Source organism: Vidua chalybeata, chromosome 15, assembly GCF_026979565.1.
Source record: "Vidua chalybeata isolate OUT-0048 chromosome 15, bVidCha1 merged haplotype, whole genome shotgun sequence".
Lineage (NCBI taxonomy): Eukaryota > Metazoa > Chordata > Aves > Passeriformes > Viduidae > Vidua > Vidua chalybeata.
Genome location: NC_071544.1, coordinates 1213548 through 1457776, shown reverse-complemented (window position 1 = coordinate 1457776; position 244229 = coordinate 1213548). Strand labels below are relative to the sequence as shown.

General features: G+C 48.7%; 3 protein-coding genes and 1 long non-coding RNA gene across 6 annotated transcripts; 2 read left to right on the top strand and 2 right to left on the bottom strand.

Moving 5' to 3' along the window:
* The first annotated feature begins 9965 nt into the window (after window positions 1–9965).
* SIL1 (SIL1 nucleotide exchange factor) lies at window positions 9966–116841 on the top strand. 2 transcript variants are annotated; one of them, XM_053956426.1, is made up of 10 exons: window positions 9966–10008; window positions 31969–32083; window positions 34326–34461; window positions 59892–60012; window positions 77408–77504; window positions 79686–79877; window positions 84341–84462; window positions 112384–112480; window positions 114502–114666; window positions 116392–116841. In XM_053956426.1, the coding sequence occupies exons 2-10, from the start codon at window positions 31979–31981 to the stop codon at window positions 116740–116742; spliced, it is 1386 nt and encodes a 461-aa protein (XP_053812401.1). In that variant the 5' UTR covers window positions 9966–10008; window positions 31969–31978; the 3' UTR covers window positions 116743–116841. The 2 variants fall into 2 exon arrangements, with proteins under 2 accessions (XP_053812401.1, XP_053812400.1); XM_053956425.1 differs by lacking the exon at window positions 9966–10008 and adding an exon at window positions 10027–10261.
* LOC128795563 (uncharacterized) lies at window positions 63454–64228 on the bottom strand. Its single transcript, XR_008433586.1, has 2 exons — window positions 64090–64228; window positions 63454–63978 (listed from the first exon to the last, which is right to left on the bottom strand). It is a non-coding gene; the product is annotated as an uncharacterized LOC128795563 (long non-coding RNA).
* Window positions 116842–121073: 4232 nt separating the features above from the next.
* CTNNA1 (catenin alpha 1) lies at window positions 121074–238917 on the bottom strand. The gene is made up of 18 exons (XM_053956431.1): window positions 238832–238917; window positions 222207–222313; window positions 220164–220359; window positions 212579–212745; window positions 211692–211811; window positions 209642–209908; window positions 206455–206658; window positions 169512–169592; window positions 168588–168740; window positions 152598–152690; window positions 141825–141981; window positions 136497–136697; window positions 135270–135421; window positions 132516–132626; window positions 130869–131050; window positions 130033–130138; window positions 124695–124829; window positions 121074–122219 (listed from the first exon to the last, which is right to left on the bottom strand). Exons 2-18 carry the CDS (start codon window positions 222309–222311, stop codon window positions 121932–121934), a joined length of 2718 nt encoding a protein of 905 aa, XP_053812406.1. The 5' UTR covers window positions 222312–222313; window positions 238832–238917; the 3' UTR covers window positions 121074–121931.
* On the top strand, window positions 176958–179541 carry LRRTM2 (leucine rich repeat transmembrane neuronal 2). Of its 2 annotated transcripts, none has more exons than XM_053956434.1 (2): window positions 176958–177341; window positions 178126–179541. In XM_053956434.1, exons 1-2 carry the CDS (start codon window positions 177312–177314, stop codon window positions 179224–179226), a joined length of 1131 nt encoding a protein of 376 aa, XP_053812409.1. In that variant the 5' UTR covers window positions 176958–177311; the 3' UTR covers window positions 179227–179541. The 2 variants fall into 2 exon arrangements, with proteins under 2 accessions (XP_053812409.1, XP_053812407.1); XM_053956432.1 differs by having other exon boundaries at window positions 177677–179541.
* Window positions 238918–244229: the final 5312 nt, after the last annotated feature.

Here is a 244229-nt window from a genome sequence, read left to right as displayed (position 1 = left end):
TGCTGCACCCAGGTCAGGGCAATCCCACACATGAGCACAGACTGGGAGAAGAGCTCACTGACCAGCAGAGAAGGACTTGGAGGACATCATGGATGAAAAGCTGGACATGAACCAACAGTGTGCAGTGGCAGCCCAGAAACCCCCTTGTGCTGGGCTGTACCACACAGGAGTGGGCAGGAGGTGAGGGAGGGGATTGTCCCCCTCTACTCTGCCCTGGTGGGATCCCCCTGCAGAGCTGCTCCAGCATCAGAAGGATATGGAGCTGTTGGAGCAAGTCCAGAGGAGGCCATGGCGATGCTCCCAGAAATGGAGTCCCTCGGCAGAGGAGCCAGGCTGGGAGAGCTGGGGGTGCTCACCTGGAGGAGTTCCAGGGAGACCTCAGAGCCCCTTCCAGGGCCTAAAGGGGCTCCAGGAGAGCTGGAGAGGGACTGGGGACAAGGGATGGAGAGACAGGACACAGGGAATGGTTTCCACTGCCAGAGGGCAGGGATGGATGGGATATTGGGAATGAGGAATTGATCCCTGGAAGGGTGGGCAGGCCCTGGCACAGGGAAGCTGTGGCTGCCCCTGGATCCCTGGCAGTGCCCAAGGCCAGGTTGGACAGGGCTTGGAGCAACCTGGGACAGTGGAAGGTGCCCCTGCCAAGGCAGGGGGAGGAATAAAATTATTTTTATGGTCTCTTCTGACCCAACCCATTCTGTAATTCCATCATCTCCTCAGACTCCACAGAGGGGCCATTTCCACTTCCCCACTGCCATCACAAGATGGCATTCCAGACCTAAAAGCTGAGCTGGCTCAGCTGATACTTAGAGATCTTTTCCAGGCCCTGGGGTGTCCAACCCCAGAAGAAGCTATGGATTTAACCCTGCCTGCTGAGCTTCTCTGCCAGGTCTCAGCCCTGACACTGCCTTTTAATCACATCCCTTAATGCCAGGGCTGTGCTTTAATCAGCTGCACTGAAACACTGCTGCCGTTACTCCGCAACCTCTGAGCCATCTAATTGCACTGAGTTAAGCCAGTTATAGTTTTTACAGTGAATGGCATGCAGAGCACTTTAATCTTGACCTGCAATACATCCCGCTCTTGCAGGGCCTCCTCTGCCTCCGAGGAGACATTGCTAATCAGACCAAGCCAGGATGTAGTTTAAGACATGGACAAAGGGAGGCAAGGGCAAATCATGAGCGAAATGAATCTGACTCATTTTGTTACAAGGCACTGTTGAAGGTAGAACTGCCTTTTCTTTGCCTGAGAATGATTTGGGAGAGTAGTGAGAAGTCTTTCAATAATTTATAACTTCAAAATAATAACAAAAAAATTTTCTTAGATTTTTTTTTTTTAAAGAAAGCTTATTTTGAGTTAGGTGCATAAAGCACTGGTTGGTGCAGTGTGTTATCCCCTGTTTCTGCTCCCACGTGTGAGTGGGTGCTCCAAGCTTCATCCACCAGTTGCTCCCTGCAGAAAGAACCCATGATCCAACCATCTCCTTCCCTGGCCCAGGGCCTGCAGCCTCCCACTGGGGCCTGGGGCCATGTCCTGGGTGCCAGCTCTGCCAGCACAGCTCCCCGGGGGTGGCAGCGGGGCAGGATGTGCTGCTGAACTGTCTCGGAGGCGGGGGCTGGCTGTGTCCCTCCGGGCAGCTCGGGGAGAGGCTGCTCAGGCTGTTCCCTTACCGTGAAGCTGGACAGCAATCACTTGGTCTGGAGGAAAGAGCAGTCGGGAAAGGTTACACCACCCCCAATCACCTGCCAGAGGGGTGGTGTGCCAGCAGCAAGGGCAGTGCCACTCTGGATGTGGCTGGACAGGAGCGTGCCCTGCCTGCGGGACTCTGCTTCCCCCAGGCCTGCAACTCCTCCCTCCATTCCCCCCTCCACACTTGCCTGGGTCTCCTGGCCCTCTCAGAGCCTGCTGTTTTTGTTGTTCAAAATGCACTCGGGCAGCTCGAGGAGCCCATGCAGCTCCCTCTGTTCTGGGCTAAAACTGCTGTACAGAATTTATTTTTCCATTTAATCTCTGGCAGAGACCTTAAGCTTTGCTCCCTTCCTCTTCCACCCTCCTCTCCTCTTTCTGAGCTTCTCCCTGGCCCAGTCTCCTTCCCTGGTGTCCCCTTCTGCTCCCAGGCCCTATTTAACTGCTATTTTTTCTGCCCTCTCCTTCAGTGTTCCTACCCAGTGGACAGATCACAAACCACAAGCTCTGTTATTCATCTACCAGATTCTAAACCACAGTGTCAGTGTGATATATGTGATCTGCTAATCCTGTGGAGAGGATCCCCTAGGATGCAAACTCCTGTTGCGATCTGTGGCAATCCCATGGCATCAGCCACAGGGTCAAACGCACAAGGGGGGCTTGCAGCTGCCTTGCCCCGAGCATGGGCACCACCATCAGCTCACCTTAGGAATTCAGACCTGCACAAGGCCCACCAAACACACCTGTGTCCTTCCAGTGCCCCACCAGCTCTCTTGGCAGCAAGGAATTTGCTTTGATTCTGTGAGTCTTATAAAGCCTGACTCAAATCCCAGGGATTTTGGGCAGCGCTGACACCCAGAGTGGGGTGGTGTGAGCACAGCCCTGAGGTCAGGTGCTGGGGGAAGATGGGTGGGCACATCAACCCAGTGTTTTAGAGCAGAGCTAACCAGGAACAGCTTATTTCATTAAGGAAAAAAAGAAAACCAATAATCATTCTTAATTAGGACCGAAACCCCCAGATAGTCTTTTTTAAAGAAAATGCCTAAAAATACAATTTTTGCTTTGATTTGAAAACTATTTTTTGCTCTTCAGACTGTAAGATAAAACACATTTGAATTGATGATGCATTTCACAGCAAAAATACATCCCTTCTCATCTAGAAAATGCTGAAATGAGTTGCTACAAAATTTTCAACGTTTACCCCCTTTCTTAAAAACAAAATCTTTAATTTAGATGAAATGTCTTTTTTTTTTTTTTTTTCCCTAATGGAAACTCTTGATTACATTTTTACCCAACAGTTCTAATTAGAATTAACAATTGCAGCTGATTCTTGGTGGGGTGATAAACAGCTGGACTGTGCAGCCCTCTCCACTCTGGGATTTCCAAACAAGCCTCAGCCCTGGCAGTTTAGCCTTCTGCAACATTTTAGACTTGTCTAGTCACTGGAATTTATTTTTTTTCTTTTTTTCGCCACCCTTTCTCCTCTGAGGGTTAGTTTTTACCAGTGCAGCATCTCTAACAGTCAGAGAACTTCACAGTGAGTTGAGATCGCATTGATTTCTCAAGGAAGAAGCCGCATACTAATTTTTCCTATTTTTCTCCCTGGAGGAACACAGGTAACAGCTCCAGGAAGGCAGCTGGGTTTGTAGATATTACGTTCACCTGCTGGCTGAGAGGGAAATTTGTGGTCTGTGGGACTATCATGGGACACGAGGAGACTTTGGCTGGTCTGGTGCAATGCTGGCATTGCTGGGAAAGCACACGGGATTAAAGCAGAACAAGTTAAGCCTGAGAGAAGCATCAGGTGAGGATCAGGGATGGATCAGTCCATGCTATGCTGCCAGAGCTTTCCCCTGCCTCCAGGATGATCCTCACACCCCTCAGCTCTTTGGGGCAAGGGAAGGAACACTGGAGCAGTGTGAATGGAGAGGAAGGGACTGTGGTGGAGTCCACGGTCTTCTCTCCCTAGAAACAAGCCCATGGCCTCAGCCTGTCCCACCTTGCCCCTCCCACTCCCCTGCCAAACAGTTATTACCTTCTTGGACAAACCTGAGATAGTATTAAACGAGAGGGAGGTTTTCATACACAAATGTTCCTGTGATTAATGGATTAAGCGTTTCTGTGTAAATTAAATCCTTTCTTCATACTTCACACATCCAGCTCTTCAACTGTTGCTCTTTCCTGTCTAGTCCTTTACAAAAGTCCCTGTGGGCCTTGCTTGCCCCATCTCTTTTGCTGCAGTTTTCTCCCCACAGTGTCCCAGGGATTTTTCCCAAATCCTTCACCCCACTGAGTCCTGGGCAGCCCCACCCTGCTGCTCTTGAACCAGCACTGTGGAGAGGAGGATGCTGTGAGCACAGCTTGTTTATACACAAAACCAGCCCAAGAGAGGGGCTGTAAATGCCTCTTTATTTCCATATTTATCATTGCACCTCAGATGGATGAGGAACCCAGTGGAAAGTTTAGATGAAACAGAGAAGAAATGAAAAACTGTTGGCAAGCAGTGGCTCAGCTGAGACTGGCAGCCTCAAGGGCTTCCAGAAGGAGAAAGGTTTTCAATTCCTGCACTGCTGCTCCATAACATTTCAATTCTCCTGACAGGCCAGGAGGGGTGGGGCAGCTGGGGAGCCCTGCCCTCCTGTGATCCCACCCCAGGGAGATGGACCTGAAACCCTAAAGCAGCATGTTTGTTCTTGTTGATGTTTTATAGGGCTGATAGCAGCAGTGTGGGTGTGGAGGCTCTGTAAGGATCTCCAGGTGATGGGCACTGTGGGCACCCGTGCCATAGTGGAAAGGAGCCACAAAGGCTTTTCCGGACACCTTTGGAACATCCTGTGCTGGATGTTGGTGATGGATGATGATTTAAAGCCCGTTTGTGCAGGGAATAATGGCTCATAACCATCTCCTCTCCTTTAGTGGTGTGACGCTGCTGAGATGGGTGATCTCGTGTTTCCACCTTAGGGGAGGTGCTTTATTAATTGTCCCTGCCCTTGCTCTTGAGCCCTTGTGTGCTGTGATGTGGACGTCCTTCAAATACAGTGAAGAGGAGGTGGCAGCTGGGATGTGGCTCCTGGGGGAGGAAGCCAGAGAGGCAGGGATGGGTACTGCCCACAGCTTTCCAACGATCTAAAACCTTCAGCCCTGGGAGGGACTGACTGCTGTTGTGGTGCGTGTTGATTTTATGAAGTTAATCGTCCAGTTGCCTAGTGGTTTGTTCTGTTAGTCCCTGTGCTACCACAGTTACTTTCTCCTCGAGTTTGACCCTCCTATCCGGTTGTCCATCAAGTAATCTCCTCCCTTTGTTCCAGACCCTTCCCTGCCTATCAAGGCAACCCTTCTGCCCTGTCCGTCAGTGCAAACCCTACCCTTTGTTCTGGAATGTTCCCTGCCAGTTACCCCCCCGGGACCAATCCTAGCTGAACCCTCTCTCCTCCCCTCATCCTGATAAGTTATTGTTCTGAAAACCACACCCTGAGTGCTACCCCATTGGTTGTCTTGTTGTACCCACCCCCTGTTTCATGAAAGCTTAAAAACCTGTGCACAGGAATGTTTGGGGCTGTTTTTCACCTGTGACTTCTTCAATTTTATTCCTTTCTCTACCTGTCAGTAAACGAATGGGATTCTCACAGTGAAAGAGCCTCTCATGACTTCCTTTCTTGATCCCTGCCGCGCTGCTGTGGAGTCTCCAGTGTAGGGCGCTAGGCTCTTAAGGTTCTGGCTCTGGCACCATCCCAGCTGAGTCAGTTCCCCACACTTGGCGTTGCCCCTGGAACAACACCAAGCTAGCCTGGGTTCCGACAGGCAGTGGCAGACTGCCCCGAGGCCAAGGGAGTCTGACTGCTGGAGGATAACCAGGACTGTGTGTCTGTGACCAGGCTGTGTTCCATGGGGAGGAGGCAGGGGATTGAACTGTCCTCTTGCTGCTTGCATGGCCCTCTATGCTGGTCAATTTTTCACCCAAATCCCTGGTTGAGCACCCATAAAGGCCCCTGCCCAGGTCGTTTGGCATGATGGCTTCTAGAAAAGCATCCCTAAGGTCACTGTTCCTGCCTGGTTGCAGCTGAGCTGGTGGCAGTGAAAGCTTGAGTTTCTCTTCACATCCCTCCCATACCTGCAGGTCCCTGTGCTCTCACTTTGGGCTTTATTCTCCTCTGTGCTTTCCCCTCTCCCAGAGGAGAGCACTGGGAATTGATGACTGTGTAGCCTTTGCTGATTTAATCCAAAGTATCAGGCGGGAGCGCGCAAGGGCAGCCCGGGGGACCCTGCGTGCGGCGAAGCACCTGGCGGTGCTGAACGGTGCTGTTAATAACCAGGTGTGGAACGCGGCAGCCACCCGGCATCATCCCTCTCACCCAGGCACGGCCCGCCCTCTGTCCTGCAGCTGGAGCTCCCATGAGGACAGAGCTGTCCTGGGGACGTGGCCCAGAGGCAGAGGAACCGTCAGGGGCTGTCACCCGGTGGGACACTGGCCCCGAGCTGTGCCACTATGGCATGGGCAGCAGCTCACCCGTGAACCTGGTGCTGCACCCCCACCGGCAGAGCCCTTCTGGAGCAGGGATGGCCCCTGGGCTCATTGCATCTCACTTATGGCTCCAGAGCCTCCGAGGGATTGATGGCAAAAGCCCTTAGATGAGTCTCTTTTTTTGGCAGTGAATAAAATAGGACTTGTGCTGGTGGTGATAAGAGACTGCAAGCTGGACCCATCTGATCCTCACAGCAATTCAGAGAGGCTGATGCTGACATGGCAGAACAGGTCCTGCAATAACCTTCATATCGCAGCACACAAAATGGGGTGAGAAAAAGCATTTTTAAAAGTGACTGGGGAAACTCTGCAGCTGTGATGCCATCCTATCTCAAGCCCAGGGTTCCCCTCTGGCCTCTTTGGAGTCACATGTACTCCAAAAACGCTCTGCTCTGAACTCAGGCTGGGTCATGACTCATGTCTTGGGCTGTAAAAATGCATTTCATTCTGTCAGCATGGAAAGTGGCTGTGGGCAGCTCTCTGCAGCAGTGAGGCCGGCTGGGGCAGGCTGTTCAACAATTACACTCGCTGGAGCCCAAATTCGATCTCACGTTTTGCTACAGCACACAAAAAAGGTTCAGGGAAAGAAAAGGCTGGAGGGGAAAAGTGTTTCACTTAAAAATCCTGGTAGGACTCTTTCCAGTGGCTTGTCTGGCCACAAATCCATCTATTTTGGTGCGAGTGCAAAGCCTGGACCTGCGACCTCAAGAGTCTTCTGCAGCCTGTGGAATTTGCTTTGTATCCAGGAGAGACACCTCTCATGCTCGTCCTGGCATCCTTCCAGAGGGAAAAGGGCAACTGAACCCTCTGGATGTCTCTGCATTACTGTGTTAAACAGCATCCATGGCTTTTTTCTGGTGCTACTTGCAGGTACTTTTAGTATGAAAATATCACTAAAAGAGTTACCTGTCGAGGGGCAGCACAGTGAGGCTTCACAGCATTGGCACCTTGCAACTTAATTTTCCTTTTGGACTTAAATGTTCAATTATGTGTCTGGGGGTGTTTAGCACCAGTCAGGTAATTTCATTAGTGACCAAATTTGGGACACGTTGCCACAACTGAGCTACTGAAGAAGGCAAACAACGTGGAGAGGAGAGGAGAGGAGAGGAGAGGAGAGGAGAGGAGAGGAGAGGAGAGGAGAGGAGAGGAGAGGAGAGGAGAGGAGAGGAGAGGAGAGGAGAGGAGAGGAGAGGAGAGGAGAGGAGAGGAGAGGAGAGGAGAGGAGAGGAGAGGAGAGGAGAGGAGAGGAGAGGAGAGGAGAGGAGAGGAGAGGAGAGGAGAGGAGCCTGGTGGCTGCGGACGAGCATATGGCAGTCCTGGGCACAAACCCACACACCTTTTCCTGAAGAAAATCTAGATTCCTTAAAGGAAGGGGTTTAACTAGGAGGGATCAATTCCGTGAAGGAAATCCAGATTCCTTAAAGGAAGGGGTTTAACCACGAGGGATCAATTCCATGAAGGAAATCTGGATTCTGTAAAGGAAGGGGTTTAACCACGAGGGATCAATTCCATGAAGAGCAGTTACCCTGTTGCCGCTGCTGTCCAGGACAGAGCGATGGTGTGCAACGGGGACAGGGGCTCTGTGCCTGTTAAAGCTTTGGGCACTAACGAAGCCCAGGAGCAGCTGCAAGCAGAGTCAGCTGAAGGATTCCTGCTGCCTCCCACCAACGCTGCCTCAATTCATCAATTACCTATCTGCTTAGTCCTTTTCTCCATCCTTTTACAATCTAAATAGCACATTTTATAGTTGCTGCTAAGTGATGTGATCAACATCAATTACCTACTAAAAGAGAATCAAGTCTTGATTTAAAATTAAGTGCTGCATTTTCCCATGTTCTTTATATGTAGCCAACAGAATAATTGCAGTGACATAAAAACTAATTACACAACTCCACAATTAGGCCTCCCTCCTAGTGCTGTGATTGTCTTTAAGTATACTGATGAAAAATTACTCCCAGTCCCGAATTACTCTCTCACACCCATCTTCTCTAGTACCTTTGGAAAAAGCCCTCCACCCCATCAGACCAAAGAGAGGAACTCCAGATGCAGAAAGTAATACATGCAGAGTGTATTTTCTTATCTCTTTGACGTGGGAGCAGTTTCAGATGTGGGATTTGGTTGGGATTGCCCAGGGATGCAGCAGTGCTCCTCTCTGGATGGACTGAGCATCTCAGTGAGGCTTCCCTAAATGCCTGGTGACAGCAGGGAGAAAATCCTCTTCCCAATGCCCCAGTTGACATTTGGCTCCTGGGCTGCAAGCAGAGAGACTAGTCCTGCCTGGCCGCCAGCCTTGGGCTTGGTGTGTGGAGCCCAAAAGGAGGAGGAAGAGGCTGAAGTACAGCAGTACTTTTGGCCATCCAAAGGCCAGGAGTTACATCCAGGCAGCAGTCACGTAGCTGCCTGAGAAACCATAAACCCCAACAAAAATCATAAACATCAATAAAGCTCTGGTGCACTCCTGACAGGCTTTGAGGGATTTGATTCCAGATTATGTTTTTGAGATGTTTACAACCAACCTGGAAAGATTGAAAATATTCAATTACCGGCAAGGAGAGCTGAGATTTGCTTACAGTCAATCTCCTGCCTCCAGGATCTCTGTGGGTGCCAGCAGTGAAACACAGCATGGGTGAGCAGAGCCATGGGGACAGTGGCCCAGGGACAGGTCCCCTGATGTCACTGAACATCTTTCACTAGATGCTTAAGCATTGCAGGTTTAATTTTGGGGCTGGCACATTGGTTTTGGCTGCTGTGCAGTGGATCTCCTGGCCTGTTCCTCAGCCACAGCCCAGCCCTTGCCAGGGAGGGCTGCACAGCTCATGGCTGATTTTCCATCATTTCTGCAATGCCATCACTCAGTTGCATTCGGGAGAGGGGTGGGAAATGCTTTGGAATGATTTTAATCAGCAGAGTGCTTTGAGTGAAAGAGGTGAGGGGACCTGTGAGCTGCCTGTGCCTTCTCTGACTTTCCCACCTCATTTCAGCATCAGCTAGGGGTGCCAAGGCTGAGAATTTACACCCTTGTATTTACCTGAAATACATTCCTCAAAACCTGTGGAAAATAAACGGGGTGGTGAAGTAGCCTGCGGCAGGGACGATGTGATGTATAAGGCAAACATCTCCAGATCATTGTGAATATTTCCTCCTGTTCCCAGGCACCCATCCAATATTCCCACCTTGTCCCCATCCCAGAGCACTGAGTGCCACCTCTAGGCTTTCCTTGGAGATCTCCAGGGTTGGGGACTCCAAGCCTTCCTGGGCAGCCCCTGCCAAGGCCTGACCACCCTTTCCACGGAGAAATTCATCCTATGTCCAACTTAACACGATGCAGAGGCGCCCCCAGCCAGGCAGTCCCGTCTGTCCCTTCCTGAGGGACAGATCCTCCAGGACGGGGCTGCTGCCCGCTGCCCGGGACAGGCCGTTCCTACAGCCAGGGAGGCTCCTGCCCGCTCAGGGCAGCCCCGGCTTCCGGGGCCCGACCCCGGACACGACTCAGCCCGGCCCGGGACAAGGCTCAGGCCGGCGAGCCGAGCCCGGGACACGGCGAGGCCAGGGCAGCGCCAGCGCCGCCGCCGCCGCCGCCTCACGGGGCACGGGCGGGGCCCGGGGGCGGGGCCAAGGGCGGTGCGGACAGAACGGGACAGCCCAGGGGGTGTGGCCAGGATTGGGGCAGTGCTGACTGGGTGGGGCGGGACTATGGGCGGGACTAAGGGCAGGAGCTGGGCCAAGGACGGCGCTGATTGGCTGTGGCGGGGCCGGGGCGGGGCGGCTGGGGCTGGGCGGAGCGTGCGCAGTGCGGAGCGGTGAGTCGGGGTGGGGGGGTCGCGGTGGGCGGCGTTGCTGGCGGCCCGTGAGGGCCGGGCGGTGGCTCCGGGTCGGGACCCGGGACCCGGGATCCGGGATAGAGCCCTGGTTCCGGCCCCGTGGGCACCGGCCGCTGCCTCCCCCCTGCGCTGCCCTCGCGCGAGCGGAGCCGGCGGTGAGGCCTTGCCGGGGTGGGGGCTGCCCGCCGGCCCGGTTCCCCTCAGAGCGGCCGTGGCCGGGCCGTTAGGGACGGTGCGTGCGCGGCCCCGGGGGCTCGGGCAGGCCTGGCAGGACAAGCAGCTGCTGCGGCTGGAATGTTGCTGCAGGGACCGCAAACGCGGGCCCTGTGAGGGGCACTTAGGCACACCGTCGGGGCAGGACAGGGATCCCTTACACTGAGGGGTTTAAAACAAAAATATTTACGCGTAAGTTTCCCCCAACGGGCACAGTTTGGATCCTGCCTGGAGCGTGAGGGTGGGCTGGGTGTCCTCTGGCCTATTGTGTACCCAGGCTGCTGTGGAATAAAAACGTGCTAGAAAAATTGGAATAGTTTTGGAATATTGAAATGGATGTTTCTTCAGGGTGTGGGCTCTGTAACACGAGGTCTGAATTTTAAAATTGTTTTAATTGTTTTGGTACAAACCTGCATATAGTTCTCTGGCTGAAGAACTGGTAAAACGATGCGTTGCACAAGGCCAGGAAGGGAGTGCTGAGCAAATGGGATTTTGTATATAAACGCTGCTTGGAATGTTGCCGTAAAATATTTAAGTTACATTTAGAATGTTCAGTAGTTGACTAGCACTTGTCGACAGAGCACTGACGCCACCCGCCTTCAGGAGGGTCTGGGTTTACACCAAGTTCTGTAGACACAATTTCTTAAGGCCAAGTTATTTATTCTGCAGTGTTTTTCTGCTAGAACTAACCCAGTCCCAGTGCCGTGCAGAGGCAGAGCTGCCTGCACCAGTGCTGCTCAGTGTGCCTGCCAAAGGAGGATAATCTGCAGAGGCATTTCTGTGATGGAGCTTTCTGTGGAAGAGGCTGCTCCGTGCATAGCCCGGCAGGAACCTTTGAAATGCAGATAAGTGTCCAGAGGGCGTTAGAAGAAGATGACACGCCCTGTCATTTACTGAACGTGCTGCCGCAGTGTTCCTGCTCCCTGTGATCATTTGAATTCATTTGTTCTCTGGGAGGAGCATTGTTAAGGGATGGACTTCTAATTTTCTCTCTTTCTTTCTTTTCCTCAACCCTGCCTTAAAATGACCCAGCCCTGCCTTAAAATGACTTTGCTTTTCAGCAGCCTCTAGGGCATTTCTATGGTGGAAGTATCCAAAATACTGTCCCAGAAACTTCAGTGTAGGAGTCCCGCTACCAGAGGTGGGAGAGCGGTGTTGCGAGTTCCTGGAGGGTGCTGTCTGTGTGACCCTGTATTTACCATATTTGAAGGGATACAAATACGATTCTTTGGAAGAAATCAGGTGGAAGCAGTGAACTGGTGAATTGCTGGTGAACTGTCAGAACAGCCTTTGAACCCACAGTGTTGTCCCTGTGTCCTGAATCAGCACAAGAGCAGGGTTGGTGCTACTGCCACCACCTTCTTCATTTTTGCAGTGGAGAATTCCTTTAGCCTGAGCAATAAAACACCTGGAAAACTTCAGCACCCCCAAACCTGTCTCTGTCTGCTTCTGCTTGGGTTGGGCAGATGGGGTTGAAAGCACAGCAGCCATACTTTGAGAATTTGTGAAGCATTGGGTTATTGGGATAAATTTAGGGATACTAGTCAGCCTTTACATGTGCTCATCCTGTGTGCTACTGACTCCCTCTGTGACTTTTATAACCCACCTCAGCTCTTACACTCTGCGTTCTCCTCTGAGAAATAACTCTCGACTCAGGCTCGTGAGGGAGGTGAATCAGCTTTAATTAAGATCTGTCGAGCACTTTGTTGATAAGTTCTCAATAGCTGGTTGCTATTTTTTATGAACACGCAGATATTCTTAGCACCTGCAGTGGGAAGTGACACAAGGCTGGGGATCTCTGCAAGCAGCCCTGCAAAGGGAGACGGCGCCTGCTCGCCAAGGATAGATCCATTCTGGCTGTGGTTCGCGAGGCAGCTCAGCAAAACCCCAAATCCCTCTGAGTCTTTGGGAAATCTGAAATGTTCCTGAGAGCTAAGCCCTGCTTTTGCATGAGATCTGTAGCTTTTGCCCCCTCGCTGGATTTCTCCCAAGCTGCTGGTTGGGTTTGGTGCAGCTGTTTTCTGGTGGCACCAGCTGCTGTCGCCTGCTTTGTAACACCTTGTGGCAATGACTTCAGTGGCTTTCAATGACTGTCCTCTCAAATTCAGGTGTTTGGGGTAGGCAGGGCTGGGTGATGGCCCATGTGGGCTTCAGGCAGTCACAGAGGTCGGTGGGGCTGTGTGGGGTGGGAGGGGAGGAGGGAAGCTGGGAAGCCGTGTCTTCCCCAGGGCAGCATCCCCTTCCCTGCTGGCTTCTCTGCTGCAGCAGCGAGGTGGCAAATGAAGCTTGATGAGCTTTGTTTGTGAGGGATAAGGAAGGTGTGAATGGAAACGGTCACACTGGTGCTGGGTCTGTGTTGTGTGGGTGCCCCTCAGCAGGATGAGGAGCTCTGTTGTATTTTGGGGAAGAGAAAGCTGTTCATTTGGCTTTGTCACTGCTGTAGGAGTAGCCAGATGGAGGATGCTAAAATGAAATAGAGGGCTGGAACAGCCTCCTTGTCCGTGGCCCTGTCCTGAGCCAGGTGAGAGATACTTGGCTCCAGGGTGGAGACACTGGTGGATGGTAGTGCAGATCTGGACAGGGCCCAGTTCCCTCTGGGCCTTGATGGAATCCCACTCTCAGAGCCTGACAGCTCATCTAACTTGCCCTTGCAGCAAACTGAGCAGCCAGTTTGTCTCTTGCCTTCATAGAGCGGGGAGCCTGTGGCTGGTTGTCCTTGTAAATAAACCCTGTTAAAATCTGGGAGCTGGTACTGGCTCTGGAGGGAGCAGGGATGGAGAAACCTCTCCACAGCTGGTATGGGGCAGCATGTTTTATACTGCTGACTGCTCCTGCTGGCTGCCCAGACCCTCTGGTTTGTCTGTAACTCAGAGCTGATACCCAGCATGGAGCCCAGAATTGGGTATTTTATGTTCCTGGATCACAGGGTGATGTTCAGCTCTTTGGAGCTGTGGTGTCACAGTGCTGGCACATTTAGTCTGGTCCCAAGTTTTCCCCAGGTTCTCTCTGGAGAGCTTTCCCCTGGACTCTGTTTGTGTGCTTGATCTCTGTTTGTGCTGTTTCCAAGTGCACTTCTTTGCATTGTTCTCCTTGCTTTTCTTTCTATTGATTTGTGGGTGTTTTGGGAACTTTTCTTCAGTTTATCAATTCTGATCATGACCTCCAGAGTGCTTCCAGCTCTTAACTCCTGGGCATCCTTTCAGGTTTTATAAAAGTGCTTTCTCTTTCGTTGTTCAAACGATTAATGGAAAGGTTGAACAGAAGCAGACCTGGGCTGAGCTCCCAGGGCCCATACACAAGGATTTCTCTTGTGCTGACAGGGAATTGCTGATAGGTACCCCTCAAGTGTGTGGGCTTAAGTTGCTTTGGTTGGTCTTTTTTTTTCTTAGTTAGTAATGAGCACTGGGCCTTATGAAGGTGATCTTGCCCAGACCCAGCTCCTCTGGCTTTTGAAAGCATCAGATTGATAGAGTGAAAAGCCTGCTTTGTTAGAGGTGTGATGGGCAGGTCTCTCTAGTGGCAGACTGTGCTCTCCTTCTGAAGGCTGAGGTGATTTTTAAGAGCTTTCATGAACTTCGTTCACCTGGGGCCTCTTGCTGACACTTACTGGGACTGGCACAGCTCGGAGGCAATCCTCAGCCCTGCTTCCCACTCAGAGCTGCCTCAGCAGTGGGCTGTGCATGGGGGAAGCTGTGTCCAGCATCTCCTGCTCCCCTTTTCTCTCCATAGGTCTCGCCTCAGTGAGAACTGGACTTGTCTGTATGTGGCTAAGATAGCAAAAATACATTTTTATCCTCAAGCAATCCCAAGTTCCTTGTGTGGTTGTTCTTCTCAGGAAAAGAGAAAACTACTTGTTCTGGAGAAATTAATGACGCTCAGTTTTAGTCCTAAATAGTGTGTCACGGTGGGTGTGGTTGCAGGATACCTCATTGCACTGGGCCTTTGCTGTCACCTCAGTGCCAACTGCTTAAGGAAGCGGAGTTACTTGAGCTGAAATAGATTTCACTGGAGCAAACGTCTCTGCCCAAGCAGGACCAGCTCTAAACTCCCTGAGTTCTGTGAGTACTGAGCTGCTGGGCTCAGCTGCCTAAAGTTTAAGAATTGGTCCTTTTCTGAAGTGCTCTTCCACCTGCTATTCCATCTTTCTTTACACATGGGTCTAACTCTGGGGTGAAATTTGGGCCCCACCGAATTTAAGGACAACAAAGGATTCCTCTGTGGTGTTTGTGTCTTCCTCCTCTCCAGGCTGGTAACTTGTAGTACCCAGCTGTTCACTCCAGCTGTGCTTCAGGGACACCATCAACAGGATGGAGACACTGTGCCCTCTTTGTTCTCCTGTCTTGGTCCATGGCTGATGGTAGAATCATGGAATCATGGAATATTCTGAGTTGGAAGGTACCTACAAGCATCATTGTGTCCAACTTGGTGGATGCCCTGACCTAATTTCAGTTCCAGGGCAGAAAATTCAGTCTCCCTAAAACATTCCTATGGCTTCTGTTGGAGTCTTCCTCGCTTTTTTTCCAGGGGGCTGTGTGCTGTAGTTAAATATGGATGGAAAGGTTGTGTTCCACTCTGGATTACAGCTGAATCTCAGTGGTGGATAAATTGTCTAGTTTGCAAAGCCCTTTGGGCTTCATGGGCTGTAGGAAGCTGTATTTTATTCTAGATGTGTGTTTGCTGATAATTCTATAGGATTTGCAGACAGCAGGTTGTAAGAGCCCTGATTATACTGGTTCCCTGTGCAGTCAGACTCTGCCCAAATAATTCAAGTGCCTGCTGCAGAGAGAGGGAAAGGAAGATGGAAGGATGATTTAGAAATCTCTGGAGTAGATGGGAAGAAGATGCAGATGTTGATCTGAAGGAGATACCAAGCCACATATATGCCTTTAAACATCTAAATAAAAGTCAGGATTTTTTAAATGGTTGCATACTTTAAACCCAAATAATTCCTTTAACAAGACGTTTTAAAGGTTTAACTTAATTTTAGAATTTTTATTTCAAGTGTACTTCCATAAAATTAACTTTTTGAATGCAGAATGCTTTAATGTCTTCCGTGTTGGTGCTCATTTGCAAGAAATCTCTGCACATTTATTTCTTATGTACCAGTTAAATCTATCAGCCAACAGATGTCAAGTGTAGCAAAAATGCTATAATAATATTATGGTCTAATAATAGTTATAATGATTCTAATTACCTGGTGCAGCTTTAAAGAGAGGCAGATTCAGAGATGAGTGCAAAGGAGGTGTTTAACCTTGAACTGCAGAAGCAGGGCACTTCCAGAGGTGCCTGTGCTGTGTGTGCCTCCTCCCTATTGGACATCCCCCTCCCTTTATTTCCTCCAGCAGACGGGGAGCAGCACTCTGGTGTGTTTTTAATGTTCAGGCCTCATTCTGGCTGTGTTCAAAGAGTGCTGGTGAGCTGAGGATGAGCACGTTTCCTGCAATACCTGGGAGAGTGAAGCCTGCTCATTTTCAGTCCCTGTCTGCCCTGCTCTTGGTGTGCTCCCACTGCCTGATGATTGTGGATTGCTCCCACCTCGGGAAGGCACGGAGCCTCAGCAATCTCCATCCCCTATGCAAGCTGCTTGTGCTGCTCTTAAGTGACAGGGGAGGCTTTGCCACAGCCTGGGAAGCACAAAGCCACAATCTCCTGATGGGAGAGCATTTGGGGGTGTGCAGGTGAGTGGCTGTGAGTTGTTGATCCCCATAGAAGCTTTGGTGTGGGGGTAGGAAAGCACTGGGCTGGTGCTTGAGTGCTGTGCTTGCCTTGCCTTCGACAGTCTGGCCCCACAGAGCCTTGTCAGAGTCTCCTTCCCCAGCTGCTCTGTGTGCCAGCTCTGTTACATCACTCCCAATGCCCTTTCACCACCATATTTTTCCTTTAGGAGGGATCCTGGGCTGCATTTGCTGTATTCCTGTGGCTTTTGCTCAATGTTGCTGAGTGCTGCTTGTACCTTGGGGTCCCAGTGCTCGTTGTTGCTGTAGTGTAATGGATCCCCTCGTGCCACAGCCGCTCATTTTAATCCTGTGACATGCAGGGGTGAGGAGTCCCTGGCTCACAGACCAGCAGCCTTTCCACAGAGGAAGCTCTGCGTGGGCTGGAAGTTGACAGCTTTCAATGATTATACACTGAACCTTCTTCCTATAAATAATTGATTCACAGGCTGATGAGAACTACAGGAACTTGTCTCTCAGTTGCTTCTCCCAGGCACGGACAGCAGCTGGAAATCTACTGTTTTCCTATAAAATTGATCTAGAGGTGCCCTTGCAAGGTTTTCTTTATTTCCAGCCTGTTTGTAGGCTGACATGCTCTGCTTCTCGGACAAGCCCTGCCTGCCAACACCTGCAGCACACCTTGTCCCAGGGCTCGTGCTGCTGAGAGCTCTGCCACCTTCAGCCTTTCCCTTGAGGAGGTTCAGCCTTTCCCTTGGGGAGGTTCAGCCTTTCCCTTGGGCAGGTTCAGCCTCTCCTTTGGGGAGGTTTGCCTTCTTGCTGGAGTCAGTGTGTGTGTGTGTGTGTGTGTGTGTGTGTGTGTGTGTGTGTGTGTGTTGGTGCATCACCATGGAGATGAGGCCACCGGAGCTGCAGGGTGCAGCCTTTTCCAGGCTCACGTGAAGAAGGATGCAGTAATGGGCTCCTCTTATTTAGGGAAAATGATTTCTTGGAGTAAATAAATTGTCAAAAAACATTCGGCATCAGCCCAGGTGCTATTAAGGAGAAGATCTCTTGAAGCCAGAGCTGTGAGGCTCATGCAATATTCACCTGCTTTGCTGTGTTCCACATCAGGCGTTGCCGCTGTGCCCAACACTGGCCCACTGACCCACTTGTACTTTTACTTACCCTGAGATAACAAAGCTTCTGTTGCTTTTATCCTCCCTGAGTATGTATTTCTCATCCTGCCACAACAGCACCTTCCTGCATCCCTTTCCTTGGCCACTGAGTGTCCGGGCTTTCAGTGCTTCGAGTGGTTATGAGGCTTCACTTCCCATGGCTGCTGCTGCTTTGGCTGGGTTTGCAAAGGACATGCAGGGTGTGTGGCTGCAGTGAGCTCTCCCCCATGCAGAAACACCTCTCTGGGTGGAGAGGTTGTGCCAGCACACCCCAAATGCCTGGTCTGGTCATGCAGACATTCTTGGGGGGTTGGGGACACTGCCCTTTCCATGTGCATGGCCCTGGCACACTCTTTCCTTTCTAGTTTCTGGTACACAGAGACCTCCCAACAAGGTCTGGAAGAACCCTGTGGCAACTCTGCCTCATTGCCTCCATGTCTCATTCCTGACTTCATCTGTAAACATCTCTTTGCCCTTGCTAAAATCACTGTCTCTTAATTTCTCTATGCGGGAGTATTATTTAATTTGTAACAGTTTTAGGACGTTATTTGAAAAATCCGATATGAAGTTGTATTTCATTTACTGTAATGATCCACTAATGCAGGCATATTTCAAAGGCAGGTGATGCAGTACTGTGGGGTTTAATTAAATTTTGTTTTTCAACTGAGCATCAATAGACAGACAATAACAAATGGTGGACAATATGCATACAGAACAAAGTCTCTTCATTTTCCTTTTCAAGACTGTGGAAGTGAAAATGTATAGCCCTTAAAATGGACTTGGCCTGCTCACAACTGCTGCTTTAGTGTAGTTAACTCACTTCAGGAGGAGCTTTTTCTTCTTACTCTGACTTAATTAATTTTCTTGCTCTCTTCCTGCTCACAAAATAAACTCTTACACTGTGGAAAATTTCCAGCAGGAGCTGTGGGTGATCTAAGTGCTTCTGCAAGTTCTGGATGTAGTTTTGAATACTGTGTTGGTACCTAGTGTGTGATGGCTCCTCCAGATGGGCCCTCCTGAGGGTGACAGAACAGAAGGGCTGGGTGTGAGGTTCCTGTCTCTGGGAACTGGACATAGCATGTGCCAGCCTTGGAAAGAGGGAAAAATAGTGTTGCTGCCATGGTTGTACTCAAATCAGGAATCAGCAAGTGGCTCTGGAGTGCATTCTGTTCCTCTTCTCCCAGCAAGCATGGGGTAATCAAGTACAGAGTGTACGTGGGGAAGCTGGGGAAGAGTGTCCCATGTCAGCAGGAGGCTTCTGGGAACCATCCCAGTACTCAGTGTGGCACTTGGACACGTGTTCTTGGGTAAAGAAATTTGTCACTGGTGCTGTAAATGGGCTCCTTTGTTCAGATTTGGGGAACAGGGTGAGATGGGGTGGCTGAGGCAGATTTGGTTTTCTTCCGGTGTCTGGAGAATTTACCATTGTTCAGGAACAGAACCAGAGTTTGCTGAGGAACCCGATGCGAGTGTGACTCCCACTACACTCCAGCCCTTTGATTCTCAGAAATCTCTCAAAGGCAGAGAGCTGAAAAAAGCATTAATTTTTCAGAGGAAGAGTCTCCATTCAGAGATGTGAGTTCAAGCCATGTCCTGGGTTGATGCCCAAAGCTTTGCCTGCTTAACCTGCCTTCAAAGGCTGGGGGCAAGGGCTGTGCCTGGAGCTGGCACTGCTTTCCACCACTGAGCTGGGCTGGATCACAGTCCAGAGAGCTGCTGGCTGGAAACTGGAGCATGCAAAGGCTGGGAATCTGTGGGAACCTGACTCCTGATGTCTGTGCAGCTGTAAGTGCCTGAAAAGCATGGCTGGAAATAACAGTCTGGAGTCTGTAACCTCCTCCTCCTCCCTGGGATCTCGATGTAACACTTCCTGCGTTCCAGGCACAGCCTGTGTTTGCTCCTTGCTGGAAGCAGTGCTATGAGTCCTTTGCAGCTCTCCTGGTGCCTGGGCCAGTTGAGAGTTGTGTTCTGAGCTGGGTGAGAGCCTCCTGGAACAATGGATGGAGTCCTGTGCTCCGTGCCAGTCCCTGTGGCTGGAGAGGAGTCCTGGTACAGATAAAAGGGTATAAATATAACTCATCACCAGGCACTGGATGCTCTTTAAATTGGGGAAACCCCACACAGCTGAGGTTGGTACTGGCCCTGCTAATGCTGGGGGAATGCCCTGTGCCTGATTCCTTGTTCTTCCCTTGTTCCTTGCTTTAGGCTGCTAGATTTCCCATTTGCTCACTTCTCTTTGTTGATAGGCAGTGTCGAGGGTCTGTTGCTGGGGTTTGGGGCAGGAGGTTGCTTTCTGGTGACTTGAAGCAACACCTCCAGCTTCTCCTGTCCTTCCTTTGCATCTCCTGCCTTTCTCCCTGTGGCTGCTCTCACTCTGCCATAAACTAATCTCCTTCCAGTCAGGAACCTCAGGCCTCTTGCAGACTCACTTTTATGGGGCCATTATCTGTCATCTACAGAAGGAGAGGCTTTCCTGGCTACGGTAGGGCTCAGGTGGCTGCTCCCAGATGGAGCACACTGGAACATCTGGAGCCAGCAGCTGAGCCCTGGGCTGAGGGATGTGCCCTCTGTGCAGACCAGGGAGTACTTGAGCCTGGTCTTTGCAGGAGCAGGTGAGTGATTTGAGATGCTCACAGTACTGCTGGCATGATTTATTCTTGCAGAAGTGCCCACAGCAGTTTTAGGGGTTTGTTCTGCCCAGCAGGATCACAGACAAGGACATGCCTTGGCCCTGTGCTTTAGTGGGTCTTGCAGGACTGTGCAGCAAACGGGACCTGCGAGGGGCCTCAACACAAGGGCACAAGCCCAGTGCATGGGAAACTGCAATGGTGCTTGAGAATGAACAAAAAAAAAAGTCTCTAGGACCATTTAAAATGAAAAATTAGTAATCTGAAATTCAGTTTTGAGGGAATTCTTGTAGCATGTGCTAGCTGGGAGGGAAAAAGCACTTGCTCAGACAAGTGATAATCCATTGCAGCCCATTCCAGACACCTGACAGGTATCAGCCTTCCTCAGGCCTCCGTGGGATGAGCAAGGTGCAGTGCCACTGGATGAGGAATGTGGAGTTTCTGGACTATGTGGAGTGTTAATTTAAACACCAAATCCTTGTTCCTAATGGGAACTGCTGGTGGCTGCCTGACATGGGGATGCTGCACGGGAGTTGATGGCTCACAACAAGAATTGTGCTGGGCTCCACAAGCACTTGGGCTGACACTGGCCGGCTCACTTCCTTGGATTTCTCCTTTGGAGTTTGGCAGCCGTCTGCTTCAGGGAGCACAGTGGCCTCATAAGAGTTTATTTGATCTGACACATGACAAATTGTTTCTGCTGGCGGCTACTTGAGGCGCAGTCTGTTCGCTGGCAGCCGCGGCTCTGCGGGCGCAGGGAAGTGGAGGAAGGCAGCCCTGCCTCCTCCTCTTAGGAAACATCAGCGCAGGGAGCGTTGCTTTGACCCCCCCCGCCATCCCAGCCTCCCTTCTGCAGGTTGATAATGGTGCTGTTGGCATGGATTATTATTGATGTTTGTGTGCTGGGTGTGTCTGCAGGTGCTGGTTGTGGTTCCCATGGCATGTTGGCTGTGGGGCAGAGGAGAACCTGTGTTCTGGAACCAGACCCAGTTGCCATTAAAAATGCTTTGTTAAGTTCCTTTTTTTAGGACACCCTTTTAGCTCTGCAATGAACAGCAGATTATTACATTCCTCAGCAGAATAAAAAGTACATGTCCCCTGTGAGATAGTGTAAATACATTTTATCTGTTCTATTACCTGCAGTTTTCAGAATATGTCCCCTAAGCATTTTAATCTTGTTTTCCAGAGTTGTCTCAGGGTGAGGAATTGCTCCTATTTGCAACTTTGGGAATGATTACTTGTTCATTAATTTCTTCCCTTTCTTGCTGTCCATCTATTATTGCTTCCAAGAGGAAAAAAACTTCTCTGTAAATCTCTGCTGGAACAGGGCTGAGTGCCTGATTAGACAGAGAGTTATGTGTGCTGGGAACGTGTTCCTGGGGGATCATCCTGGAGCTGTGCATGGAGCCCTGGGTGCTGCTGTTCAATGCCATTGGGCACACAGAGCCCACCAGGTGATGCCTTTTCCTTGGTCTTAAAATTAAGAGCCAGACACGGTTAGGGGATAAAGGGTTTTTATCTTGGTATTTAATAAGAATCTTTATGGTGCACCACTTCACCAAGGTGGAATGCGCTGAAATGCACACACACACGGTAGATCATATATACAGTTTTATAGACCTTGCAAATTAGAGTATTTAACAAAGATGCCTCAATGAGAGGCTTGAAGGAATAGCGTGGTATCTTCCTATTTTGAAGTATTCCTCACTAGATGGGCTTAATTTTAGTTTACAGGATGTATTTTAGAGAGGACGTTGGTTTCTCAAGATAGTGTAGGGCTTTCCAGCCTCCAGTTGAGAGGCCTTTAAGATGTTTAGTTTTCTGGCCTAACAGAATGCCAGGTTTATGCTAAGTTATCAGATTTAAGGAATTACAAGTGTGCATGTTAGGGGCACTGAGAATACATAAAAGGTATATAAAAGAAAAGGCAAAAAATCATCATGGCATCACAGGTGCCCTGGCTGGCTCCCTGCTCCTTGCCCTGGGATGAACAAGCCCAGCAGGCAGCACATGCCAGGGCAGCCGGGCACACCTGGAGCACACCTGGAGCACACCTGGAGCACGGTGGCGGGGCAGGAGCTGGAGGTCAGGGCAGCTCCAGCACCCGAGCAGGGCTTTGCTGCTGCCGTGCTTTGCCTGCAGTGCCGGGGCTGTTACGAAACAGAAACAAGACGGGACAATGTGGAGCAGTTCCTGCTGCCACGCTTTTGTCCAGCAGCTAAAAGCCAGTTCAGCTGGTTTTGTGGAAGCCTTGTTTGCTTTGGTCTTTTTTTGCTCTTTAAGTACAGACTTAAAAGAGCTGGAGACTGGAGGCCACTGTAGTTATTATTTCTTCCTGAATAGCACAATAAATGTACCATTTGTTCCATAAATGACAGGGTCCTTGCCTCAGAAAACATGTGGCCTGTTCCCACTGCTGTTCCCTTTGACATATGAGGAACTGCCCCTGCCTGCCTCTGGGTGCGTGGAGATTTCTCACTCCCTCATTGGGGTCGGTGCCAAAACTTGTCTTGACATGTGACGTGTGTGGTCACTGGAAGTCACTGTGGAGGCTGTCACTGAAACAGCCTGGACTCACAGAGCAGCTTCATTTAGATGGCAGCTGATGGAGGAGCTCTGCAGAACAGCTGGGGATAAAATCTGTGTGCAGGAGGGGACAGCTGAGGGCTGTGGTCATCGTGGCAGAAGCTCAGACATGTACAGATGTGGTCTGGCAGACCTGTGGTGGATGAGCCGTGTCCCCAGCTGCCATGGCACCACCAGGATGTACAGGCAGCTGCTCAGGATATTCTGGTGTCTCACAGCAGAGAGGAAGGTGCTGCAGGTGCCTCTTTGATCAGAGCTGAGGGTGTGTGGGGGAACAGCCTGCTGCTCACTCTGACAGCAGATTTCGAGCTCTTGGCTTTGCCAGTCATCTCACAGCAAACACCGAGACACGGAGAGTGAAAGTCCCTGTTGTCCTTTGGCTGCTGCTTGGGTGTTTGCAGAGCCAGCAGGTGCCGTGACAGCCAGGACTGTCAAAGGAAGAACCCTCTGTGGACCAGTGCTGCTCAACTATTGCGATATGCCAGTCCATGAAATGGCTCTTTATAGGGTGTCTCACCAAAAGGATTTTCCTTTTGAGTGTCTGGATCTCCTGCTGTTGGTCTGAGCTCCAGATGAGCAACAGTGCATTGACTGGAAGGTACTGAGGTTACAAACAGAGTAATTGTCCCTTGGAAGAGAAAATTGCGGAGGAAACCCACTCAGTTCTGGTCACATCTCTGTTCTCCTCCTTCCTCAGAGCAGGTTTTGGAGTGCTGTGGCTGAGGGGCTTTAGCTCAGGAGCTAAAGCAGTACTTTACTCCTGAGGGAATCCCACAGCTCTGAGGAGCAGGGAGCCTGGTCATGGAGCCCAGGAGGGACCTGTGGACTGGGAGCTTTACTGCCTCTCTAATTCTCTCTCCATAACCCGTCCGTGCAGATCTCCCTGGGGCAGCACAGTGTTCCTGTGAGGGGAGCCTGGTGAGGCGGTGCTGTGGTTCCAGTGGCGCCGCGGGGTCCCGTGGCAGTGCAGGCAGTCACAGGAAAGCTGTTTCATAACCTCTGCTGGGATTCATGAGACATTCAGAGACAGGTTCTCCACTTAGTCAATGTTTTATAAGGATTTAAGGCTGAGGAGCTCTTTGAAGCACCGATGCAGCTTGTTCTGCCATGACAAGGTGGAGATGAATGCTAGCGTGACTTCCATTCCCAAGGAAAATGCTCTTTTGCACGGATCACAAGCTGTGGCTGTGCTGCTGTTTGAAGAGACCAGAGGAATCTCAGATCCAGGCACTCAGTGCCACATCAAAGCCTTCCAGTCTGAAGTTGAGGTGCTGGGGAGCTCCAGCTCCATGTCCTTCGTGTTTGGGCAGCAGAGGGAGAGAAGGTCCCTGGACCAGGAGTCGCTTAGGGGATCAAAGCTCTGCTTAGCAGAAGCTGAGGAGGCAAAAAGCCAGGATGGCAGCAGGAAGGACACAAACCCTGCGGAAGATCTGGGCCATCTGATAGCAGACCTCCAGAGGGGCCTGGGAGACCTTCTGCTCTGCTGGAGGAGTGGGGCCAGCATTTCCCCCCGAGGAGGCAGACCTGCAGTGTCCTGGGCTTGACTGGAGCCATTCCGTTGTGCCTGAGGGATTGTTTAATTAAAAAGAATGCTGCACCATCACATTTCAACTGTTTTCTCCATACATTGCTGCAAGTAACATCTAAAATAGCTCTAAAAGACAACAAACCATTCCCCAAAGCAGAGGTGGCAGATGAAGAACACGAGAGGGAAGGAGTTATGTTCTCTTTCAGCTTTCTGTGTCTGTGCATTTGCTTCTGCATTTGCAGCCCCTAGGGCTTGTTTTAATTTAAATTTCCTTAGGAAAATCCCTGCTGAAGGAGTGTTGCCTGTGGTGGCTGGCTGTTCTGCTTTGGCTTTGTCTTGGGGAAGCTTTGATGGTTGAGGGGCAAGAGTTGCTTTTCAGTCTTGGTGGGAAATGCCTGGATAGAGGAATGACAACCACCATGAGAGTCACTTCTGCATGGTGAGACTGATGGTCTCTCAGCTCTCCCTTCGTGCTCATTCCTGTCCCAGGGCTTATTTAATTGCTTAACAAAGGCATCCTCTGCAACCACTGAGAAAGGACCAGTTCAGGGAGGGAAAAAGCAAACTTGTATCAAGCCTTTCATCCAAGCACAGGGAGATGTTGCTGCTGACCTCGGTGTTTGTAACTGTGGTGTCTGTGTTGGGAATGGAGCAGCTGAGCCCCAGCATGGGGATTGATGTGTCCAGATTAATGCAGGGACTGGGGACAAAGCGAGGACTGGTCTTGAGGGAGCCTGCGTGGCAGCATGTTGTGTTCATCTCCAGAGAGCTCCTTATTCCCCTTCAGGGGCGGGTTTGAGATTGGCCTGTTAGGGTTTATCCCAGGTTTTGCTGCCAGTCTGGCAGCTCCTGATTGGGTTTTACCCACAAGGTGGATCCCAGTGACCTCTGCCTTTTCAACTGGGAGCTTGCCCCAGAACTGGGAGCATGTGGGAACCGAGCCAGGGCTGGACATCCAGCCAGGCATCCCATGCAATCAGTCCACAAGCTGCTGTGCCATGTTATTCCTGACCACATTTCCAGAGCACGCAGCAGGTGAGCCCCATGTTTGCTGCCCGTGTGCCATCCTGCTCCCTGTCCCCTGGGTTGTCACAGGGCGTCAGAGCTGTCACCACTGACTGGCGCTCTGTGGAGAGGTGAGAAAATGCATTTTTCATAAAGCTCACAGCTCATGGTTCCTGATGGATCGATAGGGCAGCTGGAAGAATACTTTGCCTGCCCACTGTTGGGGCACCTCTGTTCCAGGTGCTCTGCAGGGATTGGCAGGGGGTTCCTTGGCTTGGCAGTCCCCATGGGAAACCTCCAGGCTGAGCTGGGCCTGGCACGGAGGGTCCTGGCTGGGACAGGCTGAGATTCAGCCAGGGGCAGGGATGGTTGTGCTGGGCAGGCGGTGTGAAGTGGGTGCTGCTGTGGGAGTCGTGTGCTGGATCCATCACTGCTGGATTTCTATAACACTGAGCAGGAATTTTTCACAGTTTCTTAACCTCTTAATTGAGTTTCTTTATAGGGAAGCTGGCATCTGACAGGGGAAGGAGGTTGTTATTCCCTATGGGAACCACGGGTGAACAGCAGGAACTTGGAAAAGACAAAAAGCTGTTTCCAGAGAGGCTGGGAATAAGCCAGTTAAATATTTGGCAATTTGTGGGCTCAGCTGCAGTGGGATATCAGGATTCTCTGGGACCTTGCTAGTACAGGTCCCGGAGCACTTTCTTTCCTGTTAGATTCTCTAAGCTTGGGAAAGCAGAGGGGATAAAACCACACAGAATGCTGGGAGATTCCTGGGATAGTGTGAGGCAAGGTGTCACCTTGCAAACAGGAACTGATGGAAAGGATAGATCTGAATGGGGGGAGAAAACATCACTTATTGTATGTGCTGTGCTTGGGAAATTGCAGCAAGGAGTGGGAGAAGGGAATAGGTACAGGCAGGATGAGAGGTGTTTTCAGCTGGGAGTTGGGGTGGTGGGGAGGTGAGGAGGAAGGGAAAAACTGTTTCATGTGACTGAGGTCAGGCAATGTGACAGCTTTCAGAAAGATGTTTGTCCTGAAGGTCCCTGTGCATCTCTCATCTCCAGGCAAGTCCTAAAGTCCTAAATTGGAGCAAATCAGCACCAGTGCTCTGGTGTGGGCCCAGAGGTCCCTGCCAACCCCAGAGCTGTGAGGAGCAAGAGCGTCATGTGGTGTGCAGGCAGTGCAGAGCCCTGTGAGAGCAGCTGCCAGAAATTCAGATAGATGCACTGCTTATAAATAATAAATGATAAATCCAGCCTCTGATCTCCGAGGCACGCTCTGCTACTGCACACTCCATGCTGGCAGAAAAGACTCCCCCATCCTGGACTCAGCGGTCTCTCTCTGGCGTGGAGGGTCTGAGGGATGCTGGGGAGGCAGCTCGTGGAATTGGGGTCGTGCTGAGCCACGGTGGAGCGTGGCCCCTTCTGCCAGCAGCGCTAATGAGGGTGGCCCCTGTGCCACGGCTGCTAACAAGCGGTGGGGAGGGCGAGGGCAGCCTTATCCAGGCTTCAAACCACCCCAGCTCAAAGCTGTGCTCCTGCCCTCTGGAGAGCAGCGTTTTGTGTGAATGCAGCCTGCTGAACGAATTAATTAAGTCAATTTAAATGATAGACTAAACGATGCTTAGTGTTAAACTGTGCGAGTTGTATAAACAGCAGGGTCATCAGGGTTGCTGTGGCCGGGTAGAAGGGGCGGTTCTGGCTTTATCCAAGCGATGCACAACAATTCCCTCCCCTGCTCTTGGGGGAGCTGTGGCAGTGCTGGTGAAGCTGCTGGTGCCAAGAGCTGTCCCTGCCGTGCCTGGGCACTTCTGGGCTGTCTCCTGCTGCTGAACACATCCCCATTCTGCTCCTGACACCTGGCAGTGCTGCCAGAGCTGTGTTGGGTGGTGTCATGGCCAAGCTGCTGCTCGAGGGGCTGATGTGAGCTGATGGCTGCACAGGTAGCCCGGAGGGGTTATTAATATTTATTGTTATTATTTGTTAGCAGCGGTTGCAAAGGTTGTGTGAGTGCTCGGTAGATGCCAAGCTCTGTAAACATGTGTTTGTGCCATGGTTATCCTGCCCCTCCCACCCTGTGCCCGTGTTACAATTCCCTCCTGTGGGCTGGTTCCAGTTTGGAACAGGGCTTCTGCTGCAGGTGGGAGCAGGACCTGCTGCTGTGCTCAGGCTGGGCCCAGCCAGCCCGGCTTATTCCTGCCAGCCTCAAAGTGTGGCTTCCTTGCTGTGTGGGTTCCCTGTAGGCAGCAAGAAGGTGTTCCCAGAACTTTTCCCTTTGTGTAGGAGTGTTTTTAACACGCCAGAGCAGAGTCCTAGTAGGAGTAAATGATGAGGAGCAAGCAAGAAGAATAAATGTTTTTTTTAAAAGCAATTTCATAAGTGACATGAATGGAATGGTCTGTATGGCAGCTACACCCTCTCCACTGAGATCCTGGAGGTGTGAGGGGGCTTGGAAACAACTGCTGCTCCCTGGGCTGTCCTACTGTCTGGGGCTTTGTGCCCAGGTGGGACCCTCTGGCAGGGCTTGGGGCTCTCCCTCTAGTGGGGCTGGGGATACCCACTGGAGGCACTGGGGTGCTTTCCTGAGGACAGGATGCTTGGAGGAGCAGAGCTTCTGAGATCATCCCGGGCATTGACCTCAGCTAATGGTGTGTGCAGGTTGTCCTTCTTGAAAGCACAGGATTGTGCACACCTAACTAGTGACTGGGGAAGGACATTAGTCTGTGGCCTCCCAATAATCCTCTGTGGTCTCCCAATAGTCCTCTCTTTGCCCACCAACTGTTTCCTCTCCTAGGCACAGGCTGAATTTCAGTTCCAAACCTCCTCTTTCTCCTGTTGGTGTAGCTGTGCAGTCATCAAGCAGGAGGGACAGCTGGCCACAGGGTACTCCCAAGGTGCCTGTAGCATACCAGCAAACATGAGTGCTCCTCACAGACCTGGGACCCTCTTGCTCAGAGGAGGAAAATTGCAGGTCAGGTCAGGTACATTTCCTTCTCTTTCTCTGTGGCACTGCACATCACCCAGCCTGTCATGGCGGGCTTCGCCGTGGGTGCCACCCATTAGAAGGACATTGTGTGTGATGGGGATCTTGGCTCGCTGTGAATGCACTCTGTGTCCTGAGAGCCTCTCCAATCCCACAGCCCCTGTGCATTGCTGGCTAGAGATCATTCCCTGAGTGGCTGTTGCCCAGGAAACTTCCCCTTCAGCCGCAGAGGCTGCGAGTGCCGGCAGGTCTTTGTGCCGTGGTTCAGCTGGAGGTGCCTGGGCCGTGTTCCTGAGGGTTCCCATCTCTGCCCTGCACTCAGCAAGGGAGCTCTGCTGGTGCTTTGTGCTGGGAGGCGCACGATGTGCTGCTGGTGCTCCCGTTGCCATCTCAGCGAGGCTGCCTGGACAGAAACCTGGCCTGAATTTGTTCATCTGCAGGCAGTTTTACAAGACTGTAATACCAATCCTGCTCCCTCAGATCATCCCTAGGTGAAAACAAGGATTAGCTTATTGCTATTGCTTATTCTTAGAGATAATTGGTATTTTTGTATCAACACTGGGGTGGCAGCAGGACCAGGACAGTGCCTGTCCCTTGTGCTGGCACTGCTGAGGGACCTCCAATCTTGTATCCAGTTCTGAACTCTCATGGCAAGAAAAACATGGAGGGGCTGGAGCGTGTCTGGGAAGGGAACGGAGCTGGGAAGGACTGGACAGTGCTGTGAGGAGCAGCTGGGAAAGGGACTCAGCCTGGAAAAAAGGAGGCTTAGGGGGGATCTTCTCCAGGAGGGTGGAACCACGTTGGAGTCGGGCTCTGCTCTCAGGGAACAAGGAACAAGACAAGAGGAAATGGCTACAAGCTCTGCCAGGGCAGGCTCAGGGTGGACATCAGCGGGAATTTCTCCATGGAAGGGGTGGTCAGGCCTTGGCAGGGGCTGCCCAGGGAAGTTTGGAGTGCCCATCCCTGGAGGTGTCCTGGATAGGACTGGAGGTGGCACTGAGTGCTCTGGGCTGGGGACACGGTGGGCATGGGGCACAGCTTGACCTTGATGGTCTTGGAAATCTCTTCCAACCTCAACGATTCTGGAATTTGGCTTCCAGCTGGCTGCAAAGCCAGAGGCTGATGTTGGGGCTGTGGAGCTCTGGGATGTCTGTGTTCTCTCCTGGAGCAGCAGGTCAGAGCTCAGATGAGGCTCCCGGCGGATTTGTTGGAGTGGCACAGGACGGGCAGTGTGGGCTCTGTGCCAGGATGTGAAAGCACAGCAGGAGGCATTAATGAAATGTGCTCCTCTTGCTGGCTTCCTTGGAGCTGTCACTGTGACTGTGGGAGCTGCGTAGCTCCCTGTGCACAGCTCTGCCCTCAGTGGAACGTCCCTGCTAATGGGGAGCACAGCTCTGGGCTGCTGTTTCCCACAGACAGGGATTTCTGGAGCTGTGGAGCAGAACCTCGCAGCCAGCAACATCTCCTCCTCTGACAGGAGGGTTACTGCCAGCAGTGGAGACTTCTCAGAGTCTGACCCTTTGCTCTTTCCCTAGTATCTGATTTTGTTTGACAAAAAAGGATTATTAAGAAAAAAATCAGCCCCTCCACTCTGCACAAGGGGAATTTGTGGCCTCCCTAGTCCAGCCTGGCTGCTGTATGTGCTGGATCCCCAAAGATGCCCTCAAATCCAAGCAAACATTCCCTGTGCAGATGGGGTCACCATGACCACCCTTTCTGCTTCACAGGCTGCAAGGGTTGTTTCTGGACATCCGTTGTGTCCACAGAACACTCAATGTGGAAATCCTCTCCTGCCCTCTGTGTGTGTCTGTCTGTAAGGAGATGTCAGCCTGTGCAGGCTGCTCTCCAGGAGCTCCAGAGCCCCCTGTTGCACATGTTGGCTCCTCCTGCCTACCTGGGACCGAAGCAAAGTGCTAATTGTTGTGCAGATGTCATCTGCCAGGCAGGCAGGAGGCTGGAGGCTTGAAAGAGGCTGTGCTGTCATTTGCTAGCAGCTTCCTCGGTACACGTGAGCTCTATTTTTATTGGGAGTGTGCATTTGCTTTCAGCCACTGCTTTGTTGAATTTCTTTTTCCTTTTTTTTTCCTTCTTTTTATTTCCAGGCTTGCAGATAAAGTTTGAGGGATACATCTATTTTTCATTATTCCAGTTTTGCTACTTGTTTTATAACTGGAAAGAACTCAGCCAAACCCAAAAACCTGTTACCTGTGTAAAAAGCAGCAGTTCATTCTGAGATGAGAAGGAATTGTGTATTGTGGTCACACTGGACTGAGGTCATGACTGTGGGACTGTCCAGAAGGGCACAAAGATCAAGATCTGCTGGGAGCAGAGGGCGTTTGAGGCTGTGCATTGTGCTCTGGGTGTGCCAGCTCAGGAGCCTGGGTGTTGGTTGTAGCCTGGTTTTTCTTGGCCCTGTCCCAGGAGAGAAATGGAGGCTCTGGCCACCTGTTGGCTTATGAAAATAGGGGGCTTTTCTTCTACTCCAGCTGTGGTTTAATAAGGGTTTGTGGGTCCTTGAGGTGGTTCTTTGACCGTTTAGAAAAGAGGAGGCACTGAAGGGGGAAATGGGAGGTGATGCTTTCCTGCACTGTGAGTTAAGCAGGGGAACTCATTGCTCAGGGATGCTGTGGGTATCAGAAATCCAGATCTGTTCCAAAACCAATTAATGAGAAAAATCCCATTGATGTGGTAGAGGTGGCTCAGAGGTAGAGGCTGCTGTTCAGGAAGACCCTGCTCAGGAGTTTCTGGAAGATGCAGAAGTACATCAGGTGCACTGTTACCTCTGCTCCCTGCCCTGTCCCTCTCCTGTCCACCACTGACCAGTGGGATGTGGGGGGTTGCTTTTTCTTTTTCTGGCAAAAACCGAGCAGGGAGAGGAAGAAGTAGCAAAGTGGAGTGGAGGGACAAGGTACCAGTGAAAGAGTGGAAGGAGAGGAGGCTTCCCTCCATGTCCCTGAAGGCTTCTGGGGGCAGAGGCTCTTTGGGGGCAGGAGCTGGTGTTGGGTGCTGCTGTGGGCAGGTTTTCTGCTTTGTTGGACACAAAGTGGTTGCTTCAAGGAGGGAAGACTCTCCTATCTGATGTGCCATCCTGATGGACAGCAAAGCAAGATATTTTGGACTGCGTGTAGGGGAGGAACTTCTTTAAAACCTGGATAGGAGTAGGAGCAGACTTGATGGAGGGATGAGTAATGAAGGAGTGTTTGAACGGAACTAATCAGTCCTATCTTCTTTCAAAAGACCTCATTTAGTTTAATTTAGCAGCATGTAAATTTAGAGCCAATCAAAGGAAATACTTGTGCAGCCTGTGTGCTGGCAGGCTGCTGCACTCCCTAGCCCAGCAGCGAGCTGAGGGCTGTAGGTGGATCCCGAGCCTTGCGTGAGGCACTGGGGGCACACGTGTGCGTGCTCACATGCAGGGTGGGCACACCAGCTCCGTGCCCGGGCACTGGCACCTGTGACAGCAAAACCCTTCATTTCCCCCTTCTTTTGTTCAGCAGGAGCTCTGTGGTCCATCAGGGTGGCTCTGTGGTCCATCAGGGTGGCTCTGTGCCATGGCTCTGCTCCCTGGTCCCCTGTGAGCCTGGTCAGAGCCAGTTCCTGGCCCCATGGCTGGCTGAGCCTCTGCTCTAAACAGCAGGGAAAGCCTTGTGCTGTAGGAACCACCGAGTAAACCTTGCTGACCTCTGCAAAATGTTGTTTTTCCCCAAGAAAAACCTACATATGGATTAGATGAACCCCCGATCCTTGGACAGCTGGTGGTTTTGTTTAATTTGAATTAACACAGCTACTTCTGTGCTTAAAATGAGGCACAGGCATAAAAAGCCTTCACGGGATTGCACTGCTTTTTATTTTTCCCTATAGCTGTCATCCATTGCACTGACACAGTGATTTTAAACAAGTCTTGCAGGTCTCCACATATTTTCCAGGAGAGATATTATCCCCTGTGGGGTCAGTATAAGCTGCTTGGCATTACCTGTCACAAACCCCATTAGCAGTGAGCCCCCCTCGAGCCCTGTGTGCTCACACCTCGAGGTGTTGTGCTTCCTGCTGTGTCACACCCCTGATCCCACACTGCGTTGCAAAGTGTTGTGTAAAGAGTCCTGAAACCTGCGAAAATGGAAAAAAAAAAAAAAAAACAGTTGGGTTTGTTTTGCTTTTCATTTCAGGCTGGTGGCAATGTCTCCTTGGGCCGGGCTCCTCTCCACCACTGCCAGAGTCAGCCTGCTGCTGCTGCTGGGGTCTGTGCTCTTCTCCTGCTCCAGCCTGAGCCACAGAGTGCCTGTAAGTTTTGGCTGCTCCAGCTTGACTTCACACTGATAAAACATGGATGTTTTTTGCCTTTAAGGAAATGCCCATTATTCTTTAGGAAATCTCTTTCTTCAGCTTGAATTATGAAAACAAAACAGAAAGGGTTCTACTGATTTCTATGTAAATGAAGAATCGCTTGTATGGTGCTGCCCATTTTTGCTGGAAATGCTAATGAAAATGGGGTGTTGCAAAGCAACTGTGGCCAGGCAGTGACAGCAACACTTAAATGAACCAAGTCACATCCTTTTATCCTTACTGAGCATTTAAACCCCAGCACTCTTCCTGAGCAGAGCTGGTAAACATCAGCTGTCTCCATTATGTGTTTGAACAGATCCAGCACTGGGAGGCTTGGTGGTAAATTTACAATAGCCTGTATCACTAACTCCCTCTTGGATAATCACAGAGCTGTGGAAATAATAAGTAATAACTGCTCCACTCACTGCATTTTAGTCCTGTTGAGTCTTGGCTCAGAAAATGTTAACATTGATTTTCATCTGCAGAACCTGGGCTCTTATGGCTGCGATTGTTCCTGAGCTTTAACCATTTGTTATAATTTGAACAATTCCAAGCCCGTGATGCACTCAGCAAAACCAGGAGTTAAGATCTGGTTTCTCGTGCATTTCTGAAATCGCAGTCCCTTTCCACAGCTGAAATAAAAACATTCTATAGGTTTGTCAGCCATCTTTGTGTGTTACCACAATCAGGGAATCGTGGAATGGTCTAGGTTGGGAGAGACCTTTGTGATTATTGAGTACAACCTTTAACCCAGCACTGCCAAGGCCACCACCAACCCTCGTCCCCAAGGGCCACATCCACACTGTCAATGCTACTCTGTGTGTTTTGCTCAGGTTGACATTTCTGTTGCTCAGAAAGACTCTTCTAGGCTGGAAATGGATATTTATATGCAGAGCATCCAAATTCTGACAGAAAATGTGCATGCATTTTTTTCCCAAAGAGTGGAAGAACTGAAGGCAGAATGTGTCCCAGAATTTCCAGTTAACCTCTGAATTTACTTATATTTTTCCCTGTGAAAACTTCCTAAGGATTAAGACCCAAACACTTCATGAAGTGAGCTGTAACTCCATCCTAATTGCAAACAATTAGGACTAATCATTCCCTGTAGGGTGGTTATCTCAAATTGTTCAGTAGTGACTGAATTGGTGATCTCAGAAGCTGAAAATATTCCCTTCAGCAGACACTGAGCTGTGGGGATGATAAGCCTGAACCAGTTAATGTGTTCCTGTTGGAACCAGAACAGCTCAGACCCAGGAGTCAATGCCTGGTGTGAGAGTACAGGTCATTTCTGTGCACTCTCCAGAGTTTTTTGTGACTCCCACCAGCTCCTTAGGGAAGCTTTCCATTGAACACCAAGGTTTCCCTCACAGCAAGGATTTTTTTCCCCTGCTGTTCTCCCCTGCCCTCCCCTTGGTGTAACGTTGAGCCGCTCGTGCTGGCTGCTCTCCCACACCTCTGCCAGCCTCGTGCTGCACTTGCCATGGAGGTGGTGATTAAATCCCTGCCTCATTGTTTTAAAAGGCTTGGAGAACACTGGGAGCGGGTGGAGAAGAGGATCCTCACATTTGTATCATGTGGGCAACTCGGTGTGTTTTTTCCCGTGTCCTATTTTGGAAACAGCTGAACTATTTTAGCTGAAATCTTCTCCAAGCCTGAAATAAATGCATTTAAGGGAAAAAAAAAAAAAAAAAAAAAAAAAAAAAAAAAAAAAAAAAAAACCAAAAAAACCCAAAAAAACCAAACACAAAACCCAAAAAAAAAAAAAAACCCAACCCCCAAACCAACCAACAAGCCTTGAGGCATTCCACTCCTGTGGAAAATTTCAGCTGAAAAAGTTAAAAGTTTGACATATTTTTAGGCAAGGGAAAATGGGGTCTTACAATGTTACACAACCCTAATAATAGCCAGGGCTCCTGCCTCTGACTGAAATACAGGTGAGGCTCTGTGAGAGCTGGTTTGAAACCTGCAACCTGCTCTGGAATAGGAAATAAGCTGCATTGCTTTGTTCAGCACAAATGTCATGCTAGTTATGCATGTTTAACCTTTAATATACTTTAAATCTAAATTTAACCATGTGGAAAAAATCTCGGATGTCAAAAAAAAAAAAATCTGCTGGCGAGGGAAAAAATTTTGTATTCTCAGCCAGCACTAAATTACCCAGATGCAATTGCTAATGAGCTGAATCTCTTCTCTCCAAAAGGAGTTTGCCCTTACAAAAATAGAAGAGAGCGACATAAAAGATGACAGTGGGAAGGAGCCGGGGACAGAGGATGACGCTGATCCTGAAGACCTGGAAGTGTTTTACCCCACAGATCAGTGGCAAACCCTGCCTCCAGGTAACTGCTGCTGGCTAATTATAGCATGCCTCTGGAAGCCACCTGCCAGCACTGACAGGAGCCTTGCAGACACTCCAAGAGCTGGTTGTTCCCATAACAATGTGTGCTTTTGCTGGTGTACACATAAAGAGAAGGATGTGGTGACGCAGTGCAGGGACTGGAGGCCGTGGGCAAAGCGTCCAAGGAGGGCACTGGAGCAGGAGGAGTGGGCTGCCAGCCCCCTTGTGGGTGGGAGCTGTCTCTCTCACTGGCTCCTCAGCCTTTTCTCTCTTCATTTGTCAGGGGCCAGGTTTTATAACATTTGCTGGCACGTGGATTCCCAGGTCTGTTGTGCTCCGGTGTGGAGCTGCTCAGTGGCAAACTGATTAGGAGCTGTCACTGGAGCACTGCACAGCTTTTAACAATGGGTTTTCTGTTCCTTGGCTGTTTGAAAGCTAGCTTTTATTTCCATCTGTGCAAACCACAAAAAACCTCTTCCCTTTCTTTGGGTTGGTGTCTTTCATTAGACATGCTGGGACTCTGTGGAGAGAGGAGCCCAGCGGAGCAGCTTGGCCTCCGTCTGCTGGGAAGGCTCTGGAGGGGTCAAACCCATTCAAACACACACAGATGCACGTGTGCATACATATTCCAACAATTAGCCTGTCCCTGGGGTCCTGAACGAGCTGTTTAATCCACTTGTGCTTTGGTGTCCTCATGTATATGCAGGTGTAATACCTTCCCACCTCACAAGGGTGAACTAAGTAGTAATTAATTTTTATAAAGTGCTCTGAATTTAAGAGCTTTATCCTATGCTCAGTATTATCATTGAATGAATAAGTATGGGTTCCATTTGTCTTGAAATTTCTGCCAGATATAGCAGAATGACTTTTCCAAATGTAAATCTTTATATAACATAAATGGCTACAAAAGCCCCTGTGTTCCACAGAGCTGTAGTATATACTTATATTCCATTTCTGTACCATTATGTATGGAAGGCATGTGGTGTCCCTGCTCATTATTCAGCCTGGCAGATCCCCACCAGCTTTGTTGGAGCAGAACATGTACATACTTGCAATCATTAGAAACCTCATTGCAGGGTTTGTTCACAAGCACCTTCTCCACTGCTCGGGTGCCTTATTCTGCTTCATTTTTGTAGTTATTCCATGTTGGGCACACGCAGTGAAGGGTTTGTGGAAGTGGGGAGCTTGTCAGTATTCACAGAGGAGAGTAATTTTGGTTACTCTTGTAAAGACTTTAATGGTATCCTGCCTCACGCTCCGACTGCTACAGGTCCCAGCACTGGGGACACGGCACAAAGAGGAGCCTGCCTTGATCTCCTGCTGCCAGCCTGGGTTTCTGTCTCCTGGGGGTTCCTCGAGTGAAATCCCTGTGAGGACTGGCACTCACACCTTCAGCACGTGTTAGCCAAGGCTGGGGACCCTGCTGCCAGCATGAGCCCATCCCTGTAGCCTCTGGCCCACACTTTCCCAGTGTGAGCACAGCTCTGGCTGGGCAGGGAGCTGACCTGGCACGAGGGAAGCTGCTGCTGTGGCTGCACAGGGATGCACCTTCTGGTCCTGCAGCAGAGCCACGCTCCTTGGCAGCGTGTCTCATCCACTGCTTCTGCATCTTGCCATGTTTTCCATGTGGTTGCACTCACTGGCAGCTGAGCAAAGCCTGGCTGGGCTGGGCTCAGAGTTTGCCTTCTGCTGCCCATCTCTCCAAGACACTCCCACTCCCTCTCCCGTTGTATCCCTGCAGCAAAGTAGGCCAGTCTCTCTGGGGGGAAGCAAATGATTGAATTTAGAACTGATCTGCAGTTCTGAACACTGGGAGGGAGCTTGGAGCTGCGCTTCGCCCATCTCACTCCTGTTTCAACTTGTTCCTGTTCTGAGCTCACGCAGGAGTTTTGTGCTTCTCTACAATGGTGCAGCAGCTCATCTTTTATAGATGTATTCCCAGTTTTCCTCTGCTGAGTTTCCAGTTCCCTGTTACTAATTGCATCAATCCACATTTCCACTGGGACTGCAGCAGTGTCATCAACCTGTAACCTGTCAAATCCACCCCAAATTCGATTGTTATTGTGTCTGTAACGCTTTGGGCGCTTGTTCCTCGCTGTCTACAGTGTGAGCTGGATTTTGATCAAGTGCTTCCTTGCACTTTGAGCACACTTCAAGCTGCTGGAGGTAGCTGGATGCAAACACAGAGAGACAGTTGCCCTAAGAGCTGTGCTGCCTGTAATCTGGAAGCAAGATCAGCTGTCTCTTCTGCCAGGCAGCCGGAGCTGACGGCTCTGGAAAGGTTGGTGAAACTTCCCAAAGCCCTTTAACACTTCGTTAGGCATTGCTTCTTTCTCACTTGGCACTAAATAATGCACCAGGTGCAGGGCTCACACTGAAAGGAGGCGTGTGCCTCGGAGAGGCTTCCAGCACCTCTGCTATTGGACTTTTGGGCATCGTCTGTGGGGCTTTTCCTTCTGTCCATGGCTGGAGTCCACAGGAACCTGGAGGGTTTTTGGGGTTTAGTGAGTGGGATTGCTGTGTCCTCTGAATGAAGGTTCACAGCCCTGCTCAGACTCCTCATGGTCAGGTCACAGAGTTTGAAGTTGTGCTTCCTCTGCTCTCTTTTTTTGTTCAGAATACACTTTCTCCAGGTGATAGTACCCTTGGGAGCTGGAATATCTTTTTTCCTTTGTTATTTGGGCACCAAATTTCCCAATATTTTGTTTAGCATTCCTGATGATGATTGGAAGTTGGATTGCTCTGACCATCTAGTTGTATCACTGAGCAGCAGATTTTTCCATCCAGCATTAGGGTGGGAAATTTTCCACCCAGCAGTGGCTCCACTGGGAAGACTTTGCTGTGAAGATTCAGAAAAAGGATATCAGAGACAGGGGTTTAATTGGGAAAGGAAAAGGGTGTTAATCACCACCCCAGCAGTGAAGAGTGGAGAGCTGGGGCTGCACAGGGCCTCTGCTCTGCCCATCCCCATGGCAGCAGCACTTTGCTGCTCCCTAATGTGGTAGAAACCCTCTGGCAGCTTTTCCAGCTGACAGTTGGGAGTTAATGAGTCCAGTTTCCAATCCAGATGGACAAGTGAGAACCTCCTCTGCCCAAAATATCAAAATATTTAGATTGCTCTGCAGACAGGCAGCAGTGGGGCAGAGAGGCTGCCTTTGCTGCAGAGCAGCTCCCTGCAGACTGGAGGGATGGAGCAGAGCCTGGCACTGTGACTGGCATGGTGCAGCGTGGATCTCTCTGGGGTTTGAATGGATGTCTCAGGGCAGAGCAGAGAGCTTAGCTGGCCTGCACCTTCACTGTGGTTAAAGCTCTGCTTTGCAGAGCTGAACCTGCAGTGACTCCTCAGGGTTTGTGCTGCCCAGAATAATTTTCTAAAGTGCCCGATTATTTCACAGTTAAAAACCAAGGAGCCATGGCTGCTGCTGCTGATCAGGCTGCCAGAGTGAAGCTGATGTGAACATACTGTTGGTGCTGCTTCTGCAAAGATGAAACCATCTTATGTTCAGCAGGGAGCCAGTGATATATTGCTTGGCATTTAAATATCCATGGCTGCAGCTCTCAAGGATCCTCGGGCTATCTTTGCTGCTCCTGCTTGTCACAGGTCTTCTCCCATCTCATTTGCTGCTCAAACAAAGTTTTACACCTGGAAACACAGTTCTCCAGGCAGCCACGTCGGGGAGGTGTTTCCAGAGGCTGCTTTGAAGGACTTGCTGTGGAAAGAACAGGGCTGAGGATGGGCAATAACTCGGTCCAGTTTCATTGGCAGTCTGACTTCCAGGTGACTTCAGTGGCCAAATGAGGCAGCCCTGCTTTAGGCTGAGAAGAGGTTCTTGAAGCAGGGGGAGGAAGGAGGCAGGAGGGATCTGTGCCAGGCCTGTCTCTGTAGGAATCCAGGGCATCCCTGTGGCTGCCCTAGAAGGTCTAAAACCCTGGCAGGGGTCAGAAACCCCCCTGTACAGAGCCCCGAGAGACACTGTCTTTGATCTCTGTCCATGGAAAAGAGTTTTCAATCTTACAGGATGAATTACAAGCTCTGAGTGTTTGATGTAAGTAGTAATTAGTGTGGCATGGGTGCAAAAGTAGAATTTTAGGATTCTAGGTAAGGGGTTCAAAGGGGGCAAGATGGAGGAAAATTGGGTGTGCCTTGTCCTTTTTCTTCTTCTTCATGCCCTCCATGTTTCACTGTGCTGTTGGCATTTTTCTGTTGGTTTGGGCTGGGGACACACTGTTCAACATGGGTGATGGATATTGGCACGTTATTGTAAATAAAGCACACATAGTTTCTAGTATAGAATGTTTGTAAAACCCCACTGAGGGGCAGAGTCCCGCACGCTGCCCTGCAGGACAGACCCGCTGCAGGTCAGAGAGAAAATATTGTAGATAAGAAAGAATTAACAACCTTGAAAACCAGCACAGATGAATTATGACCCCTTCTTTGGCAGCGGGGCTGAAAGACAGAGACTTCTACAATCTCGGGATCATTTAAATATCACAGATCCTGACATGTCCCACAGCCCGTGGTGGTGACGTGGGTGCTGCTGAGGGTCCCCTCACACCTTGTCTGGGGGACCTTGCTCCTGCTGCTCGCTGGGATGTCCTGAGCTGCAGCAGCTCTTGCTAATTGCTTTGCTGGATTAATCACTGTCCAAACCATTGGCTTCTCACTGACCCGGACCTAACTCAGACAGTGGTGGGCAGGTCTCTGAAATATTTATGGCAGCATGGTCAAGAGAGGGCTGTGAAATACAGAGTGAAACCACCAGGGTATGCTCGTTTTTGCAAAGTTTGACATGTCTGATCCAGGAAATAGGAGCCTCATCAGATCAGCACAGATTTGCATATAGAGGGAAGGCAAATGGAATTTAAAAAAACCTCATCTATACTAGATGAAATGCTTCTTCTCTGGGTTTCTTTATAAAATGACTTGTTAGTGATGTGCGGAGGGGAGAAATCTTGAATCTGGGGTTGTTATAATCTTGTCTGGCCAGCAACAGGAGAGCTGGAGGATGATTCCAGCAGGTAGGAAAGGCCAGGCTGACTTGAGAGGAAATGTTCAGTGCTTGGAAGCTGAGTTATGGTCCCTGGTAGCTCTCCCTCTGCTTGTTTTCAATCTGACCTCTTGCATAGGAGGATTTTCATCTCCTAAATGTATCTCGTGCCTGTCCTTTTTATTGCCAGCTGCCTTCATGGGCTCCTCCCTCAGCTTCCTACCCTCGTGGGCTTTCCTTTGTCTCTCATCTCCACATCACAGGATGCACAGTGTCCCTAACACTGGCTTGTGCCTAATTCCAAGCCCTTGGCAGAAGTGCCAGGGCTGAAGCTTCAGGTGCTGCTCCTGCCTTGCGTGTGGGACAGTGCCCGGCAGATGTGGCACACCAAGCACATCCTCCATGCCCTATGCCCTGCTCCTGGTCTGGGTAAGGGGGATAGTGGTGTTTCCCTGTCTGCTCCAGGACTGGGGCTCAGGAGGTGCTGGGACAATGAGCAGACAGCAGACAGGGGTTCCCAGCCCCCTGCTCCAGCAGGAGGACTGTTTGAAGGCTGCCAGCTCTGGGCAGGGAGACACGGCACGAGTGTCCCACCCTGCGCTTGGTTTCAGCATTTCTGTGATGAATTGGGAGCCAGTTTTTGCCCCCCAAATGCAGGTGAAACTTCTCTCATTTCCAGAAGTGGCAGTGTCCTGGCAGCACTGGTGTGGTGAGAAAAAGCCCTACATTGTTTGCTCGGGTTTAGGAGCAAGGTGAGCTTGGGGTGGGTTTTTGGTGTGTCCAGTCAGTCCTGTCCCTTACTGGCTGTGATGTTACTGGTTTCCTTAAACAAACTGGTTACAAAAGACTTTTGCAGTGATGCTCTTCTGCAAAAAACTAACTGTGCTTCTGAGCAGCCAGAATAAAAGTCTGAGCTTCTCTAACATGCAGCCACAGGCTAGGGATGTGGGGCACTGCCAAAACAAGGATGCAGTGCTGTGTTTTCATGAGCCAAGCCATTACTCCTGCTAGTGGTTTGTGGAATTCTGAGCCCTGCAGGGTATTCCAGGTGCTCTGGAGTGGTCATAAACCAGGGATGAGGTGCTGAGAGTCAAGCAGTGGCTTTAGTGCAACAGGAGGGGGTTAAGCTGTAGCTTTCAGAATAATTTCAAACGTCACTTTAATCATGCTCAGGCTGCTAGTGGTGTAATAGCAGTAGACATCAGCAGTGGGAATCATTCCCGAGGTTAAATGTACATTGTTTGGTGGGGGAAAAGTGCTTTGAAAGAAGAGGGACTGTTTCCCAGAGAAGACATCTCTCATTCCTTGCTTTTATCTCGTCCCTGCCAAGCCAGGGATGCTGTGAGCTGCTGAGAGGTGCTTAAATGTGTGCTGGGTGATGAGGAATGCCTTGCTGTGGTTTTTATGTGCAAGCAGGCTGGATTTCCTGCAATAGCTCAAATAACCTTCGCGTGGCTGTTTAGAGGGATGAACCTCATTAAAGAAGAGGTATTTAATAACAGGCCTATTTTTATCTCTGTCTTTATCTAACAGTCTGCACATTTATTTCAAGCTTGTAACAGTGCTTTGGAAGAAAAATGTTTTCCCTCCTCTAAAATGTTTTGGCAGTGTCTCCAGCCTTGGTTATCTTGAATTCCAGTTTGGCTATCATCCCTCCTCCTTCCACACCAGGCCCACAGCTCCAAGATTTCCTTGGGGAATGGGAAATTTCTATGGGCATATGGTTTCAAAACATGGGACTTGGGTCCCAGGGTCACTGAAACAGTTCTGAAGGTTTGATCAAACATAATCACAGCAACTCCCTCAGGCTCCAAATGTGTGATCTTGGGTGGGACAAGCACTGCAGGCATTGCAGTGTTTGCTGCAGGATATGATTGACCACATGCTCTGGAAGAGGCTGGCAGCTCTGGGGGTCAGGCATTCCTGCTGAGATTATTTTTTTTTTTTCCTAAATTTGTCAACTTTATTCTTTAATTTACAAATTAAACCCTGACCTATAGATCTCCTGCAGACATTGTGTTTTCAGCCCACTCTCCTGTATTTACTCTCAGTTGCTGGTGGTGATGGAGGCAGCCCCAGCCCCGAGGGGATGCACCATCTTTCCAGCTCTTTCCACATCCATCCCTTTGGCATTGCTGGCTCTGTATCCAGACCCTGCCCTGGCTGAAGGTTTGCTGGAGCACAAGTGCCTGAGCCTGTGGCCAGGATGACCATTTCTGAGCCCTTTTCCCAGGACACATGTGGCCACATGCTCCAGGAGATGCTGGATCTGGGCCCTGGGATGTGTGTGGCAGTGATTACAAAAGAACTTGACTCTAGGCACTAATCCCTGGCTTTTCCTTGCTGTTCAGTCTGGATCATGTACATCCCTTAACCACAGTTCTGCAGCATTATCTTGTTTCCATAATTAAGGAGTATTTTCCATGGTCTTGCTCAGGCCCTTCCTCCCTGCAGTTTTCCCCCACGGGCTAAGGCCTGACTTACTGAAACTTCCACAGAACTGATTCTGAGTGGACAAGGTCAGAGGGTTTTTCAGGCAGTCAGCACAGTCAGATGGCTCCTGTGAGGAATATTTCACTTGCTCCTTCACAGTTCTTGCCTGCAAATTGTCCTCTTGCTCAGATGGGGCTCCAGCTTTTTTTTTTTTTTTTCCCTCATTTTTCTTTCCTAAGTTATTCAATTTTCCATACATTTGTTTATAGGGTTACACAAGCAACAGGTCTGCTTTTTCCACAGATCCTCCCAGAGCCATGTGCTGTGCCTGCTCCATTCTGGTGCAAAAGCACCTTGCTCCTCTGAGGAAAACTCAGAATATCCATCCAGCTGTCTTGACTGAGCGAGGCATTTTCTCTGAACCCTACCCTCTGTTCATTTCAGAATCTGCAGGGAATTTGGGACATAAATTAAAAAGCTATTTGATGCTACTTGAGGTCTAGAAGCTGGTTTTGCATTTGTTCTTACTTGAACGTACACCGAGACAAATGGCTCTGTTTTACTGAAGCTGCTTCCTTTAACATCCTGAGGAAACTTCCCAGTTAAAAATGGCTCTGTTTTTCCAGCCCTGCTTTACCAGCAAAAGCTGGGGAAGAAAATGTAATCTCCTTGGGTCTGTCCTGATGTTTTGTAGAACTAATTCCCATTTATTGGAAGAACTCTTCCACGCTAGATTCACGTTTAATTTTTTATTATGTGTTTACATTTTGGAAGGAGTAAGGGTGGTGGTGTTGGAAATTCTAATGAGGGACAACATTTCTGATTCAAAAGACTCAGGCTCATCTCTCCTGATTTTTCTGCCTGCTCCTAAAGACTGCAGGAAGTTTTGCTTGGGTCATTCACTTGCAACAGGATGTTATCTGAATACAGAATTAATGTATGCAGCCTGTCACTTGGAATTGCTGCTATTCTGCTGCTGGAGAGCTCCCGGGGTTGCAGAGTCCTTGCAAGCAGCAATAACAGGAATGTGCCTGTGATCCTGCAAAGCCAGAGGAGGAACAGGGAGCTGCAAGTCTCCCCCATCACTGCAGGGTGTGAATAAATAGATCTAATCAACAATTTACATGTTAGCCCCAGACCAGGTTTTATTTTTAGGATGTGTCATTCAGCCCAAGTGAAACCTCTGCATCTCGGGCTGGTGGTGTTTCTGAAAGCACCTCGAAGTGATCACCGAGGCTGGATTTTAAGCTGCATTTACATTTTGATAGAATCTGCTGCTTTCCTTATCTGAAACAAAGCCCACCTGATCTTCATTAATTACACGATCATTTCACCTGCTAACCAGGGTGCTCCTAATTACAGTTATCTCTCTGTTCTTCACCAGATAATACACAAAAAATTGTTATCCCAGGCTGTATCTGGATGAGCTGGAGCTGCGAGGAGGTTGCACATGGTGATGGTTTTACAGGTGGAGTGAAGGTATTTATAGACTGTCTGAGGGAACGCTGGAGGAGTGGCTGCTGTCCCGCTGGCTGTGCTGCCATTCCAAGACACCTCCACGGCAAAACACACAGAAAACACTGCTTAAACATAGAAAAATCTGGTTACTGCAGGGTGACTGGGGCAAGCCAGCTCCACAAGAGAGGTGGTGGAGTCCTGGGACATCCCAGACCCTCCTCAACACAGGCCTAGGGCTGGAGGGGACACTGCTTGAGCAGGGGTTGATCCCAGAGGTGTTTCCAGCCTCAGCTCTCAGGCACTGTCTGGCAGTGCCTTTTTTAAGACAGAAAATCTCATGGTGGCTTCACAGAGAGCTGCAAGCCCTGGTGGTGGTGCTGACTGCTCCCCCACTAACATCAGCTGCAGTCTGAGTGGGGCAAGCACAGAAGGGTCTTCTCTGAAAAGAGGCAGCAGGAAATGTCTGAGCTGCTGGGGATTTGTGGGTCCAGAGGACTGGAGCCAGGAGCCAGAGGCTGCAGGGAAGACGCCCCATGAGGGCAGAGCCTTTGCTGGAAGAGAAGTCAAGGGGCTTTCACTTGACTCCTGTTTCATCATCCTTCCACACACTGATCTCTTCAGATGCTCTCTAAACCTTTGGGTTGCTTTCTGAAGGGGAAAGGACTTGTCCTGGAGGAGGAGCAGGGCCAGGCTGCTGAGGATAGCTGGTAAGCTGTCAGCTGGCAAGAGAGGAGGGACATGGAGGCTCCTGCAGCCCAGGCTGTGCTCAGAGGTGTGAACACTGCATGAAGAGATGCACACACTCTCCTCCATCCACTGCAAGTGTTCTCAGGCCAAACACACCTGCACTGCCTGTTTGTACTGTTTACTATACTTGATAAAATGATATATGCGACTTTGGGGGTTTTTGTTGCCTTTTCTTAATCTGAAGAGAACTAAACATAGTTCACATGATTTCTTTTGTGCCTTCTGCAGTGCAGGTGATGCAGGCAGGGATGGAACAACGGCATCTTTATACTTGTCAAGTCTCTATCCACACCCGAGGAGCTGCCTGAAGCTCAAAGATGATTTTCTTGCAGGCTTAGAACACTACACCAGAAGGGAGAACAAGAAGCTCAGTGGAGATTGTGCTCCAGAAAATCTGTATCTGTGGTCCAAAAGCTAAATATGGAACCATGGAAGTGCACACTGCAGTGGCAGAGGAGCTGGGAATGCTGAATGGGGAGGTTTCCTGCCCTTCTTGCATGAGGAGCCAGCAGTCCTCTAGTTTTCCATGAGGATCTCTGGTTCTCCATGGTCCTCCATGAGGACCTCTGGTTGTCCATGGTTCTCCCTGAGGACCTCTGGTTCTCCATGAGGACCTCTTGTTCTCCATGGTTCTCCCTGAGGACCTCTGGTTCTCCATGAGGACCTCTGGTTCTCCATGGTTCCCTCTGAGGACCTGTTGTCCATGAGGACCTCTGGTTGTCCATGGTTCTCCCTGAGGACCTCTGGTTGTCCATGGTTCTCCATGAGGACCTCTGGTTGTCCATGGTTCTCCCTGAGGACCTCTGGTTCTCCACAAGGACCCCTGGTTCTCCGTGGTTCTCCACAGGCATGTGCTGATGCCCTGCCCAGAGCTTGCTGTGACAGCAGGCAGTAGTTTCAGGTGGGGCTGCTCTGCTGGCAGGGTTATGGTGCTCCCAGCAGGGCAGGGCAGGGATGCTCCTGTCCCAGCAGGTCACTGGGCATGCAGGTACCACCCTACAGCAGCTGCTCCTCCTCTGCATTGCTTCCAGGGACAAAACTCCTGTCCTGGAGGGACAGGAAGCCCTGCAGAGCCAGCACGGAGGGGACGGGCTGGGCAGCACCTGGGCAGCACTGGTTTAATCATTTCTGCCTGTTCCTGCCACGGAGGCTGTGTGCTGGGTGGAGATGTGTGTGTTTGGGGAGGGTTGGCCGACCATTAGCTTGTCAGGGTTTGCAACACTGGCAGCTGGGGAGAAAACTGTTATTAAGTGTAACGTGGCACCTTGGAGATGGAAGCATGGGGAGACAATAAATACAGCCTTCCATAATGCCATTTTATGGTGTCACTCTTCAGAATTTATTAAGACTTAGTTGCAGCCATGCCTGCAGCCTCCTGTGCTGGAATCAGTAAATTGTGTTCATTATCTCCAGCACTTGCTCTGACCTGCTGTGTTTTACAAGGGGGGAGACACTGAAGGTGTGGGGGCACCTCAGCTGCTTTCTGCAGCTGTTTCCTTGGTGGAAATCCAGCTTTTCTGGGGTTTCTGGGACACCCCAGGCAGTGTGGATGGGCCCCAAGTGTGACGTGGTGGTTGAAGAGAACACTGAGGGACTGAGGACCTGCCAAAATTACCACAGTTCCACGGGGAACGGGGAAGGAGCTGGGCGAGGAGGGATCCCATGGGCACCTTGGAGCACACTGGGACATCTGTCACTCCACTGTGGGACCACTCCAGCAGTCTTGGATGTGCTGAAGATGCTGGAAGTGGAAAAGGCTTCACAGGAGCTCCCTGAACTGCAGACAGGGAGATGCTACGCCCCTGTTTGGTGTCCTCTTGCACCAGGTGTTTTCAAATGAAAACATAAATGAAACCATGCTCCTTTCTCCCACATTTTTTGTCAGGACAAATCCCAGCAGCAGCACGTTTGTGTACCTTCATCCTTATCCCCAGCATTTAGGTCCAGGATGGAGGAAAACAAGTTCAAGCCCAACCTCCTGATAATTTATTATGTTCCTTGTGCTTAAGGGCAAAATTTAAGTTGCCAAAAGCAGATGTTTGCATGGTCTTTTTTTAGCTCTCAAAGTACTTTCTGTGTGCCTGATTGATGGACGTCCCTGTTACATTAATAGCTGGGCTTTGCAGAAAGCTGTTATTACCAGGAGAGTCTGGTGTGGGTTTCAGTTTTTCTTCTTGCATTGAAAATCCATTATTAATGTCTTTCTTAGGGAAAAAAAAAAAAAAGGTTTCAATTCAGGCATTTTGCTTTGCTTTCTCAGGCTTCTTCTCAACTGTCTTCACCAAGGTGCTTTTAAAATCAATATTACAAGTATTCTTTATATTTTACTGGGTGGTTGAGGGTTTCTGCATCTTGCTATTGATTTCTAATTGTATTGAAGGACATGTAGGTGCACACAAGTTGCTCTGTGATGGATAACTTCATATGTGTCTTGCTAATCATCACTGAATTACCTTCTGCATGTTCCCTGTTGCTGGATGCTGCTGCTGAGCTTGGAAGGCACCAGGAGAGTTCTGAGTGCAATCCTGAGACACCATACTTGTGGGATATTTAATTTGGGTTCATTTAATTTGGGTTTGTTTTTCAAACAAACACAGGGGTCACGTGAGGCTTGTGGAGTCTCCTCTTTTGTGTTGTCTTTGCAGAGTTCTTCTGCCCTGGCTTCTCAGGCAGCTTCGTGTTCTGCACAGTAGGAGCTTAACAAGTCATTGTCCTGGCTTTGTGTGGGGTGGTCATAATGCACCTTCAGCTTCTGGCCCTTGGGGCAGCTCTGCTGGCAGATCTCAGCATTTCAGAGGTGCAGAGTCATTGGATCCTAGAATGGTTTGGGTTGGAAGTGGCCTTAAATCCCACCTCAGTCCACCCATGCCATGGCAGGGACACCTTCCACTGTCCCAGGCTGCTCCAAGCTCCAGTGTCCAACCTGGCCTTGGGCACTTCCAGGGATCCAGGGGCAGCCCCAGCTGCTCTGGGCACCCTGTGCCAGGGCCTGCCCACCCTCCCAGGGAACAATTCCTAATTCCCAATATCCCATCCATCCCTGCCCTCTGGCTCTGGGAAGCCATTCCCTTGTCCTGGCACTCCAGGCCCCTGTAAAAGTCCAAGTCTCAATGAAGTCATGGAGAAGCCCAGACTGCACTGGTAACTGCTGTAAAGTTGGATTTGCACACAGAGGCTTTTGGAACACATCAGCACTGATGGCACAGTCTGTGTGAGAGCTTGTTGGCACCAAAGGAGCCTGTGAGGAGTGACAGGACTGTGGCCAGCATGGGTGCTCCAAAACGCCTCCACGGCTCCAGGTGGGCTGTAGCAGAGGAAGAGCTCTGTGTGTGTGGGCACAGTCCTTCCCAGTCTGCATGCCACACAGGCTCCACGTCTGCCAGGGGCTGTGGCTGTGCCAGCAGGCAATCTGGAGAGGGCTGGCTGTACACGAACCTCTGCTGTACACAAACCTGGGCTGTTTGCTCCTCAGGCTTATCCTGGACAGGCTCCTGCACCTTCAGACATGGAGGCTACACCTGGCTTCTGAGGAACTGGTTGTTGCAGTTTGTCTGTCTGTGCTGGGGACCAGGACAAACACTGGCACAGGAGCTGGTCCATTGTCCCCGGGAGCAGCAGGGCTCGGTGGTGGCAGTGCTGGCAGGGGACACGGCAGCCCAGCCCTGCCTGGCCCGGCAGAGCTGGGAAGGGACAGGGCTGGCATGCATAACAATGGGCAGGCTCTGACCTTGCCGCTGGAACTCACTTAGCAATTCTGTTGATGTTCTGGGAACGAAAATATAATTCAGGCCACCTTCTCCTCCAATCTGACCCTGAGAATCTGGGAGAAGAGCTACTGAATAATTAGGGGCTTTTTTCCCCCTCCTTTTTGCTGGAGTTACTGCTCAGTGTTGAACTGTGCTCTAAAGTGTCATTAGTTCCCTTGAACTTACTGCTCCAAGTGTACTTAGCATTAATATAATTACGTAAATTGCAGTCTCATTAATCACCGGAGGCTGCAGCACATCCCTGTGGTGCTGTTTTGTGGGTGGCTTGGCTGGTGGGAACCCCCTGGCCAGGGGTGGAGGCTGTGGCTGGAGCACTCTCCCTCTGCTCCTGTGCCTGGTTTGGTTGAGCTTGGTGTGATCCCTGCAGGATCTGGAGCATTTGCCAGCTCTGCCAGGATTGCAGGGAGCAGCCTTGCTGCTGCAGAGGAGAAAAGGGAAAGGTGGGTCTGTCCCAGGGGAGTTTGGCTGGACCACATCCCTGCTGCTGTCACTGTGATTTGGGTCTGTGGGGTCCCAAAATGCAGAGCCCAGCCTCGTGGCTTTGCAGTGAACGCCCGGAGCCCGAGCTCTTGTGCAGGGTCTGCTGCAGGGCTGTTTGATGATGCTGTGCCTCTGTCTCTGTGGCAGGGCTCTCAGCCTTCCTGGCAATGTAAATTCTCCTGGCTGCATGCTAAAATTACACTGAGTTATTGATTTATCTTTGAGAGGATTTCCTTCCCGAGGGACATTTCTGGCTCTTGTAGTGATTTAGTTCTTCTGCAAGTGCAGAATCCGTGGCAGAGCAGAGCCACCCTCCTGCCCTCGAGCCTGCAGCTCAGGGTCGCGCTCCCTCAGGCTTCCTCTGCAAGCTGATTTCTGTTCCAAGGCTGGACAAGGTTACATGGCTGTTATTTCTGTGTAACAACGGCAAACAAAAGGGCATTTTCAACTTTCCACTGCAGAAGCTGCAGTCTGGGACAAGCCTTTGTGCCGTGGCACCAGCATTATTTTGGGAATATCTCAAACCCAGCCCCAAGGCTGGCGTGTGGGAGGTGTGGAGCCATGCCAGCCTTAATACACTCGTGCTCCTGGGAACGCTTTAGTTCTTCAAAGTGGGGTATGATGGGAGCAGGAGCATGCTAACACTTCTCTCCTAAAGCTGCAGGGTACAGCCTCTCTTTGCTTTCTGTTGACTCACCATGAGCGTCTCTAAAAACCAGGCCAGGCAAGTTCCTGCTGGTGGTCTTGAGGAAGACAAGCCAGTTCTCTTCTTCTGTCACCAGTTTTCTCCCCTTGGCCCTGAAATCCCACCCCACTAGCTGTGGCTCAGCTGGTGAACACCATCAGTAGAAGGACCTGACCCTTCAGGACGTGGCCAAATGTTTCAGCTACTCTGTGGCTGGAAAATGCCCAGCTCTGTGTCCTTGGGTGCCCATTTGAAGCACATCCCTGTGGGTTCCTGTATCTAACCCCACAGTGGATTTGGCACCGATCTCAGCTGCACACTGATAAAATGTGAGGCTGCTCGTGCATGTGGTGTTATAAAACAGCATCCACCAATTAGGCCCAGGGAGAACGTCAATTTATTTTCCTGTGAACCAAGTGTGGCACAGCTCCTTCCTTTCCCAGTGATCTATCTGTGAGATAAAACACATCTTTAGTGTCTATCTTAAATACTGCAGTGTTGACAAGTTCTCTTGACAGAAATTAGGCTAATGTCCCTTACGACTGCGTTAGCTGTAGAAACAAGGCTTTAAATTGAAGCTTCGCAAAGCGCTATTCCAGCGTGCTCTCCAAGGCATCTCCTTATTCCAGCTTTTATTATCCAAATTTGTTCTCACTCTGCCTTGGCAGGGGGGCTGGCAGGCGGCTCCTTCCATCCACACTGCTCATCTCGCAGCCAAGCGGGTGGGACCAGCACCTTCCAGAGCCGGACTGGGCAGTGCTGGCCAAACGTCTGCAGCTCCGGTGCCCTCGGCTCCGGGCTCGGGGGACGCCGCTGCCGGGACGTGGCTGCGGCCGTGGGAGAGGGGAGCCAGCTGACACACATCGAGCAGAGATGGGATCCAAGGCAATCAGCTGCACGCCCTGACAGCAGCACAGCGTGTCCTGAAACGCTCCCGCTGGGAGCTGGAGCTGGGAGAAGGGAGTTTGTATTGTACATGTCTCATCCTTGCAATTTCAGCACTGAGTTACAGACTCAGAAGCTGAGGATAGGAACAGAGAGTGCTGAGGCCTGGTCATGAACACCCTTCTTGAGATTCCCAGCCCTCCCCTGGAAAATAGTTTCCCTTTTTGCTCCTTTGCCCTCCTCAAGTTGAGCACTTTTAGCCTTCAGTTCCTCGTTTCCAACCACAGATTAACCATGGCCGTTTTAAACCTCCTGATTCTCACACTGGTGTTGGTCCTGATGGATTATCCCTCCTTCTTGTATCCTTCCTGTGCCTCCACATTGCCAGGTTCTTTGGTGGCCATCTCATGAGTCCCTGAGAGAGGAGGAGAGGCTCTCTGAGAGTGACAGATGTGGGAGACATGATGGTTGATGATGTTCTGGAGGTGCTAACCTCCATCATAGTAAAGAAGCCTCTCTCAAAAGGAATTAAATGCCTAAAATACCACAAAATTAATATCATCCTCAGTTCCTTTTGTCAGGTTCTCAGTTTTCCTGGTAAGCTGCCTTGTCCTTCTCTGCTTACATCCTGCATTGATTTTCTCTGAATGTAGCCAAGCCTTCAGCATCCCAGATGGGCTTTCTGGAGTAACAAATAGACCTGAGGAATGAAAATTATTGAATGGATTGTAGCATTGGCTTGGGGATAAATAATGTAGTGAGTTGGAGAGGGATTAAAACTGGCTTTTGTAAATAAGCTTCTCATGGATGTTGACTTGGGGACATGGTGAGACAAAGGTCACTGCAGTGTCTCTGCAGCCTGGTGTGCCACTTGAGAGATGAAATATCAGAGTGTTTCTGGATATCTTTGGTGTCTCTGTTTCTTCTGCTCAGACCTTTGTGGGATTAAACTCTCTAAACTGCTGCAGTTCCCAGACGTCAAGCCCAGTATCAGAAGAAAAAATAAATCAAGTGCCTCGTATTGAATCCTGAGCACCCGGCTCCTGCTGCACCCGGGGCTGTGGTAACTCTCCACAGTGCCTGCCTTGAAACGGGGGAGAAGGGTTTGCTGAGAAAGTGAAAACGTTGTGCCCACTCTACAAAAGGACAACCCTTCTTCTTCCTGCCCTGTGGTTATTTTTTTTCCTGGTGTGTTTGCTGCGGCGGCGCTGCAAGGCAGAGCAGCCCTCGCTGGAGGGAGGTGGGAGGGCGGAGCACTTGCTGGAGGAGCTCTTTGCCACGGGAGCTTTTTGCTGCCTCCTGCAGCAGCAGCAGCAGATACATCAGCAGATGCTGCAGCAGTGCCTCCATCAGAGGCACTGTATTTCCCTCTCGAGCTCTCCTGTGACCCCTCCTCCCCTGGCACCTCGCTGGCCTCAACCTTCTCTTCCATCACTTCGAGACTTCCCAGGGGGCCCAGGCACCTCATGGGAGGGCCACACTGTGCCTCGTGTGTGACAGGCACCCCTCCTGTCCTCGTGGTTCCCGTGCACGAGAGGGATGAGGTTTGGTGTGTGTTCAGCAGGCAGCTGGCTCAGCTCTGGGCACAAGGCTGAGCCACGTGTGCCATCATCATCACTGTCACCTTGGCTGCCAGCGAGGGCGGGTGGCAGTCACAGGGACCTGCTCTGGCACTGCCAGCCAGGGCCCTGCCTGTCCCCATGGGCTCACCTGGCCCTCCTTCCCTCTTGCTGCAGGAGCTGCAGGAGAAGCCAAACAGATTTGGCAGGTGGTGTGAGGAGTGAGCCCAGCCCAGCCTCACGGGCTGCCTCTGGTTTGAACAGCAGAGTTCAGAGCACTCAGCACCAGCTGATCAGTTGGGAGAACATAAATCCCAGTGCCACAGGAGAGCCCTGGCTCAGGGAAAAGGGCCAGTTGTGAGCACTGTCCAGCCCAATGTCCAAATGGAATGGTGCTTTCACATCTCTAATCAAGGGTTACTTAGTGGGGAGCCCCTTCCTTGTGAGTCTTTGTTCTCTGCTAGCTGTGGATTGAATCACGGGAGGAGGGATTGGATTCTGGCATCATTTTAAAAACGTTTTCATTCTATTTGCTGAGGGCAACAAATTACAGAGAATACCTCTCAGCAGTGTGACAAAAGAGTGGCTCTAAAACCCTTTTCAGCCAAACAATTGTTTGAGTTGAAGGCCTGATGGATGGTGCTTAAAGATGTGGTTATTGCAGCAAGGTTGGCATTAAAAATCACAGGGTGCAAGAAAGTTCTCCCCACACTGTGGGCGTGTGTCTCCCTGTAATCCTGGTGTGAGGAGCCCTTACCACCCTGAGTGCACCCAGTGAGCTCTGTGGCATCAGCCACAGGAGAGCAGTAGCACAGCAAGCACCAGTGGGTCGCTTCTCTCTTGCTAAATGAGAAACTGCAATGGGATCAGCCCTTTTGGGGTGGCATCTCTGCCTGTGGCAGGAGGGCCGGATGATCCAGCTCCAGATGATCTTTAAGGTCCATTCCAAGCCAAACCATTCAATAATTCTTTCCCTGCCCCTGTTCAAGTGGGGTTCAAGTCCAGCAGAAGGTAGTGCTGCTGCTTTGGGACCTGTGAGGAGCCTGGGCAGGAACACACCTGCTGTTGGGATGTATTAGAACAGTGTGGCTTTGGGGCTTTCCCAGGAATGCCTTTGCTGCCAGCAGCAGTGCTGGGTGTTGAACGGGGGACAGGTTTACCTTTGGCAAGCTTGAAAGCATTTCAGATGGCTTCTGTCCCTGTTCCACTGCAGCACAGAACAAAATCAGTGTTGGAGAAGATGTTGTACTTAGACATCGCCTTTTGACAGGTCGATTTCCAGGATGTTTATTAACATAGCTTGGAATGTCCCAGACGGGTTTGTCAGATAAACTAACCAACTGAAGTTCTTACATGAGACTTCCTTGGTTTTGTTGAGGTGCTTTGAACTCTTCATTCAGTCTCTCAACAATTCATCCCTTTCTGGAAGAGCCTCTGTGAGGTCTGTGGCTGGGGGATCAGGCCCTGCCTGCTCCCTGTGTGTCTGGGTGCCCTGGGAGGCAGAAGGGAGCAGCAGTGCCAATTGTTTGCTCATGCTGGAAGGACAAAACTCCTCTCTTAGGGTTTCCTCTGCAATCCCAGAATAGGAGGACATCTCTGTCCTTGTCAGCCCTCTGGGCAAAGATCAAACATAACAGCAGCAATGAAACCAGGCTGGCACCTCCAGGGCTGGTCACTCACAGGCAGAGGCAGCCCAGCTCCTTCAGCCCAAGCTGGGCAGTGACTGGGAGAGGTGGTCCATGGCACTGGGCATGGTGCATCACTCCAGGGGTTCGTCCTGCATCCCATCCCCTGCAGAGCTTATGCTTAAGGGACACTTTATGAACATGGACAGCAGACAGTGATTTTATAAAAGAGTTTTGTCTATTATTATTTGCAGTAGGTAACAGAGCCCCTGCTGTCACTGGTTACCTGAGAATTCGAGAAGCAGTGGCCAGGCTGGTGCTTCTCTGAGGAGCTGCTGCACTCAACAGGCAGCTGTGGCTTCCCAGCAGTACAGTGGGAGGAAGAGCTGCCCAGGGAGTGGATTTGTAAAGCATTTCATCCAGCATCACGGGAGTTTTTACTTGGGATGTGCACACAGGTGTCTGAGCTTCCTCCCTGCCCAAAGTGGGGAATGCTGGGGCTGCTGGGGCAGCTGCTGGGGGAGCTTCCAGGCCTGGTGCTGTGAAATCTCTCCACCAGCTATCAAGAGGAGGTGACATAAAGCATATTAATGACATTTTCCAGTGGCACTTAACTGGGAGGAGCAGTGAGTGCCAGACAGTGAACTAATGCAAAAGGCTATAGCTGAGTGAAAAAGGGACAGAAAGAAATAAAATGAGATTCAGGCTCTGGGCCTCTTCTTCCTGTGTCTGCTACATGTCTTCCTTTTCTGTGTAAAAATGTTCTGTTTTGAAGTAACAAACAATCTGGAGAGTGGTAGGACTTGCCTTTGTAGGAAAGAAAGGAAAAAAAAAAAAAAAAAACAAACAGAGGCAGGCTTTGCTACTTCCTTGCTCAGCGGCTCTAACCAGAGTCTGGGGTCAGGGTGTGAGCTGAGCCCCCCAGATGGGCCTGGCTCCTCTGTTTTCCTCCGAGCACCCTGGTGTGGGACATCCCATCCACCCAGGCACAGCTGGAGTCAGGCACAGTGTCCCCTGTGTGTCACCAGCACAGGATGCCCTGGCCTCAGCCAGTTCCCCAGCATGGCACTGGTGGCTCCTGGAGCTGGGGACGCAGCTGTGGGGAGCTCTGCTGCTCCCTGGGATTTGTCTCCTGGTAGTTTTTAGTCATTATTTTATTAATGGAGAAGGTGTGGTGCCATCAGATAAGTTATTATGGATGCTCTGGCAGTGTGATTATTTCAGTTCTGCAGCACTGCCGATGTGTTTTGCTAGAACATTCACATATTGATTCCAGATTCCTTTGTTGCCTGTACTAGAAAGAAAGTCCCTTTTCTCTCACTCCCTGTGTGGAGAGAAACAAAGAGTAAAGGAAGGTAGATGTTATCTGAGGCTTGCTCACATACCAAGGTAATTTTTGAGAGCTGCAGAGCCGCTTACTGACTCATAACTGGGGCTTGTTTTCAATCCCTTGATAGATTTTTGAATTCTCTAACAATGCCAAACAAGGTTGCTCACTTGGGGACAAGCTAGGGATTTGCCTCAGCGAGCTGGATCACCTTTGTTCTGCTTGCCCCAGCCTTCCCAGGGGAGATTGCTCTGCCACAGGGACAGGGTGGTGCTGCAGGGGAAGAGTCTCGTGTCCCTCTTGGGCTCCTCTTGATTGGCAGTCAGTGGCTGGCAGCTTTGTCCAAGGGGTGGGGATGGGATGGGATGGGATGGGATGGGATGGGATGGGATGGGATGGGATGGGATGGGGAAGGCACTGCCAGAAGTGCAGTGAGTTACTGCACAACCTTGGCAGGAGGTTTGCAGGTCAGTGTGTGATGTACAACTTCCCAGCCTGTAGCTGTGCCATGAGTTGGGGCTCAGCCCTGTCCCCATGCTGGAACACAAACCCACTTGTGGAATGTGGAATGATGTGCTGGAAAGGAGCTGGGCAGGATGAAACCTTTCTCCTTTAGTGAGGAAACACAGCTGGTCATTTGGTTGGTCTAGAAGAAGAGAGATGGGGTTCTTTGGACGTCACTGCATGCTGCATATTCCCCACAGCAGCCCTCTGCTTTTAGTAATGTGGTGCACAACGTACCTGATCCTCCCTCAGTTGTGAGCCTGGTGGAAGCATGTCCTGTTTTCCATTTGTTTATTAATTTATCATCGTGTTTTTAGCCTCTGCAAAGCTTGATATTGGTATAGAGCCTGGGAAACGTGCACAGAGTGGAGTAACAGATAGTTGTGATTTGGTTACAAGGCAATAATTTAAGTGGACAGGTTTAGCTGATAACATAAAGCACATGAGAGAAATCGCTTCGGTTTATAAATGTCAGCAGAGCCCCTGCGAGGGAGCTGCTGCCTGGTGCTGCTGCTCCAGCCAATATATTATAAGGAGATATAAACAGATGTCTGAAAAAATCTGGCTGACCAAGATTAAAAGAATGGGGCTATAAATTAAAGTCTTCCTTGGCGTCTCTTTAAGCAACTTTATGGACAGAGTGCATCCAAATGAAGGAGTGCTAAAGCTCAGAGGGACCTCCAGGTGCTTTGGGCTGCAGAGGCAGCACCAAGGGGTGGGGACAGCTTGTGGGGACAGCAGTGTCAGTCAGAGCTGGCATGGGAGACCAAAGCCTGTCCTGGTGCTTCTGCAGCTGATAAAGGGATTAAATCAGGAACAGGAATAACACCATCCCTGCAGTGTCGCCACAGGATCAGTGTCTCCTGCTTGGAAAATAAATGCTGTCGCTCTGCTTTGACATTTATTCCCAATAAAGACCTTGTCATTTGTGCAGTGACAAGGGTTTTATCCTCTGGGTACTTTACCTGTTGGACGCTGTCTTTTTGGCTGCAAAGCAGCTGAGTGACTGAGGGGCACGTGGGTGACACGTTCCCAGCAGAGGCACTGGGAGCTCTGCTCAAACCCTGTGGCTTTCTCTCAATCCATCACCCCAAGGCAATGCAATAACACCTATTCCAACTGAGAGCAGGTTCTGATTGGATATTAGGGAGGAATTCTTCCCTGTTGGGCAGACCCTGGCACAGGGTGCCCAGAGCAGCTGTGGCTGTCCCTGGATCCCTGGCAGTGCCCAAGGCCAGGCTGGACACCGGGGCTGGAGCAGCCTGGGACAGTGGGAGGTGTCCCTGCCATGGCAGGGGTGGCACTGGATTAGCTTTAAGGTTCCTTTCCACCCAAACCATTTGGGGATTCTGTGATTTTAATTTATTTTAGTTGTAGTTAAAAAAATCCCAAGAGTGAGATATTTTTTAAGGGGTCCAAACCCTTTGTGGGGGCAGGAGTTTGCCGCTTCCCCCTCCACAGCTGGAGCCCTTCTGGTAGGTTTGTGGAGGAGATTTCACAGCTATTTCTGCTCACTTGTAGTTGATTTAGAGCTGAGAAATTAACTAGAATGGAAAATCTTCTTTCCCTTTATGAGGAGCAAGGAATGAGGTCTGGCAGCTGTAGGATTTGCAGCTCTCAGGGAAGAGGGACCATTCAGTAACACATCTATGCAGTGCGTACCTGTGGATACAAATCTTGTATTTGTCTGAGGTGTCAAGGAGAAAAAATGTTAAAAAATGCCTTAAATAAAAACGTGTTTTTTGTATTTTTAATTGAGTTTCATTTCCCAAATGCACCTTAATGCAAACAATAAGTAAAAAATTAATTTCTCTCGGGAAAAAGCTATTAGCAGAATGATTCTGTTTTAGCAGCATGTGAAGCTATGTAATTGCTTACACATGTATTGCTCCAGTGTGTGCTCCCAGTTGTTGAATAGTATCAAATTATAGGAATCAAAGAGAATCAACTATTTTTAAGGGAAATGTCTAGAAGCTACATACTGAAACATGATTAAAATTCAGGATTTCCATCTTACTCGTCTAAATCAGCAATTTTAATCACATTATGCAAGTCAACCCACCCTCAAACACACTGTTGACTTCAAAATACCCCAAACTAAATAAGACAGAAGACCTTCCTTGAACAGCTGTAACATTTTTAAGTGTCAATGTCAATCTTTTTGTTGAAAACAGAGATATTTTTCATGGTTTATTTATTAAAGCAGTGCATTTGTCCTGCTGTGCCATGAACCTGGGCTGCTGTGCGGAGAAGGGAGGGAAATCCCTGGAGCACCAAGAGCTGCTTAAACACATCGAGGCTGCAAGTTTTGCTCTGGGGTTCACATGCTCTTGGTTAAATCTTGTTTAGTGTGCAGAGCAGGAGCAGGAAGGGTTTGTGTCTTGGCTGATGCAGACACTGTGATTTGGCTGTGTTGGATGTGCAGCTCATGAGCACCATGCCTGGGTTTGGTTTTATTTCCTTCTTGCTTATGTGACAGATGAGTGATGCCGTGGCTGACTCTCACAATTCAAAGGCAAATATCCTGTATATCTGTTAGGAGAAGTTTTACAGATTTATAGTTGTGTTTTATCCCCCTTGTGCTGTTATCAGGGGTGCCTGGGTTTGGGACATTTGGGAGGGTCGGCTCCTTACTGTGGCAGCACCTGACCTCCAGTCAAGGTGTCAGGAAGTGATCTCCAGCACTGGGCAGAGCAGGAGGAGTCGATGGACAGAACTTTGGGGGAGATAAAGGGTTAAAAGGTGAAACCTCCACTGTGTGGATGAGCATATGGTGGGGAAAATCCTCTGCTCCCAACACTGTAATATTTTCTCTCTTCAGTCTTCTGTTGTGTTTTTGATAAGGTTTAATAAACCTCTTAAAGTTTTTGGAATCAAGTAGCGTTTCTCACACTGAGAACAGGAATGGGAGGGCTGAGCCCCCCAGCCCTCCACCCTTCTGGAGCCTGCTCCCGTGCTTTCCTTTTGGGTGATTCCCTCAGAGGAATTCCGTCCACCTCCTTCCTCTCCCCTGGCAGGCGGGAGGCTGATGTGGCTGGATGCAGCTGGAGCTCAGCTGTGCTCCCTGTCAGGGGCCATTCCCGGCTGTGTGACAGCCCAGAGCTGCTGCAGTCACTGCTGGGGCTGTGACCTGGCCTGCCCAGCGCTGGTGATGCGGCCAGGAAAGCTTTGGGCTTTGGGGGGAGACAGCCAGCTGGGCCCTGGCTCTGCCCCTGAGTGCCTCGGTGTCTGCAGATGAGGGGATTGTCCTGCTGATCCCCTCCTGCCTCTTGCTCAGCACGCGATGGCATTTCATCCTACAGCAGCTTGGCCTGGAAAGGACCTTAAAGCTCATCTCGTTCCACCTCCCTGCTGTGGGCAGGGACATCTCCCACTCCACCATGCTCTCATTGGCTGTGTTTTCCTTGCTGGCAGAGCCCTGTCCCGGTGTTGCCCGAACGGTGTTGCCCTTTTCATGGAGATCCTACAAACTCCTCTCTGACCAGCATGTCCCAGCTCCACCACCAGCAAGGAGCACAGATTGGTGATGGCACAAAATTCCTGCAGAGCCCAACTTCCCAGCGTGGGAGGATGCTCCCATAGATAGACAGAGATTAAAGGTCCTATGTATCACAAGTTTAAAGAGCAGGAGGAGGTTGGGACATGTCCATGGAAAGCACTTCAAGTGTGGAGGAGGCACATCTAGCCTGTCCTCCCCTAAAATGGGGAGATAATCACACCTGTCCTCTCACATATCCAACCAATGCAACTTCCAGTGGGCGGGACTGATGGAGAGAAAGAGAGTCTGCCAGAAATGCAAACCTTGTTTTCATAGGAAATCCTCCAAGATGGATTTTCCTGCATTTTCTAAATGCATTTATACCTACTGGATGACTACAGGCTTTGAAATGTTTCTGTCTGAATTGTCACAAACATCCCAGTCTTACATAAGAAGCACCAGGTCCTTTGATCAGGGAAATGTCTCTTTGGTCTTGAACAGGGAGGGATCAATCCAGTTGTTCCTGAGACCAGAGCTTTTTGTCTGCAAGTACATGTATTTATTCTACAAAATAATTACCCTTGTCTTCCCTTTGGTAGGAGATGCTCCCTGTCTCCTGCAAGCTGTTACTCTATCCCAGGTATATGTTTAGGTAAAAGGAAGAGAGAAAGGAAAGGCTGAATAAGGAATCCTCAGGAGGGAGGAGGGTGAGCAGCTATGGTCTGTCTGTCCATCTGTGAGCAGCTCTGTGGCTGTTCAGCTGCAGCCTTGCTGTCCTGGGCAGGCAGAATTCCTGCACTGAGAGAAGAAGAAATGCCATCAAGAAGTAGTAACCAAATATTGCCTCCTCTTCACCCCAGTGCTGGGCTGGCCACTGAGATGTGTTTGTGGTGAACTGCTGAAAACCACTCTGAATTTCCAATCTTTTCTGAATTTAAAACCAAAGCTTAATGTATTCTGTGTATTTTTGTTGGCAGATAGCAGTGATCATAAATTCCTTTTAATACAGTATTTCCACACCAGCGCAGCCTTGATGTGCAGCGTACCTGGCTGTACTCTGCGGGATGCTTTGATTTCCCTTTGGCACCTTCATTTTATTCTGTCTGCCCCAATCAGCAACAATTCCCCTTTCTCCATGTAGCCTCCAAATCCATTCCTGGTGTGAAGTTTTAGTGCTCTCCTAGGACCTGGGCCAGAAGAGAGGAAGGAACCAGTGTCTGCTGGGCTCAGGGTTCCACCTCCACTGTGGATCAGAGCCAGCCTAGCAGTACAGGGACACCTTTGGTGGCTCGGGTGGCATTTCTGGGAGGAAAAAGCAGCACCTTAGGGGTGCTGCTGGATGGGAGGGGCGTCAGTGGTGAATATCCCACTCCTCACAGTATGGGATGAAGCTTTTCTCCCCTTCTCCCAGGGAGGAGCCTGTGCCTTCAGCTCCCAGTTCCTCCCAAAGCTGGAGTAATGCAGCGCTCTGAAATAACGTGACCTTTGTTTGTAGGTCAGGCGGTTCCTGCAGGGTCACACGTGCGGCTGAACCTGCAGACAGGAGAGAAAGAAGCCAAGCTCCTGGACAGAGAAAATGGGGAAAGTGACAGGAGGGAAGAGAGAAGAAGGAAAAGGTAGACATGCAAGGCATTGGGTTGGGTGGGCTGTGGCATTCATGACTTTTGTTAAGAGGCCGCACTCAGTTACTGCCTCTTCCTGGGACTCAGCTGCTGGGTTAGGAGCTCAGCAGTGCTGAAAGCAGAGCCCTGTCCTTTGTGATCCCTTTGGGATGGCAGTGGAGGTGCCCTTAGTGCACTTTCAGTGGCACCTTCATGGCTTCTCATGCGTCGACACCGGAACAAAATTGATAACATGGCTACTTTGAATGACATTTAGTCCTTTGAAATATCTGCAGCAACTGGTCTGAAAGTGCTTTCTGAGCCTCCCCCTTGGGATCAGCTGTGAGGGGCTGAGGGCTGGCCTGAGCCCGGTGCTGTGTCCCGCTGGGAGCAGCCCCACAGCCTCAGCTGCACACCAGGCACTGCCAGAGGCCCTGGAGATCACACCTGCCCTGCAGCCAGCTTTGTAAAGGTGCTTTAAATGTCAGCTGGTGCTGACTTTCCCCTTGGAACCCTTGGTTTAGTTCCTACGGGGAATTTCTCCCCTGAAGTAGGTGGGATTACCCACAACCATCTGTGATGGGGATACTTGGGGAGTGTGGGGATTTGAGGGCAGCTGCCCCGCAGGGGCTGAGCTTGGGGCCCTGTTGGGTTCATGGCCCCCAGCAGCAGCAGCACCCACAGGCCCAAAGCCCCCCGCCCCCTGCCCAGCACAGCCTGCCCTGCCCCTCCAGCTGTCAGCCGAGTGGGGGACAGGGGCCAGTGGCCGCTGCCAGCAGCAGGAATGGGGGCAGGGTGAGGATGCCCTGGCTTGGCTTTTGTCTCTTGATCAGTGCGGGCACAGGGCAGTGCAAGGCGGGCTGGCAAGCGAAGGCCGGAGCCTTTGGAGGCTCCAAGCCTTAAACATCAGCCCCTGCAGCAGCCCAGATCCGGGTCCCGCAGTTCCCAAGGCTGCCATGGCCTTCAGAGCATGAAGGTGGATTTGGCATGCCTGTGGCCCGATGCCGCCTCCCGGTCCAGGAGTCCCCGTGGCTCCAGCAGCAAGGGTGGCTGAAGGCTTCCTGCCTGCTTTGGGCCATTGCTGCAGGGGCCACTGCTGTCAGAGCCCCCTCTCTGCTGCTGACAGCTCTGCTCCTGGGGACACTGCTCTGGCCCAGCCCAGGAAGAGCAGCAGTGCCCAGTGCCAGCAGTGGTGTCGGTGGGACCCCCTGTGCACAGGGACCCCCAGCCCCGGGGTGGCCGTGCCAGCCCCGCCAGGGACCTCCAGCCCCGGCAACCCAGAACAAGTGGAAAGCACAAGGGTGCAAACGCCGCCTGGGCCCAAAGGCATTGCAAAGAGAACTGAGATTTTAAAAAGAAACAGTATTTTTTTCCCAAAGATAGGCAAAAGCTAGGAATTACAGAAGATGTTTTATTTGGACAATCCTTATAAAAACAACAGTCTACAGAACAGGTTTACATGGGTGCTTATAGACTAACAAACTTCCAAACATATTTACATGGGAGCCTATAGACTAACAAACTTGCTAACATATTTACATGGGAGCCTATAGGGTAACAAACTTTAAAACATATTTACAGAAAACCTCTAAACCTAGAACGTAATTACAAAGGGGTCATATCAGTGTCCAGCATCTCCCTCAGTCCTGGAGGAAAGGATGCAGCAGCGCTGGACTCTGCTGCCAGCAGTGGCTCAGGTGGGCTGGGCGTGGGAAGCATCTGCTTCTCTTGCTCGTGGGGCTCCATCTTCATCCGAGGACCATGGGCTCCTCCTCATCCTTCTCATCAACCTCCATTTCCTCGATGTCGTCCTCCACGTCCACCTCCATGTCCTCGGCAGTGTCTTCTGTGTCCACCTCCATCATTTCTTCTCCATGCACCACCATGTCCACTTCCATCTCCTCCAGGGTGTCTCTGACCGTCTGCAAGAGGCAGCACAATCTCACGCTGGGCTTGCTGTCCCACCCCATCCATTCCCACATGGCTGCAGCCTGCCCAAGCAGGGTGCCCCCCTCCCTGGAATGGCACTGTACCTCCACTGGGGCAGCAGTGCCCATCCTGCCGGGATTGGCTTCAGAGCAGGCGTCAGGAAAAGCCCAGGCAGCAGCAACAGCTCGGCACTGACGGGCAGAGCGAAGGGCGAGGGAGAACTGGCCGCTGGCAGCAGGTGAAGTGTCTGCTGTGCTCGTTTCCAGGACCTGGACCTTCCTCCTGCAACACGCTGGGAGCTGTGATGTCACAGAAGTTTCAGGGCCACTCCAGACGGAGAGATGGGGATCATGGAATGATCAAATCCTTGAATGCTTTGGCTTGCAAGGGCCCCTAAGGATCATCTGCTTTCAACCTGAGCAACTTCCCACCACACCAGGTTGCTCTGGACCCTGTCCAAGCTGGCCTTGGATGTTCCTGGCGATGGGGCATCCACAGCCTCTCTGCACTGCTCCCTGTGTCAGGGACAACCACCCTCCCAAGAAAGAACTTCTTCCCATCATCAAATCTATTCCAGCTCTTGCAGTTTGATCCCATTCCCCCTTGTCCTGTGACTACAGTTCCTGAGAAAGAGTCCTCTCCCACTTCCCTGTAGTTCAGGCAGTTCCTGCAGGGTCCCACGTGCGGCTGACCCTGCAGACAGGAGAGAGAGAAGCCAAGCTCCCAGAGAGAGAAAATGGGGAAAGTGACAGGAGGGAAGAGAGGGAAAAGGTAGACGTGGGCCCATGGCCCCCAGCAGCAGCAGCACCCACAGGCCCAAAGCCCCCCGCCCCCTGCCCGGCACAGCCTGCCCTGCCCCTCCAGCTGTCAGCCGAGTGGGGGACAGGGGCCAGTGGCCGCTGCCAGCAGCAGGAATGGGGGCAGGGTGAGGATGCCCTGGCTTGGCTTTTGTCTCTTGATCAGTGCGGGCACAGGGCAGTGCAAGGCGGGCTGGCAAGCCAAGGCCGGAGCCTTTGGAGGCTCCAAGCCTTAAACATCAGCCCCTGCAGCAGCCCAGATCCGGGTCCCGCAGTTCCCAAGGCTGCCATGGCCTTCAGAGCATGAAGGTGGATTTGGCATGCCTGTGGCCCGATGCCGCCTCCCGGTCCAGGAGTCCCCGTGGCTCCAGCAGCAAGGGTGGCTGAAGGCTTCCTGCCTGCTTTGGGCCATTGCTGCAGGGGCCACTGCTGTCAGAGCCCCCTCTCTGCTGCTGACAGCTCTGCTCCTGGGCACACTGCTCTGGCCCAGCCCAGGAAGAGCAGCAGTGCCCAGTGCCAGCAGTGGTGTCGGTGGGACCCCCTGTGCACAGGGACCCCCAGCCCCGGGGTGGCCGTGCCAGCCCCGCCAGGGACCTCCAGCCCCGGCAACCCAGAACAAGTGGAAAGCACAAGGGTGCAAACGCCGCCTGGGCCCAAAGGCATTGCAAAGAGAACTGAGATTTTAAAAAGAAACAGTATTTTTTTCCCAAAGATAGGCAAAAGCTAGGAATTACAGAAGATGTTTTATTTGGACAATCCTTATAAAAACAACAGTCTACAGAACAGGTTTACATGGGTGCTTATAGACTAACAAACTTCCAAACATATTTACATGGGAGCCTATAGACTAACAAACTTGCTAACATATTTACATGGGAGCCTATAGGGTAACAAACTTTAAAACATATTTACAGAAAACCTCTAAACCTAGAACGTAATTACAAAGGGGTCATATCAGTGTCCAGCATCTCCCTCAGTCCTGGAGGAAAGGATGCAGCAGCGCTGGACTCTGCTGCCAGCAGTGGCTCAGGTGGGCTGGGCGTGGGAAGCATCTGCTTCTCTTGCTCGTGGGGCTCCATCTTCATCCGAGGACCATGGGCTCCTCCTCATCCTTCTCATCAACCTCCATTTCCTCGGTGTCGTCCTCCACGTCCACCTCCATGTCCTCGGCAGTGTCTTGTGTGTCCACCTCCATCATTTCTTCTCCATGCACCACCATGTCCACTTCCATCTCCTCCAGGGTGTCTCTGACCGTCTGCAAGAGGCAGCACAATCTCACGCTGGGCTTGCTGTCCCACCCCATCCATTCCCACATGGCTGCAGCCTGCCCAAGCAGGGTGCCCCCCTCCCTGGAATGGCACTGTACCTCCACTGGGGCAGCAGTGCCCATCCTGCCGGGATTGGCTTCAGAGCAGGCGTCAGCAAAAGCCCAGGCAGCAGCAACAGCTCGGCACTGACGGGCAGAGCGAAGGGCGAGGGAGAACTGGCCGCTGGCAGCAGGTGAAGTGTCTGCTGTGCTCGTTTCCAGGACCTGGACCTTCCTCCTGCAACACGCTGGGAGCTGTGATGTCACAGAAGTTTCAGGGCCACTCCAGACGGAGAGATGGGGATCATGGAATGATCAAATCCTTGAATGCTTTGGCTTGCAAGGGCCCCTAAGGATCATCTGCTTTCAACCTGAGCAACTTCCCACCACACCAGGTTGCTCTGGACCCTGTCCAAGCTGGCCTTGGATGTTCCTGGCGATGGGGCATCCACAGCCTCTCTGCACTGCTCCCTGTGTCAGGGACAACCACCCTCCCAAGAAAGAACTTCTTCCCATCATCAAATCTATTCCAGCTCTTGCAGTTTGATCCCATTCCCCCTTGTCCTGTGACTACAGTTCCTGAGAAAGAGTCCTCTCCCACTTCCCTGTAGTTCAGGCAGTTCCTGCAGGGTCCCACGTGCGGCTGACCCTGCAGACAGGAGAGAGAGAAGCCAAGCTCCCAGAGAGAGAAAATGGGGAAAGTGACAGGAGGGAAGAGAGGGAAAAGGTAGACGTGGGCCCATGGCCCCCAGCAGCAGCAGCACCCACAGGCCCAAAGCCCCCCGCCCCCTGCCCGGCACAGCCTGCCCTGCCCCTCCAGCTGTCAGCCGAGTGGGGGACAGGGGCCAGTGGCCGCTGCCAGCAGCAGGAATGGGGGCAGGGTGAGGATGCCCTGGCTTGGCTTTTGTCTCTTGATCAGTGCGGGCACAGGGCAGTGCAAGGCGGGCTGGCAAGCCAAGGCCGGAGCCTTTGGAGGCTCCAAGCCTTAAACATCAGCCCCTGCAGCAGCCCAGGTCCGGGTCCCGCAGTTCCCAAGGCTGCCATGGCCTTCAGAGCATGAAGGTGGATTTGGCATGCCTGTGGCCCGATGCCGCCTCCCGGTCCAGGAGTCCCCGTGGCTCCAGCAGCAAGGGTGGCTGAAGGCTTCCTGCCTGCTTTGGGCCATTGCTGCAGGGGCCACTGCTGTCAGAGCCCCCTCTCTGCTGCTGACAGCTCTGCTCCTGGGGACACTGCTCTGGCCCAGCCCAGGAAGAGCAGCAGTGCCCAGTGCCAGCAGTGGTGTCGGTGGGACCCCCTGTGCACAGGGACCCCCAGCCCCGGGGTGGCCGTGCCAGCCCCGCCAGGGACCTCCAGCCCCGGCAACCCAGAACAAGTGGAAAGCACAAGGGTGCAAACGCCGCCTGGGCCCAAAGGCTTTGCAAAGAGAACTGAGATTTTAAAAAGAAACAGTATTTTTTTCCCAAAGATAGGCAAAAGCTAGGAATTACAGAAGATGTTTTATTTGGACAATCCTTATAAAAACAACAGTCTACAGAACAGGTTTACATGGGTGCTTATAGACTAACAAACTTCCAAACATATTTACATGGGAGCCTATAGACTAACAAACTTGCTAACATATTTACATGGGAGCCTATAGGGTAACAAACTTTAAAACATATTTACAGAAAACCTCTAAACCTAGAACGTAATTACAAAGGGGTCATATCAGTGTCCAGCATCTCCCTCAGTCCTGGAGGAAAGGATGCAGCAGCGCTGGACTCTGCTGCCAGCAGTGGCTCAGGTGGGCTGGGCGTGGGAAGCATCTGCTTCTCTTGCTCGTGGGGCTCCATCTTCATCCGAGGACCATGGGCTCCTCCTCATCCTTCTCATCAACCTCCATTTCCTCGGTGTCGTCCTCCACGTCCACCTCCATGTCCTCGGCAGTGTCTTGTGTGTCCACCTCCATCATTTCTTCTCCATGCACCACCATGTCCACTTCCATCTCCTCCAGGGTGTCTCTGACCGTCTGCAAGAGGCAGCACAATGTCACGCTGGGCTTGCTGTCCCACCCCATCCATTCCCACATGGCTGCAGCCTGCCCAAGCAGGGTGCCCCCCTCCCTGGAATGGCACTGTACCTCCACTGGGGCAGCAGTGCCCATCCTGCCGGGATTGGCTTCAGAGCAGGCGTCAGCAAAAGCCCAGGCAGCAGCAACAGCTCGGCACTGACGGGCAGAGCGAAGGGCGAGGGAGAACTGGCCGCTGGCAGCAGGTGAAGTGTCTGCTGTGCTCGTTTCCAGGACCTGGACCTTCCTCCTGCAACACGCTGGGAGCTGTGATGTCACAGAAGTTTCAGGGCCACTCCAGACGGAGAGATGGGGATCATGGAATGATCAAATCCTTGAATGCTTTGGCTTGCAAGGGCCCCTAAGGATCATCTGCTTTCAGCCTGAGCAACTTCCCACCACACCAGGTTGCTCTGGACCCTGCCCAAGCTGGCCTTGGATGTTCCTGGCGATGGGGCATCCACAGCCTCTCTGCACTGCTCCCTGTGTCAGGGACAACCACCCTCCCAAGAAAGAACTTCTTCCCATCATCAAATCTATTCCAGCTCTTGCAGTTTGATCCCATTCCCCCTTGTCCTGTGACTACAGTTCCTGAGAAAGAGTCCTCTCCCACTTCCCTGTAGTTCAGGCAGTTCCTGCAGGGTCCCACGTGTGGCTGACCCTGCAGACAGGAGAGAGAGAAGCCAAGCTCCCAGAGAGAGAAAATGGGGAAAGTGACAGGAGGGAAGAGAGGGAAAAGGTAGACGTGGGCCCATGGCCCCCAGCAGCAGCAGCACCCACAGGCCCAAAGCCCCCCGCCCCCTGCCCAGCACAGCCTGCCCTGCCCCTCCAGCTGTCAGCCGAGTGGGGGACAGGGGCCAGTGGCCGCTGCCAGCAGCAGGAATGGGGGCAGGGTGAGGATGCCCTGGCTTGGCTTTTGTCTCTTGATCAGTGCGGGCACAGGGCAGTGCAAGGCGGGCTGGCAAGCCAAGGCCGGAGCCTTTGGAGGCTCCAAGCCTTAAACATCAGCCCCTGCAGCAGCCCAGGTCCGGGTCCCGCAGTTCCCAAGGCTGCCATGGCCTTCAGAGCATGAAGGTGGATTTGGCATGCCTGTGGCCCGATGCCGCCTCCCGGTCCAGGAGTCCCCGTGGCTCCAGCAGCAAGGGTGGCTGAAGGCTTCCTGCCTGCTTTGGGCCATTGCTGCAGGGGCCACTGCTGTCAGAGCCCCCTCTCTGCTGCTGACAGCTCTGCTCCTGGGCACACTGCTCTGGCCCAGCCCAGGAAGAGCAGCAGTGCCCAGTGCCAGCAGTGGTGTCGGTGGGACCCCCTGTGCACAGGGACCCCCAGCCCCGGGGTGGCCGTGCCAGCCCCGCCAGGGACCTCCAGCCCCGGCAACCCAGAACAAGTGGAAAGCACAAGGGTGCAAACGCCGCCTGGGCCCAAAGGCTTTGCAAAGAGAACTGAGATTTTAAAAAGAAACAGTATTTTTTTCCCAAAGATAGGCAAAAGCTAGGAATTACAGAAGATGTTTTATTTGGACAATCCTTATAAAAACAACAGTCTACAGAACAGGTTTACATGGGTGCTTATAGACTAACAAACTTCCAAACATATTTACATGGGAGCCTATAGACTAACAAACTTGCTAACATATTTACATGGGAGCCTATAGGGTAACAAACTTTAAAACATATTTACAGAAAACCTCTAAACCTAGAACGTAATTACAAAGGGGTCATATCAGTGTCCAGCATCTCCCTCAGTCCTGGAGGAAAGGATGCAGCAGCGCTGGACTCTGCTGCCAGCAGTGGCTCAGGTGGGCTGGGCGTGGGAAGCATCTGCTTCTCTTGCTCGTGGGGCTCCATCTTCATCCGAGGACCATGGGCTCCTCCTCATCCTTCTCATCAACCTCCATTTCCTCGGTGTCGTCCTCCACGTCCACCTCCATGTCCTCGGCAGTGTCTTGTGTGTCCACCTCCATCATTTCTTCTCCATGCACCACCATGTCCACTTCCATCTCCTCCAGGGTGTCTCTGACCGTCTGCAAGAGGCAGCACAATGTCACGCTGGGCTTGCTGTCCCACCCCATCCATTCCCACATGGCTGCAGCCTGCCCAAGCAGGGTGCCCCCCTCCCTGGAATGGCACTGTACCTCCACTGGGGCAGCAGTGCCCATCCTGCCGGGATTGGCTTCAGAGCAGGCGTCAGCAAAAGCCCAGGCAGCAGCAACAGCTCGGCACTGACGGGCAGAGCGAAGGGCGAGGGAGAACTGGCCGCTGGCAGCAGGTGAAGTGTCTGCTGTGCTCGTTTCCAGGACCTGGACCTTCCTCCTGCAACACGCTGGGAGCTGTGATGTCACAGAAGTTTCAGGGCCACTCCAGACGGAGAGATGGGGATCATGGAATGATCAAATCCTTGAATGCTTTGGCTTGCAAGGGCCCCTAAGGATCATCTGCTTTCAGCCTGAGCAACTTCCCACCACACCAGGTTGCTCTGGACCCTGCCCAAGCTGGCCTTGGATGTTCCTGGCGATGGGGCATCCACAGCCTCTCTGCACTGCTCCCTGTGTCAGGGACAACCACCCTCCCAAGAAAGAACTTCTTCCCATCATCAAATCTATTCCAGCTCTTGCAGTTTGATCCCATTCCCCCTTGTCCTGTGACTACAGTTCCTGAGAAAGAGTCCTCTCCCACTTCCCTGTAGTTCAGGCAGTTCCTGCAGGGTCCCACGTGTGGCTGACCCTGCAGACAGGAGAGAGAGAAGCCAAGCTCCCAGAGAGAGAAAATGGGGAAAGTGACAGGAGGGAAGAGAGGGAAAAGGTAGACGTGGGCCCATGGCCCCCAGCAGCAGCAGCACCCACAGGCCCAAAGCCCCCCGCCCCCTGCCCAGCACAGCCTGCCCTGCCCCTCCAGCTGTCAGCCGAGTGGGGGACAGGGGCCAGTGGCCGCTGCCAGCAGCAGGAATGGGGGCAGGGTGAGGATGCCCTGGCTTGGCTTTTGTCTCTTGATCAGTGCGGGCACAGGGCAGTGCAAGGCGGGCTGGCAAGCCAAGGCCGGAGCCTTTGGAGGCTCCAAGCCTTAAACATCAGCCCCTGCAGCAGCCCAGGTCCGGGTCCCGCAGTTCCCAAGGCTGCCATGGCCTTCAGAGCATGAAGGTGGATTTGGCATGCCTGTGGCCCGATGCCGCCTCCCGGTCCAGGAGTCCCCGTGGCTCCAGCAGCAAGGGTGGCTGAAGGCTTCCTGCCTGCTTTGGGCCATTGCTGCAGGGGCCACTGCTGTCAGAGCCCCCTCTCTGCTGCTGACAGCTCTGCTCCTGGGGACACTGCTCTGGCCCAGCCCAGGAAGAGCAGCAGTGCCCAGTGCCAGCAGTGGTGTCGGTGGGACCCCCTGTGCACAGGGACCCCCAGCCCCGGGGTGGCCGTGCCAGCCCCGCCAGGGACCTCCAGCCCCGGCAACCCAGAACAAGTGGAAAGCACAAGGGTGCAAACGCCGCCTGGGCCCAAAGGCTTTGCAAAGAGAACTGAGATTTTAAAAAGAAACAGTATTTTTTTCCCAAAGATAGGCAAAAGCTAGGAATTACAGAAGATGTTTTATTTGGACAATCCTTATAAAAACAACAGTCTACAGAACAGGTTTACATGGGTGCTTATAGACTAACAAACTTCCAAACATATTTACATGGGAGCCTATAGACTAACAAACTTGCTAACATATTTACATGGGAGCCTATAGGGTAACAAACTTTAAAACATATTTACAGAAAACCTCTAAACCTAGAACGTAATTACAAAGGGGTCATATCAGTGTCCAGCATCTCCCTCAGTCCTGGAGGAAAGGATGCAGCAGCGCTGGACTCTGCTGCCAGCAGTGGCTCAGGTGGGCTGGGCGTGGGAAGCATCTGCTTCTCTTGCTCGTGGGGCTCCATCTTCATCCGAGGACCATGGGCTCCTCCTCATCCTTCTCATCAACCTCCATTTCCTCGGTGTCGTCCTCCACGTCCACCTCCATGTCCTCGGCAGTGTCTTGTGTGTCCACCTCCATCATTTCTTCTCCATGCACCACCATGTCCACTTCCATCTCCTCCAGGGTGTCTCTGACCGTCTGCAAGAGGCAGCACAATGTCACGCTGGGCTTGCTGTCCCACCCCATCCATTCCCACATGGCTGCAGCCTGCCCAAGCAGGGTGCCCCCCTCCCTGGAATGGCACTGTACCTCCACTGGGGCAGCAGTGCCCATCCTGCCGGGATTGGCTTCAGAGCAGGCGTCAGCAAAAGCCCAGGCAGCAGCAACAGCTCGGCACTGACGGGCAGAGCGAAGGGCGAGGGAGAACTGGCCGCTGGCAGCAGGTGAAGTGTCTGCTGTGCTCGTTTCCAGGACCTGGACCTTCCTCCTGCAACACGCTGGGAGCTGTGATGTCACAGAAGTTTCAGGGCCACTCCAGACGGAGAGATGGGGATCATGGAATGATCAAATCCTTGAATGCTTTGGCTTGCAAGGGCCCCTAAGGATCATCTGCTTTCAGCCTGAGCAACTTCCCACCACACCAGGTTGCTCTGGACCCTGCCCAAGCTGGCCTTGGATGTTCCTGGCGATGGGGCATCCACAGCCTCTCTGCACTGCTCCCTGTGTCAGGGACAACCACCCTCCCAAGAAAGAACTTCTTCCCATCATCAAATCTATTCCAGCTCTTGCAGTTTGATCCCATTCCCCCTTGTCCTGTGACTACAGTTCCTGAGAAAGAGTCCTCTCCCACTTCCCTGTAGTTCAGGCAGTTCCTGCAGGGTCCCACGTGTGGCTGACCCTGCAGACAGGAGAGAGAGAAGCCAAGCTCCCAGAGAGAGAAAATGGGGAAAGTGACAGGAGGGAAGAGAGGGAAAAGGTAGACGTGGGCCCATGGCCCCCAGCAGCAGCAGCACCCACAGGCCCAAAGCCCCCCGCCCCCTGCCCGGCACAGCCTGCCCTGCCCCTCCAGCTGTCAGCCGAGTGGGGGACAGGGGCCAGTGGCCGCTGCCAGCAGCAGGAATGGGGGCAGGGTGAGGATGCCCTGGCTTGGCTTTTGTCTCTTGATCAGTGCGGGCACAGGGCAGTGCAAGGCGGGCTGGCAAGCCAAGGCCGGAGCCTTTGGAGGCTCCAAGCCTTAAACATCAGCCCCTGCAGCAGCCCAGGTCCGGGTCCCGCAGTTCCCAAGGCTGCCATGGCCTTCAGAGCATGAAGGTGGATTTGGCATGCCTGTGGCCCGATGCCGCCTCCCGGTCCAGGAGTCCCCGTGGCTCCAGCAGCAAGGGTGGCTGAAGGCTTCCTGCCTGCTTTGGGCCATTGCTGCAGGGGCCACTGCTGTCAGAGCCCCCTCTCTGCTGCTGACAGCTCTGCTCCTGGGGACACTGCTCTGGCCCAGCCCAGGAAGAGCAGCAGTGCCCAGTGCCAGCAGTGGTGTCGGTGGGACCCCCTGTGCACAGGGACCCCCAGCCCCGGGGTGGCCGTGCCAGCCCCGCCAGGGACCTCCAGCCCCGGCAACCCAGAACAAGTGGAAAGCACAAGGGTGCAAACGCCGCCTGGGCCCAAAGGCTTTGCAAAGAGAACTGAGATTTTAAAAAGAAACAGTATTTTTTTCCCAAAGATAGGCAAAAGCTAGGAATTACAGAAGATGTTTTATTTGGACAATCCTTATAAAAACAACAGTCTACAGAACAGGTTTACATGGGTGCTTATAGACTAACAAACTTCCAAACATATTTACATGGGAGCCTATAGACTAACAAACTTGCTAACATATTTACATGGGAGCCTATAGGGTAACAAACTTTAAAACATATTTACAGAAAACCTCTAAACCTAGAACGTAATTACAAAGGGGTCATATCAGTGTCCAGCATCTCCCTCAGTCCTGGAGGAAAGGATGCAGCAGCGCTGGACTCTGCTGCCAGCAGTGGCTCAGGTGGGCTGGGCGTGGGAAGCATCTGCTTCTCTTGCTCGTGGGGCTCCATCTTCATCCGAGGACCATGGGCTCCTCCTCATCCTTCTCATCAACCTCCATTTCCTCGGTGTCGTCCTCCACGTCCACCTCCATGTCCTCGGCAGTGTCTTGTGTGTCCACCTCCATCATTTCTTCTCCATGCACCACCATGTCCACTTCCATCTCCTCCAGGGTGTCTCTGACCGTCTGCAAGAGGCAGCACAATGTCACGCTGGGCTTGCTGTCCCACCCCATCCATTCCCACATGGCTGCAGCCTGCCCAAGCAGGGTGCCCCCCTCCCTGGAATGGCACTGTACCTCCACTGGGGCAGCAGTGCCCATCCTGCCGGGATTGGCTTCAGAGCAGGCGTCAGCAAAAGCCCAGGCAGCAGCAACAGCTCGGCACTGACGGGCAGAGCGAAGGGCGAGGGAGAACTGGCCGCTGGCAGCAGGTGAAGTGTCTGCTGTGCTCGTTTCCAGGACCTGGACCTTCCTCCTGCAACACGCTGGGAGCTGTGATGTCACAGAAGTTTCAGGGCCACTCCAGACGGAGAGATGGGGATCATGGAATGATCAAATCCTTGAATGCTTTGGCTTGCAAGGGCCCCTAAGGATCATCTGCTTTCAGCCTGAGCAACTTCCCACCACACCAGGTTGCTCTGGACCCTGCCCAAGCTGGCCTTGGATGTTCCTGGCGATGGGGCATCCACAGCCTCTCTGCACTGCTCCCTGTGTCAGGGACAACCACCCTCCCAAGAAAGAACTTCTTCCCATCATCAAATCTATTCCAGCTCTTGCAGTTTGATCCCATTCCCCCTTGTCCTGTGACTACAGTTCCTGAGAAAGAGTCCTCTCCCACTTCCCTGTAGTTCAGGCAGTTCCTGCAGGGTCCCACGTGTGGCTGACCCTGCAGACAGGAGAGAGAGAAGCCAAGCTCCCAGAGAGAGAAAATGGGGAAAGTGACAGGAGGGAAGAGAGGGAAAAGGTAGACGTGGGCCCATGGCCCCCAGCAGCAGCAGCACCCACAGGCCCAAAGCCCCCCGCCCCCTGCCCGGCACAGCCTGCCCTGCCCCTCCAGCTGTCAGCCGAGTGGGGGACAGGGGCCAGTGGCCGCTGCCAGCAGCAGGAATGGGGGCAGGGTGAGGATGCCCTGGCTTGGCTTTTGTCTCTTGATCAGTGCGGGCACAGGGCAGTGCAAGGCGGGCTGGCAAGCCAAGGCCGGAGCCTTTGGAGGCTCCAAGCCTTAAACATCAGCCCCTGCAGCAGCCCAGGTCCGGGTCCCGCAGTTCCCAAGGCTGCCATGGCCTTCAGAGCATGAAGGTGGATTTGGCATGCCTGTGGCCCGATGCCGCCTCCCGGTCCAGGAGTCCCCGTGGCTCCAGCAGCAAGGGTGGCTGAAGGCTTCCTGCCTGCTTTGGGCCATTGCTGCAGGGGCCACTGCTGTCAGAGCCCCCTCTCTGCTGCTGACAGCTCTGCTCCTGGGGACACTGCTCTGGCCCAGCCCAGGAAGAGCAGCAGTGCCCAGTGCCAGCAGTGGTGTCGGTGGGACCCCCTGTGCACAGGGACCCCCAGCCCCGGGGTGGCCGTGCCAGCCCCGCCAGGGACCTCCAGCCCCGGCAACCCAGAACAAGTGGAAAGCACAAGGGTGCAAACGCCGCCTGGGCCCAAAGGCTTTGCAAAGAGAACTGAGATTTTAAAAAGAAACAGTATTTTTTTCCCAAAGATAGGCAAAAGCTAGGAATTACAGAAGATGTTTTATTTGGACAATCCTTATAAAAACAACAGTCTACAGAACAGGTTTACATGGGTGCTTATAGACTAACAAACTTCCAAACATATTTACATGGGAGCCTATAGACTAACAAACTTGCTAACATATTTACATGGGAGCCTATAGGGTAACAAACTTTAAAACATATTTACAGAAAACCTCTAAACCTAGAACGTAATTACAAAGGGGTCATATCAGTGTCCAGCATCTCCCTCAGTCCTGGAGGAAAGGATGCAGCAGCGCTGGACTCTGCTGCCAGCAGTGGCTCAGGTGGGCTGGGCGTGGGAAGCATCTGCTTCTCTTGCTCGTGGGGCTCCATCTTCATCCGAGGACCATGGGCTCCTCCTCATCCTTCTCATCAACCTCCATTTCCTCGGTGTCGTCCTCCACGTCCACCTCCATGTCCTCGGCAGTGTCTTGTGTGTCCACCTCCATCATTTCTTCTCCATGCACCACCATGTCCACTTCCATCTCCTCCAGGGTGTCTCTGACCGTCTGCAAGAGGCAGCACAATGTCACGCTGGGCTTGCTGTCCCACCCCATCCATTCCCACATGGCTGCAGCCTGCCCAAGCAGGGTGCCCCCCTCCCTGGAATGGCACTGTACCTCCACTGGGGCAGCAGTGCCCATCCTGCCGGGATTGGCTTCAGAGCAGGCGTCAGCAAAAGCCCAGGCAGCAGCAACAGCTCGGCACTGACGGGCAGAGCGAAGGGCGAGGGAGAACTGGCCGCTGGCAGCAGGTGAAGTGTCTGCTGTGCTCGTTTCCAGGACCTGGACCTTCCTCCTGCAACACGCTGGGAGCTGTGATGTCACAGAAGTTTCAGGGCCACTCCAGACGGAGAGATGGGGATCATGGAATGATCAAATCCTTGAATGCTTTGGCTTGCAAGGGCCCCTAAGGATCATCTGCTTTCAGCCTGAGCAACTTCCCACCACACCAGGTTGCTCTGGACCCTGCCCAAGCTGGCCTTGGATGTTCCTGGCGATGGGGCATCCACAGCCTCTCTGCACTGCTCCCTGTGTCAGGGACAACCACCCTCCCAAGAAAGAACTTCTTCCCATCATCAAATCTATTCCAGCTCTTGCAGTTTGATCCCATTCCCCCTTGTCCTGTGACTACAGTTCCTGAGAAAGAGTCCTCTCCCACTTCCCTGTAGTTCAGGCAGTTCCTGCAGGGTCCCACGTGTGGCTGACCCTGCAGACGGGAGAGAGAGAAGCCAAGCTCCCAGAGAGAGAAAATGGGGAAAGTGACAGGAGGGAAGAGAGGGAAAAGGTAGACGTGGGCCCATGGCCCCCAGCAGCAGCAGCACCCACAGGCCCAAAGCCCCCCGCCCCCTGCCCGGCACAGCCTGCCCTGCCCCTCCAGCTGTCAGCCGAGTGGGGGACAGGGGCCAGTGGCCGCTGCCAGCAGCAGGAATGGGGGCAGGGTGAGGATGCCCTGGCTTGGCTTTTGTCTCTTGATCAGTGCGGGCACAGGGCAGTGCAAGGCGGGCTGGCAAGCCAAGGCCGGAGCCTTTGGAGGCTCCAAGCCTTAAACATCAGCCCCTGCAGCAGCCCAGGTCCGGGTCCCGCAGTTCCCAAGGCTGCCATGGCCTTCAGAGCATGAAGGTGGATTTGGCATGCCTGTGGCCCGATGCCGCCTCCCGGTCCAGGAGTCCCCGTGGCTCCAGCAGCAAGGGTGGCTGAAGGCTTCCTGCCTGCTTTGGGCCATTGCTGCAGGGGCCACTGCTGTCAGAGCCCCCTCTCTGCTGCTGACAGCTCTGCTCCTGGGGACACTGCTCTGGCCCAGCCCAGGAAGAGCAGCAGTGCCCAGTGCCAGCAGTGGTGTCGGTGGGACCCCCTGTGCACAGGGACCCCCAGCCCCGGGGTGGCCGTGCCAGCCCCGCCGGGGACCTCCAGCCCCGGCAACCCAGAACAAGTGGAAAGCACAAGGGTGCAAACGCCGCCTGGGCCCAAAGGCTTTGCAAAGAGAACTGAGATTTTAAAAAGAAACAGTATTTTTTTCCCAAAGATAGGCAAAAGCTAGGAATTACAGAAGATGTTTTATTTGGACAATCCTTATAAAAACAACAGTCTACAGAACAGGTTTACATGGGTGCTTATAGACTAACAAACTTCCAAACATATTTACATGGGAGCCTATAGACTAACAAACTTGCTAACATATTTACATGGGAGCCTATAGGGTAACAAACTTTAAAACATATTTACAGAAAACCTCTAAACCTAGAACGTAATTACAAAGGGGTCATATCAGTGTCCAGCATCTCCCTCAGTCCTGGAGGAAAGGATGCAGCAGCGCTGGACTCTGCTGCCAGCAGTGGCTCAGGTGGGCTGGGCGTGGGAAGCATCTGCTTCTCTTGCTCGTGGGGCTCCATCTTCATCCGAGGACCATGGGCTCCTCCTCATCCTTCTCATCAACCTCCATTTCCTCGGTGTCGTCCTCCACGTCCACCTCCATGTCCTCGGCAGTGTCTTGTGTGTCCACCTCCATCATTTCTTCTCCATGCACCACCATGTCCACTTCCATCTCCTCCAGGGTGTCTCTGACCGTCTGCAAGAGGCAGCACAATGTCACGCTGGGCTTGCTGTCCCACCCCATCCATTCCCACATGGCTGCAGCCTGCCCAAGCAGGGTGCCCCCCTCCCTGGAATGGCACTGTACCTCCACTGGGGCAGCAGTGCCCATCCTGCCGGGATTGGCTTCAGAGCAGGCGTCAGCAAAAGCCCAGGCAGCAGCAACAGCTCGGCACTGACGGGCAGAGCGAAGGGCGAGGGAGAACTGGCCGCTGGCAGCAGGTGAAGTGTCTGCTGTGCTCGTTTCCAGGACCTGGACCTTCCTCCTGCAACACGCTGGGAGCTGTGATGTCACAGAAGTTTCAGGGCCACTCCAGACGGAGAGATGGGGATCATGGAATGATCAAATCCTTGAATGCTTTGGCTTGCAAGGGCCCCTAAGGATCATCTGCTTTCAGCCTGAGCAACTTCCCACCACACCAGGTTGCTCTGGACCCTGCCCAAGCTGGCCTTGGATGTTCCTGGCGATGGGGCATCCACAGCCTCTCTGCACTGCTCCCTGTGTCAGGGACAACCACCCTCCCAAGAAAGAACTTCTTCCCATCATCAAATCTATTCCAGCTCTTGCAGTTTGATCCCATTCCCCCTTTCCTGTCAGTACAGTTCCTGAGAAAGAGTCCTCTATTCTCTGTAGCCCCTTCAGTCACTGGAAAGTTGCTCTTAGGTCTCGTGTGGTTCTGTGTATAATGCTCATAAGCTGAAATCTCCAGGTTGAAGCTTGCAAGACATCAGCAGTGATTTGGTGGCACAGGGTTGCTTCCTGTATTGCAACATGAAATTCTGAGATATTGATTTATTAGCTCTTTGCATTGTGGTAGTACCTGAGATTTTGTGTCAGCAGAACCCCTGACTGTCAGGGTGAGGTTTCTGCAAGCCCCACAGAGAATCCAGCACTCAGACCAATATTTTCCTGAGCATGGTGTTTTTTTCCTTCCTTTCCTCCTGTCCTTGGCCATTGCTGGAATGTCACAGTGAAAATAGAATATTTAATATATAATAGAGGCAGTTGTTCACTCGTAACATGTTCTGGTTTGTTTTGTTTCTTCTGCAAGGCTGGGCAAGGTTGATGTTGATGCAAATTCATTCACATCTAAGGAGCTCCAACAGGCCTTGGCTAAAATGAAGGAAATTGAGAAGGCAGAAAGGAAGGTAAGTTTCCTGTTTCTAAAGCAATGCACAGTGCAGGGATGTGAACACACCCTGTTACACGCTGGAGAAATACAATGGTTAATAAGATTGCTTGGAAGCACTGTGCAAACTAATCTTGTGGTGCATATGGACCTAAAATACCTTTGCTAACCTCTTAGTGATATTGTTCCCTGGCTTTTCTGTATGACTCTAAGATTCTGTGAATGGTTTGGGTTGCACAGGACCTTAAAGCTGGTTCACCTTCCACCATCCCAGGTTGCTCCAAGCCCCATTCAAGCTGGCCTTGAACACTTCCAGGGATCCAGGGGCAGCTCTGCTCTGAACAATGTAATTTATCTGTTTCACTGCAGCTCAATTCACAAAAATGTCTGCAGACCCCAAAGGGAACTGGTTTGCATCTGATGGTATTTACAGAGGGTATTTCCCTTTCACTACTCTCCTTGCTTTCTGTTTCCAGCCTTGTGCCCTGCATAGCAACACCCAAATGGCCATGGTGAAGCAGGGGCTGAAGTTTCATTACACAAAGCTCCAAGTTGTCCATTTAGTTACAAACAACCCACAACCCGAAGTAAATAGGTGGGATGATGTGTGACTCATCAGGTGCATCACAATCTCTTTCCCTTCTCCCCCTCAGCAGCATTTCCTTAACCCTCGCTCCTCCTGCTGCCTTGGTGTTGGCTCACTCAAATGAAAACAAAGAGGAGTCAAGGCTCTAAAGTTTTGGTGTCACAGAAAGGCTTTTTTTCCCCTTATGTGGCAGTATGGCATGATTTCATTTGCTGGGAGATTATTTCCGTAGCAGTATTGCTGATTGATTGCAGGGCTGCTGGAAATGAGGATCATTGAAATGCAAAAATTAGTGATACTTTATTAGGTGAAAATAAGCCATATTTTACCACCCCCCCCCCCACTAGAATAGCTTTTGTCCCAGCAACTGGACTAAAAGCAGCTACGCCTAATGGACCTAAAGTATTCCATTTGAAGTCAGTGGATTTGCAGAGGGCAAATCCATCCTTGAAGGCTCTGTGTCAGAGGAGATGGAATTACACTGTGCTCCGGCAGAGGCAGCTCGGGGTGGGGTGGGTTGGGTGTGGTACCTGTGGTAATTTGTCATTCCACTGATACAGCTTTCACCTCCATTGCTCACTTGGTTTTCCTCCAGCCCTTTCTGATCCCTCATGGGGAGCAGGACATGTGCAAACCCTCCAGCTGGGGCTCACTCTGCATACAAACACATCTTGGTATTTGTGACAAATCCCTTCCAAAAAGGGCTTTCTGCCTTTCTCCTGTCCTTGGGGCAGCCCAGCTCCAGCCTGGCCTTTCTGCTGCTTCTGTCCCCTGCAGCAGCAGGCTCTGTCCCCAGTGCCACCAGTGCTAAGGTTCCTGCACCTCTGGGGCTCTCTGAGATCTCTGACAGATCCTTTCCTCCTCACCACATGTTTTGTGTCAGCTCTCTTGGTTCAGGGCAGCCCTTGGGGTGCTGTTACTGTGAGGGAGATGAGCCATGCTCAGGACAGGCTGTCTGCTGGCCAAGCCCCGTGGCACAGCACGTCAGCTGCCCCCAGCTTGTCACTGCTCCTCCTGCTTCCCTTTCTGACAGCTTCTGTCCCCACACCTCTCCCTGAGAGACAGAGCCTTCCTGGAATGTGTTCAGTGCTTGGAATGGTGAAAGAGTCTTTGTCTGTGTCCGAGATCTCCTTGGAGTCACTGGGCACTTTGGGCTGGACGGGACCTCTGGAGCTCTCCAGTGTCATGTCCAGTACCTAAAAGGTTCAGCTGTAAGGTCAGGGAGGTGCTTCAGGGGTTTTTGCAGCCAGGTTTTGAGAACATCCACTTGCAGGCAAACAGAGAACAGCAGTACTGCTGCCTGTGGGCTTCATGTTGAGCTGGATGGAAATGGGATGCAAAAATGGTGCACAGATGCTGTCGAGATGTAGAAGTGGTGCACAAAGCCCTACTGCTCACTCATACTGTGGGTATCTCACAGCTAACTGGGTTTCTGGGCTTCTCAGAAGGACCCTCCAACCCTGCCCCTGCACCTCTGATGCACAGCAATAAATCCATTGGCACAGACAGCCAGGTTCCCTTTGTGAATTTGGGGCTGGTGTTCCTTTCTGTGTCTGTCTTGTCTCTCTCTTCATCTCCTATCTTCACATCTGGTTTCCTCCTTCTGTTTCCAAGGCCCGAGAGGAAGAGGTGAGGAAGAAGTTCCGGCCCATAGAGCAGCTGAAGGAGGAGTTTGAAAAGCTGAACATGAAGATAGAAACAGATTATGAAATTATGGTTAAATTAATCAGCAAATTCAACACCTCTGCCTCCACGCTGGATGAAAAAGTCGCAGCGCTTTATGATCTCGAATATTATGTTCACCAGGTAACAAGAATGCCTCAGTAACTACTGTGTAAAATCCAGGGGATACAGTGTCATAAACGGGGTTTTATTTTTCTTATCAGTATCAGGTAATACAAATTGCTTAATTACCATAATCCTGGGACAATAACAGACAGCAGAGGACTAGTGCAGGTTTATTTTATATCCAGGTTGGAATTAATCATCGCTTGTGCCAGGAGCCAGCAATATCCTAGTGGTTGCCTGATTTGTTGTCTGTTCTCAGGCTGGTTCCCTTATCCTCACTTTTTCCTCTTTTATCTCCTTAATGTTACAAAATGGGGTTTTAGCTTCCATTTTTGGGTAAGTAGAGTGGTGGCTGCTAAGAAAATAATTATTTTCTCTCTGCTTCCATGGAAAGCTGCTGTGATTGATGGTAGGTGCCCTTACATCAGTTCACAGAGAATGTCTTTGTACCAGGGAAGGCGACAGCCACCCAAAACCCCCTATTTTGTCTTGGTGTGAGTAAGCAGTGGCAAGCAGAGCCTCGCTGTGCTAATTAGCTCTGTGTGAGGGTGAACATATTTCCTGGCATCTCGCTTCCTCAGGTTTGTGCTCACACTTTTCCCCCCTCCTTCTGATCTCTCTTGCTCTGCTTTCAGCTCACACATTCCTTCCTCCTCTTGGATGCAGCTGCAGGCACAGAGCTCTGCTCCCCTGGGCTTGGTGCCTGCCTTGGTGCCACCCCTGGGAGGGTGTCTGGGCATCCAGCCTCTGCTCTGCCGTGTAAGAAGGGACTTGGCTTCTCCCTCCCCAGTGACTGGGAGAGTCTGGAGTGCACTGGGACAGTTTCCAGTGGCACTTTGTCATTTCAGATGGTGAATAAAACAACTCTTGGGAGGTGCCAGTGCAATCCCTTTCACTGGAACACCACTTGTTGAGCCAAATGTGGTATTTTGGGGGCAGGTAGCTGAAGTGTTGCTGCTGTGGGAGAGGGAGTCCATGTGCCAGCTGATAGAAGTGTTATTTACAGGGCTCTTTGTCTTGAATTTCCACTCTGAATTGCTGTTGTGGGCATGCAGAGGCTTCCTTGCTGTTTGTTCTCCCTGCTTTTGTGTCACTGACAGCATCTGTGTGACTCAGAGAATAACTGTGAACAATAGGCACCCAAAGAGCTTCATATTTGTACTCAGGGCTAATCTTGCCTGATTAAGGGTGCCAGAGCATCAGGCCAGCATGCTAAAAAAGCAACCCCCAAATGCCCTGAGATGCCTTGGATTCCAGCACAATGGTCTGGACTATTCCAGCAGAAAATCCCTGCACAGGATGGGACAAACAATTTCAGAATGGCAGAGGAGCAGGGACTGGAGCATCAAGGGGAAGCACATGCAGCATCAAAGGGGTCAGAGAGGGGGAATGGCAGGAGGCTGGCGGGAGCACAGGGGCTCCTTTGTGCGCTGATCACAGCGCTGCTCTGTGCCCGCGCTGTCGGGGCAGATGGCTGGGCAGCACCTTCTCGTCAGGCAGGAAGCTGATAAGAAATATGACTTGTCTCTAAGCCAGCATGGCTTTTCCTCCTCTTTCTTCTTCCAGTCAGTTGAATGCGTCCCGAGCATTATCTCTGCTTGGGACTGACTTTAGCAGCACTGGCTTAATGTAATTACTGAACAGCAGCCAAAGGATGCTTGTGCCGCATAACCCTGGAAGGGCTGAACTGTCAGGACTCCTCGGCAGCGTGTCACAGCCCTGCCGTGGGAGCAGGGGATCCTTGCAGGTGTGGGTGGCCCAGGCCACGTGTGGGGCCACTTTGCTGGTCCCACCTTTTCCAGCCTCCATCAGAGTGGTACTGTGCCATGGCTTTTCATAACTGTTCAGCTCCCAGCCATCCTCCAGGGCACAGGATGCCCAATGGAGTGGAAAATGCCATGCCCTGGAGGGTGTGCAAGCAAAGGCTGCTCCCTGCTCTGTCATGGTCACCCTGGAGCAGCGGGTGTAGGGCAGCTCGTGCCTCGGAGTGTGCCGTGGGAGCTGTGGCCGGTGCCCAGCCTGGGGAGATGCTCCCTCCTGCCTTTGAAGAGTCAGCCCAAGGGATCTGCCTTTGCTCAGCTTTTGGTTGCCAGCTCTGGTTTGCTTCTCCTCAGCCACGATTCAGCTTGGCGTGTTCGGGAGCCTGTCTTGGAGAAGGAGTAGGAGGGTTTGGCTTGCTGGGTTATCTGTAACGCATAAAACCCAAATGCAAATGTGAAGAGGGCAGAGCGTAACTCATAAACAGCATTCACGGTGCTTGCACAGCAGTGTGTGGAGCCAAGACCCGTTCTCAGGCATTGCAGGCTCTTTCTCTCAATTATTTACTCTGCTTATCTGCCTCTTTCCTCTCCTCTGACATGCTACACCATCTCTCTCTGCTAATTTCCTCTCCATCACGTGCAGTTGACATGCTCCTTTTCCTCGCTCTTATTTTCTAACATTTTCTCTCTCACCTTCCCTCCCTATTTTCTTTCCCCTCCAATTCAAACCTGCTCCCTGAATAACTGCTGTCATATTTGCTCTTCTCCCATCCCTCCCCTCGCCTGTTTTGCCTGTGTACTTTACTCAAGAGCTCTTTTGATCTTTGGTTTTTCTTCTGTGCTGATTTCAGTGGACTGAAGCGAGGTAGGAGCTGCTGCCTCACAGCATCCGCTGTTCCCCAGAGAGGTTAATACCTTCAAGTTGTTAAGTTTGGGGATTTTGTTAGTTTTAGAACTGGAGCTCTCACGACAGACTCTGGTTAAAAAAGATAAACACATCTTCAGAATAAGCTTTACAGCACAATTTACACAATTCTGCCATTGTGGTGTCTTGCTGACGCCGGGGCAGCACAAAGGACTCTGGTGCTGCTGAGGTTACAGCAGTGGCTGGTTTTACCTCACCAGGTGCTGGATGCAAATTCTTGCCTGTCCATACGTTCCCTCTCATGCAGAAGTCAATGTCCTATTCCAGCACTAAACCAGTTTTTATAGAGGCTGAGTAATAAAAGGACCCACTGGCAGCTGAAATTGGGTTGCTGCATAGATTTCTTTGTAGATAAAGATGGGTCTGCAGAAAAGTGAGAGATCTGGCAGGCCTGGTTTATAGGAACAGTTAAAAGAACAGCATCTGAAAGCATACAAAAGCTGCTGCAAATCCTGAATCAGCCCCAGCAGACCTGCAGAGAGCAGCTTTGCAGAGGGACAGGTGGGTATTGTCCCGTTGGGGAGCAGAGATGAGCAGGAGCTCCCCAGGTCCTGCTTTGGTTGGTAACGACAGATCCGTAGGACACAAAGCTTCTTCCTTTTCCTGGGTACCTGAAATAGCTGACTTAGGGCCAATTTTGATGAAGGTACGTGGTTGAGATAAATATAACACTGAGCATGAAGTAATTGACTAGAAGAGTGTCCCACATGCCCTGGCTTGTGGTCCTGTCCCACCCCATCAGGGGGTCGGCTTGCCCTGCTGATAACTCATTTTTATATTCTGTTTCCATCTGCCAACGATTGCTGTTGTCTCCCTGTCTTTCAGGGAGGAGAAATGTCGAATTTCTAAACCTGATTTTTCTGTGCAGGCAGTTCTGAGCATTCATCAGATCCCCTTTTAAACTGAAAAAAAAAAATCATTGAATACCAAAATGCATCGATTTGACTTTGGATTGAATTTTGTACTTGAAGTAGTTTGTGCTGTTTCTCTAAATTTTGTCTGTGAGCACTCAGAGCCTTTTCTGATCTCTCCAAGAGCAGATGCCCGCTGGGACTAAGCCTGGCTAGCCCCTGAACCACTTAGAGCCAGAGGCTGATGAATCCCCACTAATGTGTAAACTTTTCCCTACTGGCAGTTAATCCATTATTGTTTGCTTAGAAAAGTCAATGTGGGGCTGCTCCCTGGGGAAGCTCCTGGCTGGCCCCTCCAAGCAGGGACTGGATTTTCCTTCCTTGTCCATGGGAAGTTGTTGAAGGAACTCATGGAGAACTCCCAGAACTGCCCATGCTTGTCACTCCAATGCCACCTGTGCACCCTGTTGGTGCTGACAGGCTCCTAAACATCCCTGACTCCTGGTGCTACAATTACAGCATCAATTAATTAACTTCATTTGCAAAACATGCAATTCCCTGGGTCCCCAGTAAAGGCCTGCTCAGGGGAGAGCAAAGAGCTGGAGTTTTTTGACATCAGCAGATATATCGAGTTTTTGACACCCCCTGAATTACCAAAATACGTGTCAAGAGCAGTTTTGATAGCTATAATCAAAGTATTTGAGTTTCCAGCGATGCCTTCTAAGTGTGACAATGTCCTCCCACGAGGACACTGTGCCTGTGCAGCCATGGCATCGCTGCTCATGGGCAGGGCTGTGCTGAGCTCAGCCACAGCCGTTCCCTGGGAGTTTTTAATTCCTTGTAAAACTCCCTGCAATCAGAGCAGCAGGGAAGGGATGCTGTGGGTGTGAAGGGAGGTTCTCCAGGGGCTGGGGGTTTGTGCTGATGGAAGCTGCTCTCTCCCAGGTGGACAATGCCAAGGATTTCCTGTCCATGGGTGGGCTCCGGCTGGTGATCGATGGGCTGAACAGCAGCGAGGCCTCGCTGAAGGAACATGCTGCCTTTGTCCTGGGAGCTGCCCTGTCCAGGTGAGACCTGCCCTCAGCTGGGCTCTGTGCCCCTCTCCAGCTGCCTTGGCTTATTTCTGATAGCAGAGACTGAAAGCTGTGTTGTGACACACCACAAAATTGTCTTGTCCCCTTCCTAGCCCTTGCAAAACCCATTTCCCCTTTTCCTCAGTGTGTCCTTATCTTGCTCATTGGACATAGCCAGAAGTAATGTGATGTCAAATCTATGATTGTTTCTTGATTTCCCTGGGCTCCCTGTTTGTACAAAGTCCAAGGGGGAATAATTCTCTTTCTCTCCTGCTGACAGCCCTCACTGGGGGAAGATGTGATGAAGGGTACAGTTGCAAGCACTCCAGTGAGCACTTTTGTCCTTCCTCATCCTTGCTCCTGGGCTGCTCCAGGATGGCAAGGTACTGATCTGAGCAGCTCCTGTGGTCTTCAGAGAGGGGTTTGGACCCCATGGACACGTGCCCCTGACATCAAAGGGCTGTTGATTAGACATGGGGTCAGGAATAAGGGTCAGCAGCCAGAATCCAGAGGAGACTGACCTACAGGATGTTTGAGGTTCAGGGGAAGGAGCCTGCTCTGCCTCATGCTGGGCTATCATGTGTAGTGCTGCAGGAGGTATCCCATGGGCTCTATGGGTTTTCTTGGTGTCCCCTTTTTGATTTATGGGTTTTGGGGCTTTGCAGGGGGTGTGTTGCACATTAAGAGGTGCAGAGGCTTTAGAAATGCATTGGATGGACTCAAACTTCAGGATCAGAAGTGCAGAGTGAAAATTGAAGGTCAGGACTGTTTTATCTGCATATTTCTACACCTAAAAATACAGTCACCTTCTCTAGCATCATAAATTATTTATGGCTTAGTCTAACACATGGTCCACAGACCTGCATTTATTTGGCAATCTTGTATGCAATGCAGTTGGCCCTCAGCATGTGTGGAGTGATGGGGTCTTGTGGACAGGAGCAGGTACCCAGATTTATACCAGGAAAGGATCCAGCTTCTAGTCTGAAACAGAGCCTGACTTAGTGGTGACAGGAAGATATATCAGAAACAAAACCTGCTCTTCATATTTTGGTGTATCTCAGTCTTTGAAACAATACCGGAGTGGTTTGCTCAGGTTCTTTATGTAGACTCTTTCTACATACAGAGAAGATCATGCAGAGGGTCTGGAGACATTTGTAGGTAACTTGTGAAATGACAGGGGCTATTAAAGAGCTTCCTTCCAGATGTACCTGCCATGACTTGGTCAAGACGCCAAAAGATTCATTGACTTATGGTACCTGACAGTGTAGCAGTGGCCACGAGAGTCACACTTTTGTGTAGTATTTCTCACTCAAGTGCAAAAATCTCTGGAGAGAACCTCTCATCTGATATGACAACATTAAACTACTGCTTTGCAAACTTGTGGACCTTTTTTCTTTGAAGGACATTCTGGCAGATGGTAATTTGGAGTGGTTTGGATGATACATTGTCTGAGAGCTCTGCTCCAAAATGTGAGGGATATTATGCCTTGGTTTGAGTTTGCTTTTTCTCCCCTTGCTGTGCTTAAGCTTTCTCAGTAGACACCTACATGCCAACTTGTCTGCTGTGTGCTCACTGCTTAATTCGTTTGTTCATACATTTTCTCAGCTTACTCCATGCTCTAGTTAAACTGTTGGGGGCATTTCAGGTACTTCACACAGCATTTTGTGTTTTTCTGAGGGCTTGTTTTTTATTTCCTTCCCTCATGGTTGTTCCTGGGAGCCTTAGAGAGGTGGTAGGGCTCTCCAGTAAATTCCCAGAGGTGTCACAGCTCGCTGGGCTGCGGGGACATGATCTGATCTGTGCTTGTGTGCCTGGGGCTGGTGTCAGATCCTGTGCTGGATGCTGAGCCTGGGAAGCAACAATGGTCTGCTGCTCACCAAATGGGTATGTGGCCACCTCCCAGGTCTCTTCAGCCAGGCTGGCTCAGGCCAGTGGTTTCAAGCCAGGCAAACATTCCCAGAGGGAAATCAGGGCATGATGATAGCAGCTCCAGAGCCTGGCAAGGGAGGTCAGTAACTCCTGGCACAGCTCAGTCTGGAAGAGGGAGTTTGGCATTGTCTGTAGACAAGTGTTTAACACAGGAGGAAACCACTGGACACAGAGCGATTCCAGACGTGCCTGGGTCAAATCCAGAACTTCTCAGCTCTCAGAAATACCCAGATCTTCTCCAGGTTTGCATTGTCCTTAACTCTGCTCAGGTAGTGAAGCAGGTAAGGGATGGAACAAGCAGCTGCAGCACCCAGGTCCTGCCTGCACGTGGTCCTGCCAGGACCTGGCTCAGAGCTCTGGCTGTGCTGGAAGCCCATTGGAATAAAAGGGTTTTCCAGGGGGTCAGCATCTTCAGCCAACAGGCCAGGAGGCTGGCCAAGACTTGGATCAGCAAAGGCAGGAGGAGGAGAAGGCACAACAGGGCCAGCTCAGGATTTCTCCTTCCTGATATTGCTCCTATTTATTTGGCTTAAAGCAGATTTGAAAAGCAGCCATAGCACAGCATGACTGGGACCTCGGGGCACAGGGTCCCAGATCCAGCTGCCAGGGTCTGACCTCCTGGCATCCATCTGCCTCTGGGAGCCTCTGCCACAGGAGAGGCAGATTTCTTCACCTGACAGGGAGGAAATCAAGGTTTCATCTCATGTTTCTCTTATATGTCCTTCACTTCAGGCATTTGGGTTTTAATTGCTGAGTCTGTGACCAAATCAAACATTGTTCCATCTGGTGGAGTTCTGTGAGCAGTGCCCTTATTGCAAGTCTAAAACCTCATCACTCTCTTTACTGTTTTTAAGCCTTTAACAAAATGTTTTTCCATTCAGCAGTTTGCAAAAGTAAACTTCATTTGAACAATCCTCAAGTGCTCTGATTGCAAATAAAAGTTAAATGCACTAACAAAAATAATTGCTAGGCATGTGGGGTTGTACATTTAGGTATCCATAATTCACTAACAGTATATGCCAATACACAGCATTATCTGGATTTCCAGTGATTGCATTAGCATAAAAGCATGTTAGAAATTATCCTGTGGTACTAACATTTAAATATATATAAGTATGAAATATTAAGATCCAGCATTTTGGAGGCAAGTGAAACTACTGTCTGTAAAATGTTCCTGCATATTTTGAAGGTACACTCCAGTATCTTCGCATGACAATCAGCATTCGCACCATTGGGTCCAAACACTACAAAAATGTCAATGTTTTATGCAAAGAGGAGCTATATTAAGCTAAAAAAGATTGCTGATGAGAGAAGTGTCTTCTGATGTCCTCTGAGCTATTTACAGGCAGCATCTCCCTTTGTTCATGGCACAGCCAGGCCTCTGTGCAATCTGTATCTCCATGTTTCACAAGACTGGAAATGCTAGCCAGAAAGGATTATGCTTGTGATTAAAACCTCCATTTTTGAAAACTTTACCAACAGGAAACATTTTTCCACACCAATAATTTGAACATTTTAGTATTTTGTAATATAAGGATTTTTGTAATCCGTTTAGAAGGGGAATAATAATTTATGTTGAATACCTTCTTGAAGCTTTATCCCAAACACTCCCCATGCGCTTAGGGATGAGTTGGAGGTGAGGATGGAGAGAAGTTAAGCTGTGGGACCTTCAAGGCAAAGGGAAGCAGTTTGTATTTCATGGGGACAAGGCAGAAGGCTCAGAAGGTGAGATTTTGGCCTGGCCAAAGTGGGGAACTGGGAGGGCAGCCACTTGTGCAGCTGCAGTGAGAGATTTGTGGCATTTTGGCCTGGCCTTTAAAACCCACCCCGTGGGATGGCCAGGGACAAGGATGATCTGACATCTGCCATGTGTCCTAGAAGGGCCCGGGACAGTCCCAGCACAGCCTCTGCCCACAAGCCCAGTAGTGCTGGGCTCTCACTGTTCCCATTTGGCCCTGAGTGCTGAAATAATGTCACAGGGCTTGGTAAAGACTTGGGAGTAAATTCATCACTGGTGAGAACTGAAGCATGATCATGTAGCAACACACATGAGTTTTCCATGGATTGTATTAGCTGTTTCCCGGAGATTAAACCCCTTAAAGGATGACCATGTGCATCCTGAATATCCCATCCAGCATTATTTGTATTACCCAGCTCCAAGGCTCATTCAGAGCTTGGCGCACTCTGGTAAAGCCAAGAGAGGCACAAAACATGTGTTTGCTTCTCCAGAGAAGCCTCAGAGAAGCTCCCTGAGTGATGGGCTCTGATTCCTCCTGCTGTGCTGGAGTGTCCAACAGAGCTCAGCATCCTGGGGTCCACCTGGTTTTGGTTCTGCTTTCCCATTGTTTTTTCTGAGGGAAGAGGGATGTGGGAATGCTGTCTCCTTGCTCTGTCCATCAGTCCCCTGGTGGTGTCCATCCTCCCAGAGCACAAGACTTTCCTGCTGTGTTGGAGAAGCAGCAGCAGCAGCTCCTCCAGGACGCCTTAAATTCCACCAGATTTAAGGGCTTTGAGTTAGGTCCAGCTGTGCACTGAAACTGGTTGGTGCTCACTGGTGTTAAATAACACAGAGGCCCAAGCAATAAACCCGGGAAAAGTAAAATTAAAGACCTTGCTTCGATGCTGTCTTGTAAGGACATAAGAATTTCTGTGCAGAGAAATAAATCTGGTTAGCTTAACAAGCACTGTCCCTACCCATTTATTTCCAATCCATCTTCATCCCTTCCTCCTCCAGCTTCTCCTTTTACATCCTGCAGTATTTGCCCATCTCTTTATCCACTTTTCCTGATTTTTTCAGTGGCCCTGTTTGCCCACACCATGTGTTTGCCATCTCCCAGTTGCAGTAATTCCAGCTCCACTCCTTGACTGCTTATAATTTCTTGCTTTGTAGATTGTCTCCTCTATTTTTATTCGAACTCCTAACTTGTGTGAAGTTATCAGCCTCACTGCACTTAATTTCAAATTAATTTGATTGGGTCACCTCAATTTTTTTTCTGTAATGATAATGAACTCAACCTATTTAGCCTTTCCCCATTATGAATAACCTTAACAAAAACTGCAGTGCAGTATAAATGGGTGTTTCATCATTGTGGTTAATTACACAGAAGAATAAATCCCTAAACATTTTTCAGCCTCTGAAATCTAACAAGGAAGTGTAATTAACAATTAAAGAGTAAACTGCCATCCTTGTGCTCTCAGGAAGACAAGGAGGGAAAAGTCTAGAATCCAAGATTTGCTCCTGGGTTCTTGGGGAGAAATTTTTGGGACAATGCTGATGGCTGGAAGTGGCAGAGGGTGGGGTCAGGACCTTGTCTCATGCCAGGTGTGTTTTCCCCAGCTGCCTGTAGCTGCTGGAGACTGGACAAGGTGGGATGGACATCTTGGCTTCAGCCCAAGGGACTGGGCTTAGGCTGAGGATGTTGTCCTTTCTGTAAAACATGGGAATTCTGGAGTGAGCTCTCTGAGTTGGGCTGGTGCTGTGAGAGGACACAGAGGTCAAGCAGTGAGGATGAAATGGGAGTGTTTGGCCTCACACCCCACGTGGGCAGTGAGCTCCCACACGCTCCCCCAGCACTGGGCTCCATGGGCTTCTCCCACTTACCTGGGGCTCAGGCAGGTGGCCTTGTCCTCCTGAGTCCTTCACAGAGCAGTGGGTGCTCCCAGAGCCTGCAGGGCCTCCTCAGTCCACAGCTGCTGGTGTTCTAAGAGCTGTGGGAGGTGTCCTGCCCCACAAACACAGCCCCACAGAACAGCCACTGCTGCCCAGGGCTGTGACAGGCATAGGGAGCACCAGGAAGCTGCTCCAGCAGAGCTTCAGCAGGGAGGGAAGGACTCATCACAGCCAGCTCATGCATTATATAAAACATGTTGTTTCTGTCTCATCGTGTTTAGTAAATGCTCTCTGCTGAAGCCTTTGAGTTATTGTGGTGGTTTCCATTTAAAATACATGTTCAGGCTGGTTACCTAATCACTTTCTGCCAAAAAAAACAGCCCAAACTTGCTGTTTCCCAGTGCAGACGTGGTTCTGTAGCTGGACACAACATGTATTCCTCTGTCTCTTCAGCCACTATTTATTCATCCTTGCTCTCTACAATTCCCTGGCAGGAGGGTGGAGCCAGGCAGGGGTCGGTCTCTTCCCTCAAGTAACAAGCAATAGGACATGAGAAAACAGCCTCAGGTTCTGCCAGGGGAGGTTTAGGGAAATATTTTTCACTGAAAGGGTTGTGAAGTCCTGGAGCAGCCCTGGAGGGGTTGAAAAGCTGTGCAGATTTGGCACTTAGGGACACGGTTTAGCAGTGAACACAGTGGTGTGAGATTAATGGTTGACCTTGATGATCTTGGATGTCTTTTCCAGCCTAAATGATTCTGTGATCCTATGTTTTCTGTTTATCCTTTTTACTACAGCCTGTACACTCTGCTAATGCCTTCACAGGCTTCAGAGATTTTCCTCCCTAACCACCTACATTACTTTCCTGACCTGCTGTAACTTTCCCAGGTCTTGGCATGTTCTCTGCATTCCCTCCAAGCAATAGGTGTAAAACTCTCCCCAAGAGGAGGCATCTGCCTCTGCTCTTTGCTCAGGGTGTGCAGGAGGCTGTGGCAGCCCATTGTGGTGTGTTTCAGAAGGGAGCTTGACAAAGTGCCTTGAGTAGAAGAAAGAAGGGAAGAATAGGAGACTGGGGGATGAACAACAGGAGTGGGAAATGCAGGATCCAGCCTCAGTGAGGACCTGCTCCCAGCAGGGTTTGGGGTGAACAGCACTGACCCTTATGACTGCAGCCATTGTCTGAGCCCCTAAGGGAGGGTGCAGATCCCATCTCTGCTTCTGTGGGTCCTGCTGTCTGCACCCTCCTACCCCTTCCTGATGGTGGCTTTTGTTGGATTTCATTGCCAGCTGGCAGAACTGGGCTGTCAGAGGGATGTCAGAGGGCTGCCCATGCCTCTTGTGGCCTCTCTTCTAGATTTAGCCGTATTTTCTCCCCCACTCCTCTCTTTGTGCTGAGGACAGGGCAGCAGAGCTTTCACAGGAGGCAAAATAACATAAACCAGCAACTGCAGGCTCCCATGGCATCCAGGAACAGCCCTGGGCTGTCCTGACTGAAGAGGGATCAACCTTGTTTCCAGGTTGGCATCTTCCAGCCTACCTGTTCACTTAATAGAGTGCTTTGATAAGCTTTCTCTCATCTGTCTATTCATGTGCTTAAAGATTCATTGAAACAGGTGATTATTCATCCATGCAGACAGCTCCTCAGGCCTTCCACCAGATTGCTGCCAACCTCAGCTGCTTCGAGGCTCTCCAGGTGTTTGCACAATGATGAGAGAAAACAACAGCTTACTGGAAATTATCTCTTTCTGAAGAAATTCCTCATCACTGTTAACTACTTGCTCTTCCCTCAGGTGCTGACATTCTGTGTCTTCTTCTGAGCTGGGTTTTGATGTCCCTTTATTTTAGATTATCTTCTTTCTGCTTGAAAGGAGATGTCCAGCAGAGGCCCTCGGAGCAGCCTGGCATGTTTTGGGAGGGGATGATTCCCTGCTTGGCTGCCTGAGCAGCCGTGCAGCCCTCTGAGCCCTGATGCTCAGGGCAGCTGCCTGTGGCCACCTGATGTCCCCGGGGAGCTGGGCCGGTGGCATCCCCTCCCTGAGGACAGCTGGGGTCCCCACCAGAGCTGGAGGAACGCTCTCGCAGCCGCTTCCCACCGAGGCTCGGCCCCTCGGTGCCACTGCGGGAGCCCTGAATAGATTTGAAAATTAATTTGCTGCTCAGAGCATCAATAGATGTACGTCACTTGTCCTTTCTGCTGCATTTAATGAGTTTCCAAGGTACTGCAGCCAGTTCCAGAAGGCTGCCATCAAAGGATCTTGGCTTCCATCAGAATCCTTGTGCCCCTCAGCGCTCTGCACTTCTCACGTCTCACATGTCTCTTATGAATTCAATGCAGAGCACATCGTATAATTTCTTGCAAACATTCTTTCCAGCCTGTCTCTCCTTTTTTTCTGAATGCCTTGAACTCATGGGATGTAAGAGAGGAAGGGCTCTTCCTGCAGTGAGGTGGTGTTAGCTGGAGCCCAGGCGAAATGTGGGTCATGCTAAACATCCTGTCACTGCTGCTCTCCACAGTCATGACTGTCTCAGTTATTCCCTCCCGGTGCTCACCATAACTGTTCCTTTCTTTTAATCATCCTGAAGCTGGCTTTGGGCATCGCAGTCTCAGCTGTCACCATGTGGGACAACACCTCCATGTGGGTGAGGAGGGAGGGGATGTGCCAGTGCTGCCAGACTGGCAGCCAGGGGATGATGGGCACAGCCCTGCAGTGGCAGTTCCAAGGGACAGGTCATTAATCCTTGGCTGCATCTGCTGAGATCAATAATTAGGGCTGTTGTTTTGTATAACACACCAGATCAACATGAGAATTGCCTTATTGAAGTGGACATGCAGGCCTGGTTGGCTGGAAAGGCCCCGTGGGGGGATTGCAGAGGAAGGAACACAAAACCCAGGTGCTAACAGTGTGCTGACATGTAAATGAGGCTTCCCAAAGCCTTGAGCAGCTCAAACCTGCCATACACGATGAACCACAAGAGTTCTTGGGTTTTATCTATTTCTGTCACTGCAACAGGGAGGGTTGGAGAGGGTTTCTGGGTGCTGGTCCATGCCTGGTGCAGCAGGGTGGCTGCTGCCAGCCTCCCTCTGCTCAGAGGCTGCACATGGGAGCCTGTGTGAGCTCCTCTGCATGTTCCTCCTCTCCTTCTGGAAGCAGGTTGTGTCATATTTCCGTACATACTTTGTCATAAAAGCCCCTAAATATGATTGCATGTCTTGCAATGAGCAGGAACTCACCTGAGTTGATTTCCAAATTAATACCCTGCTGCTTTTACTTAACAAGGTGTTTTTCCAAGCTGAGAACAGTAACGACTCTGAGATTTCTTTTTAAAAAATGCATTTTTTTCTCAGGTACTTCATATTGAAATCTGTCTTAATTTCAGTTCAGCTAGTGTGTGAAAACACATGGTGTGGCATTATTAGTCCCTGAAGGAATAAAGACAGATGGAGCCCAAAATGGAATTGGCTTTATGATTAATTGAAACCTTCAAGAGTGCAGTGGAGTCAGGGCTTGGTCCTACCCTGGCAGCACCTGGGGATCAATGCAGTTGGCATGAAGAGCTCAGGGGGAGACATACAGATGTCACCTGGCAGAGCCAGCCCCGAGCTGTCCCTCCCAGTGGGACTGGTGGCTGGAGGAGGGCAGGGGTGGCCCAGGTGTGGGCCGGGGGGAGGGAGGGATGGTGGTGTGTCGGGGTCCTTGTGTGGATGATGTATGTGGGTAATGAGCTGCTATTTCTGCCTCGAGCCTCCGCAGCTGGGCACGATGGCTCCTGTGTCCCTGCACAGAGAGCTGAGCAGGCAGCAGGGGAATGTTTTGAGGCACACTCCAAAAAAACTCGGGAATGTGGAGGTATGGGAGTGGCATGGGGTCTTGAGCTCTGCTCTGGGTTCCTGCTCCATGTGTGACTTGCACAGTTTCCTCAGGTTTCCCATCCTTGCCTGTGAGAGGGAAGGGAATAATGAAGAAACACCAGGTAGTGTTATATGTGGTGGCTTCAGCATTAGTGGATATTTCTGGGGTCTGTAGCCACTGACATTTACAGCATTTTCTGCTGGATAGGAGAAGAAAAAGGTGTTGCAGAAAGGAGAGTTCTCCATCATGTTTTGGGAGCCAGTCCTCCCTGTGCAAACTGGCTTTACTGCTCATGGTGGTGCTTTCATGGTCAGCAAGTCCTGAGCAGCTCTGGAGCTGGGGAGATGCAGCAAGTGAAGGCAAAGTTGCTTTGCAAAGGCAAACTGGGATCTGTTCTGGAGCTATGTCAACACTTCTGTTTGGAGAGAGCATGAAGGGGATGGTCAAGGGCAGTGGTAGCCCCAGGGGGATTCCCAGTTTCCCACCTGGTGCTCACTGCTGGTCTGGCCTCTGTGTACAGGCTGTGCTGCCATGGCCCATGTGCCAAAGAGAGGCCTGTGGGTGCCTCCCCATGAGGCAGCTGAATGGGGCTGAGTGTTGAGAATAATTTAAAGAAGGATTTTGTGTGGGAAGTTGAAATTGGCTGTGGAGATGATGATTTAAAGTGTGGATGTGGCCGGGGGCCCATGGCTATGTGCGCTCAGCAGGTGTGTGGGCACTGAACTGCTCTTGCTGGGGCAAACTGGATAACAAACGGCATTCATGGGTCCCTCAGCTGGGAAGAAGGTACAGGGGACATCTCCTAGATGCAGCCAGGACAGTCTTTTCACAGGCACCAGCACCCCTTCCTGTGGTGCAGTAGCAGCCCTCCCACTTAAGAAGGTGATTGGGACCTTGCTAATTGTCCTGATGAGTGGGAGCGCTGCTGGAAATGAGCTGATCCTGCAGATCTGTGCGGAGCTGAGCTAACTCCTGGGCCATCATACCCAGCACCTCACCAAACATCCAGTGTTCGCTCACTCTGACAAGTGCAGTTTGATTTTTGTTATCCCTGAGCCCCCCTAGGATGGCAGCAAGTTTGCTGAGGTGGATTTTGTACAGGGAGGAAGGCTCTGTAGCTGAGCTCTTTCTGCAGGAGCTGGCCAGAAGTCGCGGAGAGATACTATATACTGTGGATTTTCTTTTCTTTCCCTGGGGACTCTGGGGATTGCAGATCAGCGGATTGTGGATTAGCGGATCAGGAATTAGAAATGCCTTTTTCATTCTTATGTTACACACTAATGAACTGACAAATTTAATTTCTTTAAATCCAGCTATTTCAGCTGGAATTGGAAAACTCATCTTCTGTCTCTTCTGGTACCTTGAGAATGGCTGAATCCTGATCTCTCTGGGGTCACATCATCCACATTCACTTCTTTGTCTTTACCCCGTGGCTATTCCAGAATTGCAGAATGCTCTCCAGGAAGAGCCCATCCCTCGTGGGTGGTTGCAGAGTGTCCGGGCACTGCCAGGGGCTGCAGCTCTCTGCAGCCACATCTGCCTTGCCAGTGCAAGGAGGGGAGCTCAGCCCCAGGGAGCGGGGCCGGCACCAGCCTGGGGGCTCAGCTTGGCTGTCTGAGTCCAGTGGTAGCAGCTCAGGTATGTCTACCAGGCAGACACCCTGTCAAACCCCATGGCTCTGTCAAGTGTCTCCATGGCTCAGCACAGAGTGTTTGCCCAGCTCCAGGTGCGAGGTGTGCTTGGCTTAAGTCTGGAATCAGAACATCCTGAGTTTAAGGAATTCACTGGGATCATCCAGTCTAGGTCCTGTCCCTGCCCAGACCCCCCAACAATCCCCCTGTGCACCCCTGGTGTCCAAAGGCTCCTGGAGCTCTGGCAGCCTCGGGCCGTGCCCATTCCCTGGGGAGCCTGGGCAGTCCCAGCACCCTCTGGGGAAGAACCTTTCCCTGATGTCCATCCCAAAGCTCCCCCTGCAGCCGTTCCCTCCTTCCCTGAGCTCTGCCCTCGGCTCCTCTGCTGCAGCTGAACCAGCCCAGTGCCCTCAGCCCTCCTCGGGTGGCCCCTGCAGAGCCTTCCCCAGCCCGGCCCCTCCTTTAGACACTCTGGAACAGCTTTGGGTCTCTCATGCTGTGGCACCCAAAACTGTCTCAGAACTCAAGGTGAGACCACTCCAGTGCAGAACAGAGCAGGACAATCCCCTCCCTTGCCTGTCTGGTGATGCTGGGCCTGATGCCCCCCAAAAAGGACGAAAGAAAAATCTAATAGATTTTTTTTTGCCCTTGGGCTCATTCCTGTGAACAAAGCTGAGATCTTTCCCTGCTCTTTTCCATCCCTCCGTGGGGAGGGTCCCATTCCTTGGGCAGCCCCTCCACTGTCACAGGCTGGGATTTGGATGACACTGGTGGCTCTGCAGCCTGCAGTGGGCTCCATGTGCCTCTCCTTCAGCTGCACTGTTCTCCAGGTCTGAGGCAGCACCTCCCTACCCAAACCCTGTGCCAGGGACAGCAGAGAGCAGAAAAAGGCGTTTCTGCTGCTCAAAGCCGAACGGCCTGCGCTGTGGGACCCCGTCGGCGGGGGAAGAGCAGATCCATCATTACCCAGAGCTTTCAATGAGGACTAAACAAAACGGCCCTGGCTCTCCAGAGCAGGCTTTATTCCTGCATTCTGTGATGCTGAAAGTGGGTCTGAAAGGCGGCCGGCTCTCCGCGAGCCCCGGCAGAGCCGTGGGCCGGCCCCCGCCGGCAGAGCTGCTCCCGCTGCGGGGCAAGAGCGCAGCCCGGGACATCCGTCACTGCCCGGCTGATGAACGGCTCTGGGGCTGTGCCGATAATATCTTGATTAACAATTAGCATGATGGAACCGGGAAATATATCTCGTTCCTTGCCCCAAGCCGACAGGTGAGGATGGATATATGTTGCCTGGTTGATTGCTGTGCCTTGTTAGAGCCTATTTAGGATTGATTGAAAAGCAGAGGCTTTGTGTGAGGACAGACCTTTAATCTCCTGGCAGAGCCAAGTGCGTTTCCCATCAGGAAGCGTTCCTTCTCTACTGCTTATCTCTAACCCTGCTTTAAACCTGAGCCTGGCAGAGACCAAAAGAAAGGCAGGATCAAAACAAAAATAATTGGGATCGCTGGCTTCTGTGGGCAGTCTGAACCCGTTATTCCTACTTATCAGCTAGTTATTCCTATATAACTCTTGCAAGAGACAATTCAGCAGTGGCAGCATTTCCTTGATGAAAAGCACTCCAATGAAATAACCATGGCAACAGTTGCTGAGGGCTGGCATGGTGAGGGACAGAGATGTGCTCTCCAAAGGACTCCGGGCCCAACTGCCCTGACAAACGGCCCTGCCGAGCACCAGGAGGTGATGTATGGACAGCTCTGTGTGCTGGCTGTTGTCCTGGTGGGGTCCCAGCTGTCCTGGGCATGCAGGCTGCCCCAGTGGACCCAGTTACAAGTCACATTTTGTTAACCTTGGGCATCTTCCCCTCCAGGTGGAAGGGGAGCTCATAACCTGAAAGCTGAGTGGGATCATGATAACACTCAATCAGGAAGAAAAGGCCAAGGAGGGATCCTCAGGGAGGGACACCACCTGTGATCCCAAAGCCATAGAGGATTTCTCAGGGTTTGGATGCCCTGGGAAAGGCTGTGTCTCTCTGCTGGTGGTGCCAGAGACTGGTATCAATAATAAACACTTGCATGTCTAATTTCAGAGCAGCTTCTTTTTAAACCCACGCTAAGACTGTGTTTGATGCTCTACAGGAGAGGTGGCAGAGGCCACGTGGTGTTGCACATGGAGGAGTTTGGGCATTTGCCTTGAAGAGTTGGCCCGTGGTGCATGGAGGAGCCAGCAGAGCCTGGACTGAGGCTGGAGAGTTTGTGCCAAGGGTCCTTCACCCCTGGCTCATGCCCTCCCCCCTCCAGGGGTCTTCTAAGTGCTGTTAGGACCACTCTTGTCCTACTGCTCTCCAAATGCTCTGGTCATAACCCTGGCTGGGGAGCAAGCATCCTATGGGATGAAGGCCTCTCAAGTAGCTTTGTGGGCATGGTAGTATTTTTGTTAGGCACTATTCTCTCATTGTTGTCTTCCTTAACTTGACATCTATAAGCCTGAAAAGTAAAAGAAGGAACATTCACCAGAAGAACAGAGGAGCCTGCTGAAAAGCAGCATTTGTACAGATTTCTAGAAAAGGGCAGTAAATACTCCACCTCTGCTTAATAATAATAATAGGCAGACTAAGTATCTCTAAAAATATAAAATAACATGGGCCTATTTGGAATAGTCAACATCCTTATCAGCCTGCTGCCATCTCTGCAAACAAGTTTCACTAGAGATTCTGGGCATGATTTTCAATGGCTCAGAGCAGCTGTAGCTTCTTTGACTTCAGTGAAAAGTCTGAGTGCTTGGCACGGTGGCAAACCAAGCCTCTTCCTTTCTGCTTCAAATTGGGGCTTGATTCTAAGTGAGATGAATTTTCTCCTCCTGATAATTCTGTGCATCTGAAGTGATTACAGCTCCGCGTGAGTGCTCTTTTAGGAGATTTCAATGCAGCGTTTTCTTCCGTCTTAAAAAGGTTCCTTCAAGCCGTATGATGCTGGAGAAGGGAGGGGAAAAAATAAATCCTGGTGGAAGCCGTTACATCTTCCTATGCAGATGAGAGATTAAAACTTGTATTTTTATAAAACACTCACGGGGGCTAAATCGGAGAAGTTCTGTTGAGGCGAGCGGGTTTTGGCTGGTGGGAACGTGCTGCTAAATTCTTATCTGCCGATGGGGAGGCAGAGCAGGGAGTGGTATTATTTGGAGTTCTTAGAGAGTGAGCTTTAATGTTTGCTTAACTCCACTAAAAATAGACGCCACCCTCTTTTCCTAATAGGCGGCATTTGTCACACTTGATTCATTTCCTCTCCCAAACCGAGCTCCTTCATGAATATTCATCTCTACTCCCCAGGAATCTGCCTGTCCTCAGAAGTTGTACTCGCGGCGACCGTGCCGTAACAATGCGAGTCAGGCTTCCAGGGCTCCCGAATACCTGGCCCGGTGCAGCAAAACGCGCTGGTACCAACAGCTCCCATTGATTCCTGCCTCCTCTCGGAGCCGTGATTGCTGTTATCCCTCTCGATGAGACCCTTAACGAGGCTCCCGTTCCTGTTGTCATAGCAGCGCCGCATCGCCCGGTGTAGCGAAGTCTCCGCGGCTGCTAATTGTGTGATGGGAGGATCAGTTTGGCAGTTTTTCTAGTGGGGATTAGGCCAAAAGGTCCCTTCTGAACTGTGATGAATGCAGCTTCCTTCAGAAGACACTAAAACTTGGTAGTTAGAGGGGATTTCTGACGAGGGAAGCTTTCCACAGCAGAGAGGGAGAGCAGTCCTCACAGAGCTCTTCCATTCGTGCTCTGCCACTGCTTAAAGCAAGAGGAAGCCAACCAGAAATGCCAAAGGAGGATGTGAAACAGTTGATTCCCTAGTAAGGAAGTCTGTCAGTGCCTCAGACCTTCTAATCTTGGGGAGTCCAGAGCGTGTGGAAGGTCCCTGCTACTGTCATTTGCTGCTGGAGAGGGAAAAATCTACTCCTGCCTGGTGAGTATTGAGGAAGCAGGGATCAGTTCCTGCTCATTCCTCTGGTGCCGTTGCTCAGCACAACCAAGGAGATTTTCAGCCACGTGCAGGAAGAGTTTTATAGGGGTTGCTCTGGCGTTGTGGGTGAGAAATGTGCACAGCAGAAGGAATGATCTCATCACACCTTTGCCCCTGCGAGCCCAGGAGCGCTGTGTGGCAGCCAGGGTTGCTTAAAGAGGGCGAAGGAGGCAGAGGGATGTTTGCTGCTTGACCCTGAGGAGTGATTTATCAGCCAGGATGCTCTTGTTAACTGGTAGGACCTGTGCAAGGCTCAGCATCCCTGTCCTGGCATGGAACAGCAGCACTGGGTTTGCCTGGAGCTGGAGGGCCAGTGGCTGTGTCATCCCCAGGGATGGTGGCTCATCTGTGGGCTCGCTGCTGGCTCAGCATGGAGGCAGGAAGGGCTGCAAACAATTCACAGTTCCCACGTGCCAGGGGATGGGGATCAGCTGTGCATGCTCCCAGGGCCCTACTCTTGGGATGCAGAGGGCATATTTGTCTCCTGTACCTCTCACTATTCCACAGTGCTGAAATGTAGCCAGGGTAATCCGTGACCTAAACGTGGGCATGAGTGGTGTTCTTAGAGAATGAAAAGAGAAAAAATAATTCCTCACCCACCTCAATCTCCCTCCCCAAATTAAAAACTCCCCTGGCCAAGCCCTGCAAATGAGTTTTTGTTGTTTGTCCAGTGAGGAGCCAGATTTTTAAAGGCTGGCTTTCAATTTTACAGCCGTTTATTACAGGCATGAATAATTGCTGGCACAGTGCTACCACTGCTGTTGTTTGCTCTTAAGGTTGGGCCAATTACATATGTAAGCCCTTGATTTACAAGAAAAAGCAGAACTAAAGTAGCTTTGTGGCCTACATTTCAAGAATGAGTGATGTGTCCATGGTCAGCTGTGGGTTCCCAAATTTGTGCTGTGAAACACAGAGATCCATGGCCATAAATGTGTGGCCCAGATTGTCCAAGGCATCCTGTGGCATGGGCTGTCACAGCACAGCATGAAGGACATAAACAGGGAGCAGTGAGTGAGGCCTGGGAACCTGCCCAGATTCATCCCATGGCAGGAATAATGAAAGATTGTGCTGCATTTGGGGAATTCACAGTGAACACACAGAAAAGAGAGAGAATTGGAACTGAACACAATGGTTCTGCAAGATGGACTTAAACCAAGCCTGTCCAAGTCCTGCTTCCCAACATGAGAACTGATCTGTCTCCAGCCCCTCTGTGCAGTCTCTCCTGGAAGAGGAGAATCACAGAATCCCAGAATGGTTTGGGTCAAAAGGGACCCTAAGGCCCATCCCATTCCACCCCCTGCCATGGCAGGGACACCTTCCACTGTCCCAGGTTGCTCCAAACCCCAATGACCAACCTGGCCTGGGACACTTCCAGGGATCCAGGGTTAGCCACAGCTTCTCTGGGCAGAAGGGTCTCATTTTCTTCCCAATATCCCATCTAACCCTTCCCCTGTCATGTGAAGCCATTCCCCCTTGTCCTGTCACTCCAGGCCCTTGTCCAAAGTCCCTCTCCAGTTCTCCTGGAGCCCTCTAGACAGTGGAAGGGTTTCCTCAGAGCATTCCATTCTCCACTCCACCTCTTTCAGCCTATCTCCAGAGCAGAGGTGAATCCACAGAATAGCTGCTATCCACTGTGAAACTTAAAAATGGCTGATTGAGATCAAGCAGAGGATTTTTTCTTGCTTTTGCACAATAGGCAGAGAATGGGAAGGAGGTAGGTCAGTGTGATGGCTGTTCTCCATGGGGTGATGGTTTCCAGACATCACCCACAACCCCTGTGAGCTGGACTCTGTGTTGCCCAGTGTGGGGAAGGTGTCACCGTGCTGTGCTGGTGCCACTGGGCGCCATCAGCCGTGGGGTGAGGTGGGAGCCAGCCCAGTGTGAGGGAGGGTGAGGAGCTGTGCTCCTCCGCCCTGGCCTGGTGGCAGGCCGGTGTCCTTGCTGCTGGGGAAGCAGGAAGGGCAGGGTGTGAGTAAGGGCAGGAGCAGGCAGGATGTTTGTGGGCGCTGATGTCATTGCCACAAATCAGTCGTGGATGTTGTCAGCGGGAGGCAGCGGCAGCTTGGCTTGGGAAGAGGCCAGTGTGTCACACCCCGGGGGCTGGCCAGAGGAGCAGGATGCGCTCATGTCCTCACTCATCACACAGCAGGTGGCTTCTGAGCCCCCTCCTGCAGGGTTTGTGTGGCCAGCTGGAGGCCGTGGCCACCTCCCTCGTGTGCATGGCCCGGGCTCAGTCTGAGTCCTGCTGATGGACCTCGGCATGGAGATGCTCTGCCCCAGCTCAGCACAGGCTGCTCCCACATGGAGTCACAGACATTCATCTGGGCAGGAAGCATTGGTGCATGACCAGTGATTTCTGAAGTGATTTCCTGAAGCTTCTGAAGGCAGAGGAAGCACCCGGTCCCGCCAGGGCTGGCAGACCCCATGGTGTGCACTCTGGCCCTGGCAGACCCCGTGACAGCAGAGCCATGGGGAGGCACAGCCAGATTTGTTTACGAGGCTGCAGTCAGCCTGGCTTTTACACCCCAGCAATTACTGGCAAGGCCTGGCTCCTCCTGCGCCTTCGCAGCACATGTGTGAACTCCTGGTTGTGTCACCTCCCGTCCTCTCCTAGCGGAGTCTAGCAGTGGGAAGTGATCATCACAACTCACATTTGCCTGGCGTATGTCTTTCCACAGTTCCAGAGTGTGGAATGAATTGAACCCGCTTCCTCCTTCACCTTCAAGCTGTTCCTGGATGCAGGCAACTCAGCTTCCACAACCACGCTCAGCTCTCGGAGCTTTCTTCTGCCCTAGGGATGGAGCCCTTCTTTCCTGCCTGGCACAACCTGCCTGGATGCTCCCCCTTGCAGAAATGTTGTTCATCTCATGATCTTTGGCCTTTTCCTAACCCTTCCCTTGCCAGGCTGAGGCTTTCTGTCCACTCCTTCCTCCACTGTGGCAAAGGAGGGCTTTTTGTCTTTGCCTTCAGGGTCATTAAATCTTAATTAGCACCTTGGATTTCTTTGTCAAGGTATCTGCTCTCTCCATCCATCAGTGATGTCGGGCACGCTGCTGACATTCTCTTCCTCCTGCATAATTATCTTATTCCACTGCATCTTTTTTGCAGAATCTTCCCTCCTGGAAGTGCTTCTGTCCCTGCTCCCACTCTTCCTGAACACCCAGTTCAGCTCTGGTACCTGCCATGGCCTTGTTTCTTACACCTGCATATGAATCCTTTGAGTTATTCCTGTATTTTATTAACTACCTTGATCATTTTGGCTCTTTGAGAGCTTGATTCAGGCATTCATAGGTGTTTCCTTCACCCTCTCTCTGAAGATGGGATCTGTGTCACCCAGCTTCAGTGCTCCTACACGAGTGTCCACCTGAGCTTGCTATCCAGCCAGGGACAGGGAATCTTCCAACTGGCAAATCATTCCAGCTTAAGGCAGGAGTCAAAGGCAGCCCCATCTCCCATTAGACAAATCATCTTTTCTGCTCGCTGCTCCTGACCTTGAATTCCTCAGATGCTTTTCAGAACAGTTGCAGCCCCCTTTAGAGTGACCCTAATGCTCTGGGCAGTGGATTTGCCTCTCTGGGTTAGCCAGGGCAAGTCCCATGGAAAAACAGACACAAGGTCTCCAGAGACATGCAGACCACAGGTCAGGACATGTTACTGAAGGAGCCCAGGCAGTTTTTATGGGTTGGATGTCTTAATTGTAGCTGTCTGATGTTAACAGAGATAAATCTGACACTTGGAAAGGTTTGGGGAAATGTTTTCTTCTTCATTTGTATTTAGGAAATGTAAAGGTATATAGTGAATGTTTAAAACCCAACAGCAACAGTAATAACAGTAATTTTAGGTGGGCACAATTTGCTTTTATCTTTTAACTGAAGTTGCTAGAAAAAATGACTGCTGTGCTGCTACTTGGCAGGAACACTGATGTGAGTACCCACTTGTTTCTGAAAAACGCTGTGGGATTTTTAATGACCATCAGCAGCACAACCTTGATTTTTAAATGTCATCCTAAATGTAGCAGTTACAGCCTCCTCTGCCGTGGCATGTGGGTGGGTGAGTAGGGATGAATCAGAAAGCAGAAAGAATTGCTGGTGCTTTCTGTGGCTCCTAAGTTTTCCTCGAGGGCTTCCCACCTAGGAACTGGCTGGAATTATCTGTGGGTTGTGTTGCAGTCCCTGGTCCCATGGCATCTCCTACTGTTGCTCTCCCCTCTATTTATCCATGATTAAGTCACTTGATGTAGAATGAGTTCATCAGGTTTCTTCAGGAGCTGGTATTCCACAGGATATCCTCTCTGTTTATCAAAACAAGATAAATGAAAAAAAGGTTTCCTAGCTTTTGCAGATGCAGTTTTCCATTCTCCCTCTGGCTGACAACATTCCCCAGGCTTCACTTTTGGAGCTGAAATCTGTGCTTGGCATTTGCAAGATGGTGATTTGCTTTTGTAAATGGAGCAAAGTCTTAGTACTGAGTCATGACTCAGTGAAACAAGCCTACTTTTATCGACTAAACCGATTCTAATAGCACAATTAAACCCGCTGGGACTGGGAAGAGCCAGAGTGACACGGCAGTGGGGTGGGTCCAACATCTTCCCTGGCCTGCCAAGGAGCGGGACGGGCCGGGATGAGGCTCGGGAGCCCTGAGTGGATGGGTGTTTAAGGAGCATCCCCTCCCTCCCGCCGTGGTAGCCGGGCTGCTGCGGGGCACGGCCGGCAGCCGGGCGGGAGGGAGCGGAGGGAGGCTCCGCTCGGAGCAGCGCTCTGCCTGCCCGGGGACGGGAGGAGCTGCGAGCAGATGGCAGGGTTAAAATAGGACATAGCTGCGCCGAGCTGCTGCTGCAAGGGAGAGGAGTGAAATGCCTGTTCTCACACTTCGCTTTGTGTCTCGGGAAGAGCTGCGGAGTGCCTGCGCTCCGCTGGCATTCCCAGCAGGAACGCGCCAGGCAAAAGCTTCCTCGGGTTTTTGATATTATTAGCACTTGTCTTAAAGAAAAATCAGCTCAAATGAGCAAGCAAACAAATAAAGCGAGTAACAATGGAAGGGCTCAGCCTCGGGCCCCCTTTAGCATCTCTCGGGATGATTAGTGGGATGTGTCACATCGGCACCGCAGAGCAGAAGCGTTCCGAGCGAGGCTCTTGTGGTGCTTTCAGACAGCTTTTTGCAGTGTTTTCATCTCACCTAAGGCGTGTGAAGAGGTTTTGTTGAAATATCCGAGTGATTTGGTGTGCCTGGAATGATGCCCAGAGTGATTCAGCATGCTCGGGGGGAGAATTCTGTGCAAAGCTGCCTCACTGTGGGGTATGAGGGGCTCGTTGGGGGTCCTGCAGCAGCAGCAAAGGGCTGGGAAGGACCTTGGGTGTTCTGCCACCATCCTGGACCACTTCAGATTGGGAGCCGGGAGGGTGGAGGCGTGCAGAGAACAGGAATGTGAGGAAGAGGAGGAGCAGGGAGGCAGGAGCCAGCACTCACACTCGCACCCTGAGGCGGCTGCCAACGCTCCTGGGAGCGCTTCAGTCTCCCCATCTATAAATCAGGGGGTGCTTTGAAGGCTCTGTGATGAACAACTCGGGATGAGCTCGAGGCCGTGGTATTAATCCTGCACTATTGTTCTTGTTTCTTGCTGTGTTGGGATTTTTTTTTTTTTAAATCAACACAATTTTTGAGGGCTCTGGCTAAAATGGCACAGAAATAAATGAGTTCTGCTCACACTTGGAGAGCATCTCCTCATTTTTATTAATGTAGCCTCTGATGAAACATAGCCCATCCCCCAGCACGGATCCCTGTCTGACCTACAGTAAATACCAGGCTTTCAGGAATCCATGGGGAGTGTTTTGTAAGTGTAGCACATAGAGCCATAAGGTTGATTTACCCTCAGAAACAAAGCATCAGTTTGGGTGATTGAACACCGTGGGGATTTCCTGGGATGCCTTTTTCCATGCACTGTGGAGCACTTGCCTGTACCTACGTGAAAGGATCAATCACTCACCACGCTGAGCTGGAAGAGAGCTCATGCCGCTCCTGTGACCACTGCAGGTGGGACACGAGTCACCTACTCCAGCCCTTGTGTCACAGAGGGGTGACAAACCCTCAGAGTGGCCTGCATAGCCCATCCTTCACCATCAGAACAGACTGACCTTGATGGTGCTGACATGGGGGTGGCAATTGTCCTGAAAATCCCCAAACCTTTGCTTTTTATCATAAAATAGTCTGTGGAGTGTTGATTAAACCCATAGAAGCTGAACTGCCAGCTCAGGCTCTTGAAGCTGCCCCCCCCCTCCCTCCACTTGCCCTGGTGTCTGGGAGCTCCAGGTGCAAAATCCCCCTGGAGCAGCCCAGTGAGGGTCAGGGAAAGCACTGGTGTCCTTGGAGCCAGGGGTTCATGCTGGCACTGAAATACAGTTCAGAGAAAAGCTGGTCAGAAGAAGGGCTCTGGGGGTGTCCTTGGAGGCCTCACTCCTGCTGGGGAAGTGAGATTCCTGCCTGGGCTCACTTTGGGGCTGTCTGTGATCTCCTGTCTGGTTTTGTGGGACCATTTTTTCCTACGGCTGTAAATAGAGCCAGTCAGTTTGTTGTTGGTGTGTGTTCAGCAGCACAATCTGGTGTGATTGGTTTTGTTCTGGCACCTGAGATTTTACTGCCAGAGTTGATATTCAGTCTACTCTGCTCTCCAGAGAGGTGAGGAAGAGGAGGGGACTCAACTTAGTTCCCGTGTTCCCATTGCTTTCTCTGTGCTTTGGGCAACTCCTTGATTCTGCTGACTCACACAAGTGCCCCAGCTCCTGCATCCCACACCTGGAGTGCTGGGTCCCAGCCGCAGGGGCTTTCTGCAGCTCTGCAAGGTGTCTTGCTGCAGCAGATTTGTTATTCTGTATTTTTATTTAATTATTTTCTTTTACAGCTCTTTGTATAAATCTAATTATCCATCTGTTACTCTGCATTGGGGCATCACAACTCCTCTGATTTTTTCCTGTTTTAAACACTTGCCCTGCCTGGGCTCAGGTGAGCTGTGTCTCCTCCCTGCAGGGCTCCCAGTGGGTCCAAGGCTCCCAGTGGCTCCTGACCACACCAAGCTCTGCACTTCCAGCTCAGCATTGTGACTGCAAAGGGCCAGGAGCTCGCACGAGGTAATTCCCACTTCCATGGCGTGCCTGGGAGCAGCATGTTCCCAGTTAAACCCGATGTCACTGTGCTCCCAGGGAGCCTGGGGCTCTCTAATGGCATGTTACAGCCCTCTTGTTTTCCGAGGGGAAGCTGGAGGGCTCACAAGAAGCTCACCTCTCTCTTGCCTGGGACACAGATATGTGGTTGGAAGCCAAGCCAAGGTTCCTGCAGCTTTTCCCAGGTCCCTGCCATGCTGTTCCTGCATCTCTGGGATGATTCATGCTCCCAGCTTTGAGTATCACATCAGCCCATCAGAATCACAGAGCCACGTACTCAGCTCCTATTTCTTCTCTGCAGTTCTGTTCTCCTCTTAGCAACAAATACTCCATAACCTAATTGCTCATTAAAGGCCGTGCTGTGTGCCTGTAATCCAGGATGTCACAGGCAGCCGTGGTGCTCTCCCAGGGATGCTGCTGCTCCCCCGCCACGGTGGCGAGCGCCTGGCTTGGTAGAAAGTGAGAAGGCAGCATTGCATTGAAGTGGAGATTTTCATCTTCTTGGGGATTTTTTTATATCTCTCCTATATTCTCGGTTTTTGAACATCTAACATCTCTTTCATGCTTCACATCTTTCATATGAAATTGTTGTATTGTGTTGCCTATTGAAACCTAGTTTTCCTTTAGTCAGGTTTCCCCCCCTCACCCCTGCTTTCTTCTCTGCTGTATTTTGATCGGTGTAACGACTTAGGGCTCCATTTTTCTGGGTGGTTTTTAATCTCCTTAAGTCATATCTCTGAAGGCCTTTGTCTGTGATAAACTCAGGTCTGAGCTGGTTCTTGGAGAAGAGGATTTTTAGGCCAGTTCTGCTGCATGTGGCCCTTGGGGGAGGCTCTGGGGATGGCTGTGCCTCATCCCTCCTCCTTCTCCCTCCAATAGTCACAGGCAGCCTTGGTGGCATTGGGTAATTTTATTATCCTGTATCTCATATTGTGCATGCAAATGTCCTTTTCCATAGCTTGGGACTGTGGAAAGCCTCAGTTAAATGTGTATTTTGTAAGGGATTCACCCACCCTGTGCTTAAGTGTCATTTACTGGCAGAGCCAGGGCATCATTTTGGAGGGTGAGGAGGCTGTAGGGCTGTTGATACAGAGTTGTCCCGGTTATCCTCCTCTTAGGAAGGAAGCTAGGAAGTTTGGAAGGAGATGTGGATACCTGGCAAGTCATGGATTCAGAGCCATCTGGCTCACTGCAGCTGCTCCATGGTCATTTCCCACAGGGATAGTTCATTGCCAGAGCTTGGAATGCAGAAGGAAGCCGTGTTCTCCTTATGTGTTGCTTCTCACTTGAACTGTTTTAATGCTTTTATTTTTTTTATTCTTAAACCTGTAATCTGAAATTCAGTCATGCAAGTATTAACGAGCTGCTGATCACCCTGTCTCTCTTTTCTGCCCTTGTTCAGTCTCAGATTTACAGCTCTAGTTCAGGATGGAATTACTGACACTGTAATGATCTGTTTTATCTCTCTATCTATTATTTGTCAAATAATTTTAACATGACAGTGCTTACAGGAGCTGTCAGAAATCCTCCAAACACTGAGAAGGATGAAGAAGTCACTGGCCTTTTCAAGTGCAACCCTGGTTGTGTTGCTTTGTTTTCAGGGCTGACGGAAATGACCTTTTCCATTGCCTGTCAAACTGTGGCCCAGGTGTGAGGGTTTGAGAGCCCCAGGAGCCAGACAAGGCACATTTCAGTCCTGCTGGTTTGCTCTTGTTTTCTCCATTAACAGATTTTGGACTGAAAACCAGGGAGGGGAAGGGAAAGAGGGGGAGGGCAAGGTAAGCAATGCTGCCTTGCTGCCTGTTTCTGATCCTTAGGTTACAGCACAAGCTAAATAGACTACACTAAATTTTTTAGGCTGTTTCACAGACTTACAGACTTTGATCCCCGGCTTTGATTTCCCAGGTGGCACCGCAGAGCGCTGGTTCTGAGCAGAGAAGAGACCCATTAAGCCCTGTCTAGCCCGGTGATTATCATGCCTTTGCACCAGCACCTGGGCTTTCATCAGAGCTCAGCTCTGCAGCCTCCGCTCCCTGTGCCTGGGGCGATGCCAGGGCAGGAGGAGCGCTGTGCCAGCACCCAGGCAGGGGCAGCCCCTCCATCCCACTCCCTTCAACACCCCTGCTTGGTCCTTCCCCACTTGGCTTCAGCAGGATGCCCAGGAGAGGAGGTCACCCATTCCTTCCCAAGGTCTCATGCAGTTTCTGCAACAAGCAGGCCATGAAATAAACATTCTGTGTGTGTCCTTGTCAGAGCAGTAGAGATGAAGGCATTTGCCTGCCTGCCCTGCTCTGTGCCTCCAAGTCTCTGGGTCCCTCTGCACCACTTGGTTTGCTTTTTTTTTTTTTTTTTTTAATTTAAATCTAATTTTGCTGCCTTATTGTAAGTTCCCACCTAACTCCAGAGCTGCTGTCGCCTCAGGGCTGTGTTGCTGCTTTTCAGTCTTCCCACACCCATCGCATGTGCAGTCTGCAAAAACTTTGAGAAGTCTCTCCTAAATTTGTGCACTTGGGGTCGTCCTAGGAGGAGTGGAACAAGGGTGTCTCTTAGCAGAGAGCACTCTTGAAAAACCTGTTCGTCTGCAAAGTGGGAACTGCTTCCATGCCAGAAGTTGCCAGTCAAAATGCACAGAATGTGGGCAGCATGGCTGGGAGGCACAAGGAGCTCAGATGTGCAGCAAGGGCCACATCTAGAGGGGATGTGCTGTGACCCCACAGCCAGGCTGGGCCCCCCCCAGGGCAAACCGGGGCTGTTCAGCACATAGGGGTCTCTTGGGAAGCTGCATGGGGCTTGTGTTGAGTCCCTGCAGCCTGTGGCTGTTCCTCACCCAGGATAGGGGCTGGTTAATCTCATCAGTGCAGCACACTGAAACCTGTGCCATCACTGCAGCATTATGGGATGTCACCATAGGCTGGCCCAGCCCTCGCCCAGCCTCAGACTCCCATTTCAGTGAATTTTGTTGCAGATGCAACCATCCTGTCGCCATTAACAGATTAGCATGGTTGAATTTCCCATACGAGCGCTCCACAGTCTGTCTCATTGTGTTTATTTTGTTCAGGCTGCTTTTCCCTGGGCTTGACAGTGTAATTTGTACAGATCTCTGCTGAGTTTTCCAAACCTTCAAACAAGCTTTTTTGTTAGTTTGAAGCCAGGACCATTGATAGCAGAGACAGAGCAACAGGAGCATTGAGAAGCGAGCGGCACACCCACCAGCCAGGAAAGCTCCCTCACCTCTGGAGCTGCTCCTTGGCAAAAGCTCCATGGTTCAGAGGTTTTAATTAGATCAAATCCTCCAGGTGACCAGCCAAGTATTAAAGGCATACCAATTTCTCAGTTGTGTCTCTTGCTGTAAGAGTTTTTATTATTTATTTTCAAGAGATGTGACAAAAGAGCTTGGATATCCCAAATGTGCCGTTCTCCTTGAATGGCACCAGGAGGTCTCCAGCCCAGGGGATTGTCCTTCCAGTGCACTTCTACTCAGCAAAGTGCCTTCCTGCAAGCTGCTTCTGCACTTGTCTGGTCTCCATTGCCCAGAGGGACTTGCATATGAAATGGGATCAGATTTTTGGACCACATGCTGTTGGGCCATGACTGTGGCTGCAGGTTTGGCTGGAGCTCAATGAGAGTCACAGCTGTGGGCTGAGGGAAATGGCTTTGGGCCCAGGAGTGGCCTGGGGAAAGCTGAAGTTTTAGGGCTTGTGCTGTTTGCCTCTGTTGACTCCTCAAATCAGTGCCCAGCCCATTCAGAGGTGCCATCGAAGGATCATTGCACAACATATTGGGGTGGAAAATCACATCCTGTTTTTGCAGGAGGAGACCCTTCTGCACCTCCTGGCATGGGGGAGTTGGGGATGGACTCCTCATGGTGGATGTGTCAGGTCCCACCTGACCCAGGCACTGCAGAAGCTGGTTTGCTTCCAGGGATGCTGCAGGGCTGGTACATGGGGGTCTGAGAATTGTGCTGCAAAAATCTCATCTGCAGGAGGATCCTCGAGCTGCTGGGTTTGTTCTTTCTCCCTCCTGCCCTGTCTGGGCAGGTCACAGACACCCCCACCTCGGCAGGGTGCCTGTGCCATAGCTGTGCCTCGATGTCTGCTGCAGCAAGCAGGTGAGGAGGGAGAAATCAAAGGTGGCTTTCAACAAACGCCCTTTTCCTGCCCTGAGGTCAGCCTGGGAAGTCAGACATTGCCAGCTGGGAAGTCCCACACCAGATTTGCTCTGAGCAATGGTTTTAACTCCAAGCTGCTCCTTGCCCAGTTCCATTTGTCTCTGGTTTTGTTTCTTTATGACCCTGCCTGCCTCTGTGTCTCTTATTTCACGGAGGGGCTGGGCCGTGGCTGCTGCAGCAGCTCCCTGGGAGCAGCGGGAGCTGCGGGTGCTCTAGCAGGGCCTGTGACCTTTGTCTGGCACGGTGCAATTGCTGCTTCAGAGCCCAGCAAAGGTTGGAGTGCTGGAGCTGCTCCTGGAGTGTGAGTGCTGGGATCGGGGATCAGACAGCTGGCACACTGTGTCCTGACTGTGAAAGCCTAGCCAAAGAGGGAGCCTGGAGTGTCTGATAGCTCCACCACCTTCCAAGATGCATTAGAAGTGGGCTTGCAATGTGTCAGCGTGGATGGTCTGTCTGTCCGTCCCTGGGCAGCTGCTGACATCCTGACCTGAGGTTTCAGCCTGTCCTGGCAGGCAGGAGGGTGGATTTATCCACAGTAGTGCTTGGAAAGGAGCCCTTGCTGTGAGAGGTGTGTGGGTGATCAGCACACTCGCAGCAAGTGAGGAGAGGGGGAAGCAGGAACTGGAACATGAAGGCTGTTCAGGAGTGGATGTGATGTGGAGTGAGAGGATTCACGGAACCAGGGAGCCACAGGGGAGGGCTCCTTGCTAGAGGAAGCCAGGTGGGATGGGGGATGTGGTGGGGAGGCCCAGGTGACCCAGTGTGCCCTCCCCACACCTGCTGCCTTCATTTCAGGTGTGTTTGAGATGGCTGCAGGGTTTGTACCTTCTCCATAACCATGAACCAGCATTGGTGGGAGCTGAGGGATTTTTTTTGGGGATCAGGCTGGATTGACCCTTGTTCATGTCCACTGTGGGGTGGAAATAAAATTAAATAGAACCACTGAAGTTGGAAAATCTTTCCCAGACCATTGAGTCCAAGCCGTGCCTGATCCCCTCCTTGTCCCCAGCCCAGAGCACTCAGTGCCACCTCCAGCCCTTCCTTGGACACCTCCAGGGATGGGCACTCCAAACCCCCCTGGGCAGCTCCTCCCAATCCCTGACCCCCCTTTCCATGGGGAAATTCCTGCTGCTGCCCACCCTGAGCCTGCCCTGGCCCAGCCTGAGGCCGTTCCCTCTCCTCCTGTCCCTGTTCCCTGGGAGCAGAGCCCGACCCCCCCGGCTGTCCCCTCCTGTCAGGAGCTGTGCAGAGCCACAAGGTCCCCCCTGAGCCTCCTTTTCTCCAGGCTGAGCCCCTTCCCAGCTCCCTCAGCCTCTCCTGGGGCTCCAGCCCCTTCCCAGCTCCGTTCCCTGCCCTGGACACGCTCCAGCCCCTCCAGGGCTCTCTGGCCATGAGGGGCCAGAACTGGGCACAGCCCTCGAGGTGTGGCCTCAGCAGGGCCAGCACAGGGACAGGCCCTGCCCTGCTCCTGCTGCCACCCCAGTGCTGGTACAAGCCAGACCAGGGTGCCTCCCACCTTGCCCTGCCCCACTCTGTTGGTGACCTGCCTTTTGCTTTCATCCCTGCAGCAACCCCAAAGTGCAGATCGAAGCCATCGAGGGGGGTGCCCTGCAGAAGCTCCTGGTTATCCTGGCCACAGAACAGCCCCTGGCTGTCAGGAAGAAGGTGAGGAGGGGGGCTGCACCTCTGAGCAAAACTGGGTTTGTGCTGAGCTCCGTGTAAACCCTCAGGACATCACGGGCATCTGGGGGTGTGGGACCCCTGCTGCCCCCCAGGCTGGGTGGGCTTTACTCCCAGGGGTGCAGAAGGGGGGCCCTGGGTACCAAACCACCTCAGCAGCACCGGTGGAGCCTGCACTCCCCTGGCTCTGTCGGTGTCCCCCCAGTGCCAGCAGTGGCTCTGCCAGCCCGCAGGGACAGCACGGTGCCACAGATCCTGGGGACTACAGGCGAGGGTCCCCACGGCAGCACAGCCATCACAGGCTGACAAACATGGGAGCTGACGTTTGGAGGAGCTAATTGCTGCAGCCAGCCCCGTGTCCTGCCTTTGGCAGAGGCTTTGGAGCAAGGAGCAGCACCAAGAGCCCCAAGCCAAATGTGCAGTGCTGTCCATCGGGCTGGGGGCTTCCTCGCCCCCTCCCTCCCTCCGTACTGTATTCCCTGGAGCATGAGATCCCATTACCCTTACTTTAGTGTGTGATGCCACCTCTGTAAGACCACCTGGCTGCTCCCAAACCCCCAGCCCTGTTTTCCACAGGCCCCTCCTGCATGAGGGGTCCAGCAGGGTGGGGGGACCCCTGGCTCTTCCTTTCACCTGTAATGAGCTCCCTAAAATATGTTCCCTTTAACCCTGGTAAGAGTCCTCCAGCAAGTGAAAGGCACAGGAGAAAGCTGTGGAACCCTGCTGCATTTGGCCATGGATGTGAGGAGATCCTACGGGATGCTCCACGCTAAGAAAGTCCTCCCAGGAGCACCTGTGGCTCAACCCAGAGCTCCTTTAGGAGTGGGGAGGGATGGCTGGGCATGCAGGGGCTCTCATAGCATTGCTGTGAACTAGAGTAGTTCTTTCCAGTCAACCTGAGTGCATCGTGCTGGCAGCCCCTGCAGAAATGAGAGGGGTGGGCTCAGTATTGTCCACGTTCACACACAGCTGTAAGAGACCCTCCAAGGGTTGTACAGAGGTTTTAATTTCCAGTTCCCGTGCTGTGTGCAGTGTCCTGTGTCTCCAGACTGGATCCCAAGGCCAGGCTGGTGCCCCAGCCCGTTCCTGCACAGGGCAGCAGCCCCGGGCTCCCGCTCCGGTGGTTTTTCCGCCCCGGTGCTCACAGCCCTGCAAGGCAGCGAGGCCAAAAGTGCATTTCTTCCCTCCACCGTCCTCTGGCCTACGATTCAAAAGGGAGACAGCAGCATCTCAAATTCACCGGCAGCAACGCGGAAAATGGAAATAGAAACAAAGGGGAGCGGGGAAGACGCGGCTGTCAGCTCGGATCTGTCGGTGCGGAGCGGGCGCGGCCCGGCCCCGCGTGTGGGGAGCCGGGCAGGGCCCTGCCCCGGGCGGCCCGGCCGTGCCGGCGCCACGGCGCTGTCAGAGCCAGCCAGGGCGACAGGCAGCGCTGGGCTGGCCCCGAATTGCCTCCGGGCCGAGCCCCCGGGGCACCGCGGGGTGCTGGGCTCTGGCTGGTGGCGCATGGGGCTGCACCCTGACAGAGCCTGGGCCGGGGCTGGGGGACATCATGGCCTTGTCCTCTGACTGTGGGGGTGTGGGGACATCACCCCTGGCATCCAAATCACCTCGCAGGGACCAGGCTCTGCTAGTGGTGCTGGACACTCCTCACCCCATCCCATGGCCGGGCTCTGTGCCTTGTGGGGGTGAACAGGGAGAAGTGATGGGGCTGGGTCTGTCAGGGGCTGGCCACAGGCCCCTCAGTGACAGCCCAGACTGGGGTTTGGGTGGAAGTACCCAAGATTTGGCAGCCTCACAGTGCTGGGGAGGATTGGGATTGCAAACAGGACTGTTGGAGAGGTCCCTGAGCAAGGAGAGGCTGGGATGCATTTTCCATGGAGCTCTGCACACTGGGCTGGAGCGTGAACGTCTGTCGCATATCCCCATGAGGTGCCATCAGGAGGGGCTGTGCCACATGGAGTGGCCATGGCCACCATGCTGATTGCCCTCTCTCTCTCCACCAGGCTCTCTTTGCTTTGTCCTCCATGCTGAGGCACTTCCCCTATGCCCAGCAGCAGTTCCTCAAGCTGGGTGGCCTCCAGGTGCTCAGGAGCCTCTTCCGGCAGAAGGGAATGGAGCCCCTCCATGTCCGTGTGGTGACATTGCTCTACGACCTCATCATGGAGAAGGTGAGGGCTGGGGTGAGGGCACCTGGCCAGGCACTCCCCACCTTCACCCCCAAACCCAGCCAGGCCTCAACATCCTCACAGGATGAGGATGAGGAGGAGCCAGCCCAGCATCAGTGGGGATGAGTCCCCTTCAGCCCCTTGGCCAACACCACATAAGTGCCTGGGGGAACCCAGAGGAGCTGAAACCTTTGCCTTCAAGTCACTGCCACCATTTCCTCCCGAGGATGTTTAAACAGCAGGGCACTGAGGACGTGAGTAGGGAATGCTGGCCCTGGGCTGTGGTGTCCAGCCAAGGCCAAGGGATAGGCCAGCTCTACTGTGTCCCTGCCTGCCAGAGAGCCCTTTGCCTGCTGCACATCCCTCGCTGGAGCCCAGCCCATTCCGTGTTTTATTTTCAAATACCCTGGATTACTGCTCTAAGTGTCAGTTTAAAGCCTGTCTTTCCTTGCCATGGCTTGTTGTTCAGTCTGTGCGTTTCCCTGACTCCAGAGAATGGGAATTAAATCCACTCTGGCTCAGTTTATGGCCAATTTGCCCTGCGGATTATGGCTGCTCTAATACCTGGGTTGCAGGCACGGCAGAGCAGCACCTCTCTGTTAAATCAGTTATTTTCCAGGAGACTTTGTAAAGGTGCAAATTATTTTAGCAGGTCTGAAATCTTATCAGGTGCTGACTCTAACATGATCCTGTCAACTCCATGGGAAAGGAGCAGACAAGGGCATTTTGACTCAAACCATTCCCATTTGATCCTGCTGCTCATTTCCCAGCTCTCCCCTCTGGCAGCCCCATCTGTTCCTACCTCTGTGGGTCTGGGGCAGGCACAGCCTGGCAGATTCTTGGGTTTCTGTTAAAACAACGATTTTTAGCTGCTCTTTGGATTGGGAATGCTGTACCCTGGGTGCTGGGGGGCTGCTCTGAGCTGGGGTGGCAGGCTTGGGATGGGCTGGGTGACTGTCAGATGGATTGGTTTGGAATCATAAAGTTCCCTGGCAGCTCTCAGTGCAAAACAGGACTCACTGGTGCTCTGAACAGCTCCTCCTGCCACATTCCTTCCTTTTCACCCCAAATCCTGCCTGCACTTCAGCAGGCAGCTCTCAAGACGACCAGGAGTGGGGAGGTCTCCTTGTTGTCGTCCTTCCATGTCCCTGTCTGGAAATTTCATGCTATCAACAGCCTCTCCACCACCTGAGCCCCAAAGGGCTCACAGGGTGATGTGGGGGAGTTTCCCTTCCTCCCCCAGCCCCCATGCCCTCTGGGCTGGTCTCTCTCATTGTAAGGGATCCAGCCCCCTGCAGAATTCCATTATTGGGGTTTTCTGGACCAGGCTGGGAGGGGAAGGTCTGGCTGTGGTTGGAGGAGACTGAGATCCCCATCTCTGGGAGGAGCAGCATGGAGCCAAGTGATGATGTTCATTAGGTGCTGCAGGCACCTGTCAGCAGGAAAAAGCTTCAGACCAAAGACTTTACAAGTCCTGCTGAGCTTCCTGCCCCTGAGTCCCCTCCCAGGTTGTGTGACACAGAAACCCCCAGTCCCTGGGAGTTTTCCAGGGTGGACGAACAGCCCCTGTGGCCAGGGAGCCAGGACACAACCTCAGCCTGGTCTTCTGTGGCAAGTCCCCGTCCACGGCAGGTGGTACAGGACACGCATCCTCCTCTACTGTGTCACCTCCTGGGAGCAGTTCCTCTCTGACAGGGACATTAATCTGTGTTCCACCACTTCCCACAGATGCTGCTTGAGGACTCCCAGCACGGAGAGCAGATGGAGGAGAAAATCCAGCAGTACCAGCAGGTCAGGCTGGTGCCGGCGGTGGTGGAGCAGGGCTGGTGTGCCCTGGTGCCCAATCTGTTGGCCATGCCTGAGCACGACACCCGCGAGAAGGTCCTCAAGCTGGTGGGGGTCCTGGTGGCCTTCTGCAGGGAGCACTACCGGGGGGACCCCGCCCTGGGCACCACCCTCAGCCTCCTGCGCAGCGAGTACGAGGAGCTGGCGGCCGAGGAGCAGAGGGAAGGTGACAAGGATGGCTACTTCAGGGAGCTCCTGGGCTCTATAAACACCATCATCCAGGAACTGAGGTGAAACTGGGGGTTCTGTCCAATTCCAGGGAATTCAGGGTGACAGCAAGTTTGGATGGCACTGGTGCAGGTACACTTTGGAATAAAATGCTGGACTAAATGAGATCCCAGCACTGTGTGCCAACAACTTCTTTATTAAAATATATTGGGCTGTGGGAAATGTCTTGTTTTCATGGCATACTGCTGGAAGAACAGAGGTGCACAGTGGAGAGAACAAGCTGGGGGCTCAGCTGGGGAATTTGGGATTTGCAGAAAGGGAACAAGCGGTGTTCTGTGCCGGCCGTGCTTGTGTCACTCCCAGGAGGGGATGTTTGAATCCCTGCACTTCCTGCAGGCCTGGCAGAGCCTAGCTGGTCCCTTCCATCCCCCAGCCCTTGTAGGGGTCTGCCATAACCAGGCATGGGCACAAATGCCACCAGATCCATCCTGCTCTGTGACCCTGCAACCACCGGGCTTTGTGCTCAAATATTTGTGGCTCCCTTGTACAGTGTGTCATTTTTCACTGTTAAGTAGCAGGGCTGATTATAATGATTGATCCTTTTTTGATCTTTTTTTTCTGGGGGGTTTCAGACTGTTTTGCTGGCATTAATTTTTTTTTTTTCTATTTTTATCTGAAATGCATTCCCAGCCAGCCTTGCCAAGGCTTTGCTTTGTAGGTTTAAAAAAAATATATATCTGCTAGTAACAGCCAGGACAAGGATGGGAAGGGGCTTTTCTGCTGGAAACCTGAGCCTCTGGAGTGATGCCCGGCCAATCAGGGATCTAGCAGAACTGGAGGGGATCAGCACAGGGATTTCTCAGGCCCTGCCTAGCTTTGTCACTCTGTCACAGCTGGATTTAAGGTGGGGATTGTGTAACACCTCCTTAGGGAATGAGCCAGAGAGAAAACCACTAGCAGCCCTCCTTGTCCAACCCCAAAGCCAAAACCCCACTCACTCTTCCTAAAAGTCTTAAACCTGGCAAGTTTTTGAACAGGGGCATACTGGGGATGCCTGTGCTGGCCCTGGGGATGGAAAGGTGGGCTTCCAGGGCAGCTTGGGAGGGAGCAAGTGGTGGCTCCTGGTCAGTGCCACTCAGTGTCAGCCCTGGGATGGCCCCTGTGGCCTGGGATGGCATCAGGAAGTGCTGGTCCCGGTGACCCCCCCCGGGCTGTTTCCCGCACACTGGCAGAGTGACACAGCCAAGGACGTGCAGCACTCAAAGAAGGCCAAAAAATGATAACAAATAGCAATTTCCTGACAGTGCTGCTCCTGAGGCACTGTGCCCTGGCAGGGCACTCCTGGGGCAGAGGCTGTGTGAGGTCCTGGGCAGGGAACCCACACTCACACCCTGTGTCCCCCTGCCCAAGGGGCTCCAGGCTCTGCAGGAGGGTCAGGTCTGCAGGAGCCCTAGGAAGGGTGGCCAGAGGGAACCCCTGGGCTGTAGCCACCTCCTCTCTGCAGCTCCTGCAGGTCTCAGGGGTCATGTCCAAACACTGACAGTGCAGCTGGGCAGCGGCACAGAGAGGTGGTGACAGCCATGGAACCTTGGAGGGCACCAAGAGCTCAGCTCTTGGGGGCCACAGCCAAAGAGGGGCATCCTTCCTCCGTGTGTATGGCCATGTATCCCCAGAGGGTGACAGAAGTGCAGGCGAGCCCTGGGCTGCTTTCCCTGCCATAAATGCCAGCACAGGCTGGTGTCCCCACTAATGACAGCTCTGTGTCCCAAACGGTGCTGCTGGTCCGCAGCCCAGGGTAATGACAGGGCTGCTGCAACTGCCTGGCAGCAGGGACAGGGCCAGGGCCAGGACTGTGAGACGGGCTGTGTCTCCCTGGGACACTTCCCAGCCCCCACCATCCGCAGCACAGGCGGGGCCTGAGCCCACTGGAGTAGCTGATGTGCCTTAATGGATTTTTCCTTTTCTCACCCATTTGTTGGGGGTTTAAATGCACTCGCGCCTCCCCACCCTCTCTGCTCTCTCCTCAGTTTTGTGTTTGAGGTTTGGCTGCCGTGGCCTGGTTTGGACCCAGCAGCCGTGCAAACAAACACAGCTCGGGGTGCCCCGCTCCCCTCTCCTGTCCCGCTCCCGACACATCCCCAGAGGCGCTGGGAGCAGGGAGAGCTCGGAGTGGGAAAGGCGCTCATTAACGGCCATTAAATCGTGGCACGGAAACTTCACACGCAATTAAAGCGGCATAAATTCAACGTGGCTCCATTCACTGCGGAATTGAATTAAGAGCACTTGAAATCTGGAATAAGACTTATCTCCTGAGGATTTAATGTGGTTTCACTAATACACTTTAGAAGATAATGTGGGTTCATCTTCCTGAGATCCCTGCACTGCCAGGTCTGCCGGGCTCTGGCACGGACCCAGCAAAGCTGCTGTCCCTGCACTGCAAAAAAAAAAAAAAAAAAAACAAAAACAAAAACACAAAAAACAAACAAACAAACAAAAACACCAAAAACAAAACACACACAAAACAAAACAAAACAAAAAAAAAAAACTCAACCAAACCAAACCAAACAATAAAAAAACACTGCAAAAAAATCCCCCAAACCCCTCCAGCAAGTACTCCGGCGTGTGCTCCGTGGGGAGCAGCCGTGGGCAGCTGGCAAGCTGGCAGGTAGGGAAATCCCACAGCCCTTCCCTGCCCAAAGCCACGGCGGGTTCCCCCATCTCCCCGGAGGGCAGGGGATTGAGAAGGTAGGGTTTGGCTCCTCGCTCACCGCCGGGGGGAAGCGGCTGAAGCATCCCCGGAGCTCTCCCCGCCCGTTCGCTCCCTCCCGAGCCGAGCATCGTCCTCCGGCAGCGAGAGCGACGGCACGAGCCCTTCCCCAGCGCGTAATTACACGGAGCAGTAATTACTGTAATTCTCTCCAATTGGCTCCCTAATAAAGTCACAGCTTTGCTGGCGGCCGGACCCCCCTCGGCGAGCCGCTGCTGCAGCGCCGCTTTCACACGCAGGGCTGGAATTCCCTGACACGGGATCGGCGCTTTTGGGTTTTGAACTCCTGACCCGCCTGGGTCTTGGGCTGGTGCTAAACAGCCCGGAGGGGCTGGAGGCACCAGGACCGGGGCTGGGGTCGCTCCGGGATGAGGAACTGCCCTGCACCGGTCCCCGCTCCGGCCCGAGGATCCGCCGCTCTCCAGCCCCGGTGTCACCACCACATCCCAGCTACTGAAATTGGGATTTCGTGACACAAAATCCCCCCTTTTCTAAGGGGAGAGGCGTTTTCTCCCCTCCAGTCGCTGCTGCTGCACTTCTGAACGCAGCAATTAAGTGCTACACCAATAATGATTCACCTCGATGCCCTTCTCTGCTCCAAACCCAAACGCAATTCCCAGAGGAGCAATTCTTGGGTATGAGTTGAGGTTTTTTGGCCTCCTGTCCCCATCGCGTTCCTGCTGCTCCTGCACCTCCTGGGGCTGTAACTCTCACCAGGGTAACCACTTTTAATTTCTTGATGCTCAATGGTTGTAGCATAATTTAAACTAACATGTATTTAAAAGATAAATAAGTGTAAATTTGTCTGTACATCTTAAAAAAGGTTATTTTTAAAAGCTCATTAATAGATTGTATTGGGGGAAGCACTGGATGTACTCCCTAAACAGCCCAGGGAATTCACCTTTAAGACAATACCAGTACAAAAAAAAACCCCATATTGTATAAATTCAGTTAATAATTATCTCTAAAAGAAGACCTACAGCCTGTTAACCCCCAAATGGCAGTGGAGCACAGCTGCCCCTCCAAGCCTGTTTACATGTTAAGGGTGTATGAAAATAGCCTATCATTCCACTGTTTAATAGCTATACTCAAGAGGCTAAAATGCTTGAAAACATAATACATTTGGCAAAAATATTTCAAAAACTATTTAGCTTAATTACTATCAGCATTACAGTAACATGACAGCAATAACCTTAATACAGTAAATTATGAGCTGATTGAGATAAATAAAATTATAACATTTCAGTGCCAAGGTTCAGCTCTAAAATGGAGCTGCATTTTAGACATTGACTCTAGCCCAGGCTTTTGCAACTCCACAGGAAGAGGCACCGCGGTGCTGCCCCGTGCCGGCATTGCATCCCTGCACTCGACTCGACTGGGACGTGTGAAACACACTGAAATTCATAAAATTTAAATAAGACAGCGAAATTATACCTTGTAGCTATAGTTATCACAAATAATGTACAGTCTAAATTGCAGCCTGAGCAAACACGATTTCCTGGGTGCCTCTGGAAGCCCAAGGCGGGATGCAGAGCAATTATGAGGAATGAGCACAAAGCTGATTTGCATCTGAATGGCGAGGGGGGGACGATGGGCGGGCTGGGCCCGCTCCATTCACAGTACCACAATGCACCAGCTGGGAAAAGCAACTTTATTAGTGTCCCGCAGCAAAATACATTAGTAATTTGTAACCAGGCATTCCAATTCCCGTCCGTGTCCCGGGGAGCGATCGGCCGCCCACAGCGGGGGAGGTTTCCGCAGGGATCGGCCCCGGGAGCTCCCCCGGCAGCGGAGCCCCTCCGGAGGGAGCGGTGCCAGGAGCACAAGGGAACCCCCAGGGGGCTCCGGGGCAGCCCAGGAAAAGCAGCATCACGGCCCCAGGGCACCACCGAGCCCAATTCTGAACACGATCCTCAGCAAAGCCCGGCCCAGGCACGGGTGTAGAGTTTTTCCAGCTCTTTTCCAATTGTGCTCACACAGCCGGTGCATGCTGCAATTTCAAACTCCTCTGAGCTTGCTCCCTTCTCCACCTCCACAGCAGAGATACACTATCACATACAATACTTTATCATTAATTTTTTTTGAGTAAAAAAATCTAATTTTTCTCTCTCGATCACCATGAAAAACTGAGTCTCTGAGTAGCATGATCCAGTATTAGTGTTAACCGTTAGTGTTACTGTAAAATCCTCTTTGGTTATAGAATATTTCATTTAAAGCAAGATTATAAAAAACAGTTTCCAGCTAGAAATCCACCCTTGTAAACTAAAAGCCATCTAAATTACCACACTTCTGCAGGCTGAAGATACACTGATAGGACTTAGAAATTTAAGTATCTCCCCAGGTAATCTAAACAGTTATCAAAATTATATTAAGTAAATACATTTGGAGGAATAGTAAATTTTTGAAAAATCCTTAGGGTATTAAAAGTAGAGTTCTGGAAGTAGCAGTAGTGGGCTAGAGAAAAACACCCCCAAGCCAGAGCTCTCCTCTAGATACTCTCCATGGCCTTGAACTCGCTGAGGGCCTGCACGGGGTTCACGTGCTTCTTCTGGGATGCCCTCTTGATTTTCGTCTGGGTCTCGTCCTGTTTCTCCCTCTTCACCAGGGGTTTCTTCTCCGGAGCCTTCATCTTCCAGGAGACGGCTGGGAGGTTGAGGGAGGCCATGCCCTGGGACTTCTGGTACTTGGTGGACGCCACGTAGGAGGCCTTGACCGTCTGCACCACGGCGTTCATCAGGTTCTTGGCTGCCTGGATCAGGGACATGGCACTGTCCACCTGCCAAGGGACACAGAGTTACACATCACGGAACCTCCAAACACAGCGTTCCACTGAGAGCACGACGGGCATGCAGGTAAAACCACTTGAAAACTGATTTATATTTTTCCTTTGAAACCTGAGGCTCCCAGTTTGAGGCAGGATTTTTCTTGGGATGTTCAGTGGTTACAAACCTGATCTGTGCCACCAACACAACAGCAGGGTTTGCCCCCCTGTATGCATTTTCCATATCAATGGCAATTGGCAACATTTGTATTCTGCCCTTTGCTTTTGTGACTAAGCTTTAACAGTTGCTTATTCTCTAATGAGATTAATAAAGCTGTAGTAATATCTTAATCACTGATAATAAATATTTAAATTGCCCTAGAATACTAAATGTATTGGGAAGGAAGGATCACAACTGTATCACCAGCCAGGCCTGGAGCCCTTTCCCAGCTGGTTCCTGATTTACAAGAGCATCAAACCAAGGAAAAACATGAATTTGTCAAAACTGTAGGGCACAGCAGGGACAAAGAGCTGAGACCAGGCCTGGGTGGTCTGGAAGAGAGAGGGGAGGAGCACTGTGGTGACCTCAGCTGGGACCCCCTTCTCCAGGGGCCAGTGTCCTGGTGGGATCCCCAGCTTGTCAAGGCCAAATGGGCTGGGACAGGGGTTTGATCTGGGGCAGGGTTTGGTTCTGGTGGCTTTTATGGGGCACTGTCCCCTCCCTTCTGCCCCACTGTGCCCCAAGTGCCACAATGGCACCTGAGATCCTCTGGCAAACCCCTGTGCTCTGCCCTCCTCCTCCTGAGCCTGGAAACCACTGTGCTGGAGTGTTTCCATGAATCCTCAGAGGAGTCATCGAATGCCAGGAGAGCAGGGAGGTGCTTTTCTGAATGACCTGTCAGACTCTGCAGGTGCCAGCTCTGCCCACCTGGGCCCTGCTCTGCTCTCACAGCATTCTGAGCATGGGCAGGGTGTTAACACTGGACAGAAGTTTCAGAGTGGTGATGCCTCTGGACTGGCTGAGGTCTTCATCTGATTATCCCGTGGAGCTCACCCTCAGCCCCAGTGGACAGGCTTGAGGAGAAGGGATAAAACCAGGAGATCAGACTACAGATGCCAGGCTGTTCTGTCACTAATTTATGGCAGAGGGGATGTAAATCCTGGAGACACTGAGTAACTGCAGTGAAGCCCTGGAGTCTGTATTGCTGCACAGTAACATATCTCCTGCTTTGACAGCACCATGCCTTCAGCCTCCCAGCTCCCAGGACATGAACAGCAGCACATCCCACCACATCCCTGGAGCTGCTCTGGGGGATGGAAAGGGACCAGGGGGGGCTGGAAAGGCAGCAGGAGGGGCAGCACAGCCCCATCACCCCCAGCTGGGCTCAGTTCTTGCAGGGATATCTATTGCTGACTGCTCCTGCTGCTGCTGCCCCAAAGCTCTCCTTCCACAGCTCTCCCTGGTTTTTGGGAGGAAATCTGTGCTACTAAATTTAAACAACTGAAATATCAAACAGGGTTTCACTGGAAAATATCAGTGGCAGAGGATGCCCAGGGAAGCTGTGGCTGCCCCTGGACCCCTGGAAGTGCCCAAGGCCAGGCTGGACAGGACTTGGAGCAGCCTGGGATAGTGGAAGGTGTCCCTGCCCATGGCAGAGGGTGGCACTGGATGAGTTTTAAGGTCCCTTCCAACCCAAACTGTTCCATGATTCTGCGGTATCAAAATGGCAGAATGTGAGAAGTTTTTTCCATTTGCTGATGAGGATTCAGGGAGCAATTCTGGACTACTGGCCAATTCTGTCCCTTCTTCCAACCTCCTTCCTCAGTCCTGACACGGCTGGGCAAAAGCACCAAAAGTGACCAAATGTGCCTGTGCAGGACAAGGAAGAGGATGCCAGAAGAAATTAAGAATTTAGCTCCACCTCCTTCCCCCCAAGTATCTGTCATACAGAATTGTCTTAGGAGGCAGCATTTCATGAACTACAGTGAAAAAAATTATTTGCAAAGTAATGGCTGGAATAAAAAAGCAAGCTGGCCTGGGGCAGCTTCCAGCTGTCAGAAACCAGAGCAGCTGCTAAAAATCCCTGCACTCTTCAGGGCACAGCTATCCTGAAATATTAACATCTCTGGGCGTTGCAGGACCCCAGCATATTGCAAGGCTTTGCAGAGATGAGGGGCAGGTTTAGCTGTGCTGATAAAGTGATTTAACCTCGCTAAGAGTGAAAAGCAGTCTGGAAAACGGATTACACAGAGGTGAAGTGAATCTGTCTACAAACACTGTTGAGTAAGGAAATGTGAAGTCCCTATTTTCACAGCAAGTGTTTCTCCCCAGAACAATGAGGCAGCAGCACAAACTCTGCGTCCATGAGAACTCTGAATGCTCCAGCATCTCCACTCTCTATTCCGTGGTGTTTAACACAAAAGCTCAGCATGGAATAACTGTTCCCTGTGGGAGCAAAGCTGCCTGAGGCAGGCATGTGCCATACGTACCCCGGAGACGACGAGCTCGCCGCCCAGGTTCTGCACCTCGGCCTTCACCTTGCTGCAGATGTTGAGCTGGTGGCAGTAGAGCGCGATGCGCTGCAGGTAGGCCAGCAGGTCCTGCTTGCACGCCGAGTCCGGGCACTGCGGGGCGACACGGGCATGTCTGGCTCTGCAGCACCAGGAGCCAGACACACACTCCAGGCACCTCCCCTGGAGCAGGGGATGGGCCAGGACAGTGCTGCCCTCCCTGCTGAGCCTGGGCTTTGAGACAGCTGAGCAGCGAGAGAGGCATCTAAAACCCAGGAGCCACGAGCAGGGCCAGCACTGCACAGGCTCCTTCCACTGCCCTTCAGCAGCCGTCCCAGGGAGGAGGAAGAGGAGGAGCAGAAGGAAGAGGAAGAGAAGGACGACTATTTACCCTCCTCAGAGCAGGTCTGTCAGCTGTAAAAGGTCCTTCCTGTACTGCTCAGGACACAGCAGCAATGGTCTGACACCCAAGATCCCAAGCTGCAACTAGAAGGTGTTACCAATTCCTCCCTCAATCCTCAGTCTTAAGTATTCCAAGCTCAAAAATTATAAACCCAACAGTGACTCAATTACATGCAGCAAACAGAGATTTTCCTGACTTCTACTCCCATTTTGTAGCAGTGGGGAAAACAGGTTCCTCACCAGGCACAAAATGACATTTTTAAGGTACTTGCTGTAGCAGTTATCCATAAGAGAAAGGTAACTTTTTCAGCTTTGCACACAAGGCTCTGCAGGAGTCCCTCTGTGCAGTTTGGGATGGTGGCATTTTCTGGGACAGAACCAAAGAATGAGCGATGGATGAGCCAGGCTCAGGCTGGATTTCCAGACCAGAGGGGAGCCCAGCTGAGGAGCAGCCACAGTCCAGAGCAGGCTCTGTAGCACAGGAAGGCTGTGGGAAGGGTTCTGCTGCTCACACCAGCCCTGCAGCCCCTTTAGGAGCAGCAGCAATGGGGTGCCAGCAGCAGGTCCCCCATGGGCCACTTCAGCCCCAGGGGCACCCCACATGCTCACACACACAACACCTACAGCTTCACATCCATGTGATTTACAGCACACTGGGTCACATCCCATGTTGCTTAAGCTCTGCTCTGAACCCCAGAGAAGCATCAGTTGTTGTACCCCCCAGACAGCTCCTGTTCCATGGAAATGGTCACTCATCATCTCATCTTCCCAGCCAGCATCCACAGGCCTCCTGGACAAAACCACCATCAGACTCCCACTGATCCTTATCTCCTGCTCTGAGGCAGGCTGCACTGTGCCCAGCATTATTTCAGCTGTAGCAGTGGAATTCACCTGGCATTACACCCTGCAGGGATCTCCTCCCTTCTGGACAGCTGCACCCCATCCAGAGTGATTTAAGAGCTCTTTTTCACACACCCCTGTTCACAGCAAAATCTCATTTCACCTAAGACCCTGATCCTGTGCAATGGACCATCTGATGAAGATTCATAATGGACATGGCATGACTGGAAGATTAATCTTCAATGTGGCACCACTTCATTATTTAATGCTTCACTCCAGCTGAGGGTTGTTGCACTGGCATGCAGCTTCTCCTCCCCTTTGAGGGCAAGGTAAAAATCCCCTCCTGGCTGTGAGCAGCAGGCTCTGAGCCCTGATTCTCCCTGCAGATTTTCTCTCCTTAGCTATGAGATGGAAGCAGAAGCTCTCTTCTTTGTATGAAAGAGGAGCAGATAGTGGTGCACACACAGGGATGTGCAAACAGGGTCCCACTCACATGGAGCATTTCCTTCTCAACAGCACTCAATCTGCCAGAACAGGCATTTCCCTCTGCAGTGAAGGTGAATGCAGCTAACACATCCATTTGTTTTTTTCCAGGGCCAGAACAAGTGGATTTTGTAAGGCAAAGTGGTCTCTGTGCTGAGCAGAGGTAACGCAGGTGCTGCAGTGATATGCACACAGAGCTCACGCGCACACACACACAGGGGCACTGCACTGGGAGATCTGCATGGCTTTATGGCATCTGACCCCACCAACAGACATGAAACCACCTTCTTAGTCCCAAGGAAAATGATGGAACACCCAAAGTAATTGCAACTCTCAACATGGGCACGCAGCTTCCATCAGTGCAGTGAAGCCCTGCCTAACAAAGCAGCAAAGCTTGCAGGTTAATTTCTTAAGCTAATCAATATTAGTCAGCAGTACAAAATGTTTAAGAGCAAGTCCACAAATAGCCCTGGCCAAAGAACTAATGAAAAGCCCAAATTACCATTTTGGAAACTGCTCTCCATCTCCCAGAGAGCTTATCTAACACAGCGAGTGAGCAGCACAGCAGTGCAGGGGCTCCAGGGCTGACAAATGCCCAGTACAGCATGTCAGGGGGATGGCTCAACAATTCCAGCTACTCTGTGGGGCTGTGAAACCCTTCAAGGAAAGACTCTCAAGGCAGGAGGCTGCTGCACCATCACCAACAGCTGAGGAAGGCAGCAAAACCTTCGTGGAATAGGAATCATCACTGGGCTGTGTACATCAGTATGGTGTGAGATGGAGACCCAGATCCTCTCCTGTGTGTGCTGTTTCTGCAGGCAGGAACGAGGACTCAGCTCAAAGACAGATGAGGTTTAAATGGAGATGTAACACGAGATAAAAAAGAGCATCAACAAAAGGCACTGCGGGTGCCTGCAGGAGCCCTGTCCTTTTCTAGGCAGGAGCACTTGGATACAAATCAAAAAACCCAAAAGGCAACAATTTGAACACTGATCAAGAATTACAACATTACTGGACTAACCCACAGCCACAATCCCCATCTGCAGAGCTGATATGGGAGGATTCCCACAGCACAACCCAGCAGGGAGTGCAGTGCAGATGGAAATAAACATGTTGGGGGACACCCCACCTTCTCAAACCCCCAAACTGAACTGCTGCCACAGACTCAGGGAAGGTTACTGGCAAAAGCTAAACTGGCTGCTCCAGGTCAAATCCAGGCTCTATCCTGGACACAGCAAACACCCCCCCCCACTTTCAGTTCCTGCTGCCCCAGCTGAGCCTGCAGAGAAGCAGAATGACCCTTTTCTCTGTTTTTGCAGAGAAAAGGGGCAGGGGAAGACAGCAGAGCCCTGGTGGTGTGTGCTGATGCACACAGCCCATCCCCAGCGGCTGCAGGGGAGAGTCAGCAACCTGAGAGCTTCTTCCTCCCACTGCCTCTCCCTTGGAAATGGGCCCTGCTGCACCAGGATTCCCAAAACATGCCCCTCAGCCCCGGGTGTCAGTTGGGCCCAGCAGGAACTGCCAGCAGCTGTTTTGGGGAGGCAGCTCCTTGGCAGGACAGGCACTGACCATGTGTGCCAGCAGCTGCCACCAGCCTGGCCCAGGGTCCCCACCCCAGCCTCCCCAGTCAGGGTCCAGTCTCCCCAGCACGAGGCTGCTGGAGCCTTTTACTGGGAAGTGGGGCAACCCCTGCTCTCAGCCCCAGCTGCTTCTCAGTGGATGATCAGAACTGATGTAACCTCAGCCTCCCACCGCTACGAAAGGAAAAAAGGAACAGGAAGTTCCTTTGGCTTTGTAGGTGTTTTGACATTCAAAAAATAAATAATAGAGAGAACCCTTGCTGCAAATCATTGTCATCTCTGTTGTGCTCATAACTGCTTCATATTCCCCTGTTCCCAGCAAGCAGCAGCTGCTTGGAGTGAGGGATGGAAACCTTGGGGAGAACCTGCAGCTGATGGCAGAACTCTTCCCAACAGACAGGGAATTCCTGGGACAGCAGCTCTTGGAGCTCCAGAGGAATGTGCTGCAGAAGGGCCCAAAGGCAGAGCTGGGAGGTGCTGGCACACTGACACAAGGGGTCACAGCTCTGGTGTCAGCCAGCACACAGGACACAGCCCCTCCATGTGCTCCCAGCCAGGAGCAGGGAGAGCAGGAACCAGTGCTCGGGGCTGTCCCTGCTCTGTAGCTGTCACACTGCTCCACATTAACACATTTCTAAAGAGTATGGAAGCACATCTAATGAAATATGCAGGTTCAAAGTATTAGCAGAGTATGGAGTCAGGAAAAAGCTATATTCTTGTCAAAATGACTAACTGTACAGTGCTGCTCATATTTATCTTCAAACACGTGCTTAATCTGTTACATTTTTAAGGACCTTGCTGCTACTAAAAGTAGTTTTCTTTTATATTTTGAAATGGCTTGGTACAGAAAACCATATACCAACTTTGCATAAAACATGTGAATTAAATAAGAAAAAGAAAAAGGCATTGTAAACCTTCAGCCCAAGTTCCCCTAAGACCTCGAACACAAACTGCTCCTTGCTTCATTTACCTACACCAGCAGCACACCTGGTTCTTGCAGAAACAAGGCTGTCAAAATGCTGTAGCAAGGAAAGCCATTTGAAAAAACACTTATCAAATTTATCTCCCCATTGAACACTTCTCTCTGCATCATTAATAAAGGAGGGTGTAGACAAGCACCTCTGAATGCAACATTAAGAGAGAGTCCTTCACTGCAATGATTTACTTTCAAAGTGACACCAGTTCAGTTAAAACCTTGCACTACAAATTTCCATCCTGAAAAGGCCTGGAAAGCAAGTGACCACTGGAGAAAACAAAGTTTAGTCCATGATCTCAGACTTAACCTCCCTGAATTTCAAAGTCTCTCTGGAAGGTGGAACATTATTACTAATGTTGATGTTTCCCTGCTATTTGGGTGTGGGCTGTGGCCAAAGGTGCTCTTGCTTGCCCCAGTTTCTAAGTGGCTCAGGACAGGCATTGCATAAATCCCTGAGCTGGCCATGCTCATTCAGTCCTGTAAGAATTCCTTCCCAACACTGGGACAGCACAGCCACGCTCGGGTTACTGCAGGCCTTGCTCCAAGCCTTCATCAGCTCTGACTGGACAGTGGAAAAAACACCAGAGAGCTTTGACACCCTCCCCACTCAGTCTGTGGAAATTGTTAATCTTAAAAAGCTGCCTCAAAACCGGTATTAAAGGTTGTGCAATAGGCCAGGTGCCATTGTACAGGTGCTGTCCCTGCAGTCTGTGCTTTGGGAAGCACCAGGAGTGCTCTGGGTGTGACGTGAGCCCAGCCTGGGTCCTGCTCAGCACTGGCACTGCCCTGGCTCTACGTGACCTGAAGCAGGGCTGGCACAAAGTCCCAGGCGCTTGCTTCCAGCCAAGCTGCTGTGTCACTGCTCAGGGAGGCAGGAGAGCAGCTGGAAAGAACAGAATTTTCTAGCAGCAGATCTGGAAAATCAGTTAAAACACCCCAAAAGCAAACACATTTTCATCTGTTCATCATGCCTGCAGGATTGAAAGATCTCTTGCTCCTTGGTGCTCCAGGAGGAGGCTCCAGGACTGTGACTTACGTGGTCAGCAATGGTCCGGCCCAGCTTGTCCATCCTGGACCCGGCCTCTGCGATCTTCTTGGCTGCACTGATCACATCTGACGTGTTCTTCAGAGGACCTTTGCCCCTGCAAAACAGAGCAGACGCTCCCTCCTAGCACCAGGAAACCACAGCAGTGAATTCTATGTCCTTTTTCTGTTCCACACTGTGCTGGCAGTGACTCCTCACCCAAAGGGCAGGAAAAGGCTGGAGCAGCCATTACAGCACCTTCATTTTCAAGAGTTACCCCCTTTCAGCTCTTCCCCACGTTTAGCTTAAATCTAGGAATAAAAACATCTTAAATTTTACTGCTTTGAGCAGCTTAATGATGATAAGAGATAACATTTTAGAAGACAGATTTGCAATTTTTATGGAATGGAACATGAAGTTTAAAAAACAGTGTTATATAAAATCTGGTAAATTAATTTCAAAAGGCATCAAAAACCCTCTCTTTCCTCTGCAAATAACTGTACTAGGAACTATTTCTGCAGTATGGCAATATTGAGAAGCCCATAGAATTTAATGCTGTAAAGAACTGAGCAAATATATATATATATTCCTGGGGACAAGAATCACCCTGAAGAAAGAAAGGAAGAAAGACATGCAATAACTGCTGTGTATCTGTAGATCAATTTAAACAGTTATTACCACCCAGCCACTGCACAATAATGCATCTCCCCAGTAAATATGCAGCTGGAACAGGGCACCATTTAGAAGAAATTATAAGAAGTGAGATTCTTAGGAGAACTTGCACGGTGTCTCATTGAAAGCCCAGCAGCCCAGGCAGCTCGGAGTGAGCACAAATGAAAAAGCCTCACCTGGTGAAATCTGTCATTTCCATCATGATCATACACATCTGTTTGGCCAGGACAATGATGTCATTGCCACTGTCGTCCCATTTTGACACTTCAGCATCCAATTTACTCTTCTCCTCCTGGAAGCTGGCAACCTGCTCAGCAATCTTGGCTTTCTGCTCTTGAGGGAGCTGAGCCATGATAGCCTGGAAGAGAAGAGTTTTCTCACATGGCCTCCTGCTGCCTTGTAGAGGCTTTTTGGAACATTTCACTAATAACCAATTTCAGTCATGTAGATGGGGGCTAAAACTTTAATAGCAATCCTCTACCTAGAGGCTTTACAGAGCCATTTGCTTCCATTTTGAACCAAAGTTTATACTCTTTTTTAAGAAAAAGTGCCCAGAAAGACAAGTTGACACTTAAAATATGGGCCTTTGCATGATAAAGCTGTTAAGACTCCAAACAAATTTGCCACATATTACCATCCCTCAAAATAAAACTGCATGAAGAAGGAGGACTTGTCTTTTACAGAAAATTTCAACGTTTTAAAATTAAGTTCCACTTGGGTATTGAGGATAATAAGAAGTATTACCAGTCTCTTCCCTGCAAAAAGCTAGCTGTACTCTTTTGAAACATGTCTGCTGAGGAAAGAGTAAGTGAAAATAAAGAGCATGTGCTTACTCCCAAATAAAATCTCTCAGACTGGGTTTATAGCCTGTGTAAGACTCCATGGCCTTGCCTTCATAAATACTGGGAGCACAGATGCCTCCAGGAACAGGCAAAAAGGAGCCTTTGGTACTAAAAATCCTCTGGCAGCAGCTGTGCTAAGAGGTAAATGAGCAATGTCTGCATTTAAATAGAAGGGGTGAGGGTCCAGGCATAGAAAGTGCTTGTGCAAGGGAGGGGAGCATAAAAATATTCCCAGCTGGTGCAATTCCCAAGCCAATGTGGCCCAAGTTTGATAAATAAGGTCTGACTACTTCTTGCCTGGCAGGAAGGGCCTCCACAAAAAATCTGCCATGGCACTTTCCCAAGAGTGTAAATTGTTATCGATCCAGAGGGGCCGTGTCAAATAAAAGCAATAGGTAAGGCTTGGTCTTGTTTCAATGCACTGATTTTAGGGTTTCACCTCTTAATGATTATATATTGCCAATCAATGCTTTCATTTTTGAGTCACAGGAAATGCAGTTAGTTGAAATGATTTCATTGTTGAGTTCCTCTCAATGTTGTCTTGATAAATGCTCAGTGACCAAACACACACCAGCACGTGTGTGAGGAGACATTTTGGGAAGATTTTTTTCTCATAAAGTTAATGTTTGTCTGCTGAAAATAACATTAATCCAATGGAGTGATCTGCCCTGTACATCCCTGCAGAAGATCACCTGATTACCATGTCTGTGATATCAAAATGTGACGTAGTTTCTTGGTCCTAAAACGATTTTGATCTTTCAGAATACCCAAAATAGAACACTGATGTTTCTCACATCCATCAGACCAACTGCATTTCACTCAGCCTCCTTTTCAGAAGAATGCTGAATACAAAGAATGCCAGTTTTCTGATCCAGCAATTTTTATCACCACCCTCCCAAATTTAACCTGGGTTTTCAAAACAAGCTGAAGTGTGTCTTGAAGGCAGGTCTCACTTTGATAATGCTGAGGTTTGTGCCTTACCCTTGCACTCTGTCCAGCAATGAGCTGATCATCCTCAGTCTGGATGCTGGTTCTGCTTCGGACATCGAAATCCTCGGTCTCAAAGTCAGAATCATCCAGCTCTTCAGGAGTCTGAGGAAAAAGCATTCAAGCAGAGTCAAACTACAGATTTCACGGCTCTGAAAACCAACAAGAATATTATTTTTCAAGTAGAGAGAATGGAAATCAGTGGAGGTAAAAATTATTCCATGTTTTCAACAAAAAGGTAAATATAGGGATTGTATCCAGCTCTGAACACGTGTGATTTGATGTGCTTGACTGCTCCTGTTAAACACCATAGGGATCCCCAGAATCACACAGCAGTAACTAAACAGCTGAGATTTGTTAGGACATTAATGCACTCAGCATCTAAAAGACAGAAAAAAGTTCTTGCAAAAGGAACAGTGCTTTTGCAAGTTGATTAAATGTAAAAGCTTCAGTCGAGATTCTGAAGCTGGAATTACACACAGCTCTGAGGGCTGGTTCAGAAGCACAGACAAGTGTCTTCAGCACAATTATGAATCAAAGCATTGACTAAATTAACAACAGATAAAATATCTTAAAGTTTATCCTTATCCCTTGGGAAAAGCTGAAAAATTTCAGCTAGTAAGGGCCAGCTTTTATGCTGTAGGCTAAACACATCTGACCTAGTTCCTGCTTGCCTAGGATTTATTTTTGCTACTGCCAGTCTGTAGCTGGCAAACTTTTTATAAAGCCTATTAAGTTTAAACAGCATGTTTGTCAAAATACTACGTCTTTGCTAAAGTGGTACTTCATGACAATTCTCCAGAGCTGGATCAAAAAAGAACTTCACTGAAAGATGCAATAAATTGTGATTAACAGATAAGATGCAAATAAAGTCCCTGTTCTTAAGATTTTTTTCCTATGCTTTGAATTTCTTTGAAGACAGACTTGTCTTCCACTACAGACACTTTGTGAAACAGTGAAAATAGAGATGGACATGCAAAATAATTGCCAAAAAGCAAAGGTGAGTAGGGTGACAATCAAGACTTTGGGTATTTCAGCCTCCTCTCCAGGCCCTGGAGAACAGGGTATATCCTCAAAATCAGCAGAGGGACACACACAAAAAAGTAGCTCAGTGTATCAATATTAAAAAAAAAAAAAAAAAAAAAAAAAAAAAAAAAAAAAAAAAAGAAAAAGCATAAAGAAAACAGTTCTGCTGTACGTGATTTCTCAGTGACGCCTCTCTGCCCATCCCTCCCAAAGCCCAGGGACACACAAAGTGTAACTCTGCCTTTCAAGTGCCACCAAGGGCAGAAACTCCTCTGGAGTGACCAGCCTGGGCAGCAGGGAGGGGGGAAGAGCTTCTCTTCAATAAATACAGATACAGTGAGATGGTAGTTTTGAAAATACCCTGCATAAACACAAAGAGGAGGTGTTGCAGTGGCTTCTCCTACTGGTCCCTGTAAAGAGCAAGAGCTTCTGGACAAAGCTGAAGTGAATGAGCCCCTGTGAGCAGGGTTACACCAAGGCCTGGAGAGCCCTGGGATCTGCATTTGGATGGCTCTTTTATCCCAAAATAAACTCTCTGGATGACAAGTGCTAATATTTTAACTTCCTTCTAGGTGGCTGCTGTGTGGCCAGGGCAAACATCAGCGTTCCTGGCACTGCCAGCCCGGGTAATTGCTGCCCACTGGGACTGGCAGCCCAGCCCCTGTCCTGAGTAACAAGGGCTTCAGCAGGGGGGGAATCACACCCTCTGTGTGCACAGCAGGAAGGCTTTGATATCCTCAACTACCACTGTCTGTCTATAAATCCTGAGCTTGTCTGAAAAAAATTCCATGGAGAGCACAGGTGTGGTTGTCAGCTTTTCTCCTGGATTCTCATCTGATTCTTTGCTTTAAGTAGCAAACATGAAAGATGCCATTGCAATGGTTACTGTAATCACATATCTTCAGGGGCTGTACATTCTTGATTTACTGACCACCAAGCTGCATCTGTCATGGTCACCAGTCTGAAAGACCAAGGCAGTTTTTGAGAGTCAAAGGAATACAAGGAAAAGAAAAAAAAGAGGAATAAATCCCCTATATTTATCTTCATTATGCCTGGCTCCTGCCCATTTTTGCCCCAGTAAGATCCAAGAAATAGGTCCATGGATCACCTGCAACCAGAAGCATCCTTTTCTGCATCCCTTCAACCAACTGTGCGCTTCTGTGTCTGGCCTACCAGAAATTAGGGCTCCCAAGTCACACCCACTGCAAGCACACAGGAGTCAAGGCCTCTGTGAGCTGCCCCTGTTTACCCAGGTTAGCCAATTAACAAATTACATGCTCTAGGAACTACAGACTGAACTCATCTGAGCTTCCTTTTAACTAGCTAACATTAATTCTCAAAATTTACGTAATGAAGAGCCATTAGATTTTATTTCTAAGCTCTCATACCATCAACAAGCATCTATAGTTCTGAATTAATTTGCTGTTGTTAACTGAAAGGTCACTGATTTTAGCACATTAACGAGCCAGGAATTACCATGAGATTACAAAAGATGCATGAAGGGTATTTAGCAACACAACTCTGGCCATCGTGGATGCTCAGATCTGGTTAATGAATCTGAATCCAAAGGCACAGCTCAAGTGCTCCACAGCGATTAGCACATTTTAAGACTCTGAATGTTAATAGGAGCTAAATGAAAATTTTCTCCTGTCTGCTCTCCATTATCCTGACGGCTGTCAGTTGAACAGAGGCAGGGAAAGCTGTGGGGGAAGTTGTGCTCACCCGGATCATCAGCACAGCTTTCCTGATGTCGCGGATGCCGTCGTACACCAGCCGGGAGGCGTCGATGAACTCATTCTCGTCCATGGGCTGGGCAGGGTCGGAGCTCAGCGCTTCCACTGCAGCTTCCACTTGCTCCGTGAAGCGTGGCATGACTGGACCCAGAGCACAAAGCTGGTCACAAAGCTGGTCACAAAGTTCCCACCCCAAGCCACTCTCTGCTTCCCACTCCTGCCTTGCTCTTAACTGTCCTGGAAGCTGTGCAGTCCTTCCATTGAAATCACAACATTTGGTACAGATGGTGAAGTCTTAATCCAGCTCCGTTTCTGCTTACACTGCTGCTCTTTGTGTTTTCCCCTTGGACAGTGAAGTTTATCAGACCCTTCTAATGGACAAGGAGAAAACACCTGGGGAAGCCCTTAGAAACTATGGGATAAAATATTAATTGTTTGTTTGATGTTCCCTGCAGATTTACATCATTTTTTGGGGGGGGGGAAAAAAAGTCATGCTACCATCAGGAAACTCAAGTTTAAGAAGCACTGGAAGGGGGCAGGTTGCACTGCTGCATTTCAGTGACTCATGGTGCCCCAGGAAGGACATGCCAGAACCAGTTAGAGTCTGCAGTCTCTTCAGTGTCACCCTTGATTCCTCATCAAAGCAATTAAAGCAAAACCAGCAACGAGTGGCTAGCACTGAAGCAGCCAGAATCACCCCTCACCCTTATGGATGTCACCAGTAGTTCATAGGCAACAGCCTGATTAGGTGTTTATGTGTGGGGCATTACAACCTTCAATGCTCTTACAACAGCTGTAAAGATACTTTAGAAAATTTACCCTAATTATTACCCTACATTTATTCTGCTGAGGGAATGTGATCTTCCTTCTGGACCCTGAACAGCTGCAGAGCCTGGTGCAATATTCCAAGATGAGCACAGCACAACTTCCAAGCCTTCACTCACGTCTGGGACTCATTCCCGGTGTTTTTGCTTTCCACAGCCCAGTCCATGACAGCGAGCACACTCAGGGACACCTTGTGCACAGCTGAGCTTTGAGCCAGTCAACACAGCAAAATCACACTTCTCACTTTGCAACAGTTTTGCAAACAAGTCCCACTAATTTGCATTACAGCAAATTGAGTCTTTAACAGATTTCACAGGTACACGGGTACCCAGCTGCCCACAAGCTTTTGAGCAACAGCAACTCAGGGCTCCTGGGAGTGAGCGACCCTTACCTGTGTTGGACAGTAACTTGGTTGCTTCCAGGACCTTCTCAGTGTACACTCCAGGTTCGTAGTTGTCCATCTCCGAGGTGACCACGTGAATGACCCGAGCAGCGCGGCCCCGGATCGCGCCGGCCGTGCGGTCTAAGCCATCCACATCTTTTTCTTGGAGAGCGATGACGCATTTGTTTACATCTTCTAAAATGTGATTCTCTGGAGGTAAAAGAAGGAGGATTTAGATGGCAATGTCTTTTCTGTCGCAGTCATCAGCATGGCAAGTGCTCAGCGTGGAACCTGCTCTACAGAAGCTCCATGGAGATGCTGTCAAGCATTAATGTGAAGGTCACTACAACCAGCAAAGAGGTGCCCTTCCACAGGAGGTGTCAAAAAAACACCAATCCATTCACCAATTGGCCTCCAAACGTCCTGCCCCTGTTTGTACTCTATTTTACCAACAGGAAAGCTGAGCACTTCTGAGTTCTCCCCTGGTTTCTTTCCATATTTCTCCCCTGGATTGCCCCAGCCCTTATTTCAAATACCTGCAAACCACTCCCCTGCCAGTGCACGTGGGATGATGGGCACCTCCCCAGCACCACACCTACTCTCCTCAACACTGCAACAGACACTAGGTGCAGTTTCCAGCTTCCTCCAGAGTGTTTTCCTACAGCCACACACATTCCATCAGAGCACATTACACTGTCAGTCGCCCATTCCCATCTGAGACACGTAATGTATGCAGTGAATAATGTGGAAAGCATTCCATCCACACAGCACTCACTGACTGTTCAGAAAACAAACAAAAAAAAAAAATAAAGGCAAGACCTCTGTTTGCAATTAGCTTTTAAAATATACCTTTTCTGGTTTTGTAAAGAGATATTTTCCCTATTCATCGAGTCCAAGGAGCCCAAAATGGGAAAAACCCTCTAAGAGATTTCTGAAGATGCCTAAAGAAATTGGGATCCTTATTTGGGGAAACCTACCCTTAAGATCCCCCAAACTATTATTATAGACTTCCAAACTCTGGTAGAGAACTCTTTAATGTACCAGGACTAATGTTTCGGTGTCATCATCCAACACCAGCATTTGGGCTGCTTGGTAAGAAACCAACTTGGAAACATTTCTGCTCTGTCACTTAAAATAGTTTCCAGTGTTAATTACCATTGACTTAATCTTTCTACACTGCCAACCCGTGCAAGTGGCTTTTATTCCCTCTGCAGGTAGTAAAAGAGCTATTTTGCAAGAGTTTGTAGAGACAAGAAGCTCACAGTGCTGGCTGGGAGAGGATTTGGAGGAACTGCCTGAAAGGATTGCTGTGGGAAGTTACGCCTGATATACATAAAATTAACACAGCCAGGTGCAATATTGAGAGACTTCAGTAAGTAACCTGGGCAAAAATTACACTTGTGAAATCCCTCTGAAGCAACTCAGCCTGAGCAGGTTCAGCTGAGGGCAGAATGTGGCCCTGAGAGAGCAAAGAGCAGGTTCATTAGTGATTTGACAAGTCAGTGAGCAGGCACAGGAGCCACAGTGAGCACAGAGGGTATTTAAAGAAGAGACAGCCCTGGGAACTGCAGGAGCCCAAAGAAAAAGCTTTGGCAGCAGGCCAAAACATAGACTGTTTATTGCTTCAATTCCTAAATGAATAAATTAAGCCACAGACCATTTAAAAGCCTCTTTGGATTATCCGAACTTTAATAAAAAGCATGGACAAAATGAAGGTGAATATTTAAATGTCTGCTGATCATTTAATGCCTTTTGCAGACGTGAAGTGGCCAGAAAGTCCCTTCTAGAGGGAGATAACCCACAGGGCAGTTTGCAAAGGGCCCAGGGAAGTGCAGGACTCTCAGGTCTATCTGCTCTGGAGATATTCTCCAGCTGGATGATAACAGATAAGATCTGACACTGTGCTGAGTCCTTGTAAATACACCCAGCGCTCCCCATCCTTCGAGCACACGGAACACGGGTTCCCCACCGGCACCTCTGGGGATGGGAGAAGGCTGTTCCACATCCAAACCCCCCTGTCCTCCTGCTGAGCAGGAGAAACTTCCCACAGCAACACAACACAGCACAGGCAACAGCAAAGAGATCTTGTCCCACCAAAATAGCTGCAGGGAAAATGGTGTGGTTGGGCAACAGGGTAAAAGGAAAGGTATTTTTCCACAGTAATGATTTTTAGACTAAACAAGGAAATACATTAAACTGTGAAAAGCTACAGAATAAAAAGTCACCCATGACTGTCAATCTTCAATCCACGCCCACCAAACACTTCCACCTCCACCCACCTCCACATTAAACGGATGAAGCAATGCTTTTCCAAACAACCCCAGCAGCCTGTGAGGGAGTCTGAGGGCTACAGGAGATCAAAATCAAAGAGCAGCAGTCGGGAGATGAAGCCACAGATTCATAAATACAACTGTGCTTCTCTGCTGCACCTCCTGTGGAAGGTCTCAGAACCATTTCCATGCTGAACCTCTGCTGCCAAGGGGCACTGCAGGAGCCAGGTCAGGCAGCACATGGAGCAAACACTGGGGACTTTGCATTCCTGTAAATACAGTGTTCATCCTGACACTATTCACTGGGAGGCTCTTCAGAAAAAACAGTTCCACTGAGATGGGCAATCTGTGGCATAAACCTCTGTCAGCAGCAGACGAACAGAAGGCAGCAAGTGGAATGGTTTTTTAAGAGAGTTTCAAAGGAGATTCAGGTAATTTCAGAACATTGAATTTGACAATTACACGGTGCTATCAGCAACTGCTCTAAAGAACAGAGACAGTGGGCACACCAACACCCAGAGTGCTTCGGGAAGGTACTGCTAAGTGATAAGAATTACAGAAGGTACAGGAGATCTTTGAAATGAGGAATAATGAAACAGGCAGAGACTGTGCAGTCAGGGAAGCAATGACTGACAAAGGGCATGGCAGAACTCTGCATGTTTACAAACAACATGAAGAGAAAGAAGGGGGAAAAAAACCTCTTCACCATCTTTAGTACAAGTAGGGGCATCAAATGAAGCAAACAGGCGACAGTGCAAAACAAGGAGGCTCTTCACAGGGAGCACACTTCAGCTGTGAATCTTTGCACAGGATGATGGAGGTGCCAGCAGTTTAGTGGTTGAAAGAACAACTAACACCAGCTTAAATGAGAAAAATCTGTCAAGGACTGTTCAGGAGATAGCACCTCTGATGCTGGAGCTCCCTGAGCTGCACATCACTCATGGCTGGAAGCACACAGACATCTCTAGGCTACAGGTCTCCTGTGCCATCCACCTCCTATCCTGACAGTGAGCCTCCCCCAGACCCTGCCCTAACTCAACAGGGCCCTTCTGCTGCTGTACCTAGGAAAGTGCTGTCACCTGCAAGCTCACCTGCAGCACTGTGCACTGACGGATCCTTCTTCTACATGTTCTGCTGTTACCTAAAACCAGCATCTCTTTCATCAAGCCTTTACTTGTGGATAATTGATACAATTCTGTAGCATGAGCTGAATGGTGAAGCCTTTACTTCAGCACACCACACAGTAGGGATGCGGGATGGCTTACATACATATTTATATATGCACATACTCATGCACTCACAGGAACTCCTTTAAATTCTGCTTACATCCCAGTTAGTAACTGATATAAACATCCTAATAACTCCAAACAGCACTTGATATAAATCATACCCAGCACGACTTTATTCAAAGTGAAGTTCAGACTTTTAGCAGATGAATTGGAGTTGTGGCATTATATGGAAAACATTTATCAAAGTTCAAACAAATAATGTTTAAAAGAGTATTTATTGCTTTAATATTTTTCTACCATGTCTTCAATAACACACACATATAAAGAATTACTGAATGCACTTGAGTATCTGGAGATGTCTCAAACTACATTTCCTTGGCTTCATTTTGGGTGGTGAGCACTCACTCGAGGTGAACTCCCATGAGTCAATGTGCTACCACCCCAGGAAAGAAACCTCTGCTTACTGCCAAGCTCCTGAGAGTACAGCCACGCAACAGATTTGGTCATTTAGCCAAAACCCCAGTTCTGTTCTAACCTGCATCCCTGCAGAAGATGGGGTTGTCCTGCCCACAACTCACTTGAGTCTTATGGTGCTAAACCTGGACAACAAGGGAAGGAGAGTGATTTTGACAGCTCCACGTAGGCTGTGTTTGTATGGACACCCAGCTTTTCCTTCTCACATGTTTGTACACTTGTGGGAAAGCTTCAAGTGGAGCCTCTAACTTCAGCACACAATTCCCTCTGCACAGATTTCCCCAAACCAGGCTCCTCCCAGCTGTGCAATTCCAGCTGCTGCTGCTCAGTAAGCACACACGGATACAACGAGCTCGGACACTGAACTGCCCAAGAAGTTTGGCAGTTCCTCTTTGCAATGCTCATTCATTGCAAAGAGGAATTTTACAGAGAGCCCAGGAAGCCACAATACAGTGTGTATGACAATGCAGGTGACTCATCACAGGAACACCACTTGGGCTTTTCTTTGGTTTATCTTAATAATAAAAAAACCATGATCTCTTAATTCAGAACCTTGATTTCTCATCTACATTTTCTGTTCACCTGGTTCTTCTGACTCCACACATCCTCCTGTGAAATCACTCTTTACAACTGGAGGTTTTAGGTCACTTTAGATGCCCAAACCTGCTTGCACCACGGATATTAGAACCCCAGCTTGCACTGGTGATTTGTGAACACCGTTGTAGATACAATTCACATGGCTGCATCTCCATGTCCTCTGACTAGAGTGCAATTAAAGGATGTGGAAATAAAAATGCCCCCATTATTTTTAGGTCACAGCAGCTGGCAGTGGATCTTTATCAAGATGCTGATAAAATGGATTATCTTGGCAAGTACTTTGCCAAATGTAATTATTAATCTATTATAATGATCCAATCTCTTTAAAGAACTACTAAAACTTTACTAAAGCTGACATGGTATGAACAGTTTTATTTTAATTAACTTGCACAACCACGGTTTGATATTCAGTTTTGTTTACATGGCAGTCTAAGGTGACCTGAGGGATAATTTTTTCTGCTAGTTCCTACCTCGGACATAAACATGTTCTATTTCCCCCCGAGTTACTGGTGAGGCTTGTCTACAGCAGCTAAATGGTAATTCATCCTTAGTTCAGCCAGCAATTCCAAACCTTGGGACATAAAGTGTCTTCTCCTTGAAACCAGATCTCCTGCTGCGCTTCCACACCTCGTTGGGCACAAGGTGATCCCAGGTGAGATGTGACAACACATCCCTTCCAAAAGCCTCACAGACTCCAGAACACATGTCCAAACCACCCCTTTCCTCTTTTAGGAGGATGATTATCTCTCAGCCTGGAGCCTGATTACCTGACACAGCCAGGAAGTCATCGATGGAAGTGATGTCATCCACGGCATCCGTCAGCACACGGACTTGCCTCTCCCACTGCTCCTTGAACAGATCCATGTTCTCCTGAGCCAGTTTGCTTTGGGGTTTAGCAGCCAGAGCCAGTGCAGCATTGATGACCTGTAAAAGACCTCTGGATTTTTAAAACGTATCCCAACAAAATTATTACCTCCTGTGTGTTTATCCAATGAACTCAGCAGCAGACAAAGGAAGTTTATTAAGTTTTGAGGAACTTGATGTTTAAACACAGAAGTGTTTAATTTTGTTGCTCTCACATCCAACTCATATCTGCTTCCACGTTTATTATGGACAGTTATTAGAAGCAAAATCACTTGGCAAGTTTTCACAAGAGCTGGTTTCACCTGTCTTTAGCAGCTCGTGGTAACAAGGTGTTGCTTTCCCAGTGCAGGCTGTGTTGTTAAGTAGTTTAGACAGGATGACATTTAGTACACTCAAGGCTGCATTTGCTACTTGCCAAAACCTCAGTAAAGAGGTCAAAAAAGGATTAATCTTATACAGACTGAAGTGGAAACAATATGCAAATACAAAATTAAAGATAGATTTTGATTTATCGCTTTTTCTTGAAGCTTTACTTTGGATCTTGCCAGTAATTGTTGTAATGACTTCAGATTTCTGCTGTGGCTGTGAGCAAGCCAGATTAGCCAGGGAAAAAGAGATGCTTCTTCGGAATATCCTCTCCTAATTTTCTTCAAACCCTAAAACCAGAATTTACACCAGATTCTAGTTTTTCTTAGCAGAACAAATGCTACAGGTGCTGCTGGGTCACAGAGCTTACGCTGTGTCCACTAACTGGTCATTTAAACGACCACAAAAGCCTCTTTGAATGTGGGGAGAAACCAATCTCAATAGCCTGGTCCTGCTCTTGCTGCAGAGAATGACCTGGAAAGATGCCAGGTGTGAGGAGCCATCCGCAGTCAGAGTGTGACAATCCCAGCCCTGCTCCCAAGCACCTGAGAGTCAGAGCTAATTAACTCACAACTTCAAGGTGTCATTTTTCTTCCCCACTTTAGGACTGTATTAATTTCACAAACTTGTCGACCAAAACATCCAAGCACCAGATGTTCCTGCTTTTCCAAAATCTACTCTCTCTACCTGCTTCATTTACAAGTGTCACAAAGCATTTAAAAAAAAATATAACTCACTAAACATGGAAATTATGGTGATATCAAATGTACTGGGACGGCACTGAATGAATCAGGCAGGAGGAGGAGGCTGCTTCACCCAAGGAATGGCAGGAGTTAGAAGTGACAGGAAAAACCACAGAAGGGCTGGGCTGCTCCCCACACTGCCTCTGGAGCTGGGGCTGCAGGTCTGGGTCACAAACCCAGCCCAGCTCCATGGGTTTGGTGACAGTGACCTGACAAGCAGCAGTACCTGAGCCTGAGCAGCATTTGATCAGGGATGTGTGGGGATGAACACACCTCTGACCCCTGCAGGAACAGCACTGTCCCTGTCCCAACCACCACCAAGGGCTTCTCTGCTGCTCCCCTTCCTCCAGCCAGTGCAGGGTCACACCTCTGTGGCACTGGCAGGAGTCAGGATGTCCCTTTGGACTGTCCCTGCCAGCCACGGTTCCTGCCACTCTGCCGCCCTCACTCATGGAACTGAAAGTCCTGACAACCCCCAAGAAAATGATGCTTAGAATTTAAAAATCAAATAGAAATAGAAGTTTTAGAGAGGCAAGCCTGTCCTCAGCTGCTTGAGAGCCCTGATTTGCAGTCTAGCCACTGCCACCTCTGATCCCAGTCTGATGGATGTAATGCATTAACCACCTATCAGTCAAATCTAGATATCCAAGGTTTCATGAAGATGAATCTGAACAAGTGTCCTGCAAACAGGAGAGATAAACCAGACAACGCTCTAGAAATCTGCTCTCACTTCTATCCTGCTAGGAATTGTCACTACAGAGACAGAGATGGTGGCGAGGTGATACCAAGGGTCAGGACATTTTCTCTGCTTTTCCCAACCTACCTTGGCCCATATCAGATATAAAATATCCTGTAAACACTGAGACAGGGCAGCTTTAATGCTGCAGGAACATATGGCCTGGGTTCCTGCGAGATGTTTGTCTGGACACAGCAGCTGTCTGGACAATGAATCGTTACCAACAGCGCACTTCAAGCCCAGATGCCCACGTTCAGCACCTTGTCACAGGTAATGGCAGAGCTGTCACATACAGAGCTCTGCAACTGCTCCACAGCCTCAAACTGTGTGTCCTCACCAAATCCAAGCATAGGATGCACAGCATCACCCTCTTCTCAACAGGCAGCTTGTTCAACCAGAGAAAGTGCATTTTTTTATATGTTACAGGAAAAATGGATGGCCAAGGTGAATGTATTTTATAAAAATGATCAAGCAAAACCAGTGTTGATCTCCCTCACAGACAGACACTCCTGCAGTAGGGAAGCAGCCAGCAGTGCTGGAGATGAGGAAACCTGGTGGGGATATCAAAGGTAATCCATGGTTCACCATGGAGCTAAAGACAAACCTACAGCTCAGGAGAGCCACACGGGTGTGAGTGTGATCAGGGAGAAATTCTGGGCAGCAGACATAGCTCAGCAGTCCCTTTTTATAGCACACATTCCATATCTCCATGTGCAAAGTGGCCACAACAGGCAGCTTTAGCAGAGGTGATAAAAGCCATCACTCTGTGGAGAGTTTAGCATTCAAGTGGGCAAATTATCCTGCACCTGTCTCACACCTCTGCTGAGGTGATCCCAGGGATCACTGACAACACCCTGCATGTGATCTGTTCCAGGGAATATACTCTGGTATCCAGTGCAGAGTGATTGATTTATTTTCCAACAGATGCTTAGAGAGATGTGGGAAAATGACAGGGATGCTGGATCTTAAATAGTCTGTGTACTTAGCAGGACTATGATCCCTTTATTATCTAAAAATAAACACTTTCAGGGGGAGGAGGAAACACTTTTTTGGGGGAAGGGATGGACCACAATACACTTTACTTCTCCAAAACACATAAAGCATTGGGCAATTATTTTAAAATCTCAGTAACTTTCACAAGATGGAGATAGACAGAGTTAAAACCCCAGGAAGATCATCACCGGACTATCTGAAATGTAGCCACTTCTGTGTAAAACATTTGGCAATTTCAGGGAAATATTTTGTATTTCAGAGCTTTTCAAGATGCTGCCAGAGCACTGTGATCACAATGACTCACTGAAGTTGTACAAAGAAAAGAATCAAACAGGGACATTTTGAGCCTATCCAGAAGGAAATGAAGCATGGCAAGAAAACACACTATTTTTATCGGTGCTTTGTTTCATGTAGCAGTTGCGGTGTTGGAGTCAGACAGCTCCACGCTCCGTGTCACACTTCCAGAGAGTTCCTTGGAGCCTCTCCCCTGCACCTCTCAGCTTCCTGTGGCAGCAGCCAGGGCTTGCCAACACCTGGGAAGGCTCAGCATTCCAAAGACTGGAATGGATGTCTCAATCTGCACCTTGGGTCCTCTTCTCATCTCTTCCATGGGAACAAGCTGCTGCTTTTGCCTGGTTTTATGTTCCCTGTTGAAAGCAGAGATGTCAGAGCTGGTTGTGTCCTTCCCCCTTTGCAGGGCAGGGCTCTCCAAGGCTCCCTGCAGTGACTCCTGCCTGGGTTACAACACTGCGGCTGCTTGGCCCAGAAGCTCTCTCAAAAAGCTCAGCTATTCTGGCCAGAAAACACCTGAACCTCAGATAAACCTGTGGGTAAATTACAGCCACTGCGTCAGCCACAATTTATTCTTTTAGGCTAAATTTAGGACGGCTTCCAGCCTCAGCTTTATAGCACCCCAGCTGAAAGTCAGAGAGGCCAGAAGAAAGCTCTTCCATGTGGTGGTGTTCTTACAAAGAACAATTTTGAATACTTGGCTGGCATGGCCAAAGGAAGAAACATTGCTTGGGAGAGGAAAAACTATCACCCAGCTATTTGCACTGCAATCCCAACCTGTTGTCTCTCACTCAGGGTCTGACCCACACCCATTTCAGTGGATTTAAGCACTTGTTGATTTTTGCCTCAGTCCTTTTGATAAGAAGCTTTTGCTCCTTTCAGGAGAATGCTCTTCCTGCAGCTGGTTTAGCTTTTCCTTGATTCCTAGGATTTATTTTAGGATGTTACTGTGCCCCAACAAGGAGGAGTTTTCCAGTTTCAGAAGTGCTGAGGTGAACCCCCAGTCCTCTACCCTCACTACACACCATTGCTTTACAGCCAAAACATCTGCAGCTCCTAAATAACTCACTTGGCTTGGGGTTTATTTAAAGATCTTCACTCACCAGATTCCTTGTGGCATTTGGATAATGAGTTGTAAAGTAGCTCCGTGGCCTACAGATGCAGGATACTTTGCATTTGTAAAAAGAAAAAGCTAATAAACTAATAAACCTATCAGCTCTCATCTCAGGGGCAGAGGAACATGTGGCACACAGACAGTGCCCCAGTGGGGATGTGAAATCAGTTTTACTCAGGAGTACGTGAAAAGACGCCCACCAAGCCTCTCTGTCCTTGCTCAGGTGGATTTTAATCCCATATTTTCCTGTAATAAAGAAAGCATGGCTTGCTTCCTGGCAGTTCATAAGAAGATCCTCATAATTTAACTTTACATAGACAAGATGCCAGAGCTGCCTCCAGTGCTCACCCTGCTCACGCCCCTTTCCTGCTCCTCACTGTTTTGCTCCAAGTGTTAAAAATGTTTATGAGGAGGATGTTGAAGTTGGTCCCAGTTACATCCCAGGAAGGTTTGCATGCTCACATTTGTGTGTGCCAGCCCTCCACGTAGTGGAGTACAGCAAAAAGCACTCTGCAGGCTCTGATGAGCTAAAATGCCTGGGAGCAAAACACACAGCAGATTGTTTTACACTCTCAGAAGCCCTAATGGCAGTGACCAGCAATGAACAGAGGCTGATGCACCAAAAGAGGAAGGAAAAGTTTCCTTTGATTTCCAATTCTTTGTTCCCATGTACAAAAGGCACTTTGAGCACTTTCCTGTCCTGCGAGTTAGACACGGAGTGACTGCAGGGATCTCTGCAGATATTTACTGACTTGTGGCAGGGCTGGAACGACCTACAGATCCACACTTTTCCTAAGTAACTGAGAACCACAGAATGGTCTGGGCTGGAAAGGAACTTAGAGCCCATCTCTTTCCAATGGTAGGGACACCTTTAACTAGATCAGGCTGCTCCAAGCTCCTGGTCCAACCCTAACCCTGACCCTGACCCTAACCCATGCAGCCTGGCCTTGGATATTTCCAGGGATCCAGGGGCAGCCACAGCTGCTCTGGGCACCCTGTGCCAGGGCCTGCCCACCCTCACAGGGAGAATGTCCTTCCCAATATCCCATCTGACCATGCCTTCTGGCACTGGGGCCCAATTCTTGATGCAGAGTCCCTCTCCAGTTTCCTTGCAGCCCCTTCAGATGCTAGCAGGGGCTCTGAGGTCTCCCCACAACCTTCTCTTCTCCAGGCTGAACATTCCCAGCTCTCCCAGCCCGGCTCCATAGGGGAGGTGCTCCAGTTCCCTCAGCACAAAGCCCTTCTCCAGCCCAGCATGTACTGCCACAGCAGGATTTGCTATTTGCTATAAAGCCTATTTGCATATGTGTATAGATAATTATCCTACCAACTTCCCCATCCATGAAGAAAGCATTTTCATTTGGAGCTGAGGACTGATTTTGTAGCACCAGTCCATGCAGAAGCTGCAAGAATTTTGGTGTCGTTTATCTTGCTCCATTTTGCATTTTACTGGCTTCAAATACTGAAACTCTGGGGGAGCCAGGGACTTTGTGTCTTTCCTGGAAGCTGTTCCACCACTGTGCTCCCCAGATCCTGTGCCTGTGATGAAACAAAGGGCCCTTACTCACTAACACACTTCTTTCTACTGAACTGAATCCTCTTCTTGCTCCCCTCCTCTCTCTTCTTATTTTTATGCACCAGTAACTGTTTGAATTTCTAAAACTGTTGCTTTTCTGGTCAGCCTTGGCCTGTGCTGGCAGTTATTCCCAGCGAGCCTGGGTGATGCAAATCTGCAACCCAAGTGTTAAGTTTTTAATAAAAGCATTTCTACTCAATGCCAATAAAATGTTTCAAGCACCTGCAATTAAACAGTCTGGAGACAGATCTGCTCGTTAGAACATTCAAGAAATCTGACAGTCTTTCAAAGTGAGGAAAAAAGGGGACAATTGTTTGATGTTAAATCTTTACTGCAAGAATAATGAAGTTCTCTCCTTCTCCAACAGCCACCAGGAAATTTGTGGTAACTGGGACCTCAATGAGAACAAAGTCTGCTGGTCACATGTGGGTTTGGTTGATTTGAGGGGTGGTCTGCAGGGGTTTTTTATTTCTCTAAGATACTCCAACTTTTAAACAAAAGTTTCTGGAACTCTCCATGGGATTCCTTCTGCTTTGGTATTTTGTCTCTGTGTCAGTAGGTGTGATCACATATGAGCCATCTGCCTCATCAGAAATCTATAAGCAGCAAATGGCTTTTCAAGCAGTTCAAAATTGGAATAGAAGGATGTGAACAAGCAGTTATTAAAACAAGATGTTACTATGAGAAGAGCCAATTTATTTTTATTAAAAATACAATTTAATCCAAGAATTCTCTGGAATCGGTTTGATGGGTGACACGTGTGCGTGGCGAGCAATGCCAAGCACACTCCAGCAGGTATGGAGGGGGCTGGGAAGGACCTGTGCTCCCAGGTGCTGCCTGGGGGCCTCAAAGTTTCTTTGGAGGATGAGCTCTTTGGGCTGGGGTGGAGAAATGCACCCAGCCCTGCCTTTCATGGGGTACAGGTCCTGTGTGGCCTGGGCAGGTCTGTCCTGCAGCCACTTCCCAGGAGATGCTCAGTCTCCAGGGCAATGGGCTCCAGCTTTGGCTGGCAGAAGCAAACACCCAACCTGATGGGAACTCTACCCCACAGTTATTTCTTACACCTCTCAGCCCGACTGACTTTGGGTAGGAGTCTATAGATGAACTCCATGGAGGCTGCAAAAACCAAGAAAATCAATGTATAGCTGGTAAAAAAGGAGCTTGAGTGACAGCAGACTGTCGTGTCAAAAGGCTGGAGCAATTCCTCCTCTGAGGAGCTGGGCTGGGGCATTTTCACTGCTGGTTTCTAAAACCTACAGCCTGTATGATCAGAAACACTCCAATGGTTTCAGCTCTCTTCCCAGGCGTCTTTAATGCAAAATGCTGTTACAAAACAGACTTTGCAGGCTCCCAAAGCAAGTCCTTCTTGGAGACAGAGTGCAGACGCCAGAGCTGGGAGTGAGGATCCAGGTTTCTGAGTCGAGATAAACAAAACCTTTCCCTAATTCACCACTGGCAAGCTCTGTGTTTAGTGAGAAGGCAAAGAAAACTTCCCCCTGCTCTGTGAGGCAAAGACAGGCACAGGCAGCTATTCCAAGCATTTCACAGCAGTAATTTTCCATTTCCATTAAGAAAGACAGTTTAAGCATTTTTTTTTAAATTTAACTGTAGTGATGGAGAACTTTGCTCCTTCATCTTAACCCCCTCCAGCCTGGCTTGATCCCAGCACCCAGCAAGGCAGGGCTGAGGGAACTCCTGTGAGGTGCTGGACAAAGCTGGTTCCTCCCACACAGAATTCTAGCAATTCTCAAAAGAAAGAATTCAGGCAGACTGGTAAGTCAGGGCTTGAGGAAGAAAACACAGTGATCCACTGAAGCTGACTTATTTCTGCCCTGTAAACCCAGACTAAAATCACCTAGCTGGCTACTCTGGCACAGCTCATCCCAACAGCTCCTCCTGCACCCTTGAAGGGAGCTTTAAATATCCCATTAAGCCTTCAACTTCACATTAATTTCTGTGCTAATTGGCTGGGGACCCACAAGCAGGAAGGATGATGTTACTCCTGAAGAAGAGCTGATTTCCAGTAACAAAACCACGCTAAATAAATTGACTGCTTGTTTCTGTAGAGACCTTTTGATGAAAAATTTTCCGCATTTTCTTTTTCCTCAAAGAAAATTTTAAACCTGAGGAGGTCTGTACCCAAGGGTGACACTGGCAAGGCAAGGACTGACTGCTTGTCAATACCAACAAAACTTCCAGGTTTTCCCCAGCCAGCTTGAAGAGTTGCATGTTCCTTCCTCCTGCTGCCAGTTCAATGGTCCTGATGGCAAGGGAACGAATTACGGCTCTATTTGAGCTACAGCTTTTATAATTAACTCTACAGATTGATTTCTGTAGCAATCATTCTTTAACCAGGAATTCCCTACTCCCAGAATGGCTTCTACTCAGATAAACTATTTAAGAGGTTACCTGGCACTCAAGTGCACTAAATTTCGTCTTTCAAGCACAGCAGAACTTTGAATTACATTTCATATATTGTATTTCTGTGTCCTACTGATATCTTGACGTTTCTGGGACTATTGTAATTACTGATTGACTTGACTCATTCTGAATCCAGCATCTTCCTGGAAAAATACCACCTGAACCAAAAAATACCCATCCAAAAACATATAGGGCATATATGTAATATTGGGTTTAACCTGTATCTTATGCCTAATTCACACATTTGTTCAGGACAGCCATCTAAGGGGATTCAAGAAGCACCTGTGAATCTCAACAGGAATAAACTGCAAAATAAATAGGTAATTGTCTAGAAAAGGAAGTAAAATCTCACTTTGTGGTTCTTGATATTGAGAATCTTTTAGAGATTGTGGAGAATAGCCGAGGTTTGGGGACAAGCTGAGGAAGGCAGCTGAGGAGGAGGAGGATGGAGAGCTGTGCTGCTTGCACTGGCACCAGACAAGCTATTGTTACCAGAAAACACAGATGCCATTTGTGAAACAGCTTAGACAAGTGCCCCTAATTATCTCTCAGGATTCAAAACATGTTTAAATACTCTTAGAGCATTAAAGAATCAACCCAAGAGCATGTAATGTAATATAAAAGCACTCTTTCAACTGCTATGAACATCTATAGTGTCATTTACTAATCTCTTGGTGACAACCCTGAAATTAAGGCAAGACTGTGCAGTGGAGCATCTCAACTGTAGGCTTGGAAGTTCAGAGATGTGACCTTTGTAAAGCCAAAATCCATCAGTTAAAGCCCTTGTGCATTTATAGATACTCAGAGCTTCCAATGTGTGTTAAATATATTGTCCATAATCCCCAAAGTCAAAGGTTAACAGCTGCACTTCAGGAGATGTGTCTACACTGGTGACTACAGCTGGGTCACTATTTCATGCTGACTACCATGGTGCTTATTTTATCCAGGAGTAGATTTATTTAAATAGGCAGTTAGTTGCTGGAAAAGCAAAGATAGAAGAGTCTGAAATACACACAGTTTCAGCAATGGGGAGAGGAAAACACCCCCACAGACTTGGACAAGCACCAGAAACATTTCGATTCAAAGAGAACCTAACTTTCTTCAGATGATTATTTTCAAAAGCAGCAGCATTTGTTTGGAACACCCTGCGTTAGACACCCATATTCTGGGAGATAACTAAAAAAAAACTTACATCAGCCTAGTTGGCTCCTCCAGGAAAGAGCAAGCCCTCATACCAGGGAAGATGGATTTCTAAAAGCTTTTTCTTCCACATGCTTTGTTCCAACTGCAAAACTTGACCTTTGGTTTCAGCAGCCATGTACAGCCCTCTCCCCAGGGCTGGGGCAGAGAACTGCTCAGCCAAATGCAGGAGTGGGAGCACAGAGAGCCACCCTGGGATGCCCAAAGGATTAGGATTAAACGTTAGGCTTTAAATGTTTTAGGCTTTATGTTCAGGGGCCTGTCTTCACCTGTTTAACAGCACAGTCACCTGCAGGTCACACAGAAGATAAAACAGTCCTGCTCCTCACACTGCCTTCACCTATTCCCTCCAAATCTCCTCCTGCTGGGGTGGGTACACGTGAACACCCCTCTTCCTTTTGACTGGTTTTAAAAAAGACCAATACAGATGGGAAAACCTGGAGAAATTCCAAGTAATCCTGAGACAATACACTTTATTTTCATTAAATGCCATTTTGCCAATTTTTCTGAGTACATATTTTCTGTTAGTTCCTCCTTACCAGCAACAGCTGATTTGGATGTTTTCAATCTGAATTTCCTGTTGCTTTAAAAAATGTAAATTACACAAATCAACAGCACCCTGCAGTCTTCAGGGGTTCATCCAAGTATCTAGTTGTTGACATTTAAAACACCAGGCTATCAGAAAGGAAGAGGATAGTTGAGTGCTTATATAAACTTAATTTCCTTGTTTCCATTAAAAAGTTATTAATTAAAAGGTAGTCTCAGCCAGGCTCACACTGCTCACACATAGCAAACTTCCTCTCATCCTACTCCATTGGGAAGATTATTTGGCATATTTATATTCTACTCAGGCAAAAACAGTATTTTATAATTCATCTTACAGCATGCCCAGGAGCAGTGCTAGCACCTTCACAAGGCACCTTCCTGCAGCACAGGTGTGCACAGGAAACCACTGAAGCTTCCCACATTTACTAACTGCAGGTTACTGGAATGTCCTGGCCAAATGGAATTAAAACTATGACATAAAAACGACCCTTTCACATCAGTGATTCCTTTGCCATGGATTTTAAAGTTCCTAAGTCTTGATGCCTACGTTGCATTTCATCCTCTACACGTGTACTAAGGGAAACAATCAAGTTCTGCAGCAAGTCACAGACAGCCACTACGAGAGCAGAACACGTCCTAAGCAGCACCAGCTGGCTGGGGTTTGTCTCCTGTTGTGAAGCCTCTCCTTACCTGGGGACACAAGGCCTCCAGCTGGCTGGCTGACATACGAACCAGTTTCACACCCTCCTCGTTGTTGGAGATGGAGCAGGCCAAGTTGGCAACCTGTGTCAGAGAGGGGAGAAAACAAAACACAACTGTTAGAACTTAGGGGTTATTTCCTTCTGTAGAAAACTTTTGCCTATTCTCAACAATGACCACTAACCAGTAACCCATCATGGAACAAGAAGATTCCACGTTTGTTCTGTTCTAAAGAGTTTTGAAAGCACTAATGCACCTGTTCTTTTTATAGACTTAAAATGAATAACGCTTTGGATCATACAATCCCAGAATGGGTTGGGTTGGAAGGGACCTGAAAACCCATCCAGTGCCGCTCCCTGCCATGGCAGGGACACCTCCTACTGTCCCAGGCTGCTCCCAGACCTGTCCAACCTAGCCCTGGACACTTCCAGGGATCCAGGGACAGCCACAGCTGCTCTGGGCAACCTGAGGGCCTCCCCACCCTCCCAAGGAACAATTCCTGTCCAATGTCCCACCATTCCTGCCATCTGGCACTGGGAAGCCATTCCCCCTTATCTTGTTGCCGCCATCCCTTGTCAATTGTCTCTCTCCAGATTTCCTGGGGCTCCTTCAGGCCCTGCAAGGCCACCCTGAGCTCACCCCAAAGCTTCTCCTCTCCAGGTGAACAATCCCAGCTGTGCCAGCCTTTGCTCCCAGCAGAGCTGCTCCATCCTCTGCTCATCCTGGAGCCTCCTCTGGCCTGGCTCCAGCAGCTCCAGCTCCTCCCTGTGCTGGGCCCAGGGCTGGGGCAGCTCTGCAGGTGGGGGCTCACCTGGGCACAGGGGCAGAATCCCCCCAGCCCTGCTGTGGGATCAGCCCAGGGCTTGGGGGCTTCTGGGTACTGGGGCAGGTCCAGTTCTCACCCCCAGCCAGTCAAAGAGGGCAGACATCACTGCCAGCCATGATCAGGGTAATGTAAAAGAGCAGCAGCAGCAGCTGCAGTCCCAGTTCAACAGCCCAATCCCACCAGGGAGAGACAGCAGCAACCCCACAGAGTTGGAGCTGCTTTGCTGGTGTTCCATGAGGGCCCCCCTCTCTTTACATGTCAGGTAAAGCCTGGCAGGTGTTCCTCAAGCCCTCCCTCTATGCTGCAATTCATCAAATCAAACCGCTACAGGAGATCTTCATGATGCATCCACAGGCCTGCAAAATTTGAACAGGATCTCTTGTGATGCTAAAAACTTTACTCCACAACCTTGACCTGCTGCACAGCATCACCCTTAACTAGGTCAGCCTGAAGCAGGGACCTCTGTAAACACCTGCTTTTTCAGAGCACAGAGGATGGGGACAGCACAGAATTTTTTGGTAATTGAAGATATTCCTCATCCCAGAGCTACTCTCAGGGGAAGGAAGTCTGAAATAAGTTACATTTCTCAGCTGACAGGTGAATGACAAGCATGTTATTCTGAGCCATTTGAACACAGAAAGCTGTAAAAATAGCAGCAAGTCAACTGAGACAAACACTGAGTACTGTCCTTCCAGAGGCTGAGCAAAGCCCACTGTAAATGTGCCATGAAAGCATCACCAGGAGCCAGCAGATGGTCAGTAACACCACTGAACCAGATTTCTCCAGATACTTTTCTCTATAAGCTGAGGAATTTGCATTCTGCCTTTAATTAAACTATTCTTTGCATTCATGTAAGTAATTGTGAAGTAGTATCTGCAGCTCTACCACATGCTTTCCCCCTCCCCAAGCCCTTCCCTCACGGCAGATGTTCCCACACAGAATACATTACTGTCCTGCAAATCATCAAGCACGTGCCATTACACTTGAACAGCATTTCTCATCAATCCCATGATCACTTTGGGATTTGAAAAACCAAGTTCCCACTGCAAAGTACACGGCCTCTTCCTCTCTCCAGCTCCAAGCCAAGTTACAGAGGATGGAAAGCAGGGGTGTCGAGAGGTGTTTCCAGCACAGAACAAGCAAGCAAACAGATGTGCCAACACATATTTGGAGGAAAACAAACTGAAGTTGAGAGAAAGACTGAGCAGCATCAACAACACAGAGGAAACACTGCCAGCTCTCAGGAATATTTGCGTCCTGCTCCTGAAGTTTGTCTTCCACTCATGTTTGGATTCAAGTCCTCCACATGCAGGAGTGAATTGCAGTTCTGTGCACAGTGCTGCAGGCAGGGCCCAGCTGAGCCAGGGCTCTGTGCTCCTCCTCTCTGCCACCACCCGTGGACAGTGCCAGCCCAGCCCCTCTGCCTGGCACCCCAGCAAACAGAAACACCCTCTCACACAGGGGGTGTGTCTGAATTCTGCAGACTTTTCCTGTATATTTACCATGCCTTGAATCCCAGTTCCCAGCGAGCTGCTGGGATGATGTAGAAGTACATAATGCTTTTGTTTAGAGGCTCACAAGAATCAAAAGACAATCAGATGCCATGATTTAAAAGTCAAATAAAGATTTTGCTGTTGGTTTAAGCACAGGTCATATTTTTGAGAAACACCGGTTTGCCAATATTTTTTATGGTCCATATTTCCCCATCATTCCTGCCTCCACAGCAGCATTACAACCTCCAGGAGCCAGGCGAACACAAAGCTCTATTGAGTAGGGGCAGAATAAAAGCGACATTGAAGCACCACAAAATCAGCCTCTCCGATATCTGGAGATGTTGTGCTGTCTCTCAAGCCAAGTGTGATGAATCAAGCGCACAGAAACCCTGCTCTGTCTGAACACAGAGAGGCAAAGAAGTTAATAATGGAGTGTCCCCACCGTGGTATAATGAAAATTTGCTTTTTTGCACAGTCATTTTTGAACAGTCATTTTTCTTCTGAATACCCAACTGATGGCAATTCTTCTTTAGAAAGTGCCCTCCTGGCACTGCCAGCCCTCATGAAAGAAGCGTGTGTGCTTCCCTGACTGAAGGTCTTTGGCAGTTTAAGACAATCCAACTGTTGGCTGCCACATCCCATCCCAGCACTGCAGCTCCAGAGCTCCTCACTTCATTTCAGCACGCTCATCCAACAGCCAGCTACTCGTTCTGGCAGGGTGCTTTTCTCTGCCAGATCAGCACACAAACTCCCCTGCAAACTCTCTGCTGAGCATCAGAGCGAGGCACAGACGTGGCAGCAGCTGAGATGACTTCAGAGTGCTGCAGACAGGGCTGTAAATTCACAGCAGTGCAGCGTTTACTGCAACCATGGGAAGGCTCTGTCAAACTACTGGAAAACACAAGCATCTTAAAATTTGGAATTTAAGAAGAGCTGTGTCTACTAATTAATCAAGTTTTAAATGACGTAACAGTGAGGTATTTTAAACTGTCAGTAATTATCAGGTGCTCTACAACATGATTTCTGAAATTGCATGTACCAGCTGAGGTGGATGGCTGCAGGACTAAGAAATTTAATTTTAAAAGTACCTGAAAGGACTCATCTTCAATAATTCCTGAGTGATCTGACAAATAACTTCAAACTCCCTCTCTCTTCAGAGAATAGGGTAGTGCTGGCCAGTTATTTGGCACATACCCATAACACATTTGATTTAGTAGCTGAGATGAAGATCAACTCTTTCAAAGCCCACAGAGCGTTTTGGAAATCATACATTTCCAAAACTTCTAAATTAAATAATGCACCTCAAGGGAACAAAAATTTCCTTTAAATCAAATGTGAATTAAATAGTTTCTCCATGTCTCCAACAAAAGCAGCTGGCTGACATAGTAAGTGGTCAGACTTGATTTGGAAAGAAGAACACTTGTGCTTGAGAGCAAAATAGCAATTGAATTCCTGCTGCATTTGTTCATTCTTACCATTCAATATCATCAAGTCCCTTTACATAAGCACTACTGGCACAGGCATCAAAGGAGACAAAACCACTGCAAATAATGTAATCAGCATAACGAGCAATCTCTTGAAAAAAGTTAAAAATACAGTGGGAATGAAGACAGCCCAAGACCGCAGCCCGGCACAGTTCAGGCACCTCTCAGTGCTGACAGACTGATTTAAAAGTAGATTTCAAGGCTCTCTCTGTTCAGAGTCTACAGCCATGGCCCAGAGATGGCTCCTCAGACCCCACAAGGCAGGGCAGACCCCAAGCAGCTGCTGGTATTTAGAGGAACGAGCTTAAATTTCCCCCCGGTGACAAACGCAGTGCACAGAACTCACGGTGCCAAAAGGAACAGCTGGACAGGCTCATCTGGAAAGGGGCGTTCATGCACTGAGCAGTTTTGGAAACTCAAATCTCATTGTTTTCAGTGATGACATCAGCACACTGCAAGATGATCTGAGGTGAGTGGCTCTGGTGTCGGCACAATGCGGGAGGTGAACAGCCCTAAATCCAGGCCAGTCTCCAGTGGGGTTCCCTGGGCTCAGCACTGGGGCCAGGCCTGTTTGATGTCTCTACCGGTGACTGGATGAGGGGATGGAGGGCAGCCTAAGTAACTGCACAGACAGCACCACGCTGGGCAGGAGTGTGCACCTGCTGGAGGGCAGGAGGGCTCTACAGTGGGATCTGGACAGCTGGATGCATGGGCTGAGGCCAGTTGTATGGGGTTCAACCAGGCCAGGAGCTGGGTCCTGCCCTGGGATCACAGCAACCCCACGGATGCTCCAGGCTGGGCAGGAGTGGCTGGGAAGTGTCCAGCAGGAAAGGCCTGGGAGTGCTGTGCCAGTGGCTGGACACAAGCCCAGGGGTGCCAGAGGCCAATGGCCCTTGGGCTGTGCCAGGCATGTGGTGGCAGCAGGACCAGGGCAGGGCCTGTCCCCTGTGCTGGCACTACTAGGGGACCTCGAGGGCTGTGCCCAGTTCTGGCCCCTCATGGCCAGAGAGCCCTGGAGGGGCTGGAGCGTGTCCAGGGCAGGGAACGGAGCTGGGAAGGGGCTGGAGCCCCAGGAGAGGCTGAGGGAGCTGGGAAGGGGCTCAGCCTGGAGAAAAGGAGGCTCAGGGGGGACCTTGTGGCTCTGCACAACTCCTGACAGGAGGGGACAGCCGGGGGGGTCGGGCTCTGCTCCCAGGGAACAGGGACAGGAGGAGAGGGAACGGCCTCAGGCTGGGCCAGGGCAGGCTCAGGGTGGATTTTAGAGAAAGTTTCTTCACTGAAAGTGCTGTCAAACCCTGGCAGAGCTGCCCAGAGTAGCAGTGGAGTCACCATCCCTGGAGGGATTTAAAAGCCATGTGGATGTGGCACTTGGTGATAAGGTTTAGTGGTGGCCTTGGCAGTGCTGAGGAAACAGTTGGACTAGAGGGTCTCAGAGGACTTTTCCAACTTAAATGATTCCATGGTTTGTCTTTGGAGGAGGCATAACTTAAGTGGTTCCTTTTGAGAGCCAGATGTTACGTCAGGCCAAAGGGTCAGCTGGGAATATGTTACTAGTAAGAAGGTGTAACTCCAATATTAAAAAAAATATTGTACCATCTGTCACAGAGTGATTCTATCTCAAATTCTAGTTAACTTTGACTCTTCAGAATTTACTAATATTTAAATCAGGAAAAACTTGACATTTCTAAAGCTGTTCTTTCTACCATTAGTAACAATTTGTGGCAGAGAAACGCCTCCCCTGACAAGACACAGGTTGTACCTTTTCCACATGAAATACATTTTTCAGGTTTGGTTTTTTTTTTAACTCAAAATTTGTTCAGATCATGACTAAGGTAAGTCTTCCAGCAATTAAAAAACTGCAGCAGCCTCAACTACACAAGTTTGGGGTCAGTGTTAAGCTTCTTAAATTACACTATTGAACATAACCCAGCAACGCTAATAATAACACCAAGGTTGTGGGTCTGACCCCCACTCACTTAAAAGCTGGACTTTATGATCCTTGTGGGTCCCTTCCAACTCAGAATATTCTGTCATTCTGTTTAACAATGCTCCAGCTCTGTACTTGCTCTGCCTTCTCTTTGCTCAGCCTCCTTGGCTTAGGCAGAAGAGTTACTTTACAGGGAACTCTTTATTGAAGGACTGGCCAATTGCTTTTCCAACAAGAGACAAAAGATGCAATAGAAAAAAAAAAAGGAATTATAATCTCTAGGACTTTAAACCTTCCTTTTCAAGGATTTTGAAGGCTGACAATAAATGTGTTAAAGCCTCTGAGTTATGCACCTGGATTGACTTCACAGAAACACCACCCAGGTTTTCCTCCTTGTTTACAGGTCAAGTTTTTAGGACAGCTTCTTCAGGCAGCCAAGAAGGCAAAGTCTCTGAAGTGGTGCTGCTGCAGCCATCCTGAGCTGGTGCAGCCCCAAAAAGGCTCTGCAATGTGTTTATTTTTGCATAATTGAATGTTGTCAGAGCTGGCCCTGCCACCCAGCACTGCTACAGCCCAGGATTACACATCACTGTGCAGGAGCCAAACACTCACTAATTGAATTCTCCAAGGCTGGACACTCTCGTTTGAACCTGCAGTTGTAAAAATAGCATTGCAGAAAGAAGTTTTCTAACTGTCTTACACTGAGAAACTTTTCAATTTAACATTAAGCAGAATTTTCTCATAACTAGTGCTCAAAAACTGTTACACAAAAAATAACAAACCCACATCCACGTGTACACAGATACTTTGGGAATTTCAATGCCACGGAAACCAAGCTTTTCAAAGGTGTTCCTGGCATTTTCATTTCTGATTAAACTTCAAAACTTCAGCTGCTTGTTCTATTTTTTTTTTTTTGTGCTTTACATTTTTCAATTTCTCTGGGAATGCAAATTCCAACTTTTAAGCAGCTTTAGGAAGTCACCCATTTTCAAAGCAAAAAAAAAGAAAGAATGGACAGGCAGCCACTGAACACCTTCCTCCTAGGAATTTGCTAAAGAAAAGTGTATTTGATATTCTCACAAAATTCAAACAGAGCACAGCTAATTTCTTCCTCCTCCATTTTAAAAAAACCTGTCCCGATTCCCTTCACATTGGTCAAAGCTCAGGAAATTAATTTATCTGCAGAAACAACTGTTCTGGCAAAACTAATGGCAACTGAGGACTCTCAGAAGAGATGTGTTGATTATGTAATTCCCATCCCTCTCCAGAAAGGCTTTCATTATTCACTAAGTCCATACATTTATTTATTCACCTGTACACTACACTCAATATTTAGGACGAATCTGAGCAGTTTAATATCCAGCCCTAACAGGTGCTGCATGAGGGAGAAGTGTTACAGCTATAGATGTGTTAACTCTAACCCTACAAACCCCTCATTTTGCAGAGGCAGAGCTAACTGGGAATTACACAAAACAGCTCCAGTTCTTTAATACAGGAGGACTAGGGATCAAATCCACTGGGACTGTGCTACCAGAGTCGTGCTGTCAACTGCTCTGTGATTTTATATGACTTAAGTAGCATGTGGCTGCAGCTCCACAGCAGGTACCTTGCAAGAGCTTGTTGTGGGCAACAGAATCCCCAAGTATTAACTGAAAATAGTAAAAGTCTTTAAATAAAACAAGGCACACGTAGACAAATTGCAGATGTAAAGCACCAGGGAGAATGAAGGACTATGAGGGACCTGCTATTTCCAGAGCTCTGCAGCCTCATGCAAAGATGAGAACAGTTTTCAGTCCAAGTCTGGTTATAAACACAAGGAAGGGAACTTTCAGTTGGCTGGAACAAAACTGGCAAGCAAAGGATTGGAGTTTTGGACAATGAGGAATGGAGGTCACAGAGTTTGTTATTTCAATAGGCTGGTAAGTGATGGCAAGAGAAATCAGAGACAGTATCACAGAATCCCAGACTTGTTTGGGCTGGGAGGGACCTTAAAGCTCATTCAGTCCCACCCCATGCCATGGCACAGACACCTTCCTCTGTCCCAGGCTGCTCCAAGCCCTGACCAACCTGGCCTTGGGCACTTCCACGGATCCAGGGGCCTCCTCACCCTCCCAGGGAACAATTTCTTCCCAATATCCCATCTATCCCTGCCTTCTGGTGGTGGGAAGCCATTCCCCCTTGTTCTGTCTCTCCATGCTCTGGTAAGTAATATAAAAGTATAAAAATAAAGGTATTGTGCACCTTCTGTTCCCCGTTATGTTGAGACAATCAGTATTTCCATGGATAACCACCTTTTGCTTGGGATTACATCTTAGTACTTCCACATTTCTAGCCCTATCTGTGTGTTTAAAATTCTAATTAAGGAATACAGCTTTGCACTTGCCTCTCACCCTGTCCAGAGCTGTCTCCAAATACCTTTCCAGCTCCCTGGTGCCATTCCAGGTACGGCTGTCCTGGTACTGCTCCCCACTGCAAGCTCCTTCCACGCCCTGAGGAAATGTTCTTCCTCAACAGAGAGCCACCCATGTGTTGTCAAGGTTTCAGAGAGAAGGGAAGTTTTTCGCATTGCTGGGCAATCCCAGAGTTTGTGCATCGGGACAAACCAGACTGGGCTCCGTTCACTGCAGCAAGGGCAGCATGGAGACACCTTCTCTCTTGCCAATGGGAAAGGTTTTCAATTAGACAGAAAAAAAGGTGTTTGAAGGGAATCAATACATCTATAGCATAAACCATAGCCACAGCAGGAAAGTGCAGCAATATCTGTATTTCCAGCCTGGTGGATTATCCTCCCTACAGACCTGAGGGAAAGCAGGGCTGCCACAGGAACACCAGTGTGCAGCGCGGGCACCGTGCCCCTTGTCAATGCAGCTGTGGCAGCAGATGTAACTGCTGGCACAGGAACTATTCCTCCCTCAGACAAACAAGCTAAAGTGTTAAAATGTTGTTATAATCGCAAACCACGTTAGTTACACAAGTCTATCTGAGCTACCACGACAGCAATGACACCACTGGTGTGTGATGGAGAGCTCAGCTTCAGCTGAAACCTTCAGAGCAAACCTTCTGCTGAGATGCTCCTTAGCAACACAAATACCTTTCCTTAAAATAAAAGTGTTTCTAGTAGTGATATTTGGACAGGACCCAAATAATTATCCTTATCCAAAACTGTCTCTGTGTTTGTCAAAGTGGAAATGAAGACAGGCTGGGAGAGCTGGGGGTGTTCAGCTGGGAGAAGAGAAGGCTCTGGAGAGACCTCAGAGCCCCTTCCAGGGCCTAAAGGGGCTCCAGGAGAGGTGGAGAGGGACTGGGGACAAGGGATGGAGGGACAGGACACAGGGAATGGCTCCCACTGCCAGAGGGCAGGGATGGATGGGATACTGGAAGGAATTGCTCCCTGGGAGGGTGGGCAGGCCCTGTGAAGTGTGGCTGCCCCTGGAACCCTGGCAGTGTCCAAAGCCAGGCTGGACAGGGCTTGGAGCAGCCTGGGATAGTGGAAGGTGTCCTTGCCGTGGCAGGGGATTGGAATTGGATGAGCTTTAAGGTCTCTCCCAGCACAAACCAGTCTGGGATTCTGTGAAATTGTTCTTCTCTCCCATCTCCGTTTGCTCAGCACTCAGAACATGTTGCCTTCTGATCTGACTAAAGGCTTCCAACTTGGTGCCTATTATTAGCTGCTTAAACCAGTTTTTGGTGATTCAGACAACTGTTCATGGCAGTGTAACTGTAATTGTCAGTACACTGTGCTCTTCACAAAGACGACAAAACAGTGTCAGTAATGAGCTCCACACAGATTTCAGGCACCTCCTTGATGACATGACATGACTAATAATCCAATATTGCTAATGACTAAGATGATGAAAATCCAGACATGCATCAAGGCTTTTAGTTAAATATCAAGAATTAAAACGTTTATGCCACATCTATAAAAAACTTTACCCAAAAAGCCACTTAAAGATGCTGTTGGAATTAAGACTTAAATATCTGGAAAATAAGAGGACTCTATTGCTTTTCAGCTACCTCTGAAAACATCATGTCAACACCACCTAAACCCAACTGTTCTCACACTTCCTGACCTCTTTTACACATTTCCCTTTCCGAAAAACTTCTGTTTCCAAAGGAAAAACAAACAGCAAGCACACAGCAGTTCCTAGTGGAATAAAAAACACATTAGAATCTTCCAAACCCCAAACTCATTCAACTCCAAATTCTACCCCTCCACATGTGCCTTGGCCCAGGTGTGCAGAGGAAACCCTTCCCAGTCCCACGGCAAGGTGACTGTTCCTGTGGCTGAGGTGTGGCAGAAATGCCTCTCCTCCACGAGTAGCAGCAAACCATGAAGATTTCCAAAGAGAAAAATTGTCTCCAGACAGCCCAATGGCTGCCCAGATTTGTGAGGATTCAATCCCTTCATCTCTCCCATCAGTTTCACTGTCATGGCTTGTCCATGTGCACTTACAATGAAATCTGGACAGAAAGATTACCCTGAAGTCTCTTATTCCTCTTCCAACATAATTTTTAAACTCTACCAGCATCCTACAGACCCTTTCATGCATTATTTGGTGTAGCATTAGGAGATTGGCCTCAAAAAATAACCTTACAAGAACAGAAGTTATCCTATTAAAAGGTCACTCGCCTTTACTTATGTATGATGTATTAAATTTGTATATCCAGTTTTGTTGAAAAATGTAGGAACATTTTTCTGCTGAGGCTTTCCTGCTTTTCTGATTATGAATGTAAGGAAAGCATGTTCTACGAGAAGAATTTAATTTATTTATGAATTAGTTGACTAATAAAATGAACTTACAAGGAAAGTGCATTGGCTGTTGAAGAGTGTCAGACTTTAGAGGGCACATTAGAGTTACACTGGTCATTTATTGGAGACATTAGTTTTAAATTGCTGCCAAGGCTATCTATAGACAAATTACAGAAAACGTGCTTGTGCTTTGGAAGAGATATTTTGCTCATTTTGATCTCCATTTTAAATGGGAAATAACTCTGCCTCTTTTCTCCAGACCACAGTGCAAGGACATTTCCCTTGTAATACAAAATTACCTTAAAAATAAAAGCAATAAAAGACAAACCTGAGTTGGCAGATATTTTTCCCTCTGTAAATGAAAGTACTGGAAAAATAGGTGCTGAAGTACCCTGGTAATGACCCTAGTCTGGAAAATGCTGGGTTTTGAGATTTAATAGAATTCAGAAAAACACTCCAAGTCAATATCTGAGTTGGGTGTCAAGTGCTTGTCTTGTTCCCCAGGAACCTCAGCCCTGCCTGGCAGCACTGACTGACCCCTGAGCTGGCAGGCAGGAGGGGAGAGCATTGCAAGAATGAGCAAAGCCACCTCCAAAGAGATTTGGAAAACTCTGTGGAAACTCTGGAAATCAGGTGGCTGATAGACACAAAGGATAATCTTGTCAGAGCAGATTAACTTCTGGATCTGCTGGATTCTTCCATTCCATGTTTTGTTTGCAATGAATGGTACCTGGCCATGCCCAGGTAAGTGACAATAAACAGGGGACAGCCAAGACCTTCACTGTGCCTCCAGTTCAAAAACCAGTTTTTATTTTAAATCCAAGCTATGTTTTAGCTGGTTCACGTTTTTAAAAAGCCTTTCACATGTAAAAAACCTGCAGCTGTTAAGACTCACCCAAGAACACACAGGCTGCAAGTCTGAGCAAATCAGAATAATTGCAAGAAAAATGTAGCAAGTGTGCAAGGCTTCAGGCTTTGGGAGAGGGGTATTTTTAGATTTTAGACTGAAGAATGACTCCAGGACATCGGGCTAGACAGTGAGGGCAACAGAAGGGGGAAATGTCAGAGCAAGAGGCTATAGAAAGCTTATGGAGCTGCAAGTGCCCAAATGTGATTCTTTCCAAGCAAATAAATTTGCCGACTGCATCTGTTCATGGGTTTCACTGAAAATGAGAAAATCATCACTCCATATGCAAGATGCAACCCAGTGCATTAAAAAAAGGCACAGAGCAGTCTTTTCAGATAAATTAAAGCAATTAGAAAAAAAAATATCAATGCTTATGAAACACCATTGAGAGCTTTTGCCTCTTTGGTCTTACCAATATTTCTCTTGATAAGAAGAAAACTTAAAAATAAAATTTATTTTGAGAAAAACATTTGACACAGGGGTAGTGGGTTCCAGAGGAAAAAGAGATCATTTGTTCTTTTTAAGGATTACAAACTCCAAATACATTCTCCAAAATATGCTTCAGCAAACAAACGGAAGGATTTTAACCTGGACGCTCTCCTTATTTACCTTTTACTTCCTAATCTCTTAATGTCTGAAAAAACTTTTCCATTAAAAATTCACAGAGTTACACTGTGTCACAGTGTAACCAGAGACCAATTGACAAGCTAACTTTTACTTTTCTAAAGCATTCAATAGCGTAGCAAAGGTTTCTGTTTAACACGTCTGGCTTTCTCCCTCTGCAGGAGCAGCCCAAGCATCCCCGGGGAGTGGCACAAAGGCAGCTCAGCACAAACTCTGCTCAAAGCCTGGCAGGGACAAAGAGCCAGCGTGGAGCTCGGTGACATCACTGCGGATGGGCACCACGCTGCAGGACAGCCCCGTCCTCCCTGGGAAGAAGTCACTCCAGGGATGCCAGGGCCAAGCTGTCCTTCCTCAAGAGCAAAGTCAGGTTGGAGAGCCAAGGCTGCCTCACCCAGCGGGAAAAAACACTGGAATGGAGTTAGCAGTTCACAGTCTGCAAATTGGGAAGACTTCCACAGTGAATTTAACTTTTTAAGTCAATTTAACTTTTTAATTCACTTTATAAGTGAATTTAACTTTTGTTAGGCTGGTTCCACAAATGCTGTCCTTTCTGTTATTCTTGTGTGTTACATTGAAATTGGCTTCTCAGTTCCTGAATTAAACTCTTTTAACCAAATCCAGCCAGAGTTAATGGTCTGTTAGCACAGAGCAATTTTGAAAGCTATCTTTGAAACGTATTATTCAACTGAGACAAGGCTCATTCTACTCTTTTACTGTTCTTCCCTTTTCAAAAGGGAGGATAAAAGGGTTAGGATTTTACTACATGGGAAACAAATTAGATGGGAGGCCTTTGGGATGCTCTTGGTATGGGTTCTCTATAAGACACAGACCCAGCAGGCAAATCAGCTTTTTGTGGTTATTGCACCTTTTGGTCAAATTTGGCAGCCTGGACGTTAGGAACCACAAAAGCAGACAGTGCTGTGCTGCCAAGAAGGGAACATTTCAAAACGAAATTACCCAAATCATGTGCTTGCATCTCTTTATGGGTACTTGGAGGGCCCATAAACAGCTCTGCACTGCAGGAGCAAGAGCTCCCTGTGCTCAGCCAGGGCAAAACCAGCAGTGCCACTCCTGTCCAGCCAACACCTGCCAGAGTTTAGCAAGAAAAATGATATAAAGTAAATCTATCCCATTCTATATCTCTCAGGTGCTGGTTCACTGACTCCTCCAGCTCACAGACACAGGGGCATTAACCCAAGGTGCAAACCCTCCCAGCAATGCAGTGGGGATGTGCTGAGCTCCCCAGGGCAGAGCAGGATCTCCCTCACATTTCCTGCCCTCACTCAGCACCAAAGGGAAGGAAGGGCATGCTCCCCTCTACATCCAAACCACAGGAGCCTGTCAGGGCATGATACAGCACAGCTCCACTCAGTGCTGCAGCTGTTTGGGCACATTTGATGTCCTGAGTTGCCCAGCAGCACTTGTGAGGGCAGTTCTGATACTGCACACTCATCTCCCCTGAAAGCAGTGGAAGCAATCACTGCCCATCTCACCGGGCAAAACATCCTCAGCTCTGCTCTTACATAATCTTTTGCTGTTTCTCCTGAGTTTCCTGCCCAAGAGCAGAATCATGAGGGAACTGGCAAACATCCTTTTCCATTCTGGCGGAGGCACAAGGCATTTCAAATGCAACCCACCCCAACCCATCTTCCTGCACAGTGAATCTGACATCTCATACGACTCTGGTGGCTCTTCTGCCCCTCAGGACAAAAGGTCTGCAGGAGCACTGTTCCCTTCCGTCCAAGTTAAGTGGATATATTAATCCATCTCCATTCAGGGAAGAGGTTTATAAACCATCTACACCATGCCACTCTACAACTACAGTTACATTTCAGACAGCAAAAGTAATAACCAAGCCTTCAAAAAGCTGTTGGAGCAGCATATCATTTTAGCAGAAGCTCTTGATGTCAGTCAAAAATATTGCTGAATGTCTACTTTCAGGGGAATAGTCCTTGGAAGGCAAGAGAGTCTGGCTGTACAGAGGCTCTGGAAAACTGCAGCCTGGCATTTGCACACCAGGTAGGGCCAGGGCCAGTGAGGATGGAACTGTGGCTGCTCCAGTGGGACACGGCTCCCGAGGGGACAGGGAGAAAGGGCTCACCTGGCAAGGGCTGGGGAGAAACTCAGGGACAGAGCAGCACAATAATTTCTTTTTAATTATGCCAATAAATTCCACACATCTGCTGAGGAGGTAGCAGAACTCTGGCAGAAGAGGCACTGCTATTGTTACATGATTCAACTTCTCCTGTAAACAAGCCCTAAAAATAATTTTCTAGATAAATCAGGCTTGCAACATGAAGAAGGGAGCCTTTAGACCAAACCCACTTCAAAGTGTTCCCAAGGCTGTATCCTGCTGCCAAGGCAGGGTACAGCAGCCCTGCCTTCCTTCCACATACTGCTTTGCAGAACGTCAGTTACTTAAAATTTAGATTAGAATAACTTTGCAGCTTTAGGAGGACAGCATTGATGTTGAAACATGACAAGCCAAAAGAGAAAAATGGATGCCTTCAAGAAATTAAAAGATTTTCATTGCTTAGACAGCAGGTCTAAAGAGCTGGACAAACTTCATACACCCTGGACTATGGGGCAGTTGCAAAGTGCACTCAGAACCCTACAAAAATACATTGTGCAAATCAGAAGCTACTTGTACTGATGTCTGATCAGTCTTATTCTTGAGCAATTTAAATCTGCCCAGCTGAGTCAGTATTCCCCACAAGCCTTGGAGATACATGGACTCCACTATCAAACACAGAGACACTGAGAGAGCAGAACCACATGAAGCAGCCTGGGACTGCTCCCGGGGAGAGCAGCCAAGCAGCCAGAGCCTCAAAGCACGGAAGAGCACAGGAGGAGTTTTTGACACTTATTCCTAGTGGCATGTTTCCCCAACAATACCTATAGCTGTTTGTTCCGTGCCATTCAGCATCAGCTGGCACAGAACTCTCACGCGATGGGGAGGGGTCCAGAGTCCTGAGGTGGATCCATGAGCAGGGCAGGCTCTGCTGCTGCTCTCTGCAGACTCCACCATGGAAACCTGCTTCCCTCAGCAGGGCACGAACGACCCTGAAAGCAACTCCTGACAGGAGCAGCAGCCAGGTGAGGGTCAGTCTCTTCTCCCAGGTAATGAGTAAGAGGACAAGAGGGAACAGCCTCAGGCTGGACCAGGGCAGGCTCAGGGTGGACAGCAGCAGGAATTTCCCCATGGAAAGGGGGGTCAGGGATTGGGAGGAGCTGCCCAGGGAGGTTTGGAGTGCCCATCCCTGGAGGTGTCCAGGATAGGACTGAAGTGCTCTGGGCTGGGGACAAGGAGGGGATCAGGCACAGCTTGGACTCAATGGGCTGGGAGGGATTTTCCAACCTCAGTGATCCTGGGATTCCAGTTAAGAAGGTGGTACCATTTAATCTGGTTGGTACCATTTAATCTGGTTTTCTCCCCAGTCAGAGCTCTGCTCTGCAGTTCCACCAGCTGGAGAGCCTTTGGGTTTCCCTTACAGAGGGGTAGCAGGGATCAGTTGTGCTGTCACTCCAAGTGTTCTGTTTGCTCTTCACACATACACGAGCAGCTCTTCATTCTGAAAGCCTTCACACAAAAAGCCTGTTTATATTCAGTGGGATTTTACTGGAAATAAAAACCCTCCAAGCTTCAAAGCAATGGGTCAAACTGTCCAGCAGGACAATCGTGCCCTGGTTTCCCTTACTCTAACTGACCACCTCTAAGTAACAAAACCTTTATCATATACTCACATTGTAATATCCACAACTACATGGGTTATTTAACAGCTTCTTTTGATAAGCTTACATTTTCAATTATTTAAATATTAAATCATGTCTAAATTCATTCAAATAAAATTTTAAAAGGAAATTTATTACAGAATTTGCTTTGTGCTTCAACAGAATTGAAAAACCTGTTTTGCCTAGTCTTGCCTTAATTTAACTAGCAACAATTAAATTTTAATTTGTACCATCTTACCTCAATCAATTTGTTGGCATGTTCACGGAAAACCTGGGCATATTCTTTAACTTCTTTTTCATTCCCATTCTTGGCAGCTTCAATCAATACTAAAAGAGGAACATTTGTTTCCAGAAAAGAGTCTGAAACATGGTCCATAACAGCTTTGCGGAGCTAAAATAAAAATAAAAGAATGAGTTATTCTTCAGTAGTGTTCCACTGCTGTTACCCTCTTACTGTATTAATACGTACAGCTTAAACTACTTTTGTCATTGATCCTTTTTCCTTTGTGTGACCATGGCTTTCCCTGCACTAAGTCTTGTCTACACACTTTTTGCTTCAATTTAAATTAAATCTCCTTAAAAAATGGATTAGTTATAGAAGTGCAAGTCACCAGTTTGGCCACAACTATTGATTTAGCAGCTCATATTGGTTTTGTCTGAGTAAATTTGCTGCTTTCCCTCAGCTGATTAAACAACACACTGATTTAGCTTTTTATTTTTCTGCTAGAATAAAAACATTTTTCAACAAACCTGATCCATATTCTCACTTACTCAAAAACGGGAATATATTGCTTTAAAACAGACAAAAGGCTGATGCTACATAAATATAGTTCTCAAATAAAATAGGCTGAGATGGACACAACTAGAATTATAAAGTATCACTGATTATCTTCAAAGTCCATCAAGTGAAAGTTGTTTTTTGGGGGGCTTTGGTTGGCTTTTTTAAACTCTCTTGCCATGAGGATGACTAAGACTCCAACATCTGTAGCACAGTTAATAGGGAATTAACAGAGAATTACATTCCCATCCCATGCTTCCCACTGGAAGCTTCTGGCCTTTAATTCACTGAAGACAGGCCAGCAAACTGACTGCCACTAGAAACAAACCCATGCAGCACTGCACTCATGTGTCTCAGCCAGCACCATCTCTGACCATTCCTTACCTGCCTGCGCAGGTCTCTGGTCTTCTTGGTCATTTTATCAATGGCAGAGTTCAGGGCATCACTTCTTTCCTTGCGGCCAGCCTGAAAAGCAGCAGACAAAGAGGTCAACAGGTACTCAGGGTCTCCAAGTGAAACCAGTTGTTATTCATTTCAAGTATACTATAAGCTTCTGTTTCTAATTTTGAGGTTTGTGGAGTGACTGCACACAGGCAGTAGAGTCTCCACCTCCCCGATACGGCAGTCACCGCTCCCTGCATACCCCACCCCAGGGATCACACTACACTGCTCCTGAGCAGGCAGCCAAAAGCCCAGACTCAAAAGTCAAATCCTTATAAACCATTTGTTGGGTAAGAAATTCAACATTTCAGGTGAGTCTCCAGGCCCACACGTGGGGAGCTGCCAAGGTTTGATCCAGCACGTTTCGCCCAAGCCCTGTTGTTAGAGAGGCCAAAGGGCCAGGCAGCAGGGGCAGCTTCCCTTTTCCATCAGACACTGGGTCAAAAATATCCTCATTCCTATCAAAGTAAGAGTCAGATAAGACAGTGGTGGTCGTCTGGTTTTTCTGGGAGTTTTTTCTCTTTAATATAGCTTATATTAGGGTTTCAAAACACACTTTATTCAACTACAATCCAATTTCTGAAGTCCTAAGCCACAATCAATATAATTATCCAGTTGAGAAGAAAAACCATTTAGCAGTGCTGCAGTGAGTGTATGCCAGGTATCAATTCTCCAGGTGACAGGCTGGTGTGAAATATCTGGATGAACAGCCTTGAATCTAAAACATCAAGTCCACTCTACAGCAGAAATAAAAAATGGAGGGGAGGGAGTTAGGATGTTGTAATGTCATTATAGTATAATGAATTATTGAAGATTTGTCACCACCATGATCAAGTTATTTGATTCTCATCACAAAAGGTAACTGAAAAGTGACTGGAGCTAAACCCAGGAGCTTGTTGTGACACTGCCAAACCTGCAGCAGCCCTGGCACTGGCCTCTTCTTTGTTCGACATTCAAAAATCAAAGCTGAAGGCTCTAAATAAAGTGAAGATTAATGCACTGATTTACCCAACACTTTGCTGTTGCCCTGCTCAGGGGATATGACAGACGAGACGCCCTGAGCAATGGCTCTGCCCCTGGCATGCTGGTGGCAGCAGGCAGGGCTGGCACCTGTGGGGGACAGCGGGACAGTGACCCCAGAAGCTGCCACCAGGCACTGTCCCAGCCACAAGCTGCCCTGAGACACCAACCTGCAGCGGCAGCTGCTTCCCCTCCTGATGTTTCACCCCGGCAACGTGACCATTTTACTGAACCCACAGCACTCTCCCCACACACTGGGATTTTTTCCCAGGAATATGTTTGGATCTAAGATATATGCTCATCTATTATGCAGAAAGCCAAACATTCAGCTGTTCCAAGAAGTGCCATTTTACTTCTCCCCGGGTGCTCCCACATTACCATTTTAACAAGAAGCAGGAGCAGGGATTTGAGGCGATACTACCCATCAATTCCACTTTGCTGTCCCTGGCTTCACAGCCCACAACAGCCTTTTGGATGAGAGGAAAGCCAAGAGATGGCCTCCACTAATGGACCACTATGCAAAACACCCCAACAAAGCACATTACAGCCTGAACAGCACTGATTTCCCACTGCTGATCCGTTCCTATGAAACTACATCATGTCCTAGCACAGAAAGAGCTGTAGAATCCAGCCCCACTAGATTTTAGGAATGCAGCTCCAGTTTATTTGCACCTTGCTGGCATGCAGAAGTTTTAGCACAGAAGCTTATCAAAAGCCTGACTAGAATTTACTTCAGAAGGCTGCAAGATAAAGTACCCTGCTAATTTAGCTCTGGTGATTTAGCACGTGGAGTCACTAACTGGGATCCTTTGTTAGGGCTGAATGGGGGCAGAGCAGGACAGACCCAGGACACCTCAGTGGATACACACACCCTGCTGCCACTGACATCTTAAACCATCACAGCCAACTCCAGCCAAGGTCCTGGAGACAACAATGTTGAGTTTTGCCCAGCTGAAGTTTCCTGACCTTTTTTTCCCTCTGCATAATATACACTGTGTTTCCCTGCCCCATAAACACTGTGGGGCCAACCAAACCCCATTAGACCTGGTGGAACACATGAAGGCCTGCACAGCCCATGGCAGCACAAACCCTCCTGGGCACAACAGCACTTTCACTTTGTCCAGGCTGCCACGCATGTTGGGAATTTTACCCATTGGTTCCACCCTACAGTTCAAAAGTCCTGTTTGAGCTGGGCTCCCTCTCTCAAGTAATAAATCATGTTTTAAAGGCTCCAAGTGCCAGTTTAACTCTTCTGGGTAATTTGTTCCACTAATCAATTAGCCTGACCATTAAAAACTGGTCCTCATGTCTAGTGTGAACCTTCACTGAGGAGCCAGCTAATGACCCGGCAACATAAGGCAGCCCAGCCAGCAGCTCCTGCTATCCACAGGATTAGGAAGATTCACAAGAGTGAAGCCCAAATATTCAGATTTCTAATAGGATTTTTAGATATTCAGCACAAAACTCTGCTGAGGGAATCACAAACCCTGCAGCCAGCAAGTAGCTAATAGATTCAGTAGATTTAATAGGGTCATGATGACCATGTCAATCATTCTGTAGTACGATATCCAAACTCTACCACTATCATGGATAATAAATTTAGCCACGGTGCAAATTTACTTTAAATCAGATCTTTATCAAAGGGGATAGAATTGATGTTAAAAATCACTCATTTCCCCCAATCCCATCATCTCTGCTCTTCCCCCACCATTGCTGCCCCGCTTGCAGAGCTCCACAAGCATTCCCTGTCACATCCCTGCAGTCCCAGCTCACACCACCATCCCCAGAGGGGACTCTTAATCCTCAAAGCAAAGAAAGTGGATTTGTACACACGGAGGGGGGCAGAATCACCATTTCTGTCACAAAGCCTTCCTGCTGTAGGTGTGCCATCTGAATTCAGACAAGCAAAAAACAGACCCTTTTCCTATAGCTATGGAGGTTAAAATCTAATCCCGACTGATTTATAGAGGTACAGGAGCACGGTGGTGCTGGTGCATTCCACCAGAATCAACAAAACATGTGCTGTAACCAGCTACTCAAAGATGTGTTTTTGTAGCTAAATATCACAAACATCTGCTGCTAATCTTAAAGGTTCATCATCAGTTTGGGTTCAGCTGAGCCCACAGAGGTATTGAGGGACACAGTGCCTCCTGCCCAGCACCAACTCACACCATCCCTGCAGAGCCCACCATGTCCCCTCCCCAAATCATCACCCAGATGTAAGCCAGATGTGCCACCTCTGAGAGCCACCACTGTCCCACCTGCCACCCCTCACACAACCACCAAAAAGGATGGTTGGAGAGAGGTTTCTGCTTCAGGTGTCCGGGAATTGACTTCTGGGCTGTCAGTACAACAGGCAGCATCCTGGTTAAGGACTGGGGCTGAATAAGTTATGAGTGAGTGCTTGGCACACCTTCCTGTGGGCAGTGTGTCACTGTGTGTCACAGTGTGTCACTGTGCCACCTACAAGCTCTGCTGCCAGGGGACACAGGACATCAGGGCTTAGGTGCATTTTGTCCCACGCTTGGTTTTCCTTGCCACCCAGCCTAATTCCATGTCTACAGCGGACAGCCATGCACAGCCCTCCATCACTGTGACAGCAGGGCTGCCAACCAATTCCAGCTAGAACAGGGCTGATTCAAGGCCAGGCAGTGTGAGCACTGAGGCGTGACCCACACGAATTCCAGCAGTGTTTTCACATCCAAGGTCTGCGAGGAGGAAGCAGGACTGTGCCCTGGCTTGCAGCAGGAGGAGTCTCCTGCAGCCAGCCCACAGCTCAGCAGAGCAAATGGGCTGCATGGCATCGTCCAGGCTTCAGCAAGAACCTGAGTGACAATAAAGCTGCCTGCACTGTCCCCCTGCCCAGCGGGCCATGCCACAGCACTGCCACCCTGACATCCCTCCCCATGGCCAGGCTGCACCACGGAAAGGGGAAGGGTGGCTCCTGCACTCACCCTGGCACAAGGAGGAATTACAACCAGTGCCAGCTGCAGAGAACTGCCAGACAGGGAGGTGACAGCCACTGCGCTATGCCACCACACGTGCCCTTTGCTCCCATGAAGACAAGGACACCCAACCTTCAGTGTCCATCCCTCCCACTGCCCTGCCCCAAAGGACTCTGCAGTTGGCCTGAAGGCCTGGGCACGACTCTGCTGCTGGGTCACCTCCACCATGCCTTTGTCCCAGGTGTCCCCTCCTAGGGCTCAGTGCTTCCATGGCAGCAAATCCAAGTGACAGAACGCACACAGTGACACAGCCACATATCCCTGCTCACCTCCTGCCTCACAGCCCTGTGACACAGCACAAACACAACCTTCTGGCAAAAAAGCAGCAAATCCTCCCATGGTCCCCAAGGTGCTAACGCCCAGCAACAATTCCCACGGCCACTCCTGCAGGCAGAAGGGTGAGCTGGCTGCTGTGCAGTGCCACACACGTGGCTGCCTGTCCCGCCTGCTGCAGTCTCAGCTGCAGCTCCTGGGCTTGCACCCTCCAGGCCCCCAGCACAGCAAAGTCACGCAGCCCCCACGTCTCCATCCAGTAAAATTAGCTTGTATGTTGTTCTTAATAGACTAGGAAGGCTTCCACAAGATGTCAGCCTAACTAAATGACAACGCTCGCCTCAGGGTGCAATTCTACTTTCCCAGCACATGGGTTTAGCAGGAAAACCAGTTGTGCTGCTACTCCAGGAGCGGGGTAGGTGAGAAGCCCTCAAAAGGGTTATCTGGTCCTAGCAAGCTTATTCCTGCCAATTTCCCTGTCCACATCGCATATGAGGCTTCAGGCTGCCATAAAGTTCCTGCTGTGGCAGAAGTGCCCAGGTAGCATCAGACATGGTTTTTCATGCTGGGCAATGAGTATTCAGACTCAGAAGAAATGCATTTGCATGAGTTTTCAGGGGTTTTATTCCCAGTCTGTTGCACCCTGACACCCACAGCATCTCCCAAGGAACAATGTGAATGTTACTGCAGTGTTCCAGACTTCGGAGACTGAGATGCACACTTGTGGTAATAACTGTTATTTCACAGCAAGTGCACATAAAAACATGTTTTGCTAAGAAAAGCGCCCATAAAGTTCGTGTTAACAGTTTCCTAAACAGGAAACTCGCTGGCAAGGTGCTAAATAGCCCTTGTTTGGTTAAGGGCCAAAGAATGGAGAGCTTCAGAAAAGGAGCAACTCACCGTATTTGAACATTAACTCTTAACTCTGTGCCAAATTACACAATCTTAACGTGGGAGGAACCTACCAGCAGATATTGATTAAAAAAAGCAAAATGTTTCCAACGATACCTAATGTCAGCCTCCTGGTAAAAGGGAAAGAGGCAGCACAGGGGAGGGCTAACAGTTGACCTTAAATTACACCCTTTGGAAAGCTGTTGTTAAAATGTTATGGTAACATATTGAAATGTTATTAGAATTCAAATCAACACCCTGGATCAGGTGTTGCACAGAGCTGCTCCAAGAACCCTCCGAAGGTGCTGCAGAGCCGCGGTTCCGTCGGACAGCTGGAGCTGAGCCTGAGCTCTTTGTACCCTGAACATTAAACAAGAAGAATCTCTTTAAATAGGTTTATGTAATTTCTTTGCATGGATTTCTTTTACACTGGAGCAAATGTGAAAACATTTACTATGGCAAAGCAATTTAAGAAATTTATCTAACATTTCCTGATTTGCTTAATCATTAAAGACAGTTACTTTCCTGATGGTTTCAGGGTAGGGTGTATTTGTTTTGCTTTAGCTTTTTTTAAGATTTTTGAAATTTTATTCTTGTGCGTTCACGCTCTCCATCCCTTTACTTTCCATTCAGTGCTCCCCTTGAGTCTGCCCATCCCAGAAAGGAAGCACCACAGGCAGTGTCACCATTCCACCACCGGACAGCCAAGGGGGAAGCAGAGAACAGCAGGTCTTGGTTTAAGCAAGGACCTCCAAGGAACCAAAGCAAGGAACCAACACTTAATAACAAAGGTAAACAGCCATTTTATTTTAAATCCTTCTTTTGGCACAATTCATCTTGCTCCATCATCATGGGAAATTTGTTATTCTCAGCTCATTCCAGATCTTGGAGGTTAGAGGTGATACCTCGCTGCTACACAACAAACATTTTCAAGTGCCTCCTCTACATTATTGCTTTATATCTCAAGGAGAAAATAAAAAAAAAGCTTATCCAATTGCCTGGAACAGGAAACCAGTATCCCCCTGCTGCACCCACATCGAGCTATGACCAGAGCAGTGGCTCCAAAGGCTTTACCTGCACATGCATCTTAAAAACATATAAAAATATCAATTGAATCTGGTCATTTACCTTTCAGTACCAGCTGTCCCAGAGGAGAGTATATATACTCTGAATAACGGGGCAATGAACCTTTAAAGCAAGCAAACAGCCCTAAGAGCCCACTGTCCTCCTCCTGGCTGTGTGTGCACGCTCTGGTGGGGCTGGAGAGCACACACAGCTCTGCAGGAGCACAGCTCTGCAGCCCTAAACCACAGGCTAACTGTTACAGACCCATCCTGCAGCCAGGGGCTCCTGGAGGTGCTGTCCCCCCTCTCTGAGGGGACACACAGCAGCCGGACATTGTGGGTGACCACAAGGAAGCCCTCGCACAGCTCTGAGCCCCGACTGGAAATGCCAATCTCATAATTTCCACCCTGCACTCCAGTGCCCAGGAAAAAGCAAGTATAAAAGCCACCATTTGGGAGGAGAAAATAGATTTTCTAGTTTCATAACTGCACACTGTCAAGCTGGATTCCAATTAAATTTTTCCTGTGCCCTAACGCAAGCTTTGCTTTATCCAGAAATTTCTCCTGGCTTGAAGCGCTTGCTCCTGTGCCCTGCTCCCAGGCTGTACTTCCTGACACTCCAGCTCCAGCTCTACCACTGCTCTCTGCACTTCTGCAGGGACCACAGTCGCACACAGCTGTCACACGGAGCTCTGAGCTGCCCAGTCTCTCTCACCTCCATGAAAGCCGGTGCTGACCAGCATCCTCTATTCAAACTCTGTGCATTTTGCATCTAAAAGTTCCTTTCATGCAGGGAGATTTAACAGAAAAGTGGGAGCAGGCAGCACTCAGGCATTTCCATCCGCAGCTCTGCGCTGCTTTTAACCCCAGCTGAGCATAGCCGGCGCAGATGTGGGGGGAGCAGGTGCTGCGAGTCCCTCCTGCTCCGTCTGTCCTGGGGACGAAGGACTCCTGCCGCTGGATTTTCCCCCCTCTATCAGTGGTCTTTAATACGATCACAGCATGCAGCACAATGCTTTAAAACAGCAAAGCTTCTGGAAAACCCAAACAAAAGGAACGTCACCAGGTGACGTCAGCCTATATAGAGCCCTGTGTGGTCGCAGCGCATAAGCAAATCCATTCTTGTACCGCTTCCCTGAAAAGCTTTTCAGTAAATGCACTCATGCTACTACAGGAGCTTCTCTCAGCAATAAGCCACCCATCTGCCATCAACAAGTTAGGACTAAAGGAAGCCACAGCTGCGGAAAAGGAAAACGTGAGCTTCAATTAACCAGCTGAGCAGCCACGGAGGACAAAAACTTGTATTAAGATTTAAAAATTGCAGACCTGTCAGAGAAGATCAAGGCAGCAATTTCAAAAGGAATATTCCAAGAGAGCATCGTGGATTTTGCACTAATATCAAAGGACACTAAACCCAGTCAATTATTCAAGGCTGTCTTACATTAGAGCCTTTCACAGACTCACGGCGTTGAGTCTCAAACTACGACTGAATGCACCCTCCAATGTACTCAAAAGAATGGGTAAGTTCCTGCGTTTCTCTGTTCCTTGTATAATGAATGACAGCTCTGCTTTAAAGGAGCAGTTAAGATGCTAAAGCTGATTGCTCTGCACTGAACCTTATGAAAAAAATGTTTTCCGATAGCGCCACTGTAACCCTCCGTAATCGAGATAAAGCCTCCTCCTAAGTGTAATGTCCAAGTATTCGGTTTGTTGTAGTAAGTTGTTTCTTGCATTTAGAATTAGCTTGTTGGAAATGCATGGCAATGTTATCTGCAGTGAAATCTTCCACTGTGATATTCCAAGTGTACTGATAAGGCTATCCTATCTTGTTGTTTTCCTAAATTATATTCTGCAGGCTTACATTTCAAGTGGCCATTAGGGGCTCGTATGCTGGCAGCACTATATGCAATGAGTATGGTTTTAAAAATGCTGCCTGCCTTGGGCATGGCTTGTCCACCAAAATGTCGCTGTGAGAAGCTGCTCTTTTACTGTGACTCTCAGGGGTTTCACTCAGTGCCAAACACCACTGAAAAGGGCTCGCTAGGTTTGTCACTGAGGCACAATTATATTTCTGAACTTGAAAGGGATCAATTTGCAAGCTTCAGTCAACTTACTTGGCTTCACTTAGATCATAATCAAATTGCAACAGTCAGAGAAGATTCTTTTCAAGGACTGTATAAACTTAAGGAATTAGTCTTAAGTTCCAACAAAATCTTTCATTTGCCAAACACAACTTTTAGCCAGCTGCTTAACCTGCAGAATTTGGACCTCTCTTTTAATCAGTTATCCTCTCTGCACCCCGAGCTCTTCTACGGCCTTCGCAAGCTACAGACCTTGCACTTGCGATCCAACTCCCTGCGGACCATCCCGGTCCGCCTGTTCTGGGACTGTCGTAGCCTGGAATTCCTGGATTTGAGCACAAACCGCTTACGAAGTTTGGCTCGCAATGGATTTGCGGGATTAATCAAGCTGAGGGAGCTGCACCTAGAGCACAACCAGCTGACAAAGATTAATTTTGCTCACTTCCTCCGGCTGAGCAGCCTGCACACACTCTTCTTGCAGTGGAACAAAATTAGCAACTTGACATGTGGGATGGAGTGGACCTGGGGCACCTTAGCAAAGCTCGATTTGACTGGAAACGAAATCAAAGCCATCGACCTCACCGTCTTTGAAACTATGCCTAACCTTAAAACCCTCCTCATGGATAACAACAAGCTCACCACTCTGGATTCCAAGATCCTGAGCTCGCTGACATCCCTCACCACCGTGGGCCTCTCTGGCAATCTGTGGGAATGCAGCCCAAAGATCTGCGCCTTGGCCACATGGTTGAGTGGCTTCCAAGGTCGGTGGGAGCACTCCATCCTCTGCCACAGCCCCGACCACACCCAGGGAGAGGATATTCTGGATGCAGTGTATGGTTTTCAGCTTTGCTGGAATTTATCAACTGTGGTTACCCCCATGGCTACGACGTCGTACACAGCTCCAACTACCGAGTACACGAAAAGAATAAGCTCTTCTCATTTCCATGTGGGAGACAAAGAGATTCCAACTACGGCAGGCATGGTCGTTACCACCGAAGAACAGTTCCCTGAGCCAAACAATGCCATCTTCACGCAGAGGGTAATTACAGGAACAATGGCTTTATTGTTTTCTTTCTTTTTTATCATTTTTATAGTGTTCATCTCCAGGAAGTGCTGCCCTCCCACACTAAGAAGAATTAGGCAGTGCTCAATGATTCAAAACCACAGGCAGCTCCGATCCCAAACGCGGCTGCATATGGCCAATATGTCAGACCAAGGACCCTATAATGAGTACGAACCCACCCATGAAGGACCCTTCATCATCATCAATGGCTACGGACAGTGCAAGTGCCAGCAGCTGCCCTATAAAGAATGTGAAGTATAATACCTACAGCCCATCACAAAGTAAATCAGATAAGTAACCTACTTGAAAATTGTAGGGACCTACATCAGATTCTAATTTTTACAAATATTGACATAAAGCCTAATTTTCCAAGCTACTTAATGGAAACATTGTTTATGGAGTGGTGCAGTATTTTTAAGTTTTTTAAAAAATAAATCCATAATATTTTCAGTGTTAAAGAAGCAATGATTACATTCAACTTGCACTCCTAATGTTTAAAAGTCTAAAGAGATGCTCACCTCAAAGTATGTAAAATGTTTCATGTTATGTAATTATATGACTGTGTGTAAACATTTATACCCGAGTCTCCATATTCTACTTTTTCTACTGCAAACAGTCTTAGGGGAAGGAGACTGGATATCTGGGCAGGGATCTGTGGGCGACGTGCGCTCCGTTTGTTCCACTGCAGCTGGAGGATCCCAAACACTGCAGCTGGCTCCGGGCACTTTAAGGGCAGCCCCGGAGGAAGATTTTCCTCCTCTGAGCATTTCACTCCAGTAAGAGAAGGGAGGGAAAACAAAAGGAAAAAAAAAAAAATAGGAACAAAGGTCCAGGTGGGAATTTCAGTGCATTGGGGTGAATTTATCTGAAATACAGTTTTGCTCTGTGCATGTTCATGGCTTGGTTTGCTGAAAGGGACAGCAGGCACAGAAAGGAGCAGTTCACACAGCACACACACGGACACACAGTCCCAGGCAGGATGTGCACACACACACAGGGCCACACAGCCCTGGGCAGAACCGGGCACACACACATGGGAGAAGGACAGGCACACACAGATGGACACACAGCCCAAAGCAGGATGGGCACACACACAGCCAGGCACACAGCCCCGGCAGGATGGGTGTATACATACACACACAGACACGCACACACAGAGCTCCAGGCAGGATGGGCAGACACACAGTCCCAAGCAGGATGGGTACACCTCCAGGAACAGGATGGGCACACAGCCCCAAGCAGGATGGGGACACACGCACACACACACACACAGAGCTTGAGGCAGGATGGGCACACACCCCCCCAGGAGCAGGACAGCCCTCTGTGTGTCCCCAGATTGGCACTGCAGCTTCTTTAGAGAGGCTCAGCATGCTGAGATTGATTGGAAATATTAAGTACATTCAGTCCTCAGCTCCCTGGTTTCACTTGATGATGCTTTTCATGAATTCAAGCTAATTACTTAATGATGATGAACAAACAGCATTTCAGCACCTTTTCATGTGTAAATACCCTTAATGCAAGGTTCTCTTAATTAAAAGCAAATATCAACAGCAAGGTTAAGGAGAAGAGGGAAGGAAGAAAGGAAGGAAGGAAGAAGCCTCTCTTTGTCCCCCTGCTGCCCCCCCCAGCTGAGGCTTCCTCTGGCTGGGAAGCTATTTTCATGCACTAACTCCACTGGTTTCTCTGGAGACAGAATAAGCCCCTGTAATATAAGCTCTCACTTGTCCTCCTCTTCCAAAATTCAAGATAAAAAAAGATCCCTTCTGATAAGTTAGGAGAATATGATTAGTTTATAGAATAGTTCACTGAAAAATGTTTTGTTTGTTACTCAATATGGGACAGAATCTAAACTAGTATGACTTTTTAAAAAATCATCTATAAATATATACACACACACCTCATTCTAAGGGGTAATTTGGTTTCTTTAGCCAGAAGTACCATATTGCTATTTATACTCTATTATGGAATTATATGTAAATATTTGCAGATCTATGCAGTGATGGTGGTACTCAGATGCCACGAGGGTGGGGGGGTGGGGGGGTCTGCAAAGGATTACATTATTTTTAAGTCAACTGCTCAAATATTGTACACATTCTAACCAAAGCTAAAAGATTCAGAGGGATGGAGAATTATTTTATATATATATACATGTATGTATAACTAAAAAATGTGTTGTGTTCAATGCTGCAGTGTTAAACAATTACCAGCACACCCCGATGAAGAAACAAAATTCCTCACAGTGTTGCCATACTTTGACCAAATCCATAATTACAGTATGCTAATTGTGATGTACTAAACTATCATGCAAACTTTTTAAACAGAAAAACCACTGCACAAAAATCTGTTTGCTATTTCACTTTGCTTTTCTCTCTGTATTACCACTTAGTGAGGTATTTAGGGTGCAATTATACAACAGTTTGATGTTTTCTTGTGAGATGAACATGTCCAAGGCAATTATAGCAAGATAAGTAACTTAAGATTTTACATAAAGGTTTTTCAATTGCTGATTTTAAAGACCTAATTTGCATCATTTTACTTTTACATACAGTGCCCTTAATATAAAAGCAATGTTTTGTTTACTTCCCTTGACTCTGTACTTAATGGAAGAGATGATCCAGTGAAGCCTAATGGATTTCCATAGAGATATCTTTGAACTCTTGTTACTGTTAATACTAAGATGAGTCCATTTACACCTGTTCTGGGAAATTAACTACTGCTTTTAACTGACTATAAAAAATCCTGTGGGGTAGGTGGACAAAGAGCAGATATTCTGGATGATTAAATCCCACATGAGGCAGAAGGCCAGAGCTAAACTGGGAAACACAAACACATATTGGTCCCCAAGGGTACTTAGCTGACTGTAGGAAGATTTGCTTTGCTCCTTCCCATAACTAAGTGCTCACAGCTCTCCCGAGGCGCAGGATGCTGCTCTAGGAGCAGGTGAGTGAGCACTGAGTGGGCATCACTGTCCCTCACCCTGCACTGGCTGGCACAGGCCAGCTCTAGAAGCCTGGGGAGGAGGCACTTGGGGATGACTTCCACCTACAGCTGCAGGGTACCAGCACAGACAAAGTTATCACTGAGCTTGTTAATTATCCTGGCAACCAAATAATCTAGCTGAGCTGCCATCCCCAATCAGATGTCACCATTGAACTTTGACAGCCTCAGCTGTGTTTGCAGGAAGCAATCCCAGACACTCTGGCTATCAGACAGTTCAAGGGGTACCACCTCTCAGTCTTCCATACAGGAAAAAGAAGAGGCTGCTTGATGAGGAGCTGAGGTTCCTCCAGAGGAGGTGCTTTCCCAACAGCCCAGCTCTGTCCCACTCCATCTCTGTGAGCTTTTAATTCCACCCCAGAAGAGCAAAGACAGATGCTCCAGCAATGCTGCATTCAACCCTCTTCTCCATCCCCGCCTCTCACAGTGATTTTCCAAGCACTAAAGCACCATTCCAGTGCCCCTCCAGGCAAACCCACCCAGGCACCCAAGTTTCCATTGGTCCTGAGGTGCTTGGCTTGCAGACAGCAGAGCAGGAGGCCAGCAGGCACAGCCCAGCACCATTCCTGTTCCCTCTCCGTACTCCACACTAATCCACAGCCAGTCTCCCAAATGCTGTGGTTTATGTCTGCTATTTCCAAACCCATTTGTTGCCAGGTTCCAGGCATAAGCAAAGCAATTCAGCAAACATTACATTTAGGGTAACAGGTATCATAAAACTTGCAGAATGTCAAACAGTAGTGGTGAAGTCAACGTGAATTCCCTGCGGAGGGACAGCGAGCACCAGGCAGAGCCATTGCTCTGCACAAGGACACAGCCAGAAGCCGTTCATATTTTTTTATTTTAAAGTTACTGTCTTCCATTCGCAATTGCTTGTGACTCTTCCAGGCAAGGAGGGGATTGAAATAATTGTGCTACTCAGCAGTCCCTGATTTATTTTGTTGATGGAACAAGAACCACGATGATTTGGTTTAAATTAATCGTATTTCAGTACGAGCGCTGGGTGATGACAGGAGCTTGTTAACCTGCCCTCCCCAAACAGCATCTCTGCTGCACAGCCTCGGTTTGCACAGATCCTACACTGCTTACAGGTGCTTCAACACCTCCAGACACAACCTCAGAGGTCTTTGGGTCTTTTAGAAACAGAATTTCTTGTGCTGCCCTTGAGGTTCTCAGACCATCCAAAGATCTCCATCCTTGCTGATATTCAGGCAGCTTCCCCTGCTCTTCACCCTCGTGTCAGTGAAATGGAAACCCAGCAGCACAAGTTCAGGTTTTGAGTCATTCTCCTGGAACAAGCTGAATTAATGCTCCCAGTTAGTCTCTCTGCATTAGATCAGTGTTTAAATGCACACAAGTAAAAATGACTCGATGAAGGGTGAAATGGGTGAGTGTTCAGTCTCCAGCTGAAGTGCTCCTCTGCACTGAGCTCCCCTTCCCTATCAGATGGAAACATAATGAATGCTGCTCCATCGGTGTTTGGTTTTGTTTGTTTCTCCCCCAAGCAGAAATTATCCAATTTTTCAGTGATCAGCCACATGCAAATCTGAGCTTCTGTCCCATTACCCCCTTAACAAGACAGGGGCCTATTGCTACCCTGTAAAATCAGAAACATCCCGTGGCTTTAAACCAGAAATCTGCACTACACATTTATTTTTAATGTGTCTAAGATAATTTCTGTACTACTTTAATGGAAATAAAGTTGATTTAATTTTGTGATCTGTGTAGCTATCAAAATCCATCTGTTCAGACCTATGAAATTCACCCAGGAGCTGATTTTCATCTTTCTTATGAAGTTTTCCATAAAAATTAAGCAAGTTCAGAGGGGGATACAGTATTTCTCCTCCCCTCCAAAAGGAACAAGGAAGGAGACAACAGAAAGCAAAGGCAGCAGCTCCTCCTCCCCACACCTTCCTCCACTGCAAATGTCCCAGATGCTAAATTTGGTGCTGGGCTTTGCTTTTTAAGGCACCACATTAGCAGGATGCTTAGAGATAATTTCAGAATCAGCTGGAAATTCAGCATTTCACATCTTGTGTAAAAATCTTCTGAGAGGCATCTAGGGAAAGGTACCAGAAGCTTTGAGGGGTATAGTCAGGCCTCAGATGGGGTGAAACAGCATCGTACACCCCTGTGTAAGCAGATTGTACACCCCTGTGTAAGCACCGAGAAGCTACACCTGCCATCTCCCAACTATTCCTTTGTAAAAAGCCAAACACAACTCACCCCATTTTTCTTTTTACTAATGAAAACACTAGTAAGTGAACTATTCTACCAGCTTAGCAACCCAAGATTACAGAGAGTCCTAGATGCATTGTGTTTAAATTATGTTTCAAGAGCCAAGTTCTGGTGGGAGGGGGCATAAGTAATGGAGTAAAACAAGTGCAGTGTACAGAAGCATTTTGTTATTAAAATTGTGTATACTGTAAAACTGAATTTGCCTCTTTCTTCCTCCCTTTTCAAGCAGAGGTGCCAAAAGCTCACTCTTTCATGGTATGTTAAAAGCAGTCTGCACCCACTGGCCCAAGCGGAAGAGTCAGGTTTGGGCCATTTGCCAGTCACAGCAAATCCGGCCCCATCTGTTGTACCACACTGAGAAAATACAACCTTCTGCTGTACCACAGTGAGCAGGGCAGCAGGGGCTCTTCCCAAACCAGGTGTCTTCTGACTAACAAAAACTGAATGAAAACCAAACCAAAGGCAAACTCCCGGCCCTTGAGTAGCTGGATCAGGATCAGCACAGGCCTGGCCCAGCCTGGCTCTGCCCCTGGATGTTTCCTGGCTCCCCAGGTCCACCTCCAGGGCCACCTGTGGGTCACTGTGCCAGCCAGGAGCTGGCATTTCCAACAGGAACGCCCTGCCAACAGCGTGGCAAGGACAAACAGCTCATAAGTTTCAGAGGTGTCACACAGTGAGACATCCCATCACGTCTGAGTCACAGCCCTCCAGGAAGGGTCCCAAAAACACTCCTAGTACAAGAAATACTTTTTTCTTTACATGAGCTACCACAGCCAGCACAGCACTCAATATCACTGTGCCTCAATATCATGGGAAGGATTTCTGGGTTTGAGAAGTGACAAGTTCACAGACACAGTCCAAAAGCCATGATAGAGAACTGAACAAAAGAACAAGTTTCAGGATGTTCCAAGATGATTACATGCACTGAACCACCACAGCTAAAATCATTTTAGTAACTAAGCCGTAGCTGCATTTACTTTTTTATCAAAAGGTTTGGCTGGAACAAGCTCTCAAGGGTTTTAAATGTCAGTTGGCAAACTGCCTCTCAAATCCTTCTAATACTTCAAAGCAGCACACGATGTATCTATTTTCTTAAACTCTCAGAGAATAATTTTACAAGCAAAAGCATCTCTCAACTACAAACCCAGTTGTTCTCACAAGCAAAGGTAACACACCTCAGAGAAAAACCAGTATTCTGAATACATTATGCAAAACCTTTAAATCCAATTAGGAACAAGGAAATGTCAACATCACTAGCAACTTACTTTTAAATGTAGACTCTGTTAAGACAACTGCAAAAAAAATTGAGATTGAAGAATTTGACTGGAGAGGATTGCAGAAATGAACTGAAAACTGCAGCACTGGGAAACCCCGGCTCCCTCCTGCAGTGAATGTCCAGGCTAAGGGACAGGATTCAGTGAGAGTGTTCACCCACCACAAAACCCTGAGGTCAGTATTTTCTGTAATCTGTTCTTAAGGAGAAGCTTTACAAAATCATTATTACCTAATCAACAATTTCATTACTACGAAGATTTTAGGAAATTTTATAATAATGAGGTAAAACTCTATTTGCCATATTTGACATAGGATTCACATGCTTTAGGTCTTATTTTGGGAGAAATTTGTTTACAGTGAGGGTGGTGAAGCCCTACCACGGGTTACCCAGAGAGGTGGTGGATGCCCCTTCCCTGAAAACACTGCAGGCCAAGTTGGACAGGGCTGTGGGTGACCAGATCTGCTTGAAGCTGTTCCTACTTACTGCAGGGGGCTGGACTAGGGTGATTTTAAAGGTCCCTTCCCACCCAAACCATTCTGTGATTCTATGAAAGAAAAAATGACAAGCGTCTCATTAGCACAATCCCGCGTTTGTTTCTGTGATGCACAGCTCCAGAGGTTTGGCTGCCAAGGGCACTGAGCAAACCCTTCTGGGCTGACAGGTAACCAAACCCTGATTTCAGCTCCTCAGCTGGTTTTAATCCGCAAGGTCTATAATTTGACTTTTTCTTCTAAGTTTTCTAAAAGGACAAAAGTTAAACACACACCAAAATAATTTAAGCATAAAAGCCAGGAGCAAGAAGCTGAACCATGACCAGAGGGGAGCATCCCTTGAGTTTAACCAAATTTCTTCTCTCCAGTATGTAAAACAAACACTTGCAGTATGCACACACGAGCAAAATGAAAGGGTATTGATGTTTAAATGAAGTAATCAATTGTTCTTTTATACAACCAAGGTATTTCTTTTAAATGCCATGGAAGTAATTTCCCTGTTATCCCCAGCAGACTCTACTCCTTGTACATTGAATACTCAAGCAAACTGGACACAGAGGAGATGCTGGTTTTCCTTTCACCCCTCCCTACCCCACAGCGTGGGCACTGTTTGATAGAGGTGCATCATGCTTTGTACCAGTTAAAAAAAAAAAAACCAGCCATATTTCATGAGAAGTCTTGGATTAAGTGGAAAAGCTTCATCCATCAAGAAGGTTCTTAAATAATGAATGAATCGTAATTCTTTACAGTCAAAAGCAATTAATTTTCTGTATTGTAATCAGGAGAATAAATCTGAAAAATCCATTCTAATGGCTCTGAATCTGAAGGTAGTGTTGCAGCTGAATTTTTAATTTTAAAATACAGGAGCAGTGAGGACTTCTGCTGTTTAAACATACAATCTTCTACCTAACAGAACAGCTTCACTGCATATTTAATAGGTAGAATGGGTTTTGTGAGACCACATGAGATTAAAGACAGCTTTAGGTACAGGAAATCATTTCAAGCAGAAAGATCCTTCCAAGATACCTCTAAACTGTATAGCCACTAAAATACTTGAAATGTTCTTTATGAAGTGTACAAAATATTCAGAAAATCTTGCTGCAAGTAGTTTTACTTATATGTTTGCAAAGAGCTAAAAATATTGAGTAGCATGTTAATGTGGAATCCAGCCCAACCCTACAGCAACTGTTCCTGTTAGGAAGCATTTACTCTTTTCCCACTAACTCCTAAATAATCCATCACATATCCAGAACCTCTGCCTCAAAAGCCATATGCTGTTAGCTGGGACTATCAATTTCTGCCCTCAAATGGATTGCTTCAGCCCTAACACCACTTTAAGTTTGAATTCTTTTAGAGAAAAAAACCTGTAAAATTAATAGAGCTCCTAGTAAAGCTAATAACAACACAGTCTGCTAAGGAGTGAGAACATGGCAAAGGGACAGGGACACAATGCTACAAGGACAGTTCCATCACTGAAGGCACCACACAGCACTTAACTGGGGGAAAAACACACTCCCTGCACTGCAGCCACTCTCAGCAGCTTTGCTAAGAACCTCTGCTTTAAGGAAGGCAAATTTCAGCTGTCCAAGCAGTCCAGCTGCTCCAGAGGGGGGTCTTGGACTCAACATCCTCAACACACACCTATCAAAGGATGTGAGCCAGGAACAAACCCCCAGGTTGGGAAAACCACCCAGTAGGGCCATGATGCAAGCCCCCAGGTCTAAGCACACACCTCTGACTTAAAGAGCAGGAGATATTAAAGCAGCATCTCTGCTGTCCTCAGGAGAAGACAACATGCTCTAGTAAAGACCTGGAACTACTTACTGATCCTGTCCAGCCCTGAAGTACAACATCCCCACACAAGCTGCTTGAAATTCTGGCTGAATAATTGAAAGGTTAAAGAACTCCTCCTCAAGCTTTCCAGATAGTCCTGAAGATGGAAACAGCTGGAAATAGATGGAACTGCTTCCAGGTAGGACAAACACTGAGCTCAGCACCCAGGGGAGCAGCAGGCCTCTGCAAGGCTGACCAGAGCACAGGCAGCCAAGCTGGGGACCTCCTAATGACAGCTGGAAGCTCTCTGGGTAGCAAGGGTGTATCTGCAGAGTCCAGGCCTTCAAGAATTCCACAGCCACAGGGCAAGTAGGCAGAGAAAGCCATCTCTAGTTTATATTCTTGTCTGTGGATGACCAGCTTAGCTCTGGGATGTCCATTAGCACCATAGCAGCTGTGGAGCTTGGAAGTGAGGGAGCTGTGTCTTCCGATGCCTTCCGCCTGCAGTTAGCATCCAGAAACTTCCAAAAAGGCTAAGGTTAGACATCTGATTGGGATGAACTAGAAAAAAAACCAAAACCAACCAAACCCAAAAGAAAACCAAAACAAACCAACCAACCCAGTGAGCTTTGGCAGGTACTGCATCTTTAACATGACATTACACTCAGAACAAAAATGAGATACTTCTGACAAGTTCCTAGAGTCTCTGGCGACTTCTAGGAGATGCCTGTTCACCCTCTACTGAACTTTTAGGAGTTGTCTGTTCACCTTTGTCCTGACTTTGTCAAAACAGGACAACTGTTTACTGAACCTATGAAGTATCAGCCTCAATGGCTCAAGGTGCAGTGAGCTGTTGCCCGGTATTCCCTCCTGGCAGCAAGTGCAGAGCAAGTCTCCAGACTGGCTACAATACCACCCATAGCTAAACCCAGCAAACACCCACAGAGCTCACTTTGTAACAATGCATCAGCATCAGGACTAAGGAATTCCAGTTATTTACAGACCATTCAAAATACCCTCAGTGCTGGGAACTGCTGAACAAACTGCAATGCCTCTTCCACACCAAGTTTTGGATTAGTCAGCATAAATAAATATTTGTAAATATTTGTTGACAAATTTGAAACTTTGATAAAACCACTGCTTTGTTCCACACCCAAAAGGTGTTTCTGGAATGAATTCCAAGCCCTTGTCCCCCTGCTGCAGAGCTGTCCCTTCCCAGCAGAGCCCAGGCCAGCAACAAGGAGGCTCCTGAGCACACAGCACTGGCTGGAGCTGTGGGATCATTGCTGGAGCTGTGGGATATGAGTGCTCCACACCTTCCCCAGCCCCTCCTGTCTGACAGCACACCCTCAAACACAGGGACAAATGGAAACATAGACAAGGAGGAGGCAGACTCCAGTGCACCCAGCAGATAAATCCCAGGGATATTGTCCCTTCATACCTAGAGCTGTCTGTGGACAACAATTAACTTGACAAAGGGTGCCAGGAGAGTTTCCAGAGACACATGAAAAAGGTTTATGTCACATTCAAATGAGCTGATGCCACCCAGCTGCAGACTGCTTCCTTCTTCTTAGTGGGCACTCCATCATTTGAATATGCCCCAATAAAGCTGCATCATCAAGAGAGGAACTTTCTGACACCTACTTTTACTGTCCATTTATTCAAAACCAGTCTCCATCAGGCAAATTCAAAAGTGATCATCAGCTTTAGAAAGCAATTTCAATTGTTCATGCAAACATAGCTCCATTGTAGAAAACAGCTCACTGACACTACCCTAACCTCAGGCTGTGCTGGCACAATCAACAACAAAACCCAGTCCATCCTGCCTGGCCATCAGGCACTCATGGGAAGCAGGAAAATCCCACAAAACCACTCCAAAAATATGAGCTTATGCAAATAACAAAACAACTCAACCACCCTATCCCTCTAAAGCGTTCATTATGCACACATATGCAGTTAATTAAATATATATAAATCAGAGACATTTCAGGTGGATTTCCTGTGTCACATTACGCAATACGTGCAATCAGTGATCCTGGGGAACTAACTGATATCAATCAAAAATATTTAAAAGTCAAAAGTAAACCTCAAAACAAACCCTTTAATGGGAAGTTTACTCATGGAAAGAGTTATAAAAGGGTTTTTTTTATAATTACTCCATCCTGTTTGCTACATTTGCTTATGCAAGAGAAGTATCTTTAATTACTGACAGGACTAGGACTAAATGACAAGTCCACATACTTGATCCAGATTTTTCACAGGCACAAGGTGAAAAATATGATAAAGAACATGAACAGGTTTTAGTGAGCTGAGCCAGGGAAAAAAATCAAACCCACATTCCTTCTGAGCAGAAAATAGGACCTTTTTGTGATTATTAAAACAATTTCTATCAAGGCAAGTACACAGGCTGATTTCTACTCTGACAAGTGGTTTGGTCACTTCTTTTTATGTAATGCAGTTATAATCAAGAGAGGTCTGCTTTACCTCTGTTATCAAAACCACTGCCTTCAAACCAAATATTTCAAGTTAGTAACATACTTCCAGTCACTTCACTAATATAAAAAAAAAACCTCCAAAAATCTTATTTTCTCACAGGAGAGCTATAATTTGCAACTTCAGTCTTGCAGTCAGTTCCCTAATGAAAAAGAAAAATCAGGAGAGCACACAGGTCTTCCTCCACATTTCACAGCATCTTTTAACTTCAATAGCAACTGACCAAAAGCTTCAGGACTGCTCCAGGCTAAAAATGATTCCTAATCCCTGAAACTGAGTCTGGAATTCCCACTCAAGGGCAAAACTGGGAGCAGCTAAAAACACTGGGACTGGTTTGTAAGAATTCACATCTTAAGAACAACCAAATGCAGCTGCCCCAGCTCTGGAAATGTCCAAGCCAGGTTGGAAATGAGGCTAAAAAGGAAGGAATGTGCCCAGTGAGAACAGGGTCAGGTGACATGGGAAGAACAGAGCTGCTGCTCCCCCCACTGTAGGCAGAAAAGCCGTGTGGACAAAGCTCAGCTGGAGCTGGAGCTGCCAGAACTGGGGAATAATAACAATTTACAAAGATATTAATGGCAAAAGGCAGTGTAGAAATGACTTTGGTGTGTTCCAGGATGAGGACGATCATCTCACAGACAGGGACAGGGAAAGGCAGAGATGCTTAATGCGTTCTTTGCCTCTCTCTTCAACATGGATCATGGACCAAAGGGGTCCCAGTGCCCTGGGCTGGAGGACCATGACTGTGACAATGATCAGCTCCCAGCTGACCCTGAAATCATGCAGGATCTGCTGCTCCAGCTGGATCCCTACAAACCTATGGGGGCCTGATGGGATTAATCCAAGAATCCTCAAAGAGCTGCTGATATCATCACAAAGCCTCTCTTGATGATTTTTAAGTGGTGTTGGGAATCTGGAGAGGTCCCAGCTGACTGGAAGCTGGGGAACATTGTTCTGATTTTCAAGAAGGGCAAGGAGGAGGACCCTGGAAACCACAGGCCTGTCACTCTCACTTCAGTGCTGGGTAAAGTTAGGGAGATTATTCTGGGAGGTGTTGGAAAACACCTGGAGGACAACACAGGCATCAGTCACAACCAACACAGCCACAGGAGGGGAAAGTCCTGCTGGTCAAACCTGATTCCCTTCTGCAACAGGGGATCCCACCTGGTTGATCAAGGAAAGCCAGCTGATGTGAGCTTTTTGGGACTTCAGGCTCAGGGTGGATCTCAGGGAAAGGCTCTTCCCCAGAGGGTGCTGGCACTGCCCACGCTCCCCAGGGAATGGGCACAGCCCGAGGCTGCCAGAGCTCCAGGAGCCTGTGGACAGTGCTGCCAGGGAGGCACAGGGGGGATTGTTGGGGTATCTGGGCAGGGCACTGGAATCCTTGTGGGTTCCTCCAAGTCAGGATATTTTGATCCTGTAAGTCTTCTTTCAAGTGAGGGTGAAACCAAATCTTTAAAGTTACTGTCTAGTGCTATCAATGTATTATTTCTTAAGGGAAAAAAAAAAAAACATTATTGCAACAGCAAAAAGTAATTTTTTTTTACTATTATTTGTACCTGTGGTGTGGGGGAGGAAGGGAAGGGATGAAGAGAGGTGTTTGTCAGGCCTGAAAAACAACAGATTCTCAAACATTTTGTACTACTTTTATACCACTTCTAGGTAACAGTTCTATCTATCAGTGTTCTCTTAAGGCTTATTCTTATATCTAGCAAGTTAATAGCATATGTTTCATGATATATAACACAAAGGCTCTACACCTCTGCAGCACATTTCTATCACTGAAGCAAAAATATCTATTGTTAAGGTCAGTAATGGTAGGAAAGTGCCAGGGTGCCAAGAAAGTCATCCTGTAACAACATAGATCTTTTCCCTAAAAGCGCAAAAGAAAACCCAAATTGGCAATAATACATCACACGCTAAACCTGACTTTTCATGGAATCGAGATTCCCCAGTTCCCATCACATCATGATGCTGGGGCTCTGCAAGCCAGACCAGACCCAGCATTAACCAAGCAAATGTACCTGAAACCTTGTACAAAATGGCAGAGGTTTCTATTTCTTGTTACCCTGCAGGTGTTTCTTAGCTGAGCTCAGAGGCAGCTGCAGGGCTCTGGCTGCGCTGGCGCAGTGTGCCAGGCCCCTGTTCCAGCAGCACGCTCAGAACACAGAATATCCTGAGCTGGAAGGGGCCCACAAGGATCAGAATCCAGCTCCCAAGGGAATGGCCCACACAGGGATGGAGCCCCATACCTTGGGGTTACTGACAGCACACTCTGACCCCCTGAGCCCACCTCAGGGTCACTCTCTCCACCCCAGGGCAGTTCCTGCCTCCGTGTCTCAGAGGCAGGAGTGCTGTGTCTCTGTCCCACCCAACTCCAGATGTAAAGGGTTTACTTTGCTGTGGGTCTGGCATCCTACTACTGCAATTTGCAATCCCGTGCTCCTACCCCTCCCTGCTGTGAGGTGTCAGGGCTTAGGACTCCAGCATACCCAACCAGGCTGCTCCTTCTCCTGGACCACAGCCCCCAGCTCAGACAGGAGCACAAAACCTGTGCTAGAAAAGGAGCAGGACAGCACCACATCACAGGCCCCAAAGGCCCTGGAACGGATCACAGCTGCTGACAAAACCTCAGTTTTAAACCTAGAGTGTGTTCATGCAGCACCCAGATCAAAATAACGCTAGATCTCCCCAGCCAAGTACAGACAGGTGAGATGTGACCCAGGCTGCAGCAAGTGACAACCAGGAGCTCAAGGGGGGCTGCTCAATATTTTGTCAACACTTCCAGCTGTTGCCTCCCAAGGGATTTTGCCAAGTGACGACTGGTTAAGCTTGGCTACAGGTCAATTCATCTCACTTCCAGCATGCCTGGTTAGATGGGAGAAGCTGGATGGATGGGGGAATGTCTCAGAATACCAAATCAGGGGGACGAACCACTTCTAGCAAGAGTCATCAGAGAGCCGCTGGGGCAGGTGAGTATTCTACCACTGGTGCTGCTTTTTTACAGGCTTGGTTTTTCTTTTTTATGTTAATTAGCAACCTTACCTAAGGAATATCTCAAGCTTTTCCTTTGCAGATTACATGAATTAATAGATATATCCAGAAGCACAAAAAGCAGACTGAAGTTTACACCTGCAGTAATTGTAAAAGCCTTGAGATATTGTAGTTTTTATCAAATTTTACATGTGTGCAAAAGGCTTTAGAAATAGAACTAAAATTGGAACAACACAGACCCCTGCAAAACTCAAAAGGAGTGAGCCAAGGCAGCATATGCCCTTTCCAAGAGGAAAAGAATGCATTATAAATCTGGGAATAAAGCCACCTAACTCCTGGCAAGACAGCTTGGAGAAACAGATAATAAAGCAATCCTACCAATATGGTCACAAGACATTCAAAGTTAGAATTAATGTATCCTTTATTCATTATTAGAAATAGAAATAGGTTTAATTTGCAACAGATTTAAAAGCATTTCCTGTAGGGGGGATTCAGCAGCCTCAACCTGCCACACACCAACAAAAAAAGTAGGTATGAAGTCTCCTTTGACAGGAAGCAATAGGCATTAAAAGCTAGGAACAGCAGGAAAAGCTGACTAATTGTTAAGAACCTCAAGCCTTGGCAGCAGTAAAAGCACCAGAATCTCCTCTCCATCACAGACTCCCAGAATGGTCTGGGTGGGAAGGGACCTTAAAGATCATCTCATTCCACCCCTGCTATGGACAGGGACACCTTCCACTGTCCCAGGCTGCTCCAGCCTGGCCTTGGGCACTGCCAGGGATCCAGGGACAGCCACAGCTGCTCGGGGCACCCTGTGCCAGGGCCTGCCCACCCTCCCAAGGAACAATTCCTGCCCAATACCTGATCTGAAGCTACTCTGGCAGTGGGAAGCCATTGCCCCTTGTCAATTGTCTCTCTCCAGGTTTCCTGGGGCTCCTTCAGGGCCTGCAAGGCCACACTGAGCTCACCCCAAAGCTTCTCCTCTCCAGGTGAACAATCCCAGCTGTGCCAGCCTTTGCCCCCAGCAGAGCTGCTCCATCCTCTGCTCATCCTGGAGCCTCCTCTGGCCTGGCTCCAGCAGCTCCAGCTCCTCCCTGTGCTGGGGCAGCTCTGCAGGGTCAGCATCTGTGGAGTCAGGTGAAGTCCCTGAGAAGCCAAAAGAGCTCAGAAGCAGCCCTGGCTGCCCAGGAGGGGGATCCCACTGAGTGCAACTCAGACCAAGCCAACCTCATCCACATCACCTCCATTCACCCAGAGCCAGTGACTCACTGGGGCACCGTGGGGGATTAAAAAGCCCAGAAACGTGGTGTGCATACCTTCATCACCAAGCTATTATTTACTAAGCTAACTAATTAGCCAGCCACCCTTGCAGATAATAAGAATGTATTAAAGTACTTAGAATTCCAGTACAAGCCTGGCACATACAAAGTGGCTGTCCTTCTTCAAAAGAAAATGAATGTCAAAGGAAATAAACCATTTAGGAACACTCAGCACATCTGAGGTGCAGGGGAAAGGCAGCATCACCTCAGCATCCAGGAAAAGAAAGGAAAACAAAGCTGAGTGCTATGGGATGCAGAGACATTTCAAACTTTTAATTGTATCACCTTCTACTTATAAAGAGATCATTAGATACACAATTTGAATTAGCATTAGATAGATAAAGTAACATCTATTAAAAATGAACAAAATTAATACACAGAACTGCAAAAACTGGCACAGAAAAAGCAGGAGATTGAAGGTAGTTGAGCTGACAGTAATCTGAAAAACTCAGCTGGTAAATTCAGTTTTACACCAAGAAATAAGTTGTAACTGAATCTACACTTCACTGCAGTCTAGCACTGAAAGCACCCTTCCCTGCACACAGGCACTGCTCCAGGAGTGGGTAATAGAATCAAAGTCATACAGCAAGTTTACACAACGCATAAAATAATCAATCCACTGGAAATAACACCAGGAATACTCCCAGGGGATACAAGTGCCCTGTGTACTTGAGTGCCCTGCTGTTACAAGAAGAGTTCCTCAAGTCCAGCTGAGGATAGCCATAACTTGGAGGCATGGAGGAAATAGGTTTCCACAGCACTACAAAACTGACTGGAGATTAAAATTTAGAGGAAGTTTGGAGAATTCAGCATCTGCCACCAAAAAGGCAGTTTTACTTGCTCTGTGAAAATGCCCTCATGAGAGCATTGGTGGGGGTGCACAGCACAGGAAGATTTGCATAATTACCACCTTCTTCTCTCCACACACATTCTTGACAGGCTCTCCTCACTCTGCAGGTCCCTGAGCACCCGCACACACAGGAGCAGCCCCTGGGGTGAGCACAGCTGTGACTGACCACAGTGGGGAGGAGCAGGAACCCACCTCACCTGTGGCTACCAGAGCCACACCTGCAAACCCACCCTCACAAGAACATCAACATCTCCATGGCCTGGTAAAGGCCCTGCAGGAAGGAACATGCTCATCTTGTAGGCCATTAGCTCCAAAGGGGTCACCTGCCCAGGCACAAGGCTGAAGGGCTTTCAACTTCTTTCTCTTCAGTTATTTCTGCATTAACTTCTTGTTTTCTTGGCTTTTTTCAGTCCACTGACCTCTAGAATTTGGATTCTTTGACTCCTGGAGAGATGCCCAAAAAACTCATTCTGCCTCTAAGGAAATTCACAATTTGGCATTTAAGGGGAACAGTATCAAGTGATATGGCTGCAGTCTTATTTTGTACTTGACATCAGAGCTCTCCAGTCACCTTCTTCCCCCAAAATGACTCAATAAAGAGTTCTCAAAGGAGAGGTTCAAAGGCACAGTAGGGAAGAGGAAGCCAGCCCCACATCCCACAGTCCTCCCTGCACAATCCAGGAGGCTGAGTGCTGAGGGGGAGATATACACACAAACCCTTTGAAAAGGGAAACGAGACTGAAGCCACAGTTGCAGAAACCACCTGGGCGGTATCTCACAGCCAGTTGCTCAACCTCTAAACAAGCAGAATTAATTGCATTAATTCTGGGGTTTAGTCAAGATAACTTGAATAAAAAGAATGCATACTTAAAAGCAGTGCAGAGTATTGAGTTAAAAACCATGGGGACAGCATGTACGTGGAGGGATCTGACTTGGGCACCACTGACATTCACAGCTGCAATTCATCTGCTGGGAAGCCTGAAAGGCAAAACATCCATCAACTTCCAACACCAGATACAGGACAAAATGTGTATGCTACAAACAAGTCCCAGGGTTATCTTCCTACTCAGCAAACAAGGGCCTTTTAAAGCATCATACACCAATGCTGCAGGTAGTATCAGAAAAGAAAATAAACTCCAAAAAATAGCTAAAATCTCAAGCACATAATGAGATTGGTATTTCAAAGAAATTGCTTAAGTATCTCCAGCATTCCTTAACATCTCAGTATGTATTTTAATTTGGGGAGAAATTATGCAACTACATTCATATATCAAGACAGCATGAAAAGAAATTTAACAGTATCAGGATTATTTGAAGTTTTGAGTAGTTTAGGATAGTCAATGCTCCAACTCCCCCAAACAGACCCTGTGTGCAGCCTCATGGCCAAATCTTCATCTGTCATCATATTAAAAAAGCTGCCTGCCACATCTGCAGGTGGGAACCTTACTCCAAAATTCAATCAATCAAAGGCAGCAAAAAAGTACTTTAAGGTTTTGGAGTCTTTTTTAAGGAATCCATCCTTTAAATACAAGGTCAAAACAAATTCCCTAAACCCCAGCAGATGAGAGGCAAGCTAGAAGTAGTCATGGAGGATGCAGCATGCAGGATTGGTGCACCTGCATCCCCAAGATGCTCCTCATCTCTGTGTAGTCAGTCCCCCCCACACTCCCTGTGCCTCACAGACTTCACTCTCAAGATACACCTACAAAGTTGAACTGGTCCTAAACCAAGAACCTTCTGTTTTCAGAGCCTTTTCCCCCCAGAGAAGTAGTAGGCCTCATTTCCCCACATCACTCCGCAAGTTTCAGGAAGTAACGGATAACGTCAATTCACGTTATCATATTCAGCAAACCACAGCTGACAGCACCTCAGGCACATCAAAGAGATTCTGAGCTGAGAAGCAATTTTTTTCTTCTGGCCACATATGGCAGCAGTGGAGCACCCAATGAATGGCAAAAGCCTTGTTTCTTGACAGACGTTACCAGGAAGGCAGTGGAGTCGATACGCCACGAGTGGCTGCGCATCCCACAATATTTGCATTCACTCTGACACAGACAATAAAGAAAAACACCCTCCATTTGTGGAAGGCACAGGTATTTGTGAAAACCAGCACAGAACTATGTGGGTTTGATCTTTCACTGCCTACTGCTAATTTTGCACAAGCCCTGGTTTTCCCTTTGTGGCTCAATGGCAGTGCTTATTTTAATTGCTGCTGAGAAAAATGCACCTTTTAGCCCACCTCTGCAAGGCAGCTCCTGGCCTGACAGCCTCTGGCTTTGCTGCTCTTATTGTAAGGAAACGACTCTTCTAGAATGCCTGTTCAGCAAAAATTACTTGGGAGTATCCAGTCTCCAAAGTCATGAAGTGTTTTCACATAGTCTGAGCAGGTTTTTAACCCTGCCATACACAAGCTGGCTCTGCTGCTTCCCCTCGAACTCCTATCCCTCCTGCTAAAGGAATGTGTCCCTGTGTAGGCCAGGAGGAAGCCAAAGTTCTCTCCTCTATTTCAACAGTGTTCCAAGATACAGCTTAAGCCTCATCCTTTTCTCAGACATGAGAAGGATTAAGTCACTCTTTTGCCTCTATTTAAATTCCAGAGGGCTACCACTATTTGGATAAGCCACAAATGCTAATTATTCTGTATTGATTCTGCTGACTTTCTGGGACAAACGAGGTCTGAACCTCCAGGACACAGTAAGAGCATTACAGAACATCAGCTTTCTTACACAGGATAAAACAGGTTAAGCAAGAGCAGAGTCTGGATAATAAACACCACATCAAGAAGAGAATATCCCAGTTTCCATCAAGACCTCTAATGCTTGCAGCAGGAGCTGTAGAAAAGATGAAGAGGTACTGGAATGGAAAAAAATGAAAGAGCACAACAGGTTTTGCATGTCATGGGCACACTGGAGAGGAGACAAGTGGTACCACACAGCCACAGGGACATGTGTGTACATGGACAGTGACTGTTCTCCTCTCCCTTCATTATCTCCTGAATCCCATCTTGCAGATGGAACTTAATCCAGAGTTTGTATTAGATCAAGGCAAAAGAAAAAGGAGAAGTCGAGGACTTTAGAATCAAGTATGTCATTGCAATACAAGAATTGTGGTATTCCAGCTTTGTAATAATTCCATCAGCCCCTTCCTCCAACAAGAGGAACTGAAAAGCCCAGTTGTGTGTGTAATACTTCTGCACACTGAGAGCATGATCCTGCTGGAGGCTAAAAGACTGTTTATCCACAGATCAGCAGTCACTGTGCAAACTTACATGCTCCATTCCATCCATACTCCTTGAATTTGACTTTGAGAGACTACTCAAGTATCACGAAATGGAGCTGCATTAGGGGTGACTACATATTTGATCATATGTAGACAGATAAAGTTGAAATATTTTCCTACAAAACAGTAGCATTCAAATTAAGCCATAAACCACAATGTTAAGGCAGAATCTATGCACAGCATTAGAGTATATTTATGTAAAACCACTTAGAGTTCAACAAAAGTAAAACACTGCAAAATGCCAACCTCCATATCACAAACAATGCTGTACACATTATTATTGCAGGTTTTCCCTGCACCAATCTTAAATGTTATGTGATCAACAGGAGATTAAGAAAGGTCAAGATTCATAATGCATTATCAGAAGATCAGAATGTGTTAACATTGGAGATGGACACATGCCTGACAAGAAAGGAAAACCCACACCAACACAAAAGCAAAGGGTGAAGGGGGAAAGGAGGGACCAGGTAGGATGGGAGCCTTCACTGCCACTCAGAGTGCCCACAGGACTCAATTCCTGTTCAGAGCCAGCACTAGAGCTCAGCTCTGCTGCACAGCTGGCTGCAGAGAGCACTGTAAGTGAGGGCAGCCACCTTCCTTCTTTTACATACATTAGGAGTCTGTAACAAAAATGCTGCAAAGCGTGGAAAGGCTGCAAGGGTGAGTTCTGCTGTACAAGGCAGTTCAGAACAAGTCCCAGCCGCTGTCAAATCTATTCAATTTAAGAGAGTTCTCGCTGGCAGCTCTGCACCAAACAAGCAGCAAAGGCTGAAGGCAGTGGATGGAGCACAGAAGTGATTTAAGACTTCAAGAGACTCCTGCTGAAATCAGACCTGAGGTGTGAGTGCTGGGCTTTGCTGGGATTCTCTCAGGAGGCACTCAGCCAGCCATATGCTTCTTTAAGAGATGCATCTGCACAGCACAAAAACTGTCTTGGGTCTGGAAAAGCATCCAGGACTTGCAAGCTGTGCCACTGGCATCAGTGACTGCACTGGCCTGTGTCCCCACCCAGGGCACACAGCTGGAACCCAGATGTGCTGCCATGCCTCCCCTCTAGGGCTGGGCACCTCAGGAGTTTGGGGTCTCTAGAACAGCAATTCCACACCAACATTGGGCCAAGTTCAGGGAAACCACTGGGGGTGACAGAGAAGACTGATGAGCTTCAAAACCCGAAGACCACAAGGTGCACAGAACTTTGCATGAGCTGGACTCTTCAGAACGTATCTTAAATTCCATAAGTGCTTCTATTACTCCCTAAGAAACAGAAGGTACCAGAACATCTCCTGAAAATCCCACACTGAAGTCCCAAACCAGGATGGTGTTGGGTGAACACCTGGAAGCTTGATTCAGGCTTCCCCAAAATGCCTGACTAACACAGTGTGAAGCTCTCACCATCTTCATCTGGCTTCACTCCAATGATGCTGAAATATTTACGCTATGGCAGCCTGCAAGCATTAAACTTAAAACTCTTATCACTTCAGAAATGTTCTGTTTCTAAAAGCAGCATTTTTGTCAAAGCAATAATGTCTATGGAAATTAGGGCCCAGCATAACAGCACAGCACTCTACTGAGCAGCAAAGTCCATGACAGGAAAACCCATCCAGGCTTTCAAACCACATCCATCATGTCAGCACTCAGGCATCTTAAACTGACAAACAATATTAAAAAAGAAAGTGTAGATTATCTCAAGGCAGAATTTTTATCAGCATCTTTATCATCAACACAGATCAGTGTGCCATTTTAATTCACATCTATCCTCACAGAAACAGATGCTTTCATTAAAAGGGCTATGCAAGAGCCCTTTCAGTATATAGATACTTGCTATAAATGAATTTCAGTGTCATGTGAAAATTCACGTGCTCCTTTCCAAGCTTGTATCCTTGATGGGCATACAAAGCTGTGGATCAACATTATTAATAGGCAAATTCATCATGAAAACACATCTCCATTCTGTAAATTGCAAGTGTGTCAGGAGAAGAAATATCCTTTGCTGGTAGTTCTGAAGACAAATTATTTCTCCCAGCAGATATTGAATAGATAAGCCAGGCACTTTCCTGCCCAATCACTTTCCAAGCATCAGAGATGTTCAGAGAAGCTCAGGAAAGAAAAGCAAAATAGTACAATTAAGGTTGAGCAAACAGCACTTGTGTGCAGTATTACATTCCCCTAACTGCACTGAACACAGACACAAGGGTGCAAACTAAGCATTTAACAAGTTATGGGTCCACCAGGTCCAAATCCAGCAGTGTTGGAACCTTCTCTGGAGACCTCGACATCCAAACCACGCTGGCCTGCAAGAGTTCCCTGAGGCAGAGCAGGGCCACAGCCTGGGCTCAACCACCTCCCTCACCTTGAAGTTGTGCCATACCAGCATAGGTCAGATTAAAACCTAAAACAAAAAGAAACACAATCCCCACCCCCAAACAGACCCTGTTGTGGTGCTCAAGCACTTGAGACCAAAGAGAAGATGGAAACCAGGGAAAATAAAAAGCCATCCTGAAGTGATGTGTGTCTGGAATGCCTGCTCTGAACCAGCTCCCAATGGCTTTTCTCCATTTGCTGCCAAGCACCTCTAATGCAATCCAGACAGTCAAGGACACAGTCAGAATGTTAATATGAAAGCATTAAAATTCCCATTGAAATGGGACCTGTCAGGCTACTTTATGTAACATGATTTATCGTTTCCAAATGTAGTAACAAGGGATTTTATTGTACAAGAGCATGTGGTACACAATGGGGCTCCAGGTCCACATTCCACACTCGCCAAACTACAATTCCTGACAATGTTTCTGCTGGTACATGGCTGAGTTACCGGTGTGTGCATGAAAGGGGAGCTGAATGCATTAGAAATTGATGGGGTACAGAATAGACTGAAAATGAGAGCTCTCTGCACTTCCCTGTGCAAACCAAACAGAGCCGAACACCTCCGACCACTGCTGGCTCATGGAGAGGACCCCAACTGCCCCCAGCCCACAGGGCTTCTGCACCAGGCAGTAAAAATGGATTGTCAAAAGCTGAAGAAAGCTTTTATTTCCAGTATTACACATCAGTCAGGTAAATTATGTCACCTGCAAGTTCAGGGCACACTGAGAGCACACTGGAAACTGCTGTTTTCACTTCCAGGACATGGCCTGTGCTTTCTACTCTGCTAAAACCCAAAGCCCGGCCTCAAAGGCAGCAAATCCAGCATTTGCCATGAGTAACACAGGGCTGACAGCAAGGCAAGCTGCCCAAGTCCTGTGCTAATGACACCCAGAGGGTTACAGCACAGAGCAGGTACCTGTCACAACCAAGTTTGTGGATTCCTGTGCCAGTGACACACTTTCTTTCTAAAAGAGAGAAATTTTTCAGCTGTCAGCCCACTGGGCATTTTTTAATGCGTTTCAGTAGTTTAGATATCCATGTAGTCTTCATTGGGGCTATGTTAACTTTGAGGCAGAGCTGAGTAGCACAGAACAGAAAAGAAGAGATGTTGGCTGTATCTACAGTGTGAGAGGAATCTCACCAGCTGCCAGTACAAAGGCAATGCCAGGATAAACTGGTAGCAGTGTCAAAAAATATACAGCTTCATCCTTTTTACTTGGAGCAAACTGCAACAGGTCAACATGTAGCCGCACAAGACCACGGAGTTAGACCCAAAAGACTGTTTCCGTTGTATTTTCTGATATTTCTTATTAACTTCTTCATTGATTGCACTATTCATCTTGACATCATTCAGTTTGATGCTTTGCTCTGCCCTCTTGCCCTGTCTAAGTCTGGAGTCAATGTTCAACTAAAGTCAAATATGCTTTGAAATTTCTTTGTTTAATTAATAAAACACACACCAAGAATGCCTGACTGCTACAGATCATACAAAGATCTGGGTCTTGCCATCTGTGAGTTATATTACAAACTTAGCTGCAACTAATGTGGTGAATTTACTGCATTCCAGGCAGTTGATCCCAGAACCAAGACCTTGGACTACACTGCTTTCACAAAGCTACTCAGAATCAATAACAAATTTAGGCCTTCCCCTCCCAGCTCTGCCATTCAGCACCAGCACCAAGAATCAAGCTTACTCCAAGTAATAAAACCCAAATGCAAATAGGCATCCATGCTATTTCAATCCAGGAGGGATCTGCAATGCAAGTTTAAAAAGGAAAACTATTTTCTGCTGGAATTGTGAGAAGTGAGCAAAAGCCATAATGGAAAACAGCTCTCCCCAGGTGAAGTGGGAGAGGAGGGGGAAAAGCCAGAGAATCAGATGTTATAATTAAGGGATGAACAGTTGGGATTTCAAAGAATGTAGCTTATAAACCAAGAGGCTAAGTGATGAAGTGGCCAATGACGTTCAGTGGATGCAGGTAATGGAAGCCCATCTCACTTCATCCATAGAAACAGACTCCTACCACTAGCCACAACTTCTCTTGCCATTTTCAAGAGCAGTCCAGAAGGTCAGAAGCGCCTGAGCTGCACACTGCCAACACTGGGGGGATACTTGGGGTAAGAGAAATGAAACAGCTCCCTTGTTCCTGTCCTTCTGCTTGCAGGACCCACTACTGACCACTGTCTGACACGATGCTGGCCTTAATGTAAAAGATTTAGTCTGACCAAGCTGCTCTTGAAAATGGCAAGAGAAGTCGTACTAGATGAAAAAGGAAATCATACACACACCAATCTAAGAAAAAGGGGATTCAAACTTCTGTAACAAACTACTGAACAAGCAAATCTTGCCCTTCTTTTAAGGGCATAATCACAGGATTCATCACCTTACCAGCAAATGAAGTGGGGTCGGGAGATCCTACAATTCAGTTTATTGCCAAAACCTGTTATTCAGCTAAAAACTTCTGCCACACTTCATAACACAGCTGCCAATGCTTCCAGACTTACAGACCTTCAAGGACAGGCACAGAGAAACAGTTAAACTCTAGGTCCAAAACACTAAACTTTGAGTTATAAACTGCCTAGAAAAGTCTTGTTATTGCCAGAGATCAGAAAGAAAGCCTGAAAGCCAGAGGAAGCCACTGAAGAGAAGGCATTTAATGTTAAAAAGGAAATCTGTCTCAAGGCAGTCCTGTGCTTCAGCCTTTCCAGTCTATTCCTCATCCAATCTTCTCTGAATTTTTACACTTGGCCAATAAATACCTCTTACTCTAGCACTTGGATAGGATTTACGATGCACTGCAAGTGCTGTGCAATTAACAGATTTAATGCCCAATTCACTTCCTCCTTCAAAGGGAGACTGGAGAAAAGCATCCCAGGAGCTGTGGGTATATCATACATATACATGAAATGACATTTCCTCTGCCACTACTCTAAGTCAGCACATCCCTACTCTTCCTGCAGATGTATCAAACCATTTTCACTGTTTAGATTCCCAACTATTAGTCATTCTTCAGCTTAATCACAGAGGGGTTTACAGGATGGATTTTTACACACCATCCCACATTTTCACCATAATTTATCAATTGCTTTTTCCACTCCATTTCACTGAATTTCTAATCTCATTTCCCCAACTACACTGTCTACAATCATAACATAACAGTGACTTTAAAAAATGCAGTATGCTCCACTAATTTCACAATGTGCCAAAGGAGATAACAGAGGGAATACATTCTTCCCATCTCAGCGTGATTACTTTAACTTGCCTATCAGAGACAAAAGCACATGGCTGAGGAGGAGGACAGGCATTGCTGTGAGAGGAAGTCAAAGCTTTGCACTCTCACATGGCTATTTGACCAACTTTCAATGAGACAAATGCCACCAACTCCTCCATGCAAGACCGAGCATTTACCTCTTGCACATGTTTAATTACCCTTTGGTGGCTGCTCCATTCGGAATCATGCTGACAGGGCTCCATCCAATCCAGCAGCACATTTGAGGGATTATTGCTGATGCTTCACAGACTCATAAAACACCCTGCTCAAAGGAGTTTTGAGTGGCACAACTTCATGCCTTGCTTCCCAGCTGCAGTCTGAAGTTCTACAAAATGTCAATGCTGAGCACAAGCTACTTTCACAAGCAATTAAGACAGACTACATGAATACCTAGCTCAGCCCGCAGGCTACATCAGACTTGCCTTTCAGTTTTGTTCAATTACTTTGCCCTTCTCTTTGGTAAACAGAAATCCTTGTTTTCCTTTCTCTCTACCACACACTGCATCTGTTCTCCAAATTCCACCACTCCAACCCACACATGGCAGCCTCTGGACCACTTTTGCTCTATGTTGAAATCACTTTGGCCAAAAGATTTGAAAGTAAGGTAACTAATGCACCAACATTCCTAAGTAAGTGTTACCGTCTAAAAAAGGTATCACTGAACTCAGTTGCACCTCAAACAAGTTCAAAAGCATAAATAAGACCTCAAGTCCCCCCATTAAGATTTCTTCACACAATTTTACTTGCCACAGTGCTACAAGCCACACAGTTTGCTTAAGTTGTTGCCATTTTTGCAACTTTATTTCTGAAATCAGCTTTAACAGTATTGAAGTTTAACAATTATATATAGTCTCGTCTATGATATTAGGATATCCTGATCTCACCTCTCAACACGGCAAGTTCTTCAGCTTAAAAACCCACTGGAACAAGAGCAAAGGGGCAACGGAGGGGAAGGAAGTCCAATATTACACCGTGATGCCCTCAAATGCAGAAGCTCATCTGCATGACATGACACTCCAACAGTAGAAACTCAGATTTTTTACTACATATTTAACTTCATACATCACTTCTACTCAAACCATAATAGGAGCAACAATAATCAACTTGAGTCTGATAATTCACGCTTTCAGCTACAAAGACAACACAGATAAAGTTTCTAAGAGACAACAGAACTGAAGTAGAACTTTTTGCATAAGCCCAGTTACCTTTTCTCTGCAAAACAATGTCAACAGTCATAAAAGAGAAATAGAAGCAGTGCCAAGGAATTAACACTTTATGACGATAACATTTGTTTGGAAGACTGGAGATCAGTTTTAAGGTAAGTATCATTGGTGATTTAAGAAGGTTTCATCCCACCTCATGACAAACCTTTCAGGACCACTTGTTATTGCTCAAATTCTGTTTGGGACAGAACAGAATTCACAGAATCGCCAGGCTGGAAGAGACCTTCAAAATCATCGAGTCCAACCTAGCCCTAACAACAGTTTTCCCTGAACTCAACCCTGGCACCCAGTGCCACATCCAGTCTTTTTTTAAACACACCCAGGGATGGTGACTCCACCACCTCCGCGGGCAGCCATTCCAGAACTTTATCACTCTTTCCGTGAAATTTTTTTTCCTAATATCCAACCTGAATTTCCCTTGGTGCAGTTTAAGACTGTGTCCTCTCGCCCTGTCAGTTGCTGCCTGGTGAAAGAGACCAATCCCACCTGACTCCAACCAACTTTCAGTGAGTTGTAGAGAGTGATAAGGTCATCTCTGTGTCTCCTTTTCTCCAGGCTAAACAACCCTAGCTCCCTCAGTTGTTCCTCACAGGCCTTGTGTTCCAAGCCCCTCACCAGCCTCATTGCCCTCCTCTGGATATGCTCAAGTGTCTCAATGTCTTTCCCAAACTGCGGGGCCAGAACTGGACACAGCACTCAAGGTGCAGCCTCACCAGTGCCGAGTTCAGGGGAACAAACCAGCTTTAAGGGACATGGCTTCAAGTCCATATTTTAGCTGACCCCATGGAGTTACATCCCCCACGGGAGCCAGCAGAGCGGGGTGCTCACATTGCCCATGTACTCAGAGCTCCAATTCTGTATTTCAGCTGATCCCATGGAGTTACACCCCACAAAGTGAGCCAGCAGAGCGGGGTACTCACGTTGCCCATATACTCAGAGAGCAGGTCCTGCAGGGCCTGGCGCACGGCGTTGCACTCGGCCACGATGCGCTCGCGGCGGTCGTCACGCGTGCAGGATGAGTCGGCCATCAGGGCTGCCCCGCTGATGATGCTCTCCAGCCTCTCCTCCAGGGACGGCCGGAACCGCTCCTCGCTGAACGTCGAGGGGTCCACAATGATTTGTTTCTAGCAAGAGAAAAAGTTCTGCAAATCAGTCACTGGCCCAAGTGATGCCTTAGGATTCAGCTTTTATATTTTTCAAATCCTGTAGTGCTTTAGTGTTTAACTTTTAAACTCCTTATAGAGTCTTAGCTACGGTCTTTGCATTTTGGTCAGACAAACCACTTCCTCCCTGGGCCTGAAACTCAAGGACATCTCACTGTCTCAGGCCCTAAGAGACATAAACAATAGTGAATTGGGGTGGGGGGGGAAAACTTAGAGTAAATTACTTCATTACTTGAAAGTGTAATTGGAGGATTAGCCCCTGATATGTAAATGGACCAAACTTATAATTACCTGAAACACTCGTGACTATTATCCATCTTGGGTGTAGCCCCTCTCTGAGGCTTTTGACTGCCCAAGGTGTACCTACTGAAGGCCTTCAATAAATATCGACTTTTATTCTCTTAATCTTGTCTAGTCTCTGTTCTAGGTAAGCACTCTAAAGCATCAAAGCAGTGTATTACTGTTAAGTCATGCACACAACCAACACTTAGAGCAACCCCCTGATCAGGCATTAAGAGGCAAATGACACCATTTTGGCACTGAGGAGGATTTTCATGAGTAGTTCTGTAAAATTACTGAGAGGTTTCCCAGCAGATTATATTGCTACTCATTTCTTGTGCTGCTTTGACAGCTAAACAAAACTTGGCCATACGAAGCCTTGTTACATGAATGGCAAAAACCAAATGTGCCAGCAAAAATAAGGTTCAAAGTACAGAACTCTTCCTAATGACATGTCAATTTGGACAGGCCTTCACTAGTTAACTTGTCAGATATAATTATCTCATCATGAACAAGAAAACAAATATCCAAAATTAGCTCTATGTATTGTGTTCTGTTGCCCTACTTTGCACAGTCTTTCTTCTCTTCAGTGTTAAGCAGGTAAATACAACTGTGTTCTCAAAATTTCTCCAAGTGAAACATCAACATAAAGGTTTCAAACCACACAGAAATCAATTTCTTCATGGCAGAAAATTACCACAGGTTTCTCCTGCCAGGGTGTTAGCAAGCACAGCTCAGGGACCAAGAGACTCAGGGCTGAAACAGCAGCATTGATGCATCTGCTCTCGAGGGGCCAACACCACCATGGAAGTTCCCCAGGAAGAAACTGCACAGTATTTGTCACCTTTGAGTCCTTTCAGGTGATTTGTTTAAACAGGTCTGTAATTTAATAAAGAAAAATAATTTGGCCATTTCATGGTCTGGTCGTTTGTTTACAGTTAGGCTGGGTTATTTTAGGGGCGGAATTTTGTAATTCTAAAAGAAGCCCCAAAGCTTTTTGAAATGGGAATTTTTTCAGCCAGTTTGTGTTCAAGCTAACCTCAGCAGCCACATCACAACCACCTCCTTCTGCCAGCCAGCTCACTTCATATCCCTACAGAGTAACCATGCAGCCACCACAGCAGGATGAGAACATGGCATGTGCTCTCCAACACATTCCCTCCTCTTTCTTCCTGAAACTCTTAGCCATTGGCTAATACAATGGTAGTGTGTTACCAGTCCTGCACCACCAAAAAAGAGATAACAATCAGCTTGTTATCTTCTGGTAGCCATTTCATATTTTACCATCACTAGAATATCTGAGGGCATGTGTGCTCAAAGCCTCTATTATGGGAGTGTAATAACACTCAAGCAGTAGCAGGAAATGAAGTGCAGGGATAACATCTGCCAAGAATCTCAACACATTTGTTTTGTCAGCCTCCTTTGGCAGGGATGAGACAAAGCTATCGTGAAGCTGGCCTGCTGATCAGGCACTGCTGCTATTAGAGAGCCTCACAAAGTGGAATTAAAACCTCGAAAAGCTTCATGTGAGCTGCAACACTCAAAAAGTAGTCTGCAGCTGTATATTGGGGAGTTTGTATAATAAAATAGGGTGATTTATCAGAAATCCCATTAGCTGGCTTGAGTTGTACAAGCCAATCCACCAACTTGCACTGAATTGCTTCTTCACTGCCAGCCCCTGACATGGTGCTGCTGCTGCAGGGCTGCTTTCCCCTCCCACAGGCACCTGTGAGAACCTGCAGCCCACTGGGGCTAACCTGAGGCATGCTCCGAAGTCTTACTGAGCATCTGATGGAATTTCAGAAAGGCAAACTCAAAACTGAAATCAGTCACAAAGATCAAGACAGCCATGACATCCTCTTGTTATCCAAGAGATCATAGGGAAAAGGCTTCCTAACAGACACAGGGAGAACTCAATGAGAACTTCATCCTGGCAAAATACATGTGGCAAAGGGAGGAACAAGAGTGGCAAGAGCAAAAAGGAGAAAGTGAGCAAAATCTGGCAAAACCACAACTATTAAATGCCTTTTGAGTGATGGCTTTGCAATATTAAATAAAGTTCTAGAGTAAGTTAGTGCACAGTGTTTAAAATTCAGAGGCTGAATCAGGTAGACACCAAATCCTGGCTTCAAAAGGAAAGCGATCTCAGTAAAAATGCATGACTGTCCTCAGCAACGTGCTGAATGCAAGATAAAGAACATGACAGATCAGTACAACCTATCAGTATGAAATTACTTCATTTCCAACCAAAGATCGTATTAAAACTTCCCACTTCATGTTCCTCTCAAGAGGTAGTTTCAGCAATTCCAAATACATGATTCACTTCTAATAAATCACTTCTGTCACCTCCAAGAATACATTACATAAATATATTATGAAATAATCAATTTCAAACAAACCATCTAATGTAGCAGTAGGCTAACTGCTATTTCAGAGCTAGTTTAACTTGACAGCCTTCCATCACTAAGAAACACATATATAACTTTCTACATTCACTCAATCCTAGTTTGGAAAATGGCTTTTTTTAAAAAAAGCCTACTTTGCCTAGAACTTGCTGCACTTCAGTAGAAAATGATCTTCCAGGTAATATCTATAAAAGCAAGCTGTGGCTAAGAAACCGGGTGAACAAACAGGAGGGGTTTTTCCCAGCAGGGCTCCGACTCACATCGAAGTTGTTGAGGGCGTAGGCCAGCTCTCCGCCCCCGCCCTGCTGCTGGGCAGCGTCGTCCGAGGCAGTGGCCTGGGCGGCGTTGGAGATGCCGCTGACTGCCTGCTGCAGCTGTTTGTAGATCAGGTCCCTGTTGGCTTTGTAGGCAGCGACGTCGGGGTGCTGCAGGCAGGCCTGGGACGCTGTGTACAGGATGGGCACATTCTTCTGCAGGATTCCTCTGGCTGCCGCCATCTGATCGCGGTGACCCACATCTTTCAACTCCTGTTAGGAAAATTAAAGGGGAAAAAAAAGCATTTGAGAGCATTGTCCACATTCAACATCCATACACTGTCTCCCCGCATCTTCAAGGGACAGGCAGGTTCTTTGCCTCAAATCTGTCTGCTGAGTATTCCTATCCTTAAGGGATCAACTAATTGCAAAACACGACAGCTTCATAAATCCAAAAAACAACAACACTCCAGGGCAATTCACAACACCACAATTCAAAATCTGACATTGGATTTTTTTGTTCCTCTGCAGCATTGGACCAGCATTTAAAAAGCTGTCCTGTCTTGCACTTGCAGATGAGAAGCAAGATCATCTTTAATTTAAACTCTCAGGCTCACAACCAGAATGTTTTCTTTAATCACACCTCAAAAATGGCATTTACTCTCCTCAAGAGACTCAGGTACTTAATTTCAGAAGAACAAATATATCATCTCATTCAACTTCTTGTTCACCTCCAATGAGACAAAATTAATCCAATGACTGTAATTACCACTAATTCAAGATTAGTGAGCAAGTCCATAAGTCTTTTCCCAAACACTCTGTGCTGTAATTCTCTAAAGCACCATCACCTCTGTTTTGGAACAGAGCGCCATGATCAGATAAAGCCTCTGAGTCCAGTACAAGCAGGAAGTTTATAAAAGGAGGAACAACCACAGTTATTAGCAGCAGCAGCATTTCAAAATTACCTCTTAAATCTAACAAAGAGGCAGTGAAAATGAAGACAAGGACTGCCTTACTGAGAAAAGGGAAAAAAATTCTGTCAGACTCTCTAAAATGAATGGGCAATAGGTGACCTCTGTAAGGTACACACTGAGCAGGGAGGGCACTCCAGGCAGGCACAGAGATTTACAGATTTTGTACAACCACTTCCCATAGTGTGGAACAATTCATCACAAAGCAGTTTTAGAGCATTTATTGCATTGCCATCACAACCCTATCCCATTTACTGCAATCAGATTTGAGATACATAACTAACTGGCAGTCCCTTTTTGACTGTACCCAGCTTATTTTCTAAGACAAATCTGTGCAAAAAAACCCCAAGCAGTGTCAGAGGTGCTTAAGCAGTTTTGGTTTGTACATATCTACAGAACAAAGAGGGGGGAAATGCTCTAAAAGAATTATGCTATTTCTGATAACTTAAACTGCCCACACCTCTGCTTTCTTCTGAAAACTTTACTCAAGAATGAGTCACACCAGTGCTGTTGAACAAAACAAATTTCACACGAAAATTAAGGCTAAGCACAAGCTATCCAAACACAAAACATACCCACAACAAACAGGAATTTAAACCCCCCCTCCAATGGACATTTCAGTGCAAGACCAGTGAGCAGCACCACTCACTTTCTCAGGAAGCTGTAGCTGAGCCCAGCCATAGCTTTTACTCCCTGTGAATGTGGACATGTTCAGTCCATCTGTGTGAACCACAACAGCAACAGGGCCTAGTGGAGAGTGCCCCAGGACTGAGATACATCTCGGCTCCCTGTCCTCAAGTGCAGCTCTTGGGCAGTAGCATGGCTTTAAGGCACTAAAACACTGACATAAACAAATGCAACTATGAACAAATTCCACCAGAAGCAGCACCCTACAGCCAAGCACGCTTTTCTTGCTTACCAGGCAAACTCACAGTTCCTTAGCATGGCAGAGCAAAACAAAGTACTCAGCAATAATGTAAAAAAAATAAAGTAAGAAGTATTAACAGAACAGGCACTTTCCAAGAGCAGCAAGCTATTTTAGAAAAGTAAGAATTAACATACAGAAGAAAGTGGCCACACTATACCTGTTGTCTTTTGGCTGCCATGATGTTAAGCTTGTCCACTTCTGGTTTGAGGGCTTTGTATTGGATACCCAAGTCCTGCTCTGTACCAGCATTTCTTAGTTTCAAGATACCATCTTCCACCTAAAAGAATATATATTCACATATTTTTTTCCAAGCATTACAGTCCACACGTCAGGAGGTAGTTCAGAATGTATTTCATGGCAGTCAGAGAAAGCAATCTTCCTCTGCCCCGTTATTTTTTGGAGAGGAGACACTTTAAAGGCTAATCGGATACAGTGCTTAGCTACTATTTCACAGTCACCAGCTACCAGAGACAGTCAAGAACACACATCTGAAAGAGCATGAAGAAGTTGAGGGCCCTGGCAGGGCCATGTCAGTGGCCAAAGGGCACAAGGAGAGTCCTCAAAGCTCGTTGGCAAAGACAACCAAGTATCCAATGTCATTTCACTTCAAATTCTGCACAAAGCACTCACCCACCCTGCTTCTCATGGGAAGGAAAGGCTTCCTCAAACAGTCCACTTTCATTTTTATTTAGCCTGCTGAAATTACTCATCCCTATCAGCTGCAAAGGAGTACTGGTTATAAGAAAGCCAGATTCTCTAAGATGAAAGGGCTGGCTCTCACCTGCAGCTGCAGACCAAGGCTCACTTAGTTTCTGTACTAAAAGTTCAGAGCAGAGTGCAGCTCAATGTCAAAAGCTACTGACAGTGAGTATGAAAGTGAGTGACACACACCCACTGCACACTTTCTGCTGAGAGCAAAAACCCCCAGACCCTCCCCACTGCAGAAGGAAGCTGCTGCCAGTGCACGCCCCATGGGGTCACACACATGGTGGGCACCTGCAGAGCAGCCCCAGCGTGCCAGGCACAGCAGAGGCCCACACTTACAACTTTGAGCTGAACAAGCAGCTTGTAGACGTCGGCCATGTCAGCCAGGATGAGCAGGCGGGTGACGGCGGAGAGCAGGGCGCGCGCGGCCCGCACCATGTTCCCGCGCTTCACCGACGAGCAGGGGTCATCTGCAAACTCCCCCGATGCGCTCTTCATCAGGTCACCTGCATGGGGGGACAGCAGGGGCTGCCTTCAGCATCACACAGCATTGCATCAGCCACTGGAAAGGTTCCTAAGCCAACCTGAGTCTCTAAAACAAAACCTTTGTGAAATACGGCTGACAGCTAATGCTGCATGTGGCTACCTCTAAGTATAGCTACCGCCTGGCATTGGGGCAGGGGGTTTTGTGCAGAGGGGTTTGTGCAGGGAGGAACAGCTGGGAAATCACACTTTGGTCCTTATTTCCATTTATACAGGTGTTTCAGCATGCCAGAATTCTTTAGAGAGGTGAAATCAGCACACCTTTGCAGGGCAGCAGTTATTTCCCAACCTCCGATGCTTTCAAAGTCTGAGCAAAAGCTTTGATTTGTGTGCGTGTAAGAGTTAAGCAGAAAGCAGCAGAAAGCCCTGTAAACACACAGCGAGCTGCCACAGCTCCTGGGACCGTAAACAACTCGGAGCGATGACCTGGCTGGATATGCCCTGGTTGGAATTCAAAGCCAGGCAGCGCTTCGTAAAATGCTTCAACATTTCATAGCCTGTGGGGCTGCATCTGGTGCAGGAGCAAAGAATTTGGGTTTCAGATGCTAACAATGCCATTGGTTAACTATGAAAAGCAAAGGCCACTTTGCACAGCTAGAGCAATTCCTCCAGAAGGCATTCACAAAGCATGAAAGTAATGCCTGCATATAGTCAGAGGAGTAAATTTTGGATTTCTCCCTCACTCTTCGGGCCAGCTTCCAGTACCACAGCTCCTACACGACAGTAAGCTTTGGAATCCACATTGTTATCCTTGGATCTCTCTGCATCTCAGAAACACAGAGAACAGCTAGGACTTAGTTTAGAAAACAGTAGGGCCTCAGGGTCAGGGATTTGCAGGCAGCAAGAGATGACCAGAAAGCAGATTGCTATAGCTAGGTGCTGTTTCAGAGGCTTCCCAAAAACCTGTATGAAAAAATGTCCATGTGGCCAAATGCCAAAATAAAAATAGCCTGTCTCAGATGAGACTAAAAAACCTCCGCCAGCGCTTGACAAGTGACAGCTGACAGTAAATCCCATGGAGCTCCCCACACCAAACTGGGCAAGGGCTGCATCAAAATCTCTGCCTGATGCGGTCCCAGGAGGTTCTACTTATTTAACACCTTATTTTTAACTGCTCAGAAATGTCAACAGCTGGAGAGCCTGGGGTTAACCATCCCCATACATAATATCTCGCCCAGGAAATTTTTCCCACCCAGGCACTCTACACCTTCACAGCTAAATTCAGCCCAAGCACAGCTGCCAGCCTGCCCAAGCAACCACACCAAGATAGTCGATTTTGTTCAAATGCTCCCCCCTATGTAACACCCTTCCATCATCTTAAATAATACAACCAAGAGTGGCATGTAACATTTTAAGATAAAAAATATGCTACTTCTGTACTGGGACACAGCAAAAAAGCTTCTGTCCAAGTACAGGCCAGCTCTGAGTATCAAGCCAAAGCTATCCCCTACCCAGCTCTGGGGAACACAACTCATTACTTTAACACAGGTTAAGAACTCCAGATTTCCAGATGGGTGAGAGATGCTGTACTACCAATTCTGTGAGCTTCAAACAGCTAGGAGATTACAAAACTCCAACACAGCTGACATGACCCTTTCTTTACTCTTTCTGGAACAGGCTAATAATAAAAGTCATCACTACAAGTATGAAATCCATTGACAACCTCAGGATTTAAGCATATATATTTACAAAAGCATGAAGTAACACAATAAAAGGGAATGGCCTCAAACAGAGTAGGGTTAGATGAGATATTGGGAGGGAATTCCTCCCTGGCAGGGTGGGCAGGCCCTAGCACAGGGTGCCCACAGCAACTGTGGCTGCCCCTGGATCCCTGGAAGTGTCCAAGGCCGGGCTGGACAGGGCTTGGAGCAGCCTGGGACAGTGGGAGGTGTCCCTGCCAAGGCAGGGGGTGGGACTGGGTAGATTTAAGATCCCTTCCAATCCAGGCCATTCTGTGATATGCCAGAACCAAAACTGAGTACAAATATTTCCTTATTTATTGATATATAAAATTCCCACATTTTCAACTCCCAAAATATTGTTTTCATTTATTTTCTATTTAAAACAATTTATTGAAGAGGCCACTTGCTTCATGTGAATCTCAAAAATTGCTAACAAAGTTAAAAGCCAAAATTATTCTCTACCCATCTCTTAAATTGCAACCTTTCAAGCCAGTCCTAAAATAAAATGCTATTCCTTTTTATTTTAACAAGAGATTTTAAAAGATTTAGTGAGTTTCAAACAGCTTGTCAGGGTGTCAAAAGATAACCAGCTTCCCAAAATTAAAAGCAGATTATATTTAAAGTTGTTGCATATATATACATTTCTGCCAATTAAGGGAAGCTGACTTTCGGGCTTCTTTTATAAAGAGAAAGCACCCTGGGGTAGTTCTTTCAGCTGGATTCAAAGGGCAAGAGGGCACTCTGGCCTGGCCTCAATATGCAGGTACTGCATTGTGTGTGCACATCAGCAGTTGCAAGGGTATCCAGCACAATCTTCCTGTTTTCAACACTGAACACAGGTAACACAAGCACTCTGGAAGAAGGATTTTAAGAGTTAAAGTAACACAGTGGAGAAGAGTCCAACTGTGAGACTTGGATTATAAAGCTGGTACAAATTCTTACACGAGTAATCTGTTTTTCCAATATAACCTTAGCTCTTCATTAGATATTAGAAGGGAAAGAAAATAAAACAGAGCTGAGAAAAGAAGAGGCAACAGGAGCCATCCTATGATGATGTCAATAAAGCACTAAGAATTCAATGAAATCTAATGGAACAAAGCCCATTTTAGAAATGGTCAGATTCCAATCCATCAAAAGAAAATTCCCATTTTCTAGTCTCTTTCCCCCAGGCCCACAGGGTGTGACAACAGCTTCAGGCAGCACCATTAACCCTGCTCCCAGTGTGGAAGACGATGAGCATGGACAGAACTTGCTCCACACCACCACGGACAGGAGGGCACAGCAGCAGGCAGGGCAGGCCAGGCAGGGACAGCCAGGACACACCGGCACTGCTGCTCCTCTGCCAAGCTGGGGATTCGTGCCCACACATCACCTCGTACCCTTCAGCACTTCAGCTCAGAGCTGGCCCCAGGCTGCTTTGCCAGCAGCACCTAGGACACAACAGTGCCACCAGGCCATTCCCTCCTGCTCACAGCCCCCACACACTTCCCCAGAGATTGCCATTCCCCACCAAATGAAGGCAAGCAGTAAATCAGCGTTTCAAGTCTCTACTGCTCTCAAGTCTCTACTGAAGTCCTATCTCACCAATAATGCCACCTTCAACAGCCACCAGCAGGGTCACAGCAGGCTGTCCTGACTTTCTGCTCTCAAGGATGAGGCCCCACACCACCTTTGGCCATATCAACACAGGAGTTGATACTTATGGCAACAAAAGCTTCTGATAATTCCTTAATTTTGTTTTCAATTAAATCCATATACTGTCTACAACACTCCCTACAGTTTGCAAAGAGACACCTCAGAGCTTCCTCAGGTTATGGCTTTTCAAAGTGGCACACTCCTAAAGCTGTGTTGCAGGAAACCAACTGAACTCATTGTACCTTTCTAATAAATTTAGCTAACTGGTCACAATAGAATTTTGAAGTTGAATTTTCCAAGAAGAATGCAGTATTTACTTCAAGATGTTCGATGTTCCACAACTGGCCTCCTCCTGCTCCTTGGAAATCCTTAAGCCAGACATCCTCTATGATGTACATTTGAAAAAACTGATTTCCCCTTTCATAATTCATCCCACTGATCAGTTTTGAAGAACCCTTCACTTAGAAGAATGAAGCAGAAGGACAGAGCTGAATCAGTTGGCTCATTCCCCTGCATTTGCAACCTGAGCCAAAGCATTAATTCCTTCTCTTACCTCAAACCCTATACACAGGCTTAGACTTTTCAATGTTAAGTTTTAATTTTTGGTCTGTTATGTAAAGTTGCCATAGAAGACACACAACAGGAGAGCACAGTGAATTCGCTGGACCTCCATGCTCACGTGCAGATACAGAGACAAAGAGCTGTAGCCATCAGCATTCCAGGGAATCAGGAAGAGCTTTGCCAGTCTTACCCAAAAAAAATTTCCCTCTTGAGCCCTGTTGGGAAGCTGCCTCAGTGCCAAGCACCTGGGTAAGGGACTGGTTGAAGTTCCAACAGCACCAGAGGAGCTGAGCACTCCAGCATACAGTGAGATGCCACAGTGCCACAGGGAGCCTGCAGTGGGGAGTGAGGCTGGGCAGGACCAATGCTGCACCTTCTGTTACCCAGCAAACCTCTGATGGCAGAAATGCCTGTAACAAACACTACAACAATGCTGAAATTCAAGATGTTCACATCAAATGCTTTCCAAATACAAAGTCTTTTCAATAACCACAGCGGGATCTATCCTGAAAAACACTTTGATTCCTTACCCCCACTTTTCTGCTCAAAACCTTAAAAAGTTTCATTACTTTATAAGAAATCAAAAGTACAAAGCTTTAAAGGGCCAGGAATCTTACTGTAGGATATTTCATTAACTTGCTTGCTGTAATTTATTCTTCCATTGTAAAAAACAAGAAGACTTTGAAGATCCACTTACATTGATTTAGTAGGCAGCCATGCTATTATTCATTCAAAATAGCTCTTTCCAGTTCTTTGTTTTTACCCCAACAAATGGGATTTTATGAACAAGCACGCTCACTAAAATCATGTACTCTCTCAATCTTCTTCTCCCTCGCTAGGCTAAAAAAAAAAAATTAATTTTCTCTGATGAGACAAGTTATCTGTTGTCCTAATCATCTTCATAATCCCAGTCTACATTCATTCATCTTTATTTATTATGGTAACTAAACCACTCCCTACTCTAAATAGAGGCATTATTAATGCTATTTTCCTGACCTCCACTGAATATTAATTATGCTCTATATCTATAATCCCACTGCCAGCTCATCATCACCCTGCTGCTGACCACAACACCCAAATTCTCCTCTCCACTCATTCCCATTGAAAAAGATTTGCTGAGCACATGCACAGGCTTTGCATCACACATTCCTTGTTTCTCCAACTCATAAATTCAACTGGTCTGACCCAAGGCGGGGAGGCTTCTGAGGTGCACGGAGCGTACACAACCACATGCATTAGGAGGTTGTATCTCCCTGCTGTTACTAGCACTGCTAAGAACTGCAATCCTCCTGGGCACTGGTAGCAATAACCCTTCCCTCTGTTCTAGCTAATTTTTCACCACTTGCTTCTCATTTCCTCAAAGGCTGGTTTGAATTTAATTTCCTCACCAAGAGCTGCTCTGCTAAACCCAGCTGTCTTAGGGTGACGTTATGGTGCTTGTATCCCCAGTCCTGTGTTCTGTTTATGCTTGATGTTATGTTTCGTGCCTTCAGGACTGGCTCCGAAAAGTGAAGGTTTGTTTTGTCTTGTTATCAGCCGGCTCACCTCCCCCCACGGTGTGTGTCTAGGAGAGAGGCTAGGGCTTGCTGGCTTGCTTGCTTTTGCTTTGCTCTCGCGCCTGCTTTTTGCTTTTGCCCTTGCTTTTGCTTATTAGTTAGTTTAGCTAGGCAGTCCAATTTTTTCCCTGGACTGTTTTTTTCCTTTCCCTTTCCTGAATACCATTCGAACCTGCTCCAGATGGGGACCTGGGAAACGCCAAGAAACACCGAAAGCCTGCATTTTGTGATCTGCAGCAGCCATCCCCAGTGCCGGAGACCGAGAACTGGATGACCACTCCCAGGAGAGACTTTCTGAATTTGTCATCTCTTCAGAGCGGTAAAAGAGTTTTTGTCATCTGGTGTTGTTCATTTTTTGTGCCGGGGAGTGCTTTGCCTGTTCAATAAACAGTTTTTTTCCACTACTCTCTAAGGAAATTTTTCCCGAACCAGGTTGGGGAGGCACTGTGGGGGGTTTGCTTTCTGGGGGCTCCTTCCAGAGGTTTTCTCCCAAATTTGCCCAAAACCAGGACATGGCCAAACACTGGCCCCGTCATGGGGCACAGCTTTAACCTCAGGTTTTGTTGGAACTGTGTCCCCACAGAGGATGGCGGGCACCACTTGTGCCCAGGAGATTCACTGCAGTTTGACCACCCACCAGCCCGAGGAAACAGGCACAGCCATGCCTTTTACAGCAGAATCCACACAAGCTGCAAACAGCAAAAAGGGAGGAAGAAGTGAAGCAACATTAAGGTGGGAAGTTATTTCACTTCAGCACCTCTCAGTTATGAGCTTCACCTCCTCTGTCAAAGCCAACAGAGCTGGGAGGTTTTGGCATCAAGCCTATGTGTAGTCTCAGAACCAAGAAGGAGCCAAGAAACATGGGAAAGGGTCATCTGGAAGGACTTTTTATCAGTCTCTCCTTCCCACCAGCTTCTCACTGCAATATTCAGCTACAAATCCAGCTCAGGGAAGTTCTCAATCCCAAGAGCTGAGCAGAGCTCCCTCTCTCTCCAGCATCACTGAGCCATTTGGAGGCACCCACAGATGAGCACTAACTCTTGACTGAGCAGTCGAGCACCAACAATTAAAGCTTGGAGTCAAAGGGGCTCTCTTGCTGTTTGTTGTTATTAAATTAAGCCAACTCAATTAGCCCCTTATATTGCAGCCTTCTTACCTTGATCTTTCTTTGGTCTATCAGCCAGGCTCATCCAGAACTTAGAACCATTTCCAACTAATATTTCACCACTCTGCAACTTCAGCTACAAACAAGTAATTAATGCTAATGAGTTTTCCCATTTTTGCAGCAGCAGCCGTCACCATTAATACCAGTTGACTGGGTTTCACTGAAGCATAGAAAAGACTCATGACTGGAAGAATGATAAATGATTTATGAGCAACAATATTTACTAGTGCATATTTTAGAATAAGTCAGCTCCATAGGCTTTTCTTGCAGGAGTGCTCCAAGAAAGTAAAAAAGAAAATTATAAAAATCAACATTAGATGTGAGGAAGGAAGCCTGGAATATTTAATCAAGGTCTTCACATTCTGTTTGGTGCTGTTTATGTTTTACATATTCAAGAAACATGTCTCTATCGAGTCAACACTTGGCTCTTCCTCCTACAGTGCTGGTCTGTATACAGTCAGATATGGAAGAAGTTGTTGACGAACTTCAGATGTAGTCCATAAAATTCATAGCTGCAGGGAGCACATTTTGAACCTAAACTGAGTATTTAAATGCTCTTCAAAGAATCAGCCCTTCTGCTTATCTTCTTAATCTCTACTTGGGCCATCCAATTTCCAGACCTACCCAGTTACATTACTGCTCAGGGATGCCAGCCAGGCAAGCTGAGAACCCACAAGTTGAGAGGCACAGAGTCATTAGAAAGAGCAAAAAAGGGAAATGGGAATGGTTCCACTTGCTCTAAAGAACCACAGTTTGAGAGGCCACCAGATCCACACTCTTACCTTGCTTGCGAACATCCTCCACAGCTGCCACCAGCTCCTCTTTCAGGAACTGGCTCTCCTTTGCAATTTTGTCGCCTTTCTCCAGGAAATTCTCTGTTGCTTGTTCAACTGAAGCTGCCAAGACATGAGCCTTTTTAGAACGGCCTCGCTTTTTATTGGAGGGGCCCTTGTTGCTGGTGTTAACCAGTGTTGTTACCTAAAGGCATAGATGGAAGGGAAAAAACCCAACATCAAATTTAATGTTTATCCATTCGATAGTAAGGCCGCATGTATTTTTCCAGATAGTATATTGCTAATACCTGCACTATTGCCAGCTCCAAAAGTTAACCTAATGAGTGTTTTTCACATTTGAACACTACCATGCTTCTTGATTCTTTAGATGAGCGAAATAAATGCAGTTAAACAGCTCAAAGATTTCTCTTACCAGCAGCACACCTCAAAAGTTGATTTTAACAATGGAGATCTATTTATATTTTGGATAAACTGCAGTCTCAGTAACAGGCCAGAGTTTTGGCACCACATAAAAGAAAACAAGGTGGGGATAATTAGTTTGGGATAACTCCCCAAGCCATAAGAAACCCCAGACAAAGCTGAAGTCTGTGCCAGTAGAAATGTAGACACACGGTATCTTTTCAGTCCAAAACAGTGCTATAGCCAAGGGGCTGAATGCAGAGCAAAGGACTTGGTAGAGCTCATTATTTCCCTAAAAAAAAAAACCAAAAAAACAACAACTGAACTCTCACAATCATCCTGCAGTCAACAAATATTTCCAAGCTCTGTGTCTTAGACTGAAACCCTGCTGGGAGCAGAGTCATCACCAGAGGCCAGGAGACCCTCAGGTACTCCCTGAGCTCAGGATCAGGATCCATCCCCTTGCATCCAACACAGGCATGTCACAAAATCCACACGCACTTCTCCATTTGCCTTATTTTTTCCTCTCCTTTTTGGAAAGCCTTGGAAAACGCACACAAAGCTGCTTCAGAGGGACATTAAATTACAACACTAAAAAAATTGCTACTCTGGAAAGCCCAAGGACTGCTGACATAAAGGTCCTCAGAGCTGAATCCATCTTCCCAGCTGGCTGATGCAGAGAGGGAAAGCCATCAGTTGGGAATATCGAGGTTGGTTAATGGGGAGTATTTGTACCAGGTACTCTCAGTTCATCGTGTTCTACAAATAAAGAACAAGTTGCAACAAGGCAATTTACTCTAGTTCCCTCTGTATTTTCCCAGTCGCATCATTCAGAAAACTGGGGATTGCCAGTACAGCCTGTTGCGCTTATTCCTTGAGGAGTAAGTTACAGACACTGCACTGGGTGAAAAAGGTCCTGTGAACAAGTTTGCTCAGTTAAGTTTGCCAAATTAGGACAATTTCTCTTAAGCAAATACTCCATCAGTAACTTCAGCAAAAAAGCCTCATCATCCAACTGCGCACCTGAGGACCCAGAGGGAACAAGCGGCAAGTAAAGACAGCAGTTTGGTGACTAAAGGGGATAATACTGGAAACAAAAATTGATCATTCCCATCTGTACTTAGCAGGAATTGTGTCCAGCTCATTCTGTCATTTTAGACATTTCACATTCCAGGAAAACAATGCTGAAGACAACAAGTGAACTGTCTCCGTGTACCTTCTCTTCCAGGCCTCCTAGAAAGTCTCTTCCAAGAATTTCCAAAACACTCAATACACACAGCTCTCATTTACAAGACTTACTCCAGCCTTCCTGTGCTCTTCAGTGCTTTCCACTGGGGCATATACACCACACAGAAAGAAGTTTTTATTCACAAATCCAGCACAAAGTGTAGGCATGGAACATCATTTCAATCATGTTAGTAACTACTGTGTCTAATCAGGTGCTGAAGCAGCACAGTCTCCCTGGACTCATGGCTAGTGACTGTCCAATGAAACTGAGCAAAGAAACTGCTTGTAGACTTTTTTTTCTAGTTTGCAGGGTTTTACACCTAGAATTTAAGCTTTGTGACTTAATTAAAACACCAAAACAGGCACTCGTGTTTATGACTTTATTTTACCTCGTCTTTTTCCTACCTGTGTAACAAGAGGCTCAAGCAGCCTTTCAACTGCCAGTGTCCTTATCTCCAGGCTTTTGGGATCCCATTTGAAGTTCACGTTGGCTGCAGTGACAGCAGTCATTTCTGCCAGAAGAAAAGACCTACGTTAATACAATTTTTTATTGTTAATGCATCTTAAAATAAACTAAAATGCAGCCTGTTAAACACAAAACATCCACTTAGTGTAAGTGAAGGTTACAGCATCTCCAGAAACATCAGCTTTGATTCAAATGGCATGAATTGGAGAAAATATTATGACAATATATAGATATTACCTGCACATTTTGGTTAGAAAATAAAACCAAAAGCAAATAAACCCACAGAAAACCTACTACAAAGCCTCACCGTTTTATCAGAGCAATGACAAGATCAGCACTGCCTGGGTTACTCACTGGTGGTCCCCGAGCAATAAAGAAAGACCACAGGCAGTGAGGGCACTTTGCCCATGAAGATGGGTACCCCCTGCCCAATTTGCGTCGCCTCCCTTCCAGGGCCAGCTCTCAGACACAGCCCAAGGCCTGGGGGAGCAGAAAGGAGCCCCTTGACTTCAGCAGCTCTGGATGCTGCCCACGTCCTCAGCTCCACCACCAGTCACTGCCCAAAGGCTCTACCAAAGCAGGAGGCAGGTTTAACCCAATCCACACACCTTCCTCCTTCACCCAGTTCACCTCTGGGGAATACAAAGGTAAAGGAGTGAATACAGGCCTCACAAAGCCAGAAAATCCAGCTGGTTCATACTTAACAGCTTACATATCTATTACACTTCTCCTTAACATTTGCATAGGAGGGAAAAGCAGATTTGCATGAAGAGATCTATTCAAAGCTGTCACTGAGCCGTTCTTCCCGTTACAGTTTTATATCAACATCCCAACGGAACAGCAAACATACTTATGGGAAAAGTTGAGTGAAACTACTAAAACAGCTCAGCTGTTGAGACCAGCAGTCTAAAAAAACAGAACTAAAAATAAGGAACTACAACAAATCACTGGATTAACACTATGATGCTGCACATTACAACAAAAGAATAAACTGAAAAATAATTTCAGTTAAAAAAACAGATTTAAAGTACTGGAGATCCATAAAACCAATTCATATCACTTCAGACATAATAGATTCTAGCTCTTCCTGCTTTGGGCTGACCTCAAAATTCAAGATAAGACTAAACCTATATTTGTAACTTTTTATTTTTCAAGAAGTCAGGAAGATAAATAGGTTTCCTAAATCTCTGTCCACCCATCTTCCTCAACACCTACTGTTGAGGTAATTTTAAAGCTTATTTGCTGATATTTTTAATCTTTCTCTGGCCAGGGCATTGCCTGCACAGCATCTCAAAAGTCACGTTGCTCTGACACACCAGATGTCCCCAAGCTGCCAGACGAGCACAACATCCCGTTATTTTTAAAAAGCAGGAGGCAAGGCACTAATTTTGGTAACCAACAATGTTTACAACACGTACCAACAACCCACTGCTTGCTCCCGACCCCAACAGCTAATTGTGCACAGGAGGGCTGCTTGTTTCCCAGGGAAGAATGAAAAGCTCTGGGCACTGGAGGAGCTCGGCCAGGGCTCAGCATTGCCTGGCTCAGGGCTGCTCCCTAGCCATGCCAGGGGCTCTCAAACCATGGGCACCACAGCAGAGATTGAGAACTCACTCCAGCACTGCTGACCGAAGCTGACACACTGAAGTACAACTTCACAAGGTGCAAGGCAGGAGCATTCACCCAGCTGCATTCAGCTCCCCACTACACCCACACTCCAAGTGCCCCCACTGCTGTGAGAAAAAAACTTTAAAAGCTGAAAGCTTAAAAAGAGAGAGAGACTAGAATGAGCCTGCTCAATGCTCACATACATGTAACCCTTCTGATGGTTTGCACTGAAAAACCAGTGGGTGCAGATGAAGGCTCCCAGCTCCAGAGCCCCCAAGGAGCCATGGGGGGGTGGAAGGTGGTCACCTCCTGTCCTCCCCTAACTCTGACAGCAATCACTAACCACTGTGAACTCACTAATTAACCTTCTCTCTCAATCACCCCCCTTTTTATTTCACTCACCTACTGGCTTCTGCCACAGCCCAGATGCTGGCACAGGGCATGCTGTGAAATGCCCTTCACCCCCAGGTAACTTCCCACCCTCCACAAGGAATTTCACTGGTTTATTCCCTCCCCATCAGCTCAGCACAAATGCTTCCTACGTAAGAAGCCAAGAAAAATACACTGACAACCTTTGTGGTTTCTGAGAAACAGAGCCAGGGCTCTGGAAAGCCCAGCAGGTTTCTAAAGAAAGGCTTTTTCTATGCAGTTAAAGCTGTTACACCTCTTGCAGAAACAATGTGCAGGACGAGGTAACCATGAGAAGATACACTAATTGTATTAGTAGGATAATAAAGGCAATTCATCTGAAAACACGTTAGTATGATAGTTCATGAATTGGCCAAAAGTAATGATCTATAAAAACCACTTAGTAGCAGTGCTATTGAAATTTATCTAAAAAGCAAAGCTTGATATCAAATAGCCTGTTTGGCAGCAAGGGCTTGGATATCGTTTGTACATTGCAATAAATATGTTTATTCAATTTAATTAAACCTGTGGAGAATACAGGAACAGGCTATAGGTTACCAACACATGGGTGAGATGGGTTTAGGGGATAAAAGGACAACTGTCAGGGCTGTAGTATAGCATGGTTGTGATTCCCTCTAGTTCTCTAGAACTTGCTTTTTCCCTGTGACTGCTCAAACTCTCCCTCAGTGAATTCAAGTGTGGTAACAGGTAGCAAACTACATCATGGGATATTGGAGGAGAGTGCTTAATCCTCGGCTCCTGGAGAGCACACCACAACTTCCACTGCAGTCACTCCAACACCTACAGGGAAAGAGGACTCTTCTGGAAGAGGAACCCACAGCAGAGCAGTGCAGCATTGGTTTGACAGCTGGGACAGCCCAACTGACATAGAACAGGTTCTCCATGCCCCAGCCCCACAAATTCAAAGGACAAAGCAGCATGGACCACAGGCATAAGAGTGAGCGGTGCTGAATCTCAAGTGCAGGAATATATAGAACAACACCACTGCACAGGGAGTTGTGGTTGCCTAGCCTGTGGTTTCATAAGTAGCAGAAAAGCTGCTTAAGGACCAATGTTCATCCTCCCACACCCCTCCAGGAACTCATTCCCGTTTGCACATCACACCCCCTCCGTACTGGCACAGCTTTCCCCACGCCTGAGCGATTAACCAGATGGGGAAGGACTGATTTGGCTGAAGGGAAAGAAATCCATTTTTGCAAGGTGGGCTGAGATGCCCATCTGGCTCACTGTGCCACCACATATACCGCTATGGCAAGGGGAGATGGCACCATCAGCTGGCACCCTTGGCAAAGCCACTGCAGTGGGAACACATGGCAAAGCTGGATGCCACAGCCAAGCTGCACCAGGAGCCACTGAAAACTGAGCATCAAGCAGAGCTTCTGCAGGGAGCAGGAATGCCCTCCCCACACATCTGATGCTCAGACATGTGAAGCTCTAACCTCTAACCATGCTCGCCAGCCCAGCACGTTAACCGCAAACCCTTTGGTTTATTTTCCTGTTCATGATGGTGCTCATTATTGCAATAGAGATTTCAATAGTAATGCAGTGTCTTACTGGGGCTTAGTGCACTTGCAAGAACATGAGGGCAGGGGAAGCACAGGGGTTTAAAGAAGCCACTTTCAGAGCTCTGCTCCATCTGCAAGCAGAATCACCCCTGAACAACTCTTGCTTGCTTTCTACAAACAGTCAAGATCTCATCAACAGCTAAGGATTAAGGACAGGTCTCCATTCTGCTTCAACCAACCACTGCTGCCATCCTACTGCCCCTCTCCCTGCCCAAAGAGACCCACACTGGCAGAGAGGCCTGATGGGGTGAGCCACTGCAGGGAGCTCAGTCTCAGAGTAAGCTGGTAACTAAAACTTCCCTTCCCAGGTTCCTGTCCTGATGGAGGAGGTGGGACTGCACAGGGAGGGAGCAGCATGGAGATGAACTCTGCTTCTGAAGTGCCCCCCAGGGCAGGCCCCAGCCCTGCTTGGAGAGAAGGATGAGCAGAGGGACATCTGAGCTGCTGGGGCTGCCAGGAGCACATCAAGGGTGATGAACACACAGTGCTCCTTCCAAAAGCCACAACTGAACGTCTGAGTGCTCTCAAAAACTGGTAATTCAAGGTTTTAGGAATAATTTCAGATACTTACTTCCATAATACTGGCATGCAAATAATTTTTAGATATTGGCAAGCAGAGGAATGCAGCTCTGCAGCTGCTTTGTAGAAGTGCCCTGAAGGCACCCAAGGCTTTTCCAAAAGCCCATGAAGGAGCACAATATGAACAGCAAGCTCTGCACCCCAACGAATCACAAAAAGGCCTAAGTGCTCAGGGTCCTGTTTTTCCAGGTTGCACTCCCACACACACAGGAAGGCAGTGCTGGCTGTATCTCAGACACTACTGAGTGAGTCCATTCCTCCTGCCCTGTACCAAGCCATCCTGCAGTCACCCTATCTCCTGGGCAAGGGTAAATCTCTTTGGGTTACACAGCAAAAAATAACTGCCCATCTCCTGTGCTTCAGTCTCACCACTTTGTGCTACCTGAAAAGTCTTTAACATAACATCTGCTGTCAGTCAGGCTGCTTTCTAAAAGCTTTTAGCTGCACTCACTGATTTCTTGGTTTTTCTCAGGGAAGCCAGTATTCAAGGAATAGTCTGACTGGCACAGAGAGGAGCTGACCTTGCCAGGCACAATAGACAACATGCTGAATTCCAGCACTGAGCTAGCCAAAATACCTAACACAGAACATGGGACAAGAACATTTTATACCTGAGAGGACATTCTCTATCTGAACACCCTTCCTGGACTCCTCAGCTGTTCCCCATCCTGCAGGGCCAGTGTGCCGAGGAGCAGCAAGAGGTATTTCACTGCAGTGTTTTGCAGCTTCTTTCTATCATTCAAAATGAGTGGGATATATGAGAATCTGGTCTCCTACCATGCTTCCAGACATTCTGTACTGCACAATGACTCTATCAACCAGGTCGTGGGGATAGAACATGGTGGGATTCACAACACAATGACCCAGCTTTACCTTCCAGACAGAAAAAGAACCAGACCCCTTGTTACCAATGGAATCCTTTTGCTTGGCGTGTTACCCAAATACCCAACCCACTTGACAACCAGCAGGGATCCTTGACCCCTACTGAAGGTGGCAGACCAGAGAGCAAAGATCTTCAGGAGCTGGGTATCCAACACACACCATTAATACAAACCTTCTGAACAGATTTGTTTTCAAAGAGATTAAGGCACACTTCAATAAAACTCAGCCCACATACTGGGGCTTCATATGGCCCACCAACAATTCAAAACTGGTTTTCATATAACTAGGAGTATCCATAAAATAAAAAGTTGCATTCTTTCCGTTCACAGTCTCCAAATTAATTTGTCTCCCCTGTTCCACAAATAAAGCAACACTCAGCAGACAAATAGCTGCAAGTCAAGGATGTTTGGTGTATGTGATGCTTTTCAAGGAGGATCTAAGCAGGCTTTATTTAAGCTGTTTTTATTTAACATCAAGTATACACAACCAAAACCAGAGAGTCATCCTCTTCTAACATAGCCTTCAACCTTACACTCCATCTGCTCAGCTACCAAATCCTGTCCCCCACCATAAATGCCATGTAGATACTACCTTATTTTAAATCCTTACTGCTAGAATTTCACAGTCTGAAATATTAATACAAACTCAGGTGTCATGTTATGGCAAAGCTCCTATTTGTATGTGCAGGATGAGTTTGAGTTGAACCTCCCTTATGAGACCCAGGTGTTGGTGGCAAAGGTGGGATGTACTGCCTGTGTCCATGTTACTAAACTTTGGAGTGCCTCCAAGTTCTGAGGTGTGAGTAGGATACATTGGCCATGTCCAGTTTGGTGTCAAGGTAAGATCACCTCCACCTCATCCCAAACTCTTGGTTTTCATTGAATACAATTTTACTAAACTTTCAAGTGTAGTATCTATACAAAGCATGGAAAAATATGTGGGAAATAACTTCACTGAATAAAGCAACCTTCTGTAGAAACCAATGACCTTGTTTTCCTGGATGCAATTTCCTACCACTCAAGTATATTCAACTTTGCTACAGCTTCTGTTTAGGGTTTTTTTTTCCACAAACTACAGTAACCACCCAAGAAAAAAGATGATATTCAGGCTCAGATAAGCCTGCTCCTCACCAGTGCCATCCCAGTTCCAGGTCTCTTAATCTGCTTTCATAATTTTTTCTCTGCTGCTCTTGTGGAGAAGACCCACAGAGGCATCAGGCTCAGACAGCCTGACACTGCCAGTAACAAACAAATGCTTCTCTATTCTCCACATATTTAGACCTTGCTACTGAATTGAGAGATGAAACCTGATCCAGTGTCCCTACAAAAATCCAGGAAATTCCTGACTCTGTTTTCTCTCCCATGTAGGTTGTTATCTCCCAGCAGAGCCAGCAGCCACAGGGAGCCCCTCACCTTCTCCCTGTGGCAGCAGTGCCCAGCCCAGCCCACAGGGGCACAGGGACACAGCAGCAGATGAAGATGCCTCACTCTCCCCCAAGCAGTCTGTGCTATCTCCTAGCAGCTTCCAAACTGTCACAGTGCTGGGGATTCAAGCCATTCGTCTTCAGTAAGAACCAGGATCGTGCTCTGTCACTCCAGGTTTTCACTCCTTCACTGAGGTTCAGCTGCTGCTTAGGGGATGAAGGCACGCTCTGCACAAGCAGCTTCACTGTGCTGGTCCTGGGACCTCAGCAGAGATTTCACAATGGCAAATAGAATGTTTGCTTGGGAGATGCTGGTGCCAACAGCAGCTTCTTGCCTCCAGTTATGCAAGTGTTCAGCTCTGATCATTTTCTTTCTGACTATTGTTTTACTACAAAGGATCTAGAAAGGAGGTGCATGGAAGACAAATCACAGGCAGCACAAGCAATTAGTGACTTATTTATGTTACACTAAGGCTCCAGTTTATGGATAACACCCTGAAAGAAATACAGGAGCCAAATTCAGGCTTATACCCACTTAACTGCTCAGATGGATAGCCTGGTACGTACCAAACTTCCACTTCATTTCTGAAGTTTTCAGTTTCCAAAACTCATGCATGATCCCAACTCCATAAAGAAGACTGACAGGGAATCAAGAGTGCTTTAGAAGACACACATGCTCTTTCTAAAAAAGAGGATATCCTCTATAACTAAGATTCATTTTTATATTCTGGTTGCAAAACTTTGTATTTGGAAAAAAAGGATGCGTTATGACCAGCCAGTTATTGCTGTTATGAATAATAACCACTCACTCTGCTTTCACAAGGATGTTTGTGCATTTTATGCTGAAGACCTGCACTAACGCCATGAAAGATAATTTCCCAAATCACAACAAGTAACTACTGGATCTGTAACTGCTGTATTTAGCTGCCCTGTGGGTCAGCACTGCGAGGCTCTGGCCACACAGAAGGACACCACACCTGCATTTTCAGCAAACAGCAGCATCTCTCAGGAGCTTATCCCTGCAGTGATGGCAACTTCAACCTCCCAAACCCAGCCCTTACTCGGCCACATCTCTCACACTGAAGCTGTAGGCTCAAACTGTAGGTTCACACTGAAACACAACAAAGGGGCTCAGCCTGGAGACACAGGAGGGTCTTGTGCATCTGCTGGACCACTTGAATTCAACTACCAAGAGTCCTTCCAACCTCTTTCTACTCTTGAGGCAGAAAACTCCATGAAGCTTCCCTAAAATCATTGAGAAGGAATTAAAGAACAGCTTTCTGGCACTCTCCGAACCACAGCACACATTTCAGACCCTAGGGACACACAGTCAGTGCAGATGTAATAACTAGGCTGTGGCTTTGGCTTCAGAGCATGGCTCTTCAAACCCCAAACTACATCAGCACAGGTTCCAATTACCAACCTTAAGTTAACAATGAATGCAAGAAGGGGCAACCTTTTAACAAGATAATTTTTGCCACAACTACACGTTAAATAAGAAAAAGGTTGTTATAAATTAGTCCACTTTATCAGTTGGCAGAAGAATTTGCCACAGCTGCAAAATTGTTTCTTGCTTAGCCTGCAAAACCTCACTGATGGCCAGCAATAAAGGGAAAAGAAAACCTGGGGATTTTTGTTCTGATCTTCTTCAGCACTCAACCTGCAATAAAAAGTGCTGTTTATGCTAAAGAGTCAGAAATAACCAGAATCTGACCCCACTCAAATTGCATTTTCATTCCTAAATTGATATGTTGTTATGCAATACCCTTCAGTGCTTTTAGCTGACCACATCTTCGAAATCTACACCTTCATTAGCAATTTAAAACTGTCAGGAGTCCACAAATAATGGAGCTGTTGGAGTTGACACATGTTTTGGAAAAAAAAAAAAAAAAAAAAGACTCCTTATAATTAGGGGATTGATGAAAATTTACTTGAACATGGAGCAAATGGACAGACTTGCATTACCAGAGACTAAATACCATATTCTTTCCCAGTTGCATGCTCAGCACAGCAGCAACTAAGGACTACGTAACAAAAACTTCCATGTTTTAAGAATGGAAAAAGTTTCCCAGTTTTCTCCTTTTGCAAAACCTACTAGAAGCACCTACTGAAGCAAAAGGAGAACATGAGTGTAAAGACTCTTCAAAGTAAAATGCTTTCTGTTTCCTATGAAAAACCCTTCAGAAGTCCTTTTGCAGTCCGCCACTTTGATTCAGGAACACTCTCTGTCAGTCTTATCTAAAAATTACAAAGCAGGTTTTTTTAAAGACAAAGTAACAAACCCCACAGGTGACGAGGCCGAGATTTTCACTTTATGCTCAGGGCAACCTTCAGCAACATCTCTCAGCTATAAACAATGAGTTCCTCTGATAGGAAGAATTGGACCATCACCACATGCCCTGAGACAAGTCTCAACTTGCAGCTCCAGCTGTGAGTTTGGGAGGGGGAAGGGGGAATTCACAAAAACAAACCCCAGAAGAAAGACTGACCACGGATGGGCTGCACAAGCATGGCTTGGAGGAGTGCAGCACCTCTCAGTGCCTGCACTAAGGCAGGATGCTCTGACACCCCATCCCCTCAAGGCTGCAGACACTGGAACACTGGGGCACTGACAGGTGAGAATTTCACAGCTTCTCCAGAAGAGCAAAGCAAGTCATAACAAAAACAATGTGATGTGATACATTTTTGGATACTTCCCAGAATTCCCACATAGCCATAACCACCTTCAGTCAAGTACAAACTCACTAAGGGCGCACCACAGTGCATGGTAGCCAGAGCTAACCATGACCTACCTGGGCAGGAATCCTTTTGAGTCACTGCCTTCACAGATAGATGACCAATTAAAGCCACTTCTGCAGAAAAAAAAAAAAAAAAATCCACTGTCCCACCCACATTCCACAGAAGCAACATGAATGAATTAGGTTTAAGAAAAAGGAGTCACTGCTTGGATGGTCTTGTTGGAAAAAAATAATGTAGTAACACAGCCATTTACTAAGTAGAAACCAACTCACATCTGATTAAAGACACATTTTTCTCTCTCCACCCCTTCTCTTCACCCCCAAGAACAGGAAACATGACAAACCTACAGAACAAAAACCAGATGAGCTAAAAAATCCTGTTCCATAGGCTTTGCACCAGTGCTTTGCCTCTGCTTCTGCTGAACACTGCATCTTTCACTGACACCAACTGACTTTTCCCTAGGCCCACAATAATACTCTGCTAATCAAATAATCATATTCAAATTGTCTTAACCAGTTCTGTAAACTAAGCAAACCAGCTTAGAACACTTGATGCTGAAGTACTGATGCATAAAGACCAGAAATTAACTTTTTCTCCTTGAGGTTATAAGCTTTGAACCCTGTACAAGTCATCTGCATTATTCTGTTTTGCTACAAATAAACCCTCTAGGTTTTTTATTTTTTGTGCTACTCTTATTGGATTTCGTGTAATCATTTTTTCTCCCTAACCCCCAGCTAGGAGAGAGGGGAAAAGCCCCCTGCTCACAATCATACTGCACTCTTCTCTGTACCTGTACAAAGTCAGAGGGCTGTGACTGAGAACTCTACCAGCAGTGAAGTGTCATGGATTAACAAACACAGGCTGTGCCCACTGTCCAAAAAGCCTTCTCTACATCTCCACTTTCAGGATGCACTGTTTAATGTTACTCAGGAAATATGTTTCCAGCTGCAAGGGTAGTGGTTTCTAATTAAACACATCTTCCAAAGAGTGGAAGTGGCAGGAACTACAAAGCCATACTTTGTACCAACATTTAAACCAGTCCAGAGCCTGTCATAGAGCCAAACCAGATTCCTCCTTTTTAACTCAAAAAATATTCCAAAAAATCTTGCATTTTACTTGTAGCTTGTTTGAAGTCGTTTGACTCACAAGGTTTCTAAATTTAAAAGCCACGAAGCCATCGGCTGAACACGATGACGGGAGAGCTGCTCTGCACCTGCAGCCAGGATTGTCAGAGCCAGAGGCCATGTGGCCTCCTGCCAGCACTGGCCACTGTGGCCACTGGACACATCTGCACAACAGCCAGTCCAGGCTCCAACTCCTGCCTCAGGAAGCTCCTAAACTGCTGGACCTTGGCAGAGAACCTCAGGGAAGCAATGCTACTTGTTTGCTCTTCTCTCATGGTTTTATTGCTTGTTTTACTGCCTGCCTGTTGCTTTCCCTTTCAGGGATGGCTTTACACACTGCCACCACCCAGGAAAAAGGTGGGGAAGGATATGAGGGAGGGAACATAAATGATGATAAATGATTGCAGGGATCCATATAAAGAAAAGTGGCAGGGGTCGGTAATTACAACCAGAGAACCAGAAGGAGACACCAAACCCCATCCTAGAGCATCCATCACTCCACAAAGGCATCAAAGAGCTAGAGGATACTGCTCAAAAGTGCTACAAGCAGAGCTCCTGCTTTATTCCCTCCTTCAGTTGTTGCTACCAGTCAGCTCAGCCAAGACCAAGTGAAGGGCGTGTAACTTAGGGCCTCAGACAAGGGCTAGACTAATATAAAGTTGATGGGACCAGTACAACCAAAATCTCCTGATGAGGGTCACAGCAGGACAGACCTCTCAGCCAGAGCAATCAGAACACATCAAGCCCTCTATGCACCACTTACGCTTCATTGTTCAACTTCTCACCTTTGAAATTAATAAATAATTGAAATTTCAGGATGCTTAGACTCCAAAACACCTGGATACCAGGTACCGGTTGGAATGAACGCTATGGTTTGTAAGTGAAGTTATTATGAGATGTGTCACTTGCACACACCTCCACGGCCCATCATGAATTATCCAGGACCAGAAGCAATGCTTCAGCATTGAGCAGCAAGACTCTAGGTCTTTAAGCCATGCTAAAAGAGATTCGTTCTACAAGTATACATTACAAGGACATACTTGCAAGAAAGAGGGCAAAAACTGGCAGCTTGTACATCTTGATTAGTTGCACTCACACCCACTTTCACCTCCTTGCTTCTGAGCAAACCACAGCTCTGTCCTCTGCTGTTCAACACTGGCTCTAAATTCAATATTCCAGTCAATTAAAAAAAACATTTACCCAACTACAGCTTCAGCTGGAGATCTCAAGAGCACTTTGCTAGGATGAATACTGATCTGCTCAGTGTTATGCAGGTTAAACACCGTTTTATAGGCACACAGCTCAGCCCTGTTTACATGAAAAATTCAACTGACCTTTGTGGCTCTGTAAAGCTACATTGTTAGTGCAGTCCTTGTGCAGGCCATTTATTTAAGTGGATCTCCTGTGCTCAGGTTGTATCAACCAGAGAAAGATATAGAAAAAGAATCTCCCTCCTAGAGCCTTAGATTTGCATAGCTGTCACCTCTACAAGTGCCCAGAATAAAGTGAATGAAAACTCCGAGACCCCGAGGAAGCGGGAACTGCAGTGGAGGGCGGAGCATGGAAAACCACACAAGCCATCAAGGCCACATATTCCTGATAGCACTGACTCAGTGACTGAAATGAAAAGCCACAAATTTAGTATTTACCTAAATGCCCTCTTGACCTTCTGTTGAACAGCAATGACAGAACTGTGGGGCCTACAATCTCCCCTCAGTTAACCTCCAGGTTATTAAAAAAAAAAAAAAAAAAGTTTTTCTTCCCCTGATCCTTCAGCACCTAGCCACCTACTAAGCTCATTAGTTTCAGCCTCTTCCTTAAACTAGCTATTGAAGGCTCTTTAGAACAGGGTGAACCAACAGTGCCTCTTCTACCCTAATTTGCACCAAAATCTCATTTGTTCCACATCAACTCCTCATTTGCTCAACATCATCTCCACACAGAAATTCTTCTTAAGCATATACAGTCATATGCAGATCTATTCCATAATAGGGCACTGATTGCTGAGAAACTGGGTGTTCTTTGGGAAAAACAGCACACCACAAGCTGAGGATCCCACATTATGCCCAATGCAATCCTACCTGCCACACTGGCACCAGCTCCCTGTCTGCTTTGTTCTCAAGCCCCTCACTACCAGGAGTTTCACTCACTCTCGGGCTGTAACATCAACATTCATCTGTTCTTGTGCCACTCCATGCACTAAAACAGAGCTAACCAGAGAACCAACTGGCCTCCAGATTGGCTTCATGGGCACTGTTCCACTCTCTGCCTTGGTAATGGTTACTCCTCTAGCTACAGCTGGCCTCATGCTTGCTTTTTCCATCCCTGAGTTTATCAGAGAATGGTTTGGCTTGGGAGGGACCTTAAAGCTCATCTCATTCCACCCCTGCCATGGACAGGGACACATCCCACTGTCCCAGGCTGCTCCAAGCTCCAATGTCCAACCTGGCCTTGGGCACTGCCAGGGATCCAGGGGCAGCCACAGCCTCTCTGGGCACCCCGTGCCAGGGCCTCCCCACCCTCATAGCCAAGAATTTTTCCCAATATCCCATCTATCCCTGCCCACTGGCAGTGTGAAGCTGTTCCCCCTTGTCCTGTCCCTCCATCCCTTGTCCAAAGTACTTCTCCAGCCCTCCTGGGAGTACCTTTAGGCACTGGAAGGGGTTCTAAGGTCTCCACAGAGCCTTCTCCTCTCCAGGTGAACAATCCCAGCTGTGCCAGCCTTTGCTCCCAGCAGAGCTGCTCCATCCTCTGCTCATCCTGGAGCCTCCTCTGGCCTGGCTCCAGCAGCTCCAGCTCCTCCCTGTGCTGGGCCCAGGGCTGGGGCAGCTCTGCAGGTGGGGGCTCACTTGAACAGGAGGTGGAGAATCCCTGCCCTTGATCTGCTGCCCACAGTGCTTCAGATAAGCCCGGGATATAGGCATTGATCCCTGAATTTAAAGCCTTTCAGAAGAGGCTCTTGGGAGTCTAACTGATTAATAAGCAGCTGCCTTGTAAATTAGAGAAATTGTAACAGAAGGGAACGTTAGACTGGGGGAGAATTTCACTTTGCAAACTGTGTTAGTTTAGATCTGTGTATTGAATAATTTCTATCACTTCACAAAGCATGGGGAAAAAAGGTTACTCCTTTAATTCCACCAGAGATATTTATAAACACATATCAAAGGACTAACAGATGTTTTCTGTAGTACATCTGGGATTAACAAGCAAAAATATGTAATCATATTGAGAGAAAGGGTAGCTAGCTCTTTAAATCCATCAGTCATAAGGAATTACGAATCATATTTAAGTATCAGATTTGCCAACAGAAGAGTCTGGACTAACCAGAAATCACAGTTACACCCATTCTCACCGTGACGAGCAGATAAGGAGTCTCAGTCACTAGAGGAGAACAATCCCACTTCCAGTTGCAGTGACCTCATTCCTCCTGCAACTCCTTCACCTCAGTAATCCATCTGCACCCAGTTCTGCTTCGTGACACAGCAGGCCACTCTCATGGCTTGTCTTTCCAGAGGAGCTCATCCAGTCAGGGTGCTAGCATACAATTTTGTGGTAGCTCTATTTTAAATCCAATTTTCTGGATTAAAATAGTATGGAGTTAAAAGTAGTAATTATCAAACATCTGCACTTTCTCTAAAGCTGCAATGCTGTTTAACCAACACACCAGCTATAAACTCACTGAACAGAGCTATTCCAGATTAGCTGTAGAACAGTTCGGGTGAATTCCCAGAGCAGTAACAGATCCCATTCCTCAAGGTCATACTTTCAACACTGAAGTTCTGCAGCACAAGCTTTTGAGTGATGTCAGTTAAGGCACACCAGCAGGAAGCCCCATCCCAGGAAGCATTCAAGGCCAGGGTGGAAGGGCTCAGAGCAGGTGCAGGGTTTCCCTGCAGGTGTCCCTGCCCACGGCAGCGGAGTGGAACCAGAGCTTTAAGGTCTCTTTCAACCCAAACCAGTCTGTGACTCATCATTATGCTGAGTGACTGTCTCATAAGGTACTGTCCTAACAAAATGACACTCAGTCCTCTTTTATTCACCACGTTTCCTTTGGTGTCCAGCAAAGCTGAGAGAAACCAGTAAAACAGAACCCAGCAAGTCCTGAACAGAAGCAGCACGGTCACGTGGGCCTTCGCTCCAGAGCAGCCCCACTGTCCACCTATGACGAGCAGGCTGGTTTGGCCACTGAGTATTTTTTGTGATCTTAACTCGTTCTCTGCATAAGAAAGGCCATTTAGAAATCAAACAGTAACAGCAGATGTAAATTCAAGGCAGGCCTGAAGTCCCACAAAAGTGTATTTCCAGCTCATAAACATTTCTACTTAATGTGGATTCCTTTGCAAGATCAGTTTCTGCATCTTACAGCTGCAGAAAGAAGATATTCATGCTGCTGAAAAAACACAAATTACTCTTCTATTACATCTTCCAGTTAAATTTATTAGACCAACAGAAGCCCTACGAAGAAGCTGTACATTAATGTCTGTCCTGACACATATCAGCACAGAAATGCTGATGTCTCAAAGCCTGAAAATCAATTGTGAAAAAGTATTTACATTTGTATTTTAAAGCATCGATTTGAGCACAGGATTTCTAATCTCTGCCCACTGCACTCCCCCCGGCCACCTTGTATAAACTTTAAATCTCCAATGCAGAGGCCTATTATTAGAGCTGGCTGAAAAAAACCGTAAATACTGAAGGCACAATTTTTGTTATGGAAAAGGTTAGGGCAAAGCCTTTCTAAAAACAAAACCTACTAAACCTTTGTTTCCACTGAGAAAAGTCAAAACATTTCTGTGATGTTTTAGAAATTGCTTCTTTGAAAATGATGAACAGTGACTCAACATCAAAGTATGTCCTTTCAAACAACATGTTTCGATTCAGAAGGGTGAAATAAGAACAACAAAAACACTTAATGTGGCCTTGCTGCCCCGAGACAGAGCAAAGGCTACACCTAGCGTAAAATGAGCTGGGCTTTCACCTTCATCAACAAAATCCTGCCTACAAACCAACCCAGGAACTGAACTAAACAATCCAAGAGCCTGGTGTAGCCAGCGGGACTGAGGAGTGCAGCCTCTCCAACCTCCCCAGTCCCAGTGCAGGAAAAACACAGGAAACCAGTAACTAGAGCACAAGTGACTGAAGCACCCAGAAAACACCTTCTGCACAACTCCCATCCCCAAAAAAACAATAGACAAGGCCAAACAAAGGGGGAAGGGCAGCAGAGAGCTCCCAGACTAGCTCAATACAGATAGTCCAGACACGCCTGGAGTCACAACTCCGAAAGCTGGGCTGAGGACGCGGTCATGGGGCTCGCAGCCCAGCAGGGCGAGGGAGCGATCGATGACCCTCGCCAGAAGACACCGCCCGGGCACGGCTGGCGAGCCAAGGACACACAGGCAGGGAGCCGTGCCTTGCTCACATCTGATTCGTCACTAAACATAGCTGGAACACACACTTTGCTGCAAACTTTCGGTCTGAAATATTTTAAGCGTTCTGAACTGGCAGGAGCAATGAATAACAGGAGGGTGACCCACGCTGCCCAGAGACCCCACGGCCACAGGCAGCAGACACAGGGGCCGCACATAACCCAGGAGCGGATGCGCTCTCCCTACTTTTTGTTTGGGAAAAGTAGCGCGAAACTTTCTGTCAGCGAAGGAGAGGCTCACGCCTTCCAGCACAGGAGGGGATTAGCGGTGTGTGTCAGAAAACGTGGCGGAGCCAGGCGGGGCCACGGGGTGTTCCCGGCTGTCCGTGTATGGGATCAGCAGCACGGCCGGGGCTGGAGGAGGGCTCGCTCCAGCTTCGGCTGCGCCGCCCGGACAGACCGCGGGCCCTAAAGGCACGGAGCGCTCCCAGGGGGCTCCCGGCCGCACCCGGCCCTACCCGCAGCCGGGGAGCGGCGCCAGGGCGGCCCCGGCCACGCGGGGAGGGGCCTGGACACCGCCCCGCCGCACCGAAACTTCGCCGGGAGCGGCCCGGCCGCGCTTCTCCCCCGGCAGAACGCGCTCGGCGGCCCCGAACACCGCGGGCCCGCCCCGCTCCCACGCGGGCCCCGCCGCTCGGGGCAGCGCAGCCTCCCCCAGCCGGGCCCGGCTCCCTCCCCACGCGCGGCCCGGCCCGCTCCGCTCCCATCCTCTGCCCCCCCGCCCCGGCCCCGCGGCAGCACGACCCGGCTGGCGCCCAAAAGTTTCCAAGTGCGAGAGCCGCAACTTTACCGGGGCAGAGCTGGGCTGGGATGGTGGCGGCCGCCCTGGCTGCGCTCGGCCGCGCCGCTTTGTCCCGTCCCGCGGAGGAAATGGGCTCTTCCGGCGCCTCCCCGCCCGGCCCGGCCGCTCTTCCCGGCACCGCCCGCCGCGCCGCCCCCGCGCCCTGCCGGCGCCGCCCGCCCGCAGGTGAGGGACGGCGGGGACCGGAGCGGGCACGGCGGGACCGCCTCACCCCGGGCAGGACGGGGGGCTCCCCTCACCCCGGGCAGGACGGGGGGCTCCCCTCACCCCGGGCAGGACGGGGGGGCTCCCCTCACCCCGGGCAGGCACCTCAAAACCGCCCAGGCTCCGCAGCGGAGCCTGGCACAGCTCCCTGTCCCCCTCGCCCCGTGAGCCGACGGGCAGCCTCCCTTCACAGCTCTCCACCGGCCGCCCCCAGCCCAGGCTCTTAGGATGACACTATTGAGGTAGAATAAACAAATTCGACGTTAAAATCTGGCCTTGTCCTCCTGAGCGCAGCTAACCGAGGGTCTTTGTAGAGAGGGGAGGTGATGGATGCAGGGGTTTGAAGGAAACAGAGGGAAAGTTATGGGTTACCCCTGGGTTTCTGAATTGGTGTTTTGTTTTGAAAACTCAGATATTTTCACCCTCCTGAGAGCTGCTGCTTTTAGGAAACGCCTTGTTTTCATCCAAACGTCTCTAATAACAAGACTACAGGTGAGAGGAGATCCCAAAGTACAAGCAGGGCCACAGGAACCCCTCTAAGAAGAGAGGAAGATTTTGGGAACCTAACCGTGACCTGCGGAGGCAGGTCTGCAGGTGGAGAAAGTTGTCTTTATGTGGTAATTTGTTTCAAAGTTTTCTTTGAAAAGTCTCAATGAGCGTGTTGTGAGAAAGAGTGATTTTTTTCACTCTGCAACAAATTACTCTGGGACTTTCTGTGGTGTGTTTTGAGATGGTTTTTAATACAAATCTCTCCAAAGAACCTACACTTGTACTGGATTGTAAAGACAACGGAATAAATTGAATACATTTCATGACTCATTTGCCAGCACTTCTGCAATACCTGAATCTACACACTCCATCCTTTGTTATTAAGCAAAAAAAAAAAAAAAAAAAAAAAAAAAAATAGAGAGATTGAGTAACCTACAAGGAAGATTCATTCAAAGTATGTAACTGAGTGAGGGGCTGGCCCGAGGTCAGTGTCACAGCACAGGTGACCACACCATGGTCAGGACTGTGCCTTTCCTCCAGATCCTGGTTCAATGGGATTTGCAGGGCTGTGTTTCCCATCGTTGCTACAAGACTTTCCTGCTGGAACACTGTGTCCTGCAGGGAATTAGATTGCATTTTTCCTTCCTGCAGGTTTAATCCAAGAAAGGGATCCAAGACAAGGAAGTAAGCAGAGTACTGTTGTTTTATAATCCAGAAAGAAAATAGGGATCAAGAGCCCAGCCTTGTCAGTGAGTGAAATTAGTCTAAAGAATGTGAGATCTGTAATTATGAAACTGACTGAGATACAGGTTATTAAAAAAATACACGTCTTCGGTGCCTCAAGAAATAGACTCTCGTATGGAAATATGTGGAAAACAGATTTTTTAACTTCATTGTGTTTCCTGCTTATACCAAACCATTAATATTTGGTGTCAATTGCACCAGAGATCCAAACTACTCATTTCTGTCTGTAGCATACTCTCAGTAAAAATGGAGTTTACACTTCAATAGCTTGCTTTCTTTCATTACTCGTTTTAATATCATGTCTTGGCCTCCTGTGGTGCCTTCCACATTCGGCAGTTCTGTGTGCTTCACGTCCTTTCAGGACAAAATGTCAGATTAAAAAAAAAAATCCTTTTTAAACCTACAGATTCCAAAGTTGTAGAGAATCACATGTTCTGCACTGCACCACTGAAAAGTTAAGGGAAAAGTAGGAGATCAGCTGGCAGCTCTGTTGGTTCATGGAGCGAGTTAAAAGGCTCAGCAAACAAAACATAAAATTATGTAAAAATAGAGCCAGCTAGTTTGAGATTGGACTTTGTCTCTTAATTAACAGCTCTCTCTGAATCACAGCACTGGGTTCTGTCAACAAGACTAAAATGCAGGGAGTGTTCAGACAGGCACCCAGCAACAGCAGCTCACACCTCCCATCCAGCCCCATGTCATTGGCAGCTTGAAATCTAATGCATTTTCTGAAATGAGTTACAAGTCTGCTGCTTGACCTCAAATCTTCCTGTAACAGCGTTTGTGGTTTTGTAATCCCATTTTCCTGGTGGTTTTTAAAATGTTTTTCTTGCCCTTTTTCACTAGTGAAAATGCAGGGTAAGCCAGGGGAGAGGACAGGGAGAGAGGTGAGGTGGCCGCCCCGATACTGGGGGAGGTTGTTTGTGTAGAATCAGCAAATGCTCCCGTCCGATCCAAGGTGCAGCAGAGGAGAGCGGGTCTGGCGGCTGCGCACTCCCGGCAGCCTGGCCCTGTTCCTTAGGTGTGTGCACAAGGGTAATCCCTGGCCAGGGCCACCTGGAGATGCCGTGTGGGTGTAGCCAGCGCAGGGGAGCTGCATTTTCCTGTAAATCCTGGGCTGGGTCTGTGTAGGAAGGGGCTTGTTTATCTAGTACCTGCTGGAGCTCCACTGTCTGTCAATCTCAGTGTATACGGGGTCTAAATGATGTGCCTCTGGATTTTCTATTTCTGTAACAATGCTGTTGAAGGGAAGTAGTTGCTCCATGCATCCGTTTGTGCTCCATTTCAAAATCCTTGTTTGGTCTCTGTGGTTTTGTGTTTTGTTTTGTTTTGGGGGATTTTTTTAAAGTGGTTTTGTTTAGTTATTTGCAAGACCTAAGCATTGCACCTCTCACGTCAGTTTCAAAGACAGGACTGCTGGAGCAGGAGGTGGTGAGGGGATTGAGAGGGATGACAGAAGGAAGAAAAAAAAAATAGGAAAAGTAATATAGAGTGTTGTAATGGCAAGCTGAAGGTCCTGCCGGAGGGGCTGAATGGGCAGCAGGAACCAAGAGAGAGAGGAAAAACTCCAAATGCTCTAAAGGATTCTCCAGGTTCAACTAGCAGCCGGTTGAGGCTCCCTGCAGGCTGATGTCATGCTGGGCGGTGGGGACAGCCCCAGGGCAGCCGTGCTGTGCCACCAGCTGTGTGACTGCAAGCAGCAGTCACCGGGCACAGCCCTGTCACCTCCTGTCCCTGGGCTGCCAGCAAGGGGCAGGAGCAGGGCAGGGACTCGCAGCCGATGAGCTTTGCTGTAGGAGTCACCCCAAAATGCAGCCTCCCTCGAAGACTGGAGGCTCTGATGAAGTCAGCAATGTAGCAAAGTGACAGAATGAGGGCCTGGCACCAACTCCTGGGGGCTCTCCAGTGCTCAGCTCAGCGTTCCATGCAGCTGGGAGGCATCACCATTCCTTTTCAGGGCTCGGACAAATAAAGAACTAAGATTGTCTTGCAATATCCAGCTTGGAATGAGCATGTGTACAGCCAGAAACCAAATTCCAGTGTCCTGGGGCAATGCAATGGACTCTGGAAATGCTGGTATGCGGTGCTCCTGGGGAGACTGCAGGTACACAGCCTCAGCTGTGACTACAACACCTGCCTTGGTGAAATAAGCCTCAGTCAGTCAGGAGGAGAAGGGATTTTCCAGCACACCTGCATCTACACTGGGGCTCCCTGGCACTGCTGGCAGCACAGGGATCAGACCCAGCTGATGCTGCAGTGCCTCTGGGGTCAGAACTGGTTCTCTGGGAGCCTCAGCCACAATGTTCCTGGTGCCAGGGCTGTGCTCCCCATCACTGCCACCCTCGCCAAGAAAAATTGTCTGCTAGAAACATGCCCCGGTTCCTAATTGAGAAGCCACTGGATCCTAAGTGAAACACTCTCTTCCTGCACTGCCAAATGCTCCTGGGCCCTCCAGAAAGAGAAGCAATCTATAGCACCAGCATGGCCAGGAGCACAGGGGCTGTAGCACGGAGCCTGTGCTGCCTGAAAAAACAGGCAGAAACTGTAATGAGGGGAAATTATGCCATCCCAAAAGGCTCAGCATGAACTGGGTTCACTGGTTGCTGTTCCTAGCCCGAGTAGTTTGCATTCACCTCCAGGTTCGCACAGCCTTTGTATAATAAACTGTCATAGCCCCGAGAAGGGAACATTCAAAAAAGCGCCCCGAGGCAATGCATAGCAGAAGCCTGAGAATCCTCCTGCATGAGTCACTGACCTCCACACACTGCATCTATTTCAGCCTTTAATTAATAAGATTTTACATTTCTATGGCACTTTCCATCTGGAAAGATCCGAAAATGCTGTAAAGACTAAGGGGTGTACAGCACCATTGAAATGTGGTTCCTGTAGAGGTGGGACTGTGAGAGCTTAGCCAAGGGCACAGGGGAAAAAGGTTCTTCATTTTAAATGCAGCCTCTGTTACGTCACTGAGTATTTCATATCTGTGGAGAACAGACAAAAAGATTTTAGTTTCTAAGGCACTGCTTGAGTAAATGACATTGTCAATTGCTTTTGTAATCCAGGGGGTATGCAGTGCAGAACAAGTGCTGGGTGATTTTAATTTGGGGTGTTAAAGGGTCACAACTTAAGCTACAAATTTAAACCATTATTGGATCAAGGCTTTCCTGCCTCCTGATAATTTATTCCCAAATGTTAGACACAAAGCAGAAGCCAGTGGAGGAAACAAACCCCATGCTGACAGCACCTTACCCTGTATCCGGAACACCGAACCCTCGCACATTCTCTGAAAGCTCAGCAGGATCGTGTGACGCTTCAGCAAGGTCAAAACCAGCCCCAAGGAGCAAGTGGGGCAATGGAGAAAACCAGGAGGAAAGAGCCCTCCTGTCCCAAGGCTGACACAGCCCCCGAGGAGAGCCAGGGCTTTGCTAAACCAGCACAAATCCCTTCATTTTTATTTCTAAAGATTAAACAAGCCCGATCGCTCTGCTCAGCAGATGAGCAGGGCTTGGCTTTCATGAGGGCAACCGAAAGGACTGTCAGCCACAGCTGGCATCCCTCTTACTAAGTACTTGGCCAAAGTGGGCTGGGAGCACTTGACCACAAAGAGTTTTCAAAGGAATGTGAAATTTCTCTTTTTCTCAGTGTGATTCTAAACTATTTTTATCTACCTCTTTCTGGAAGAGAGACACGGGCATTGCCACGACTAGTCGTAAACTTTCATTACTTCCCGAGGAGAAATTGCAGGGAAATTACAGGCTAGTGCACTCTTTTTATGTCTCTCCTGCTCCGGGCATGTCAGCACTGCTGCATTCCAGTCTACCCCCAACACATTCCTCCCTTCGAGTCTTGTCCCCTCCCCGCCTGCTGATGGACATTAATGACCTCCCTCTGTAATTAACACATTGAGCACCTCTGTCAGCACGAGATGAGTCCCCAGTGCTGGAAAATC

Bases quoted from the DNA above. Each gene is read 5' to 3' on its own strand.
- SIL1 (XM_053956426.1), top strand. From the start codon at position 31,979: ATGTCTCCTTGGGCCGGGCTCCTCTCCACCACTGCCAGAGTCAGCCTG. The intron at 79,878-84,340 runs GTAACAAGAATG...GCTCTCTCCCAG, and splicing joins TCGAATATTATGTTCACCAG to GTGGACAATGCCAAGGATTT. The intron at 114,667-116,391 runs GTGAGGGCTGGG...CACTTCCCACAG, and splicing joins ACGACCTCATCATGGAGAAG to ATGCTGCTTGAGGACTCCCA.
- CTNNA1 (XM_053956431.1), bottom strand. From the start codon at position 222,311: ATGACTGCTGTCACTGCAGCCAACGTGAACTTCAAATGGGATCCCAAA. The intron at 206,659-209,641 runs GTGAGTCGGAGC...TTCTCTTGCTAG, and splicing joins ACGCCCTCAACAACTTCGAT to AAACAAATCATTGTGGACCC. The intron at 122,220-124,694 runs GTACGTATGGCA...GTCCCTTGGCAG, and splicing joins GCGAGCTCGTCGTCTCCGGG to GTGGACAGTGCCATGTCCCT.